The sequence below is a fragment of the Denticeps clupeoides genome, chromosome 9 (genome assembly GCF_900700375.1).
Source record: "Denticeps clupeoides chromosome 9, fDenClu1.1, whole genome shotgun sequence".
In the NCBI taxonomy this organism is placed as follows: domain Eukaryota; kingdom Metazoa; phylum Chordata; class Actinopteri; order Clupeiformes; family Denticipitidae; genus Denticeps; species Denticeps clupeoides.
Genome location: NC_041715.1, coordinates 22,164,251 through 22,415,315, shown reverse-complemented (window position 1 = coordinate 22,415,315; position 251,065 = coordinate 22,164,251). Strand labels below are relative to the sequence as shown.

General features: G+C 40.9%; 7 protein-coding genes and 1 non-coding gene across 16 annotated transcripts; 3 read left to right on the top strand and 5 right to left on the bottom strand.

Moving 5' to 3' along the window:
• Window positions 1–13,968: 13,968 nt before the first annotated feature.
• slc49a4 (solute carrier family 49 member 4) lies at window positions 13,969–41,913 on the bottom strand. The gene is made up of 9 exons (XM_028990761.1): window positions 41,502–41,913; window positions 37,290–37,383; window positions 29,333–29,613; window positions 28,489–28,618; window positions 23,465–23,573; window positions 20,468–20,535; window positions 17,319–17,446; window positions 16,477–16,659; window positions 13,969–14,871 (listed from the first exon to the last, which is right to left on the bottom strand). Exons 1-9 carry the CDS (start codon window positions 41,803–41,805, stop codon window positions 14,756–14,758), a joined length of 1,413 nt encoding a protein of 470 aa, XP_028846594.1. The 5' UTR covers window positions 41,806–41,913; the 3' UTR covers window positions 13,969–14,755.
• hspbap1 (hspb associated protein 1) lies at window positions 41,529–57,848 on the top strand. 8 transcript variants are annotated; one of them, XM_028990763.1, is made up of 9 exons: window positions 42,050–42,175; window positions 42,452–42,641; window positions 45,514–45,698; window positions 47,513–47,649; window positions 51,889–52,060; window positions 53,681–53,764; window positions 53,896–54,006; window positions 55,585–56,019; window positions 57,792–57,848. In XM_028990763.1, exons 2-8 carry the CDS (start codon window positions 42,458–42,460, stop codon window positions 55,969–55,971), a joined length of 1,260 nt encoding a protein of 419 aa, XP_028846596.1. In that variant the 5' UTR covers window positions 42,050–42,175; window positions 42,452–42,457; the 3' UTR covers window positions 55,972–56,019; window positions 57,792–57,848. The 8 variants fall into 8 exon arrangements, with proteins under 8 accessions (XP_028846600.1, XP_028846596.1, XP_028846595.1 ...); XM_028990767.1 differs by lacking the exon at window positions 57,792–57,848 and having other exon boundaries at window positions 41,529–42,086; window positions 55,585–56,057; XM_028990762.1 differs by lacking the exon at window positions 57,792–57,848 and having other exon boundaries at window positions 55,585–56,057.
• LOC114797526 (U1 spliceosomal RNA) lies at window positions 43,294–43,456 on the bottom strand. Its single transcript, XR_003750903.1, has one exon. It is a non-coding gene; the product is annotated as a U1 spliceosomal RNA (small nuclear RNA).
• Window positions 57,849–59,267: 1,419 nt separating the features above from the next.
• Window positions 59,268–74,839, bottom strand: slc15a2 (solute carrier family 15 member 2). Its single transcript, XM_028991057.1, has 23 exons — window positions 74,715–74,839; window positions 74,340–74,386; window positions 73,689–73,776; window positions 72,526–72,667; window positions 72,362–72,454; window positions 71,245–71,344; window positions 71,077–71,167; window positions 70,879–70,956; window positions 70,628–70,710; window positions 70,421–70,504; window positions 70,183–70,272; window positions 68,006–68,050; window positions 67,593–67,625; window positions 67,376–67,464; window positions 67,199–67,280; window positions 66,674–66,802; window positions 64,532–64,687; window positions 64,296–64,342; window positions 63,891–63,998; window positions 63,487–63,583; window positions 62,622–62,765; window positions 61,847–61,951; window positions 59,268–59,807 (listed from the first exon to the last, which is right to left on the bottom strand). The coding sequence occupies exons 1-23, from the start codon at window positions 74,728–74,730 to the stop codon at window positions 59,607–59,609; spliced, it is 2,148 nt and encodes a 715-aa protein (XP_028846890.1). The 5' UTR covers window positions 74,731–74,839; the 3' UTR covers window positions 59,268–59,606.
• A 9,036-nt stretch (window positions 74,840–83,875) lies between these two features.
• Window positions 83,876–96,270, bottom strand: naxd (NAD(P)HX dehydratase). Of its 2 annotated transcripts, none has more exons than XM_028991875.1 (11): window positions 95,067–96,270; window positions 92,836–93,225; window positions 92,514–92,655; window positions 90,099–90,144; window positions 89,934–90,022; window positions 86,367–86,475; window positions 86,202–86,252; window positions 86,018–86,122; window positions 84,866–84,998; window positions 84,461–84,587; window positions 83,876–84,343 (listed from the first exon to the last, which is right to left on the bottom strand). In XM_028991875.1, exons 1-11 carry the CDS (start codon window positions 95,512–95,514, stop codon window positions 84,193–84,195), a joined length of 1,791 nt encoding a protein of 596 aa, XP_028847708.1. In that variant the 5' UTR covers window positions 95,515–96,270; the 3' UTR covers window positions 83,876–84,192. The 2 variants fall into 2 exon arrangements, with proteins under 2 accessions (XP_028847708.1, XP_028847709.1); XM_028991876.1 differs by having other exon boundaries at window positions 84,866–84,986.
• A 2,188-nt stretch (window positions 96,271–98,458) lies between these two features.
• rab20 (RAB20, member RAS oncogene family) lies at window positions 98,459–104,118 on the top strand. Its single transcript, XM_028991877.1, has 2 exons — window positions 98,459–98,685; window positions 103,115–104,118. The coding sequence occupies exons 1-2, from the start codon at window positions 98,514–98,516 to the stop codon at window positions 103,672–103,674; spliced, it is 732 nt and encodes a 243-aa protein (XP_028847710.1). The 5' UTR covers window positions 98,459–98,513; the 3' UTR covers window positions 103,675–104,118.
• Window positions 104,119–108,341: 4,223 nt separating this feature from the next.
• Window positions 108,342–174,978, bottom strand: col4a2 (collagen, type IV, alpha 2). The gene is made up of 48 exons (XM_028990758.1): window positions 174,506–174,978; window positions 174,252–174,332; window positions 174,118–174,172; window positions 159,791–159,868; window positions 138,952–139,086; window positions 138,814–138,858; window positions 138,560–138,676; window positions 138,305–138,373; window positions 138,197–138,232; window positions 138,028–138,081; window positions 137,904–137,939; window positions 137,385–137,423; window positions 137,178–137,240; window positions 135,649–135,693; window positions 135,447–135,500; window positions 135,320–135,355; window positions 134,455–134,499; window positions 133,583–133,637; window positions 133,343–133,453; window positions 132,940–133,083; window positions 132,736–132,807; window positions 132,395–132,543; window positions 132,230–132,302; window positions 132,055–132,161; window positions 124,515–124,698; window positions 124,318–124,350; window positions 124,138–124,212; window positions 123,668–123,766; window positions 123,268–123,489; window positions 122,836–122,997; window positions 122,565–122,735; window positions 121,617–121,760; window positions 121,415–121,540; window positions 120,038–120,219; window positions 119,892–119,955; window positions 119,386–119,460; window positions 119,199–119,306; window positions 118,985–119,092; window positions 117,710–117,781; window positions 116,698–116,823; window positions 116,453–116,569; window positions 116,147–116,308; window positions 115,883–115,981; window positions 115,583–115,729; window positions 114,022–114,138; window positions 110,608–110,799; window positions 109,459–109,745; window positions 108,342–109,309 (listed from the first exon to the last, which is right to left on the bottom strand). The coding sequence occupies exons 2-48, from the start codon at window positions 174,278–174,280 to the stop codon at window positions 109,055–109,057; spliced, it is 4,974 nt and encodes a 1,657-aa protein (XP_028846591.1). The 5' UTR covers window positions 174,281–174,332; window positions 174,506–174,978; the 3' UTR covers window positions 108,342–109,054.
• col4a1 (collagen, type IV, alpha 1) lies at window positions 174,106–241,032 on the top strand. The gene is made up of 53 exons (XM_028990759.1): window positions 174,106–174,232; window positions 174,603–174,776; window positions 191,254–191,307; window positions 205,271–205,360; window positions 205,471–205,515; window positions 205,621–205,665; window positions 205,953–206,015; window positions 206,092–206,145; window positions 206,233–206,259; window positions 206,710–206,787; window positions 206,950–207,012; window positions 207,115–207,150; window positions 207,230–207,265; window positions 207,346–207,426; window positions 207,525–207,560; window positions 208,657–208,716; window positions 208,854–208,889; window positions 208,964–209,008; window positions 209,090–209,122; window positions 210,376–210,427; window positions 210,561–210,596; window positions 211,194–211,340; window positions 211,487–211,564; window positions 211,644–211,718; window positions 214,737–214,807; window positions 214,975–215,166; window positions 215,703–215,871; window positions 215,970–216,053; window positions 216,162–216,266; window positions 218,213–218,310; window positions 218,594–218,744; window positions 218,834–218,947; window positions 219,053–219,220; window positions 219,354–219,443; window positions 219,525–219,674; window positions 219,879–219,977; window positions 220,070–220,159; window positions 220,390–220,529; window positions 220,637–220,763; window positions 220,852–220,932; window positions 221,699–221,797; window positions 221,882–221,932; window positions 222,253–222,438; window positions 223,361–223,494; window positions 223,771–223,843; window positions 230,434–230,505; window positions 230,954–231,082; window positions 231,165–231,263; window positions 236,904–237,116; window positions 237,549–237,726; window positions 238,277–238,391; window positions 238,507–238,679; window positions 240,145–241,032. Exons 2-53 carry the CDS (start codon window positions 174,705–174,707, stop codon window positions 240,224–240,226), a joined length of 4,875 nt encoding a protein of 1,624 aa, XP_028846592.1. The 5' UTR covers window positions 174,106–174,232; window positions 174,603–174,704; the 3' UTR covers window positions 240,227–241,032.
• The last annotated feature ends 10,033 nt before the right edge of the window (window positions 241,033–251,065 follow it).

Below are 251,065 nucleotides of genomic sequence, written 5' to 3'. Positions count from 1 at the left end.
TCAGTGTCATGGTCTAGATTACATGTCCATAATGATGCTACTGGTCCACTTGAAGCTGTAGTTGTAACGGTGGTGGTGGCTGTGGTGACCCTCTGGTTTGTTTCATGGTATGTCCTTGTTAAGCAGTTGTCAGGAACCAGGATTTATTTGCTGGTCTCTTCACTGGGGTCTTCCAGTAGTCTGGGTGCTTGATTTCGTGTCTCGGAGAAAACAGACAGAAGCAGTGACAGACAGTGGCATCGTATGACTGATACTGAAATATGTGGTTATGGTGGTATATTGGTGCTACAGTGGTCCAGTACCCTAACTAGGACAGCCTAACTAGGGTGAATTTAACTTTGTGTCTAACAGGGGGACTCTGTGATAAACTGGACTTTATAATTGACACTGTGTCAAAGTGAAGTGAAATGAGGGTCTAGGATTTTAACAAAAAGCCAGAGAAAACAGATAGGTTTTGAGATTGGATTTAAACACTGAGACTGTGTCTGAGTCCCGGACACTGACAGGCAAGCCGTTCCACAACTGCGGAGCTCTATAGGAGAAGGATCTGCTCCCAGCTGTGACCTTCTGCACCTTTGGTACCAGTAGTGACCCCGCACCCATTGATCGAAGGGGGCGTGGCGGTTCGTAAAGAACCAAAAGTTCACTCAGGTACTGTGGGGCGAGACCATTTAGAGCTTTATAGGTTAAAAGTAGGATTTTGTAGTCAAAATTTGATGGGTAACCAGCGCAGTGATTGTAAGACTGGGGTGATGTGGTCAAATTTCCTGGTTTTAGTTAGTACTCTGGCTGCAGCATTCTGTACTAGCTGGAGTTTACTCATGCACCTACTAGAGCATCCAGACAATAATGCATTGCAGTAATCTAACCTTGATGTAATAAATGCATGGACCAACTTTTCTGCATCATGCATTGAAATGATATTTCTTATTTTCGCAATATTTATAAGGTGAAAGAATGCTATCCTAGTGACGTTATCTACGTGCGAATTGAATGAGAGACCTGCATCAATGATGACACCTAGATCCTTCACTTCAATACTTGGAGATAGAAAGGCTATCCAGGGTTATGATGTAGTCAGCCAGCTTATGTCTGGCTGCTTGAGACCCAAGTACAAGAGCTTCTGTCTTGTCAGGGTTTAACAGGAGAAAGTTGGTGAGCATCCACTGTCTAATGTCCTTCAGACAATTCTCTATATTGTTCAGCTGCTGCCTCTGATCTGGCATTGTTGACAGATACAGCTGTGTGTCGTCAGCGTAGCAATGAAAGCTAATACCGTGTTTGCGGATGACGTCACCTAAAGGAAACATGTATAGAGAAAAAAGTAACGGACCTAGGACAGAACCTTGTGGGTGGTAGGGTGGTAGTAGCCTAGCGGGTAACACACTCGCCTATGAACCAGAAGACCCGGGTTCGAATCCCACTTACTACCATTGTGTCCCTGAGCAAGACACTTAACCCTAAATTGCTCCAGGGTGACTGTCCCTGTAACTACTGATTGTAAGTCGCTCTGGATAAGGGTGTCTGATAAATGCTGTAAATCTAAATGTAAATGTTGTGGAACACCAAACTCTACTTTACTATGTGAAGAAGACGAAACACCATTGATGTCCACAAACTGATATCGGTTGGTCAGATATGATCTGAACCATTCAAGGGCTGTTCCCTTAATCCCGATAACATTCTCTAACCTGGCAAGGAGAATAGCGTGATCAATACTGTCAAACGCTGCACTCAGATCAAGCAGGACAAGCAGCGAGATGCGTCCCTGATCAGAGGCCAACAGCAGGTCATTCACCACTTTAACCAGCGCTGTCTCAGTGCTATGATGAGGTCTAAATCCTGATTGATATACTTCATGGATATTGTTACAGTCTAGGTATGCGCTCAGCTGCTGGGCTACAACTTTTTCTAAGATTTTTGAAATGAACAGAAGGTTGGATATCGGTCTATAATTTGAAAGCTGACTGCGATCAAGATCCGGCTTTTTAATCAGGGGTGTAATGACTGCTACCTTGAACGAACTTGGTACGTGGCCGGTGCTAAGCGACGAGTTAACAATTTTGAGGATAGAATTTATAACATTGGGTGCTATTTGCTTAAGGAGCCTTGTTGGAATCGGATCCAAAGCGCAAGTACATTGATTTGACAACGAGATTAGTTTAATTAATTCATGCTCTTTAATAAGGTTGAATCGTTCTAATCGGTGGTCGTCTATTAGAAGATTATTTTCCATTGAAATATCAGTGGAGCTATTTGTTGTGCTTTTAATCTTCTCTCTATTCGCGACAATTTTAGTATTAAAAAAAAATCATAAAATCATCGCTACTATGATTATATTAAGTGGTCGTATCCGTTTATGTCTTATTCCTCGTTATCTTGGCTATAGTTTTAAACAGGAATCCGGGATTATTTTTGTTTTTGTCTATTAACGAGGACAGATACGTTGATCGAGCCGCTTCTTATAGTTAAGTAGGCTCTCCTTCCACGCTATTCGGAATATGTTTAATTTACTTTGACGCCATTTGCGTTCTAATTTCCGGGCGGTCTTCTTAAGCGAGCGCGTGTGATCATTATACCAAGGAATTAAGTTTTTATCTCTTACTTTTCTTTTGAGGGGAGCGACTTTATCTAACGTACTACGCAGTGTTAATTCTAGACATTTGGTCGCTTGGTCTAGTTCAGCGGGGTCTGATTGTGAGTTTATCAGCGTTGATAATAGAGCTGTAATACTCAGATCCTTTTTAGGATTCGGTTCCCTCTGAGTCACTCACTAAACTGATCCGGGTGAGTGAGTCACTTGAGGCACTTGAGTCAGTATTGGCGCTAACCCGCTCTCTGAGCGGTTCAGATTCGGTTAGATGAGTCCGGCTGTAGAGGAAGTTAACCGCCAGGAGCGCTAACCCGCTCTCTGATCCGGGTGCGTGAGTTACTTGAGTCAGTATTAGGCTGTAAAGGAAGGTAACTGGTGGATTTACTCGTGGCTCTGGCCTGTGCTACAGGAGCGCTAACCCGTCTGTGAGCGATTCTGATTCGCCTGCAGGGCTGTTTTCGGCTCTGCCGTACACAAGGAGTCCACTAGGAGGATTCAACTTTGCGGGACGTTTGTAGGTTTTTAGGACAGACCTTTTATAAGTGTGGTCGTGCAAAGAAACTGGAAGTTATGTAACTTTTATGGTAGTAATTGATGTTTTAATGATTATAAGATGTATTTATGTGATGGAGTTTACAATTTAGACTTCAGATTCATGACTCATGAGTCATTTAAAGGATCCGGGTGATTAACCCGGGTGAGTCATGAATCGCACAGGTCTTCTGGTTCATAGGCGAGTGTGTTACCCACTAAGCTACTAGCACCCTGTCCATTATAATGGACATGTAATGTACACCATGACACTGAACTAAACATTCTGCACTGTCCAATACCTTCAAACATGGACTTTACTTTACTTTATTTAGCAGACGCTTTTATCCAAAGCGACTTACAAGAGGAAGACACCAGCAATTCTTGTTCGATTTCTATAGAATATTGAGTTTACAAAACTAAGAGCCCTGATAAGGCTCAGACTTGTCAGTGAAGAGCATGCTCAGAGATTGTTAGGTGCTAGACGAAGAAAAATTATAATGTATTTATATATTTATATGGACTGATGCTCTATACTACACTTTGGACTTTTCCACCACTACAAATGTAGGACTTTTTCTCTTCTTGGACAAATCATCACCAGCCCTGCACTGACACCATTTGCAGGCTCACTCTACCCTGGAAGGGGGTCCCTCTCTCTATCACTCCTTCCCAACATTTCTTCCTTTCGTTTTTTCTCTCCTAGAGAGGGTCTGTCAAAACCCATTGAGACCTACTGTATGTGATTATGGACTATATAAGAAATAATTGTTGTCATTGTTGTTGTTGTTAATGTGTCTTAATATGAAAAGAACAAGAAAGAAAAAGATCATGAATTTACCTGCATACCTAATAAAAGGGCAGTGATTGTCATTGTGAAACACAGTACACGGTGCACACATTGAAATGTCCTTAGCTATTAACCAATCACCCTTTGTGAGCAGTGGGCAGCCATGACAGGTGCCCGGGGAGAAGTTGACACCTTCTGATTGCTAGGCCACTCCTTCCCAAATCCCAGGTGAGAATCGAACCCGGGTCCCTCAGGTCAAAGACTCGTGTCCTAAGAGCCCAAATACTGAAGAACTGCAGTAGTAGTAGTAGTAGTAATAATAATTATGATAAGTTTCCTATCAGACCACTGCGGCACCCCCTCTCCCCTCACGACACATTATTAAAGGTAACAAGATAAAAAAAATAATCCACAGCTTTGTGGTAAAATTCTATACAGCGTTTGTGTGCAAGCGCAGTAAAAACATCATTAATCATATCGAGGAGGAATCAGATAGTCTACTGTAGCAGAGACACTTTTAGCCATGAGAGAAGGTTACAATCAGATGGAAGCACATATTTGAATAAAATTTTAAAACCGGACTGCTTTGGGAGGAAATCTGAATATCTGACATGTAACATCTACACCATGCGTTCTGTTTTAGGACAGTAGAATGTATTAATTATGTTTTTGCTTAAACAAAATAAAATGGGTCTCCCACCATGTGCACAAAAATAGTCTGATAAACGATAAAATTCACTGTCCCCCTAATCTCAACTAGGAGGGCCAGAGGGTCACAACTGCCTCCAACACCTTAAGACAGCTTAAGTCACATTTAAACAGACAAGCCGAGGACCTCCACATCCTGCATGTTCACCTCCATGATCATCTGAGACCAGCCACCCAGACAGCTGCAGCAGCAATCGGTCTTCATAACCAAAGAACTTCTGCACACACTGTCAGAAACCGTCTCAGGGAAGTTCATCTGCATGCTGGACCATGTTATGGTCACAGTGCATTTTATTGATACCATGACAAGATTCTGAGGCCCATTGTTGTGTTATTTATCCACGACCATCATGTTGCAGCATGATAATGCACTGCACCACATTGCAAGGAACGTGAAAACACTCAGTTCTTGCATGGCAAGCATACTCACCAAACATGTCACCCATTGAGCATGTTTATGATGCTCTGGACTGGTGCATACGACAGCATGTTCCAGTTCCTGCCAAAATTCAGCAGCTTTGCACAGCTATTGAAAAGGAGTGGACCAGCATTCTACAGGTCACAGTCAACAGCCTGATCAACTCTATGCGAAGGAGACATGTTGAGCTGCATGATGATGGCCACACCAGATACTGACTGGTTTTCAGACCCCCAGTAAAGCAAGACTGTGGGCAGTCTGCTGTCGATTCAGCACATTGACATGCCACGCCTGTGAGGTGGGATGGAAATGAGATTTAGACAGATTTGTCAACAATATTTGAGAGTAATGGGTCTTTTGTGTATTATGAAAATATTTCAGATTTTTGAGTTCAGATCTGAGCTCATGAAAATTGTCTAAATTGTCCATGAGAAAGAAGGTACAGGTGGTTATCTTGTGCTAGGATGGAACACCATCGGTGTTTGACTGGGTCTCTGGTCCAGACTGGGTCCAGCGTGCAATGGCCACCATGCTGTCACACATCACTTAAATTACCCTACCCCCTATTGATGGGTGCAACCTCCTAATCCCCAACCGAAGTCATCGGTCAGAGGCTTACCCCCCATAATCTCCCCCCATCAACTGTCCCCAGGAACCCTACCGCTTGAGGGTCAACTGTATTCCCTATCTCAAGCAGAGACTTGGGTCATGGTACAATACATCCTGACTTCTATTGAGCATGGACTCTGGCCCTCCACTTCCCTGCATCAGCTTCATTCTTCTTTGTCAGTAAGAAAGATGACGGCCTCCACCTCCTATCATTTTTTTACATTTACATTTACAGCATTTACCAGATGCAATTATCCAGAGCGATTTACAATCAGTAGTTACAGGGACAGTCCCCCCTGGAGATACTCAGTGTTAAGTGTCTTGCTCAGGGACACAATGGTAGTAATGGTAGACTCATCCACGGAAAAAGTGTTAAATCCTTTTACTTCTGCACACACTCTGGCATAAGGCTTTTTTACAGAACAGGCTTGAACAAGCCTAGTAGCCTAGTGGGTAACACACTTGCCTATGAACCAGAAGACCCAGGTTCAAATCCCACTTACTACCATCGTGTCCCTGAGCAAGACACTTAACCCTGAGTTGCTCCAGGGTGACTGTCCCTGTAACTACTGATTGTAAGTCGCTCTGGATAAGGGTGTCTGATAAATGCTGTAAATGTAAATGTAAAATGAACTTCAACACAACACAGCTGGAAATCACCTCTCACTTATATAACAGGACTACACAGATTCTCCACTAGATGGCAACCTCCACCCACACTTTATCACTTTACCAGCGTCAGCTTACTACAGACCAAGAACCCTCTTCCACTTCTCAACACTGGCTGAGTCAACAGTTTTACTAAGCCTGACCCACACAATGCCTATCACCCAGTATGTATTCCAGGGGGTGAAAAAGATGACCTCTGGTGACTTCCTGGACCTTTCTAAATATACCTTGATGACATCCTAGAAGTCGTCCTCGAGTTCTCCTCATATGAGAAGGTCGTCATAGTATTGGACTGGCCAGCACAATCCTGCACAATGTCTGCACCTCTTACCTCCCTCCTGCAGTTGCAGAGGGACCCTTTGTGTTGAGACCTCAGGGCATGACATCTACACTGGGGTCATTGTACTATTGTACCCTGGATCTAATCAGACAATACCTCTGTTGGCCACCCTCCCATCTGAGGTTTGCACCTATGTGGCTGCCTGTCCAATCTGTCCCTTGATCCCCTCCAGCACTCTGTCCCTGGTTACACGTCTCAGTTGACTTCATGTCAGGATTGCCACTGTCAGAGGTCCTGGTCGATCGTTTCTGGGCTCAGCCCTGCCTCTCCACAGCTCCCAGACAGCAGACAAAGTCCAGTGTGAAACATGTATTAAGCCCCTACCACACGTCATCTTCTTTATACTAGCTACAATGCCCCAGAGTGGAGTCATTCATAGAGTTCAAGGTTGATCAAGAAGTCAATTGTGTCCTGCCAAAGAATTGAATTGTGTCCTGCCTCAATGACTACCGGCCCATAGCCCTCACACCCATCATTATGAAGTGCTTTTAGAGGCTGGTTCTGAGGCACATGAAGACCCAACTTCCACAGAATCTGGAACACTTTAGTTCGCCTACCGGCCAAACCGCTCCACAGTCGATGAAATCTTATCTGCCCTCCACACAACCCTCCCCCACCTCGACAAAGAAAGACACTTACACAGACTGTGCTACACAGTACAGTTCGAACCACATCATCAAGTTCAAAGATGACACAACAGTAGTTGGGCTCATCACCAACAACGATGAGTCTACCTACAGAGAGGAGATAAAAAAATCTGGTGGATTGGTGCCGGAGCAACAACCTGATTCTCAATGTCACCAAGACCAAAGAGATGGTTGTCAACATCAGGAAGAAACCAACTGTCCCCACCCCACTGCACATCGATGGATCTGCTGTTGAGATCATCAGCAGCGTGAAGTTCCTGGGTGTGCACATGACAGACGACCTCTCTTGGAGCCTCAACACCACCTACACCACCAAGAAAGCCCAGCAACATCTGCACTTTCTCAGGAGGCTGAAGAAGGCCAACCTTCCTCCTCCCATCCTCACATCATCCTCACCGAGGGACCATTGAGATGTTCTCTGCTGCTACATTACTGTCTGGTACAGGAACTGCACTGTCGCTGAGCAGAAGACCCTGCAGTGGATTGTGAGGACAGCAGAGCGCATCATCACGGTTCCACTTCCACCATCTCCCAGCTCTAACAGAAACACCTCATCCATCCAGCTCGGAACATAATGAAGGACTCTCACCACCCCTCACATGCCCTGTCTCTGAGATGTGATCTCTGCACATCTCAGCTCTTTTTACACCTTTCTGCACATTTTGCTCATGTTTGTCTTGTCTTGTGTGTCCTGTTTGAAATATCCTACATGATGTCCAGTTATGTCCTGTTCAACCTGTTCATTGTACAGAAACGTTGTACTTTTCTCTTAAAGAGATAATGTACACTATTTCAGTTTTAGTTTAAGTTAATATAGTTTAGTTTAGTATGAATATACATATATAGTTTTCTTTTATGATCGCACTATGGGGGGTCTGTGTGCAATATTTCAATATTTCAGTATAATGTTGTACTGACAATAAACCAATCTTGAATCTTGTACAGAGGGTCAATCAAACAATCTTTATTTATATGCCGCTTTTTACAATGTACATTGTAGAACAGTGCTCAAAGCCCCAGGACAGCAAGCCAGAGGCAACAGTGGCACGGACAGAAAAAAAACTCCCTCTAACAGGAAGAAAACCTTGAGAGGAACCTAGACTCAGCAAGAGGAACCCATTCTCCTCCGGTCAGCTCTGGATTACAATGAAATACATCTATAAAATATTGGAATATGAAGGTTACTGCAGTCCACTTGTGTATAATGAATTAGCATCCAGGGAGCGTGTAAGAGTTCCAGCAAGTGACTATCAGACAGGGGTTCTTTCGTAAAAGTTTGTAAGAACCCTATCACTGGTTTTGATTGTTTATAAGGCATAAAGTTTCACTTTTTAGTCAACTTTTCCCCAAACTCATTCAGTTCTGAAACACTTAACCTTTCAAAATGTACTTTTCAGAATAGAAACAAACTGAATTTGCCCTGGTATGTAGTAATGTACAGGGAGTAATGTACTGGCATGATCTTTGCAGATGTATGCGTTGCATGTTTTTGAAGTTTTCCTTTTGGGTGCGTGGCAGCTGGTTAAAGGGCAAGGCTGCTGCAGAGGTAGAGCTGGGGCAGAACTACTGAATAACCAGAACAAATGTGGCTGTGGTTGGTGTGCAGGGAATAACCTGTCAAGTCAATCACAGGGTCCATCTCTGGACAGTGGTATCAGGGCGGGGAGCCCACTGCAGGGCCCAGACACGCACACCCACATTAGAGTCACCAATTCACCTAATGGAAATGCCTTTGTAGGGTGGGTAGAAGCCAGAGAACCTGGAGGACACCTGCTCCAACATGGGGAGAGCATGTAAACTACGCCCATACAAGGTCCAAGCCAGGATTCAAAGTAAACCTTGGAAGATAACTGTCGTGCTACTGTGTAGCCCTCAAGGCAGGTCAAACTATTATTTATTATTAAAAAGATACAAAACTTGAAAAGTAACCTGTGCAGGGGGGTGGGAGTGAGAAGCTGAGAAAAACGCTGATAGCCGAGTTTTACACATACAGTGACTTTGGTGGGAAAACTGAACAATACGGCATTACAATAGTTCAGACGAGAATGATGTGAGGTGTCACGCTCCTACATGAACAGCCTCCTCCTGTTCTACTTCCCCCGATTCCAGGCTCAAGGCAGATGAGTTACATGGAGACACAATCATTGTAGAAGACAACGAGAGTCCAGCCGGCTGTCATTCTTTTACATATAAATTCAATGCATTATCCTTTCCATATATAATATTATAATTATTACAAACAATACATGTGCATTACCTTGCAAAGCTATCAATACCTTCTTTATTGTGATTTATCCCTGTTCTTGTGTCTCAGCTGTCCTCTTCTTCACATTGCAGCAGGCACTGTTGGGGATTCTTCAGAGGAAGACGTAGCATGCGCTCTGTACGTTGGATCTATCACATTATTATTTTTCTCTTCTTATCGACCTGATTCCTCCTCCTCCTCATTATTCTCTTCATTCAGCAGTGTCCTCTGGTCATTCTTTTCCACAACCTTGTTACAAATGAGCTCAAAACGGCTAAATGTTCTGTAATATTACATTGCCCCTGATCACCATATCCTTGTCTTTTCATAACTAATGTGTTGCCCATTCAGACCTGAATTTGAACACTTGCCTTCCCTCACTGTGTTGTTGCTTATAAGACCTGTATACACTGCCCACTGCTCACCAAGGGTAATGGTTAAAAGCAGAGGACACATTTCACTGTGTCACCGTGAGCTGTTCTGCAGTGTTTCACAATCACTTCACTTTTTTCACTTTCCATTCACTTTCCACCATTCATCTGGTGAAGTCTGCTGCTTTAAAATTATGGAACAACCCTGCAGAGCTGCTGAGTTTAACGCTGGCCAACAATGCTAGTACAGAAACCAACAGGGACTTTGTTTCTTTGATCTCCAGCATGTCAGAGCTCGGAATTTCACAGGTAATCTGATCAAACAGTCAGGAAAAAAACAATGACACTGGGGTCTGCATATTACCTTAACCATTATAAGATGGAGAAGCATGACGCCTTTCACTTTATATGCTTGTCTGGACCAGAAAAAGCCAAGAACAGAACAAAAGCCTGCTTTGATCAGCAGATTTAGGTATTCGCTTCAACGCTCTTCCATACCTCAATGCGTGAACGTCCCTCTGCAACTGCAGCTCCAACTTTCCATGCAGGGTCACTTTGGAGTGTTTAGTTTAATGGTTTAGTCTTTAAAAGTTTTTTAAAAAGTTCATTTTATAGCTTTAAATTCATTTTTATAGCACAGTGCTGCGCAGATGGAACAGCATTGTTTCTGGATCTGTCTCGTTTTTAAAAAGGGGAACTAATTAATCCTGATGAATCTGTTAAAACCTTGTTCTTAAAGTAAAACATATTTCATGTAGACGTGATATTGATGGCCTTGACTTGACTTGCTGAAATGACTTGCTGAAAACACTAAAGCTAGTATTTGAAAGTTCAGAAGTGAATGTGCTGACAAGTGTGCAGCGCATTTGTAAACAATTATGAACAGTTATGAACTGAATTCATATGATTTTCCTAAAAGACCTGAATTTTTGTTTGAATTGTTGGATTTTTGTTTCCGACAGCTCTGCAGGTTGTGGGTAGGGAGAAGAATATTACTGTTACTGATCATCTACGCAGTTATGTTGACGGCAACTAAGAAATTGGCAATTTTTTATTTTTTTTTATTTTTTTTATCGATGCTTCTTAAACACAGTTCCTGGTGGGGGCTAAATGTCGGGGGAAATATAAAAATGTGAAAAGATTCCACTCAGGATTCGAGACACGATCTATAATGCAGCAGCATTCTGGAAGCTGCGACTGATCACGCTCCTCCACAGACTCGCCGAAAAGGAACCAAGCAAGTCGGCGTGACGTGGGCAACTCCCAGCCTGGTGTAGAGATGTCGTAAAGGCAGTGGTGGCCTAGCGGTTAAGGAAGCCCGAATCCCGATCTGCCAAGGTGCCACTGAGCAAAGCACCGTCCCCACACACTGCTCCCCGGGCCCCTGTCATGGCTGCCCACAGCTAAATCAGGGTGATGGGTTAATTACAGAGGAGAAATTTCACTGTGTCGCTGTGGGGAGTCTGAGCTTGACTGCTTTGTCTCAAGGACCTGAATTTAAAATTAATCTGAATATATGGAAACTGTGTATAGTGTATATTGTATAGTGTGTATATAGAAACTATGTATAGTGAAAACTGAATATATTCTACTAATAAGTTAGGGATATTGTGAGAGACTTACTGGATGTCATACATACGGTGTTTGTTTCACTTCAGACATTTTTGGGATAGGAAGGCAATTGTATTGGGGTGACAGACACACCGCATTTTGTGTTTTCAATGTAATGGTCTCATTGTATACAGGTGTGCTTTATATTGTGGCCAAGACCAAGAGACAATCTTTCTCAATATGGAATCAATTTCAACATTTGGTGGGTATGAAAAGCTGGTATTGTCAGTAAATCATCCCAAGTTCATCATTCAAACAGCCATGAACGTCACCTGGCCATGGCGCACCTTGGTGGCAGGCAGTCAGATGTTGCTCGTGAACTTATACCACAATTCTTGGTGTGTATCAAAGTGTCATCAGACTTGCATCAAGACACAGAACTACTAGCAGAGTTTATGACAGACCCATGAGTGGAGCCCCATGAGTGAAAGACCGGAATCATGACCAGTACCTAAGGTCCAGTTGAAGCAGAGACTGAATGATTGTACCCCACCCATGCAGAACTGCCTGTAGAACATTGCCTCAGAACAACATCATGAGGCTGGTGAGGAGCAGTTCAGTTCATACAATTCAATTTCATTTTGTGCAATACAGATTCAAATTTCTACTGGCACAAATTTGATTTGCCATGACCATATATCACTTCAACTTCAAATTAATTTTTTCTCTACTTCAGGCTGTAAAAAGCTTTTATAAGAACATAATCCAAATCTGCAGTGAAGGGTGGACATCAGAGATTGCGTTGACCCCATTAATTTATAACAACATTACAAAAACATTTATTTCTTATATAGCCCATTATCACATACAGTATGTCTCAATGGGCTTTGACAGGCCCTACAGTTGACACCCCAACACTTGACATTTCTGCACACAAGGAAAAACTCCACACAAAAAAATCTAGGAGAGAGAAGAAAGGAAGAAACCTTGGGAAGGAGTGACACACTGTGATAAACTGGACTCTATAATTGACACTTTGTCAAAAATGAAGTGAACATTAATAGCAATGTATTTAAACTCACCTGATGTTTGGTAGATTACTATTTGCCAATTCTTTGGAAAATGAAACCAAAATGATAAAATATTTACGGTAATATTTACACTTTTATTTGTCCTAGTATTTAAGATGGGTACTTGGAAAGTGTGGAGCATCATTTAATTTCAATGTATTTAAAAAAAACTGAAGTTTTTGCAGACATTTGACACACTGTCACCTCAAAGGATGTAACAAATTTGAATGAAATTCAAAGCAAATGATCATATCCCAGATATTCCTAGTTCAGTTTATATATGTTATATTGAATCAGGCTTAATTACGCACCACAGTTTAACTCTTAGTACTGGCGATTATATGTTTTAACAAGTGAGACTAGTTTTCCGTTTCCCGTGCATCACATGAAAAGTTTTCGAACTGCTAGTATAGCTTTTGTCATAAGTTACCCAGTAGTAAAACATGTCACACTTGTTCATAGTTATGACCACTATTTATGGGGATAAAGTAACTTGTGTTATCAAAATGAATCACAAAGAGAATAGTCCTATTGAAGTTACATATTGTATGTAAAAATGTTACATAAAACCCCAAATCAGAGAAAAAAAAAAGCAGAGAAAGTAGAAGAGAAGAACCAGCAGGTTTGAACCCCTCATTTAAACTGGACTTTAGGATTACAAACCAATCAGATTGTCCTTTGATGTTGTTGTTGACTTTGTCCAGAGAGAATCCCTGATTATCCCATTAGTCCCAACCTGGCACTTCAGGCAATATGTTGGCATTTTTTGCCACTTGATAGTGCTTGTTCGGCTCGGAGGTGTGAGGTCTTCATTGACACATGATAAGTCAAGGACCTGGAAATGTTCATATTACCAGGCACTCCACTGTGGCCATCAAGGATAGTCAATACTATATTTAAATATGCAAATAAAATCAAACTAAAAGTCCAAACAACAGTATGAATTCACTGAAAGGTGAGAAGTCATATACATGAATGCAAGAGGAACTGCTTTTAAGCTTAGTTTGGGTGGTAGTAGCCTAGTGGGTAACACACTCGCCTATGAACCAGAAGACCCGGGTTCGAATCCCACTTACTACCATTGTGTCCCTGAGCAAGACACTTAACCCTAAATTGTTCCTGGGGGGACTGTCCCTGTAACTACTGATTGTAAGTCGCTCTGGATAAGGGCGTCTGATAAATGCTGTAAATGTAAATGTAAATGTAGTTTACTCAGGAATATTTAGAAGGGATCATGGCCTTTTGCTTTATTTTACACGCATGTGGCATTTGCTCTGATTAAAACACCTGAATTCAATAATTAACAATCAATAAATACCTGTGTCCATACAGTGTATATATTTAGTTGTGTATATAGTGTTGAGAATATACTTGTTAATATTTGTACTATATTTCTCCTCACAAAAAAAGGTATAAACAAAAGGAATGAAATAAGACTGCTTTTATTTTACAAAAGGTCTTTGCAATAAGGTGCAATCTAGCAGAAAAGAGCACAGACAACGAAACAACCCAGAACAAAACCACAGGTGAGTGAACCGGACACAGCAAGGTCACAATGAAGGTGTTGGTGAAGAATGGGACAGAGATAAAGAAAGAAAGAGTCAAAGTTAAGGCAACATTTAAATTAGGACACCAGACACAAGTTTCATTTCAAAGGGGGAAATGATGATTCACTGAAGTGGGGTGAGAAAGAAGCCACACCCAGACCCTTACTCCAAACTCAGGTCAGAATAGATGGCACCAAATGACAGCCTACATTGTCACTGGCATTGTTAGTGTTTGGCTCGTTCAAATAAATAACGTAAGAACAATTACAGCTATTATATAAAAACAAGGTTAAAATATGAAAAAGGCTTATCAAATGTGAGGTTGAGTTCATGTACAAATGTACAAAAACAAATGGATCTGCTGACCACACCCCTGTTCCCACACTTAAAGTGTCCTTACTACAAAAAAAAAAAAAAATCCATGACAGAAAAAAAAAACTAAATAGGAAGTTGTTCCAAGCCTGTCAATTCAAAGTCCCAGAGGAGTTGGGAGAGATGATGATGATGTTGGCATGCTGAGCTCCTGGGACAGGCAGAGTAAAATGTCCAACCTCTTCTACCATGTTACTGTTATTAAAAAACTGTAGGACGCCCACTCGCTTCCTCTTATAGATTCTCTTCTTTGTGTAATTTACATTTATTTTTTTATAAAAAATTCCAGTCACATCAGACAGAAACAAAGACATCCAGGTAGAGGCGGTCATAAGACTCCCTAAAAAAGAGGATGAGGAGGAGGCTGAAGACGCACGAGCCAGTCAGACACCAGTTCAGCCAGGTTAGATCTGAGGAGACACAGAGATGCACACATGCAGAGATCAGCCTTCACACACAGAGACACAGTCACCTGTAATAAACTTCTCTGATGCTGTTGGCAGTGGGAATATTCCTGTCACGGCAGAAATTCCTTCACAAGACGTTTCCAAACAATGACTATAGATAGCAGACGAAAAAAGAGACACCTAAAAACCTTTCAAACCCTTCTGTGCACTATGATGTCTATGACATATTGTGATGAAAGAGCACACACAGTTCTCTTCCCTTCTGAAGCCTTGGGCAACTGGGTTCAATTCCATAAATAATTAAGCCAACATCTCGAAGAGCGGATTTCCACTTTGTTCTCTCGCACTTGAAATTGAAAAGCACCAGGAACTAACATGCATTAACATTTAAAAATTAAGGGTCATTTTGAAATGTTATTTTTTAAAAAGACATTAAAACTGTCCAGACACTGTTGATATCTGCATACACGTAGAGTGACACCTTATCAGCAATAATAAGTCTAGATTTCCTGTCAAATGCTGTGTTCATTAACCCATGTCTGTCACCTCAATAGATTCATTCATTATTAGAAAACCCCTCTTAATTATTCTAGTAGAGCTGAATAAGTTGTGCTGATTAAAGAAGCAATAAAGCTGTGTGGGGACGAGACGTTGCTCAGTGGCACCTTGGCGGTTCAGGATGCGAACCTGCAACATTCCGGTTACGAGTCTGCTTCCTTACCTAGTAAGTACGCACACAATAATACAGGCAGAATGCTGTCGCCAACACATACATGATATTACCATCTTTCTAAACAATAGGTTGACGCAATAAAATAGAAGAAATGCAATTCGGAAGGCTAGCGACTGCAACAGCACATATAACGTCAGTTCATTATTACTACAACGTCTTGCATACTTTATAGTGCATTCATCACATGGCTTAATCAAGGGATGATTAGCCACCATAACAGATTTGCTGGTACAAATCTGCTATATTCAATATCACAATTCATTTTTAAAACATGGAACTTTGGGGAAATTAGAAATGACAAATTACAGGGAAAACATTCAACTACAAAAAAAGAAAGGGTAGCGTTAGAAAATTAGCATTTCTACCACAGTCTTGCTCAAGGACACAATGATAGTAAGTGGGGTTTGAACCTGTGATTAGGCTACTACCACCCTGGAGAAAAGTAATGACAGGCCAGTTATGGGTGGCATTAAGCTCTACTATTCTGACATGACAGCGGCAGGCCGGTACTTAAATCTGAAATCATCTTGATGCTACATGAGACTTAAAAGTCTCCTGGTTAGAAAACTAGTTTGTAAATCAACATGACAAATGAAAGTAAAAGTGAAGTGATTGTCATTGTGGAACACTGCAGCACAGCACACAGTGCACACAATGAAATCCTCCTCTGCATTTAACCCATCACCATGAGAGGTGCCCAGGAAGCAGTGGGCACCTTTCTGGCAACTTTCTGATTACGGGGCCGCTTCCTTAACTGCTAGGCCAACACTGCCCCAATGCACTCTTCTCCACCTATACCTACATTTCACAGTGCAACTATGACTGATTAGCTCATTCTGCATACAACAAAAATGGGATGGGAAAACATTAAGTACCTGTGGGGTAGCACGTGAGGAAAAAAAGCAGAAGGCCTGTGAAGAGGTTTCCGAGAAACGTGACCACACCACAGGTGATCCCTTCAGGCACTGGGTAGACCGTTTCAATGAAGAGCTCAAAGAATATGGGAATACTGCTGTTGATGAAGATGCCCAGAAGGATGCAGGAAGTGTAGAGTGTGGCTGTGGGACAGAAGACAGAAGGGGAGTTCAAACGTGTTTAGTTTTATCATTGTATATACAGGACACCACACAGTGAGGGCTTCAAAGCTATTTTCAGAACTATTTTTAAGCACCATACCTTCACTAAAATCATAACATGGCATACCATTTAAAAACTTAAATTTTGTGTCTGTGATCTACGTATTTTTATGGTCCCAACTACAGGTTGAGAAAGGTAATGCACAGTTCACAGATTTAACCCTCTGATACTTTGAGATACTACAAGGACCAATTCATGTGGCAGTTGTGGTCTTTTGAATTTGGGTCTGTCCATCTGAGCTGAATCTTAAAAAACAGGGGTGACACTTAACAGGGTTTAATGGGTCACAACATTCTTTTTGACTTCAAAGTGATCACTGTATAGATATCATTGACATTCAACTCAACGATTGAGAAAAAATCCAATTAAGACAATATGTGTTACAAAATTAGCTTTCAGAACATTTAGCTCATTTCTGAATCTCGGCTGTGTCTGCTTCGTGCCTTGAGCTGTTTGTTATTTCCAGCACTAATTAGAGATGCTGTGCTGTGCTCTTCTGCATAATTAACAAAAGTTGTTAACAGTCACAGGGTAGAAATAGCCACATCTTCTGCACCCGATTGCTGTTCCCTCTGCATACCTTTGGTTAAGGGTAAGTGAGTTACACTGCTCAAGCAGGTAAGGGTAAACCAGGTAGCTGCCAGTGAGGCTCCTGCCAACATCAGAACCAAGATGAGCTTCAGCATTCCCCGAATGGAGTCAGCAAACCTAAAAGAAGAAAAACTCAGTAACATTAATAGCGCAATGAAAGGAATAATGGAGAAATGAATTAGAGTCGTAACACTATCAAGCAAACACATTCATACAAAGGATCCTTGATTATCTTGTTCAAAATTATTATGTAGAAAGATGAAAATCTGACAGTGGCCAATGAGAAGTGGACAATGTACAGTATGAGTCAAAAGTTTGGACACCCCTTATCATTGTATCATTCAATGTTTTTCCTTTATTTTCTCTTACTTTCCACATTGTAAATGAAGACTGACAAACTCCAAACTATGAAGAAACACATATGGAATTATGTAGAAACCAGAAAATGTTTCAGAGAGTTGCTTGGCCAAAATACACAAGGAATGGTAAACCAATGGAAATCTGTCCAAATTTCAGATCCACCCAATCCAAGGCACAGTTGACCAGCTTGGCTACCACATTATTCTGTATTGACATGCCATCCCATCTGGTTTTCAACAGAACAATCACCAAAAAAACACATCTTTAAATCATGAAACAAGTGACAGGTCAACATCTAATGCATTCGGTAATAAAAAAAAATTTGACGCAACAGAACTGGAGGCCACAGAAGCCAGGCAAAAAACCTGAAATCCAATTTGAATTTGTCATAGGTTGGGCGACTTTCTGTGAAAAATGGGAAATGAGACTGTAGGTGAGATATTTAATTTCAGAACAAGATTTTTATACCTCCCCCAGTCTGTATAAGCTCTAAAAAACATTACCATAATAAAATCTGTCATCCTTTCTTCTTAAAAAATTTATGAGGACCTAGTGTAACTACTGTGTGATTTATTTCAGCAGACATGTACAAAAAATGTATTGAGTAATTGAGGTATTACATATTCTGTATGACTGTGGTTTCCTATACTGGTTGCAAGTGCAGTAACGAAAGACCACTGGTCAGAAATATGTATTTCAGCCCATCTGCTATGAGGATATTAAGAGACTCAATTATATGAATAACAAATATGTTATTTTCCCACCAGCAACATATGTTCTGCCAAAGCAACTAGGCAGCAAGCCACTGCTTCAGCAGAACTCAGTGTGGAATCCTAGTTCATTTTTTATCTTAACGGGATTATCAAAAGGAAGTGAGGGATTTAGTCATTAATCCCAAGGCCAGAGGCAGGCAGCTGCTTGATGAAAGATTCTCTCTCATACACCACCACCAGAGAGCAAAACTCACAATTCTGATGCCTGGACAGCAGTCAGGGCTGTAACAAACCTCCTCACTTGTTTTCTAGAACATAGAGTTCCTGCTCAGCCAGTGCAGACCCCACATGCTGCAAATCTTTCCATTTCATTTGAAATGGAAAATGTGAATAACAGAGCTGAGCTCAATATACCAAAGAATTATCATTATCATTATTATGTGATATGTTTATGGTAGCTCTGACTGATCAAGCACAGAATACTCAAGTACTTTATTGTGTTGATTCATATAACACTGAGATCAGCAGTGAACACCATAGCTGTAAACCAAATTTTATTCAAGCCATAGGGGAGGGACAGTTCAAATGGAAACAGAAACGATCCTTAATCAATGCACCCTGGGAGATCTTAAGAGTGACAGGATATGAACGGTAAAAGGTCTTATACAATCAACTTACATTTTTTGGTTTTTATTTTTAGATTAATTAAATATTTATTTATAGTTAACTGCACACAGGCATGTTTAATGATTGTGACCTTCACCAACCGCTCTCATAGCGATCCCAATTCACTAAGAAACTAAGTAATGCAATATTATGGAATAATTGATGTTTTAAATGATAAGATATAATGATTATATGTATTTATGTGACAGACTTTATAATTTAGACATGGTGTAATTCGGACTCAAAGGATTCGGCTCAATGGAGACCTCACAATTGTGACATTAATTATTTAATGGATCCAGGTGATTCACGAATCACACAGCAGTGCTAAGCATTCATGGAACACATGGTTGAAGCTGAAAGCTTGTTTGTAAAACACGCTGTAGGAAGTTCTGTGCGACAAAGTTAATAATTTCTAAGCATGATAAATGGCATTTGTGGCATGTGAGCTTGCTGAAATGCATGTGTCTCAGGCTCAATGTGTGACACTTGAGAGCCCTGATAAATTATTATTATTGCTACTTTATAGGCTCAAGAACATTCTACATTCATTCTAGACAATGAGGATGTGCTGATTTGTTTTTTGAGAACACATTGTAAAGAAATCTAATTAATGCCGCATTTGGGTATTGGGTGGGTACAGGATGGGAGACAGAGGAAACAGAAACTGTAATGCAAAAATGTGATTAAACAAGGGGAAATAAGGTCTCGTCAACGAAAAAATGAAGGGACACTTTATTTTATCTTGTAAACCATATTTAGTCTCACTTTTATTTGTCAACAATATTGACAAATATGATAGAATTGGTTAAAGTTATAGTCACATGATCAGAATTTATTTCTCGTCTTCATTACATTAAAAAGATTGGTTGACATATTTTGTCACAAAAACAACACTAGTGGCACAAAATCAAAAAATTGCATGTGAGACCAAACTGGTCACAATCTGTGTGCCCTGTTTGGTTCAACTGTCTAATGTGTAAAACATTATGGGACTAAAATTACTGATTTGCATCTTGTGCCAACTTTTCCTACCTCGCAATCTCATTCACATAAAAAAAGACACCAATAAGTTCTGTTGCTGCTTTTTAAAATTCTCTGTTTTCCCCACATCTGCCTCCAGTGAAGTGGCAAGAGAGGGATGTCTGTAGCCATCAATCAGTCATGCTATGTTCCAACTGCTGAGCACCACCTACCTTCACGCTTTTGTAAGCAGATTCTTACCTACTGTTGACTACACACTTCTCCTCCTGAGTAAAGCGTCCATCAATCAGTACATTTATATTATAAAAGCCAAATTTACCTAATTAGATTGAAGCAAATCAGATCTGAATTTGATTATGAGTTGTTAAGAAGAGCTCAGGACATTAGTGAATTACTGAGCTTTTACTCAGCTTACCTTGCCATGGCTACTCCGAACACACATCCCCCAACAGTAGACCAGAATCCGATCCAGCCTGCATCAACCTGTAAACAGGAAGGGAGGGATGCTTGTCATGTCTGAGGACTCGTCAGCCATGAAGATGCTAAAACGGCAGATGGTATTAAAATAAAAATAAAAAAGAGAACATGAAACCTTCCACAAGCCATTTTTATACAATTAAACATGTGATACGACAAATTTTGTATTTGTTTAAATAAAATGCAATAAAATACTTAAGCATTACCATTTTACAAGTATACAATCAGGAAGAAAATCCACATAGTGAGGAAAATATTTAATGCTGAAAAGTGAATGTCATTGAATGTCATTGTGATACACTGCAGCACAGCACATGGTGCACACAACGAAATGTGTCCTCTGCTTTTAAACGATCACTGAGTGAGCAGTAGGCAGCCATGACAGGTGCCCGGGGAGCAGTGTGTGGGGACGGTGCGTTGCACCTCAGTGGCACCTTGGCGGATCGGGATTTGAACCAGCAACCTTCTGATTACTGTGCCGCTTTGTTGCTCTTCTGCATATCACAATATTTTGATTTCTGAACATCTCAATATTTACCATAACTCATTGCTTTCTTATCCATGTAACCAGTTTATTTCCTCTAAGATCTCTCTAAGCAATTCCATAAAACCAATGATAATTCTGGAGGTGACAGACTTTGTGGGAGGCTTTCAAGACTGTGACCAGGGGACATGCAATCTCTTTTGAATCCTCAATGAGTAACGAAAAAATGGATAAAAGGGATAAAATTTGGATAAAAGCGTCTGCAAAATAAAATAAAGTAATGTAAAGAAAAAAAACTTTTGGAAACTGAAAATGAATTAGCACAATTGGAATCTGTTTAAAAGTGAATGTTATTTGTTGTTGTGCTGTTGTTTGTAGACCACATGGTGCACACAACACCATTTGCACTCCTCTGCATCCTCTGCACCCTAAATCAGGGTACCTCGGTGGAACCTGGAATAGGAATTGAACCCGCAACCCTGGTTATTTCTTACTCACTAGGCCACCACTGCCCTCCACCTCCACCACATTACCAAACATTCGTAAACTGAAATATAAAAAAAAAAAAAAGAAAGTGAAGTGAAGTGATTGTCACATGTGATACACAGCAGCACAGCACACGATGCACACAGTGAAATTTGTCCTCTGCATTTAACCCATCACCCTGAGTGAGCAGTGGGCAGCCATGACAAGCGCCCGGGGAGCAGTGTGTGGGGACGGTGCTTTGCTCAGTGGCACCTCAGTGGCACCTTGGCGGATCGGGAATCGAACCGACAACCTTCTGATTACAGGACCGTTTCCTTAACCGCTAGGCCACCACTGCCCCCATGAATATAATACAATCTTATTTAATCAGATGCAGGACCAGCATCTTTTCTCATACTATACAAGTGGGGGCATGTTCGATCTCAACCCGGCCTCCCAGTTTACTAGACGTAATAAAGTATTTTGATGAAGTCTCAGGATACACAGTTAATTGGCACAAACGTTAATGTATGTCACTTGGTGCTAGGCATGATGCAGAATAAAATGGGGGGGCCTAATTAGACACCCCTACTTGAGTTGCCACTGAACAGAGTGGAGTCAGTTCACAAAAAGAAAATTATTCTTAACTGGACACTCAGTATGACAACAAATTAAGAAGTACTGCGGTCTGCTATGTACCTCTATTCATCCTCCAGTTAGTCATAACCACGCTTTTGCCTTGTCACTTGGGGATGCGACTTGTGACAGTTGGAGGCTAAAAGTTAACATCTTTTGCCAGGCTTAAAGGGCCACACTAGGCACCCCCAACTTCAACACAATGGTAGTACGTGGGATTTGAACCTGGGTCTTCTGGTTCATAGGAGAGTGTGTTACCCACTAGGCTACAACCACCCCACAGATTACACAGGACACTGTTTAAAAAGGGTTTGGGACGATGAATTGGGGGTGCAGGGAAGTTTTAAGATGTAACAGCTCCACCCCTGGCAGTTCCTCCTGCCCCCATTAAGTGTGACCAACCTGATGGACGTGTAAATTGGGCCTGATCTTCCTGGGGATGGATGAAAGGGCAGCATGGTAGATTGAAGGCCTCCACGTTGTTGGGTTGTTTATTTGCACATCCAAAGTTTCCCTCAATTAGCTCAAAGTTACCCCAATCTCAAGCCGCCAATCTTCTCCAGCCAGTATTTGTAAGTTTTGGTCCATAAATTAGTGTCCTTTGTCCTTCAGATAAAGGTACAAAGCTGATTCTGGCCAAGGTGTTGCTCCTTCTGTGCTGGGCCATCCTCCTGTGTAGCAGGTGCTTGGTTTCTCCAATGTACAGCTCAGAGCACTCTTCACAGCACTGAACAACATAAACTACATTGCTCTTCTTCTGTTTTGGTATCTGGTCTTTGGGATGGACAAGCCTCTGTCTCAGTGTGTTAGTGGCTTTGAAGTGGACAGGTATGAGGTGTTTTCCAAAAATCCTTTTCAGTCCTTAAGACACACCAGACATATATGGAATAAGGTTGTTCTGTGGTCCTTTTGCTAGAAGAGTGTCCTGCCTTGTTTAAGGCTCACTTGGGATATCCACATGATTTAAGGGCTGTCTTCAGATGCCTGTCTTCCTTATTTTTGGCTTCTGTGGTGGTGGGAACATTCTCTGCTCTATGATGCAGGGTCTTGAGTGAAACATCATATACTGATCAATGTGGGTGGGGTTCCTATACACTTTTAAAACAAGCCCCATTAAATACTGAGTTAACACATGAATGCCAGTGGTCACACGCATTAGCAACAAATTCTCCACTGAAAAAGATTTGGTAACTTCAACAGGGGAAAAAGTAATCTCGATACTTCTCTAACTTTTCCAATAACTTCATATTTAACATAATGATGCTTGAAATGAATTGAATGGGTTTTAAATGAAAAGCAGCAAAATTACTCTGTGGCTTGGTTCCTTGTGTTGAGTGAGGGTTTCCTTACCTGACTGACACGGGCAGGGGTGAGGATCATGTCCAGGACACCAGACCAGCCTGCTACCACCCCAGTGGGAATGGAATAGGCCAGTGCAATCATGATGAACCGCAGGTTACTGCAAAGGGCAGAAAAACATTGCAACATGCATTACTCAGTTTTTTTTTTTATTCTCTCCCCTCGCCATCACCCTGATAAACAGCCGAATTGTCACACACCTTGCACTTTATGTACTATTTATACTTTATGTATTATTTTTTTCTTGTATGTGTTCACTCGCATTCTTGGGAAATAAACGATTCTGATTCTGTTAAATGTACTCAACTCTTAAGCCAGTTACAAAATACCAAAAACAGTGTGCTGTTATTTATTATTATTTTAAAAGGGCACAAATATGTGCAACATAGCCTGGTTGTGTCTCCTATAACTTGCTGCCCACTTCACATAGATCCACAGGGCTGAGACTGGACAAATTCAGCCTTTGAACCTCCCACAAGGCAAATGAGGGTGGGGGGTGAAAAGCAATCAGCTCCACTAGGCATCCACACGCCATGTCTAACACCTGTCACTATGCAGAGGCTTTAATCTACCTCCAAATCACTCATGTTCACAATTACAATCATCTGAAAAAGAACCTTGTGGCTCATGGCACACGGGCAGAATTCTGACAAGTCACCTTGTTCTGCCAACAACAATTGTTTATAAGGAGTCAAAACTGCTGGACTGTGTGTCTCACTGTGGCTGTGAGCTCATATTGGTGGATGCAAATCCCACAACATAACCATGTTTGAATAATAAGACTTCATAAGCATACTTCTTTGCCAATGTTTTAAAATGTCTGTATCTAATTTTTTGTTGGATTTGGAGTAGCATATTTCCCTCTTCTGTTCTATTGTGGCTTGTCATATATCATCACGAAAAAGAGCTCAGGCATGCAACAAAGAAGACCTTGTACTGTCTGACAGAGGACACAAAATTTCGATCTGTTCATCTTATAAGACAGTGGCATGCACTTCTCTTAGATGACACTAGTCCCTGGTTGGGAAAACAGCAACCACTATACAGTATTTGTGTTACATCTGTATTTCCTCTTTTAAATAATGTTGCAGCTTGCATGAAAATCAATACTCACAATGGGAAACTGACCCTATATGTTAGTTTTTTCAGCTAAAATAGAAGGAAATGCTTAATCTGTGAAAATGCTAAGATAACAACAACAACAACAACAATATGTATTTCTTATATAGCCCAAAATCACATACAGTATGTCTCAATGGGCTTTGACAGGCCCTACAGTTGACACCCCCCACACTTGACCCTTCTGCACACAAGGAAAAACTCCACACAAAAAAAACTCTAGGAGAGAGAAAAAAAGAAAGGAGGAAACGTTGGGAAGGAGTGATACAGAGAGGGACCCCCTTCAGGGTAGAGTGAGCCTGCAAATGGTGTCAGTGCAGGGTTGGGGATGATATAATATGATATAATATGATGATTAAATAAGATCAATAGCTATGTGGCTGATGACCCTGTGGACCAGAAAATTCCACAGAATTTTAACACCCATGGCAGAAGCTGGGGCTGTGATGGGTTGCACCAGGTCCCACCAGAGGGAACTAAACAGGTCACACACACTCGCACAGACCACGGAGCCAGAAAAAGCTCTAGCCCTGTAGGCCTGTCCTGCATGCATGATCATGGCCAGCCCCTGGGGCTCTGTGTGGATGCTGTACGAGGCTGGAGCGCTGCCTATCAGCAGGCGCCTAGCTTACAGTTGGATGTTACATCATCAAACACTGTCCACCCCCACTTTATCCTCTTATAAAATGAATAAAAGAGAATAAAACTGTGGGGAAAAGCATCCAGTTCCCATAAGAACAGAACCTTGCATTACACTGGAACATCTGCAGCAGCTTGTTTGTCACAAAAATACATCTGGAGTCCACTTAAAAAAAACAAGGAAACATATATATTTTAGTCAGCTTGAAAACAAAGGTCATCCTGGCTCCATAACAGGGCACAGGACAGGGCGGCCCAGTCAAGTTGCACAGTTAAAATGTGATAATTAATGCTAGAGAACTGCACCACGTCTTTGCTGACAGCATGTGCTGATGTCTGAAAACTGTCTTTTATTAGGAGACTGTAGGAGGATGGTCAATTTAGGCAGTTGCAGAAGATTGACCCCACCTTGCATGGTTTCAAATGGTTGTTGAGGAGGAGCAGGTAACAAGCGCCGTTGTGAGGGGAGCAGAGAGTGGTAAAGGAGGGGAGGATGACGAGGGTGAATGCAGAGGGAGAGGAGTTGTTGCCGGAGTCATTATTTAAGATCATGTCCGGGGTGCCAGCAAACCACCTGCACATGTAGGGGTCTTAATATGCCATTAGTGAACCTTCCTATTATTGATGTCCCCCGTACCCGAATTGCCATGGATGTGGTTACATGTTAGTGACATGATTACGCTACTCGCAATGCTGAGGCTTTCCCTTTGAGAAATGTTAAGTCTCGGCAAGTGACTAATTGTTTAAATTCAGTTTTTTCAAGGGTGGAGGAGCCCTGTGAGATCCTTACTGATCATGGGACCAGCGTCACATCGCGGTTTATGAAGCAGGTCTAATCATTGTTGGGGATTTGGGGTCTTCGAACCGTGCCTTCCCACCCACAGATGGATGGCACCTGGCAGAAAGGTATCAAGTGGAGTTACGGCAGGTGATCTCTTTGTGAACTTTGGTTCAGCATGACATTACAATGACCACCCCAGGGCCCTTTCGTCTCATGTCCTACCGGGTGCAGACAAAAGTAATCCCCGCCTTGAAGCAGGAGGCTGAGGAGATTGGTGTGATTGTTCTGTCCTCTGGTGTAACCCGGTGGTACTAGTCCCAAAGAAGGATGGGGGGCTATGGTTTTGAGTGAATTTTTCAAAACTCAATGGCATCTCAAAAAAAGAAAAAAAAGTGAAGTGATTGTCACATGTGATACACAGCAGCACAGCACACGGTGCACACAGTGAAATTTGCCCTTAGCATTTATCCAATCACCCTGATTGAGCAGGCGCCCGGGGAGCAGTGTGTGGGGACGGTGCTTTGCTCAGTGGCACCTCAGTGGCACCTTGGCGGAACGGGATTTGAACCGGCAACCTTCTGATTACAGGGCCGCTTCCTTAACCGCTAGGCCACCGCTGCCCCATCTCTGCTTTTGACCCATACCCGATGTACCAGGTGGATGAGTTAATCAAGTGACTGGGTAAAGCTACTTACCTCTCAGTGGTAGGGGGTAAGGTAGTAGGGGGTGGTAGTAGCCTAGCGGGTAACACACTCGCCTATGAACAGGAGCTCCTACTGGATTATTCCCTTTTACAGCCATGCCTATTGGATTGCATGGTGCTGCTGCAACCTTTCAGTGCCTGTTGGATGTGGTGTTGAGGGGTGCTGCAGTGTACATCGATGACATGGTGATATATAGTTCATCTTGGACTGATCACCTGAGATAATTCAGAAGGCAGGGTTGGTAGTGAATGCACACAAATGTCAACTGTCTAAGTCTGAAATGTGTTATATGGGTATATTCTGGGATTGGGGAACATTAGGACTTAGGTGGACAAGGTGGAAGCGGTCCAGAGTTGTCCTCTACCCACTACAAATAAGGGGGTAAGTTCCTATTTGGGTTTAGTAGGGGGATTGTATAGGATGTTTATACCAAACATCTCTATACAGGACGAGGTGTTGACTGATCTGACACGCATGGCAAGCCCTAATAAAGTGGTGGGAGAAATGCGAAAAAGCTATTCAGGATCTTAAGAACTGTTTGTGTGACTGTCCAGTCTTGCAGAGTCCCAACTTCGACCTTGCCTTTACGATCCAGACTGATGCCTCAGGGTTTGGCCTTGGAACTGTACTGTTGCAGGGGAGAGAGTGCACCGACGTCCGATTCAATACGTTAGTGATAAGCTTTTTCCTGGTGAAACTCTATACTCGATGGGGCAGAAGGAGTGTTAAGCTATTAAGTGGGCTTTAGACACTCTGAAGTATGAGGGAAACTTTCTGAGGGTTAGCCAACTAGATCAAAAGTATCTTTGCATTCCAGCAAGTAATTCTACAGTATTGACTATATATTTTTTTTTCATCTAAGTACCTCTAGGTTCTTATTTATACCCTTTATTCACCCTTTTAAGAACTTATTTATGGTTTAACCTTAGGAGGTATTGTCATGTCATGTTAAAATGACTGTTGAATAAATCTGTAATAGTTTAGGAATTGCATTAGTTCATAAGAGCTATTTTTATTTCCCAAGTCAAAGTATTGCTTGAAACTGACTTGTTCTTTTTTTTGTTCTGATGGTATATTCTTAGCTTTAAATAAACATGTTGGCAAAATTGCACAAAATGATTAAAATATGTTCAGAAATGTTCTTTAAGACTATATTTTTAAAAAGGATAATAGATTGTATTATACTGTTCTGTACTGTTCAGTAGCATGCAAAAAATGTTTTAAAAATCAATGTATTGATTTGTTGTCCCGTGCACTAATGTGCACTAAAATCTCTTAATGGTAAAATACAAACATTAAAAAATCATTTTCAATTGAATTTGTGTTTGGGCTCTGGCTGCGCCATTTCAAAACTTTTTTTTTTTAATAAAGCAAAAGTACATGTTTTGAACTTTTTTTTTTTTACTCTGTTCTCTATTTTATTCTATATTTAATTGTTTTAACTATTGTTTGTAAATTGGACACAGCTTCAGAATTTGGACACATTGATTACTATTAAGACCAAAGGCTCCCAAATTGTTTGAAGCCTGAAGCACCCCTGCCTCCATTTTCGCATCTCTCTTGCAATAATTAAAATGAATCCCTTGACTATGGTGGCCCAGAATTCCAAAAACATTTAATAAAAATGTTTAAAAAACAAATTTCCAGCATGTGAAACACTTTTACCAATCCCTTTACCAAAGGATAGGTACTATAGACCGGAAATTTGTGTTCGTGTTAATGTGACCCCTGGGGGGTGGACCACTGACCAAGAGTGGTGTTCAGAAACCTACCTCAGCATTCTGCAGATACTGCTCCGATAGCTGAGCCTCTGGCTGGCAGCAGCCACGCTGGGTGGCAGCGGCGGGCGCGAGGGGAAATACAGCAGCACTGCAGTGAAGAGCACAGCAATCATGGCGAACTCTGCAAGAGCAAATCACATCCAGCCACCTTCATTACTCTGTCCACAGCATCACTAGCACAATCAGCAGATAGAGGTCAACGAGAAGCACCAAACAGGCAAATCTTCCTCACTTTATGTCATTTTGAATGGAGGAAAGTTGGTGCCATTAGTGTAATTAGCACTCACAAGATAGTAGTCATTACTCAACACATTACAGCAATCAGGACATCAGATGAGATCAAACCCACACAAACACATTAAACACAGACTTACACATAAATATGTACGGGAACCAGGCATTCAATACACCTTTTTTTCCCCTTTTTTCAGTGTAATTTAGTTTTTTCTTTGTATTCAAACGATTCACATGTGTATAAAAATATTATTTGTTGTGTGAAAGCAAAGTTCTCATGTGGTAAATGATCAGTCAGCAGACACGAATATCCAGTCTATAGCACCTATTCTTTCCATATGATTTGATTGATAAAAGTGCTGAGGAGGTGAAATGGAGGTTAGCCTCTGACAATTGTTTTAAACATTTCTCTGCACATTTCTGGTCACGCTTGTAACGCATGAAAAGATGTATTTGTTGGGTCAGGCCAGGCTGGGCCTAACCTTTCACACCTGATTACAGCTCTATTACATAGTCCTTTGGTTTTGTTCGGGATCTGGTAGTGTAGCTCTTAATTTCTCTTGGTATTGATTCATGCTAGGAGCACATGTCAGTTGCTTACCAGCATAGAGAACTAGCTGGATCCTGTCACGGATATGGTTGGTGTCCCAGTTGACCACTTGATTAAAGAGGCTCGGGGAAATTGTGGTCTCGTTGGGGGCCGGCACCAGAAGAGGGCCAAACAGAAAAGAGCAAGCTGATCCCAGGTATCCAACAAGAGAGGCCACAGCCGTGGCAGTAGCTCTCTGGTCTGGAGCAAACCATGTGGTGGAGAGCAGAGGAGGGGCACTCATGATAGTTGGCCCAGCCAAACCATTCAGCAGCTGACCTCCATGGATTAACCTGTGGATTCAGAATAGGGAGTCACATTAGTAAACACCAGAACACTCACTATACAAAACCTCTTATTCCTAATCAGGCTGGCAGAGAACATCCTGCAACAGGGCAGGATGTGCACACACACACACAAAAAAATAATAATAAATAAATAAATAAAAATCACATTTAGAGTCATGAATTTATGTGCATGCCTTTGGATGGTGGGAGGAAACCTGCACTGACATAGAGAGAGCATGCAAACTTCAAACAAACAAGGCAGGATTCATACGTTGAGGTCACATCATGCAAGTTGATCCTACGCCAAACATGCCTTTTAAAAAAATCGATTTTTGGAGACTGAGGGCTGAATTTTGACTGCGCATGCACTTAATTAGTTAAGGTGGGAACATGTAAATGTGGTAACAGTGCTAAGTTTGAGCACATTTTTGAGCATTATTTTCTAGCGATGTACAGATTGCAATTTTCTGTGCCAATTCCATTTTTCAATTTTCAACTGCCAATACTGATGTCCAATTGCCAATACTGATTTATTTTCATAACAAAATATTGTTGAGCACTACAAATAAAAAAACTGAATAAATTAAATGAATACTATGTCTGGCAAAATGAACGCGTTAATAAAGCACTAATGCAAAATTATTTTAGCGGCGCAAATCTTTTTGATGCACGATGCATTACTCTGTCCCTCTGCATGGGCCATAGTTTTCCTATCAGAAAGCTATGCCTTTTAATTGGAAAGTTCAGATTCAAAGTAGTGGTGGGCAATATGACCTAATTAGATTTTGAAAATGATCAATGTGTATACGATCAGTTGGTGCAGAGAGATCATAGTATCATCTATATCTATCGTGGTTCTATGCCCTTTTTTCCTCAGTCAAATCACATTATTTATTAGTCCGCTTAATTATAGAAACAACGCTCAACCAACTGAAGTGCATTAGGGTGTGCTAAAGTCATGCACTGCGAGGTCACGGGGTCACAGCATGCGAAGAATGACCTCGCCTGGCCGTGATCTGGATGGAGCCTCTTCAATGCTAGAGACTGTTTGAGGGAAACTTTCTGAGGGTTAGCCAACTAGATCAAAAGTATCTTTGCATTCCAGCAAGTAATTCTACAGTATTGACTATATTTTCCTCTAAGTACCTCTAGGTTCTTATTTATACCCTTTATTCACCCTTTTAAGAACTTATTTATAGTTTAACCTTAGGAGGTATTGTCATGTCATGTTAAAATGACTGTTGAATAAATCTGTAATAGTTTAGGAATTGCATTAGTTCACAAGAGCTACTTTTATTTCCCAAGTCAAAGTATTGCTTGAAACTGACTTGTTCTTGGTGTTTTTTGTTCTGATGGTACATTCTTAGCTTTAAATAAACATGTTGGCAAAATTGCACAAAATGATTAAAATATGTTCAGAAATGTTCTTTAAGACTATATTTTTAAAAAGGATAATAGATTGTACTATATTGTTCTGTACTGTTCAGTAACTTGCAAAAAATGTTTTAAAAATCTGTAGTTCCAAATCAATGTAAAAATCGGGATACAATCGAAATCGTGATTTAACTGGGAAAAAAAAAAAATTATGATTTTGCAATATCAGAAGCAACAGACAGAAGCTACATCTTGCAGACCGATTTACATTATGGAGGACCAGGGTCCTCACCAGGGATTACTGGACATTCACAGTCTTAAAATTTAAATTCTCCAATGTTCCATTCTTATTTTATTACAAATGGTTGGACAGGTCATCTACACATTGGACAGGTTAACTGTCAAACATGAGATTAATCGCGATTAAATATTTAACCTACTGACAGCCATAATAAATACACATATAACTCTTAAATAATAATAGATGCAGTAAGGACAGAAGCTGAAAGTCAACACAAGAGAGAGTTTCTATGTGGGAAAGGTTAAATTGTAGTTTGGCACATGGGAGGAGTTGAGTCAACATGCAAGAGGTTGAATACTGTAAGTGTGCAAGAAATGTACCAACTGTACCATTGTACTGCATGGAAGTAGGCTCAGGTCTAGGAAGATAACCTGCATAACTCACATGCGTCTTTCAACACTACTCATGCTGAGGCATAATGCTTTTTTTAGCATTATCATTCCCAGGAAATACACTACATTAAAATCAGTTGCCTTATCATCACTAGCTGGTTTATAATTTGGATGTGTTAATCCAAAATTAACTCGTTTTCCTATCTGGTGACTTGATCATCATGTCTCAAAACACAGGCTTTTCTATCATTATACAATGGTGTGAAAAGGTGTTTGCATCATTCTTTTAGTCAAATTTAAATGTTACAGATGATTAAATATATTAAATATTAAATTAGTCAAGTAAACAACAGATATATGTTTTTAAGTTATGGCTTTTATTATTAAGGAGAAAAAAAATCCAAACCTACATGGCCCTGTGTGACAAGGTGATTGCTGCCCCCCTAAAGTACCAAACGAATACAGATACTGTGAGATATTTCATGCAACATTTCCATAATATATTTTGCGCACTTAAATCAGTTGGAGACTGAACGCGGCAAGGCTGGCGCTGCACTTAGATAAGCGAAGCGGTCAGCAGTGTGGACAGTAAAAATCCCTGTCAAGTGGAGCTTGTTAGTTAAATGTGATGATTCGCCAGTCCTGACATTGCCCCAGTCTGTTGGATGTTGGAGCTGGACTGTCCGTATACTGTATACTGACACCAATTACTAAAGGGTTAAAGTTGGTGTCTGCCATTATAAAAGAAAAGCACAGGCAATAGGATTTCCTTTGATAGACAGCGTCCGGCATTATGAAGTCAAGAGAAAAACTCCCAATTAAATAAAACATAAAATGATTGGCAAATAGAGCTTTTGCGCACGCTGTAAAATGACCAACAAAAACAAAGCACTTCAGTGGACTCTGAAACCGAGATGGAGGAAAGGTTGATTATAATGATTTAATTATATCTTACCTCAATACCGTGAGGAAGGCAGTCTACTGGAGAAAAATGTAAGGTGTGTTTTGACCATAAAAGTGTGCTGGTTTACAGGGACAGAGGTGAGATGGGCAGAGGAACTTTGACAAACAATAAAGTTCCTCACATTATTCAATGCTCTTGAATGTTAAATATTTGATTTAGCTGTGGTTTATAACTGTGTGGTCTTACAGTAAATCAACGTCTTAAGTTGTATTAACATTAACATGTAAGGTAAACACTGCCAGGACTATTCATTCAAATTTAAAAAAAAAAATGTAAATGTAAATTAGTTACATTAACTATATCAATTACTGTATGAAAGTAAACTACTATTATATTTTAAATAGGGTAACTTGAAATTGTAATGAAAATCTTCCCAACACTAACTGTTTAGGATACTGTACATAATTCCCCTTACTGTACTCTTGCTGAAAAAGAATCCAGTGTACTGTCTGCAGCACCTGGGGAATCAGTGAATATCCATAAAACACCTCTATGATTTATCTGACTGAGGCCCTGACCTGTAATATGGTTTTACACATTCCAAATTTAAATAGGACCACCTCTGTCTAACCACCAAATTATATTAAAACAGTCAAGCAATTAATAAATTCTTTACTACATGAACGTATGCAAGAAATAAACTGTAAAGAAAAACACACACACAGGCACTTGAGGTTTGTGCTGATCATTGATTATTTATTTTTTACATCTCGTCCTCTATTTGACAGTTATGTAATTTCTATATTATTTATATAACTACACCAGGCTCATGTTCCACTTATCTATGACCTGGTTAAAATGCTGATCTATAGAAGCATATTTAACTTATTGGTGTATATATTTACATAACTAAGTATTTGAAATATGTGTGATTAGATCATCTTCACTGTAAAGATAATCATCTTTATTTGTGCCATAGTAAAGCATGGGTTATGGTACCATCTTGTGGTCAACATTTGTACAGGCCTTATAGCCAGTGTTTTCAAAATTCGCAATCACTTATCAAATCAGAACTGAATTTACCAAATGTACTCGCATACTTTACTAGCAGTATGCAGAGTGCCTGGCATGTTCTGTGATTCAGAATATGTTAATGCTTTACAAAACACATTTGCACTTGCACAGTGTTATTGATAAATTACAGTCTGACACAAAAAAAAAAGTCATGTAAGCCATGTAAAACTGATTCCACAAATAAATATAACAAATAAATATAACATAAAATGTATACATATAATTTTACTAAATTAATATTTAAAAAATTAGATAATGTCCACAAAAACAAGTCAGATCAGGTGAATCACAATGTAGGTAAGAAGATAAAACTGGGATTCACACTATGCAGTAAGTTGTTGCACTAATTTATAAGTTTTAAGTTATAACTTAATTTATAACTATCACCTGGGTTTTGTCAGGTGATACTGGTGATACTAACGACAGGGTTTTATAGGAAGCTAATTCCACAGGAGATGATTAACTTAATGGGTACTGATGATTGCTGTCAGAGAGAAGCGCCATGTTCATTTGAACAAGAAATAAAGATAAATAGAAATGTGTCAGTGTCTGGTTTTGGTGCGAATCATGACCATAATCAAATTGAACTCTCACAAACTCTCATAGCTGAAACTGTTCGGTATTGGTAGCCATGATTAAAAGTTATTACTGCATGTGATAGTCAAATCAGGTACTGCAAGTTTGATCATACCTTTGGTACTTATAACTATCTAATATTGATACTTTCCTTAATATGCTATGAGGTCATTATACATATGTAGAAATCTGAAAATGTTTCAGAATTCAAGTTGCTTCTGAACAAAGCTGGAGGACAAGCAGTTTGTTTCATACAGAGAGATAACTCAGACCACATCGGCTTTCACATCTGCAACTGGAAAGGAGCATTTAGAATTGCATTGAGAGGTATCGTTCTCTTGCCTGTTAAAAGCTGTGGAAAGACATTAATGCCAGGTCTTAAGTAGACAAACTAGTCTCATGGGAAAATGAGTTTTAGCAGGTGAAATTCTCTGGATAAACCACTTCTAATTTGGTGTCAGATCACATTCTGATTTGACAAAGAAAAGAAAAAAAAAAAAAAAAAAAAAAAAAAAAAAAAAAAAAAAAAGATATTCTGCCTCCTCAGATTCTCTAGCAGCCTCTTTGACGCCCCAGGTACTACAGCAAAATGGTTGCCATGGCCACATAATGCAGAAGTGATGACCATCCTTGGTGACGCTCTTTAAGCAGTTGGGACAATGCATCGTATTTGCATACATTTGTGGTCTGAAGCACAATCCTGTCTGATTCGAGAGGGCAATTACCTGCGTTTCTAATCAGGGCCGCCTGGAACAACACTCACGGACATGTTCTGTGTACATCTGCTACTGAGAGCGTAGTGAATGGTGGGAAACGGAGGAGAGAGGGAGGATATGGAAGACTGGATACACCTGGACAGTTGATATGCTGATATGTTCAGGAAGAAGGGTAGATGAGAACGGTAAATCACACATATGGTTCCACAGAAGTGAGGTTAAAAAAAACATGCCTCCAGGGGAAACTGCGACACTAAATTTGGGTATGACAGGCCTGGGTGGGTACTTAGTTCTCGCCAGGGTAGAGTAGTCTTTCCTTAATTTAAACTTTTTTAGTGACAGATGACATAAATGATAGAACATTACCAATCATGCCTTGTACTGGGAAAATGCAAAAAAGATTGGGCACTGCCCCCTGCTGGCAGAGGAATTTCTTGCCATTGATTTGTGGGAGTCTTTTTAATGTGCATCTGTGCCAAGCCAATCAGATATAGTGACAGGGACATGATGCATGTAGGCTTTTTTTAACAGCTGCCAGATTCAATCTTCAGGCCACACAGTGCAGAAAGCGTAAATTCTGCCAGTTTATGGATTAAATCTGGATGGATTGATCTGATGACTAAGCCACAGGAAGAACACTAAAAGGTTGTCGCCTGTAAAAAAAAAAAAAAAAAAAACTGCTGTATCTGTACTACTACATTTCTGCTGATTTGTGTCATTTAAAGAGAATTATGGGCAATAAGTTTAACAGGTTGGTTAAATGGAGTAATGATTTTGAAACAATCTGCTGGTCTAGTTCTACTTATCTGGAAAATTATAATAATGACAGACAAATAATCTTGATTTTACAACAGTATAACTACATCCAGAATACACCCTATTTATTAAATGTTACTGAATATTAGTGTTTAACGGGTAATTTTGAAACATAGTCTTTCTATCCTCAAGGAATAGATCCACTTATGATTAGAGGTGTGAACCTTCACTAGTTACAATTATCAATGCCTCGATATTGATACATTAAAATGAATCCCATAAAATCCCTACATGGTCACATGATGTTTTCAAACACAAGAGTTAAGATCTCATACACCGGTGTGGACACTTTGATTTGCTACTATGAACAAAAAAGGTCTATGTTCAGTCCACACTCCCCTGACTCCTCAACTCCAGAAAAATTCCTGGTTCAGACATCCGTGGCGTCAGGTCAAACACCAACCCGGAGCAGCACTGTACTCAGATCAGGAGGCCACAGTCACTACCGGCACTACTGTTACCGAGAATTACCAAAACAAAATCACCAAGCAACTTCATTATGATGTAATCGATTATGTTCTGCACTGCATCAATGCAATATCAACCATGTTTGCATCGCAATGCATCGATTATGCGATTAAATTCAACACATCTACTGTTCATCCACCCACTTGGCTTATATAATATGTAATACTAAACAGAATGTGGTGCTGTGGCATGTAATACCAAAAGTTTCAAGATGTAGTATCAGGCAGACCAAAAGCCAAGAAAATAATCACACCAGTGGTAACATCTAACATTACCTGCAGTGTACCTATTGTGCATGACCCTTTTATGAGGTTATGTAATGTAGGCCATCTGTTATACAGTAACATTTATATACAGTAACTTTTATATACAAACGTTCTAAAAAATAAAGTGCACATCATAAACACATAAGGTTCACAGCTTCAACATCATCAAGGGAAATAAAAGTTATTTTATAAGACATCAAGACGTCATGTGTTAAAACCACTGTGCTTTTGCAGAGCATTCAAAAAGTAAATGGTGTTCACAGAATTATTATTAACCGCTATTGTCTTTTGCTACTCTTATCTTGTACTGTCTACTTCCTGCCGTGACAATGTAAATGTCCCACTTGTTGGACTAATAAAAGTCCATCTTATCCTATCTTATCTTGGGTCTTACATTAGAATGGAGCTCTTTATTAAGCACAATTAGTGGCAGGGTATCTGATTTTAAAAGAATTCCAGATAACTTACTCTGAAAATTCCTACACTGATCCTGTTGTGTTTCACTGGGGACTACACATCTGAGAGGACTGTCAGAATTGTGCTTTGTTCCTGTGATTAATTTAAGACTGGACAACTACAAGAAACAGGCAGTAAGAACAGAAGACAGGTGATCTGAAGCATTTAAATATAGCTCTTGTATCCCCTAATCTAATTTGACAATTAATTCCTGCTGAGTTTCCGGAGAAGCACACACATCGAAAAAATAGTCTGTTACCACATTATGTAAACTTCTACATACAATATGATATTTCTGCTCTCTTATGCATTTTCAGCCATGGTGTCTCCAGATCCACTGTGAAACTGAGGGAGGTTGGAGGGAAGAACGAGTAAAGATTTTTTTGGGGACATTCTTACCAGCGCCTGACCTGCAAGGAGGTGATGGGAAGGGAGCGCAGGCCAGAGCCAAGCACCATGAAGAAAGTGGCCAGCAGAAGAGACGACCGTAGACCTGCAACACACCAGAATAGAACCTGGTCAGTTCTAAGTACCAAACAATTAGATGATGGTGTGGGGTTTATAGTCAGTTGCTTCTTAATTACAAGGGCAGCATTCTCCTACAACTTGGTGTGTCGGGTGTGTCAAACCCAGGCAGAAATGTAGAATGTTTTCCTACGAAACACAAAATGTATTAATATTGTGGCTACCACAAGCCATGGTGGACAGTGATATACATACATACAAGTTACTTACCTTACTTTTTTTTTTAATGTTTAGGTACAAAAAGGCCAACATTCCAGATAGCAAGAAATTGTTAATGTTTAAGCTACAAAAGAGGACAAGCAGGAAGATCACAAACAGCATCAGAAAACCATGCAGGGACCAGGCCAGCAGCAGTTTAACCTGAGCAACATCAGCAGTACTGACCCATACCTTGCAGAGGGTGTGCACAGCACATCAGTAAATATGTAGTCCTTTCAATTAGTTGGACAGTCTCCCCAAAAATGGGGTGGGAGCCACTGGTCGGTTGAGGGTTGAGTGAAAAATCTAGATGTGATTTACCTGACTGATATCATGATTGTGATTTTGACCCTGACCATATAGAGCAGTGGACTGCTTCACAGGGAGCCCTACACCCCTGGTGTGGCCTTGAGTGTGAGATTCTTACATCCACTTTCCTGGCAGTTCTTGTGGGATGTTCCCATCTGCACTGGCCAGGACCTGCCAAAAGCAGTCCAAGTAAAACCGGCAAACCAATGAGAGGGTCATGTGTGACCAAAGTTCACTTGTTCATGTGGAGAGTAGAGGCTCCCAGTTGTTGTTTAATCAAAAAGATGAGCTAGTCTAACTGAAAAATGTAAAAAAAATTGTGCAAATAGGAAGATGTCAGAGTACAATGGGCACCACAGTTTGTGCTTTATGGGACTGTGTAAGCATAAACTGGTCAAGGTGTCCAGTGAAAATCAGCTCCATGCTCTGTAACATAATGCATAGATAGTGCAGATGACTAATGTGTCAAAAAATTACTCATATACAAATCAATATTAAAATTTTGTATTAAGTTTGATATCAATTAGCATTATATCGATATAAATTATTATTTTTTCCATCTGCCGGTTTACGGAAACTAACAGTAGACTAGTGGACAAGCCTGTTTGCAGGAACTCTTTCAAAGTTGTCACTATCATGTTTCTGATGAGAAAAAAAAAAAGAAGTGTAATGTGGTTCCCATGCACTATTGCAATGTCTTAAACATACAGTAGACTGAGCAGGCTCAGAAGAAAACTGAATATTTGCACAAGTTTAAAATATTTTATTTATTTAACAATATTAATGCCCTTTTCCTATTTATTAGGTTTTAGATTTATATGGTTTTTATTGTATTGTTGGGCTTTCTTGGTAGTTTATTTGGTGGTTATATTATCTGACTTCATTAAACATATTCCTGGTTTATTAAATAAATAAAAAAAGTTCCTGTACTCTCCTCGGTATCAAATACAATACTTAATATGGGTATCAAGTTTGAAATTTCAGTATTGTGACAAGCCTACAGAAAACACCTCAAGCAGAGTCAACATAATTGATTAATAATTTGATCATTTATTAATCAAGATCATGTGCCTTCATCCACAAAACTCACACTCCTAGCACTGAACAACGTCTGGGACATGGAACAGTCAGTCAAATACTTGCTGGCCAATGACGGGAAGCATGAAACATGAGGTTTGTGTCAAACATTGAGGTTTGTGTCCAAAGGCAAATGAGAAAGGGGCGGAGTAATGGCAAAGTCTGCAGTGAGAAAAAGTTGGTAAAGACATTTAAATAAATGTTTACAAGATTACTTAAATAACTTTTTGAGAACTTTTTTATTTTTGATATCACTTTTTACATGATTGGACACGGGCACGTGCATCCTCATGCCCAGCGGGCAAGTGCATGCGCAATGGTTAAGTGCATGCATGGTCAAAGTTGAAATAGGTGGGATTCAGTAGTGGTGGACGAAGTACACAAACTATGTACTTGAGTAAAGGTAGAGATTTCCAGGGAAGAATTTTACCCCAAGTAAAAGTCCTCCATTTTAATTTCTACTTGAGTAAAAGTACAGAAGTATTTGCCTTCAAATGTAATTAAGTATCAAAAGTAAAAGTACAGTACATTATTGAGACTCTAATGTCAATTTTGTTTAAAGCAATTAATTTTAGGTCAATTTTTTACATCAATTTTTAGTAGAATATCATGAATTACTATGCCACATATTACCAGATATGTACTGTACATTTTTATGACGCGTCAGATTCGCTTGTCCGGAACAACTGACAATCAGTGGAGACAGGGATAGTCACCCTGGAGACACTCGGGGTTAAGTGTCTCGCTTCATATTTTTGGCACATTTTGACCATACAATAATTAAAATTTATTTTGACCTATTAATCCAGCACACGTTGCCACACATATGCTAATTATTGTACAATAAATAATTCCAAACATTTCATAATAATTTTACCCCTTCATTTTATGATTATTTCATTAGTTATTTCATTAGCATAACAAGGTACAGATCTCTGTTTTTGATTTGCTCGTTGACTGTCTCCAGCTAACCCAGAATGTTTGCTCATGCACCAACCCACATCAACCCTGACATTAACTAATGGAGCAGAGTGTGGGGAAAATCGTGATTTCACTTCAATTTCAATATATCTTTTTTAGCCCTATGTCATATGTACAATATACTGTGTTTGAGGCATGCACGGAAAAACCAGAGCTGGTGTACATGTTGTACTCATCAATGGAAGAACTCTTCTGGCTGGACCAGAAGCCAGTGTAGTTTGAAAGATAGAAAATTGTTTGGTTCAAAGAAAGTAATTTGCAATGTCAGTCACGCTTCCAATATAATTTTTTAAAATAAATTGACAATAAATAAATTGACAAACCAACAAACTAACCAATCAATTATCAAAATAAGTGTTTTCAGTTTATCATTATCGCTAGATTAGACAAAAGGAACCTTAAATGGAATAGCCAGCCAAAGGTATGGCCCTTGTTGAATCAGTTTGGCCTAGTGGTGGCCTAGCGGTTAAGGAACAGGCCCAGTGATCAGAAGGTTGCCGACGGTTCGAGATCTGACACGCAAAGCACCGTCCCCACACACTGCTACCTGGCGCCTGTCATGGTGCCCACTGCTCAGCAAGGGTGAGGGGTTAAATAAGGAGGACACATTTTGTTGTGTGCACCGTGTGCTGTGCTGCAGTGTTTCACATTGACAATTACTTCACTTTCCACTTTCTCAATATCTAATTACAATAAGTAAATTAGAATTATGTAGAAATGTAGCTACACCAACAGCCCACATAACTGTGATAATATTTAAGAAATAAAATTAAATATTATTCAATAGTTTTCCAATAATTGTGGAGGACATTGTGCATCGTTGCCCAAATTGAAATATTTCACAGCTCATTTGAAACCTTTTATCGCAACTTTATAAATTACGTATTTGCCTTCATATTTATCATATCATGCACACCAATACCCTGATTTGCTAATTAATCATAATCAACACACATTAAACAATTGGTAAAGAGTAAAATCGGTAAAAGAGTAAAAATTGGTAAAATCATGAGTATTTTATTGCAATAGGCCACGGCTTCCTGTTACAATTTCTTGTTCTTTTGTGAATCCACTACACTGGCACATGAGAGATGGCACCACACAACACCTTAAACTCAGCTGACTGTCATGTGATCAACAGGAAGTGCTGCTGTTGCATCAAGTGGGGCGCAGTAATGACCTGACCTGTCTTTCAAATACTTGAACTCACCCGGGGGAACCGGGTCTCTCTGTCTGCCCCACAAGGACACCCTCCTCATATACACCAGACATCTTTAAATATTCAGTATGACCCATTCAAAGCACATAAAAACAATTATTTTAAGACAATAAAGAAGACCTTTTGGATAGAAGAAATAAATAATAATTTTAAGGTGACATTCATTTAGAATAATACACATTTGAATGTAAAACTTTTAAATTGTATACATGTAATATTAAGGATATCTTATTTGGTACATTTTATAAAAACATTATTAAACGTGCGTTAGATGGCGTTCTCCAGCGTGTCCGTCCTCCTACCTTTTTTATCCATCAGCCACATGAAGAGCAGCCACGGACAGAAGCCCACCGGGCCCCACAGCACCAGCAGCGCGATGTCGGTGGAGGAGAACTCGAAGGCCCGCTTAGCGGAGTTCTGGATGGGACCCCAGCTGTTCCACACCATGCCCTGCATGAAGCCCAGCAGCGAGAAGAGCGTCAACACCAGCCACCTCCGGCCGTACACCCTGCTGTAGACTGGCTGGATGCTCGGCTCCGACTGAGTGGGGCCCAGCAGCGGCTCCCGTTCGCTCTCGGTGCTCTCTGTGCTCTCGGTGGCCCCCATTGATGGAGTTAAAACGCCTGTTGCAGTCCGAGTCGGCGAATTCTAAAACACCTCCGCTCCGGTCCAACAACAACAACCGCTGACATTACCTCAACTGAAATAGCACTGCGCATGTCTCTCGATTAGTGGGAAATGACGACACGCATGTGAAACTGTGACGCTTTGTCCACCATTATGGCTCCTTTTCTTAACGGGGAAGCGGACTCAAAGACACAACAACCGAGCCAAAATGGCGCTGTTTCATCCTCTGCCTTCATTCAGAAGAAACGTGTTCACGTGAGGTTTGTTTACGCTAGGGCTTGGAGTTCGAAACACTTACGCGGTAAAGAGAATCTGGGATTCTTCGCTTTCTTGGTGTATTTTGTTTAAGGTGACTCTTAGAAGATTTATTACAGTTATGAAAAATAAGCCTGAATAAACCAGTAGAAAACTTTCAACAAATGTAGTAAGTTTGCCTGGGTTAGCATGCTAATGAGCGCGAACTGAGCGAAAGTTAATGCTGAGGAGTTCAGCATGGTCCATGTCTCTATGTAACTGTTTCAGCTCTCAGTATGAAACAACTAGACACACTGAGAAAATGCTTGCAAAACACATTTTACTTATAAATGCAATCTGACGTTGACGTCAGTGTCCCATTTTTCCCCAGGACGTCATGTCTTGTAAACCCTTCAGCCCTGAAGAGGCCCGTGGGATTGTTGAGTCCCTCCAGCAGCCAGCAGTGTTTCTGGACATGACAGGGGACTGGCCGGGGCTCAGCTGGACAGCAGATAACCTGCGGCTGTTTCTGGGAGACAGGACTCTCCGCTTTCGAATGGGGAGAAGACAGACAGACACGTGTAAGTTTTTCTCACAGGTTGGAAGACGTGGAGGAAAATCTGAGCTCTACTGGGCTCAGCAGATTTAGGTGGAGAACTGAAGACAATGACACATTCTTATCAGTCTCCTCTGAAACATTTTACCCCTCTCAAGAGTATGCACTACAGATTTTTAAATTGAAAGTTAAGTGATTGTCGTTGTGAAACACTGCAGCACAGCACACGGTGACAGAACTAAATGTGTCCTTTTAACCCATCACCCTTGGTGAGCCATGGGCAGCCCTGAAAGGCACCTTGGGGAGAAGTGTGTGGGGACGGTGCTTCGCTCAGTGGCACCTTGGCGACTCAGGATTGGAATCTGCAACCTTCAGATTACCCGCTAGGCCACCACTGCCCAAATTAAAACTTTGGCCAATATCAAACCCAATGTATTTGTTTTAGTTTAGTTGTTATGTATTAAAGCAACCAAACTAATTTGAAAAAATCTCATTATTAAGTGAAGAAAAAGTGAAGTGATTGTAATTGTGATACCCTGCAGCCATGACAGGCGCCCGGGTAGCAGTGTGTGGGAACGGTGCTTTGCTCAGGGGCACCTCAGTGGCACCTTGCCGGATCAAGATTCGAACAGCCAACTTTCTGATTCCTTAACCGCTAGGCCACCACTGCCGCAAATCAGGGGAGAGCGCGAATGCAGTCCCCCACTACCAGAATTTATGCAGTCAAGATTCTCACATTTGGGGAATTCGCAGGGTCAGCACAGCCAGATTGCAATGGCTAAGCCTCGCCCTGGGTGAACCACCTTCTTCATCACGGTATCTCCCCTGCCAGGTAAGTATCAAACATTATTTCATTATTACTTTTTGTCACTCATCTTTGATTGGCATAAATTCAATCATGCAACTTTATAGAAGCAATACTCTTATACTATCCTGTGAATAACCCTGTGTCTCAGAAGTAAAAAAAAAAAATAATAAAAATCACTAAGGGTGGTAGTAGCCTAGTGGTTAACACACTCGCCTATGAATCAGAAGACCTGGGTTCAAATCCCACTTACTACCATTGTGTCCCTGAGCAAGACACTTAACCCTGAGTGTCTCCAGGGGGACTGTCCCTGTAACTACTGATTGTAAGTCACTCTGGATAAGAGCGTCTGATAAATGCCGTAAATGTAAGTGTAAATGTAGTTGGGGCCTGCTATCAAAACGGGGTGAATTCATCTTTCACACCTAATCCTTTCCTATAAAAATCTTGTCAGTTGCTCCACTTAAAGTACATAAACTGGCTTTTAGTAGATCCACCACACATAGATTTGAAAAAAATATGCCCGTTCTGTCTGTCTGTCTGGTTGGGATTGGCTGTTCATATACAGTTTGAAAAATAAATACTTGATACATAGTTTTCCTACTTACAAAGAATGGAGAGATCTATATTTTTAATCATATTTTTATATTTGTAATCCCAATCATCACAGTTGGGATGTGTTCTTGGGATTGTACTGATTGGACACAACAAGTGGAGTTCATACCCAAAAGTTCTAGTTCAGTCTCATCTGTGCACTGTTACTTGTGAGCAGCCGAAGGAAGGAGGATGTAAAATGGAACAGGAAGGGATGTTAATGTGACAAAGTTTCAAAGCAGATAAACTCTAAACAAACCGACAGTTACAGCTCTCAGGGTTCAAACGTTTTCTCCCTTCGCTCATCCTCATCAGCTGTGTGCTTCGGCTCAGGATGGGACGTCACACGGGCAACCCAAAACAAACTGAGGAGGGGCCCGAGTGCAGCTACCGCACACATAAAAAAAATTAACGAATTAATTAACAAATCAATACATTTAGAATGACGGTCAATGCGGCCATCACGCTTTGTTACTGTGGTCCTCAACCAGGTCCTTGTGAGTAGTTCTGGGCTGATTCCTCGTCGTTCTTATGATCATTGACACTCCATGAGCGTCTTGCATGGAGTGAGCTTGACAGCCATCTTAAATTTCTTCCCCTTTCTAATAATTGCACCAACAGTGGTTGCTTGTCGCCAAGCTGTCTTGGTAGTCCATCCAAGCCTTGTGCAGGTCTACAGGTTTGTCCCTGTGACAGCTCTAGTCTTGCCCATAGTGGAGAGGTTGGAGTCTGATTGATTTTTAGGTGTTTTATACAGGTAACGAGTGGAGGATAGGAGGGCACATGCAAAATGAAATATAATTATAGAGGGTCCATAGTGAGTCATTTTCTGTATTAAATATTTTAGTTACTGTCTATGATTGTTAATGTGTAGCTACGATTAAATTTACAGCTCTCTCCATTCTTTGTGTAAAAACATATGAAACGTATCAAAAGTATTTTTTTCCCCATTGTAGCTAACACTAACATGCAACATGTCCTGCAAAATCTCATATAACCAGGTGCTTGTGTCTCCTCCTCATGCTGAGGAATCACATGACTGCAGTTGTGTATGTGTAACCCAAATTCACTCCTTTAGGTTTTTTTTGGCGCATTCTTTTGAGGGCTATTCACACATGTGCATTTTTTTATTATTATTAATTTAAATAGCATATTCATTCTGACTGATTTTTATGATTCCTACCCACCAACCCACCACCACTCATTTATCCAGTGTGAAACATCAGTGCATCCCAACTAAATTCGGAATATCAAAATGATATTTTACACTTTTCTTTATAAGCCCAGTGCAGGTTAAAAGTGGATGTTCTCTATTGTGAGGACAACCAGACTGGTTGGACACCTTTTTGATTGGCCAAGTTTGTGTGAGAGAACATCATCCTAGCTGTAGTGGTGTACTCTGAATAGCCTCATGCTTTGTCTGTAATTGATTGTTTTTTGCAGCATTCTGGATATCTCTTGCTCTTTTTTCAGGTTCAGTTTGTATATATTTTCACAGCTCCCCTATTTGAAACCCAGTGTTCATATGTGGATGCCAACCTCAAGGAGTTCCTCTGCTGGACCAGTGGGCAGAAAGGCACTTGTACTGGACCCTTTTGTGACTATCTGATCTCAGACTACTGGGCCTATGCAGACTACAAGTACATCGCATTCCTTTTCAAGGATAACGAAGACATGTTTAAGGTCAGTATATGAGTGAACTAGTTTGGTCATTTTTAAGATTTCCCTTATTAAGAGGGGCATGAAATGCTCTAGAATCCATGTGACGAATCAGTGTGCCAAATCCATGTGCACTTCACATCTCTTTAAATATAATTTAACATTTTGACAAGCTAATATCTGAAGGATGTTGCTCAGCAACAGCAACCATAACAAAACAATATTATCATGAAGAAACAGTAGATACTGTACCTTGTGTGACTAACTGTAAACACTAAAGTGAGTCAGAGTGGTCACAATGTTACATTAGAATAAAGTTGGATTTAACATGGGTTATAATCGTAATAATAAACCTAACGTAGTGCTGTACTGTGATATCTGCGGGTAAATTGAACTTGTCCTGTTTCATGTTACACTTTACACTATGCATTACATTGCCGAAACAGGGCACTATTTCTTACTGGTGTCTTCTCATTTCAAACTTTCTGTGTATTTTCTACCCTGAGTCACACGGGCAGCAATATGAGGACACTTTTGTCCAATAACATGAGGGAGTGGTGTGGTTGGGGACATCTTCTTGACGTCCCATGCTCATCATTGCACTCAGAGAGTGACAGGAGAGGAGGATGGTAGTAGCCTAGTGGGTAACACACTCACCTATGAATCAGAATACCCAGATTCAAACCCCACTTACTGCCATTGGGTGCCTGAGCAAGACACTTAACCGTTAGTTGCTCCAGGGGGACTGTCCCTGTAACTACTGATTGTTAGTCGCTCTGGATAAGGGCTGTAAATGTAAAAATGTAGATGAGAGCGAGCAAGTGGCGGAGAGAAAAACTGTGCTGCTAAATAGCTTCAGTCACATGGTGATGATGACCCATGATATTTAATGGAGGGCAGGAAATAAAAATGGAGAATACATTGCAGAGTCTTTATTGTGTGGCTTTAGACCCAGTGTCTAGACAGAAATACAGGCAAATAATAAAAAAATATATTGGACATAGCCCAGATCTCATGAATTATTATTATTATTTTTTTTTTATAAAATCAAAGATTTGCCAGCAATGGAGACTGTTGATGTAATAAGCGACTCCCCTAGCCGTGTCTGGGCTTCACCGTAGGGCTATGCGATATGGCATAAAATTAATTGTGATATAAATTTGAACATAGATTATACACTGTATATATTGCGGTATGTAATTTGATAAGTACATTTAAATGTAACTTTTTTTTTTAAAGGAAAAAGTGTCCATAGCAAAGTCACTGCAGCAGGAAGTTGTATAATAAACTTTTTACAGATACATCAACATGTATCATAACCGGATACCAGATAAAACAATATCTGGGCAATTCTACCGAAAGTGGATGTGATTGATTATATAACATTTTAGGAATTTCTCTATATTTCTCTTTCCAGGATTCCCAGATTCTATTTTGTGATTTTTAAAAAAAATCAATATTAATCAATAAAGGTTTTCATAGTCACTTTAGACATTGAATTGGCATTTGCAAAATTAATTGCCATTTGAATAAACCCATGGAAAAATGGAATGTAACTAAGGATTACATCAGCACTTTGCACATTGAATTGCCAGTTGCAAAATGTAATATCAAATTACATGATCAGATTGGATATTGAATTGCTAAAAGCTTTCTCTGATTGAATATTGCTTTGCCATTTGAATATTTGTGCTTTAAATCTTCCATAAGATGGACTGATCTGATAATTAAAGCCCAATGTCTCTTAAACAACTTAAAATGGGTGGAAAGATCTGCCTTTGAAAATAAAAAAGTGCTATGTTTTTGTAAAGTAGTTCACCCCTCTTTCTCTTTTACAGGATGTTGTATGGTCGGACTTTGGATACCCAGGAATCAATGGGGCAGCCAGTACACTGTGGCTGGGCACAGAAGGAGCCAATACCCCCTGCCACATGGACTCCTATGGGTGTAATCTGATATTGCAGGTTCAGGGCAGGTAAAAAGGGCCATTTCCATTTTACCTTCAGATTATCAGCATTATTTTTTATGTTCTGAGTAGCTTTCCCTGAAACTGAATACATGAATAATGCTTCATCTTTTTCACCCAGGCATCAATTAACCCACCACCAGCATTCTGAAATCTAAGTAATACGGGAATTGAGTGACTATAATTTTTATTTTCTAATAAATGTTTTCATTTTTACCTGTCAACAATATTACATTGTAAAAATGTAATTACGTGGTATATTTCATTATATATTTAACATATTATGTGGTATATTTCATTATAGTAATCGTGACCAGCATTTATGTTGTGTCTCATTTCTGTCAAGTCATAAAGGGTTATTGACAAAAAATAAAAAAATTTCATTGACACTGGTGGCCATTGATATGGTGGCAGAAATATGAGATATTCAATATGTGACTCTTGTATGTGCAATCTCATTGTATGTTTTTTTTTATAGTTAATTTATAGAAAATAAGTTTTTAGCACCTACAAACAAGTTAGAAGTATGATCCTCACTGCCCTGTGACTTTAAAAAGTTCTTCTGTTACTCATATTAATGGTATCTGTTTGAACTTGTATTTCAATATGCACAGAAAATGGCTCATCAGAATCCTGTGTCTATGTGCAAGAGCAGAAATAATTTTAGAAATGTAAATGAATTTAAAGTAAATTATTTTAAATAACTTGTGCGCATAGAATACTGTTTTTCATGTTAATGGTACTTTGTACACTACTTTTGTTTAGTTGATGAATTTGCTAGAAGAAAATGTTTTTAACAGTGTCAGTTAACATTTGAGGACTGAATGTCCATTGTCTTCAATTCAAAGCAAGGGATCATTAAATAACCTGAGGCCTCTGTCCCTGGTATAAGAGCCTTAATATAAACATATTTCTGGTACATCCGATCTCTTTCCCTTGATGAGGTCTGATAAAATTGTTTCTGATAATATTATTTTCCATCAGGCCTCTCCATTTTGACATTTTTGAGTTTTTAAATTCAGTTGATCTGAGTAATGTGATGTTGATTCTAGCCCCGGTCTTGGCCTTGCCTTCGTCTCTGTGCCCTCAAGTCTCAGCAATGTCTTGGTCTCAGTTTAGGTGGTCTTGACTACAACACTTTCAACAACTGTATGGGTTGCTGTATAGAATTTGTTCCCTGTGTGCTAGTTTGTTGTTCAGTTAAGGTTGGGGTGGGTAAGACACTCTGCTATGAACCAGAAGACCCAGATTCAAATCCCAATTACCACCATTGTGTCCCTGAGCAAGACACCTAACTTTAAGTTGCTCCAGGTGTCCCTGTAACTACTGATTTTAAGTCCCTCTGGTTAAGGGCGTCTGATAAATGTCGTAAATGTTGTTCATTGTCCGCTAATACCACCCTCCCTCTGGTAGGCGTCTGTGGTGAGTGTTTTTTTTTTTTGGTTACTTGTATGTAGCCTCACTGTCTATAAATGCACTTTTGTTTGTTAGCCCTCATGAGTCTCTCTAACCGTCTCCCAAACCCATCCATGTCACGTTACTCTACTCACCTAGACAAGGACGTGACAAGGGGGGCCACAAAATGTGTCACCTTATTTACATTTACATTTATGGCATTTATCAGACGCTCTTATCCAGAGCAACTTACAATCAGTAGTTACAGGGACAGTCCCCCCCTGGAGCAATTTAGGGTTAAGTGTCTTGCTCAAGGACACAATGGTAGTAAGTGGGATTTGAACCTCTGACTCTGTAGTGTTCTGGTTCATAGGCAAGTGTGTTACCCACTAGGCTACTACCATACCTTATTGCAGTCTGACCAGTTTTAAAACGTAAGCACATGTCGGGAAAAGTCCCGAAGCTGAAAAGTTTGGGGTTGTTAACTGCACCCGGTTCTGTTGGGAGAACACTTCCTGTAGATTCAACATATAAGCCATTTTTATTGTCAGGATGTTAGTGTGTTTAAGGAGGACCAGAAACCCACCACTATTTTCCGAGACTCTGGTGTGTTAGACACCTGTCTCCCCTTTTCTGATGATTCCTACCTTGGTTCTGATGTCTTAGTGCAGGGAATTGAGTTGGCCTCTGGCTGTTGTGCGTCCGGTGGCTCAGGTCTCATCTGTGTGTAGCTGAGTTATTTGTTAATAAACCTGATGGGTTTGTTATGTCCCATAAAATTGAAAAGAAATGATCGTTCTGCAAACACAATCTTCTGCTCTGTTGTACCTATCCTTTCCATATGATTCGCTGCTCGTAAATTACTTTTGGTGATTGATTCAAGTTATTCACATGCTGTTAATAAATGTATTAAATGTTTTTTTGATGAAATGTTTATTGGTTCTTGATCGCTTTTGTCAGGTGATTGTGACCACATATACAACATATATAAAACTCTGGGGCTAAATCCCGTTCTTCCATGGCAGGTGATGACCCAAATCAATACAGAGATACAATACAGATTATTTATTATTGAAGGGGGTTCATTACATTTCACAGGGTTTCTCTGATCAAAACCACAGCTACCCTCTACAACAGTGCACCCCGCACATTTAGTATGTTGTATGTTGTATTTCTCAGTTTTCTTATTTTTAATAAATACATTTTCATGTTGTCATCATGGGGTGTTGTGCATAGAATTCTGAGGAAAAAAATTATTTGATCTATTTTGGAATAAGGCTGTAACATTACAAAATGTGGAAAAAGTTGTGAATACTTTCCAGATGCCCTGTATTTCAATGTCTTCTCCTGGACTGCTGGATATGTACAGTTGCGGGTCATCTGCACAACAGAGGTAGTTGATACTACAGAGATAACCCTATTTGTTCTTTTTCCACATTTTGTAATGTTACAGCCTTATTCCAAGATAGATCAAATGCATTTTTTTCCTCAGAATTCTACACACAACACCCCATGATGACAACATGAGGTACTCCATATTTGCTTTTTCTGAACATTCACCATTGAGATCATTTGTAACTAATTAGAGCCGTACTCTAGTGTGGTCAAAAACCTGACTGTAATGCATCGTGTATGCTGTACTTTTTCAGGAAATTCATGTGCTGTTTTGATGTGGCTTTCTAGGATTTTCCCAATAAATGTTAGGTTCGAGATTAGGCGGTAATTAGAATTTTTTTCCTTTTTTTATTATAGGATTTGTAACTGTTTTTAATTAATGTGGGGACATAGCCAGTGGTTATATATGCATTGATAAGATCCAATAACGGCTCCCGCATGTTCCCAACAAACTAACCTTCTCACATTCTTACCGAGGACAAACTAAAAATTGCAATTAGTGACCTAAATATACAACATAAAAAAAAAAGAAATACAATTTCTTTTATTGCTTTGTGAAATGACTAATTGCATTTTGCTTGCATTAACTGCCTTAAAATGACATATTTATGAGGATAAATGAAACATTCACGTCTATAGGTTTGTTGGCCCAAATGTTGTCTTACACCATGTGCAAAAGAACTGTTAGATGATGATAACAATGAAGATAATTGCATTTAAATAGAACTAGTTAAAACTGGTGAAAATAGTGATTATAGGCTCAGTTCACAAAGGTGTTAATCTAGATATTGTGTTGAGTCTGCTGTTGTTCTTGCTGCCGTCAGTTAGTGTTTATAGTCTGTTTCAGCTGACCCCTTTGCTTTTCTGTATTAATGAAGGTTCTCATTCAAGGCAATCATTGCTGTAAGCATTTTGGATTTCTGCCATTTATTTCTGCTCCATTCTTCGGGTGGCAAGCTTGAGTTTATGAATGCTATCATTGTTCCAGGGAGCTCCTTTTTTTGATCATAATTTTCTTCCTCTGGGTTGGTGCCAGTTCATTCAAGGTATTGCGAATGTGTAATCAAATAGCTCAGTGGTCCATCTGAACTTTTGCTATTGTCCAAATACTTATTTTCTGCACTTTTATAAAACAAATAAATTCTTAAAAATCATACAGTGTAATATCCTGGATTTTTTACATTCTGTTTCTCACAGTTGAAGTATACCTATGATGAAAATTACAGACCTCTCTCATCTTGTAAGCAGGAAAAGTTGCACAATCAGTATCTGCCAAATTCTTTTTTGCAGTAATTTCTTACATTTACATTTACAGCATTCTTCAGTGGCGAAAAAATGTGTTGTCAGTGGCTGTTAATTGACAGTAAATGAACACAGAATACTGGGATTCACACTCTGTTACAATAGTTATAAATACTAAACAATTGTCACGAGTAACACGCTTCTCTCTGTGTGTAGAAAACGGTGGCACCTGTTCCCCCCTGAGGACACCAAGCGTCTGTATCCCACCCGCATCCCATATGAAGAGTCCAGTGTCTTCAGCCAGGTCAACGTGTTGCAGCCAGACCTGGACATGTTCCCAGGCTTTAGAGAAGCCAGAGCTCACGTGGTCACCTTACAGCCTGGACAGGTAACCTACTCATCATGCATACCTGAACACATTAACAAACTGCTCTAGAAAGTGTAAAAGCTTTGAAGCATCCATAGTCAGAGTGAAAAGTGTGTCATCAACTAAAAACAAATCTAGTCACACTCCACATTATGGTTGAAGGTCAGAGAGGACAATTTTGTTGGTGCTATTTTCTCTAAATTATATTAATGTAAATAAGCCCCAGAATCGTTGTGATTATGTTTGTCCATGTTAAGACGTTTAATGCTTATTTCAGTTCATTTTGGCTGTCAGAGTTGAATTTGTTAAACCTAGAAAGAAAATATGCGGTGTTATTTTTACTTATTTGATTATTTAATAATGTTATTGTTATATAATAAATCATATAATAAATATTACAATAAACCGTTACAATAATACCCATATGTGGTTAAATTAATAGTCCTAAATTGCTGGACATTTGTTTATAGTATTAAAAGTAGATGGCAATCAATAATAAATTATATTCATATTGGGAGGAAGATTTTTTATGAAGGTTGTAATGCTGGTGCTCAATGTGAAGGATATAAATATTTGGTTCCAGCATGTCTGCAAGTGCATATTTATTTATTATTTAGTTTCAATTTACAAATTAACAAATACATTTTACCAGACGCACTTATCCAGAGTGTCTTACAGTCCGTAGTTACAGGAACAGTCCCCCTGGAGACACTCTGGGTTAAGTGTCTTGCTCGGCGATACAATGGTAGTAAGTGGGGTTTGAACCTGGCACTTATCAGGTGTCTAACCCACTAGGCTACTACCAGCCAGATAGACAGTGTAAACAAACATTTTTGTGATGCACAAGGAGAAAACTTTTTTATGAAAGTTATATTTTGTAAACACCTGGTATGCTGTCTACTGTCCAAATTAATATGACTGTTAATGCATAACAATATAGAAACTAGAAAAAGGAAGTTTCTGAACAAACTTCAATTTTGGCTTGGAAAGCAGTTAAGAGATGAGAGGAAGAAAAATGTATGCAAAATACCCCCTCAGCATGATGCTGCTCTCACCATGCTTCACTGTTGGGACTGTATAGGACAGGTGATGCCTGCACAGCAGAGCCTTTTTTCCTCCACACATACCACTCAGAATTAAGGCCAAAAAAAGTTATATCTTGATCCCATCAGACCAATCTTATTTTTCACCATCTTGGAGTCCTTCAGGTGTTTTTTGTTTTTTTAATCAAACTCCATGTGGGCTTTCATGTGTCTTGCACTGAGGAGAGGCTTCCGTTGGGCCACTCTGCCATAAAACCCTGACTGGTGGTTGACTTTCTACAACTTTCTCCCATCTCCCGACTGCATCTCTGGAGCTCAGCCACAGTGATCTTTGGGTTCTTCTCTCAATATATAGACAGCCCACCACAGGGTGCAAAGACCATTCACTCACAGCTATGGGCAATTTAGACTCACCAATCCAGCTAGTGTGCATGACAGTTTGAGGAAGTGTGAGGAAACTGCACAAAGCTGGCAGACTCTGCATTCTTTAGTCTTTAAGTGGTCTGAAAGTTTAATCATAAAACCAGATCAGGCAATGTACCACATTTAGTTTATCTATGCACATATTTTACTACTGAGGTCTTTCTTCTTGTCTTAGGTTCTGTTTGTTCCCCGTCACTGGTGGCATTACGTTGAGTCAGTGGACCCAGTCACCGTCAGCATCAACTCCTGGATGGAACAGGTAAACCGTTGCAAGTGTTCCCTTATGATCAAGCGAAGATGATCAGGTATACAGATTATTTTTATTGATTGGGATGTTGTGTAAGCTCCCAGAATGCCACAGTCACTGTCTTGTCCTATGTTTTCCTTCAGGAAGCTGATGATGAAACCAGGGTCGGAGAAGCTCTCACAAAGACCCTTGTTTGTGCGATGAAGACCACACCCAGTCAAGACAACAATGACAACTGGTTGAATCCCACTGAGGTTGAATTAAAAAAATTACTTATCACTTACTATATAATCACTTAATATATAAGCAATGTTACTGAAGGTTTTAGACCATTTGAGCACACAGAACAATTATAGTATGGTACATGTTTAAATAAAGAAAATGTTTGTTTTCCATGAAGATGTGAAATGCCCAGTCTCAACTCTCCAGTGCTGGTCTTAACCACCAGTATCATACATGCATGAGCTTTGATGCTTGCAAAGTCAAAGTCAAGATTTCCTAAGTGTGCCCACATCTTTAGGGGAAAGTGTTGGCCTATGGGAGAAAGGAACCGGGCTCATAATCAAAATGTTGCGGGTTCAAGTCCTGAACCGCCAAGGTGCCACTGAGGTCCCCTTGATAAAGGCACCATCCCCACACACTGCTCCACAGGCACCTTTCATGGCTGCCACTACTCACCAAGGGTGATGGTTAAATGCAGAGGACAAATGTGACAATCACTTTCCCTTTCACCCTTTCAGTCCTGCTTTGGGTGTATCCTGAAAAGGGTCCAACATCCACCTTGTTAAATTTTAGCAGATTAGTAACAATAATTCTTGTTGCTTCTCACATCTGTGCTTGGCATACTATATATATTGATCCACTTTGAAAAACAGTTTTCATGTTATTGAATATTTCTTAATTGAGTAATTATTCATATTGGGATGGCATATTGTTCATCACAACAACATTTCTGTGCAGCTTACAATAAGGTAAACATATCCAGTCAAATAGTCCCCACCCAAAAAATGCTTAAATCTCCCTCACTATTGATCCAGGATACTCATGTAACCAATCAGCCTGCCACGTTTTACTAAAGGTTCCCTACCATGAATATTATAGTTCCTTGGTAATTACATTTAAAAATGAGCACAAATGTATTTTTATTAGTTCTATCATACCCCCATCTCCTCTGATGAACCATTGAATTTTTCTGGAAAAAGACTGACACAACTTCCTGTCTGCACCAAACGTTGTTGGTGAATGGTGTTGATGTCATTTCAAAGAATGTCCCCTCAACTTCTATAGGCCTTTCTCCTCCTTGTCCCGCCTCTCTACTCCTCATTATCATTTAAAGCTACAGACACGGAGATTGCGTGTCCTGGGGAAATGTCATTGTGGGACTGGAACAAGGTGGCTGTAATTCTGCATTAAGACTGAATTTCGGAAAGAGATTTACGATTCAGTATAAGGGGACCACTAAGACTGATAGAAAAGCAAAAACATTTTCATGCCAGGGGACCTTTACAATCTGATGAGGTCTGAAGGTGTGATGATTTGCCATGAGACAAGGAAAGAAAGGAGCTGAATACACTTCAGAAGATGATGACTAGTAGACCCATCAGTGGTTAGAATGTGGCTTGCAGAGTTCTCTGTGAGGAATCTTGGACTGGCAGTTGTCCTGGAATGCAGCTCCGAGTTCACTGTGCTCTATACTCTTGGCAGAGTGCAGACCTCACAACAGGACAACAGGCACTGCACAATAATTCATTGTCTTAAATGAAAACAAGTCAGTAAGTGTGTGTGTATATTTAAAAAAAAAAAAAAAAGATGGGTATGTGTCTGTGTTGCAGGATGGAGTGACTTCTCATGGTGAGAACCTGCAGTACCTCAGTCTAGCACTGCAGGCCTGTATGAAAAGGCGTAGAGTTGCTGAGGTTCCATCACCAGCAAAGCAGTGCAGTTCTGGTCATTTGAAGAGGAACCACAGTGGTCACGTAAAGACAGAGGACCATGAGGGCTCAGTCACTTTTGGACCTCACCTCATTCCTGTGTTCTGTCAGACAGAGACCCATCCTGTCTCACCCAGAAGCCGGTCTGAAAGTGAAGCCCAGTCCTCACCCACCCCCATCTCCACCAATGAGCTGCTGGAGAGTCTGTTGCACCCAGAGCTCATAACCACACTGACCAGGCTGCTTCTCCGTCGACGAACTGAGATGATGAGGGAGCCGCTGGAGTGAGTGAATGTGAAAAAAGTTACAATAGACGTGAAGAACCTTTCCATCAAAGTCAGTAGACACAGAAATAAAGAGAAAACATCTGTTGATTATGTTTCTGTATTCTGTATCTGTAAAGAAATGGGTGACCCATTTAGTTGCTGAGTCCAGATATGTGAATTCATTGTTCTTCACTTGCTTACTCTATAGATTGGTGCTCTGCTTAGCTATCATTGAATGTCATGGAAGAAGAGAAATATAATTACCTATATTGCAGAAATTCAAGTAGCACCAAATGTAACCTCTGCCCATCCATACACCATTAATAACCACTACAGGAATGTGTTATACATCAGAGGCCGCAGCTAATACCGCAGCCATCCAAACACAATCTCTACAGCCCACAAATTAGCCCCAAATTAGACCCCAGCAAGTGTTGATAATCTATAACAGGTCCTGATGGGATTCAAATGAATTCCACAAAGCATTTCTTCAAGAAATTATTAGCCGTTCTCTATGTCGGATGAGAAAATGCCAGAAACAATGAACCAGGCTATCATAACACTTCTTCAACCACACATTTATAATGATCTGTTCCTATTTATTTGGGGCAGGGGTGGCCTAGCGGTTAAGGAAGCGGCCCCATAATCAGAAGGTTGCCGGTTCGAATCCCGATCCGCCAAGGTGCCACTGAGGTGCCACTGAGCAAAGCACCGCCCCCACACACTGCTCCCCGGGCGCCTGTCATGGCCGCCCACTGTTCACTCAGGGTGATGGGTTAAATGCAGAGGACAAATTTCACTTTGTGCACTGTGTGCTGTGCTGCTGTGTATCACATGTGACTTGATCATGTGACATGATCACTTCACTTTCATTCATTTATAAGTCTGCAGTTTTGCCAGAGATCAATAACCATTTCCACATCTACAAAACAATACAGAATAATGGAACAAGCAGAGGCGGTTTTTGAGAGGTGCACCTGCTGCTTGCCGCAGAGGGAGGGCATGGCAGGAGATCATCTGGTTGGAGCAGCATCTAATAACCTGCTCACAAAGTAAAACACAGCACTGTTATCTCTTTATTCGAAAAATACTGCTCAGCATCTGCAGTACCCATATTGCGCCTCTAGGGGGTTTACTTCAGCGAGGTTTACAGCCAGGAAATTTTTTCAGAAATAAAAAACGTTTTAAATCTGTATATGGTGATGATCTCTGTGCCCACCCAAAATTATGAACTATCAGAAATGGTATCAAGTGTTGCCTGTCTGAAATTTTCACACATGACCTGTGCATTGGACTGATGGGGTGGTAGTAGCCTAGTGGGTAACACACTCGCCTGTGAACCAGAAGACCCAGGTTCAAATCCCACTTACTACCATTGTGTCCCTGAGCAAGACACTTAACCCTAAGTTGCTCCAGGGGGACGGTCCCTGTAACTACTGATTGTAAGTCGCTCTTGATAAGGGCGTCTGATAAATGCTGTAAATGTAAATGTAAATGATGAATGGCATACTTTTACACCAAAAAATGTATAAGCTCTTGACCGCTGAAAACTCACTTGGTACGGGTAAAATATAATGTGTAAAAATATCAACTAATACCTTCCTGGACCAAAACATTTTTCACTGTAAAATGTACCCGGGAACTTTTCTCATGTGCACTTAGATTTATGATGAATATGATGGACATTTCCTTGTAAAATAAATAGTATTGCAGCCTGCAGTATTTAAGGTGTCACAGAGGTCCTTGGTGTGCCTGTTTACTGCTGCTGGGCTGAAGTCGAGGGGGCCGGGTGCTTCCAAATGCATAATATTGTTAATCCAAGTTCATTATATCACAATATAGGTTGGCTGTTGATCCTGGAGTGCAAAGTTAACACAGATGGAAGATGGACAAGAAACGATCAAAGCCCCCAATGTTTATCTGGTTATATTCAGTATGGTTCTGACAACAGATTTTACAATAAATGTTAATTCATAATTCTTAATTTGTCTCATGTTTCTGTATGTGTCTGTATGTAGTGGGTTGCACCAGATGGCAACAAACAGGCTAGGACCACCCAAAATATATATTTTAAGGTCTTTATAGGCTGCTTGAGGTCATCATGCTGCATCATTCCCATCACGTAATGACACTGTGTTTACTATATCTGTAGAACTGTGAAGATTATGTATCATAATAAATGTAAACATTGTTATAGAATATTCTGTCATCTAAAGTTGTTGGTTTTAGGGGGAACTTTCTGATCGTATGGCAACACGCCAGATTTATGTATGTTTAAAGAACTTCTTGATCCTATAGCACGTAAGCAGGTATTTTATGTGAACCAAAGAGAGTTCCTTTCTTCCTGCCCCTGGTGTGATCAGTCTGTCAGTCAGTGCAAATCTGCATGGTAGAAAGTTATTTTATTAATTATACTTGATTTACTAACTGGCCACTGTTTTGCTGATCAAGATTCGTTGAGTCAAAGCAAATGCAAATTTGCAGTCTTTAGTTCTCCCTAACCTTATACATTATTCAGTCCCTATTGTCCTCTTCATTCCAACTACCCATCTAAAGTGAATAGTCTTGGTAGTTATATTGGAGTCAGATAATACAGATCTAAGACTATTTATACGGTTGATAAATAAATTAGTTTAGTATATTTGTTTGGTTTTTTTTGCGTCAAAAAACATCATACATGCTAAACCCTTCACTGCCATATCAGGTTCCGTTATTGGGCTGATAGGCGAGATTTACACACCACATGGCAACAAACATGCTAGGACCACCCAAAAATATATTTTAAGGTCTTTATAGGCTGCTTGAGGTCATCATGCTGCATCATTCCCATCAAGTAATGACACTGGATTTTGCACTCTGCTTCCAACATCCAATTCCACTCAGGATCAACTAGCACATCCACTCTGAACATTAATAAATCTACATGTAACAGGTAGCACCTGCATTCTGCTTTCTATGGAAATGACCATTTAAATGACCATTATAATTATGTATTGCATTTACAGTAGTTACTATAAAAGAATGAGAAGAGTAAGCAGCTGAAATCCTCACTTTTTCACCTGCAGACTCTGGGCTGGCATGACACATGAATTCAAACAGGACAGCTGGACATACATTATTTATGTAAAGAATATTTTGTACTGTTCATAATGTCTATAAAACCGCACCCTTTATTTGCAATAAATTAGCAGAGGTGCTACTGTCGAGCGTTTTAGTCATGTCAGCAGAGATGATCAGCGTGCAACTACAACCTGTAGATGGCGCTGTACAGCTGGGTTCTTTGGCATCTCAGGCAGAAAGAAACCACAAAACACTACAGACTGATCACAGCATCTTGTACTTCAGCTCAGTTTTTACATACAGTATCATAATATATCACAATATATTCGTATCGTGATTGATATCGTATCGCAAGTTCACACCCCTGGTTATAATACCACAGGACAATCTGAATCATTAAAATAGTTTTGTTGGCCATTCTTTTCCTTGTTAACAGCTTAGCACAATGATTGCTACAGCATCAGAAAATGCCTCTCTTTCATTATGGATTTTTGAGTTCATTAAACCATGAGAAATATAAAATCTGTGGTCACCAATCTCGTGGCGCATACTGTATTTCATTATGAATTTAAGTGAAAAAAAAATGCTGATTCGGTGCTACATTTTAGTGGGTTTTGGTGCCTCAAAAGCAGTCATGTACATCATCTCAGGATTGTCCTTTTTGAGGTCCTTGTGTTCTTCATCATCATTATCTTTACCCAGCTGGTCAGGGTTGACATAGTTGTAGAAATACGCCATGATGGAGAAAATGATGCACACCGCCACAAGAAGTCCACCAAAGAGCAGGAACTCTGTCCACTGGGTAAAAGACAAAAAATATTGCTAATGATGAATTAGTATCATGAATCTACTCCTCCTGAGGATACTGATGTGTATTTAAGTTGCTATAAGGAGCTAAACAAGAGGCTGATAAAGAATTACTAAAATATTAAAAAGAATTAAAAATATTAAAATATTAAAAAATATTAAAAATTCTAGAGGGACATCAAAATAAGCATCTCAGGTTAACATTACATTATTGTTAATAATATCTATAATATCTGCAATGATGTTGATGATACACTAATTCAGTTGAATATTTTATAATGATTTTATAATGAAATGTGCCATTTAAATAACTCCAAACCAGTGTAGTTTCTACAGTATATCTAGTTACGTAACAGATTTCTATTAGATCTGCTTGTTATACTGCTTGTAAATGATGTAACAGAAAACTGTCACAACCCAAAATGATCCTGGCACTCCAGGCCAGGTTTTCCTGACATTTCTGTGTCCATTGTGTATTTTAACCTGTGTTGCTTGTTTAAGTATAACTCAAATGTGTCTAGACTTTGTGCCTGTTTGTGTCCTGTCACCAGGTGAGTGGTCCCTGTCTTTTTATTAAAGCCATGCTTTGTGTTGGAATTGTGCGATTGCGTCCCCCTTGTCCCATGGCGCCATGACAAAAACAGGAAGTCTGGCCAACGGGAGAGATTTTGATTATACCGGCCTAGCACAGAAATATCCGCACCACCTGCACAAAACCACGCCTATTTGCAGAACAAGGCAGTTTCCGCAGATCTTCAAAAAGTCCTAAATTCGAGATTCCAAAAAAATAATGCCTTAAATATCATTGATAATTACTAGTACTGCTTAAACCTAGAGTTTAAAGGGTTTAAAAATTCGGCAGACCCCATAATAAAACAAGCCTCCAATCTGTCAGTAATCCACCCGTCACTGCATTCTTCTGGGTTTTCTAAACGCTGCGCATATGTCAGTGCCCAATCCGGACCACTGCGGGCCAATCGGGCAAGTGGCACTGATCGGGTACTGACAGCTCGCATGGAAATGATCAGCGGCGGTCATAGCCTGTTCATTACGATTTTAAAAATCACAAAATAGAATCTTGGGATCCTGGAGGGACTGCATGATAAAATATGAACAAACATAGTGTTATTTAAACATTTGGGCAATATTTTGATAAAATATGAACAAGCATAGTGTTATTTAAACATCTGGCAATATTTTTTATGTAAACTCTAGAACTGAATATTCCTAAAATTGTATATAATCACTTGCATCATACAAATACCTGGTATTTCACTCGCCTTAAGGCCAGATATTGTTTAATCTGATATAGTGTTATGCTATATGTTGATGTATCTGTAAAAAAAATAATATACAAATTCCTGCTGCAGTGACTTTGCTATGGACACATTTTGTCCTTTCAAAAGCAGTTACATTTAAATGTACTTATCAAATTATAAACTTCAATATCACAATATGAATTTTATGCCATTCCTCCCAGCCCTGCTTTCAGACTTAATCTTTGTCCAATTGTTGTGCCTCGGGTTGACCATGGCTGCATGGTCCTTACAGTGTGGACACTGCTTGGGCTGATTTGGAATCTTTAAATCTGGGTCTTTGCCCTCACTTTGTAACCTTACTTTGTTGGCTGCAGTGTTGCATTATGTTCTTTCTGCTTCAGTTTATCCTGTTTGGCTGTTTCCTGTTCTGTGATTATTTTCAGTTTATTAAAAACATACTTTCCCTGATGTCGTGTGCCTTTGCCTGCTCCTTCAATCCCTGTGGCATTACACAAATCATGTTGGCACCAATGGCGCTTCAATGCTTGAAGCTTTGTAAAAACATGGCTGGGTTAACCTTAACAGCCCTAAATATCGAGTTTTATGTGATCTCCCTGGTCCATTCACTTCCAATCCTTCATGAATACCTAAACATGCATAAAAAAGAACTTTTCTATGATTGTTCATGTGATAATAATGTTATATTTACAAACTGTTCTGTAATATCCAATTTATAATTTAAAGTCCAGAAATTTGAAATACACAACTTACTTGCTGTAGCCCAGCACCTTCAGCAACAATCAGCACAATGACGTTTCCAAAGGCGACAGTCATCAGCCATCCAGCCTGGAGGACCGACTTCATACTAGCTGGAGCCTATGAGGAAAATTATTATCTTGTAGTCACAATCCATTTTCTGGCATTTCATTCTAGGTCATAATGGAACATAACAATAAGCCCTTCTGTTGGTAGTTATTCATGGCTGTGGCCATTTCAAATGGAGTATGGATTATAGATTTGTCTAATATTGTCATGTACTGGTCCCAATGGGCCAAATCCAACAGGGCTCTGGTTTTTACTATTTGGTATTATATTCATCCTTGTTATGTAGATCTTGGGCACCTATTCCTTAATTCCTGACCTTTTTACATTTAGTTCCTTTCCTTTTGGTCACTGTCATATATATATTTTTGGGGGTTCTCTTTAAATAAGGTTTATAGTTTGAAATATGGGATATGAATCTGGGTTCTGGCGATATGGAGTTTACCTGCTCTCCCTGTTGGAATGGGTTTCCACCAGGTTCACTAATTTCATATTGCTGCCCAAAGGCATGGTCACTAGGTGTATTGTCTATTCTGAATTGGTAATGGGTGTGAGTGGCCCTCCCCACCCTGGGCAAGTCCCTGTGTCCAGCACCCGCAACCCTGATATGGATGAAGTTGGATAAGTGAAAGAGTATGGAGCTCTACTGTGCTGTTTTAGATAAACACCTGTTTTGATGGTTCTAGTTTGAAGGTAATGTGTTGGATCAGGGATTGTCCCTCACCTGTGAGTATGAGAATTCCAGCCCAGTGATGGAGAACATGACCTCCCCTGCTGTGATGAGAACATATTGAGGAATCTGCCAGGCAATATTTATGTTGTTGGCCTGAACATCTTCCATCACCTGGATCTCAACTGCTCCAGGTCCCTGATAAGAAGCCAGAAAATTAACTATGAGTTTATCACATAAAGCTAATTTACATTTAAAACTTTGACCAGAAAACTCAGAACTCAAAGGTACGAAGGACTGTATGTCTAGTTAGTTAACTAGTTAAACTAGAAAACTATCCACTATCCTTCCTCAAGTCTCTACAATGATTTCTGTTACCGGAAAGCAAATAGGAACAAGTGGTTCACAAATGATTCTTGTGTATTCTTCTTCTTAAAAAGACATGATTTTTGAGCCCTATGCCAAACACTGATCAAATGTGGATTTACTAAAACAATTTAGTGCGGAATTTCCTTGTTTTCAATAAACAATGACATGGTGTGTACAGAGAGTGTGATCCAATATTGTTCTTTATTGATAGACTGTTCTTTTTTACTAGGTCATCCATTAGGGTTAGGATTCTTTAAGTACATCCCTAGACATTTTCTGAAATCAAATGAAATTATTTGCCAGTTTCAATTTTTAAGAATTACTTTTTTACATTGTACCTTCCTGAACTATTTCAGTCTTTAATTATATTATCACAACTGTCTAAAATGTAGTATAGTACTGTAAATGCAGTAAAACTGTAATTTTATTATTCATTTACTGTGTGTCCCTGAAGTTATCTGCCCCCCTCCCACTCCTTCCTTGTTGCTTGTAAAATGTTCGACTACGTTATAGAGATTCTCGTTCTTACAGCCTGCTCATTGGCACTTACCCCCCTGAGGATGACTGTGTAGGAAGCACCAAAGTCCAAGAGCCCCAGATCAATAGAATAGTCCTCAGAGCTGGATCTGCAGATTACATTTGTGTACCTCAAAAGGGAAACAAATTAAACATGCACTTTTTACCAAAGTCATTCAGAACTATTGGCAACATTCCTCAGGCAAACATTGGAATGTTCCTGAAACATAAATGTAACTTTTCTGCAGACAAACTTCTCATTCTTACAATGCTGGTTATGTTTACAGACCGTGCTGTCGGTCTGAGATCACATCTCAACTTTTAACAGGCGGTGAAATTGTTTTAGTCAGGTGAGCAGATTTAGATTGAAGTTCATTGTAGGTCAATCTTTAAAAAAGAAAAAAGTAATTTCCAGATGATCAGATGTTAAATACTCACTGTTGTCTTTCCACGGCTTTTCCAGTAGACATCCCAAAATTAGCAGGAACAAAGAATTCTACATTTCCAACAGTTATGTTCAAGTCCTCATTCCTGGTGTTTATGAACCTATAAATGATGAAGTATGGACATAAAAGAGATTAAAACTTTGAACACCACTGGGTCTTATCTTCTCACCACAGTGCAATCCTATCACCTGACCTAACCGGTCACTGACAGTACTCTCACAGACCAGTCCGGCAACATGATCCATTACAATCCTGTTAACTGTGTCTTCCTTGGTTTTAATTATTTGGCACTGGAATGGTGTAAAGAAATGGATCTGATTTCACTGACTGCAGCTCTGGATGGACACAAACGGGATCTGAGTTGTTCAGTCACTACAGTGTGGTGTTGAGGACGAACCTCAGACTGGCACTGCCATTCTCTGACTTTTGGATGTTGTCTGTAAACTGTAGGTGAAATTAGAACATTAGAACTTTGCACAATCCTCTGACGCATTCACTGTTTAATTTCATTTACTCTATGAGGCACATGAATATGAACACAAAAACAAGAACAAAGAACTATTTCACAGGGCAGGTTATTTGATAAGATCTCAGATGTACATACACTGTATACAGTCAGGCTTACCGCCTTACCAGGATGCAGTAGATGTGACTGGTGGCTGGATACAGTACCAGACTATAAGCCTCCTGTTGGCTGAAAGTTTCAACGCATTCAGAAATGCTGCCAATGCTCACACTGAGATTCTGATTCTGATCTTTGAGCATAAGCTTCTTGTACTCTGGAGGGTCCTGATGGATTAAAAACAAAAACATAAAAAATCAATATATCTCTCGCAAAATATTGCCACCATCTATAGACTACTGCACTACAGTCTCAAAGCACAAACCACTCCTGTACAATACCATGTCTGACCAATTTAATAATTAAGATATATTGCAACATGGAAGTGATACAAATATTTTCAAAATTAACACATTAATCATTATGATGTAATGCAATAACATAAATGAATTTACTTGGAATCTGCTCTATGAATATTCCTCCTAGCATGGTTTTAGGGCAGATTCAGATGATTCTTCATTTGTGTGACGTGTTACAAACACAGGAGCAGTACAGTATGTATGAACCTGTCTTTTTTTGTACAATCTGATTCTGATTCACTGATTCAGTCCCATAAATTAAAAAATAACAAGCAGTCCAACTGAACTACTGAGAAAACGCAAGTAAATTGCATTATATATATTTTTACTGTCTGTAGAGAATATTTTTACTCTCTGTTACAGACAGTATTATTTACTATTTGTGGATATGTTTGAATATTCTAAAGAAAATATATACAGATCAGATAACATGTTAATTTATAAATAAGTATTTTTGTCACTATAGTCTGGAGATTCATAACATTCAGGGGAATGCATGCACGTGCGCACGCAAGCACATGCACAAAACTTGAATCTAAACTATTTCCTCTTCATTTTGGATCGAATCTATTTCAATAGTAGTAAAGTACCTGGGCCTAAAGCATCAAGTTATGGGACAGATTGGTGGAATCAAGGTTAAGAAGAGCGGTATGGTTTCATGCCGGGAAAGAGAAGTGTGGAAGAGAGGTGAAGCAGGGGATTTGATGGGTGGAGAGGAGTGGCAGTGAAACTATGGATTGCAGATGGTGGCATTGATAAAAAGGCAGGAGACAGGAGATGGCAGAGTTAAAGCTTCATGTGGGGGTGACAAGGATGGACACGATTAAGAATAAGGGCATTAGAGGACCAGGTAGGGTTGGATGTTTTGGAGACAAATTCAGAGAGGTGAGAGTATGTTGGTTTGGATATATAGAGGAGGATCTTGATCAATCATCGTGATAAAAACCAGCTCAATCTAGGAATAAAAAATGCATAAAATAAAATACTTTGTTTGCATTTACATTACTTTTAAATAGAGACATGGGACTACCAGACATCCCAAGTTTAGGCATACTGATAGCGTCTCCCTGATAAATTGAATAAAACATTGCTGAAACTAGAGCAAGCAACAAATAGTATGCAGGCATACTTGAGACAAATGCGAACATGACGGGATGAGAGAGAGATCGTATGTAAATCCACACTGTGTAAAGCCAGAAAAGAGCAAAATAGTTGAAGACAGAACTGGGAAGGACAGGGATAGTCATGGTTTTATATGTTAATATACCGTTTACTGTCTCTGGTGTCTTTGGTTTCAGTCTGACAATATCAGAAAAAATTTTATGGTTCAACATGGGAAAGTATATTGTGATCAATTTTTTGCCATAATTCCCAGCCCTAGGAGAGATTCGGAGTATGTTGGGAGAAAGATGCTGAGGATGGATCTGCCGAGCGGGAAAAACAGAGGAAGGCCTAGTAGGAGGTTTATGGGTATGATGAGAGATGACATACAAGAGGTTGGTGGGAAAGAGAAAGATACGAGGGGGAATGGAAACTAGTGATCCAAAGTTGCGACCCCGAATGAGAGCAGAGACAAAGGTAATATAAAAAGAAAAAAGTTTTGAATACAATACCAGAAAAATATCTCGAACTGGATATATCTTACAGATTAGTCTTTTTCCATTTACGCTTAGCTTTTATTTACTCATGGAATGGAATGGAGATCATTACTGAGTATAATAAAAATAGTAATATAACAATAGCATACATTTTATATAGTGACAACACATTAGCAACTCAATTCAGAAACACTAACATCTAACTCTATACAGAGCAGAATCTCTACAAAATAACCCACTGGGATGTGCTGCTTACCTCGTATGGTTTAATTGGATGGGGAAATATGTCTTCCTGACCCTGTATGCTCACTTTAACATCTCTGTCTGCCAGGTTGACAACCTGTAGAAGGCTTTCCTTTGCCAGTGGAGGAGCCACCACTGTTTTCTACAAGGCAGTAGAAGAGAAAGTAATGATGGCCAAAGTACAATAATACTGGAACCAGCTCTGTCAGCCTGAACTCACTGGTCCACTTGGAAAGCTGCTGAGTCTGTAAATGTCTCTAAACACAATCACGCTGTTAATAAGTGGCTTTATTTGGGACATACACCGTGCAGGACACAGTTATGACCTTTTTTCACTATTCATTTACTGACGTGTATCTAAACTCACAAGACACAGATCCAGGATTAGTATCTTAGCATTCCTTAATAATAAAATGTAAATAATACTGGTCCTAAAGCAGCCAAAAATTCACAGGACAATCTGTGAACATGTCTGAAAATTTGAATACAATGTCACAAAGAAGAACAATAAGAAAACAGGACACAGAAAATCTCTTACAATCACGTTCAATTCCACAACTGTAGCTGCGCCAAATGCAAGAGCAGCAATGATCATTCCTGTGGCCATCTTCCTTAAAGGTCTGTGAACAATGAGGGGGAGTGTGAGCTGCCATTTGACCTCGATGACCCAGAACTTTCCAGCATACATGACCGTGCAAGACATCGCTGAACTCACGTTAGCTTTATCCTGCACAGGCCGATGAGGGGGTACACGCCTAGATCAAAGATGGGGATGAACACCAGAATAAGCAAGGCGTTAAGCATCTGTAACCCAAACACAGAAATCCAGAAATATTATTTTGCATATTTCAATCATCAATAACCTAATCATAACAAGATAAAAAATAAAAGGTGTGATACTCATACAAGCATGAGTATGTGTAATACTCTACCTGCATTTGGTCAGGCTTCAGAACAAAACCACCCTGGATTTAATCAAATTAAAACAACATTAGATAATGTAGACCTGATAAAAGAAGGGAAAAACCACAAATTCCAGTTCAACCCAAGAGCACAACACATTGTCATCATCAGAAATCCTGGTCAGTTTCCCGTTCATACATGACATCACTGACTACCATCACATGACATCACTGACTTCATAATTACAGCAATTTACAGATACAACAGGCCTCAGACCTACACCCCCACATATCCTCATTTCCCAAAATCACCCCTGTACAAAACCTCTCTTCATCTTTCAGTAACTACATGTTCTCTGCGCAGAAACAAAATGGCTGTCTGGACCTGCTGGACCTATTGCAGGGTTCATTTGTGGACAGTGTTCACAAGGCAGAAAACATACTAAGTCCATGTTCATCCGAGTGGCTTGCAGTGTCCAGCGAGACCCCTGTAAGAGAACACATGGGAGAATTCATTTTCATGCAGGCACTGCATACCCATTACCAGGAAATTCCACTCTAAAATGTCCTCAGCCCCAAACATATCTGATAGAATGATACTTTTCCTAACAGAACTAACTGAATAAGACCAGCGGTTCCCAAACCTCATAGTGATCAGAATAAATTGTTTAAATGTAGTTGGCCTTCATTATCACACATAGTATTTAAGATTTCTACTCAACATATTTCACTAATGGTGACATAGAGCCACCCACCAACCCACCCAATCAATGTACATCCATACTAGAACTGAACATTTGATCCAAGCCGACCCTGTCATGGTGGCATAGTGAAGGGAGGGACACAGAAGGGATAAAGCACAGCTTCACAAACAGGTGGGTTTATTACATAAAACAGGCACATGCATCTTAACATGACTTACAGATTAAGGACCAAACAGGGAAGCGATACTTGGGGTGACATTTACAGACTCACAACAGCTGCACACAATCAGAATAACAATGAACAAAACACAAAAAAGCTTTGGCCCGAATCCTCCGGAGCCCCCAGTCCTAGGCGCGACTTCCGGCATACCTTCCTTCCTTCCAACAGGGTCACTCGTTGGTGAGCGGCGCCTGTGGCTTCCAGCCTAAACCCCTCGGCTCTATGGGAATTGCCTTGGTCCACCACTGTCTGCCACACTCTTCCTTTCCAGAAAACCCCGCCCGACACATGACTTCTCGCTTCCCCTCACCTTCCTGTACTGCCAGCTACTCGACCTGGTACAGGCATCCTCGACCATGGTTACATGTCGGGACCCTGCTGGACCTAGGCCGGGGGACAGGAGACTGGCAATTGGTGATGCTGTCTGGTGAGTGAAGATGCGGGTGGGATCAAGCCGACCGGTCAGGTCCTTCTGTCCATTTGTGTGAACAGCACCTGTTTCTGCTGTATCTGTTCCTCGGACAGGCCTCTGTCCAGCAGACACAGCATCCAGCAGAGTACTTCACAGGTACAGTGTCTTCATTACCATCTGACAAAAATCAGTTACATGCTGTCACCATGCAGACATGTCACCATGCAGATGGCCTTGATCAGTAATTCAGGAGTCTCTGCAGTTGTCTGAAATGTGCACTCATATGGCATCAACTTATTTAGTCATGGAATAACACACATGCTCAGTGGTATCCCAATTTTGTCTTTACACAATGCGCAAAAAGGCCGCAGAACCTGGGGTGCACTTGGGGAGGCAGAGGAGAAAGGTGTGAGTCCATGGGCCTTGGGACTGGAGAAGCTGAGCCACTAGGAACCCGGGAGGAGAAGTAGCCGGAGATGGAGCATGCACCCCAACATCCAGATGTCTTCTCCATAGCAGGGGATAAACATGGTTCGGATAGAGGAGAAGATAGATCTACCATAAATCAGCAGGCGTGGGGAACAAGTGGCTGAAGAAGACTTGGATCATCAGAGGAAGTAATGTCGTGAATTGAGAGAGGGTCAAAGGCCATCAGGCTCAAACAGGAGCAGGCAAGGATTATCCAGAAATCAAGGTCAGAGTCAAACAGTGGGCAACAAAGAAATCAGAACAGGCAAGGCTTACAGCACTGTGATAATAATCGACAAAGAGTCTGCATTTTTTGGAAGGTTTGTGGGGCTTTGGGTTGATTACTTCCGGGTTTAAATGGTGGAAGTGCAAGAGCGCACCCTCTGTGGTGCCTGGGTTGCAGCTGCAGCTGTAACAGACCTGTTTCTTTCAAATCTCTAACAATTTATATTATTTTATACGGGTCAGATCAGACTATGTTCAGACAGGTTATGTGAGCTTACGAGTGCGCAGTAAATGACCGGCCAGCAAACACAAACATCCGGTCTATAGTACCAATCCTTTCCGTATAATTCACTGCTTGTAAATTTGTTTTATTGAATGTCAATTTTTAAAATAAAATGTTAATTTGATTTATTGGACATCATTTTCAGGTGATTCATTTCAAATATCATAAGAGAAATGTGAAAATGGATGTTGAGAAGGTAAAACGGAGGCTAGACTCCAAATCCGCTCATTTCCTCACATATTTCCTTCCCTCTTAGTCTAACTGCTCTTCAAACTTTTTTTTAGCATTACTCATATAAACCAGATTACCTGCTGTTCAAACAAAGCCCAGAACATGGGCAGGGGGATGTATAACACCAGCACTCTCATTACCATCTTGATCTCCTGGATGAGATGCTTCTGCCCTCGGCAAAAGAAACATAACACTTGATTTAATGTCTTAAAGACTAAACACATGAAAACATACCAGGTTCTGAATGACATCATGCTGAAAATGGCCCATTAATTGTACAGCAGAAGCATTTAATCATTAATGAAGACATTGTACCGGGTATTTCTCTTCTGCCCAGTCCAGCCAGTGCTCCCTCTTGGAGTTGTGCTTGGAGTTCTTTGATCGGTTTCCAATGGCAAACTGTGGTAACAGGATCCAGAGACACTTAAAGCCCCTGCATTTACGTGTTAAAAAGCCCCCTCTTTACCATGTTACTTTTTTACATGACCTTCTGGCTGTCTGTGGTGTAGAGTTCGTACTCACCCCTACACATCTAAACATGCGCAGCATGACGTTCCCTTCTGGAGGACTCTTCTTATACAGCCCACTTCCACAGACGAAAACAACTACCAGAGGGTAAAAAGAGAGAAAAAAAATTATATTAAAGGTTGCATTTATTATATAATCACAATTACAAAATTACCGGCTCTAGATTGGTTCCAAGCAAAGTCGCAAAACACACTATTCAGCAGGGTGGGGGTCTCTATCAAGTCCATCATAAGAAGGAGTCTTACCCAGCGCAACGACCATCAAAGCCGCTGGGACTCCGAAGGCAAGAGCATAGCAGTCCCCCCCGAAACACTGCACATCGCCTGACAAGGGACACAAAAAGCTGTGTTTCAAAGCTTGATTCAAATGGGCCCCAATTCTACATGTTCTGTACTACAAAGCCTACTTGGAGCCCTGCTTTATTAAGTTTAGTTAGTCCAGACCTCGCAGGATGGGTGTGATGACTGTGGACAAAACGCTCCCAGCATTGATGGACATGTAGAAGATCGAGAAAAACTTCCTTCTCTCTTCTGTCTAATGAGAGAACATCTGTTTAGGGCTGGTTATCTGGACCCAAAATGCACTAATTAATGCTGGACCTGAACCCTTACATGCTCCTCCTCAAACTGGTCTCCTCCAAAAGCAGCCACACAAGGCTTGATTCCTCCTGTCCCAAAGGCAATCAAGATGAGTCCCAGCATGGATAGAACTCTGGAATAGTCACACACACACACAGTTCAGAATGTCAGTCTAGGTAGAGGGTTCTTTCCTGTGGAATCCAACATGTCTCTCCAGTAGCACATAATGGACAAACTCTGGTCTACATTTACATTTACATTTAAGGCATTTGGCAGACGCCCTTATCCAGAGCGATGAAGTGATCAATTCTGGTTCACTAGGACCCCCAACTATGAATACAACCTTTTTATTCACTCTGTTGTAGATTCTGTACACAAGTCCGACAATAAGAAAGTTACAAGTTAATCTAAATATTCTTTAAAGAGGAAGGTCTTGAGCTGCCGTGTGAAGGTGCTCAGTGACTGAGCTGTTCTGACCTCGAGGGGAAGTTCCTTCCACCACCGAGGGGCCAAGACGGAGAAGAGTCTAGATGAGCGTCTTCCTTTTACCTTCAGAGATGGAGGGACCAGGCGAGCAGTACTGGAGGCTCGGAGTATACCAGGTGCAGTGTGAGGTGTAATAAGGGCTGTGAGGTAGGATGGTGCTACTCCATGTTTGGCTTTGTAGGCCAGCATCAGTATTTTGAACCTGATGCGTGCAGCTACTGGGAGCCAGTGGAGGGAACGTAGCAGAGGGGTGGTGTGGGAGAATTTGGGAAGGTTGAAGAGGTCGGATGGTACATAGTGGTAGACCAGCAAGAAGGTAGTTCCAGTAATCCAGTCTTGAGATTACTAAGGACTGAACCAGTATCTGGGTGGCCTGTGTTGACAGATAAGGGCGGATTTGTCTGATATTGTAGAGAAGGAATCTACATGAGCGCGAAAGATTGCTGATGTGAGTCGAAAAGGAGAGTTGGTTGTCTATTGTTACTCCAAGGCTGCGGGCTTTTGTAGAAGGAGATAAACACTTCTGTTCTGATAAACACTTGGAAAGGGAGGGATAGTTATAATTTGCAGCTTCAAAGTTATGTATGTTCAGTTATCCTAGGTTACAAGTAATAAAGAAAAACAGACATCAGCACTGATTTAAAACAAAAAGATCTTTACTTACGTGTGTACAGTACTGTCCCCCACATCTGGAATGGCCCCCACAGACTTGACAACGTGACCAATCACGTACAATATCGAGAGGTAGGTGATGGTCCTGCAGGTGAGGCCATGTTTTAAATGTTCATTGTCTGAAAAACAAATCTTCAGAACCAAACCAGGACTCACCAAAATTTCCCCAGCCAGGAGTCAGCAATCAAAGCCCCCAGTACAGGGGTAAAGTAGCAGAGGCTGGAGAAGGCATGGTACACGGCGGTGGAGAGGTTCTTATCCCAGTGCAGGTAGTGAATGAAATAGAGTGTAAGCAAGGCTGTAGGCACACAGGAGGAACGTGAACCCCACTCAGAAGTAAACATTCTGTATTCACACAATGATAAAAAAATGCAATATATTCTGACCAACCAGTGTAAAGTCATGACTAGGTAATACATATTCAAAACTAAACTTGAATATAGTAGGTGTTAAAATATTTCTGTTATATGTCATTTTAACTACAGAACTGTAGGGTGTAACATCTCTTATGTTAACCTGGCCTCTAGTTTCTGGAAGGCAGATTTCTGACTTATGGACGCCACACCCAAATCTGACACATACAAACTGAACTACATTACATTAGCAGTAAAGCAAGATTCTCTAAACAAATTAATCAATAACTAATTTAAAATACACAGGTCTGTATCATTCATACCTCGCCATTACATAAGGCAGTAGCAGGTGTTTTCATTGCAAAATATATTTATTTTGCTTTTCTATACATGCTGAGCAACATTCTTTATTATTCCATTAATACCATTGCAATTGCAATTGCAAGTAGACTCTTTGCAATTTGGTATCTAAATGTACATGTAACTTTTTTTCTGACATAATGAAAAATGAATAGATTTCCATTAGATGTATTTAAGCAAAGCAGTTGAACTACTTTTGTTATTGGTGGTAGTAGCCTAGAGGGTAACACACTCGCCTATGAACCAGAAGACCCAGGTTCAAATCCCACTTACTACCATTGTGTCCCTGAGCAAGACACTTAACCCTAAATTGCTCCAGGGGGGGACTGTCCCTGTAACTACTGGTTGTAAGTCGCTCTGGATAAAGGCGTCTGATAAATGCCGTAAATGTAAATGTACATGTAAATGTAAATGTAAATGTTATTGAAACTAGATTGATCCTTCTGGCACTTATGCAGTGTATGAGCCCTTCTACTGCATCATGGGATTGCTGATCTCTGTCCGCTGACCTCTGTACAGTCATTTGTGAGCAAGAATCAGTGAAAAAATAAGATTGTAGATGTCAGACCTCAGCATAGTGATTAATCTGTTAAAGGCCAACATCACCTTTCATGCCATAATAGGAGAAGCGTTCACAGAATTCGTTGACCACAATGAAGCCAATGCTGAGTGGGTAGTTGGTCCCACATAGTTTCTGTATTTAACAGACATAACCAGGTAGTTATTAAAAAAAAGCTATTAATTCCAACATTACATCCTTATTTGCGGTTTCACTTGTGTAAACTGAAAGGAATAAGAAATGAATCGTTTTCATATTATCGTTTTCATATTATTTCAGAACCCAATAATCAACCATAAACAATCTATATTTCTATGTAAAATGTGTTGAAAGTTCCTTCCTGTGTGTCACGTGATGCTTGATCTGATTATGATGACACAAATGTCTTCTTTTAATACGAACATCAAGTCATTTCTTCAGTAACCAAGTTCACCCCTTTACAGATCCAACTGCAGAAACTGAGATTTGGGAATTACATTTTCAGATCTTAATCCTGTCCTGGCTGCCTATTGCTCACCAAGGGTGATGGTTAAAGGCAGAGGACACATTTCACCGCGACACCGTGTGCTGTGCTGCAGTGTTTCACAATTACAATTCACTTTTATGTATGGATTTTGCAAAACATGCAATATTCATGAAAGATTTCAGTCATAAACAACAAAAAACGTTGACACCGGACTTGAAAATGCTCTCCTTACTGGTGAAACATTCTTCTTGCCACTTGCCCTGGTCTCCATGGAGCTTCCTGCAGGAAAGACATGAGAAGAAAGCTGGAAAGACGGCGGTGCAGTGCAGCTGGGTAGACGTGTTAAACATTACAGGACCATTATACCGAACACAGAATTCAACAGGAACCAGAGCCGTGCGAGAAGAGAAGAAAACATTCATGCACCGCTTTCCATTTGGGCTTAAAAGCTCATAGAAAAAAAAGACTGAAAAGATAGTTTGTCAATTTGGACGAAAAGCAGTTCTGTGCGCGTCCAAACGTTGTTTCACTTCTACACACGAAAAGTTCGGAAACGCGTCCAATGTAAAAAGTAAAGTGTAAAGTAAAGTGAAGCGAAGTGTCTCACCCGCGTCTCTGGCCATCGCTCGGAATTCGGAGCCCGGAGCCCGGAGCTCGTCTCGTCGCCGCTTTATAGGAGCGGCTGAAGGGAGGAACTTGTACCGCGGGCAGGCGGGCAGGCGGGCGGCCAGGCGGACAGGCTGCGGGGCTGCAGGGCTTTTGTGATGTACAGAGGGCTGTTTGTTGGCCGTGGACCCCGTTGTCCCCACTAAAGCCCCCCAATGTGTCAACATGTGTCCTGCATTAAAAACGAAACGATAAATAATCAGCGCAGTGCACAAACTTTCCTCAGAAGAAATGAGCAGCAATAGAAATACACATTACCGACCTGGTTTTATGGATCAGAGATTTAAATGCTAGATATCGCGATAGACCTGCAGTCTTACTTTTTGCATTACACACTAAAACTACATTGTAAAAAATTATACGATACGTAACAGCAATTGTGCAATGCATGATGGCCATCACAGCATTTACACTGAGTGTAATATTCCATGTGCTGCGTCATGGGTCACAATTTACAGGGAACTGAACTGAACATTGAACAGAATTTTACAGTGACTGCATATTTAATCACGGACACCATGTGGTATTGATACTAGAAGGATGATATTGATATTAGCACCATGGTATTGATACTAGCACAATGATATTGATATTAGCACCATGGTATTGATACCAGCACGATTATATTGAAATTAGGACCATGGTATTGATACTAGCACAATGATATTGATATTAGCACCATGGTATTGATACTAGCACGATGATATTGATATTAGCACCATGGTATTGATACTAGCACGATGATATTGATATTAGCACCATGGTATTGATACTAGCACGATGATATTGAAATTAGGACCATGGTATTGATACTAGCACGATGATATTGATATTAGCACCATGGTACCTTCTACTTTCAGTACCATGTTCCAACTCAAAGTAAACGTGGCGTTAGAAATACTGCTCCTCACACATCAATGTGACTCAGGAATCATAGAAAGGGGTGATCCCAGCCTGTTTGGTGTCCAAGACAAGGACATACACTATTTATTTAGATTTTCCAAAGACATTTACTTTTTGTATAAAGAATCAGTATCGTTCCGGTATTCGTCGAAATTTCACTTGATGTCGGATCGAAAATGGAAATCGGTGGTATCGCACATCCCTAGTTAATATAGCAGTGAGTTGAATTCATTTGTCTTTTTAATACTCTAAACATTATACACATCTAAAAATGATCTATTAGAAGCCACTGTAATCCTTTTATTAACCTCAACCCTAAAAGTAAAGACATCGTAAAGGGAACGTGTCAGTGGTGGCCTATCGGTTAAAGACTTCCCGTAATGGGAAGGTTGTCGGTTCCAATCCTGAACCACCAAGGTGCCACTGAGCAAAGCACCGTCCCCACACACTGCTCCCTGGGCACCTTTCACCGCTGCCCACTGCTCACTCAGGCGTGTGAAGGGTTTCACAATCACTTCACGTTCGTGTAGTATTGTTAGGTCAAGTCCCAAGAACTGACAACAACGATTATATTTAAATGTCCCCAACTATGATTTTTTTTGCTTTTATATCAGTCTTAGGGGTCCCCTAATACTGTACTTGGTGCAGAATTACAGGATAGAAGTTGAGCGGGAATTTGCAAAAAATACCTCATCAACATCATTCACCAACCACAATGTTTGGCAAAGACAGGAAGTTGTGTTTTTCCAAAAAAAATCAAATGAACCCACTGTGTCTCGTTCATTTTTACATCCAATCAGCAGGCAACTGCAATGCTTTGCAAGTTTTGAAGCCATGACCAAGGGTGATGGGTTAAAAGCAGTGGACACATTTCATTGTGTCACTGTGTGCTGTGCTGCAGCGTTTCACAATGACAATCACTTCACTTCACTATTGCTATTTCTAGCCATTTCTAGACAAATTAATGTTAAATCATTTCACTAAGTGACATTTTCATAATAGAGGAACTTTAAAGTCTTTTTCATGATAGTGGATAAATCAGGGGTTACTCTTGCTCTTTACATTTACATTTACAGCATTTATCAGACGCCCTTATCCAGAGCGACTTACAATCAGTAGTTACAGGGACTGTCACGTTCCTAAGTCTAGGGGTCTCAGAAACGCAACAAGGGTGTGGAGAGGAGGAGGTCCACTGTTACACATGCAACCAAACAAACGATACAAACAGTGCTTTTATTTACAGTGTGCTAACAGGTTCAATAAGACAGAGGACTCAGGACAGCTAACTAACATCAAAACAGCTTAATGGAAGGGATGGGATAACAGCAGGGATAACTAAAACACGTACAAGTTACCAAAAACGGCACATGACAAGCTAACAGCTAACAGGCTAACAACAAAGGGTCTATCACACAACGAAACAAGAAACACGAATGAGATCCCCAACGGAGCTCTATGCAGATCTCCGTGGACCCTGGGGACCTCCCAAAAGCATAAGGGCCTAGCAGACTCTGGGGACCTCCCGAAGACCATCTGAAGTCTCTTTAAATAGGTGGAGGTGACCAATGGCAGATGGAGCTGGTAGGCCTCAACTCCTCCCACGAAGTCAACCTAAAAGGGACAGGACACAAAAACACAGCCAAACACACAGAACACGTGGGAGCATACGTCCAGGGACGTAACACCCCCACCACCAAATATCAACCCTTCAGTTGATCCAAGATTGCACAAGATAAAGCATTGGCCCTTCAAATACAATATCTGCACTATTCAACGAATCTCACAATTTTTTCGAAGGTCCAAAAACAAGCAGTGGACAACAAATTTGTATACTCGAAAGCAAAAATGGTGGTGGTTGTAAAATAGGGCAAAACTTAAGCAAACTATGGTCCAATTAAATATTTCCCCCACTTCCACAGAAATACAAAAATGTCAGTGATGGGGAAAAAATAATAGGGCAAACTGGGCACTCCACACTGCTCTTGGGGACTAATAACCTAAGAGACAGTAGGCCCACAAACAGACGCACCGCCATACAACAGTCGTCCTAGACTTAACCCGAACGGGAGCTTTACACAAAAGCACACTCAGTTCTTACTCTGGTACTTAGTCACGCTCCATTCCAACCTGCTGCTCCAACTCTCTGAGCTCAAGCTCATGCTGACACTCCAGTTGGCAAAAGCTGAAGCTCCTGCACCATTTTGCAAGCCCGTAGTTACGGTATTCGCATTCTGGACAAACTCTCGCTGAATGAAGCCACTCACGCTTCTCCAATGAGCACTCACGGATTTTTACATCCGCATCAGAGTCACTCGCCGGATCGGCAGAAATGCTTGACAAGAGCATATCAGCAGGCAGGGCTGGGAAAAACGTTCCTATTGACCATCACGCTCCACAACTGAAACAGTGTATCCTTCCGCCGAAGAACCTCACTACTGAGAGTGAGCGAACACCACACGGCAATTCAAACAGAGTCTCTTTCAAACACTGTGCCGAACGAAGGCAGAAGGAGTACTAACGAATGTCCACAAATGATACAAGCACAGCCACCACACACAAAATGCATCTTGTGCTAACTTTAGACCCACACCTGTGTACACAAACAGATCAACTGCCCCACACAAACTTGTACGCCAAAAACAAAAAGCTGAATACTAACAACCACCCAAGCCTACACAAACTCCTCTCCACCCGAACGTATACCTGAGGCCACAAACACAACAGCAAAATTGTAAATCCGGTCCTAAACATGCCTAACACAATCTACCTTAACCTATCTGCTCTTCGGAGGGTACCGATTGGAGGCAACTTTGAACGCCGAACGTCACCCCGGTCAGACTCAAGCTGAGGCTGTCCGTGTGACGGCGTACCCCCACCCGGAGTAGCTCCAAAAGAAAGAAAGGAAAAATAACAAAGCAAAATAACAAAAGTGGTGCTCTGCAGGGAGGGCATTGCCACAGCAAAGACCCCAAGAGACACCCTAACTTACCGGATATATGATTCTGCTCACAAACACCAAACCAAGGAAAAAAAAACATCCCGGACGAGCCCCCATTTGTCACGTTCCTAAGTCTAGGGGTCTCAGAAACGCAACAAGGGTGTGGAGAGGAGGAGGTCCACTGTTACACATGCAACCAAACAAACGATACAAACAGTGCTTTTATTTACAGTGTGCTAACAGGTTCAATAAGACAGAGGACTCAGGACAGCTAACTAACATCAAAACAGCTTAATGGAAGGGATGGGATAACAGCAGGGATAACTAAAACACGTACAAGTTACCAAAAACGGCACATGACAAGCTAACAGCTAACAGGCTAACAACAAAGGGTCTATCACACAACGAAACAAGAAACACGAATGAGATCCCCAACGGAGCTCTATGCAGATCTCCGTGGACCCTGGGGACCTCCCAAAAGCATAAGGGCCTAGCAGACCCTGGGGACCTCCCGAAGACCATCTGAAGTCGCTTTAAATAGGTGGAGGTGACCAATGGCAGATGGAGCTGGTAGGCCTCAACTCCTCCCACGAAGTCAACCTAAAAGGGACAGGACACAAAAACACAGCCAAACACACAGAACACGTGGGAGCATACGTCCAGGGACGTAACAGGGACAGTCCCCCCCTGGAGCAATTTAGGGTTAAGTGTCTTGCTACACAATGGTAGTAAGCGTGTCCCAATCAGTCAGGAAGTCCCAGAACATCTAAACAGAAATGAAAGGGCCTTTCAAATTGATCTTAAAAGGTATGCATTAGGTGATAAAAGAATAAAGGCCAGTTGGACTACAGAGGCTGCAGGTCACCTTGAGTCGTTTTTTATAAAAATAGTCTTAATTGATTGAATGTACTCAGGTTAACTGAAACAAATATAGCCCAATAATTTGTTTTCGACCTATAAAGGTCTAAATGGTCTCGCCCCGCAGTACCTGAGTGAATTTTTAGTTGTTTACAACCCGCCACGCCCCCTTCGATCAACGGGTGCAGGGTCACTACTGGTACCCAAAGTACAGAAGGTCACAGCTGGGAGCAGATCCTTCTCCTATAGAGCTCCGCAGTTGTGGAACGGCTTGCCAGTGTTACCGTCCCAGACACAGTGTCAATTATTAAGTCCACTTTATCACACAGTCACCCTATTAAGACAGACAGTGTCAATTCACCCTAGTTAGGCTGTCCTAGTCAGGGTACCGGGCCACTGTAGCACCAATATACCACTATAACCACATATTTCAGTCGTACAGTGCCACTGTCTGCCACTGCTTCTGTTTGTTCTCTCCGAGATACTGAATCAGGCGCACAGACTACTGGCAGACCCCAGTGAAGAGACCAGCAAATAAATCCTGGTTCCTGACAACTGCTTTACAAGGACATACCATGAAACAAACCAGAGGGTCACCACAGCCACCACCACCGTTACAACTACAGCTTCAAGGATCTTCAAATGGACCACAAACATCATAATGGACATGTAATGTATACCATGACACTGGACTACACTTTGGACTTCTCCACCTCTACGACTTTTTCTCTTATTGGACAAATCATCACAAACCCTGCACTGACACCACTTGCAGGCTCACTCTACCCTGAAAGGGGGTCTCTCTTTGTATCACTCCTTCCCAAGGTTTCTTCCTTTCTTTTTTTTCTCTCTATTAGAGTTTTTTTAGTGGAGTTTTTCCTTGTGTGCAGAAGGGTCAAGTGTGTGGGGGGTGTCAACTGTAGGACCTGTCAAAGCCCATTGAGACATACTGTATGTGATTTTGGGCTATATAAGAAATAAATGTTGTTGTTGTTGTTGTTGTTGTTTTTATTTTCAGAGTTTCTACGCAATATTAGAGTTAGAGACGATACTTTTGTATGTTTAATGGTTGATTGTGCTTTGCCAGAGCCATGGAAATGGGTCACAAGGTTATTAATGCAAGTCCACTGGGAGTTTCCAGCCATTTCTATCTTGTGAATCATGCAAAACTGACAAAAATTGTAACAGCCTATTTAAATTTCCCAACCCTTAAAGCCAAATTCTTAATCTCAAAACAGTGTTGTTGTAGATTAGTTTAAAATATATATATATGGATTTTGTAGTTATAGCCACACATTCATCAAACAACTAGAACAAATGCAGCTAACCTGACGTTATATTATTTAACCAAAGGTCAAAAGAGGGGTCACCAACATTCTTTCAACATGCAATGCAAAGTTTCGCCTGGACATGTAGGCACCTGGGAAGATGTAACCTAAGAAATATACTTAAACACTGAGCACCAAAACTTTTGCATTTTTTCACACTTCCACAAACAGTGGTATAATAAGAATGGTACACTAATTACAGGTGTCAGGTATATTGGGATTAAATGTATTTAATTTTGCAGGGGTGATGTATATACAGTGATGCATTATACAGTTAAACTGAATAATTTTCAATCTTGTATTGATAGTTTGAGCATGTGATTTCAAACTAATTTGGCTCCACTCTATGTGTGAAATCACTTCTTGTAAATCATGAATCCACACTCTTCTCTTACTATCTGTATTATCCTTATGCTTCTCGACCAGCATGTCATAGAACTCCGAGATCAGTCCTTTGTCAAAACAGTTATTTGTAACATATGTTATAGATACTTGAAGAAGTGTGATCCCTATATACAAGGGGCAGTGGTGGCCTAGCAGTTAAGGAAGCGGCTCAGTAATCAGAAGGTTGCCAGTTTGACCAAGGTGCCACTGAGGTGCCACTGAGCAAAGCACCGTCCCCACACACTGCTAGTTCTTGAACCAATTTCTGAAAAACCAAACTAGAGAAATCATCATATCCAGAGAAAGTGTCTCTGAAATGCAGATTTAGATCACTTATATGTGGATAACATATGTCACAGCTGTAATGACACGATTATACTGCAACACATACAATTATTGTGTCGCTTGTGTTTTTCTAATACTGATTCCTCCATCCTGATCAAAGTTATATCTTAAATGATGCACCGGGAACCATCTTTTGGATCATAAACTCAACCTGGAGAACTTGTCCACCATGAGAAAACTTCTCTGTCCTCCTGTGGGAGGTTGTCCTGACAGACTCAGGGTTTTCACGTGCCTGCACATGCTCCTGGACGTCACACAGAGACGTTAGCACTTCATAGCACGTACCTGACCGTGATGAGCAACCCACAACCTGGAAGTGTGAGAGACGTAACGGCAAGTGCACACTTACCAGGGAGCCGCGGCTACAAGCAACACGACACTCAGACACACACCCTAATAGCAAGTCATGGGCGTGAGAACCACACCCCATAATGACAATGTAAAAAAAGTTTCCTTGTTTACTAAAAATAGTTTACTAAAAGTGTACTCTTAGCCCAAACCTCAAACCTTTTTTCATGTTGTCATTGTGGGATGTGGTGTGAAGAATTGTGAGGGAATTCTATTTTATTTTTATTTATTTATTTGTATTTTATTTAATCCCTTTTGGAATAAGGCTGTAACATAATAAAATGTGGAAGAAGTGATGCGCTGTGAATACTTTTTGGATGCACTGTACCAGCGTAAAATGCAGTTTTGGGTGTGTTGCAGGTAAAAACAAAAAAGAACATCACTGCATTTATTAAAGAACTTACAGCTGACTGGGGCATCCTGGTGAGAGAATCTTTGTATGCTGGAATATCAACAGAATTGTTCATTTAATGTGACCTGGAAAGGACAGATTTTCCAGACCCATAAATGTGTAAGTTGGTTTTACGCTCCTACTTGGTCTAATTTAAACGGACCAAATCATTTTAATACAGACAAGCAACTAGTAATACACAATACACATAACCCCCCATATATATATATACACACACACACAAATATATACAAATTAATTTCCATAAGAATATGCAATATTATTGTTTTGTTTTAATATATGTTTCTATAGAAAAGTCAGCCAAAGAGTCAGGAAAGGGATCCTTGAGACATGTGTGGGCTTAGTGCAGATCCTTAATTTTAAAAGATTAAGTTGAAAGTGAAATATAATATTCAAGTGTTTTTATCTGTAATACCGTGTCTGGTCTATTATTCTGTAATCTTTGCTGTTGCATTGTTCTGAGCAGCAGCCTCAGCCCAGGCCATGAAACAGGATCATGGTGGAGCCATCTGAAAGGCAATTTCCTAAAACTCAACAGCATAATTCACCACCAGTAAAAGTGATATGTTACATGGCCCTTTATAGATCCAGGGCCAGCCAGCCTTTTATCATCACCATCTGATAGGATGTAATTGAATTTTATCATAGGTGAAAAAGCCCAGTCTAGTCATCCCCAATTGGGTTTATGGTCAAGACGCTCAGTCAGACCCTGATCAGTCCCTGACCTTTTGTCAGAGTGAGCCGTGATGCTCAAGTACACAGGTCGCCTTCTCCCGGCGATAATACCTGATTGTGTATATTGGGGGTATTTGAAGGTTTTTGTAAATATTTTTGTGTGTTTAGCATATGCTTGTAAATATTTTGGGGTGTGCACGTTTTCTGTGTTTATGATATTGTTTAATTTGTATATTCTATTGTTGACTGTTGGTTCGAACCCAGAGGAGGGGCTACAGGTGGGGTTACCCTGTATTAGGCCTGAGGGGTCATTGAACCAGGTCAGCTGCCAGAGAGATGAAAACGTATCACGGCTCAGTGTTAGTGCAGGACCAGGTTGGGTTAGCCTGCTTCATGGCTTTTCTGTAGTTTTTTTTGTAAATTTCGTGTTTCATTTGATTTATTTGTACGTTTTGAGCAATTTTTAAAAAGTTTTTGGCCTCTCTTTCAACTCCGCTGCTAGACATAGTGCAACACCTTTCCTCAGGAATTGAATGTGTGACAGGAAGGATTTTGGGTAAAAAGGATTGGCTGAATGAACTTGTATACTGTCAAAGCGATTATAAACAATTCAACATTTTGAGCAATGTTGGAAAATACTTTGGGTCAAATTCCCATTGGTATTCTGGGGGAAAAGTTAAATTCAATAAGGACACCTTTAATCATAATACTAAAAAACCTGTAATGACCGCATTAATAGTGTTCTATAAAGGCCACACAGCTTATCTTACTAACAATACCAATAATAACAATGCGAGTATCTATGTGCTAATATGAATGTTAAACCCTTTATGCAAAACATTTACAGCATTTATCAGATGTAAAGTCATGAATTACCACGAAACAGATGCAAGCATAGAACCAGAGAAAGGTACAGAATATAAAACACAAACCATTTATTATATTTGTAGTCAATAATTGAACAGAATAAAGGGAGGATGCATCTTGAATTTCTGTGTTCTGTAGTTGGTCTGGTTTCTATGAACACATCACTGTGCTCCTGGGTGACTGCACAAAAATCTGCTTCCCAGATTTCCTACATTTCCTAAAAGTTAGCAAACTCACAAAAATAAATTGAGATGAAGGTGCATTTAGAAACATATCAGTATAAATCCAGTGGGTGAGCTGGTTTCAGTCTAAGAAAGAAAATGTAGCACGGGAAAGAAAGACAGCAAAGGAGAGGGAGAGCTCAGCTCTCAAATAGTTTTTGGAAGGCTGTGCTGATTTCTTGGATCATGTCTGAGGTGGTTGTTGAGCGGCCGTGTTTGAGGAAGGCCTGTTTGTTGCACTGCCTGGTCAGAGCAGTCGCGCCAAGGCCAGCCAGGAGCGACGGGTTCAGGCTGAAAGATGGAGAACATTCAGACAATCCATCCCAATTCATACGGAAATTGAAACTTCTGAATTTGTAGACATGTATTTGTCTGTATGTGTGTGTGTGTCTGTATACACAGACTCACTCTGAACTTTTGGTGACCTCTGGAGAGGAGTTGAATGCCCAGTGTGCAAAGACTCCCAAAGAGCCAGAGAGGAGATCCCCCTGTCCTCCACATCGACGCCCGCTGCCCTCCTGACTGCACGTGATCACTGGTGATCATGGAGACAGACAACAGAGGTCACTTCAGATCAACTGCATATACTGTAGTGCTTTAAGTATGAAACAATGCAGAGGAATCATATACACAAGGGTTACAAAAAAAAAAAATCACGTTAATTTTGAATCATGATCCAGGTAAATGCATTCAAATTTCCTCACGCAACTGCTACAGAGGGCAGCAGCGAATCAGGACAGTAATTTAATTAAGTAAAATAAATTCATTTAATGAATTTGCCTAACTGGACATCATGTAAACGTCACTACAGACCCTTGTTGCCATCTGTGATTATGTCCTCCTCCCCCTTCAGCACCACAGTGATGTTGCCCATGGCCAGGCTAAGCTGCTGCACGTCCCTGTGATGGTCCGCCCTGCCCAGAGTTTCCTGGTGCTGTGTGCAAACCCATACACACACAGCCACAATGTAAACGTACTTTTCTACTGTACTTACTGTAAGTAGACCTTTCAAGTATATCAATTTCCAAAGACTTTTTACTTCTCCACTATTATGCGAAATGTGATATATTATGTGCTATTATAATTGTTCACTGTTTCTTAACATGCTGCTCCATCCCATCTCCATGTTGTTGTTCCCTGAATGCCAGTCGGACTCTAAACGAAACTGGGATTTATTTTGTCCAAAGACATTTTACTGGACAGCTTCTGACATATTTAGTGCAGTAATTAATGGGCTCTGATATTTGGAAATTATATGAATTTACAATAAAAATCTTTAAAAAAATTATTCAATTTAAAATGAAAGTTTTTGATTAAATGGTAAGCCTGAGCTGGATTAATGAAGCGCTTTAATACCATTAACACCTCTTACTTAATTAAAGAGTTTGGCAACATTCAAACCACATACAGTACAGGCCAAAAGTTTGGACACCTTCTCATTCAATGTGTTTTCTTTATTTTCATGACCATTTACGTTGGTAGATTCTCACTGAAGGCATCAAAACTATGAATGAACACATGTGGAGTTATGAACTTAACAAAAAAAGGTGAAATAAATGAAAACACTTTTTTATATTCTAGTTTCTTTGTTCTGATTACTGCTTTGCACACTCTTGGCATTCTCTTGATGAGCTTCAAGAGGTCGTCACCTGAAATGCTTTTCCAACAGTCTTGAAGGAGTTCCCAGAGGTGTTTAGCACTTGTTGGCCCCCTTGCCTTCACTCTGCGGTCCAGCTCACCCCAAACCACCTCGATTGGGTTCAGGTCCGGTGACTGTGGAGGCCAGGTCTCCACTTTTTGTTAAGTACATAACTCCACATGTGTTCATTCATAGTTTTGATGCCTTCAGTGAGAATCTTTTCGTAAATGGTCACGAAAAGAAAGAAAACACATGGAATGAGAAGGTGTGTCCAAACGTTTGGCCTGTACTGTGTGTCTACAGTATTTTACAGCATCTCAGCTCACCATAGCTTCATAGAGTCGACTAAACTCCATCGCATTTGGAGTCAGGATAGCCTTCGGATATCCATGGATGACAGACGGCTGCTTAGCAATCAACCAAAGTCCATCCTAGTGAGAGTGTAAACACTTAAATGCGCCACAGTTCAGCTATACATGAAAAAAAAACTAATGGCCATTTCTGACTTACGGCATCAACGATGACAGGAATATTCTTTGCTTTGGATTTGTATATGATTTCCTATAAGGAAAAGATATCCATGGGTGTTTTTAGAAAATCCCCCAATTTCTGTATAGACTGGATATATCGAGTGGAGAGGGATGACTATACAGAGTCCAGCCCAGCTCTCCTTGCCTTGGCAGTGTTGAGCAGTTGGTCATCTCGGCCCAGTCCTGGTCCCACCACAACACTGTGCAGCCTGGGCAACCACTTTTCCACCTCCCCCAAAGCATTGGGGCTGTCCCTGAACACAAAGACATTCTGTTACACACTGCAGATGTAGCATAATAACATTAGAATTGCTGTATTCAGCGGAAGATCAAAAATTTGCATGATTTTAGTCTCATTTACAGAATGCACAAGCAGTCACCTGCATTTGCTAAAATATCAAAACAATCTTCAGTGGATGCTGTTTGCCTATAAGGACAAATAAAGAACTGACAGAACCTAATCTGGTTACCATATCTAAATAATAGTTTTTTCATGCATCAGATGTGCATTGGCAGTTGCAGTCTATGCAGTATGTATGTGGCAGATGGGCAGCTTTATCAGCAGCTTCTCCTAGGTTGGATTGGGGGGGGGTGTTTCTCTTTATTTCAATAGTTTTTTCTTGCTTTGTTACTTTAATTTTATTTTTCATTCATCTTGCTTCACTATCCATTCCATTGTGGAGCTCTACTTTGAGATATGACATTCCTCAATTTTTCTTATGACCATGTCTAATTCTGTATTGATGCCAGGTTAGGGCAACATTTTATTTCATTAGCCTCAATTGTAGCTGACTTAATCCTATAAAATATAGTAAGATTTTTCATTATCTTCATGTAGGTTGCTATGTAATATTTTTTACAAAAAACACATCTCAAACCTTCAGACCATGCCAGACTTAAGAAAAGTAAAGTCAATCAAATTGATCACCATTCCACCCTTTAGTAATGTCTACACACTATCTAATATTAGAGAGTGACTTTAATTGCTGGATTAATCCCAATTTACACCACTCTTCCTCTGCAGTTTGTACTCCTTCTTGGTTGGCTTTTTAGTTGTTTTATCAAATAATGAATTGTCTCTAATGCTTGATGCTTCTTTAATCCCACCTAACGTAAATCATTTTTTCTCAAGTTTACCATATCAATACATGTAAAAGAAAACAGATTACTCACATCTACATCAGACTGGAAATATTTAAAAATTTGAATTACTCTAGAGCACCTGGCGTATTAAAACTCTGCTTCTTTTGAATGAGAAGTTCATTCATTTCAGGAGAATTCATTTAACATTTACATTTACATTTGCAGCATTTATCAGACGCCCTTATCTGGAGCGAATTACAATCAGTAGTGGAGACACTCAGGGTTAGGTGTCTTGCTCAGAGACACAATGGTAGTAAGTGGGATTTGAACCTGGGACTCCTGGTTCATAGGCGAGTGTGTTACCCGCTAGGCTACTACTACCACCAACAACAGACTGACTTATTTGTTAGCTTGAATCTTTGCCTTCGTCAAACCTTTTCTCAAGCCTCCATTTCACTCCTCTTGAAAAAGGTATATCAAAATCTACATCTACACCTCTAGGTATCATTTCAGCAGACCAAACTGGATTCATCCATAATTGACACTCTTTCTCTAAATAGATGTCTTTTTATTACAATCTACAATATTCTGTATTCCAAGGCTCAGAAGGCACTCATTTCACTAGATGCTATCGTAGTGATATCACTAGGCTTTTGATAGCGCCATTCCACTCTTTGATATGCTTGGAAGACTTGGTTTTGTAAGATGGGATGTCACGGAGCCGACATTTCTGTGCTTTTGTTGTGCATGGAGATTTAACACCTCCGGTTTTGCATGTCCTTTGTCGAGCGACATTGCAACAGTTGCCGGCTTTTCAAGTCTTTTTCTCTCTCTCTCTCTCTCTCTCCCTTTACTCTTTTTCTTCACTTTTGTTTTCTCTGTAACATTTACATACAATATTCATATGTAACTGCAATAATAATTTACTGGTGTTAATAAATTAGAAACTGTTCATTTTTTAAAAACTCTATTGTGCCATGCCTCTTTCTGCCAGGTAACATCAAGTTGGAGTAGTTTGAATACAGTGTTTTTGTGTGTAGAGAGAGAGTTTTTTGCTCAGTTTCTCTCACACCTTTTACAGTTTTAAAAGAAACTTAATTTCACGGATTAGCATACTTTACTCCTCACCGAAAGCCGAACGAATAGTACTCAATCTAAATATTTCATTCGACTAGAAACTGTTGTCCCTTAAATTCATTATTATTTTCTCTTGAACCTCTTTCCTTGCACTTCAATTTAACACTCAGATAACTGGAATCATTAGGAATGGGCAGGAGATGAAAGAGTCCCTCTATGCAGATGATCTTTTGTTATATTATATTTTTAAATTTACCGGTCTCAGTCCCTGCTGCTCATTTCTTTCAGATTTCTGGTTATAAATTGAATTGGAATAAAAGTGAATTATTTCCCATTTATAATACTGATAATAATTACCCTCTCCATAGCTTTCCCTTCAAAATTGCCCTCCAAAATGTGTCACCACTAAATTTGAGGATCTTTTTAAGGCTAATTTTGTTTCCTTGCTATATAAGGTTTGACAAGATTGTGAACGGTGGTCCATTCTTAATCCATATTTGGAATAAGAAGGTTCCAAGACTATGCATGACAATATTTACAAAGACCAAGACAACTTGGTTGGTTAACCTTAACACACTTTATGTTTTATTATTGGGCATCTAATATTAGGATCCTCAAATACTGGCTTCAGACTGAATAATCCGATCCTCAAATGAATTGGTTGGCAATAGAAGCAAATTCGGTCAAACCAGTATCTCTGCAACCTTTAGCGCACTCTCCCATTTTGTCTTCCACTTTACCTTATACCAAGAATAAGAATAGGATTATTAAAACTTCTCTCAGAATTAAACGTTACTTTGGGTTACAAACTTCTTTCACTTATGCCCTCCATCTTTGGTTCTCTATGTGGTCAAAAGCTGGCATCCACTGTTTTAAAGACCTAAATCTAAATCTAAAACTGAAATCACATCTGTTTTCTCTTCTGTTAAAGTCCCAGACACAGTGTCAATTATTAAGTCCACTTTATTACAGTCACCCTGTTAAGCACAGACAGTGTTAAATTCACATGTCCTAGTTAGGGTACCAGTTAATTGTGTATAGTTCTTGACAAATGGTCTTGCCTGGCTATAATTAAACTTTCCAAATAAGCAGTTAAATGTATGTTCATCTTTCATAATAAATATAAAAAAATAAAGTCTTTTCATAATGACCTGCCTTTTGTTCATCTTTCTCTCCCAAAGGCTGGAACCTGCCAAAAACCTGTAGGCCTGTAGTATGTTTCGGTTCATAGTAGTATGTGCCTTTTGTGCATAGGCTTCTTTGTTTTCTTAATTTCTTTGCACTTTATCATTGTACTCTGCAATTTCTTTTTATTTTTTGGTAGCCCTTTGTCTTTAAGTGTCTTTGTCTTTGTATTTAAATATGAGATTTTCATTTGAGGTTTCATTTTGAACTGAAAGCCTTGTTCACTTACTGTTTAAAATACAAAGTGCAATAGACATGTGTTACCTAAAATAACAAATAATCGTGAGTAATTATTGTGGTAACAATATTGATAAAAATAATCGTGATTATCATTTTGGCCATAATTGTGCAGTTCTAGGTGACTCACAGCACTGGGTGGACGATAAGCTCAGGGGAATAGGACTTGATGACAGTGGCAGCATCTTTGGTGCAGAAGACATGAGAAAGATCAGCCCCCTGAAACAAATCAAAAGGGAATTATTACACCCTCCAGTTTTTAGCAGCAGAAAACTTCCATTCTGCAGCAACTCACCACTTTCAGCGCGGAAATGGCAGCAAAATAAGGAGCTCCAGTGTATCTTTGGGAAGAAAAAAAGGTTAAAGGGCAACTGCAGTGTAAATAAGTGATCAGCTACAGTCATTTTCCAACAACTGTATATAGACTATGGTTCAAAGGTTTAGGGTCATTCAGAAATGTCCTCATTTTGATAAGGAACAATTGTATGGTGCATTAAAAACACATTGAAACCACAGTCAGATATCTATATACATGCAGACCTGCGTTAAGATTGTAAAATGACATATTAGCTCTCTACGCAATCACTGTTGCCCACCATATTTTGCAGATTATGTTTTTCCCCTCAGTATCCAAGACCCTAAATCCAAACCCTACGTTCACAGAAGAAGGATGTTGCACCAGTCTTTGTAACAAGCTGCTCTTCAGAGCTCTCGTCTGCTTTCTAAACACAATGCATGTTTTTGTGCAGTTGACGCTACTTGATTGTCATTTTTGTGGATCAGGAGAGCAGGCAACACTGGGGAGTTGTAAAATCCTAGTGGATTAAACACTCGCCCAGATTCAAAACCCACTTAATACAATTGTGTCCCTGAGCAAGACACTTAACCCAGAGTGTCTCCAGGGGGATCGTCCCAGTCACTAAGGCACTCTGGATAAGGCAGTCTAATAAATGCTGTAAATGTAAAATTGAATTTTTGAGGTAGGCCAGATTTATATCATATACATGTTATACTACACAGTACTAGCAAAGTTTACTGCTTCTGTTTTTGTTATGCCAATTTGCATATAATCCATAATATAAAGAGTGATCAGATAATATAAAGAGTGATCAGATGAATTGCAAAGTCCCCCGCCATGAAAATGAACTTAATCCACCCCAAAAACATTTCCACTGCAGATCAGCCCTGCAACAAAAGGACCTGCTGAGATCATTTCAGAGGTTCTCTTGTTAACACAAATGAGTGTTGAGGAGCACAAGGCTGGAGATTATTCTATCATGCTTATTGAGTTAGAATAGCAGACTGGAAAGTTTCAGGGTGCCCAAGAAAGTCCAGCAAATACCAGGACCATCTCCGAAGATTCAGCTGCGGGATCAGGGTGCCACCAGTGCAGAGCTTGCTCAGGAATGGCAGGAGGCAGGTGTGAGTGCATCTGCACAAACAGTGAGGGGAAGAACTTTGGAGGATGGCCTGATGTCAAGAAGGGTAGCAAAGAAGCCACTTCTCTCCAAGAAAAACATCAAGAACAGCCTGATATTCTGAAAAAGTACAGAGATTAGACTGCTGAGGACTGGGGTAAAGTCATTTTCTCTGATGAAGCCCCTTTCTGGTTGTTTGGGGCATCTGGAAAAGTTGTCTGTAAAAAGGTGAGCGCTACCATCAGTCCTGTCTCGTGCCAACAGTAAAACATCCTGAGATCATTCCTGTGTGGGGCTGCTTCTCATCCAAGGAAGTGGGCTCACTCACAATTTTACCTAAGAACACAGCTATGAATAACAAATGGTACCAAAACACCCTCCGACAGTAAATTCTCCCAACCATCCAAGAACAGTTTGATGAAGTACAATGCCTTTTCCAGCATGGTGGAGCACAGTGCCATCAGGCCAAAGTGGCTCAGAGAACAAACCATTGAACTTTTGGGTCCATGGCCAGGAAACTCCCTGGACCTTAATCCAATTGAGAACTTGTGGTCAATCCTCAGAAACCCACAAATTCTGACAATCTCCAAGCACTGATTATGAAGGAATGTGTTGCCATCAGTCAGGATTTGGCCCAGAAGTTGATTGACAGCATGCCAGGGTGAATTGCAGAGGTCTTGAAAAAAGGGCCAACAATGCAAATATTGACTACTTGCATAAACTTGTAATTGTCAATAAAAGCCTTTATTATTAAATGCTTGTAATTAATCTTCAATACACCACAGAAACAACTAACAAAAAAAAACAGGAAGTGGCAAACTTTGTGAAAACCAGAATTTGTGTAATTCCCCAAACTTTTGGCCACAACTGTAGGTAGTGTAGACAATAACTTGTCTGATTCTGCTTCTCTAAAGCTGATTGAGCCTCTGATGCACTGTGTGACATCATGAACGGGAAATTCAGGGAATAGGTAGGGCCATGTCAATTCATACTGAACATCATACTGTGCTTTACTATCTTGAGCTATGATTATACATTTAAAATAAACACAATTTCCAAATATGTCATTACAAATCCTGTCTTTTCTGAGATATTACCTAGATGACAGCTGCATACGTATTTTGTGCATGGTTAATTTCAGTTTCATTTTGTTCAATTAAGTGAAAATAAAGCATGGAAAATACTGCTGGAATACAGTAAAAGCAATTTTGATCTTCCTAACCCCATAATGTATATAAAAGAGCATTGAAAGTGAAGCAGTGAATGAGCAGTAGATGAGTGATTATACTCACTCCTGGCATCCGCCAATGATGCCAATACGTCCATCCTGCCCCTTGTGTTTTTTGGATGTAAGCGGGGGCACCATCTTCTTCACCAGGGGAAGGACGCCCTCCATGCTCTGGTGTGTAACCCCACCCAGTGAGAAAGAACGATCTGTTATTGAGAGAGAGAACAAAATAGGTCAGAACCAAACTACACAAGTGTAAAATTATCTGCTAACAATCATGTTACACGGATTTTGGAAAATCATAAAGAAACACAGACGAATCAGACGAGTGCTTGCACAAAACAAGAGGTCAAGTGTCAAGCCTGCAGCGCTCCTGAGAAGCAGACCTGCCAGAGTTTCCACACAGGGTTCAGGATGGGGCTGAAGACGACTGAGAGGTGACACTGTGGCATTCTGAAATCGCCGTGCTGGGGAATTGGAGCAGGGTGCCATAGAAGCAACTGTGGTGATCCCCGAGAACATCTGGCCAAGTGTTTGGAGCATGTGCAGCTCACGGGCGTGCTCCGCCTCTCGCCGCCGCTCTTCTTGCTCGAGCCGATGCTCCTCCAGCCGGTAGAAGTTCTCCTCTGCCTCCAAGCTCTGCTCCAGGAAGCGCTCCAGCAGCTTGTCCAGCGGCAGGGTGGCGCAACGTTTGCGACCTCGCTTGCTCCTGGCAGAAGTGGGTGGGGCTCCAGGGAAGTTGACACCACTCGTGTTCTGCTGTTTGGCAGCTATGGCTAAAAACACCACAAGAGTGAAACTTTTCCAGCAGCATTTCATTTATATACAGTGCATCTGGAAAGTATTCCCAGCCAATCACTTTTCCACATTTTGTTATGTTACAGCCTTATTCCAAAATGGATTAAATTGAATTTTTTCATCAGAATTCTACAAACACCACATAATGACATCTTAAGGTTTTGGCCAATCACATGTATTCACAGCCTTTGCTCAATACTTTGTTGATACACATTTAGCAGCCTCAAGTCTTTTTGAATATCTTTTATGTTGTGCACCAAGTGCTGTGCTGCAGTGTATCGCAATGACAAATCACTTCACTTTTCACACCAGCACACCGATCATTGGCCAGTTTGGCCCATTCCTCTTTGCAGCACCTCTCAAGCTCCATTAGGTTGGATGGGAAGCATCGATGAAGCCATTTTAAGATCTCACCAGAGATGTTCAATTATACTCAACTCTGGCCTCTGGCTGGGTCACTCGAGGACATTCCTGAGTGACCCAGCCACTCCTGAAGTCCTGAAGCCACTCCCTCAATATCTTTGCTGTGTGCTTGGGGTTGCTGTCCTGCTGAAAGAACAGTCGTCTCAGTAGAAGTTCAAGAGCTTTTTTCCTGCAGTCATCTCTCCCTCTAACCTGACTAGTCTCCCAGTTCCTCACAGAATAATGCTGCCATGCCCATGCTTTACTTTAGGGATGGTATTGGTCATGAGCAGTGCCTGGTTTCCTCCAAATGTGGCATTTATAACAAAGACCAGAGAGTTTTGTTTCTCATGGTCTGAGAATCCTTCTGGCTGCCATGTGCCTTTTACTAAGGAGTGGCTTCAGGGGCGGTGGTTAAGAGAGCAGCCCCATGATCAGAAGGCTGCAGGTTTGAATACCGAGCTGCCAAGATGCCACTGATCAATGCACCATCCCCACACACATCCCCAAAGGGTGATGGGTTAAAAGCATAGGACACATTTCACTGTGTGCACTGTGTGCTGTGAAAAACACTTCACTTCATCTGGCCACTCTACCATACAGGCCTGATTTGTGAATTTCTCCAGATATTGTTGTCCTTCTCAGAAGTTTCTCCTCTGTCCACAGTCTGATTTTCTTCTCCCCCAATTGCTCAGTTTGGGTGGCCGGGCAGCTCTAAGAAGAGCCCTGGTGGTTTCGAACGTATTCAATTTACGGATGACGGAGGCCACTGTGATCATTGGACATTCAAAGCAACAGAAAACCTGTAAACTTCCCCAGATTTGTGCCTCAAGAAAATCCTATCCCTTCAACTTCATGCTTGGTTTGTGCTCTGACATGAACCGTGGGACCTTATATAGAAGGTGTGTGTCTGTGTCCAAATCATGTCCAGTCTACTGTTTTTTAAGCTGCAGAAACATCTCAAGGATGATCAGGTGAAACAGGAGGCACCTGAGCTCAATTTTGAGTTTCATGGCAAAGGCTGTGAATAGTTATGTACTCAAAACACACATTTTATTGATAAATAAAGTTTTTCACATTGTTTAATCCATTTTGGAATATGTCTGTAGGGTGGTAGTAGCCTAGTGGTTAACATGGGTTCAAATCCCACTTACTACCATTGTGTCCCTGAGCAAGACACTTAACCCTGAGTCCCGTGTAATTACTGATTGTAAGTCACTCTGGATAAGGGCATCTGATTAATGCTGTAAATGTAAATGGATGGAAAAAAGTGATGCGCTGTGATTACTTTCCGGATCCACTTTAGATGTCTATCATTTATGATTGTTGCACAGTGAAATGACGGGAGTGTAAAAGAAAACGCATAAATAAACAGTTGATCAGAAATAAGATGATCGTTTATGGAGGAGCAGCTTACTGTCACTGGCCACGGCGACCGGGATGGTGTAGGCCGGGTACTCCAGCTTGACCGGCTGCAGGGGGTAGGACGGCTCCCCCACGCCCTCCTCCTCCGGCCCGTCCATCGTCTCCATCATGTCCTGCGGGTCCACCGAGCTTCTGTTACTCAGGATCCGCTCCATCTCATCGTAGAACTTGCAGATCTTCAGCAGCTGCCCATTGTTTTTGCGGAAGCCGTCTTTGGCCTGGTAGTACTGGCGCTTCAGGCTCTTGACACGAATGCGGCACTGGTCGGGGGTCCGGTCGAAGCCCAGATCGGCCAGGCGACTCGCCACGTCTCGGTAAACGTGGCTGTTCCTGAAGTTTCCATCCAGGGCGGTCTGCACGTCCTGCTCGCCCCAGATATTCAGCAGCGCTCTGGTCTCGACATCCGACCACAGGAAGCCCCGCGTCGGGCTGATCAGCATGGTCGCTAAACGCGGGGACTCCGCGCGGGTGACAGGCTGCTGCTGTCGCCGCTGCGTGCGGAGCTCGGAAACAGCGACCCCATGGCGATATTAATCCCGGAACAAAAGCAACCCGGCAGAGTTTACGCGGCTTCCCGCCGTGGTTGCCAGATGTCGCGACGTAAACACGTAAACATGAAATTCACAAGCCGCACAAACAGGAACTAGAAACACGTCTTTACAATAAAAGGGTCAAGTTTATATCACATCTTTACGATCATGTAATACCAGACTGGTCTGTCAAAAAGCAAACTAGGTTTTAAAACAAGCGGTCTTGGCAACACACCCAATACGATGATTTGGGGCGTGATGTCGTCACAAATGGCGACGTACGCACGCTACGTGCTGCTTCAAGCTTACTTTTACACATGGCAGGGTCTAACCTGTTAATCTTAAGCGACACCACCGCTCGAACTCGGACCTGATAGTTACACACTTAGCGGCACACGTTTTGAGTTTCAGTGGATAATGCTGTTGTACCTTCACGGTCCAGATATATGAGCAGAACCGCCGCGACGGCCACCGTTACGACACAGAGGACTGTCATTCCAGCTGCGTAATGCATTTTGCTGTCGATAAAAGAGCGACTCCTAAATGTGGCAGCAGTCAAAACGGTGTCTTACCAATAACTCGTGTGTGAGCTGCAAATACACAGGCGCGCCTTATCCCCGTCATCGGGCATTTCAGCTCGGACCAACACAGCAAGGCGACGCTCCTGCCAAGGTGCACACCTTCAAACATCAGCCAATCACCGTCAATGAACAAGGACCGAACAGCCAATCGCAAAGTATTATTTTTTATTAATGGCAGAGTAAATTTACACTGCGGTGTAAAAGCAGTATTTACAAATCATGTAAATGAGCGCAAGGTACTGACATAAATAAAAGCACCTCGACAGAGCTGTGGATGAAAATCAGACGTTTTACAAGACACGCGAGAATGCCACTCTCGCGAGAGTACATGGACACACGCTGTTATCTACGGCAAGCCCCGAGGGGACAAAGTCACCCCTCTACAAGAACCATCACATCTGATACGTACGTCCCAACTGCTCAACCACACACCTGCAGGAAAAACAACAGCATTCCATGTAAAAACACATGCTAACACGAGCTAATCCAAAGGTAAACAGCAAGTACATCACAACCCTGCATACAGTCATGCACAGCGACGCCCTTCAGAAAATGTCCAGAACTCCATTACTAGCAGTTGTCCTCAGTGTGGGACCGTTGACTCTTGGCTGATATGTATTGAGGCTACAAGTCAATGGCTTCTGTTTTACATACTCATCCCATCTCCCCAACAGTCCAGAAGTATCTTAATAAGCTTATCCATCAACGTCCGACTGAAACAATCCACCATTCCATCTTGTTTTGAATTGTAAGTCCTGGTTCTAGTTTTTGTGATTGCCATTAGCCAACAGAGGCTTTGTACCTGAGGTTTTCCTTTGAATTAGTGACACAATTAATGACACACACTGCTCCCCGTAGCGGCCCCGTAATCAGGTTGCCGGTTCGAATCCCGATCTGCCAAGGAACCACTGAGGTGCCACTGAGCAAAGCACACACCCGGGCGCCTGTCATGGCTGCCCACTGCTCACTCAGGGTGATGGGTTAAATGCAGAGGACAAATTTCACTGTGTGCACCATGTGCTGTGCCGCTGTGTATCACATGTGACAATCACTTCACAATCACTTTCAGATGGCCAGTATCATACTGTACAGACCAAAAGTTTGGTCACACCTTCTCATGTGTTGGAAAAGCATTTCAGGTGACGACCTCTTGAAGCTCATCGAGAGAATGCCAAGAGTGTGCAAAGCAGTAATCAGAGCAAAGAAACTAGAATATAAAACATGTTTTCACTTATTTCACCTTTTTTTGTTAAGTACATAACTCCACATGTGTTCATTCATAGTTTTGATGCCTTCAGTGAGAATCTACCAACGTAAATGGTCATGAAAATAAAGAAAACACATTGAAACTTTTGGCCTGTACTGTACCTGCTGCGCATATTTAGTAGAGAAATGCACTGAAGCCGGGCAGCCATGTAGATGCTGTAGAACAGCAGGTATAAGAGCATAAGACAATACAATTTATATGAATCATGTAATGGAACAACATAACTGTTTGTTTTGTACCACCAGACAGTCAAAGTCCCTCCATAGCTTCCTTAGGTTACAAGGACCATGATGGTCTCTGGTACATACATATTGACTTCAGGACAACCTGAATATCGATATCCTCCCCATTGGATCCAGCTCCTTTGTGCTGTTGTGATGCCCACAGTTGGGTGCTGACATGGACTTGTGATGCAACTCCTAGATGACCAGCCATGAGTGTTACTATCATTGCTGTGAACTATCCACGATCCTCCTTGTTTGACAAGGTTCCTCTGTCTGGTGAATTAGATGTGTAGCAACAAGGTCCTCTCAGAGGTGAATGGGGACGAAAGACGTATGATCTTTCACTGAAGCTGCTGATGGACCAGATGGATCATGTGTGAGTTAGTTTATTTTTAAGTAGATCTGTATATCGATAAGTATATGTATATCAGTATTGATTAAATCACCCACAAGTCACCACTGTCTATAAAAAACCTATATCTTGAATGTCAAAATGATACAGAACATGGTACAGAACCAGTTCTCTTCAGTGACTGACATTGGTTTTAATTAAGTAGTAATTAAGTAGAACTGTAAAAATAACTCAAGGAGAGCATGATGTAGTCCATATAACCACCAACCAAAAAATATTTTCCTGCTTCACTACGCATGCTGGCTTCTAAAACACTACTACTACTAACAATAGTAATACATTTTGTGAAAAAAAAAAAAAAAAAAAAAAAAACTGTCCATGACCCCGCCCATAGTCCCGCCCCCGAAGGCGTGGCTCTGTACTTCCCGGCCGAAGAGGGACCAGACCGCCAGTCATGGCTCGAACCCCGACCTGAGTTCGGCAGAATGAGGAAGCCTGACGTGAAAGTAGTGATTCTTGGGGACATGAACGTGGGAAAGACGTCGCTCCTGCACAGATACACCGAGCGACGCTTCAAAGACACGATCAGCACCGTCGGAGGGGCGTTCTTCCTCAAGCAGTGGGGACCGTACAACATTTCCATCTGGGACACCGCAGGTCTGTACGCCTGCTCTCTGCCTTTTTCTTGTTGTCTACCTGTCCAGGTGAGACCAGGCGCGTGGACACATGACGTCACTTCTTCCCGAGAACCGCCGCTTGGTTTATGAAATTAAACGTTTACAATATTTTAAATGCGAATACACAAACAAACACACACGGCGCATCGAAAATATGATTCATTTTCGTGCTTGGTGACCTGGTGACCGTCATTAGAGTCAAAGGTGTTTATCTAGGCAGGAAGTATATGTCATAAAATAACAAAAGTTACTTTTTCATACTCCTCTCCAATGTTTCAAAACTCATACATATTAGTAGATTAATAATGATCATGAAAATTAAATTACTTTCACTGTATTTTCAATGTTATAGTTCTCATCTGAGCAAATTCTGAAAATGTGATCAAACCAATTTGAACCAATTTTTTGTTGTTTGACCTCTGACCCATGCACCCTGCTTGGTGTCCTGTGATTGGTGCTTTTGCATGTTTGAATGAAGTTTGAAGGTGACCAGATTGCCACATGGTTTACAGGGGGACATTGTGTCATGCTGGAAAGTGAAACAGGAATTTTGGGTCGTGTGATTTAACATTGAAAGGAATGGTTTTGAAACCCCACAGCTTCTGAAGTCACTTCCCATTTCAGGTCAGCTGACCCGGCCTCTGTGTGAATTTCCTCTTTTAAAACTTTGTCTGTTTCACTGTTGGTTGAAATTGATCACTGAAATTATGCTCTGAAACGAATGAATGGCATCAGTGTTTGATTTCCCTCTGGCTCGGCTTCAAGTGCTGCTAATAGACTAGGGGACGTTTTTTATTCCTGAGGTCACTGGCTGTCATCAGAAATGTAGTTTCATGCCTGTTTACATGATGATCACATTTTGGGGGGGTTGCATGACAGAAGTAGCCTTATACCTGATACTACATGTGTAAAGTTGAACCAGTTCTGTATTTTTCTGTGTGTTGGCGCAAAGCTGCAGTTTTCTGCGGTTTGAAATGTAACATTTAGCTGTTTGTTTTATTGGTTTCACATTCAAGTACATTTTTTTTGGAGCTTTGAAGCTCAGCTTCGGATTTGGACTAGGGGGTTGGGTCAAAGGTCAGAAGAAAGCGGGGCAATCGCTTTTCTGCTGCGTCATGCTGCGACAGTCTCCCGCTTCTCTGAAACGTTTGACACTGTGTTTGTGCTATTGGCAGCTAGAGGCTTTTTAAAAAGCCTGGTGACTGCCGTGTTCCTTCCCTCGCCCGTTTTTCTGCCTGTTCACTTCCTGTCAGGCATCACATGAGCTGCAGTCATCTACACGTCATTTATCAGATGAAAAGTTGTGTTGACCTCCAGCTATTTTTAAAGGTTCTCTATTATGTAAATGTGACTTTGTGAGATGATTTAACATTAATACGAGTTTCCCGAGCCTGTCTGCGGTCCTGCAGTGGCTAGAAATGGCGGTTTTGGTCGTTCTGCTTCACCGTTCAAAGAGCAGCAGCTCAGATGGTCGGATCTGGAATTTGTCCCCTTATGTCATAAAAAAAAGGGAAAGGTCACCTCCTGTTTCTCATGCTTTTTCCACCCAGAGAATTTCCCACCCCTTCCCTTAAACATTATGAAAGTGAAGTGATTGTGAAACACTGCAGAGCAGCACACGTTGAGACAATGAAACGTGTCCTCTGCATTTAACCATCACCTTTGGTGAGCAGTGGGCAGCCATGACAGTTACCCGGTTAGCAGTGTGTGGGGACGCTACTTTTGAGGGAGTGGATGAAAGAGACTGTAATTCTGCACCACGGCTGAATTTCGGCTAGAGACTTCAGATAAAGTATTAGGGGACCAATAAGACTGATATAAAAGCAAGTTTACTTTCAGTTTACTTTGTGGTTCCAGGCTTGCTCTCCATCATTATTCTGCTCTATTGTGCAGGCCAACATAGTTTGTGGTTGAGGGAAATACTCAAACAAAAGATTTTCACATTTCCCTAGTTGGCACAGAGGCTGCTACACAATAGTGGAGCCCACATGGTCCAAATTTCAATAATGACCCTCTCTGTGCAATCTACTGACCTATACTGCCCACTTGTCTTTCTTAGTGTCTTTACTCTCATTATTATTAGAGGGAGTAGTGTGTGTGTGATTTCCATATATGAAAGTGAAGCACAGCACACGGGGACACAATGAAATGTGTCTGTTGCATTTAACCCATAACCCTTGGTGAGCAGTGGGCAGCCATGACAGGCACCCAGGGAGCAGTGTGTGGGGACGGTACCTTGATCAAGGGGATCTCAGTGGCTCCTTTGCGGTTCGGACTTCGAACCCACAACCTTTTGAATCCTGCTCCACTTACCCACGATGCCCCCATGTGAGTGATGATGATGGAGACCTTGCAGAGAGTGAATGGAGTATGGGAGTTATGTGTTTATATCTTCACACTCTCATCATTGTCCTAGCAGCAGACCTCTGAATGAACTCGAAGGTTCTTGCTTGAAATCTTGATGAGTAGTGTGTTGCAGTAGTCAAACCGAGAGGAGCCAACAGCATGGACTATATTTTTGCATATGATACTGAGAGCATGGACAAAGCATGGTGATGTTTCTCATGTACAGATATAAGGTCTTGCAGAGGTGCTTGAGATGGTTTTTAGAGATGAGATTAGGATCAAATCTTGGAGATACTTGTTATGGGTGGAGAATCTGGTGAGGTGTTCCAACAAGCAGGGCTGTTCCATCCTTATCTCCTCCAGACAGATGATAAGTGTTGTTCTGATAAAGGACAGTGATGATGGTAGTGGTAGAGTGGTAGTAGCCTAGTGGGTAACACACTCCAGAAGACCCGGGTTCGAATCCCACTTACTACCATTGTGTCCCTGAGCAAGACACTTAACCCTAAGTTGTTCCAGGGAGACTGTCCCTGTAAATACTGATTGTAAGTCGCTCTGGATAAGGGCGTCTGATAAATGCTGTAAATGTAAATGAAATGTAAATGATGATGATGATGAAGGCTGGTATGCAGATGCAATCGTGTATTGTCTACATAGCAGTGGAATGAAATTGCGAATTAAAATTGCTGATGGTATGTCAGCGGGAGAGAATGTAAAGAATGAAGAGTATTGGGCCGAGAACTGACCCCTGAGGAACCTCACAGGTCATACTGTGCATTTTGGATATCCCATGATCAACAGTGTCAAGTTCAGCAGGATTAAGAGGGAAGTGCAGCCAACTACTGCTGCTAGCAGAAGGTCATTCATTTGCCTTACCAGAGCTGTTTTAGAGTGTGGATCTATGGACCTGGAAGCCTAATATTTTCCCTGCTAAGATTGTGGATTTCTGAAATACATAGCGAAAGAGTGTTCCACTGTTTTCATATTTTCAAGTAGATGATGTTAAGTAGTAAGAATGTCATTGTACGAAGTTTTCAATAAAATAGTGCATGTGAAACAAAGGCATGTAATAATACTATTTACAGTTTCTGTTATTTTATTATCATTCTTAATATAATAAAAGCATAATTTTATTTTCTAATTGTAATCCTCCTTGTATCAGCTGCTCCCATTAGGGGTCACCACAGCCGGTGTGGCTGTCCACACACTGGATATTCTGTTCTCAATGTGCGTGTCCATACACAAATGAACAGATAGCAAATAACTAAGAGGCTTTACTGTTGTCTTCATTCTCTTTATTTAGTTTTGAAATAATTGAAATAAACAATATAAAACATATCAGGTACATTTACAAAGATCAGTGCTATGCTGGGTAACACCACAAGGCATATCAAAACACTGCCTAATCAGAGAATTATGCCTCACTAACACAAAATACTAATTTATATTAGTAGAGGGAATCAATAAAACACATAAGACATCACAGTGGACATTTACCTGGGCTTGGGACGGTCACCAAAAATTACACTTGAATACTCCCTGTCCACCATCTCATCGCTGGGAATTGAATTGCTACCATCTACAGTTTAGTTGTCCTGTTTGCCTGGATTTGACTACTGAACTGATTTAGATAATTAAAGTAATACAATTATCATACATACATATGCATTCATATTACTTCTGGATGTATAAATTCATTCTGTATAAATAAATTCAATCTTTTTGTAATGATCACATTTGGTCTAGATTTCCTTTTTGAGAATTTTTTTGAGTTTTTATATTATTATCATTATCATTTAAAAATTGATAATGAATTGTTCCTTAACCCAGTCACTGGGGAGGCAGGTGACATTCTATTTCTTGGTGACTGTCCCAGGCCGTATAAATGGGCTTGCGTCAGGAAGGGCATCCAGTCCAAAACATTTGCAAATTAACCAGATTAATTGATGTGCTGTGGTGACTGAATAGTGTTGTACTCCATTCCTCTCCTGGATTTCTTGAAGAGATAGAGAAGGTGCATTTGCTAGTTTTTGGACTCTGACGGTTCTCTGTGTCCCCTTCAGGTCGGGAGCAGTTCCATGGTCTCGGTTCCATGTACTGTCGTGGGGCATCAGCGGTCATCCTTACCTATGATGTCACCAACTGGCAGAGCCTGTCTGAGTTGGAGCAACGCTTTCTGTCCCTCACCGACACAGCCCACCCTGACTGTATATATGCCATCGTCGGCAACAAAGCTGACCTCACCGATGCTTGCGCCCACTTGGTTGAGATGGATGATGGACACATGAGTGAGGACATTCAGGACACTCCACATCATCCTGCCAGCACCACCAGCACATCATCTGTACTTCTTCACAAGCAGGTAGATCGCATGGATGCGCTGGCATTGTATTGGCGCATTCTTCGCTACAAGGGCCTGGAGGAGAACGCCAGCCCAGCAGCTGAACGTATGTGCTTTGAGACCAGTGCCAAGACAGGCTATAATGTGGATTTTCTGTTTGAGACACTCTTTGAAATGGTGCTGCCCTCTATTCTGAAGAAGCGAAATGAAGGTGATGCCTCCACCGTGGACCTTGAACATAGCACAGAGACCAAGCGAACCAAAGCTGGTTGCTGTAGATAGAACATTTATTATGTTCTTGCCAGCGCACCTCAGTAGAGAGCAGGAGTGATTCAGCTTTTATTCCGTCTTTCTGCTTTGTAGCGGATTGGTTTTCACTTGTGTGTTTAAAAATCATATTTACTTGTTGGCCGGTGTCATGTTGTCATGCAGGCTAATCTTTAAATTCTCTACTGAAATGAAATGTCAATGTGATTGTGTGTTTAACCTTTTTAAAAGTCACTGGATTTATGGGTGTTTTGTGAACTGAAGAAGCACATACGTTCCCATAAATCATTTGTAATATGTATATGATAAAAAAATAATAATTATTTTATTGTGCACAAAAATAATTAATGATGATAGATACTCATTTTTATGGCTTTTTATGAAATATATATCAAACCCCTATTGTCTCCTATATAAAGCATTTCTGAGTAATTGTGAATAAAAATAATCTTTTTGAGATCCACTGTTCCTGAGCTGAAGGGAGGTCTCATGATGGTGCTTACCAGACATCAACACCTGATGTCACCATAAACAAGGTACAATGGTACTGATTGAATATCAGGTCAGGACAAACTGTTTTATCAAGGTGTGATAAGAAGGAAACACATGGAAAGTGAGAGTATGTTTTATTACATTTATATAGGTACATAAGTATTCTCAACCTTGCTATGATACTCAAAACTGAGTTGAGGTCCATCTGCTTTTCACTGATCATCCATGAGATGCTTCTACAACTTGATTGAAGTCCACCTTTGGTAAACTCAGTTAATTGAACATGATTTGAAATGGAACCCACTTCTCTATTGCTGGTCTCTAGTCTGTTGCTTTGTTGGTAGACATCATTCTCAGCTGACAATCTGCATATACATTGGTGGTCCCATCTAGTATACAAGTGAAGTGCAGTGATTGTCATTGTGAAACACTGCAGCACAGCACACGGTGCACACAATGAAATGTGTCCTCTGCCATCACCCTTGGTGAGCAGTGGGCAGCCATGACAAGCGCCCAGTGACCAGTGTATGGGGATGGTGCTTTGCTCAGTGGCACCTCAGTGCACTGTAAAAAGTAATAAGTTGACTTTACTTAGAAAAGCCATGGAAACCGATTGCCTCAAAATTCTCAAACAAATTAGGTCATACTTTTTGACTTGATACTACTTACCTCATCTTTGTAGAGTTAACTTGTGTATTTGTAGAGGTTACCATAAAACATCAGTACCGGTAACTAAATTTCAAAAGTTAAGCTAACTTACAGTTTTAAGTTGTGCTTAATAAGCATACATTAACATACATGCTTGTTCATTTTACAAGAAGAATTTATGGAAACTGATTGCCTTAAATTTCTCAAGCAAGGTGTACTCAAAGTTTTAAGTACACATCTAAGAATGTGCTGGTGATCTAAGAATACAAAGACACAGATTTGGCACGACACTAGAACATTTATTTGCTCTATAGACATTACTTAAGGCATGCCTGTCAACATGGGCTGCCAAAACCAATTTAGACTAAATAAATAAATAAATAAATAAATAAAACACATACTGCACTTAAAATAAAGGACAAAATTCTTCTCTCTCTCTCTTAACATCTTTACAAAGGGGTCAAAAGCAGAGCTTACAAACACTGAACAGTCTGTAAATTTAGTAAAGCTTTCCTAATATAGTTCTCTTCAAAACTAAACTCATAAATCTAACTAACATTAAGTAAACTTTTTTTTCCCTTTTTAACAACTGGAAAACACTATCAGTGTAGTACTGAACATTTACATCATGGCAATGACATATTACTGCATCAAGCGATTTTTAGTGATTGGATTTTAGGTTTGAGTGACTTATGGCCAAGAGACAAAATCACTCTCTGTATGAAATCAAATGTGCTCTTCAGAGCTGCAGGATACTCTAAGTTTAGAGCATAAATCAGTCCAAAGAGCTGACACATTGCTTGTGGAAGATTTTCCACGTTATCCACAACGTGGATACCTTCCAAAATGATAGCTATTGTTGTGGCATCAAGATGCAGGGAGTAGGGTAGTGTTGCAGTTGCAGAGTGCTCGGGATTCACCATCAGAATTCCAATTGTAATGTCGGACAAGTCTTCATTGTCGTCACAGTCCTAAAAACAGGGCAAATAGCAATAATGAGGTCAAAGTAAGCCACAAAACATCTTTAAGAGCAGATATGCACATTAAAATGTGAAACTAAATTAATAACACCATAATATGTTTAAATTTACAGGCGTTTTCAATCAGGACACATCAGTGGATGCAGGAAAGAATACGGACATTTAAACCACAGAATGAAAAGACAATAAATCAAACTGAAGGCCAGCTATATAAATTAGTTAATAATTATTCTAAAACCAATAATTTGCTATTCAAAAATGTATCAAAATACATCATTATGGAGAGGAATTGATTTATTTTGAAAAAAAATCACCTATAAATGTCAAATATAAATATCCATTTTTTCCTTCTTTCAATCTAATCTCCTTTCTGTATTTTATATTTATTTTACTGTACTTTCTTACCTGTCTCTTGCGTCTGTCCTTTATTCTTCCTACCTGTCTAAATTTCCAACCTCCTGTCTATTGTCCTTCTTACTATTGTTTTTCACTTCCTCTCTTTATGTAATATAAAATGTGTCTTCATACTGTCTTTTTTCTTAATTTATCTTAACTTTCTTTTCTCTACCCCAGGAGCAGACAAATTTGGTCCCAGGTTCTTTTTTTTTTTTTTTCGGTCCTTGCCTACCCCTTACTTTGTTTCAGTTTCCTGACTGTTCAGATCTCAAAACTGTTTGAATGTTAAATAAGAATCACATCACAAACAAAACTACTTACAAAACAGGTCTTGTAAAAATCTGTGGGGTCCTCCCCGAGAAGGAAGGTGGTCCATGAAGAACGGCGGTTCGTCTCGTGTTGATGTTGAATTTCTGCAAAGTTATGATAAAAATCTCTACTTAATAGAGCTCATGACACTAACACAAAAGAGAGCAAGGAACAACAGCAAAAGAGACAGTTGTTTTAATATAAAAAAAATTGTGATGTGTCTGAGGAGCTTACATCATTTTCAATCTGGGGCAGAATCTTCTTAAGTTGTCTCCACCTTTAGTCCTGAAGATATCGATGAAACGTTGAGTGAACTTGTCCAGTTCTTGAAAGAATTCTGATTCCAAGTTTTTGCCAGATATGCGACTAAATTCTGTAAGAATAAAAAAAAAAAAATTGTGCCAAACTGACATTAAGCAATCTGATGTGTAAGTATGAATTAAATATTGATCTAAAAAGTGGTTAAAGGGATAATTTATCCAAAAATCATAATTTACTTCAGGTAGTCAGGTAGTTCCAAAACTGTATAAAATGTCTTAGTTCTGCTGAACACAAAAGATGATGTTTGCCAGTACCAAAACAGATCTCATCCCCCATTTACTTCCTACTATGGTATGTTTTGATACTGATACTTTTATTTTCCTCCTTCCTCACAACTAGCAAATGAAAATTATATTTAAGTTTTTAATGATGAATACAATGACACTGGGGTTTATAAAGAGCTCATCGCGAGCATACTTACTTCTTGTGCCACCACATCCCGAAAACGCGCTGTTCAGCCTGTTCAAGTTCTTCTTCGTCAGCGTCCTCTCCAAACACGTGTTCCGTCGCATTGCGCATGCGCGAGACGAAAGTACGTTTAAGAAATTAGAAGAGTTGTTTCGCGTTATCCTGACATTTAACCATAGGCCAGTAAATACTAATATGTTTGACTGAGAAGCAGCAGCAGCTGATTGTCTTGGCAATAAGCTTAAATCTTACTGCTTTCCCAGTTATTTTATTGCGCAAATTGGGAAAAGATCCAGAACAAATGAACAAATGAATACAGAAATAAATACGCGCGCATGGTAAAAGGAACATAAATATTTGTCTCTCTACTCCTTTTACCATGTGCACACACAAAGAGCATAAACATTTGTTTGTCTCTATGCAAATAAAGACTTAGCTAAAATAAATGTACATTTTAAAACATAAGCTGGAAAATATCCCATATATACATAATAATCACACAGTGTGAACATGCCTTCAGTACAACACACTCAACACTCTTAAGTATTAAAAATTTGTTTAGTTTAACCACTGCATTGACCAAAAAGTTCACACTACTATTCTAATCAAGTTAAAACAACAGATTTTCCACAGTTAGTTCAATTTACAAACTTTTCTTAAGTATATTCAGCAATTACTTTTTTACAGTGTGGTTTGAGATTCAAACCAACCTTCTGTTTATGGGGCCACTTCCTTAACCGCTAGGCCACCACTGCCAAGGCATAATTGTGTGTGTCTTGATCCAACTGTCTCCATACAGCTGAGGATTGGCCTCAAGTTTGTATACTACATTCATCTGACTTTGATCTTGGTCACTCTGCACTGCTGGGTAAATGAATTAGCAGTGCTGTGTGCTAATAGTAGGTTTTGCAATGATTGGAGGCTTCAGGCTTCAGTTTATGTGTCCATACTGCCTCACCAAAAACCGTTTATTTTTTTTCATCAGACATTCCCAGACATTTCCTATCAAAATATTAAATAACAATTTAGAATGATTTTCTGGTGGTTATATTTAATTGTAATTGTTGTGGCCAATCAGAAGATTGTTACTTTAACCAGATCCACCAGAGAAAGACAGAAAACACAGAATTCCTTTTTTTCCCCAATCACCCTCTTTTTATTGTCAAAATGCAAAACTCAGCATAGTGAAGGAGGAGCTTTACTCTGTTCCTAAAAGTACACCCATTCAGGAAAAATGTAAGTGGTTGCATAACTAAGCACATGTTTGTTTATATAATGAAATATAATGATTGCCTAACATGAATGAAGTGTGGGTTCAGACCCGTGTTAAGTAATGTGAAGTAACCTGAAATGCTGAATTACACAATAAGCAGAGTGTTATGAATATGAGGCTGCATATAAAAGCCGTATTACTAAATTTTACTTAATTTATTCCCTGCTGACTTTGTTCCTTGTAGAAATTAGCAGTGTTCACTCTATGTGCTGTGGGAAAAATAATAACATGATAGAAGAATAAATGGCATGGTCATATTTCTAATTAAGCAGTGAAACAATGAATCAGTGCACAGTCGTGGGCCTCTTTGGTTCAGCTGTATCTTTTTATGGATAAAAAATTATGTTTACTAAGTAGCTGAGGTAATAAGTTAGGAAATAAGAACAATCTTCAAAAACACAAAATTCAAACAAAAATGACCATTTACAGATATGTTCTTTTAAAAAAATGTACAATGAATCGTATCATTGGGCCTGAATTTGTACATTTCTTCAGTCCTTGGTTACAGTGGTGCTGAGGCTGCGTAAGGCTCCCAGAGAGAGCAGATATGCAGCTTCTAGTTCAGGGGTCACAGGTTCTTCATGCAGACCTGGCAGCGGCTGATCCGTGACTGTAGTGTGCCTGCCTTAAGTGTTTCAGAGACAGGCGTGCTGGAGAAGGACTCCTCCAGTGACATTAGCCAGAAGCTGTTCTTGTTGGCAAAGTAATGGCATGTGCCTTTTGCACCATTGCATTCGATGAAGGGTGTGGTGCGGAAGTCCTCCAGGCAGGAGCCTGGTGACACCAAGGACTGACCTCCACCCTCATCGCCAGCGGCAGTATGCTATGGGAGAGAAGGAACATTCAGAAGTGTCAGGGTCTTTTTTTAAAGGTTATTAATTATCTACCAGATGTTAATTTAAATAAAAATTAACCATATTTTGGTTTCATTACAGTATATGAGAATAAAACCGTAAACCAAGCAAGCCTCACCATGAGGAATGAATATCCGATCCACAAGCTACGCCAGCCTGGAGGGCAGAGTGGGATGGACTCATCCTGGCTGTGCACAGCAATGGCCACTGAGGGAGCCTCACAAACAGAACAACGGCTGATGTATGGCTTGATTTCGGCCTCCTCCACTGGCATCATGGGAATGGGTGCGGTAGTGGACAGCCAGTAAGATTTGTCATTACGGCTGGCGTAGTAGCAAATGTCACCAGGGTTGCAGTAGAGGAAGGGCATGGTGCTGAAACGAGGGAGACACGAGCCGGCCAAACCTGCATAATAATAATAATAATATCTTGAATATCTGCAACTCTTTATGAACAGAAGGGAGAAAAAGAAGACAGTATGGACTAATTGCTGGCTAAGTATATATGGTAGAATCTGAGACTAGAAAGAGGTGAGTCTGTTTTATAATAGTCAAACTCATACACAGCTGCTAGATGAAGTGTAATTGGATGAGGTGAACCTTATACTGGGGCAAAGTCACCCAGCCGGGGCCATAGAAAATACAATTACTACCCTCTTTTAGATAGGGATCTGGGCTTGTTTGCCCAACATTTCTACCCAGGGGCATTAACAAGGCAGCTGGCAGAGAATACTTAGAATCAACAGAATTAAGGTGTAGGAGACACGTCTAGGACAGATCAGATGGACAGAACCTTCTATGACCTCAACCTTCTATTACTCACTTTTTTAAAAATATAGGCTAGTTGCACCAAACTGTAAAGATGAGATATGGTGTATTTGTGGTTAAAGGGAATCATTCAAATCAACCCTCTATTTCATGATGTCAGTCTGTGCAGAGTGTTAATGTTTTTCATAAATTTATTGTGAATGGGAAATTTATCTGGTCAATAATGATTGAAGGAGATGCTTTTAGATAGACTAAATAAGTCTTTACAATTTATCTGTGTTTAGCACATGCTATAAAAAATATTAATCAGTACAATCAATTAACAAACATTCGTATATGATTGATATGTAGATGATACATTCACTGTCTGATCAACAATGACCAACAGATAGACGGTTAGGCATCATTAGTAACTGAAAAGCTTCTTCACTCTGGACAGAAGAGGGTGTTTTAAGAAGTTCAAAACCCCAACTGGTATTTTATTTCTGTGTCATTCTCACCCAGGTCCTGGTTGTGAGCTTTTTCCTGGCCCTCAAAGTAAAGCAGACTGTAGCCATCCCACATTTTGGTCATTCCCACTGGACACATGGGTGTCTGCTCGGTTTGGCCATGCTTGACCAGTAGGTACCCAACGCTAACACTGCGGCCTGGCATGCCCATCAGCCCAGGAGCACCAGGCCGACCTGGAGGACCTGAAAGGAATCAATGAAATGGACAATGAATGATTGCCATTCAAAACAGCTAAAAAGCCCAAGATTGTCTTAATTGTGCTGCTCTTTACAAGATAATTTTTAGTGGCCTTTTAATCAGCAGAACAGGATTTTGTAATGAAAGCCTAAAAAACATGGCTTTTTCTCCAGTTCGCCCAGAGAGTTGGTTTCGTAATAAGACAAAGATAACGAGGTTTCACATGATAATACACAGAAGTAAACCAGCAGTTGTCTGACCTTGGTCTAATACATGATTATGTATGATTAGTATTCCACTATCCTCCAATGTTGGATTTGAATGTATAAAATGTAGTACATAGATCCTACACTTAAATCAGACACAAAAATAGCAACAAAAGACAACAACAACAAAAAAACTATAACTATAAAAATAAAAAAGTATAAAAAAGAATATAGTATATTGAAGTGGATTTATGATGTGGAAATCGTTTTCCACATCAGCTGGGTTTTTTAAAGCATTTACAGCATTTAGGGTGGTTTAAGGTGTATGTGTGTCTAGAAGGGAGTTTGTGGGTTGGTGTTGTGAGTGTGTGTGTAATTGGACTGCACTGATTGTTGGTGTGTGTGTGTGTGTCAGCATTTTTGTGTGTTTATGGAATATGTGTTTGCATGTGTGTAAGTTGTTTTTGAATTGTGAAGAAGTGTGGGTTTATAATAAGTTCCTCAAGTTTGGTGTCAGCTAACAATAGCCAAAAGTAGCTTTCTATTCCCTCCTTCATTTCTATTCATTCTATTCATGGATTTGTTCTGGTTTTTATATCACAAATAGCACCACGGCTGTGAATCAAAATGCCTAATAACATCTCAAACTCACCAAATAAACATTCCCATTAAATATTAATTTGATTTGAAAATCTCATCCACCATCGTCAGGTGATGGTGACCGCATGTACAACAAAACCTGGGCTCCTGATCTTCCGTAGCAGGTGGTGAGCCAAACAAATACTATTTATTATTTATTATTGCAGGGGGTTTCTTACTTTTCACAAGGTTTTATCCCAACACCACACCACAGCTCTTACCCACTGCGTTTGTAAAAGCCCCACACACATTTTACAAGTCGTATGTGTGACATCACAATGACAGCCCAGGTGAGAATGGATATAGTGACAGGGAACTTAAAAATGCAACAACAAATACAAATTTGTATCAGCATCTAAAACCCTAAAATGTGCCATTTATATCAAGCAATTCCTATATACTACTATATGTAGTACATCTTTCTTAAATTTACCTATTTTTGAATGTGATTTTTTTATTGATAGGCAAGCAAGTGCCATTCATCATATCGCAATAATTTGTGTCATTCACAAAACTAAAGTTGACAACACCGATGCAGGGTCTTAAAATGAAAGTGGCCTTAAAAATGTCTTAAAAATTCTTAAGTTTGGCTTCCTTAAATCTGCTGAAACCCTGGTTATGAAGCACTTATTGCTTTCATATTTATAAGCATCAATAAAAACAGTTGGTTGTTTCTGTGGATCTGACCCTGTAGATCGAACCTTTTTAAAAAGGTCTGACATAAACTGTTAAAGCTGCACAATCGGGCAACACATGGGCAACACATGATTTGTATCATGACTGTCCACTGCACACTAAATGCAGAGGACACATTTCATTGTGTCACCGTGTTCTCAGCTGCAGTGTTTTACAATAACAATCACTTCACTTCACTTGATCTATGTGAATTGTCCTGCCTATGCGATAGCCCCTAATGTCCTCTTTAGTAGAATCTGTCTGCATTGCACTCTTAAAGGCTGTCAGGATTGATGGCATCTGGTCTTATAACCTGTGCACCAATCCAGACAGCCGATAAAAGGAACTCCGCCCCTTCTGGAGCTCCGACAGTTTCGTGAACTCTGTGCACGAACTTGACCTGTTTATGTTTAACGTGTATTTTTGAGTTCTGGCAATCGCCACACGCCTGCGGATTTGTTTAAGTTGATTCCCCTTTATTTCCCGTTTTTGGGAATTCAATCAATTCCTTGGTTGTTTATTTGTATTTATTTATTGTTTATTAATAAAACCAATTTCCCAGCATGTCCCGCCTCTGCGCTTCTCTCCCCTGTCAGTTCGCGGTCGTGACAAAGGCAGGATCATTAAACAAGCCATAATATTTTCATAATAGTTTAGCCGCTATAATATTTTCCTAATGCCCCTGTCTACAATGCATTTTATGCTGAGAAAATGTGTATCCCATATTGTTCACCCGGACATTTTGACTCCTCAGAATTTTGCACACACCACCTCATAATGACACAGTGAAAAATGTTTACTTGAGGTTTTGGCAAATTTATTAAAAATAAAAAAAACTGCACTCCTCCAAGATACTTTACCCTGCAGTGACCACTTGTTAAGGGCCCATCTTTCCATATCTGCCATACTTTCCTTCGTGTCGCCCATGCGTTCTGTAACTCCCTCTATCTGACTGGTGTATTTTTTGTTGGTTAATTGTTACTTAGCTTTTTAACATCTTACCAAAAATGCTCAACAGAGTTGGAGAAATCCCTTTTAAAATCTGCCCACAACACCGCCATCCCATGATCACCAATTTACTTGTCCAAGTTCGTATTGTTTCTGTGACCATCATATTGCTGAATGTCGCAGGGTTTGGATTCTTTTTTAGATTTATTAGTCAGGAGACACCCCATGCCCTTTCTTCTTGACTTTGTGCCCATTCATTATTATTTCGATGTTTGAGTTATTTTGATGCTGTAAATAAGTGTTATCATGGAGAGCACATTATATTACATGCCATTTACCTAGAGCGACTTACAAATGTACAGTGACAGATGAATTGGAGTAATTTCAGGATAAATGTATTGCTCAGGGACGCAATGGTAGGAAGTGAGGAAACTGGGGTCATCTGTTTAATAAGTGAGGCTGTATATTTAAGGCCTGGGAAAGGTGAATGAGTTGTAGCACATTATCAATCATTATCAATAAGACTATAGTAAAATGCCCTGTGTCAGAGAGGTGCATTGTTGTCGTTGCAGATTAACCATTACAACACCATTCTACAAATATTATATGTAACTCAGTCATCTGAATGCCTCAAATTCAACCACACGGGAAATTCAGTGAATCATTGGTAACTATTTGCCAAAACCCGTAAACCTTTAATATGGCCAGGAATCCAGGAATCCTACTTTGTCTCAAACTAACATCTTATTTTAACTCTACCTTCCAAGCCCTGCATGCCACGGTGTCCCATTTCTCCCTGGTCACCATGGAATCCAGGTGTTCCTGGATTTCCGCTGATACCCGGCATTCCCTTGTCTCCTTTAGGACCAAAGAAGCCTGGAGAAGGGCAGAGCACAACAAGAGAAAATATGATTTTTTTTTCCACTGTAGAACCACTTGGTTTACATGTCATATTACATTTACATTTACAGCATTTATCAGACGCCCTTATCCAGAGCGACTTAAAATCAGTAGTTACAGGGACAGTCCCCCCTGGAGCAATTTAGGGTTAAGTGTCTTGCTCAGGGACACAATGGTAGTAAGTGGGATTTGATCCTGGGTCTTCTGGTTCACAGGCGAGTGTTTCACCCACTAGGCTACTACCACCCTACCCTATTACATCCATACATCATATCCAAATCATTCTATTTCTATTTCTGGGTGGGTATATACAAACTGTATCAGACGCAAATTTCTGTGAATTCTCTCGCAAAAAACATATTATCTCACTTAGAACAGTTTGCCTATTTTCTACACTGCAAATAAAAAGATTACCAGTCTGTATCAGTTTAAAAATGGAAGCGTATGTTCACATGCAGAGAACACCAAGTGAAGATTAATTTTGAGTCTCGATTTTGATTTTTACAACTTAAAATTCATTTTTATTAGTCATTTCTGTGTGCATTTTCCTAGATATTATGGTACAGATTTGTCAGGGATTGGGGACAACAAGTGCAAACAGTAAGAACATGGAAGTAGACAATGCCAGCAGAGGCATTTAGTAAACCCAGAAGAACACAGTGATGAATTCTAATTATTTGTTGTAAATATCACATTTCAATCTGTAAATTGTAATTGATTAATCAAAACAATGTATTGTGGACGATGGAAGTCCAATGTATTTCACATCCAGAAGACAAAAAAAAATTACCATTGAGTGATTTACCACAAAATCTTGCTTTATACTGGCTATTTGTGTGAATTGTTGTAGAGCAAAAGGTAGAAGACAAGAATCATATAGTATACAAAAGGGTTTATATCTCATGGTTATTCAGTGGGCCCCAGAAATGCATGTCTCAAATATGATTCGCACAGCATTAAAGGGTTAAACAGCCCTGTATTTTTTTTGTGAGACATGCATGCCACCCCAAAATAAACACAGATCCATCCTTGCATTCCACTGGAAATTTCCTGTCTCTGCCACTGACTGCCGGGACAGTGCACGAAGACGGTGCAACTCAAGGTTAAGTGTTTTGCTCAGGAACACATTGGTAGTAAGTGGGGTTTGAACCTGTCAATTTTTATAGTCTTCAAGGCGCATTTTATAGGCATGTGTCTAAGGCCCACTAAGGCTCACTTTCACTTTTTTAAATGTGAATAATAAATAGTTTTGACTTGAAGGAATTTTTAAAGAGGCTTTTAGTTGGCCAGCCTAATGCCACTGGGGTGACAGTGTGTCAAGTCTGCCCTTAGTCCTAAGACTGACACAAGAGGATTTTTGTTTCAAGGTTTGTCCACTTGAAGAATGTGGTTTGCCAGGCCGTTTTAAAGCAACACTTGCCTGCATCTCCACGGGGTCCATGTGGACCAGGCACTCCTCTTTGCCCTGTTGGTCCTTGTATCCCATGGGGTCCTGTGGGACCTCTTTCACCAGGCAGTTTAGTAGGGATGGGCATTGGACCCTGATCTCCTGTGTCTCCAGGAGACCCTGTGGGATATAGGCAGACAGAACAATATCATAGTGATCCTGATGAGATCCTAAATCAGCTAGGAGGCCTTGACATCAACTGTTTCATTAAAGAAACTTGAATTACAAAATTTCAGGAGTGTGGTAGGAAAAATGTACACATATTGTCATTACCTTGGATACCAGTACTTCCTTTAGGGCCAGTTGGTCCTCTGTCACCATCAATTCCTGGCCTTCCAGGAAATCCCATCATACCCTGTTCTCCTTTCACACCTGCAAGGTACAATTAGAATCATATTCTGTTAAATTTTACTATGTTTTTGCAAACTGCACTTCACATAGACCCTATTTAAACAGGGTTTACATGAATCCATAATGAAAAGATTTTGTTTATCAATAATACTGAACTCTAAATCTGAAATATTTATTGAACAGCACCTTTTCTTCCCGACACTCCATTTGGTCCAGGAAATCCTTGTTCTCCACGGTCTCCTTGAACCCCCCTCTGACCTTGCAGTCCAGACAAGCCAGGAATGCCCCTCTCACCTTTATCCCCAAAGGCTGATGGAATGCCAGGAAGGCCTCTTGCACCAGGGTTCCCTGCAAAAGCATTCAAACACAACATGATATCAATAAACAATTAGAATATTTGGCAAATTAATTCATACCCCTCTTCACATAGTACAGGTGAGGAGATAAAGATGATCGCTATTTACAAGGTAGGGTAATGTCGAGTGTCCACACCTGTAATTCCTTTTTGTCCAGGCAGACCTTGATTACCAGGTAGTCCTGGATGGCCAGGGGTGCCCTGGATCCCTGGTGGGCCCTGTGGTCCTGGGAGCCCAGACTGGCCACCATCACCTGTACAGTGGTGAAAGAGATCAACATTTAGGTTGAAATGTAAACTTCTTGTCCACAATATTTCTTAAAGAAATAATCCAAATAAAAAAATGTCTTTGATAATGACAAACAAAACCAAATATCCACACCTAAATCTCCAGGAGAACCTTTGCTGCCATCCAGGCCAGACAGGCCACCTTCCATGCTGGGAATACCAGATTCTCCTTTGTTCCCTTTGGTACCAGGGTTTCCCGGATGTCCAACTCTATCAATACCTTTAGGGTGATAGAGAAGCGTATAAAAATGTAAAAATTAAAATACACACGGCAATCTGGTGGACATGCACTTATATACAGATTTGGAAATGCAGTAGTGCATGGATATTTATTTTTATGTTTTTATAATTATCAGTATTTTGGAACCATTAATAACCAGAACCATTCATGGCTGTCCCACAATGACCCTTACCAGTCTGGATTTAAAGATGCACATTCCACTGAAACTGCACTACTAGCTGTCTTAGATGAATTACATGCAGCAAGATCTGCCAAGTTGTCTTGTTTTTATTCCCACCCCCAGATGAATGGGCAGATGGAGTAAAATATACAGGACCTGTGCTGTTTCCTTTCAGTTTAGTCTCATACCAGATACCTCCCATGGTCAGAAAACCATCCTCCATCAGGTGAACATGGACTTACACTATAAATCTCATCTCACTCCACCTCCTCTAATCTCTCCACCTCCTCTTCTCCTTCTTCTCCTGCCTACAGCATTCCATGTCTAATGGACTGATAACTTAATAATTACCAGCCCCTCTCAGTGCCAATCCCAAAGTTCATGCCAGTAAATTTTTAGAATTCAATCGTATCCTCTTACCATGACACTGTGAATAAGAAAATGCTGGAGAAATGTCAGATGCTACAGGCCAGGCAGGTGTGTTTTGACAGTGAACACTTCTTGTTGGGATATATGAAACAGAACTTTAATGAGACCCCAGACCTACGTTTCAGTTTGTTAACTGAAATAATGAGGTATAGTTACAAAATGCATCATGAGTTGTGAGTGTGGTGCTCAGTGATGCCGCTAACCATAAATTTGTTAAGCATTTGTTTTGTTGTTGTTAATGCTGGGTTGGTTGTCCACCCTGATGTAGACATTTACCTGGCACACCAGGAAAGCCTTTGTGACCTTTGAGGCCATGCAGCCCCTCAATACCTTTGAGACCAGGAAAACCTAAAATAAAAAAAAAGAATAGTTACATTGTCCTTTCACCCCATAGTACAGTCCAAATTGAACCCAATATGATAATCACTGGTATTATGATCAACCTTGCTGGTTATCTAGGAAAATAAAAAAAACCATCTTTGCATAGACGTGCCCTGTGCATTAGAGCCTCAAGGATTTTTTAAAATTAATTTTATGGTTCATGTGATATGAGCCAAAATATAACTGGGATTCTACATTTTAGGGCCACTTAGTGGTAGGCATGTCATTTCTGGTGCCTATAGAACTTAATAATAGAAAAACATCAGCTTTAATGCTTAGTAGGGGTGTTGAAAATAATTGTGTAATCGATGCATCATGATGCAGACGTGGACGATATTGCAGTAGATCATAATGATGTTGCTTGGTGATTTTCTGGCGGCAATATAAAAATTCTTGTTAAAAAGTAGTGCCGGTAGTGATGGTGTCTGCCTGATATGAGTACAGCGCCACTCCAGGTAGGAGTTCCTTGTCCTTGCACTGTGGTCAAATTTTAAATGTGTTGAACTTTGACGACTGTGTTCCTTGATGTATTTTCTCATGACCAATAGAACGAAAGCCGCCTAGAGTTCTTTCTGCCACTTTGAAACACACACACAAAGCAGGAAAAAGGAAAAAACAATCTTAACCATTTCTGAGTGTCCATAGATCTACTACATGACATTATCGTCTTACCAGGAATTTAGAAAAACACACATATTTTCTATGTTTTGAGCTGTGTTTGGTCTGAAAGTGGCTTTAGATTTTCTCCAATGAGCAGAAAAACTGTCTGTGTTCAGTCTGTGTTCACCTGACACCACAGATTCCATTGTTAAATGTTGGTAACCGCTCGTACATGCAACAGGGCCATTACACATACTAAACGTGTACAAAATGAAATAATAAAGAGACCAGAGCAGCTTGGACCAGTCTTCTCGGTTCCTCTGCTTGGTGGAGAGCAGTTCTACATCAGGACCAGGGCAGACAACTAACTCTGCCCACAGCATAGTACTACCAGTATATACGACTGTTACAAGGTGAGCGTGGACTGAATGGCAACAGCTTTTCTGCTCATTATATTAAATCTAAGCAGCCACACAGGTGTACGAGACCATAACCATGCCACTCCTTTGCTTGGAACCATAAATATATCCACACATTTTTATGTGGTGGCTGATCCAGCTAAAGGTGTACCTTGAAGTCCTGGGTGACCATGGGTTCCTTTGCTGCCATCTGCACCTGGTACACCTGGCCAACCTTTCTGGCCTTGCCAGCCAGGGGATCCTTTCTGCCCATGCAATCCTGGTAAAATGCAAAGTTGAAAAATAGCTTACTGATAGCAAGTGGCCAAATGTAATGCCTAATGTAAATGTTACCACATAATACAACATCACTAACACAATTTTACCTGTAGAACCTAAAGGACCCGGATCACCCTGAGTCCCCTTAATCCCTTCAATGCCATCAAAACCAGGGCTGCCTTTGTCTCCTGATTGGCCAGATAAGCCCTTTTCACCTGTAGAATATGTTGAGATAAGGCATCAGAAAAAATGCTTGAAGTCTTCATTCAACTTTCAGGACTTAAAGGGGCCGACCTGGCTCTCCAGGCTCGCCATATTCACCCCGATGACCAGTGGCTCCTGGAAGGTCTATGGTGGGACCCAGATCCCCTAAGAAACAGACACATTTTCTTTATCACTTGTTAGCCTTTCGGGCAGATATACCAATACCACAAATTATCATATAAGCTATTTAGTGCACCTTTCCTTCCCTGCAATGATGCCATTAAACCAACTTTAATAAAACAGAACCTTTCAAGTCTCCAATTAGAATATAGAATGCACATAACTTGTCATTTTCCTTTGGCTGCTCCCATTAGTTGGCCACAGTGGATCAACCTGTCTGGTTGTCGGCATAATTGAGTTGGCAAATGTTTTACAGCGGATGCCCTTCCTAATGCAACCCTCCCCATTTACCCAGGCTTCACATGCATTCCCATATGTTGGGTTATAGAATGCACATAACTAATATGTTCAAAAACCAAACAAAAATTTTTGCTCCTAGCTGTTCTGCCACTTCTCTTTATCATTTAGACACCTACCTGTGCCACCTTTAAATCCTATGTTGCCAGTCCGACCATAGGCACCAGGGTTTCCTTTGTCCCCCTTTGGTGAGTGAAAATAAAAATCCCTCAATGTTTTTGGCTTATAACTGATAATTTTTGCTTATAACTGATGAGTTTCTCACTCTATGGCCTGGCATCCCAGGAAAGCCAGTAATGCCTGGTGGTCCAATTGTGCCAGGTAAGCCTTTAGTCCCTGGAAGCCCCTGTGGTCCAGGGGTTCCCTGGATCCCTTTCACATCACTGGGCTCTCCTGGATGGCCATGGACTCCCTCAGAACCAGGGATTCCAAGAAATCCTTTGTGGCCTGTGAAAGAGGTCATTAGAGTAACATAAATGTGTTTCCCTCAAATTCTTGTATTAGTCTAGATATGTTTAGGTTAAATATGACTGCAATTGGTTTTGACTAGGATGTTTGCTGCTTTGGGTTTTGTTAGCAGATTTTCGCTTAGAAATATGCCCCAGTGTTATGTAGGATTTAGCCTACTAACAGTGTTCTTGTTTTTTGTTCTGTGTATGGTTGTCATTATTCTCATGTTTGTTTTTGTGACCTTTTTTATTAAATTTTTTCTCTCACTTGTAAATATTTGCACATTTATTTTTTGGACCTTCTTTAAAAAAAAAAAGAAGAGCACTTTTTGAAAATGCTTTTGTAACAAACTCTGCTACATCTTTCTACTCATGTACATGACTCTCTTCAAGTCGTTCCATCTCTGTTGGGTTCCATAGGATCTATGTTGGGGCTACCCAAAAGGCAGGTTTTGGTTTTCTGAAGCCATTCTGTTGTGGACTTGCATTGATGTAAAGTATGTGTAAACAGCACATCAGTGCTGTTCCCATACAGCTTAGACCTCACCTAGAAGTTATTTCTATTTGTTTGGCCCCCATGCAGTATACTTTGTTTTTGTTAATAAACCTCATTATGTTGTAAAAATGTGCATTGAGCTTCCTTCCTGGCCCAAATCATGACGTTTCCTCCACCACACTTCACAATTGGCATAAAGATTTCATGATTATGTTCAGTGGCTTCCTTCAGGGTGCCCTGCCGTAGACACCTTGCTTGTTCAATGTTTTACATGCTGTAGAGCACAGATCCAACAATGCCTTCAAATTATCATAGGTCACTCTGGATTGTTTCTTTACCTCATTGATGAGTCTATGTTGCAAAATTCTAGGTAAATTAAGCACAACCCCATTGTGTCTCCATTTGTTGATCGTTTTCATAACTGTAGATGGTGAATTTATGAGACTTTGGAATGACTCCTAAAATTTCCAGTATTATGTAAATCAATTCAGCATAGTTCCTCTCAGAGCTCTTTTTGGAAAGGCATGGCTCACATAGGTATATTCTTGTTGTGTGCAGCAAAGTTTGAGTGGTTTTTATCAGTCAAACTCATTTTCAGATCATTTTTTATTAATAATGTATATTTCACTGTATATTTCACAAATGAAATGGCACCAATGCATCCTTAGTTTTAACGAGGTCCTAATTTGAGTCTCACCTCTTGGTCCAATGAATCCGTGATCACCTGGCAGACCATGGTCTCCCTTAACACCTTTCATTTTCATCATCATCACAGGCTCCACGACAGGCAGTGGGCCTTCAGGACCCATCACTCCTCTATCGCCTTGCAGTGTGCACAGAGGAAATAAGGACTTACTGGCAGAAATAATAGAATATGTTTGGAGCTGACATGGACTCACCTTTCTCTCCTGGAGAACCAACAGCCCCTTTTCGTCCTTGTTCTCCAGGCAGACCATGCAGACCCTTTGATCCCAGTGTACCTGTAAGCCCCTTTTCCCCAGCTTTTCCATCAAACCCAACCGGGCCTTGGAAACCACTTTCACCTGATCAAGAAATAAGCCAAGGAGGGTTGTCTGCTTGTGCCCCATTATCCACAAATATATATATTTTTAAATGTTCAATCTTTAGTTAAACTTGTTATGTCTAATAACTTATGACCTCTGATGACCTCAAATGAAGTCTAGCTTTGACAGTGATTAAGAGGTGGGGTCATGCTAAAACCCCAAGATTAAGCCAAGATTTAGGTCAGCCCAACAAATGAACACAAAAGTGAGCTGACACATCTCTAGTAAGGTGTTGCTCTATAAGAGACTCTAACGGCAATGACAGAAATTACAGAATAAAAGTCTTAATGGCCATCAATAAGAATAACACAATTTCCCAACATTAATGAGAAGTGTATTGCAGGGTAAAAAAACTTATAAACTTTGTTTTTTGAGATTATTAGAGCATGAGTAATTACAGTATTTTAAGTTTAAAACATTTTATCAGAATATTGGGAAATAGAGGTAGAGAGGTAGAGGGAAAGAGAGAGAGAGAGAGAGAGAGAGAGAGAGAGAGAGATCTCTCTCTACCTCTCTACTAGTTGTGTGTGAATCTCCAGCACGGCACATCGTCAGTTGTGTGTGTGCATATATAATGAAATATATAGTGACCTTGGGTTTGAAAGAAGCCTGCATAAGTGGCATTATCGTCAGTTGTGTGTGTGTAACTGACAATAATGCCACTTATGCAGGCTTCTTTCAAACCCAAGGTCAATATATATTTCATTTCACGTTCATATTTTTTATATTTCAGAATATTGAATATATAATCAAGGCTGTGCTTGCATAAGTGATGGTACTTACCTTTGGGTCCATGGAGCCCACGGTACCCAGGTGGGCCTGGTTCTCCTGGATCACCTGAAGGTCCTATACTTCCTATGGAGCCCTGACTGCCTTGTTCACCATGGATACCCTTTACCCCCAAGGGCCCTGGAGGTCCAGGGTCACCCTGTTCTCCTTTTGGTCCAGAGAACCCTGACAGTGCATAGACAGATGAACTCAGATTTCAAGGCCACCACAGGTCCATATTTGTACCTGCAATATTTTGTGCTAAAACCATGAATTAAAGTCTAACCTGGATTTCCACGGGTTCCAGGTGGTCCTGGTACACCATTTTTACCAGATGGGCCAGGAAAACCATGTTTCCCTGCAGGGCCAGGACTTCCTATCTCACCCTGTAGGCCAAGTGGTCCAACATCACCCTTAAATCCAATCATACCAGGCATGCCATCCATTCCTATTCAGCAAAAGAAAGAGTGGTGGTGGCCTAGCGGGTAAGGAAGCGAACCGCCAAGGATCCATTGAGGTCCTGTTGATTAAAGTACCGTTCCCAGACACTGCTCCCAGAGCTCATTTCATGGCTGCCCACTGCTTACATGGTGATAGGTTAAATGCAGTGGACACATTTAGTTGTGCTCACTATATATCACAATGATAAAACTTGATAAAAAAGACTATGAACATTTTTTTTAAATAAATACAAACTGTATTTATAAATACAACTGACCTGGATGTCCCTGAGGACCAGTATCTCCAGTGGAACCGATTTCTCCCTGCGATCCAGGCTGTCCTGTGTCACCCGGGGTACCAGTTGCAGCACCAAAAACTGCACCATGTGCTCCCTTCAGCCCCTGCTCACCATGGAGGCCATCTAAACCAGGTAGACCAGTTTCACCTTCATGACCCTTAATGCCAGGCTGACCTAGATCCCCACGAGGTCCAGTGAAACCTGTAAGCATAGAGAACTGTCAAGAAGCCAGACAGGTATATAAAAGAAGATTACAATTATACACATTATATAACTATTAAAATTATTGAATCATACTATAATAAAAATTAATATGATATATTTTTATTTAGGGTAGAGTTGCTGTTAATACATTAAATGATTTGTCATCCCCTCGTACCCCTAGGTCCTGGTAGTCCACCTATGCCTTGCTCTCCTCGTTCTCCTTTCAGCCCCTCCTCGCCCCCAAGCCCGGTGTAGCCTTTAGGGCCAGGTAGTCCTTGACAGAGACAGATAAAGACACTTAAAACCACAAAATAATTTGCTAGTTGATACATATTTATCTCTGAAGTAATTAATCAATCAATCAAAATCCAGGTGTTGACTTTTTTTTTGGCAGGGCAATACATGAAATTCTATAAGAAAATTATAATCAATGCTTTGTTGATCAATGAAGGAAGCGTAACATGCTAGAAGTTATCATTGCAAAGTTACAACCTTTCCAGTGAGGAATGGAAGAGTGCAACAATGAAGAAGTAAAATGTCACTACAGTATATCAGTTACCACTTCCCAGACATCTTACGTTACAGTTCCTGTACATTAATTTGACTGACCTGATATACAAACAACATACAGTGTAAGAGGCTCACCCGGTAAACCATCCAACCCATGGAGTCCTGGTGGTCCTCGTTCACCTGAAGTTCCAGGTACTGGAATACAGTCCCCTATAGAAAAAAGCAGCATTTGCCTGCGCATTATCCTACAATCAGCACAGAGGAACTGTCACATTCACATCAACACAAAGAGTTATAACATTTAATTTATTCTACCTTGTGCATCCTCTGGCCCTCCAAGACAGCCACCTTAATATAGATAAATAAATCTCTTTTTTAATAGGAAATCCTACATTGAAAATCCATAAGTATGCTATTACATATAGTAATGGTGCTCAGTTATGAGTACATAATAAAAATATAAAAGCAAATACTACATGAAAGATAAAGACCAAACAAAAAAGAAAGTATACCCCGGAGTCCAGGACTGCCTGGAGAGCCGCTTTGACCTCTTATTCCTGGGTCCCCAGGAATACCCTTCGATCCTTTGAGTGCCCCCAATGTAAGTCCTGGCTCTCCTTGCAATCCAGGCATTCCACGTTGGCCAGTCCTACCTGGATACCCATCATCTCCATGGGGTCCAACAGGTCTTTCACCCTGAATGACAAAAAGACCTTTAATTGATGGTTTAAGTGATATATATGTGTTTTTTTTAGCTCAGCAACCTGAACGCTGAAAAGGAGGCTTTTCTACCTGGGGTGTGAACAACGAGACTATAGAATAGAAATGGCGGGGGTGCTGCTGAGCGTGTTATGGAGTAGACGCATTAGTGTGGAGCTCCGCCGAGCATGATTTAAATTGTATCATTTTAGGCATTTTTCATTGGTGAACTGTCGGTTTTGCTTTGGTCAGAAAGGAATCTACATGCATTAACCCGGAGAAATAGCTGGTAAATCGACCAGAGGAAAATACTCTTCGGGTTATTCTGGTTAAAATATCACAGTTTCAGTACATGTTCAATTTCAGTTGATTTATTGGTGTGCTCAGTTATTACTGCTTACTGACTGTCTAGGGTGGTAGTCCAGGGTGACTGTCTAGGGTGGTAGTAGCCTAGTGGGTAACACACTCGCCTATGAACCAGAAGACCCGGGTTCAAATCCCGCTTACTACCATTGTGTCCCTGAGCAAGACACTTAACCCTAAGTTGCTCCAGGGAGACTGTCCCTGTAACTACTGATTGTAAGTCGCTCTGGATAAGGGCGTCTGATAAATGCTGCTGTAAATGTTATCGATGACGTTACCATAATTGCCATAATTTTTTTATTTTGCTGTTACTGCTCGCGTATTAGAGTGTGGTAGTTCACCCTGAGCACTGTTGTGCCATGTTTATCGCTCACTAGGAGTGTTGATGCGGTCCCCTGCTTCATGGGGGGCAGCATAGGTTTTGGGGTTTTAAGTTTGCTCAGAATTCATTAATTTTTTTATCATTATTTATTTACTTTCTTTTTCTCCCTCCCCTTCTCCTTCTCAGTGTGTGGGACTGCTTAGGCTATCTACGATATGGCTGGTCTTAACAGGTCAGGGCTGGGCTCACTGCGTTTTGTAAGCTGGAATATTAAAGGGTTGCACCACCCTATAAAACGTTGCAGGATTTTTTCCCATCTGAAAGCCCTGGCCCCTGAGATTCTATTTCTACAGGAGACTCATCTTTGAGTTAATGAACACTCAAAATTAAAGAGAGGCTGGGTAGATCACATCTTCCACTCTGAATATGGGGACAGATCAAGAGGCGCAGCGATATTGATAAGAAAGGGGGTTCCGTTTGTAAATGAGTCTGTAATATCAGATACCAAAGGCAGGTTTGTCATAGTTATAGGGAAGCTGTGTGGATTTAATGAAGTTTTAGCAAATGTCTACGGCCCCAACTGGGACGACCCACAGTTCTTTTGCACCTTTTTTGCTAAGCTCCCTTAGCAAAAAACACATATCACTTCATTCTGGGGGGTGACTTCAACCTGGTCCTGCAGCCAAATCTAGACAGATCGAATCCCACACTGTCCAAGATTGTGTCGAAGTCTGCATCAGCTGTTTTGTCATTTATGGAATCCTACAAATTGTTTGACCCCTGGAGGTATACTAACCCCACCTCCCAGCAATATTCATTTTTCTCACCTGTCCATCATTCATTCTCAAGAATAGTCTTTTTTTTTATTGATAGTAGGTTTCTCTCTTGCGTCACAAATAGTCAATACCACCCTATCGTGATCTCGGATCACTCCCCTGTGCAAGTCGGCATGTGCTTTCCTAGCAACATCGCAACTCGTCGAATGTGGCGCCTCGACCCATTACTGCTTTCTCATAAATCATTTCGAGACCTTATTTCGGAGCAAATTGACTTCTTTCTTGATGTCAATCTCACGCCTGGTATGTCCTTCATCACTATTTGGGAGGCTCTTAAAGCATTTCTTAGGGGACAAATCATTTCATATACAGCCCATGTGAGGAAAATGCATAATCGCCAGCTAGTGGACCTGTCCAAAAAAATTCTGGAAATAGACAAAAAATGTGCTGGTTCCTCTAATCCAGAGTTGTACAAGGACAGGCTGCTTTTGCAATCAGAATTTAACAATCTTTCTATTGCTGAGACTGAAAGGCTGCTTTTGAAGACTAGATGCACATATTATGAACATAGTGATAAAGTCGGCAGGTTATTATATCATCAGCTTAAGCAAATTCAGGCTAGCCACACAATATCTGAGATCCATACGACGCATGGCACTGTATCAAACCAGCCAACAACCACAAATGAACAATTCAAGGAATATTATACAAAACTATACACTTCTCAGGTCCATGTCAGTCCATCTGAAATACATACATTTCTTGATAAGTTAGAAATTACTAAGATTACCTGTGAAGACCGGTCACGTTTAGACCTTGGAATATCTTGCAAAGATATAGCACAAGCTATAAATTCCATGCAAAATGGTAAATCTCCCGGCCCAGATGGATTCCCAATTGAGTTTTATAAAGTTTTTTTCAGCCAAGCTGATGCCGAAAAGGCGTTTGACCGGGTTGAGTGGGACTATTTATTTGAGGTCTTGGAAAGATTTGGTTTGGGTCCGAAATTTATATCATGGGTTAAAATAATGTATAATTCACCACTGGCCTCTGTACGAACTAACTCTGTAATATCAGATTATTTCCCTTTGCATCGTGGTACAAGACAGGGTTGCTGTCTGTCACCTTTCCTTTTTGACTTAGCTATAGAGCCTTTGGTGATTGCCCTTAGGAAAGAGGAGAGGATTACAGGTGTAACCAGGTTCAACAAAACTCATAAGGTGTCACTCTATGCAGATGACCTTCTAATATATTTGTCTAACCCTTTAGAATCTATACCAGTCCTCATGGAACTATTACGGTCATATAGTTTAATTTCAGGTTATAAAATGAATTTTTCTAAAAGCACCATTTTGCAGGTTAATCAGTTAGCAATGTCACTGGATCTTAGTTCTTTTCCATTTAAGCAGGTTGTGGAATTTAGTTATCTGGCAATTAATGCCCCCGTTCTTATAAGGACCTTTATGCGCGCAATTTTAAAACTCTACTTGAGCGTACAAAAAACGATTTCTCATGATGGTCTTTATTGCCCATTTCTTTGGCTGGAAGAGTGAATACCATTAAGATGGTAGTCCTACCACGCTTTCTGTATTTATTCCAAATGATTCCTATTTTCCTACCCAAGTCTGTCTTCAAGGAGTTAGGTTCTTTGATTTCTTCATTTGTGTGGAATAAATCTGTCCCGCGGATGAGGAATATTTTCCTTGAAATGCCTAAAGTACCAGGTGGTATGGGTTTGCCAAACTTCATGTATTACTATTGGGCAGCAATCACAAGTAAATTAATATACTGGATCTTTGCGTGGCGTAATAATCCTGGCCCTGCTTGGGCAGACATGGAATTGCGAGGTGATTCAGGGCTTGGTCCTATTTCCTTAATGAGCGCTCCTATATATATGCAGCCGTACTCACACCTCCTTAATCCTGTAGTAAAACACTCACTTAAGATTTGGCTCCAGTTTAGGAAACATTTTCGTATAAAGCAACTAAGCTTATTTTCTCCCCTTTTGAATAACCATCTTTTCTTACCGTCCCAAACAGATGCAGCATTTCAAACCTGGCACAACAATGGCTTGATCTTTATCAAAGACCTCTTCGCTGAAGGAAAGCTTATGACATTTGAAACATTGCAATAAAGTTACAATATTCCCAAATCTCATTTCTATAGAGTTCTACAGATTAGAAGTTTTGTGAGCAAACACTTTAGATCTGTACATTCACCAGCTAAAAATGCTGCAGATGAAATTCTTGCTCTGGACCCCTTTATGAGAGGCAATATATCAAAATTATATACTCTGATCCAGAACATTTATTCACCCTCATGGGAGAAAACTAAAGTGGCATGGGAACAGGATCTTAACATTGTAGTTACGGGTGAGAGCTGGCAACAATGTTTGATCCAGTTTAAAGTACTACATCGTCTACACTACTCAGTAGATAAACTAGCAAAAATGTTTCCTAATACCAGCTCGGAGTGCCTACGATGTCACCAAGGGCCAGCTACTTTAGGCCACATGTTCTGGAACTGCCAGTCTTTGTATAATTTCTGGGAAAATATTTTCATAGTCTTGTCATCTTTATGTAATAGAACGATTGAACCTACACCATACATTTCTATTTTTGGGGTCCCCCCTCCAGATATAATTCTTACAAAATCTCAAGCCAAGGTGGTAGCTTTCGCCTCATTAATGGCCAGAAGACTTATTCTTCTGCTGTGGAAATCAGACAAGCCCCCCTCTTTCAATAGTTGGATTAAGGAAATGCTCTCCATGTTGCAGTTGGAAAAACTGCGATGCAATCAAGCTAATCGTCAGCAAAAGTTCAAGGAGATATGGTCACCATTTATTGAATATGTTAAATCATCCAGTTTAAGTCCAGCATAGACATGTCATTTCTTAATGCATATACAAAGTAAAATACTACAACAATGAGAGGAGACAGCTTCCCTTCCCTTCCCCCTTTTTTATTATTATTTTGTTTTGGTTTTTTTGTTTATTATTTATGTATTTATTTCTCTTCTTGCTATTTGATGGGTGGGTCTGAGGGTGGATATTGGTCAACAGCTGTTATTTGTTTGTTGTTGAAAAATTGAAAATCACAAATAAAGCATAAAAAAAAGAAAAAAAAAAAGAAATGGCACCATTTTAAGAATGTATCCAAGTGTAACAAACTTTCTTGTTGGCTCTTACACATTTTTACGAAATAATTCCATGTTCCATGACATTTTCAATTACACAATTTTTCAGGAACCTTTTTAGGGGAGGAGCCAAGGCTACCTCGTCAACTCTGGCCTTGGTGTTCTGGAGGAATTTGGAGTGCGGAGAATTGGTGTAGAGTGTGTTGTTGTTGGATGGTTGTTTGAAAGGAGTTGCAGAGTTTGTGTCTTGATCTGTGTTGTTATTGTAAGCCTTTCCCTAGTAGTGTATTACTCTGTTGTACATATTCTCCCAACTTGTGTGTATAGTGTTCCTCTTGTTTGTGGATTTTATTGTATATAGCACTATTTGGGTGGTTGTGGGTTCACCTAACCACTGTAAATAATCGGTCTGTCTTCAGTTGTTTTTGTGTGTCTAAGTCCCATATGTCCACTCCCTCTCGTTCGTGTCCATGTTTCCCTTAACCCCTAGACAGAAACGTGACAGGCAATAAATAAAAAAACAAATATAAATAACTAAATCCGATCATAAAAGTGACCATTACCACAAGCGCCGGGCAATTATATGATCTTGATCAATGATCACGATCATGTGTACCTTGTTAACCTGATTGTGTGCAGCTGTTGTGAGTGTTTATATGTCGCCTCTTTTATCGATTCCCAGTCAAGTCTTTAATTTCAATGCCTTTTCCATAAATGTATATGTTTATTTTGTTTTTAATGACTGTAATAACCGAAAAAGAAAAGAGTGTGGGGTTATAGGACAACTTTTTGACAAACACCTTTTCTGTATTTGTAACTTTCTGAGAATCTGCTTTCTTTTTTACAATGCTCCCTATTCCATACTCCCTGCTCCCATTTTTCTGAGGGGAACCTCCGCACTGCCTGGCAGGCACTGAAAACCATGGCCTCCGCAAACACATTAGCCTCCAGCCCCAGAAACATCCATGTGGACGGCAGCAGCACCACATCCCTGCCTGATGACCTCAACTCATTTTACACCAGGTATGAGTCAGATAACACCATCCAGCTGTAGAATTTAAGATCCTCACTGAAGCCAGGCAACTCTTCAATCGTCTTCACCACACTGGATGTAGTGAGAGCACTCAAGAGCACTGGAGAGAGAATCTCTTTCATCATAGACACCATACACAAGCATCTGGAGCAGCCCGACTACATAGTAAGACTCCTGTTTGCTGACTTTTCCTCAGCTTGCAACACTCTGCAACCCCACATCCTGGCTAATAAACTTTCCTCCAACTTCCATCTAGACAACCAGACAATCCTGTGGATATTGAACTTTCTGACCAACAGACCACAGCGAGTTCTGGTTAACAACACTCTCTCCGATCTCCGTTACACCTCGCCCGGATCACCCCAAGGCTGCGTGCTGTCTCCTCTGCTCTTCATCTTATACACAGATGACTGCAGGGCCAGACAGCCCAGCTGTCACCTGGTGAGGTACTCTGATGACACAGTTCTCCTGTCCCTGCTGTCAGGCCCCTCTCTACTGAACTTTAGACACCCCCCCAAATTAACCATTATCACCTCAAGCACTTCATATGTTGTGTCTATTGTAACAAGTGTTATACTGAGCTGCTCCACTGTGCCTTCTAAATTGCCCCTCGAGGACAAATAAAGTTCTTTGAAATTGAAAGACTATTGTGAGGGGGTTGTGCAGCTCAATTCATAAATGAAGTCAATCTTTTATAGGTGTTCAGGGGACCCAAACCAATTTCACACATTTCACACGACCCTGACTGTCAGGATTAGATGCACCTGGTACCAATCTGCAGGGCTGGTTATAAGGAACTTTGGAGCAGCCGGTCGGGCTGCAACATTTTTGTGGACCCTGCAACGTATGTGTAGTGTTGTTTTTCAGTTCTGGAAATCGCCACACGCCTGCGGGTTTGTTTAAGTTCTCCCCTTTTTCGGCCCTCGTGCCTGGTTTTGTTTCTCTTTATTGTGAATAAATAATTGTTTCCCAGAATGTCCCGCCTCTGTGCTTCCTTCCCCCGGCAGCTCGTGGACGTGACACTGACATTGAGGCTGTGCTGGGCTGTTCATCTTTGGAAGCTGTGTTCAGAGTTCGGCCATCAATAGATGAACTACTATATCAAACAGTTTTGTCTTAATTGACTAGAGAGAGGCTGGTGCAGCTAGCGGTTCCATCAGTACTGGAGCCACCTCTCAATTGTCAGCAGAATGCATATAAGAACAGTATAGAGACATGTATTATTGGTCATCAGTGCCAGACCAATGTGCGCTCATGATCACACTGCTGTTCAGTCACCAATATAAATGCACTGAACACTGAGTCACTGGCACATCTATAAGGACTCTAAAAACATTTTCTGTTACCTTATACATCACGGCTGGGCCAACTACGGCCTGCCGAAGATTGGTACAGAATTACACAAATCAAATCACCTTGTCCTGTAATACCTGGCACTCCACCAGGTGTCACATACAGAGCTGAAGATCTTTGCCCAAACCCGATGGGTTTTTACACTGGCTTGCACGGTAAGTGAGAGGTCAGGTTTGATCAATGTGAGGAAGATGCGAAAAAGGATGCTGAGGAGTTAACATCTGGCGGTTTAGATTTGGGATGTCTGGGACTGGGGAACATTTTTGACAATGATGTTAAAAAATGTATATATCACCCATTCTTGATATAAAATAAAAGACCTGGGTGTGTGTGCACATTTGAATAAATCGTAAATGTATTTTCTTATTCACCAGAAGACCTTGCGCTCCTGGCTGCCCTGGAGCTCCAGCAATGCCAGGTTGGCCCTGTGCTCCCAGCTCACCGAATGTGCCTGGATCACCTGCGTCTCCACGAGGTCCTGGGGATAAAAACATCCTTTTACTCTTCTTCGAATTTACTCTTTCAGAAGATGTGAACATTCCTGACCTTTCCGCATTGCCTGTACAGTGTCTCCTTTCCTTCCCTTAGGCCCGGATAAACCCTGAAGTCCCTCTATCCCCTAAGGATACAAAAACATGAAATAATGAATGCTTGTACTACTGTTAGCAATGTTAACATACAAACATGAATTAAATTTAACGCAAGACTCACAGGTAATCCAGGAGGGCCCTTAAGTCCAGAATCTCCCTCATCACCCCGTATACCCCACTCTCCCACCATACCAGAACTGCCAGGGCTACCAGGTGGACCCGGTGGGCCAATCAGAGTGCTCTCAGTGCAATTACAAAAGCCATGGTCTCCTGGTTTTGCCAACAAATTGTCAAGAACATCAAGACTTTAGCAAACAGTACCAATAATCAGAATCAAAGTCTTTTTAGTCTTTTCCCCTCAGAATCATCACAATTCAACTTCAAATTCAACTAAATTAAGGGAATCTTATAAAGTGGCTACACAAATGTAATATCACTCCTATGAAGAAAACAATCTCTTACCTTTATTTCCCTTTCTGCCCGCAGAACCAGGACGCCCTCTTTCTCCTTTTTCTCCTTTAAAGTGTTCTTCCCCTGTTTCCCAAATCACACGTCTATTACCTTGATTTCAACTGGGCCACATTATGTCAAAGTGTTAATGTATGGCTTCATGAGCTGCTTTATATGGCTGAGCTACTGCTATGATCTCTGCATGCATACACGTACATGATCCTTTAGGTCCAGGAGGTCCTGGGAACCCTGAAGACCCGTCCTGTCCTTGAGGCCCAGGTCGAGTTGCAGCTCTTCCAGGTACTCCATCTGGACCCTTCTGTCCTTTAACCCCCTTTGGGCCCAAAGATCCAAAGAGAGCTGAAAGACAACAACAGAGAAAGCATCTTAGTGGTATATTGGTTAGACATCAAAATCTGGATATCATAACAGTTAATAACCTCAGAAGAAACTCAACAGACAATATAATCGATCATCATGAGAACCTGACAGACATTTTTTATCATCTTTAATGCCTTCAAATCATGATCAGTTGGGCCAATATGGCATGCTCACGCTGAATTCACCTTCTAAAGAAAGATAAAAAAATATAGATTTTTGTACTTAAGATTGAACAGACCTATTTGCTGATCGAAAGCATTAGGCCCTGGTGGACCAGGAACACCTTTATCCCCCAACGGTCCTCTCTCCCCCTGTGGACCATCTTCACCACGAGATCCTGGCAGTCCCCCTGAAGATCAAAGAAAAAAAAAAACATTAATGATTTGAAAAAGATGTTAAGAAATGCTAATCTGAATAATCAAACTCAAAGGATATCCTATATCAGTTAGTTTTGAATTTTTTCGTGGTAAAGACCCACCCCCTGCTCCAGAAGCATCCCAGTATGTCAGATCACCTGGGTCTCCTCTCTCCCCCTACAACACATAGATTAAGATGAAACAATTTAGATTTACTTTCTGAAAAGAAAAAAGAAAGGACAATAATATCTAACATAGCAACAGGTACCTCGACATGGTAGTAGCCTAGTGAGTAACACACTCACCATTGTGTCCCTGAGCAAGACACTTAAACCTAAGTTGTCCCTATAACTACTGATTGTAAGTCGCTCTGGACAAGGGCGTCTGATAAATGCTGTAAATGTAAATGAGCCATATATGATCCATCCCTCTAGAACAAGGGTCACCAACCCTGGTCCTGGAAGGCACCAGTCCTGCACAGCTTTCCATGTTCCACCACACCTCATTCAACCCAAGAAGTGGGTCATAATGAGTACAGATCATAACAGTTATCAGGTGTGATAAATGAAGGTATATACAAAGCTGTGCAGGACCAGGGATGGTGACCCCTCTTCTAGAATATTGCAGGAGTTTTGGGTCAATGGTTGGTTTAGCAGCAAGATTTCAAATGTTTTGAGTAGTTTTTGGGGAAAGCCAAAACACAATGTTGCTGCCCCATCTGTGGTATCTGCCTTATCTGTGTCTGCATGCTGTATCATTTATTATATGTATAATATGATAAATGCTGTATCATTTATGGTAACATGTGATTCACATTCTTGATAAATTCTTCTAAGACTTATAAAACATACATACTGTAAAACTCAATACATGTTTCTAATTATACGAAACATTTTGTTTCTTATAATGTGAGGAAAAATTTCATCAATCACAAATATATCATTATATCACAAATAGAATCTAAAAGTTAACCCAAAGCAAGATAAAAAGGAACCTTGCGTCCATCTTGTCCTGGATAACCAGGATCTCCATCTTCGCCCTGTAAATGAATGGAAAAACCTCTCAGCAATTATACTGAACCACCTTTCATTCCTAACTGACCAGTCATTTACACGTGAAAATTACTCCAGGGCCCACCGCTTACACTCAGTTCTAAAAGTCCTTGGGTGAACTCTGCTCCCAGTATCTGTGCTCTCACACTGTTATATTTATGTTATATTTACCTGGTGTCTTTCAGTGATTTATATTTGCTATGTATCTTTGAATGATCCTCGTAGGTGTTCCACTTGCCACTGCGTTCTTTGTCCACCATGCAGCAAGTGAATTGGAGCTCTTTATGTTGATGGATGTAGGGAATGTATAAGGATTTTGACTAGACATCACATGGGTAGAGTAAGCTAAATCTTTTGAGTATAAGAGTTGAAAACAATTACTTACATACTCAAGTGGTGAGTAACGTTTTCATGATGATTTATTAATTAAATGTCTTATAATTGTATCTATATTCTTAATATATTCCTAAAGACTTAGGAGACTGGCCATGGCCTGATTACCTCTATAAATCTGCCACCCTTTTATCTATCTGATGATTTAAATAAGCAAGAACTGTGGCCCTCACAGACCTGTTACTTCTTCTTTGGCTCTTCTATCCTTCACTTGTTACCTGTATAAATGGCACGTGGCAAATAATTTTTGCCCCACTGTATTCAGTAAATGTTGGAAATTGCATGAATTAACAAGAAAATAGATTAAGATCTAAGATTAATGACTAATGACCCCAGCACTTAAATCTCTAACATCAAAATAAGAACATTAACTACACTGATCTTATAGTCCAATAAGTATAAACATGTAAATACCCTCTGTCCTGGCTCTCCATCTCTTCCAAGAGGTCCCTGAAGGAATAAGTAATATCATACAAAGTAATATCATACAAAGACCAATAATAGACAGACAAATAATAGTTTTAGAATAATATAGTCTTACCCGTTGCCCTGGAAACCCTGTGATACCCTCTTCTCCTTTCGTGGACTGATAAACCTATCATATTAAGTGAAATAAGTTTAATGTTGTCCCAGTAACACCCTGAACACAGACTGATGATCAAGTTATTCTGTGTCTCATTACGTCTAAGACATATTACTAAATGCTATGGCCAGTCCAGGCATACATTCTTATTTGTACTCACATCATCTCCTCTGTCTCCTGTAAGTCCGTTTTCACCCATTGCCCCCTAATGGTGAACAAATGAGAACGAAACCATTTAATCCAGTTGGATCCAGTACAGGGACTCACCCAGGGCAAGGTACACCATAGGTTCTTTTTATTCGAAATATAGTTTGAAATTTGAAGGTAATTGTGATTAAAATGTTAAAATGTTACATTAAAATTTTTGTTGCTCAACATGTCATAAATGCTCTCTCTCTCTCTCTCTCTCAGAGGAATGTGTCCTCTGCTTTTAGCCCATCACCCTTAGTGAGCAGTGGGCAGTCATGAAAGGCACGCGGGGAGCAGTGTGAGGGGATGGTACTTTGTTCAGTGGCACCTCAGTTGGAATCACCTTGGGGATTCGAACTGGCAAACTTCCAATATTGGGTCTACTTCTTTTCCCGCTAGGCCACCACTGGCCCACAAGAGTAGAGTTGGCAAAGGGTGACCAGATCTCCTCCTTTTTCAAGAACCAGCCAGGTTTTTAGACTGGCAGCATTCACACCTGCCCTGTTTGGCAGCGTTCACTGCAAACTGCACACACACACAAGGTCTGAGCAGGGATTCTAACTCAAAACCTTGGAGATGTGAGGCCATGCACGTTGCAAATTGGGGTAGTGAAATAGATTTTTATCATTTGTGATACACAATACTTGACCCTCATTATATACAATGAAATGTGTTCTCTGCCTTTAACATTTGCTCATTTACCAATCCCCAACTGTGAACAGTGGGCACCTCAGTGGCATTGGCACATTGACAAGTCTGCCTCCTTAGCCTCCAGGTCATCCCGCAGACATGAAAGACGGGACTTGGATTCGACCCATAAGCTTGGAGGTGTGAGGTCATGAAACTACCTTCTGAACCAGTATGTGCTCTGTCAGCAGATTGTGTGTCAAATATTTTCTTTTCTTTGGGCAATTAATTATATATTCTATTTCGATAAAACCTAAATGTAATAACAGGCACTCACAAAGTTTGAAATCTACAGTTTGTAAATTCAATAATGAATTTATGCAATATACATGGAAATTGGTTAATGACGAGTGTTTGGGAGTATCGAGTTACATGGCATTATTTTATGTAATTACTGTTAATTTATTTGTAATTCTTTACAGTCACTAGAGGAAAAGGTATAATGCAATTACAGTTACTTCTTGAAAAATTCATGATTCCAGTTACATCTTAATATGCTGATATATTTAATATTAGTGGTGTTTGGTTCAGCCAATCACTGCTCCGTGCCTATAAAAAACACTGTGAAGTGGACATTGTGAGATGAATGTGATAAGTCGCCAGTCCTGATGCTGAAACAAAATTTCTAAATGGTTAACAGTTAAGAATATTCTATCATAATTTACAAGTGAAAATGCAATCAAATGTAATTAGTTGTATAGTATATAATATATTTTATATAATGACATTACTATTGCATTTTAAATAGGGTAACATGTAATTGTAACAAATAACATTTCCAAAGCAATCTTCTAAACACTGTTAATGACACACCTTCAACCGATTGACAAGCTCCCAGGTGGCATTGGAAACTGGCCCAGGATCTCCATACTCCCCCTGTGGTGAAAGGAGGTATTGTAATAAGTAGAGCTGACTTTGCTAAATATTGCTACAAATGGTTATGTGTGAACAACATTTAGGGCACTGTAGTATGTCAGGGACACACAGTTTCACCAAAGGCTTAGGACATGTGTGACCTACTATTTCTCCTTTTACTCCTTTGATCACAAGAGCTTCCCCCTATAGAAAGGCAGAGACAGGGAATGTAAGGTATGCAGCACTTAGAACACATGACACAAATCCAAAATTATTCAACTACACCTGAATTTACTGCAAAAGTTTAAGGTTGAAGGTTGCTCAGTGGGCGATCCTCTGATCAACCTTCACCTTAAACTTTGTTTTGCAGTAAATTCAGGTGTAATGATGGCGGCCCCATAATATATATATAATCATTATGATAATAATAATAAAGTGAAGTGTGCACAGCACACGGTGCACACAGTGAAATTTGTCCTCTGCATTTAACCCATCAGTGAGCAGTGGGCAGGCATGACAGGCGTCCGGGGAACAGTGTGTGGGGACGGTGCTTTGCTCAGTGGCACCTTGGCGGATCGGGATTCGAACTGGCAACCTTCTGATTACGGGGCCGCTTCCTTAACCGCTAGGCCACCACTGCCCCCCCTGATGTCTTGGAAAAATGTTTCTCAAATGAATGCTTACCTTCTGACCTTTAGGTCCAGGATCACCTTTAGGCCCCTAAAAAAACAAAAAAATAAGTGGTAGGAGCTTAATGGCTTCCAAAACCACACAAAAGGTAAAAGTGGAATCCAGTAGACTGACTTACTTTAGGCCCAATGAAACCTGGAGGTCCCATCAAACCTATGCTTCCCCCAAATCCCTAAAATAAATTTTGACACAATGAGTTGTGTGTTATGTCTGCATCTTGTCTCCATGTTGGATGTGTGTTTGTGTGTGTATGAGACAAAAATAGATGCAGTAAATTAAAAACATACCGGGGGTCCGTAAATCCCAGAATGTCCAGGCTCTCCCTGCAAACACAAGATTTGTGGTCAAAGAAACAGACCAGACCAGCTCAAAATATTTACATGGTGCACACTTACCCTAAACCTCTCCATATACACACGCACATCCAGGTTATCACCCTTTTCTCCTTGCAGCCCGGGATGGCCCTGGGGAGACAGGGAGACAGTGTAGATTTCGTTCCACCTGCAAGAGTCATTAACAACATTCTGATCCAGACTGTGAAATAGGCCACTGAATTTGTTGGACCATATGGCTTGATATGGTAACTTTGGTCTTATTTGGCTATTGGGTTTTCTAGAAGCTCAGGTGACCGCAATATCTGCTGAACATACAGGCATCCCTAAAAAACCGGAGGAACCCGGTACTCCTGGAAATCCTGGCTCTCCTGGTGATCCTTTGCAGCCATCTGCACCTGGTTTCCCTCGGGGTCCCCCCTGGCCTGGGTAACCCTGCAGAGTTAAGATCAGAGGTCATAGGTGACTATGTTCGGGATCTGATTAAAAAAGACAATTCTGAAGTTCTGACATAAATTATTAAAACTGCATATTTGCATTTAGCAACTCCATAGCCCTGGTATCCTACTCACTGGAATACCATCCGCTCCAGGAAATCCAGGAACACCTGTCATTCCCTGAAAAGACAGAATCCCAGAAATGATCAAGATTTAACGCTGATTTACTCATGTAATTCATGGATGTCTTGCTTTTGTTGTGGTGACCCTCACCATGGAGCCCTTGGGACCATTCTCACCGGGACGACCCTTACCCCCCTTTTCACCTTTGGGCCCTTCAGGTCCAGTGCTACCTGGGAAACCTGTAGGGCCCTGAGGCCCCTGAGGACCAATAGGTCCAGGCTGACCCTGGAAAAAGGGAAAGAGATATAAGAATTACATAGTTTAATTATAAATGTAATTATGAATGTGCAGTGACTCAACAAAGCACTAAAACGTACTGCCCATATAGAAATAATTCCAGCATCGTTCATTTATTGTATATTATTACTTATGTTCATATCCTAGAATGTTTTAACCTTCAAAGATGGATGTAACCATGGGGCCTAAGTGGTAGTAGCCAATGAAGCACAAGTCCAGAAAGTCCCAGGTTTAAACCCCACTTACTCCCCTTCTGTCCCTTAATCCTGAGTGTCTTCACGGGGACTGTCCCTGTCACTATTGATTGTGAGGTGCTCTGGATAAGTCTGGATAAAATTAATTTGTATGATAAAATGACAAATGTAAATTGGGCTCTGCAGTATTAAATGTGACCACTTGATGGCCCTGTACACTGTATCCAGCAACATTTCAAAGCTGACACTACTTTCTTTATGTTGCCATCTAGTGGGTGTTACAACAGTGAACATTTCACTCCCAGGCTTGCATTAGTGTAACCCACCACCATATTGAAACTATTCATGAACCTATCATAGAGGAACCATGTCAGAGATACATTATTTTAATAAATAAAATTTGGCCTAATAAGATGAAAAATGTGCGCACATGACAGGACAATAAGCAAATTAGACTACGATGTGCAAAGAAGAAAAGAATACTGAGTTCATCCATCGAGCCAAAGCTACATACTTTGTACTTTGAACTCAGTTCCCTTCGACAGAACTCTGAGACTGAGATAATGTAGAATTCAAATCATTTGAATCAATTAGCTTTGACAAGAAAGAGTCAACAATCTAACTGCATAATCATCACCATCATTTTGTCAGGACAAAATTTCCAATTAACATCTTTGCATCTTTGACTGAAACTGTCTTAGATATTATAATCCCTTACACTACCTGTTACTGGGGAAAGTGATAATATTACACTTACATACTACCGACAAACAATGTCCACTGGATATTGAAGTTAAAAGTTGGCAGAGTTAATTAATGACATTGGTTACTCAAATGGCCATATATGAATGTTTTTAATAAATAATAGAATGAACTATGGGTCATAGGTTTAAAATTAGAACCTCAGGAGGATTGTTATTTAAATATTACTATTTTTTGAACAAACAAGAACAGCAGAGGGAAAGAAAAGGAAAGAACTGCAGTTAACTGAGTAATGAAATTTTGACCATAGGGTCAGTTTTGTCAAAACAGAGCAAATCGATTTAGGATGAAGTCAAAAGAAAGTGTTTAATATCGCTTTCGAACAGTGTAATGAAAGTGAAGTGATTGTCATTGTGAAACACTGCAGCTCAGCATACGGAGCACACAACAAAATGTGTTCTCTGCTTTTAACTATCACCTTAGTGAGCAGTGGGCAGCCATGACAGGCGGCTGGGGAGCAGTGTGTGGGGACCGTGCTTTGCTCAGTGGCACCTTGGTCGATCAGGATTCAAACCAGCAACCTTCTGATTATGGGAAACAAGATTTGGAAACAAGGCATATCCCATGCTTTTAATGTTACTCACAATCACATGATTCTGCCTGGAATAACATGGACCTTTTACACATATGGGTAAAGGCTTTCACAAGGTTCTAATTTAAGATAACTGATGTTGAATCTTATCCACATGGATCTGTGTGCTCTGCCATGAGACCTGTCTGATTGTGTAACTAAAATAAACTGATGGTCGATTTCACATTTGCAAAGGGAAGATGAATTTCTTTGAATAAGTCTCCTGTTAACACTAGGGCTTCATCTATTTAGTGAATTTATTTCATCTCTCACACACATTACACCACCTCCACAAGCATGTGGGAATTGTGGTGACTATAATCATGCTTATATACCATACATCTCAAACACCAAATGATTTTCTCCTGAGCCCAGATATTCTGCCTTGTTTCTCAATCAGATAAAACAGGTCTTCAGATCACCTGATCAGCCCAGGTGCCATCAATTAGGACCATATGATCATTCACCATGTGACTGTTCATATTTAGGTTATTTCATTTTATGAAACTATTGTTGCGTTTTTGATTTACCTTTATGTCTGTCTCTATGGTCCTGGCCATCATGCCATTGTTGTTTCTTTGTTGTTCATGATATTTTCATGAGCTGGTGCCTGTTACTTCCCTTGCACCGTAACAAAGACCTGTTAGGGGATAATACCTCTGCCCACCCTTATCTCTTTTCGCTACAATCTCTTTTGATTATGGCACTACACTGGTACACTGATCTGCTCTGTGCTTTGGTTCCCTTTTCCAGGTGCATCTGTTGCTGATCCTTTACCTTGTGCTATGTAATGTGTAGTATTCATGTTTGTTGGTTGGGGCAAATCATAGAAGTGTATTAGAGCCAGAATGATAAACACTGCATGGAATGTCGTCTTGCTGTCAATTTTTGCAGTGTTTCACAATGACAATCACATGACTTTCACTTCACTTTCTTCTGATAACATACATTTTTGCTTACATCTTACTCTTTTTCATTTTCGCTTCAAAGACTTTCAGTTACGCTGCTTTAGTTTCACAGCTGGCTTTTCAGTCGCTCTAACACGTTTTACATTTACGCTGCCTGAGAATACTTTTGGACTTTTGAGCTGTCACTCAAAATCCTGCAGGCCAATGAGGTGAAGCCCCGCCCTCATGGGCAAAGTGTGCCAAATGTCCAATTGTATTCTCAGGCAGCGTAAACACAAAACAGGGCAGAGCAAAAAAACTGAAAGTCTGAAATGAAAAAGAGCAAGATGTAAGCAAAAACATCTTATTTTACATGTCAACATTTGTGTTTTTGTTTGATATTAGGAAAGTTGATACAAAATTTAGCTCTCACGTCCACAATTTTGACATGGAAATTTGTACAAACCTTCATCTAAGGCCAACTTAATTTTCTTTTTCCCGTTTTCTCTTACACTAATCCTTTATCACTCTTTTCTTATCACTCTATTCTCTCATTTACTCCCATGCATTTTACAGAGCAACAGTCACACATAGGGTGGTAGTAGTCTATTGGGTAACACACTCGCCTGTGAACCAGGAGACCCAGGTTCAAATCCCACTTACTACCATTGTGTCCCTGAGCAAGACACTTAACCCTAAGTTGCTCCAGGGGGGACTGTCCCTGTAACCACTGATTGTAAGTCGCTCTGGATAAGGGCGTGTGATAAATGCTGTAAATCTAAATGTAAATGTTTTAGCCTTCCAAACATCACACATTTCACCCATTCATCCAATGTAACTAATTAAACCACAATCAACCTTTCTCTACTCATTCTCTTATTTTCCACTCCTCTTTTCATTTCTCCATCCTCCAATTCACCCCATGCATTTTTTTTCAGAGCAACAGTGGTTACACTTTCAGCCTTCCAACAACCACACATTTCACCCATTCATTCACCATTTCAACCACATTAAAACTTTCTTCACTCATCTTTTCATCCCTCCATCCTGAAATTCACCCCCATGCATTTTTCCAACCCCCACACATTTGACCCATTCAACAAACTTAACATATTCAACCACATTTAACCTCCTTCCACTCATCCCCCTTACCTACACTTCTGCTTTTCATCCCTCCATCCTCCCATTGAATCCCATTAATTTTACAGAGGAACAATGGTAACATTTTCAGTATTCCAAATAAAATAGTTGTCATGTCCAAATCGTCACTATACTTAACTTGACTCATTGTGGCTACGTATTGTTAGCATGCCAACATATAAAATTTTCAACATGCTTGAAACGTCACCAAATTATCACGTTGTGGCCACGCCCCCTTAAGCATTTTTGACGTTAGCATGATAACATTAACATGCTAACATGGTAATTTTTGAACATCGTCCAAACATTACCAAATTTCACATGACGCATTGTGGCCACACCCTCTTAGAATTTTTGACATTAGCATCCATTAGCATCCACATTTTTGAACATTGTCCAAACTTTCACGTGACGCATTAGAATTTTTAGGTTAGGTCTTTTTTTTACAATTTTTTTTTTACAATTTGACCAATTCCATGAAATTAACAAATGAACTAAATGAACTAACAATGATTTAACTCTTCTCCTTCATCCTTTCATCCTATTGTCTTTTAAACTGTCATTGCTTTCCAAGAAAAAATTAAAGTTTGATCATGAATTTCCTTTTTCTATTTCATGTTGAGAACCTTGTACTTTCTTAATCTGAAAAGTAAAAGCAGGTGCTAAATTTTAATACACACACCAAAAAATTATTGTTCTCTGTGATTGCATGAGCAACGTGATTTCCAGCATCTGTTTGCATGTGTGTGTATTTGAGCGGCCCCGTAATCAGAAGGTTGCCGGATAGAATCTCGATCCGCCAAGGTGCCACTGAGGTGCCACTGACCAAAGCACCGTCCCCACACACTGCTCCCCGGGCGCCTGTCATGGCTGCCATGGGTTAAATGTAGAGGACAAATTTCACTGTGTGCACCGTGTGCTGTGCTGCTGTGTATCACAAGTGACAATCACATCACTTCACAAACAAATGTGACTGGAAAAAAACTTCATTTATATGCAGGATCTTGTCTCTAATGGACTACAAGTAAGGACAATTAAAATTTCCAACTAAAAATAATAAAATAATTTAAATGATTAAAAACAACATTCCTGTGCACTGCAGTGCACACACAACTGAAACAAACCTTTACTGTCTCACTATTTCAGACATGCTTTACAATCCTTGGTGTGTGTGCATGTGTGTGCATGAGATCCAATGTTTCAACAACAAAAGCTGTTGAAGATTCAAACTAAAGCACTGAGTATGAACTTGCTCAGAGAAGAATGACACCATGACCTAAAGACAAATACGCAGCAAAGGTAAAATGCAATAAATATGTTATTCAGTTCAGTTCAAAATGAAACCTCAAATAAAAATAACTTGTATGTAATTAAATAAAATTTACCCAAGACAAAGGGCTAACAATAAAGACAGAAATAAAAAACAATAAATTGGAACAATAAATAAATTGGATTGGAACTATGACAGGCCCTATAGGACATTGTCTGTCATTGGTCTCACACACACAATACTGAACTGTTCTCTCTTACAGTCACTATCATTTTCTCTTACATTAACAATTTTTTTCTCTTACATTTGCCATCATTCTCTCTTACATTCACTATCATTTTTTATGATAGTGAATTTTATGGGGTTTTGGGGGGACAAATTTATGTCAGGGGGGGTACATGTCCCCTCTGTCTATGTCCATATATGGCGTTATTGACGTATGCTGAGAGGCTGAATGCGACATCTAGTGATTATATCTTTGGTGTATATATCTATGTTGTCACCTACTGATCCCAACATTACGTCTCACTCTGTCACAGTCTGAGGTTGCTGCTCATACAGTCTATGCTTTTGTTCACCCCCTGGTGGTTGGTTGACTATTGGTTGAGATTGTTCTTGATATCATAAGCAGCAGAGCCCACTTTTCAAATTTCAATATCACCAAAAATATCATCTTAATTTAATCGTGGCAGCCAATTATAATTAAAATTCGATTAATTGTGCAGCCCTAGTACACATGCACTTCTTTCTCAGCCTATATAATCTTGACATCATCTCTTAAACATTCCCCTACATCCTGGGATTCATTTGTGTTGCCTTTTTGTCCCAGAACTGAGACACTGGGTCAGCAGCCCATTAGTCACAAGACGCACCCAAATCCCCCCAGGACACTGAGATGACTGCAGCCAAGGGCCAGAGGACAGAATGCAGTCGTGGGAAAGATGGAGAAGCTGGCCTAGGACGTTGGGTGGGGGTTTCGCAATGTCATTCCTTCCACTTCTGGATTTGCTCGAACAGCTGGAGCATTATTTTATTTAAACCCAGTGGTCCATATTCACCATTTTAGGATGGCCTCCACCTCCTGGGTGGTTCAGATCTCACTCTGTGTCAGACAAGTACTGTGTAAATGTGACTCTTTTCTTTTCCTTTAAATAAAGCCTGAGTAGTAGGTTAAGAGTAGAAAAATATCCTTCATGTTCCCTCAAATAATTTGTAGAATTAATGAAGATGCATATCTGTATCTGATACATATATATTTTTTGACCCCTGACAAATGGGTACAATAATGAAAAGCCTACATACTCACCCATGTACACATACACATATAATTCACAATGGCAGCAGGTCTCACACACACACACACACACACACACACACACACACACACACACACACACACACACACACACACACACACACACACACACAGAAGCAGTATCTCTGTGCCTTTAAAAGGTAATGTGTGAGCACCAACACAGGGAGCCTGTAGCTGCAAGCTCTGAAACAGAGATGATGGAGTGCAGATTTGCACGCATAAACACCCACCATTCCCAGATGTGCTGATAATAACTGGCTGCTGATTCATGCCATGTCGTTAAAGGAATCTGGTAGCTGGTGGCTGAAATGTGGTTAGAAATATCGCTGGTGGTCTAATACAGGCCAACCACAGCCTTTGACTTTCACTGATGCATAAAAAAATCATGCTACAGTGCTTTAAAACACCCATGGGAAGCCACAGAGAAGAAAAATGGACATACAGATTCTACAGTGTTTGGAACCAACTGCATAGACTCTGTTCTGAACACAGTCATGCTTGGCAGCAGTAATTCAGGCCAGAGATAAATATAAAAATGGCCACAGTTCAGTTGTAATTATCCAAAATGTCACCATTATAAAGTGGGGACACATATGGGAAAACATTCTCTAGCAGTGACATTGAATCACTTTTAAACTGAGCAAGATAATAAATACAATAAATAAACAAGGAGAAGAAAAAGTACATGTTGCTCCATGAGACCATGCTTGGATGATGGGAAAAGGTAGGTCTGAATCTGATTCAGATGTTCTTGCACTGGGCAGAGGTCAAAGGGTGAACAAAAGTGATTCAGATTGTGTGCCCGAGTAATTTGGCTTGAAAGATTAAAAAAGGATAGAACACTGAGTGGATCATCCAAAAGTGAAACAGGTTCTGATTTACATTTATGGCACTTAGCAGATGCCCTTATCTAGAGCAACTTACAATCAGCAGTTACAGGGACAGTCCCCCAGGAGACACTCAGGGTCATGTGTAGGGCTATGCAATATGGCATAAAATTCATATTGCTATAAATGTAACCATATACTGTAGACAGTATATATCGCGGTATATAATTTGAAAAGTAAATTTAAATATAACTACTTTTGAAAGGGTAACATGTGTCCATGTATCAACATAGGGCATAACGTTAACCAGATAAAAAAATATCTGGCCAATTTTGTCACACCCAATTTTGTCACACCCAATTTTGTCACACCCATAAGGCCAGTGAAATACCACTAATAACACTGCTTCTTCATATTTTATCATGCAGCCCCTAAAAGTATTTTTTTTTGCACCAAACAGGTTAGGACCGCTCCTGGTCATTTCCATGTGCGCTGTTAGGACCCGATTGCCTAACTGCAGGGTATGGATTGGGCACTGACTATGTGCATACATCATTAAAGCCAAGTCTCTAAGCTAAGACCTTCATGTACTGCATTAGATTTGTTCTTCCACTTTTGTGGAGGAGGTGCTGTTTTTAGATTGTTGTCCCCTTGGTTTACCCCTTTCCCCAGAGAATGGATATTATTTATTCTGTGACCCCTGCTGTAATATCTGGACCATGAGAAACACTAAACATGTGTACAAAATACACGTGAGGGAATTTGCCCTCAGAAGTTCATGTTCATGTTCAAAAAGAAGTAACTTATGTACTGTACATTTTATACTACATTGAAAAAAGAAAACACTGGCACAATCTTAAATTAATGAATGTGTCACACCTAATATTTTAGCACTGATGTAATGTAAATAATGTAAGTTTGATTGGTTTATTAACAGTATGTCAATGCTACAATATTAGGTGTGACCAATTTTTTTTAAATATTAAAATAAATATTTTTAGGGTTTACTTTTTTCAGTGTATGAATCTGAATCTGAGTGAAAATGAACAGTGATAACAATGTCAAAAATGCAAGTTCACTTCGAACACCTCAATTATTCAAACATTAACATCCATGTATATTTAGGAAATCTTTATTTGTCTTTCTAAGAATCAACTTGTCCGCCATGCAACTCTCACACACACAGTTGTGGCACACTCTTCATTATGGACATTTTTCTCATGTGCGCAAGGCCAGATTTATGTCCTACGCACAGCCTTAAAGCGTTTGTCGTCACCATCGACAAACGGGGTGACAAGGCCTGAATTCCTTGGCCTCTCAACCTTCATACACAGAAGTCCTGTGAGCTGCTCTAGGTTTACACTAGCCTAATGTGTTTGGTTCAGACATAATTACAGCACAGCCATTTTATTACCACTGTCCACAGGAAAGAGGGTGACTGATTTCTGTATCTACGTCACAGCCAAAGAACAAACAAACAAAAAAAGGTCCTTCTCCCTGCATAGTATAACGTCAGTTAAGGTGGGTCATGTGAGGTTCACTGCCAGATTTGGTCCTCCACGGTATAGAGAATGACGTGTTTCAATACTCCAAAATAAGCAGAAGGAAATCTAGTGCAGGTTTTGTTACAGTCAGATGGAAGGTTTGATTTGTATGGGTTCTGTTGTGTCGGCTGGTGAAGCATGATATGAATTGAACGTAGTCTAGTGCAGGGTTGGCGAACCCATGGCTCTTCTGCTACTGTCATTACTAAAAATGGTTTCAGACTGCACACTGCACACTCAAGCGCTGTGCCGAAACCTTTATTTTTTATGCCACTCAAGCCTTAAGACCAGCAGTTTGGATACTACAGGCCTGTCAGGTGTGTTTTTACATTTAATTTACATTTAAAGCATTTGGCAGACGCCCTTATCCAGAGCAACTTACAACGTGCTTAAGTTACCATCGATGAAGAGATCAATTCCGGTTCACTAGGACCCCAACTATGAATACATCTATTTTATTCACTCTGTTGTAGATTCTGTACACAAAGTTCGATAACAAGAAAATTACAATTTAATCTAAATATTCTTTAAAGAGGAAGGTCTTGAGCTGTCGTTTGAAGGTGCTCAGTGACTGAGCTGTTCTGACCTCGAAGGGAAGTTCATTCCACCACCGAGGGGCCAAGACGGAGAAAAGTCTAGATGAATGTTTTCCTTTTACCTTCAGAGATGGAGGGACAGGCGAGCAGTACTGGAGGCTCGGAGTATACGAGGTGCAGTGTGAGGTGTAATAAGGGCTGTGAGGTAGGATGGTGCTACTCCATGTCTGGCTTTGTAGGCCAGCATCAGTATTTTGAACCTGATGCGTGCAGCTACTGGGAGCCAGTGGAGGGAACGTAGCAGAGGGGTGGTGTGGGAGAATTTGGGAAGGTTGAAGACTTACAACGTGCTTTCAAGTTATCATTGATGAAGTGATCAGTTCCGGTTCATTAGGACCCCAACTATGAATACAACCTTTTTATTCACTCTGTTGTAGATTCTGTACACAAGCTCGACAATAAGAAAGTTACAAGTTAATCTAAATATTCTCTAAAGAGGAAGGTGTTGAGCTGTTTGAAAATACTCAGTGACGGAGCTGTTCAGACGGAGAAGAGTCTAGATGAGTGTCTTCCTTTTACCTTTAGCGATGGGGGGACCAGGCGAGCAGTACTGGAGGCAGACATTTTGACAGTGAACACAGCTTATTAGTGATGTGATTGTCATTGTGATACACAGCACAGCACACGGTGTACACAACGAAATATGTCCTCTGCTTTTAACCCATCACCCTTGGTGAGCAGTGGGCAGCAATGACAGGTGCCCGGGGAGCGGTGGTCTCATGGGGACGGTGCTTTGCTCAGCGGTACCTCAGTGGCACCTTGGCGGCTTGGGATTCGACCTGGCAACCTTCTGGTTACAGGGCTGCTTCTTTAACCGCTCGTCCACCACTGCCCCTGGCAGTATATATGACATTAAAATAGCATATGATAACCAGGACTTCAGAGATTAATCGGTTTGACAACTTACCTGGCCGGGTGCTGAAAGATTGTGCTGATCAGCTGGCTAGTGTCCTGATGGATATCTTCAACATGTCTCTGAGCCAGTCGATGGTCCCAGCATGATTCAAGGTCACCACCATCATACCAGTGCCGAAGAAGTCAGCAATGATGTGATACAATGACTACCGACATGTTGCAATCACACCAATCATCATGAAGTACTACGAAAGGTTAGTCATGCCACATATCAAGAAGAACCTGCCCATCTCCCTAGATCCACTTCAATTTGCATACTGGCACAACAGGTTCACTGAGGATGCCATATCCTCTGCCCTCCTTAATACATCTTGAAAAGCAAGATATGTCTGGATGTTATTCATAAACTTCAGCTCTGCCTTCAACACAATCTTCCTTTAAAAGTTGGATGTGAAACTGAGTGGGCTTAGCCTGAACACCATTCTCTGCAACTGGGTCCTAGACTTCATCATAGATGGGTGGCCACACCTCCTCCATCATCAGACTGAGCACAGGAGCAACACAGGGATCCATGTTTAGTCCCCTGCTCTTCACATCCTGTCCAGAGACAACTCATCATAAACGTTTCAGTGGTGGAGATTGTAACCAAGTTCCTTGGTGTGCACATCACTGAGGTACTTACATGGACAGTAAACACCACCTCATGGATAAAAAAAACTCAACAGAGAGCCCCCCCCCCCCCCCTGGGGCCACTTAATTGGGGGTAGTGGTGGCCTAGCAGTTAAGGTCCCCGTAAGTGGTCCCATAATCAGAAAGTTGCTGGTTCGAATCCCTATCTGTCAAGGTGCCACTGAGGTGCCACTGAGCGAAGCACCATCCCCACACACTGCTCCCCGGGTGCCTGTCATGGCTGCCCACTGCTCACCAAGGGTGATGGTTAAATACAGAGGACACTTTTCACTGTGTGCACCGTGTGCTGTGCTGCTGTGTATTACAATGACAATCACTTCACTTTAGTATCACTTTATTTAAGTAGGGTGACCAAATTTTTGTTCCAACAAACCACTGCTGCAAACAGGGTTGGCGAAGAAAGTGTTATATTCTCTCACTTCATTGTTCAAGGGAAAATCTTTTTGCACTTCAACTTGAACTGATTTGAGAACTGTTAAAGTGCCAATGTAGACTGGTTTAACGTTTCTTTTCTTTCTTTTTTTTATTGTCACTGCATTTACATTACTGCCATTTATGTGTCAGCAACAAATGAGCTGGGCTACCTATTGATGTGTACAGCTATTACATTTATTTTATTTACACATTCATATTTTCCAACTGGCTGAAAGCTGTCCTATGCCCAGATGCAGCACAACAGGCCCTGCTACCACCATCACCATGTTTCACATGAGACCAGGTTCTTATGTGGGATTGTAGTGTTTTCCCTTCTCCAAACAGTCTCTCATTTCAACTTTGGTGTCCACAAAATTTTTCCAAAATCCTCCTGGCTTTCCCACATGAGCTCTCTCTAAAAAAAAGGCAAGCATGACTTATTTAATTACATCCATGTGGGCTATTGCCCTCCAATGCCAGTTAAAGAGGTCAACACTGATTCTTGGTCACACAATGCATTCTGGGAGTTGAAATGTTCAGGAGATTCGGAAAATATGTTGAGCAATACGTTATGTAGCTGCATCCAAGCTGATCCCATATGACACTAAAACACATGGAAGCCTGTAGGCCCACTGTGAGGACATGTTCCATATGTCCATTAAAGCATTCATTACAGGCTTTACCAGGCTTGTGAAGCAGTTGTTTAATCTGCGGTAACCAATCCTGGTAGTATGTATTAAGGCATGGAGCATGGAGTTGGTGAGTCCTTTTTGGTGTGAAAATTAGTGTGTTCCTGACAGTGCTTTGTAAATTGAAAAATTTTAATGTGACTCAACCCTGTATGTGCTCCTAACAAGCATTATGTCAGAGCAGATATCACTTGCTTCATGTTCAGGCCAATATCAACTTACTAGGAAAAAGACAACTATGAAAACATGATGTATGGGTGGAAAAGGAGATCTGCTCAGAAGACAATGCCACCCAGTCTTCATCAGAAATCATTTCCTTTCAGACTTTAATGTTATCTTTACCTCATGCATCTAATGTCACAAAAAAAACAGCACAGCACAGCACCTATATATATTTATATGAGAAATGGGGCAACAGAATATTTGGGAGTTATCTCATAAAGATGACATTGGGGCAGCATGAACGCATTACCGGGAGATGCGTTTTCCATTGAATCAGTGTTCTGATTCAGTCAATGATTCAGTCATTGTGAGTCAATGTGGCAACGACTCAGCTCACCTCAACTCTCCTCATCTTTCTCCTGCTTTCCTCAACCCTCATTCCATGTTTGTTGTGCTTGTTATGCGAGCGCCAACCTCCGTGGGGGTTGCAGTGTGTGCTGAACACGCTTGCAGAGGACTCAGCCACCACTTCACATCATCTCCCGATTTGGTTCCACATCTCCTACGACATTTGTTTTTTATCATGTCACACCATAGCCTTGTGACATGGGCACAGACATTCAAACTTTTAATAAGAGTGACTTCACCCCCACCAGTCTCTAGCCCAGAGCAGGGTGTGAATAATCACTATTGACACACCATTTACTTGCACACTCACACCTATGGCCAATTTACTGTAGATTGACCAGTTCACCTAGTGTGCATACCATTGGGTAGTGGGTTGAAAACCTGGAGAGAGAAGACAAAGCTGGAGTCCAGATTCAAAAGGTTGAAGGCCACAGTCTTTGTCAATTTGAAGATTCATGACAAAATTAAGAAACAGTTCATTCAACAGTCAATTCATGGTCAGTACAGATTTTAAACCATTTTCAATCCAAACATTTTGTTAAAAAAAAACAACAGCAGCGATTCCTTAAACTACAAAAACAAATGTGGAACAGAGAATATGAACACTGTTACACCTGTGTGTATGGACAGGAGGGGATTTAGAAAGGAGGAAGTTGGGTATGTAATAGCTGTCAGGCATCAATGGACTATATTTGTTTTTGGCGGCCTGTCTTAATCTTAGTTTTAGTCTAGTCTTTACATCGTCATTTTAGTTTTTATTAGTCTGATTTACGTCCATTCACATTTTAGTCTAGTCAAGTTCCAGTTGACTAAAAGTCTGAGCATTTTAGTCTTATTTTAGTCAGAATTATCCATGACTATTTTAGTCTCCTTTAATGAAATTTAATGAAAATGTGTTTTTTGTCTCTTTTTTTAGAAATGTAATTCTATTTAACCCAGTCAATATAGTACAAGTACCTAATAGAATAGACAAAAACAAAATTTTCTTTAAATTTTCTTTCATTTCAAACCCAATTCATAATTAAAACAAGGTTATCTTATTATTATATTACATATTATAAATGTTTTAAAATATAATATTATATATTAATCAGAAGGTTGCCGGTTCGAATCCCGATCCACCAAGGTGCCACTGAGGTCCCACTGAGCAAAGCACCATCCCCACACACTGCTCCCCGGGCGCCTGTCATGGCTGCCCACTGCTCACCAAGGGTCTTTTCCAAGAAAGTCAAAATGTCACTTCCTCATTTATGTTTGACCCACCACATATACCTATGCCCACGATATAGCTATGTATTCTGTATTCTGTAATCCAATGAATACTACAAATTCCTATTGAGAAAGTGCCGTCAACTAAATTGGAGATACAGGATGATAATAATAATAACGCGATTCGTCAACAAAAATTAAGAGATTTAGTATAGTTTTAGTATAGTTTATAGATATTTTGTTAAAAAACAAATTGGCTGACAAAGACAACACTACTATGGACCTCTGCTCTTTAAATTTTGTTTAAATCAGTATGAATTCTGAGGGTCAGATATAGTTGCACACCAATGGTGGGTAGTTAGTTCCTCCTCTTTGAGATACAGAAAACTAGAAACCTTAAATCATACCAAGCTAACCTTTTCCTCTTTTTTAAAACTACATGGTTGGGAATGATCACCCTCAGCAGTTAACAGGGCCCTATTCCCTGCATGTACATTTGGAGGTCTTCGACCCTATAATAGTGTGCTAAGCATGTGCATGCTATGATCTGGTGTTATCGGATTCATATGAGGGGGTTTCTAATCTTTAAGTGCTCGTCTGCAGTCCTGGGTAATATTGGCTCACACAATGTGGCTTTTGTCCTTGAAATAGTGTTGGCCCAAAGTATGGTACTTAACTGCTCACAAGTCTGAATACTAAGGGTCGGAGGGGAGGGAATGACAGGCATAGCTTGAAGCAATCTTCTTAAAGGACGTCTTTGAGCTGGAGCTGAAGAGGAGTCCTCTTTCTTCAGCAGTGCTGTTTAAAATGTCATATGAGGATATGAGGATGGAATCTTGAGATATGATTTTTTTTGGCAGGGAAGAATTCCATTTTAAGATGGAAATTCCTCAGTGATACTTAACACTACACATAGACCTCCAAAGCATGTATATACACACATCAAAAATACAAGATACATTCATAAAATCTTAACCCCATACTTAACTATATGTATATTTATGCAAGAATGTATAATAGATGGGAACATGCTGAATGTTTTATGTCTTCCATGGAGGTTAATTCATTAACATATTGCTTAAGAGGAGACAAAGCAAACAATGCCTTATATTATTTCCGATTGAACAAGGAAACCTGAAACTTAATCAAGTACATGCTGGAAGATTCTGCTTTTTTGAGCCATGTTTTTGTCTTTGGTTATTTTGGTTTAAGAATTTCTGATAATATAATAAACATGTGCAATATAAATAGTATTTCCTGTAACTAGTCCAAGAGTGTCCAAACTTCGGCCTACAGGCCAACTGCAGCCTATTATCCATTTTTAATTGGTTTGCAGCTAATTCTAAAAATATAATGAAATATGAGTTTCATTATATTTTTATGCCATAAAATATGTTTTTTGTAAAATAAAATACTGTAAATGCCAGAATGCCCTTTTTGTGAAAAAAATCTACGCATATAGGTTAAGGTCTGTTACCAGTAACGACACCGAACAGCCATGTAATGGTAAAAATTTATATTGATGTTTAGTTATTTTAAAAGTTTCTCGGGTGCTGGGGAAGGGAGGAGCTAAGAATGAATAAAAAATGTCATTGAGGCAGAAGGGCTTTTACTGGTAATGATGTGAAAGCATTTATTTATAAATAAATGTATTTAAAATGTTAAATACAATGAAATGTATTATTTAATATATGTGAATGTGCAACTTGATTATTGCAACTTGAAAACCCCATGTTTGTGAATATAAGTGATTAGTTTTCTGTCGCATAAATGGTATGGTCCAGGTCTGTAAAAACTGGCCCAAGATTGAAGATTAAAGAAGAGAATTGATTGAACTTAAAAAAAATATAATTTAATAAACGGAGTCTGCTTTCGATTTGCAACCACTTTGTGTCTCCATCCCTGCAACCATCACCACTCAGCTGTCCTGCACAGGGGGATTAAATTAATAAATAGAATCAGCAAGATATTCATGAAAGATAATGAATATATTTATTAACCTTAATGATGTGATTATATTTGGGGGGAAGGGTTAATATTGCCCCCCGCAAATTATGTGGCCCTCATTCAAAAAGTTTGGACAGCCCTGAACTGGCCTATCCAATATCAAATAATGCAAATAATACATTTAAGGCATAATTCATATAATACAGATTTATGTACTTAAGTACTTGTACTTTACTTAATTCTAAGCATGCTGAAAGCACATTGAGAATGTATTTAATTATTCTTGTGTCAGTAGGAACTGAATCCTCAATCCATTTCCTGCACTTTCAGGCTGCTCTGGTTACAAATAAAACATTACATACTGAGGTTCTCATCTGATTATCTACGCTTCATCCACAGCTGCTGCAAATTCCCCCAGCATTGAGTAATGTTGTCTGCCATAGCCAGGTGACCCAGGGAGTTCTTTAAAAGAGCTGGTTAGTGTACAAATTGTCAGAACTAGAACATTAGTGGCATAAAAATGCAGTCATTGTTCCTACAAAATAGCCAAAAAGACCCGTTGCTCCTTATTGTGCTAAACTTCCTGTGACAAGTTTCACTTCCTGTCCTACTGCAGACATGCAATAATTTTCCCATGGAACAAACTTCCCATGGTCACAATTACTTCTGTTTTCCTTGTCATTTCTTTTCCATTTGTAAAAAAAAGCACTGTATTTAAACTCATCTGATGTTACCTGGACAAAAAGACGCATGATACAATAGATGTTGCAAGAATGAACAGTTTCTCATTTATTAACACAGGTAGATTACTACTGCAGTTAGACAGAAATATTGTATGTACAAATGGTACCAATGATACAGAAAAAAAGGATTGAGGAAGAGAGAGAAAAGCCGGGAACCAGGCTTTATGGCAGTCTGTCCCTGGAGAAACAAGGGGCAAGAGCCACCGATGGAGGAGGAAAAGAAGAGACCACAGATTACAACAGAAATTCTAATTCAAACTCAAATTTTATTTGCCACATACACAGTCATACATGGTATGATATGCAGTGAAAAGCTTTACAAACTGTTTAATACTTGCCATTTGACTCCCAAAAAAGGTTGCCAGACAACAATTAGACTGTCCTTTAATGTCTCTGCCTTGTCTGAACAGATACAGGAACAGAGTGGTCCTCCACCCCCGAAATACCTGTCATGGCACCTCAAGCCATTTGCTGGCTTTTGACACCTCTTTGCTTGGCCACAGTTTGATAAAGATACAAGCGGGGTTCTTCACCAAATACAAAATGCCATGGAGCTGTAATTTTCCATATTAAACATTCATTAAAAAATGGCTCTATGTCATCTCATGGTGCACCTTTCACCACAGATCATCTGCAATTAATTCCGAATGCTACAGTGGGTCTGACATCAACCTTTCATTGATGGTCTTTTATGAATAACTTTATAGATGTTTTAGTTCCTACAGTTTAAGTGTGGCCTAAACTAGAAATAAATAAGAGTACCCATTTGATATTTTGTGAACAAGCTTTGTGAGATAATGATACAGACCCAGACTTGCTGTTCATTTAGCAGGTTACATTCAGGAGTTTGTACCCAGGCTAGTCTAAATGACAACATATGTCATCTGGGGTTAAAAGGAAGGGAATATGGAAAAAGTAAAAATTTGCAAATGTACAATTCACTAGTTTACCATTAGTTCACCACTACACTGCAATACTGGTGCAATTTAATGGTGCAAAAATGTAAAATACCAAGGGTATAAAACTGTATTTAAATATGAAAGGACTGTTAAATCAACAGTGAAATGACTGTTAAATCAAAGCCTTGTTACACATCTTGTATTATTCATAGTAGATCATAACCATATTAAAAACAAGAATCTGCTTAATGATTGCTTGGAACAACATATAAAAACTTTTTTATGAGCCCCGACCCATGATTTAAAACCACATGATTTTAGTTATGGTTGGGTTTTTTTTATCTCAAGTGTTGCCCGTGTGTAAAGTGAGTGTGAGCGAGTGTTTCCTTTCCCCCTTCCCCAAAGTAGATTCCTATGTGTTTGTTTGTCTGTCCCATAACTCAATAAGCTAGTCTTTGTACAAAGCAGGTCTGCCTGGGTCCACCCCTTCCCTGGTGCAACACAACAAAGACCGAGGTAATGCTGAAATACAGAAATAATGCATAACAATAATGCGAACGAGAGGAAAGTCTCATCTCATTTTCGTCAACAAATTTTACATTTTTTTTTTAAAGCCGCTTTCATCAAATATTTACTGTAATTTATTTGTACTATTTGTGAACCTTGTGTCAGTTTTGATATGGGTGACATGGGCTGCTGCCGTTTTCTATTGGTGATTTGCAGGGAGGAAGGGCGCCCTCCATTCACGAGGTGTGCCTGCTGCTTGCTGCAGAGCGAGGAGAAGGGGCAGCGGTCACTGAGTGGCCAGTGTTGACCCACCGTCATGAAATAGACATGTTGAAATGATGGCACTGGTGCGTATTACTGCATTAACTCAGACATTTCCAGGCTGTTCACGAATTGGAGTACTTGGGTGTTAAAATAAAAGGAATGGTTTATTCTCTTCAAAGTCTGCCTCACAATATTTGTTTCAGTATAGTTATGTCATGTCTGCCGTCACCCCCACCAAGCCACCAAGGGGCTAGCGCACCTCTGTGACCCCGCCGGCCCAGCAGGAAACCACAAAGAAGATATAAACCAGCATAAACACCACAAACACATTTGTCGATTAGTTCTGCACTCTCACCTCCTGCTCCATGTCTTTCTCTGTCAGGCGAGCGAAGCCGCAGCCAGTCACTAGTGCGCCCCATGTCCCACTCCCTGATAAGTTATAATCATATGATCATCATTACGATGCATCTCGTTTCCATCACATAATTTTGTAGTGATATTCTGGCACCCACAGCTCTATAGTTAGTTAGCAGTTGTATACCGTAAATTTAACAGATACAACTTAACAAATTTGACAAATACAGTGCGGCATTAAGCAATTACATTCTTTACCATAAAATTTACAGTAAAGTTCTGACAGCCACAGCTGACAGTTGCATACCATAAATTTCAAATAATTTTTTACAGTGTATAACACAGATCAAATTTCTGATGTCCACTGATGTCACTGTGAATAATAAGGGGAATGCAGGTATGCGCACTATGTGGTGGTAGTAGGCTAGTGGATAAGAAACTAGTCTATGAACCCGAAGACCCAGGTTCAAATCCCTGAGCAAGACACTTAACCCTAAGTTGCTCCGGGGGGGAGCTGTCCCTGTAACTACTGACTGTAAGTCGCTCTGGATAAGGGTGTCTGATAAATGCTGTAAATGTTCTCCCTACATTAACGTATGCAGCCCTGAAGTCAAAAAAAGATGTAACAAAAGGGCCAGAATGGGGCCAGTGGAAGAAAGATTTGAATTTGGGTTTTTTCAGTTTACTCTGTGGTCATATACTCTTTACCGTACAGCCTTACTATCATTTAGTCATTAGACCAAGGTCTTTGAGATTTTCTTTGCTCATTACTCATCATTACTTATCCTCTGGATAAGGGCGTCTGATAAATGCTGTAAATGTAAATTACTTCAACATGAAATCCTCATGTAGGACAAAATAACAGGAAGAGGATGTGTCTGGCCTTACACCATGTAAACGCCACAGCCTCAGGGGTTATGCATGGTGTATATAGGAAGCTGCTGAAATGTTTTTTCCTGGCCGATGGTATTTTTGCTTCTTTTAAACAAACCAAGAGGCATAAAAAGAGTGCCAGTCTGACAATATTTTAGCTGGCACTGTCTACTTTGAGACAGAGCCTTTTACCCTTTTTCCTGTACAGTGACTGATAAAAGAGACAGCTAATATCTTAAAGCAGTGCTCCCGCTCATCTCCTCTGGAATGTGCTTCCTGATAAACTCCCACTCCCCTCTTAGGGGATTTCCTTTCCTTCTTGTGACTGAGGAAATTGCAGATATGGTGAATGTGAAGTGCTCACATGAGGATCTGCCACATTCCTAAAGCTTTTGTGGAAAATGTCCAATTTTATTAACGATTGCTTGGTACTATTTCACACAAGGGCTCATGGGTAATATTATTGTCTAATCACAGTGATGAGAAACAATCTCAGATGTGTTGGTTAGAGAGGACCAGGACCATGGACAGAGTTCCTATGTAAAACCATATCACGCTCATCGGCAGTACAATGAAACATATTAGTTTTCAGTTACCACTTTACACTCACTCGCTCTCACTCACAAGCTCAGAGTTGGAACAATGTGGCACAGCATCACCAACAAGCCATATCTGGCACCATGAAAGGTGCCTGTGGAGCAGTGTGTGTGGAAAGACCTAAGTGGCACATTGGCAGTCTGTGATTTAAACCTGCAACCCTTCAGTTACAATTCCAGTTCATGATTCACTAAGACGCCACTACCTACAGAGACTACCAAATAGTTACAGCCCAATCTACTGTTATCTATTATTCTCTGTTGTTGTATTCAAAATTTTACAAAAATAGAAAAACACTGTAACTACTGATTTGCTCTGGATAAGGCCCTGGAATCTGTAAATTATTTCTATGTTCTGTTCTGAATAAAATTTATGAGATTTGCAAATCATAAATGTTTATCAAAGTTTCATGCAGAATAGGACATACAGGTCATTGGAATATTTAGAAATGTACCCATAATTTCCTAAACAATAGAAAAGTTTGTGGTTAGCCAAAAAGTGGAGATAAATCTACACCATGTGACTTTAAAAACATAGAAGTGCAGTGGAACAGAGCACTGTACCATAAATCTAACTGTTAGTGTGATGAAAGGGATTTTCAGACTCACTGATAAAGTTTCAGTGCTGTCTTTACAATCCAGAACCATTGTCAGTGTTTAGTCTCAGCATCAGTTTTCATAACATCGGGCCAGACCGCCTTTTCCTATCCCCTATCCTCATGACCTCTCAACATCCTTTCCTAATTACACATGAGGCAGACATAAACACTGATGCATGAGACCACAGGGAAGAGGTTTGTTACCTTCATGCTGAAAGGTTTGTCTGGACAGTGGTTTTAAAATGATAAGAACTAGACTGCCTCATCTCTATTGTTGATGGCTGGTTTCTATGGCATCATTTTGGTGCTTTGATGTGTCATCCATGCAAAAGGTAAATAGTTTCAAAATATGTATAAGGGTGGAGTCAGAAACTTACCCTTGTCCCCTTCTCAGGGTAACATTTGCACCCTCCACTGCAGTCCCTTCCACCACATGGCACATTGGATTTGCCACCCTAAGAAAGAAGAGGAAATACTCATTTAATGTGACCTTAAAGTGAAGGAGAATTGAATACATTAAAACGTTACAATAGTGATACTGTCATGAGATGACATGGTTTATTATATCACATACAGTATGTCTCAATGGGCTTTGACAGGCCCTACAGTTGGCCCTTCGGCACACAAGGAAAAACTCCACTAAAAAGTGATACTGAGATACTAAAAAGTTATACGCCCTCCCAGGGTAATTGGTGTCAGTGGTGATGATTTGTCCAGGAAAAAACAGTCCAACAGGTATAGTAGTGAACATTCGCATGACTTACAACAAAGGGGGTTTAATTTCAACAATCATGAGCACGTACACAGACAGGAGAATGACCTTGACCCGATGGCGACACAATACAATAGCCATACATTTATAAGTACACAAAGACATATACAATCAGGGTACTCAGGGGCACAACATCGAAAACATGAAAACTCCAGACCAAACCGCGGAACCAGAGTATTCCAATATATGCTTCTTTATCCTTGCTTACTAAAGACATTGTTAGGGATACAGATAGTTATCAAGCAGTAATTTCCTATTTTAATCTGTTTGTTTATATAAATACAGATTAAATCTAACATTAGCAAACATACACACAACTGATACCAGAGACTTTTTCTGATGCATTTGACGCAGTGTTTAACTCACACACCTTCCATAACCATCCTGGCTTCCAGGGTGGGGATTTGGAGCATCAGCCCACCGCATGGTGCACACACAAAAACACACATGGGATTCACTTACACATATAGAAGATTCAGAGTCACCAATTAACAAAGTGTGCAGGGACAAAACCGGAGAACCCAGAGGAGAGCAAACTCTCCTCACATACAAGGTCTGAGCCTATTGTAGAGAACACACTATTACTACTGAGCTGAGCGGAAATAAGTGTTCTACTATATGCAGCATACTATGGCCTTAGGAGCTGTTGTGCTTTAACATGTGGGGGAAGTTTGGAGTGACCCCCTGAAGAGTCCCGTGTCTGTCGGCATTTCTGTGTAAATGAATAATGTCCGTCACGGCTGCGATGCAAACACCTACACCGTCATTCACATCCTGGTCCTTTTCCTGCCCCAAGCTGCTAACCCGATCCGGCTTCTGATACAGCACTGCTGGGAACTGCATGGAGAACTGTACCATGGACCATGTTAGAAATACTTCTACTACTATTTGAATGTATCTTTGCTGTCTCTGGGAAAAATTACCAGTTAATTTAAACATAATTACACAAAGTAGAAGAGGAAGAATCAGAAGAATTCTTCCTTGTTACCCCCGACTGGACATCACTGTATAGCAGACAAAAGGCATATTGATCGCCCACAAACCCAGCCCACAAAGGGCTCATTTTGTGTGGACGAAAATGGCCTCTGTGGAACTGTATCGCTCCCACAGACGTTGTTTGGTTGTCGTTGTCTGACTCTGAAGACCGCAGGTTTCCTCTTTACATTTGTGCTCAGCATGTTTCAAAGGGAGCACAAGTGGTTCAGCAACACAGCACAAAATCCTTTACATGAACATGAATGTATGTGTGCATGACAGATGGGCCCACTAACCAAACCAATCTGTGATACTTGAACTGGACAAATAATCATGAGCAGCTGAAATTGCTATTCCACAGGCCCATGGCCCACCTTTCTTGCAGTTTATAAAAAGCACAGCGACAAATGTGAGGACATAAGGATGAAATCTGGGTTGACAGACTAGGACACGGACAGCAAAATGAAACCCATAGACATGAGAAAAATGTGAAACAACAATGATTTATCTTGATTATTATTGCAGATGGAGAATAAAGCATTGTGTTACATCCTGTTCCATTCCCGTACATTAACCTAAAAAAAGTTCCTTTCACATATCTGTTTAAGCAATCATTCTACATCTGAGTGTGTTTGCATGTCCATCAGCTACAGTTTCACTATGTTTTTGACTGTACTATTATAATCTGATTCGATCATGACAAGGACACAATAACAAATTACCTTTTTTTACTACAGTAATTTTTCTGAACATTTCAGTTCACAAATGAATAAATCCTGTTTTTGTGAAACAGTCTACATTACATAGGTTACATTACAAAGCAGCATTTCATCTGATGTGTGGGAGATTATATGGTGATTGTCATTTTTATAAACATTACACAGGAACAAGTCCCTTTTTGCAGGGTCAAAAAGAGGGTTAAAATGCCAATGCAGGCAATAAGAATAAAGACAGCTCTTGGTACTCGTTTGAAAATGATCTTACAGCACAATCACATTACTCACATCATAGACCACAAGTTATCCATTAAAATGACTGTACAGGTTATGTTGCTTGTACATCTGTGCACATCTGTGTATGCAGTAGCCCACTGATAAACCCCGAATGCAATGGTAAATCTGTCAAAAGAGATTTCAATATAATAAAGGCCATTATAGAGGAACCGTGACTTCAGGACTGGCAGCTCAAATTCCCCACTGATGCAAATTGATTAACCTGCAGAGTTACAGATGTAAAGAAGTAAATTATTGACAGGCGGAGGGCATCAGGGATCTTTTTAGGGCGCAGAGGCAAGGCTTTGACATTCCACAACTCAGCATGCTTTAAAACTGGATGACTGCGCCTGCCACAACATGCACCACAGACCTCAATAATACTAGACACATTCACATGTTCTTAATTGGCCAACAATTGTTTGAAATTGACAAAAAAGCATCGGAAAGGTTGTTGTTGTTGGACATTTTCCTGCTTTGGTTAGTGTTTCCCTGTTTGACTGGTTAGTGTTAGAATAAATGTATGCTTGCTGTGTTTTATTGTAATTTATTCAATTCTATGATGTAGTAGATGTGCACAGCTTGTATAACAGTGTGAATTTACAAAATAACTAAACACACAGACATTAATGTCTAAACAGTGACTCAACAAAAGTGAGTACATGTCCAAGTTGTGCCTAAAGTGTCAATAATTTGTGTCTGGACACATGCTTGGCCAGCAATGGTTATATTGGAGGTGTGTTTGGGTCGTTTTCGTGTTGGAATTCGGCCATGTGGTCCAGTTTCTAAAGCCATGAGGTGCCATGTTGAACTTCCAGCGCCCAGTATGAGAGAGTTTAAGAGCGACCAAGTTTAACACACCTGCTCTTAACCTGAGACCTTGTAATACTAACCAGTCACAGGACACTGGGGAGGGAAATGACTAAAAAGGGACAACATGGGTGTACTCACATTTTTTGCCAGTGGTTTAGACATTAATGTCTGTGTTTAGTTATTTTGAGCTGTACAAGCTGTACACTGACTACTTTATATTGTATCAAAGTGTCATATCTTCAGGATTGTCTCAAGAAAATATATAATAAATATCATAAATTCATGTAAATGTGAGGGTAATTCATATTTAACATACCCTCTTTAACTTTCCTTCATGGAAGAACACTAGCCTTCATCAGCACTTTAGTCAGACAAAACCTGCCAAAAATCCAGTTACAGGCCTGCATGTTATACAACATCTCTTTAATCAGAATCCTCATCCTGGGTTCTTTCTTTTTTGTCTTACTTAATGGGTGACACTGAGACAGGGGAAGTCTGGTTGGTGAATAACAGATGGCCTCAGCTTCTCACACCCTCACACTTTTCTTACCTGAGCCTGCCTGCTGTACTCAGTATCTCTTCCCGACTTGCGATTGATATCTGGAAACCACAAGATCCATGACATTCAGTAAAGCTCCAGACCAAACAACTCTGACTCAGCAGCACTATACTTCCATACGCTACAGATCAGTATGTACATGTGGACACCGTTTCATTCCCAAAAGCCAAAGCAACCATGTGAGGCAAGAAAGAGGTTGATGTGTGGGTTGCAGTGGAGGAGGCCGGAGCACATTAACAAAGGAGTGTGTAAGGAGTTTGTACTAAATCATTATTTTTATCAGCTAGGAAATTATCATTGGAGCGAGGGGTGACTGGAATTTCGATGTGGTGAAGGGGTCCAGGGTGTGAGTTTCCTGAACAAGTTCCATCTGCTGCCTGATGTTAATAGTGGTGTGGGCCCTCCTCAGGGGGTGGGTGGGCAGGGGGCTGTATAGGGGTCACGCCCTGCAGCTGTTCATAGTCATCCCCAGCACGTGGGAAAAAAGCTCTCTCTCTCTCTCTCTCGCTCTCTCTCACACACACACACACACACACACACACACACACACACACACACATACACAGAGCAAATCCATATGTTTGATCCAAGAGTCGAAAGGAATGTTTTGTGTCTTGGTGCCAGGTGTTCTAGTCCCAGCCTACTAAATGTGAGTCATATAACAAATAAGTTTGATATGTGAACATCAATTTGAGTCAATTCTTAACAAAAATGGTTGAGAACCTGTACATTTCACAGAATGAACTGTAAAAACATTACAAGAGGGTCCCATGTACAGGGAGTGCAGAATTATTAGGCAAATGAGTATTTTGTCCACATCATCCTCTTCATGCATGTTGTCTTACTCCAAGCTGTATAGGCTCGAAAGCCTACTATCAATTAAGCATATTAGGTGATGTGCATCTCTGTAATGAGAAGGGGTGTGGTCTAATGACATCAACACCCTATATCAGGTGTGCATAATTATTAGGCAACTTCCTTTCCTTTGGCAAAATGGGTCAAAAGAAGGACTTGACAGGCTCAGAAAAGTAAAAAATAGTGAGAGATCTTGCAGAGGGATGCAGCACTCTTAAAATTGCCAAGCGTCTGAAGCGTGATCATCAAACAATCAAGCGTTTCATTCAAAATAGTCAACAGGGTCTCAAGAAGCGTGTGGAAAAACCAAGGCGCAAAATAACTGCCCATGAACTGAGAAAAGTCAAGTGTGCAGCTGCCAAGATGCCACTTGCCACTAGTTTGGCCATATTTCAGAGCTGCAACATCACTGGAGTGCCCAAAAGCACAAGGTGTGCAATACTCAAGAGACATGGCCAAGGTAAGAAAGGCTGAAAGACGACCACCACTGAACAAGACACACAAGCTGAAACGTCAAGACTGGGCCAAGAAATATCTCAAGACTGATTTTTCTAAGGTTTTATGGACTGATGAAATGAGAGTGAGTCTTGATGGGCCAGATGGATGGGCCCGTGGCTGGATTGGTAAAGGGCAGAGAGCTCCAGTCCGACTCAGACGCCAGCAAGGGCTGGTATCATCAAAGATGAGCTTGTGGGGCCTTTTCGGGTTGAGGATGGAGTCAAGCTCAACTCCCAGTCCTACTGCCAGTTTCTGGAAGACACCTTCTTCAAACAGTGGTACAGGAAGAAGTATGCATCCTTCAAGAAAAACATGATTTTCATGCAGGACAATGCTCCATCACATGCGTCCAAGTACTCCACAGCGTGGCTGGCAAGAAAGGGTATAAAAGAAGAAAAACTAATGACATGGCCTCCTTGTTCACCTGATCTGAATCCCATTGAGAACCTGTGGTCCATCATCAAATTTACAAGGAGGGAAAACAGTACACCTCTCTGAACAGTGTCTGGGAGGCTGTGGTTGCTGCTGCACGCAGTGTGTGTTTCTGGCGGCCCCTAGACATGTGTTTCTGGTGGCCCCTAGACATGTGTTTCTGGTGGCCCCTAGACGTGTGTGTTTCTGGTGGCCCCTTGATGTGTGTGACGTGTGTTTCAATGATGTGTGTGTTAAACCATTGTACCATATCTGCCTTGTTAGTTTCACTGTGGTGACATCTTCTTTACAACATCAAACAAATCAAACTGTGTCTTAACATTGATGCTACTCATATACTGCAAATCTCTACTTGCTGGGCTTCTGCTGAATACTGTACTACCTCTTCAGAAGTGAAGATAGACAGAGGCTCTCCAATCTGTGCCTTAAAGTGCATGAAAAGATTTAAAATTTTATTTCTTATATAGCCCATAATCACATACAGTATGTCTCATTGGGCTTGAACAAACAATGTTCTTCAATGTCAAATTACAAAGGCATTGCAAATCTCATCAACTAGAGTGCACAACATCATCAAAAGATTCAGAGAAACTGGAGATATCTCTGTGTGTGAGGGACAAGACTGAAGACCTTTATTAGATGCTCGTGGCTTGTGCCTTCAGATGACACTGCATCACTGCATGACATTACTAAATGGGCCCAGGAACACTTCCAGAAACCACTGCCTGTAAACTAGGGGTGTTGAAAAGAATCTAATAATCGTTGCATCATGATGCAGACATGAATAATACTGCATTGATGCAGTGCAGAACATAATCGATTATACTTGGTATAATTTCAAAATTTCAAATGAGCTAATTTTGTTCATAAAATTGTCAAATTTTTCAGTTTAAACATGTATTATGTCATATGTGTCCTGTTATGAGTACAATATTAGATAGTGTGATTTGAAAGTCATTTAGTGCTCATTTAATTAAAATGTAAACACATGTCCCACCTTCTCACCCAGCTACTTGGAGATGGTCTTGTAGCCCATTCCAGCCTAGTGTAGGTCCACAATCTTGTCCCTAACATCCTTGAAAAGCTGGTTGGTCTTGGCCATGTTGCACAGTTTGGAATCTGGATATGTTGATTGCTTCTATTGACAGGTGTCTTTTATAAAGGTAACAAGATGAGAAGCTCTCAATCTCAGCTCCTTATCTGTATAGAATTCAACTGGCAGACAGAATCAGCAGGGGATCAAATAATTCTTTCACTGCTGTTCAGCAAAGTGGAAAAATGAACTCTGCATGATGTTTAAACCAGCCCATAGTCCTCATAGTAACAATTACCAGATGTAATTTAATAAACACACATACAAAAGGAACCCCAACATCCAATACACAATTGCCCATTGTGTAGGACAAACAGCCAAAACCTCTTCAAATGTGATATTGTTTGTGCTGGCCAAGGACCAGCATATCCTAAGACAACAGTATAGCTCACATGAAATGTCTTCCATTATAAAGATAAGGCAAATGAATGGCTATTCAGGGCAGCCATTTTAACGACAGAGCATGCACAGCTTCCTCTTCTGTCACATTTCATTCCCAGCCTTCCTCTTCAACTTCTAATGTGTTATGTTCTGACAACAGAACTTCTTGCTGTTGAAACATTGTAACTGACACATTTGGTTGTTCTCAAGCAGTGTTGAGTATAGGGTTTGTAATGACAATACACACCCTACGCACTTTTTTGTCTAGGGATAATTATTTGAAATTCATATTTTGCTATGTTTGCTGGGGAAGGCATACTTTTCTTCTGAAAATTAATTACTGCAAATTGTTAGTGATTTGTGAGCCTCGGGGTGCCACTCTCAACATGTGGTGGAAACTTCCCTGAAGAGATGGAATGTCTGCAATATTCCTGCAATATCAGTGTATGGCTTGTAACCTGGGTGAAATGTGTCCGACTTCAGAGAAATGCCTGAATTAGGGCATTTGTGAAGAATGGCGATTAATCAAATTTTGAAATATTTGAAGTTGTGAAATATTTCAAAAACTGGGAAATATTCACCTGCATGCAGAAACAAAATGGGTGACCACTATGTAGTCACCTGAACCTGGCATTAGATTAGGATCAGCTGCTCCTAGGTAGACATGCATGTCTTTACTTACTGAATTTGTGATAAGTAATAAGAGAAATGCCACACCAGCAGTGGTATAAAACATTTAACAGCATATAGGGGGAGAAGCATTCCTTCTGTTCAAGCATTTGTGAGGCTGTAGGTCTGTAGGCTTCAGGAAGTGTCTATTTCCCCTCCACAATCCCAATGGATGTTGCACAAAACTACAGCCGCCCCCCCACACCCCCTCCAGCATGGGAAACATCATTCTATGCCAGAAAGAATGACAAAAAGAGGGTAAGTATGTGAGGGAGCAAGAGACACTCTGGCATTCCTCCCAAAATCATCATGGTTCTGGTTTCCATTTTGGAAAAACCCAATACGGTCCTGCACAGCTGGAGATCTCACCGCCCACAAGCACAGCTGAACTTCATTTCCCGGGTGTCCACACCTCTCATCTGCACTTCCTGCTTTTCACAGGCCATAAGTGGGCTGGGAATTAAACTGGTCCAGACTGGACCTCTCTGTTTCTCCTCCTCAGATAGGCTTCTTCTCACCTACCTCACTAAAGGGACATACAGTAATGCAGTCACGTAACAGTCTCACAAGTGCTGACCTTTGACAAGTGGGAGTTTTATTCCTGCTGCTCAAAAAGACTTTCTAGGAACTCAGGAAGGAAAGTGAAAGTGACTGGGCCAGTGTCTATATGTGACTTCTCTGCACACAGTGTAGAGCAGTGTGTGAATTTCTTTTGTTTTTACAGGGACCAAATGACCACATAAATAAAGGAATGTATACATTTTCTGTACAAAGTACAGAATGCAATTAATCTCCATAGAAAAGTCATGAGATTTACTTGAGACTGTCACACCATATAGTCCGTACACAAATCTAAAGATATCTAAATAAGAATGATACATTTACATTTAAGGCATTTGGCAGACGCCCTTATCCAGAGCGACTTACAACGTGCTTCCATGTTACCATCAGTGAAGTTGTAGTTTCTATACATATAAGTCAAACAATAAAAAGGTTACAAGTTTTCTCTAAAGAGAATATTTTACTTGAGCCCTTTCACTTGAGACAAGTAAAATATCACTTTAGTAAAAGTCAGTAAATGGTCTGAATAAAGATTTTTGTGAAAGTAAAACTTTTTAGAACACTGCAGACATAAAGGTGCTACTAAATTCAAAAAGTTTGAACTTTAACCCTAACTTATATCACAAATTGAATCGCAAAAAAAAAATCTAATTTGCCCAAATAATTTACAGTATGAAATCCAAATTAAAGATCTGTGAATTAGGGTATAGTGTGTTATTTCCCAGCCACACATTAGGACTATACATATATTGCATTTAATGTGCATGTCAAATTTGTTCCAGTCCCAGGAAAAGTGTAAGAACATTTGCTCAAGTAAATTAGATTAGAATAAATGAAGGACTCCAGGACACCTGGTCATCCATTAGCGCTCACACTGGCCAAACAGAGTCCAAATAAGATAGAAACCACAGCTGGGTTCGTCCCCCTTACCTCATCGGCTTAGCCTCCAGTCACCAGAGAAACAGGAGACAAACCAACATGACAAGAGCTGCACGTGCACCAAAGAAAGTGAGAGAGCCAGAGAGCAGACAGACAAACAGACACACTGTTTATCCAAGACATCATCTGTCACCACTGGGTTGGACAAAGACCTGCAACATTTCCTAACCAAGCTTCGCGAACCGTAATTTAAAACAGACTGAGGGCAGCAGCAAGGATCTGGCTATAAATGGAAGGCAGGAAGAATAGGACCACAGTGGTTTTTGGCCTGACTTCTCTGGGGAGAGATAAAACAGGAGTCAGAATAGATCATATCGTCATTTGCAAAGTAACATGAAATTCTGTGCAAATTAAAACACGCATTTCAGTGTTCAATTGTGAAGTTGAAAGTTGGGATGATATAAAATAGCAATAAATTGATTCTTGAACGGGAGTATTTTATGTCATCCCCTTGGCAGATTTAATTATGGCAACATGTACAGAATCCTATTTGCAGGTAACACATTTTTCATATAATGGTAGGATCATTAAAGCACCGGGGCAATGCCAGGAGGGTGTGTGTGACTTTTTTTTGCACTGAATAAGAGCACGCATTATATATGAAGTGCAGTGAACAAACCGGCGAAGGCGGAAAGAGAGGGAGATATTGATACAAATGCAAGATGTGAATAAATGACGAGGCGTATGTAACGCTTGGCTTCACTGTGACTACAGTGACAGACAATAATTGAAAAGACTGAGCTGATCTAGGGTGACCATACATTGTCGCCCATATGTTCTCATGCTCTCTGCGAATGTTTGACCTGTGTGAGTGTTTTTATTAGCTGCCTTTTAAACTTTTAAAGACTTTGTAAGACCACTTTAAATTAAATTTAAGACCCTTGTCACACCTTTCCTGGCATATGAAAAGGTCAAGTGCTACAAAGCTGCCAATATAAATATTTGCAGTTTTGTATAGCCATACCAACAGGTTGCAGAAAGTGTGAGCTTTTAGTTTTCCATATTGTTCTTGGTCATGTTTCATCAAAATCACATGAAATTTGGGCAGGATGTTATCAAGAAGTTCCACTTGAAGCACTGATAAGGATTTATGATAAAGAATATCATATGTTGAACAGTGACTTAACACTAAAAATGTTCTTCCTGAGGAAAGACAGTTTAACATACATGCACCAAACTTCCTGGTTTTATAAGTCTGAAACTGCCTGCTTGACACAGATATGGGTTAAGAATCTAACAGAACACTACACACACGGTTTTATCCTGTATTACCCCACAAATGATTCTTGAAGTGAGACCTTGAGAATATGACCACACAAAATGCCCTGTGGGATCCGATTAATTCAGCCCCACACATGTCAGTGTTGCCATAAAGTTTTTGCCATTAGATTTTTATAAAATGTATTGTACACATGCATCAGTAACACATTTCATGAACTGTGCATTATACTGTTTGTAAAATCCACCTCTGGGCAGGACAGTGCCTCTCCCTAAATCTGGGGTCTTTCTCCCATTCATTTCTGTAAGTCTGATGGCGATGTTGCGTATGCTTACTCTTTGTGCTTTCCGAAACTGCAACTCCATCATGCAAATCCTATGAGGCACCCTCTAGGTCATATATCAAGAAAATCTCGCACATACACCACAGACACTGCTTTTCCTCATGCATCTACATACAAAGCTCGCACACACACCACTTTTCTTCACACATCTACATCAGCCAGTCCTAGTGCATGGCACATTGCTCAGCCATGCCTTTTATCACAATATCCTTGGTCTTTTACACTGTACACTTTAAGATGATCTATAAATATGTATATTTATACATATGCAGTAATTTCTATTTTCCCATCTTTATGATACAGTGCCTTGCATGTAGCAATATGGAAAATAAGAGCCTAAATGTAGGTGGGAACGTTAACAGGAAGCAGTTGATTGAATTGTATTGGTTAGCCACTTTTGGGGGTATATCTTCAACAGACAAGAATGATGAAGGGAGAACCAACAAAGTGAAAAGACATCTGTCAGAAAATACTGTAAATAAAACAACCAAAAAACATTCTACACAGAGGTCTCGCCTGTCCTCAGATAAAACATTTTAAAAAGGGGGGACTGGCCATGTGACTCAATGCCCGTATTTGAGATGAAGGCTTGCAGAAGATAACATCTTCTCTGCAAGGCTGGAGAACAGAGGGAGGGTTGAAAGTGGAACGTGGATGACCTATGAGCATGCATTTGGAGCTGAAGTTTACACTCTCAAGGATGAAAGTATAAAACTGATAGCATAAATGTTCTTCATGTGTTCTAGTATATCTAAAAAACATAAGGATATTGTAGAAAATGCACTTGTGTTTGATTTATGTTCTAGTCATATTGACACACGACTATGGGTTTCTTTTTGTTCCTTTTCATTGGATTTGGCCTGTGTGCCAGTCCTTGTGTTTGAAAATCCCTTTTTGCCCTGATGTCCTGCTTCTGTGCCTTCTTCCCCCTTTGACCCCAAGTTGTGACAACCTGTCCTTTTTCAGAGACTGGAAATCAGACCAACAAGATGCTAAATACATGCCATTAGACACACAAATATGCTGCATATTTGGTCCTGTCCACTAATCATGTTTACATATTATATATGTTTACAACCTATATAGAATTTGGAGGCAGGGGTGGGTGCAGGATGTTGCCTTAATAGAGTTCAAGGAGAGATTAAAAGTAACGGAAATGGTGTGGGTTTTTTATGCTGCCACACACACCCACACAACACAAAAGGTGAAAGAGGTCATAAATAACAAGAATCCAAGGCTGACCAATAAGAAAGCTTATTTGATTTAATAATAAAAGGAATTCTTCTTCTTTCATGCTTATGTTTAACTGTGTATGCAACATTGATCATAAGATTATATCAGTGTTCATTGTGTGCATATGCAACGGCTGGCACTGCTAAATATATAGGGACCCATAATGTGACTGGGGTCACTGTCCACAGGATGAAGTTTAAAATAAGAGACACTTTGCCTAAATTTACAAATGGCTGCTAAATGGGCAAGGGCACGTGTATGCGGAGCACCACTGGTCTGTTTCTGTCCAGAATTAGATTTTGTGAAAGTTGGTGCAGGTGACTGACCCACATGATTAGATATTGGTAATCCAGCCGACACACACCCCTACACCAAACCATGATATCCCCAGCTCTTGTTATTTCCTCAAAATAAACACAATAGGACCTTCCCTTGATTGTTTCTCAAGGATCCTTCTTACACAGAGGGATTATTTTGGCAGGAGATGTGGAGGCCATTTTTTCCTGCGTTTATCATCGCCAGACATCTTTGGCCTCACAGATCACCTCCTTTCCTTCCCAGCCAAAGGATACGGGGGATTCCATCACATTCAAAACTAGAGGGCACCTGGACAGCTGTGCAGCCCATAAACTGCAAATGGAACACACACCGGCTTCATGCATTGTCTGCATCACAATCAAATTCACCTAGCAATACATCCAATCACATCCTCGACTAGACTATATCAATGAAACAGCAATCCTCCACTCAAAGCACTTAACCAGATGCTTCTGACTAAAGAGACAAATGTCCTTGTTAGTTTCTCTACTCCCTCTGAGTCCCCATTTGGTTTAATAAAATGGTATGAATGCTGTATTCTAGGATAGATATTCCCATGCATACATCCATAAATCCTCTGCCAATATCTGACCACGTATTCATTTAAAACATCTCGCTATCCGTTTCCCTTCACTCATTCTGTTCAGAATTGCATAGCAGAATCCAAATGGGTCAGGGTCAACTTCCTGTTGACAATACCCCCCACAATCCCCTACATCAACCACCCCTACACCACGACATATTTGTACAGTGTAAATGAACACGTATTATTATGAAAATTAATGGTTTCTGCTAGTATAAAATATAATGTATGCAAAATATACACTCAAATTACTACCTTAATAATTTTAATATATGTGGTGGCTAAACCCACAACAATCTGAAGGTTTCCGTCCAGCACATAACGGGATAATGGGGTGGAACACCATGACGCAGCCCAGGGACAGACCAACAGTGGCTATAGAGGCTGGCCAACCTGACTGGACCAGCATGCTTTGCGCACACTACTAAAAAGGAAAGGAAATGCGTGGTGAAAAGTGCGGGTTGACTTAAATACTTGGATATTCCATGTTGAGATGTGTTACATGGGGATAAAACACATATTAAGATACATTTTCACTCGTTTTTAGAAACATTCACTTCACATCATTTTAATACTTTGACAATTTTCTAAGGTTTTGTTCTTGCAAAAAAAAAAAATTTTGGAAAATAAACTGAAATACTTTTAAATTAATTTAATTTCAAATGAATATGTCTGTCAAATTCAGTTTTTAAGGCAGAATTTAACTGAATAACATGTTTTAATATGCATGGACTAATGTGGACTAATATGAGACTCATAATATGAGATCATCCATGCTGAATGACTGATTTAAAAATACTTTTTTTGACCTCAAACCTTGGCTGGATGTTGGTAAAATTCACAAGGAGCTGCATGGGGTTCACAAGCTTTTCATTATGGGAGATCTAATGGAATTAGTACATAGAAGAACTCTTCCTCTAGCTGTTCTCTTTTTAGATATGAAAAATTACATAAGAGATTTAAATGAGAAATAAAAATAAGGAAAGAAAGAAAGTCTATTTTTGGATCAGTTTCGATTGCATTTCAATGAACTAAAAGTCCAACCAAACTGAGACTTTGGCCTGGTTCTCCACTCAGTTTATAAACCAAGCTGTCTATTCAGTGTTATTAAATGGAATAAGCACTAAAATGACAAAATTATTAAGACAGTTTTACTCAGACCCATTGCCAGAGGTGCATAAAATCAAGCACCAGACCAGACGTGCAGTTTGTGAGCTTAGTTATGTCAAGTGTGCTTCTGTCACAGGATGCCATCTGCTAAAATTCATATCGTGAAATGTATTCCATGCCAGATTTTCCTGTAACCCCAGAAGTTATAGGTGACAGACACATAAAGTACAAGAACGTTCAGGTGACTGAGTGCATCAGAACAGACGGAACAGACGGAACATACTCAACATAATGAAGTCAAACCAGCACAGTAGGAGCATGAGGAGGCGAACAGAAAAAAAGGAAAAGGTTTTACTCACTGCCTGCACTTCTGATGACAAGATAAGGAGAAGCGCCACAATGACCAGGAAAAGCCTGCAGACAGACAGAGAAAAACTTATTCTCTCATATCCACACAGAACAGAATCAGAAGAGGTAAATGGAAGCAGTTTACCTAAAAAGCAGCAACTTGCTCCCCTCCATTCTTCTTCCCGACTGAAGATGATACTACAGCATGCTGCCTTTTATTATCTTCCTATTAATAATGACAGTTACAACTCTTTATAGTAAATACATATGAAGAAAGCTGCGTTTTAGATTGGCTGGATAAAACATACACCTTTGGTGTGTATTGTTTTACTTCATATATTCCTATATACGTTAAATACAGTGTATTTAAAGGAAAAATAAAGCCTTAACGCAACTTACATGAAAGCAGCTGCGAGGTTCAGCTGGGCGCAGCCCGAGCGTCGGTCGAAGCGATAATTCCCTCAAAATGAAGCCAAGTGTCGTGGTCGTGGTACAGGGTGGTCGTGGCCGGACGATGTGGGTGGAGTGACTGCAACAAGAAGCCGCAGCTGGGAGCGAACGCGCATTCTCCCGGAGTTTTCGGCCAGGCGCGGCGGCCATGCGGGACCCCGGCGGGACCCTGTTCTTCCTGGCGGCGGTGCTCTGCTGCGCGGAGCGGATCGGAGCTGAGGTGAGCTGCGGGAGGCTTAAAAAGTGCCTTTAAACTTTATTCTTGGTGTAATATGCTATGTAACATGTAAAATGCTTGGTGAGATGCTTCTAATGAAATTATTGCAATGTAGCATTAGAGTAGGGAAAAAAATCATAAAATCGTAATAAAAAACGACTTGTACACATTTCACCACTTTTCCCGTTGTTCAGCACATGTGAGACTGTAAAACGAAGCTAGATATTTTATGGGCGGGGTCTGTTCCACAGGAGGTGTGGCCATTATTTCTGAATAATGAATTGATTATTGTTACATTTACTATGTACATAGTTTATCAAAATTTCATCACAATATGTGTTATATTATAGAATGGCAGAATTACAGAGTTCTATATAATAGCAGAACATGACAAGTCTCAGCAACCTTAAGAGTAAATAAAATATTACCCACACAAAATCTTGTAAAACATCTAAGGGTAGGCTGTCAAAGGAGCCTGTTTCAGTTGATTGGGGAGCTGAACTCCTCCCTGCAGGTATAAGTGCTTTTATTAGTATTCTATTAGTAACGTTTTGCCAAATGTACAGTCCCTGACAAAAGTCTTGTCGCTTGTGTAAAAATTGCCACTGAAATATATTTTAAATCAAGATGTTTTTTTTTTTTACAAGAAATAGCTAATTTTATTTCCAACATCTTTGGAAATAATGTTTCAGTGCAAAACGAAACTGTCAAAAATTATTCTACTATTCAAAGCTTGGTAAAGCCCATTTAGTCTATTTTTGCAAAGACATAAGTGTGTCCTTGTCATATGAGCGTCACCTGTGACTAAAAATGGATCAATTAAGTCTCAGGTGTGTTTAAAAAGAACCCCAGAACCCCACAAGACCTTCACATCAACTGCAACTAGACCTCTGTCTCAGTGTCAAGTACAGAGGATAAAAAAAAAGATTTGAAGAGACTGGAGACGTTTTTGACAAGCCCAGGTCAGGCAGACCCTGCAAGACAACTGCTCGAGAGGACCGTTTGTTGGCTCAAAAATCCAAGGCCAGCCCATTTTCCACTGCAGCAGAGCTCCACGAGACCTGGTCACCTGAAGTCCCTGTGTCAACCAGAACAGTTTGTCGGATTCTGTCTCAATATGACCTCCATGGTCAAATCAGTGCCCAGAAGCCAGTACTAAACAAATGACAATTGAAAAACCGTGTGGCCTTTGCCAAGGCCCACAGGCCCACAGGATGGACGCTGGAAAAGTGGCAGAAGATGGATTTTTCAGATGAATCTTCTGTTGAATTACACCACAGTCAAATATTGCAAGAGACCTACTGGAGCACACATGGATTCGAGATTCACCCAGAAAACAGTGAAGTCTGATGGCGGAAAACTCATGGTCTGGGGTTACATCCAGTATGGGGGTGTGTGAGAGAGCTGCAGGGTGGAAGGCAACATCAATAGTCTGAAATACCAAGAAATCTTAGCTACCTTTTATATTCCCAACCATAATAGAGGCCAAATTCTGCAGCAGTATGGTGCGCCATCACAAACTTCCATCTCCACATCAAAGTTCCTCAAGGTGAAGAAGATCAAGATGCTCCAGGATTGGCCAGCCCAGTCACCAGACATGAACATCACTGAGCATGTGTGGGGTAGGATGAAAGAGGATGCATGGAAGACGAAACCAAAGAATATTGATGAACTCTGGGAGGCATGCAAGACTGCTTTCTTTGCTGTTCCTGATGACTTCATGAATAAATTGTATGAATCCGTGCCATACCGCATGGATGCAGTCCTTCAAGCTCATGGAAGTCATATAAGATGACATTTGGATCTCACAGCACCACTACTTAATTTGCTGACATTTTAGTATTTGCAGTAAATTTGTTCAATTTCTGTATAGGCGACATAACTTTTGTCTTGCCAAAATTTGACCTTTCTGTCTTGATTAAATGATAAATCTTTGTGAAACTAATTCATTTCAATGCATTAAACATAATTTGGTAGGGTTTTAGCTTTTCATATGAAAGCAACAGAAAACCTCTAAACTTCCCCAGATTTGTGCCTGGAGAGAATCCTGTCTTGGATGTCTACAGACAATTCCTTCAACTTCATGCTTGGTTTGTGCTCTGACATGAACTGTGGGACCTTATATAGAAGGTGTGTGCCTTTGCAAGGTAACAGGAGGCACCTGAGCTGGAACCTGGAAAAGGCTGTGAAGTGCTTTCACAGTTTTATTTTTTTAATAAATTGGTGAAAACCTCCCGTAAATATTTTTCACGTTGTCATTATGGGGTGTTGTTTGCAGGATTCTGAAAGAAAATCTGAATTAAATAAATTTTGGAATAAGGCTATGAATACTTTCTGGATGCACTGTAGATAATGATTTACTTTGGAAAGTCATTTTAGCATAATTTCAAGTTTCTCTTACAGTATTGGGTAGGCCTGTAACCTCACACCTCCAAGGTCATGGGATGGATTCTAGATTGGCATGCTGTACATGTGTTGGTGTGCGTTTCTTCCTGGTTCCCCTACCTTTACAAAATGGTTTTAATGAATGATGTGTGTGCTCTGTGGAAGGGTGGTGCCACATCCCAGGTGAGTCCCTGTTCCAAGATGGGCAGTAAGTGATTCCCTTATGCTAATACATGCTGAGTTATTCTGCACTGTAAATACTTTAAATAAACTGTGAGAATAGTCCTGTTCCCAAGGTACTCACACTGACTGTGGCTGTTACTCTGTATCTCTATGTTGCAAATGGCTTCAAATTCAGGAACCTGCCTGAGTTTAAATTTGTACATTTAATACAAATAAAGGAAACAAGGCACATAGATTTTATACCACAGCTTGTGGCCTTCAGTATTCCATACTCCGCACATGTTAGTTGTCTGCTATACTCCACACGTTAGGTGAAATGCTAAAACAATATTCTTATTCTACTGTATGAGTGACTTGTTACAATACTGGCCAGTGAAGCAGGTTTAGCTTTTCTGATCCCAATTTCTTAACTGCATTTTGGTGTTAAAAAGAATGTCTTGCAGTGAATGTTTGAAAATCCAACATCATATGGAGAACACATATCAAACAATATTATTATTAGGACATGAAGGCCATCAACATGGGACAGAAGCAATGCAGTTGTCACATCACGGTCTTACATTTGCACTTCTTCCTGAGGGAGTTGTTATTTACATCCTCCCAAAAGTTTTTGAGGATACAGCTGAAGTTCAGGATGCCAGCTCTTTTTTAAGAAGAGCTAAAATAGATGGGATAAACAACGTTTTCCACTGATGGACAACAGAGAATTCTTTCATGACTTGGTCCAATCTCATATACAGCCTTTTTCAGGCATCTCTTTGTTAATGGAAGTCCAATGATACAGATCACCATATTGGCCAGACTCCAGCTGAGTGCTGAGGCATTTTCCCACTGCGACACTTAAACTGTTTATCTGTCTTCTGAACAGCTGAGGCCATACTCACGTGTGTCTGCTTTTCTTCCAGTAATATTGGTAGAATCCTGTTGTTCATTTCTGAATTTTGAAACGAATGCAGCGCTTCCACCTCCATCCCCCCAGCACCTGACATTCCTGCTTAGTTCAGGCCTAACATTACTTTTCTACCCTCTTCTTCCTCTCTCCCCTTAACCCTGTAACACTTTGTGGATGTCAGCTGGGCTATATTCATCTTCCCTGTTAATTCTCAGTTCACCAGTTATAAACAGATACTTGCACATTGAATAATGATGAGTTAGATTAATCCATGTTGGCCAATCACAAGACCCGATCAAAGGGAAATATGTGAGATGTTGGTATGCAGGTACCACAGACATAATCATATATTTGAGAGTTTGCCACATAAAACAATCTGGAGAGTATGGAAAGGTAAGCAAGCATGAAATCTGCCACATATTTGGCAATCTGCATCTCATGCTTTCATGGCTGTAGATAATACTAAAAACCATGTAGAGTTCCATGGATCTTGTTGTGCTCATTATTAAAAATGTGGTATAATCAAGATTAGAGAATGTTATGACTGAGCATAAGCTGTTTGCCTATATCTTAAGCTATCTTAAAACAATTATAATCGCTTTAGCAAACAGAACAGAAGTGTGACACTGACCCTCTGTCACCATCTGTGTATGTGGAAAGGATCAAAAAGAGTTCAGTTTGGGTTTCATGTCTAAAAGAAGACTTAACGTCTTGCTGTCGGCATGGCAACAATCAAAACCCAAATCAGTCATGAGCTGGGCCACTTCTTTGAACTTGCATGAAACTTTATCACAACTGTCTTTGCATTTTTCAGTGACTCATTGATTTAGCAACTTAATTTGCTTTAAGATTTGGTGATTTATAGCGCTGCATGGTTGTAGCCATAAGATTAATTTGCTGTATAAAGGCATCTTTTCTGAGTAATGCCCTTTTTTATTCCTGGAACTAGGGGTGGGTAATATATGGAATATACTCGATGTATTGACTTGTTCCAGGTGCAATGTAGTAAACGACTATATTGTGACTATAGAATATAAATCCTAACATTATCGTTAAACAGACAGCTTGTGCTTTACTTCTAGGTTGCTTCTTTGTCCTCTCAAAGCAGACAGCTTGCTCCCCTGCATAGCCTGATTTTTAGGTTATGTCTATTCCACCTGGTGACCCAACCTGTTAATCCACAATAGGTTAAAAAACTTTGACTAGCTATGAGCTGTGTTCCTGCACATTACGATTGCATTAGAAAATTAAAAGACCACAGTTCAGCTCACTATTTCTTCAGTAAATCTGGTGGGTATAGTGCTCCTGGCTGAACAGCCAAACTATGCTGTGTGATTAGATTTCTATTGCTTTGGTGTCCTAGACATCATTGTAATCCTTTGCAGCTGAAGAGACCACATCAGTACAAAGAACATGGAGTGCTTGCTCATCACAGATCAGCAATGATTATTATCTATTATCTGTTCTCTAGAAGATAGCAGTGGCTCCTGAACAAGACCTATCAGTTGCAATCACACCTAAAGCACTATAAATACAATACATACAGACATACAGACTCTTTTATCAGGCCATCTCACATATGGAAATGCCTGCTGGAAATTGCAGTTCTATCTGATCTCATTTGTCTTAGAATTTGTTCACCAGAATTTTGGACCGCACAGCATCTCATAGTACAGATTATTTTGTAAATGACCAGTAATAATTAGGCTATCTAGAAAAACATTCATATAACATTTAACAGCAACGCACTTTTGATCACAAAATCTGTATGTAACTTTATAATTAATGTATTTAAAATACATAACATTTTGAGCTATGTTACAAAAGCCCCTGTATTGCAGCTAACTTGAGTTCCCACTCAAGTTACATTTCAGCCTTGGTCACAAGCAAGGCTTGTGCTATCCATTAAGCTGCTATGCTAATTGGTACAACTGCTCAGGGTTATTTTCCTCCTGAACCCTTGTGCTGCAGGGTTGCGTTTAGACCACTTTCATTCTCTGGACATGTTGGCAAAGCATGTTGCCAAGTGCTAACATAAGGAGTTAGAATCCCACTGGAAGACAAACAACCCAAAATGTGCATGATAAACGTTACAAGAGCTCAGAGTTAGCTGCTCTGCAAGGGACTAATTAAAGGTGAAGAGATCTCACAAAAATGAGCAACCGTTTCTGTGAAAACAAACCCCAAGCAGAGGGTTGATAAATCTACAGGATATATACTGTAACAGTATACCATGCAAACCATGAAGATGCTAGAACTCAGGACCTTCTCAGTCAGGACGTATTCTTATTGTCTTATTGTTCAGGCTTGATGGTGAAGAATAGTCTTTCATTATCCAATGATATCTGGCCTGTCCAGACAAATAAATAAAAGTTGTCCGCTCTATGTCAATCCCATTCCAGCACAGTGACCTGATGTCCTGTCAAGGTATTTCCTTGTCTGGTTGGGCTGTTAAGAGAAACTGCTTCCTGTCTGGGATAAAACAATCCAGGTTCATTTTTAGCCACCCGGGTGGGAGAGGTAGGACAGGGAGGGATCTGAACTCTGGGAAAAGAGAGTATGTTGCTTTTCAGCCACCATTTTCACACTCATAATTCATCCATGAAGAGTGGGAGGTAGTTATTGACAGGAGAGAGGGAGCAAAAGTTTTTAAAAATGTTGAGCCCAAGAGGTAGAACTGAAGCCCAGATAACTTCATGTTCCTCTGCACTTTTATTAGATGTGAAACAATATATTTTAATCAGCACAACACAAGAGTGCAAGCTGGATTTACCTACTTTGAGTAAATTGAGCTGATTTCCAACAATTAGATGTGAAGTGAAGTGATTGCAATTGTGAGCACGGCACACGGTGCACACAACAAAATGTGTCCTCTGCTTTTAACCATCACCCTTGGTGAGCAGTGGGCAACGATGACAGGTGTGTGGGGACGGTGCTTTGCTCAAACCGGCAACTTTCTGATTATATGTTAATTTCCTTACCCCCTAGGCCAACCACTGTCCCACTAGAAATATTAGAAACATTAGAAAATTTAATTTGACTCATACTTTTGCTGACCTCAACCGTAAAAGTAAGGATAAGGAGGAACTCTTTTCAGTTCAGGTCCCAAGGGTAAAACTGATAAACAAGATTGATAACTGACAACTGATAATCAACCCATTGTAGAATATGGATTTGTCTCAATGTATTTGCAATGTATCTCTGCCATTTGTATCCCTTCTACAAATGCTAGAAATAATTTATTTATGTGTTAGTTGAATTCATGGCACAACAGAATTTTAAAGCCACACTGGGAAGACATTATGATTATCATGTGAATGAAATAACAAACTTTGTTTTTTTTTTATATATATATATATATATTTTTTTTTTTCTCTTGGCTAGTCTCTTGATCTTTTGTCTACTTTTTTCTTCTCTGGCTGTTTGTTTCTAGGTCAGAATGTCTCTATTTGACCAGTCCCTTTCTCCTTTTGTCTGCTGCCTTTTTCCGGCCTCAAACCAGATGTAATGTAGCGTGAGACCCAGGCTCATGTTGTCTGATCACCTGGAGGATACCCATAGCACATCTTAGAAAGCTCTGGAGGGCTTTAAACAGGACAGCTGCTGGAGAACCTGGTCTCAGATTTGACCAAACGCTTCTCAATAGAACCACAGCAAACAATTCAATTAATTATATGGAGTGTTTAAAATAAAGATTTATGTCAGGATCTGTTGTCAGTTTCTGACCTGTATAAAGCAGCATTGAGGTGCTTTTCAGGACAGATTTTGGTTACCAATATACACACACACAGACAGTGCTGCAGTGTTTCACAATGACAATCACTTCCCTTTCATATACATTGACATTGTGAATAAAGTGAGCATCTAATACACTTTAATTGGAACACAGAAGTGTCCACCTCAATAGTGTAATTGGACAGGGAACATTTCTTTCACATTTTTGTCTTTGGCCTATGTTGAAATGGAGCAATGTCCCTTTGTTTAGGAAGAGGCTGAACAATGGAGGCAAGCGGGGGTCACTCCCATCCAGCATTCCTCTAGAGGAAGCCACCCTTAGAATTGCATGCCTGGTTATCAAAAGTTGAAAAAATCCTGTGCTCATCCGTCAGATGACTTCTTTGTGTGCCTAGGGATGCATTTAGACCACCAAGCCTTGATGCTTTCCCTTAAAACTGCCTTGGTAACCACCTCCAATATCAACTCCCAATATGGATTTTGACATTTCCAATAACATGCAATGAATGATATTCCATTCATCTTTTTGCTTTTTACACACATTTATAACTTGACTGTGAAAAGTGAGCTAATATGACCCATGTGTTGATGAAAGTTTTTTTATTTAAAAAATACTTTCTTTCCTCTTTCTTTGATTGGCCAGGTCTCAAATATTGTGAGTTGAACCACACTCATTCTCCTGTTTAACCCAGACAACAGGGGTTAGGGGTCATCATGGTAACAAATGGGAGATTGAATCAAGACAAACACCCCCATAAAGAGAAGAGGCTTTGCAAATATCACATGCAAATATACAAATATACACCACACACATGATATCGCGCATGCAATCACACTCCCAGTATGTGCATATCCACACACATTGATATAAGACAATCTAAAGCATTGTATCCATGCTAATCTTCAGACGTCAGCGGTGGCCTGTGGGTGCCAATGTAAAATGTAAAAAATGTAAAAAAATGCCTGCCACTGCTGCTGACCTGAGCATCCCAGTTAGCACACTTACAATACCAATCTTCATACTGCACATTTACTGCAATGATAATCTATAGAATTTCATCATACTTGGGTGGTATATGTGTGTTTGCTGGTTTTCAACAAAATCATAGATGCAAACCATGTTTTTTTCCCCATTGATTTTATGGAGCCGACTACCCTGCCAATGAATGTGTATCACCAATTTATAAACGTCTTGACATACATGTGTAATCATGTGTGTATGGTAGTTGTGCAAGGTACAGCTGACCAGTTTGTTGTCTTGGACTCCCAGTAAGCAGTTTGGACATTTTACCTTTAATGACAATCAAGTCAGATTTCCTCACAAATATGTGTGTAAGAGCAAACAACTGGTTGGACCTTAATTAAACCATCCTATCTGTCAGTATTGGGTGCACCTGCAGGACTGGTTATAAGGAACTTTGGAGCAGCCGGTCGGGGCTGTGACATTTTTGTGGACCCTGCAACTGTTGTGTGTAGTTTCAGTTTTGGCTTATTATTAATGTATTTGTATTTTGTATTTTATTAATATGAATGTATTTATACAACAATAAGGGTAAACAGTTCACCATCCCCCCTGATTTATTTTTAGAACTTGACAACTTGAGTATTCTTGATTCTATAAGGTAAAAATAATATACAATAAGATAACCTTGTTTTAATTGTGAAATGCATTTAACTAAAAGAAAATTTAGTTTTTCGTTATTCTACAAGGTACTTGTACTATATTGACTGGATTAAATAGAATTGTATTACTATTAAAAGAGACTAAAATATTAAACTGGATCATAGATAATTCTGACTAAAATATCAATATAATGCTCAGATTTTTAGTCAAATAAAACTTGACTAGACTAAAATGAGTATGGAATTGACTAAGACTTAAATGACGCTAAAATTAAAATTAAGACAAGCCTTGTATCCAGAGACTTTTCTTTGTTCAAGATGTTCTTTTAGTGACTCATGCAGCCTGAGATCACGCTTTTAGCTCCTCTTGCCAAAGACTGTCAGTTTTGTTTAAATTTCATGGCACCCTCATCTTCCAAGTATGGCATCAATTGTGGCACAGCACTGCCCTACTGGCACCTGAAATATTCCACTGCTGGCCTGTGTTCAGTAGCCTGGCACGTGCTGACATCAGAAAAATGTGTTACTGCGCTCAAAAGTTCCTCCCAGCTCCAGCATAGATCTGCTAAGTTAGTTCTGTCTGAATATCAAGAAAAATGTTCTCTTTTGAGGTCAGGAGAGTGATAACAAGTGGGGATGTACTGTGGTCTTGGTGATTGTGGTTGTGGTTGGTGTGAGAGCTGTGAGTCTAAACCACAACACACACACACATCACCCTGTGTTCCCCACAAAAATCTCTATGGCCTGCTGTCAAGATAAACACAGCAGGAACCAAGGCGATCATCATGTGCCTCCCTCCAGCTGTTTAGGTCAAACATCCCCTAAAAAAGAAGAAAGAAATGGGCTGGTGTTCAGCTATGAGCTGGCAGCGGAAGCAACTTGTTCTCTGCAGATCCAACCTCCCCAATATGTGTATGTTTGGCTATGCTTGATTTTTGTGTGTGTGAACATCCCTGTAAAACCTTGTAAAATCACTTCTTGGTGAGAACTTTGCAGTGAAACTGGGATGTCGCCGAATGGGATATTGGGCACAGACACATACATTTTCATATTAATCTCACTGCTTCACATCAGCATCTGTGGGAATCTTCTGTAAGAGAAAATGTTTCAACAGCGGACAGGACAGGCTCCTCCCCAAGCTTCCTCCTCTTCTCCCATGATTCCCTAGGACCTTGACTCTCTCCTTGGCTAGGCTTCAGTCTTGGCTTCAGTCAGCAGTAGGATTAGTTGTTATCAGTTTTTAATGGCTGGCAATAGTCTTGATATTTTTAACAGTGTTTCATTCCTCCATGCAGATCACTTGATATTATTAAATAAAACTGTAGCAGCTTGATCACGGAACAATTAAATGTTTCACAGTAAGGAATGCTGCAAACAGCTGATTTTCCACATTTTTTTTGGCACAACGTTGTTGTACATTAACATATAAACATTGACAGCAGCCCAATCTGTGCATCCAGTTCTCAAAGCCTGTGTCCTGGAAAAGTCTCACAGGTCCATCTGTTATGGCCTGCACAGTTCGATCAGCACCCAGTTTAATCAGCCCAAGAAAACCAGAGGTAGTAACCATAGTAAGCGGGCGTGGCTTTAACAGCCAATCTGAATAGACAACACTGCTGAACCCACAGTGCTGTGTCCTATCCAAGACTTGATAGACAAACTCACCTCTCTCAAAACTGATAATAATACCATTCTATTGCATTTTATTGAAATGTCAAGCAAGTGAATCACAAATGTACAGCAAGTGTTCTAACTGGGCTTCACTTAAAATTCAGTGCCTAGACTGTGAAACAAATTCATGGTCATTTTTTCTCAGTTCTTAGGCACAGTGGAGTTTGTAATAAGCTGATGCCATGGGAAAAAAACACAGTTTTGTGGAGAATCCTGAAGATCTCTTAACAAGGTCCCCACTGAATAGGTTTATTTTTAATTGCTTCTTGACTGCCGTGGTGGTTGACTGTAAGCGTAGTTTACACAGAGGTGGAAAAAGTACTGAACAAAATGTAATAAAGTAAAAGTATCTTTACCTTGCCTAAATTCTACTCAAGTAAAAGTAAAAGTACCCAGTCATAAATCCAATACAGTACTAGTTTTATTAAACTTTTAGGCGGTATAATATTCAGGGCAGATGTGGCCTAGCGGTTAAGGAAGTAGCCCCGTAATCAGAAGGTTGCCAGTTCAAGTCCTGGTCCCCCAAAGGTGCCACTGAGGTGCCACTGAGCAAAGCACCGTCCTCACACACTGCTCCCCAAGTGCTACTAAGTGTGATGGGTTAAAAGCAGAGGACACATTTTGGTGTGCACTGTGTGCTGTGCTCTGCATCACAATGACAATCACTTCACTTTGACTGAGACAATTATCAACAATTCCTTATTAACAAACTGTGCTTTTTGTTCTTCCTATAGCAAACATAAATATATAAGTTGTCTTTACTGGCAATTGAGCACACTGACTGCTGAAATCAGAAATTAAATAAAGCATCCTGCCCCACAGAATACTACAGCATTAGACTGTAAAACTCTTCAGCAATGTATGGAAAACACAAGCACAAAGCATATACAGTTCATCCGGAAAGTATTCACACTTTTTCCATTTTGTTATGTTACAGTATTTTGTTATGTTACAGTATTAAATAAATTTTTCCCTCAGAATTCTTGAGGTTTTGGCAAATTTATTGAGCACAGCTAGGTGCACACAACGAAATGTGTCCTTTGCAATTAATCCATCACCTTAGTGAGCAGTGGGCAGCCGTGAAAGGCCCCGGGGAGCAGTGTGTGGGGACAGTGCTCAGAACCGGCGGCCTTCCAATGATGGGTCTGCTTCCCTAACCGCTAGGCCACCACTGTCCCTAATTGCAATCCACCTGTGGAAAAACAGGACATCTAACTGTAATTGCAGCCAAAGATGCATCAACCAAGTACTGAGCAAAGACTGTGAATACTTACATAGATATGATTTCTCTTTTTTTTTTTCTTTTTAATAAATTTAAAGAAAACTTAAAATTAAAGTAATTTTTTTTTTTTTTTACATTGTCATTATAATGGGTTTGTGTGTTGAATTGGGGAAAAAAGTGCATTTAATCCATTTTGGAATAAGGCCAAAACAAAATATGGGGTCTAGGTGTTTAAGAAACGTGACAAGGAGAGGAGGACGTCCACTGTTACACACACATAACCAAACAAAGCATACTAACAGTGCTTACAGTGAGCTAACAGGTACAATAAAACGGCAGACTCAGCACAGCTAACCAACATCAGTACAGCCTAAAGGAAGGGGTTGTCCAACAGGGATAACTCAAACATGCACAAAAGTTAACAAAAAGGGCACATAAACTTAACAGGCTAGCACAGGCTAACAACAAAGGGTCTATCACACAAAGCAACAAGACACACAAATGAGATCTGCAACGGAGCTCCTTGCAGATATCCATGGACCTGTCACAACTATGCTGGCATGACGAAGAGGTGACGAGAAGATGAGGAAGGAAGGACGCAATCGCAAGACATCACAAAGACCTGACGGCAAACAGAAACAAACAGGGCAGCTTTATACATTTGACACAGGTGAAAACGATTAGGGAACATTACACAGGACAACAGTGAAACCCCTTTCGGACCAGATCATGACAGGACCCTGGGGACCTCCCAAAAGATTAACGGTCTAGCAGAACCTGGGCACCTCCCGAACACCATCCGAAGTCTCTTTATATAGGTGGTGGTAACCAATAGGCAGATAGTAGGTGGAGCTGGTAGGTTTTAACTCCTCCCACAAAGTCAACCTAAAAGAGACAGGACACAAAAACAAAGCCAGACACACAAAACACGTGGGCGCATACGTCCAGGGACGTAACACTGATGCACTATGAATACGTTCCAGATGCACTGTATAGTCTACTCTACTCATTTTACATTTTTACATTTACAGCATTTATCAGACACCCTTATCCAGAGCGACTTACAATCAGTAGTTACAGGGACAGTCCCCCCCTTAGGGTTTAAGTGTCTTGCTCAGGGACACAATGGTAGGAAGTGGTCTTATGGTTCATAGGTGAGTGTGTTACCCACTAGGCTACTACCACCCATGTCCACAACATTCATGTTTGTTTCAAACTAATTGTTTGAAACAATTTATGTCCTAATGAACCAGAATTGATCACTTCATCGATGGTAACATGAAATCACGTTGTAAGTCGCTCTGGATAACGGCGTCTGCCAAATGCCCTAAATGTAAATGTAAAGTAAATGAATTTGTTAGAACAGCAAAAGCAAAAGATGACTTACTGTGTGCTTGAAGAGATGCACGGAGCATTATTGTTGGGGTCAACCACATTTTCAGAAGATTACCAGAATAACCTGGATACCTTTTCATTGGTTGTTTTGTTGCGTTTTGCCCAGATACAATACTGCTATTTTCTGATTAGCTGTTAATTGACCGGCTCTAGAACCCAGATGACATGCCTTTTTTCATAGTGAGGTGCTGCAGTCCACGATTTGAGAAATATGCTGCGTCCGAGCCGCAAACCTGCACAATTTCCTTTCAGTTCAGGCGGATTTTCTGCATTTAATTTTTATGAAGTAATTGGCAGTAAAATACGAAGTAAAATAATAAAAATGTGAGTAAATGTTATTCGTTACAGCCACACTACCAAACACAGTGTGTAGATATTTTATGTCTCTGTTGAAAAACATGAATTGGGATGGCTGAAAAATTAATCAATCTCAACTATTATGATAACCCTACATCAGTATCTAAAAAAAGTGTGTTTATACTGTATTTGTGTTTCTGAGGGTCTCTACTGGGCTTGAAGGAAGGTCGAAGGTACCCAGACTGAAACCAAATAACAGCAGTTATTTCAAGTTACTGTTAAATCCAGAAAACATGCTTGGCACGTATGAATCTGAGTGGGAATCTTACAACAGAGGGGTTGTATTTCAGCTTTCCTCGCTGATATTCCTGTGTGGTTCAGTGAAAATGTCTTCACCTTTCTAGGAAGGAGACATCATGGAGAAACTGCCTGGTCATGCACAAGCAGCTTTAGCCAGTGTTGCATGTTGCTCTTCTGCTGATTTCCAGCAATAATGCTCCTGTTCAGAGGTGCAGAGGTGGATCTGAGCAACAGCTGGACCAGTTTATTGGGAGGATGGGGAATGTTCACTTCACTTGGCCCAACAGGACTGGGCCGCAGAGATATGTGCTCATATTACTGATATATTGGGCTGATGTTAAAGCTAACTGCTGTAGTATTTTGTTTTGTTCCTGACAACCATCACTTGCCTTAGAGTTGGTTTTTCTTTCCTTTTGAGTTCCGTTTTGGCCCTTGCGACAGGTTTGATTTTCCTTTGTTTTGTGTGAAAATAAATCCCTTTTGTGCTATGATGTCGTGATGTCTGTGCTTCCTTCCCCATGCAACCCTGAGACGTGACAACTATCCTCATACTGTATATAACAATCGGTGTTTTGAGGCTTTGATACGGGGAAACTAACATGAAAACTGGAATTAGTGATTATGGTTTTTACTTTTGGAGCGTGATCATGCTCAGAACAGGCAGAGTCAGTGCAACAAATAAAATAATCTGTCCTACGCTGGTCACACATATGGGATACAGTGTTTGTTTCTGTAGGCTAGTGGAATGGCAGTTGTCATGGTTATGCAATGTTTATTCCTGAATGTAAACAGATTTCGGGGTGCCACTGGACTTTTGAGATGCCTCAACACGAGGTGATGCTAATGGCTATGGGTAGTGTTGTCAGGGTAACCTCATCCACAAAGAATTTCGTTTGGCTATTTATCATGCCTGTGTTATTTTACATTTATGGAATTTTAGCAGATGTCTTTACAGGGACACCTATTGAATGTGTTTTATCTTGTGGGGTCTTGTGATCTGAAATATTTCCCTCAGTGTATTAAAGTAGGAAATGCAGTGTCCCAGGGTATAACAATTATGTGTGTGTGTTCATATGTGTGTTAGAGGGGTTTCAAACATGCCAGAGATCACAGATGTCATTGCTGACATTTTTCTCCTATTCCTCATTGTTGTGCACTGTGAGAACTGCATCAGTACTCCAATCTACTCCATCATAATGACACAGACAACACACCTTCTCTGAGATGTTGTGGGTGTGGACGTCTGCTAATCATTTCTCCTCCTCTCTCTGGCACTGGGTAAACATGTACAACCATCCAGACCGCATTTTAATTACCTCTGCCTTGCTCTACAGTCCTCTCCTTCTCTCTCTTGTAAATATTTATGCACACACACACACACACACACACACACACACACACACACACAGGCTTCCAGAGGCCTATCTCAGCATCACATGAGCTGATAAATAAACGTACAATGCAGCTTCAGATCAAATAAACACAATGAGATTCTAAGGGGGGGTTAGGGAATCGAGATTAAAGTGAGTCACATCCTTGTGACTCACTTTAAACCATTTGTTTTATTTCCTGCATCTCTGCATCATGCCATGGACCTGTAAGGGAAGTGTCTCAGTGTCCCCCAGTCAGTCATCTGTTCCGTTTCTCTCGCCAGTCTCCTTTCATCTGCAGTGGAATATTAGCTACAAATCAGAGGGAAAATGTAACACACACAGCACAGCTCAGCATACGGTATGTAGTACTGGGCAGTATTAGTAATGGTTTGTGTAGATTGGAATGTTTAATGTAAGTCAGACTTCCCGTGTTTGCAATGCTGTTTATTTATTTGTTGTTATGAATATAACTGTCATGGCAATAAACCCCTAAACATAAAACTACCTCCTCATCATCTTCACTGTCACATAACCTGTCCTATCCACGAACCCACACTGCTCATCACTCAGATTCACAAAAATGTTTAATTTATGATCATTTCGACAGTGCTGCTGCACCCCAACCCACAACTATGTGACCTGGATTGCTCATATTCTGTGTGAGGTGTGTAAACAGTCAGCACATAAACTATCAAATGATGTCAAACAACAAGAGTCAGCATGAGACTCCAGTCCGCAGCAGTTGCGAAGATCTGATGAGGACCATGTGAGGCCTTTTATTGTGTCTCTGTCTGTGTATTCTTCATAGCCATCTTGATCCAATGATCATTATAATAGATACCAGCTACAAACATCAATCCATCTGACTGTCTGTCATGCATTTCTAAAAGTCATGGTTTCCAAAAATGGTTAACAACATTCTGAGTTATATTTTTCTGCAATTATAAATATATGAGACAGGTTATCCACATAGTCCTCAGTAACAGTAAGAATTGTGATTTTGCATAAAGGCAGTGAGGGTACTGTGCTGGTCCTGCAGCCGCCTAAAAAGGCCTGATGTTGCAACACTTTTTTTGGCTGGATGGCCTTCAAGTGCTGGAGAAATGATGCAACAACACTGTGGGGGTGCAGAGACCGCAGGATCGCTGCACAGGATTTTTCTTGAAGTACTTTGTCATGAGATGCTCTTGTGAACATATGTGTGAGAAATTCCGGTAGTTTTTCTGTTTTGATGATTTACTCTGAAGAACTCCACCTCAGTTTGGGTGTAACTGTTATGTTTTGTGTTTTTGTGTTCAGCGATGGTGACTGTGGTTTGTTGTCGCCATCTAGTGGCATGGTAGACATCTGCATTCAGAAGGGAGTTGACCACTTTTCTTGTTTTCTTGTTTTGTTTTTGTGCAGGGCTGCTCAGGTTCATGTGGGAACTGTGACTGCAGTGGCATCAAGGGATCAAAGGTGAGTGAAAAATTATTTTCTTAAAAATCACATTTTGTTCAGACAAGTGGAGCACCAAATCTGATATCACACTGACCCATGATTCTAATCCTCCAGTCACAATTTGCATTGGCCATGTATTGGTCTGTTAAGGGCTTTCAGTTTTAATGGACTTCTGTGGGTGGAAAGGTTCTGTACACAGAATAAACAAATATTTTGTGAAAAATATTATTAATATTTTTTTTCATAGTTTTACAGTTTTCTTGTGTAGTTTGAACCCATTAACACCAAATACAAAGAGGTTGCATGCATAAAGGGGATTTATACAATGAAGGGCTGCACAATTAATAAAATTTTAATCACGATTGCGATTTAAATTAGGATGATCATCTGCGATATTTAACAAATAACATCATTCATGTTATAGACCAGTACCTCCTCTTCCCACCTAGACTCAAAAGGAAAGACACAGGTTCCTGTATAGATTGTATAGATCGTTCATGTCTATAGATCTGCTTCCAGAATTATACAAGCAGACTGTAGGGTTGTAGCTGCTCCCACCACACAGGAAAGACACAGCTTCTGTACTGACACCTGTATATATATTGCAGTTAATTGTGTATAGTTTTTGACAAATCTACACAAAATTCCTCTCTGCATATGGATCTGCCCTGGCTATACTTAATTTTTCCAAATAAGCAGTAAAATGTATGTTCATCAATCATATTAAATAATGAAAACATTTCTTAATCTCTTAATCTCTTAAATCATCTCTTAAACCAGAGAATGTTGACAGACTGGTTTTTATTGCTAAAAATATGTTTCAATTTATTGTAGTATGTACCTTTTGTGCATAGGCTTCTTTTTTTCTTCATTTTGTTAGCCTTTTGCCTTGGGTACATTTATATTACATATGAGTTATTTTTGTTTGAAGTTTCATTTTGAACTGAAAGCCTTGTTCGCTTACTGTTTGTTTAAAAGGGAGTATTCACAGCATGAATCAGTTAATGTTTGGGACCACCATATGATTCCCAGGGCCCTGTGGCAGTCAACTCAGCTGATCTTTGGGTGTTCCAGTGAATGGAACAATTTACCAAAGCTCCACACTCTTACGCATTTATAAGCAATCCATGACATGTCAACTCACATTGCATAAAATTGCCAGTGTTAAATGATGGGCTAGACATTAAACGATTTTTAGAAACAAGTTCTGTTTGCTCCAAGGTCTCTCCTCTAATTAATAAACAATTAGTAGTTAAAACAAAGGCAGTGTGTTATTAATTAAATCCTATTCCTTATTCCATGCCACAGAGCACTGATTTTCATCATGAGAGTGGAATGATGTTTTCACTCAAAAACACAAAATGATTATTGATCTCTCTACAGTCCCTGACAAAAGTCTTGTTGCTTATCTATTTTGTAGAAACACTTGCTATTAACAGAAATTGAACTAATTTACTGCAAATACAAAAATATGTCAGCAAATTAAGTAGTTAATATCTTGTATTAATATCTTGTATGACTTCCATGAGCTTGAAGGCATGAGCATGCAGTTTGGAAAGGATTCATACAATTTATTGATGAAGTCATCAGGAATAGCAAAGAACATTTGCTATGGAGTTTTTAAGTGAAAACATCATTCCACTCTCATGATGAAAATCAGTGCTCTGTGGCATGGAATAAGGATCACCGGTGCCCCCTGCCCTCCATGCAGGACATATACCTCTCAAGATCCAGGAAAAGGGCAGGGAAAATAATCTCAGGCCCTTCACACCCTGGTCACAGACTTTTTGACCTGCTGCCCTCTGGCAGACGTTATAGAAGCCTGCAGACCAGGACCAGCCGACACAGGAACAGTTACTTCCCCCTCACCATCTCCCTCCTAAACAGCTGAAACTCACACTGCAAATCACCTTCAACATTGCACACTGCACTTTATGTACACTCTGTATACATTCTTACATATATTTATTCTCAGTACATATATTTATTTATAAACAGTATAAACAAATTCCACAACTTGTACAATAACACTTACACACATCCTTGCACATTGTTGTTGTTTTTTTTATACTCTGTACTTGAGAGACAACATCTACCGGAATCAAATTCCTTGTATGTGCTGCACTTACTTGGCCAATAAATACGATGCTCTGATTCTGAAAGCAGTCTTGCAGGCCTCCCAGAGTTCATCAATATTCTTTGGTTTCGTCTTCCGTGCTTCCTCTTTCATCCTACCCCACACATGCTCAATGATGTTCATGTCTGGTGACTGGGCTGGCCAATCCTGGAGCATCTTAATCTTCTTCACCTTGAGGAAGTTTGATGTGGAGATGGAAGTATGTGATGGAGCACCATACTGCTGCAGAATTTGGTCTCTTTTATGGTTGGGAATATAAAAGGGAATATAAAAGATTTCTTGGTATTTCAGACTATTGATGTCATCTTCCACCCTGCAGATCTATTGCACACCCCCATACTGGATATAACCCCAGACCATGATTTTTCCGCCAACAAACTTCACTGTATTCTGGGTGAATCTCGAATCCATGCGGGCTCCAGTAGGTCTCCTGTAATATTTGCGGTGACTGTGGTGTAATTCAACAGAAGATTCTTCTGAAAAATCCTCCCTTTGCCCATTTTTCCAGGATCCATCCTTTTAGCAGGCTGTGGGCCTTGGCAAATGGTTTTTCAATTGTCTTTTGTTTAGTGCTGACTTCTGGGCACTGATTCGACCATGGAGGTCATTTCGAGACAAAATCCGTCAAACTGTTCTGATTGATACAGGGACTTCCAGGTCTTGTGGAGCTCTGCTGCAGTGAAAAATGGGCTGGCCTTGGATTTCCGAGCCAACAAAAGGTCCTCTCAAGCAGTTGACTTGCGGGGTCTGCCCTGGGCTTGTCAAAAACGTCTCCAATCTCTTCAAATCTTTGTTTTATCCTCGCTGAGACACATTGAATGTGTCTGCCACATCAGCAGTGGATCTGGTCTTCAGCCTCTTTATAATTAACACTTTAGTCTCAGGGTGAATCTTAGGCATGTTTGCAGAGGTCTAGTTGCAGTTGATGTGAAGGTCTAGTGGGGTTCTGGCAGAAGTGGGACAATGTCATTGCTTTTCAAGTCACAAGTAAGTCTCAAGTCTTTGCCCTCAAGTCCCAAGTCAAGTGCCAAGTCAAGACAGGCAAGTGTCGAGTCAAGTCCAAAGTCAAGACTGATAAGTCTCAAGTCAAGTCCTAAGTCCTGAAGTTTAAGTTTTGAGTCCTTTCAAGTCTTTTCAACCGCACAATAATAATAAATTTTCACCGATCGTGTATGCTTTTAAAATCTATTGTTTTATTAAAACAAGTGCAATTGAAACTGCAGAAATAAATAGTGCTGACATTGCACTATTAACTTCTTTTTAACATTTAACTCATATTTTTAAAGAATATTCTTCATTTTAAACCACTGCTTTACAGAATAAACGCATCTGAAAAAACAAGTGCAACTGTAATTATTCGAACAAAAAGTGGTAACATTGTATTTCCATGACATACTGCATTTCAATTAGTTCCACAGCAGTTTGTCCTGTACTGTAACAGATACATGAACATAACAGACTTAACCGCGTGAAGTGGAAAATAAGATGTACTTGTGTTTACCAACTGTGTATTCAGTTAAATAGCTGCATCCATGTTACCACGTCACGTTTGATGTGGTAATTTCACAGTTCGAATACTCGTTCTCACCCCCTACAGTGCCATTCGGCTAGGTATACATCCGCGCTAAAATATCAAGGTGAAAGTCATCATAGTGTAGCGGTTCTTCTTCTGCGTTGTGTAACTTTTTTATTTCGTTTCTTGAACCACAAATGATGAGCTGACACCCAAGAGATTTTCTGTGCAAAGTGTATTCTGTACAAAAAGCAAGGTTGCGTCAGAACATCGCGTCACATCGCGTCTTTCTGCACCTCTCTCTCTCACAACTCACGCCATGTGTCCAAGAGAACTGAACATTAACATAAAGCATTCACAATTTACAATACTGCATACCTGTACAAAAAGAAAGGTCGCGTCTTTCTGCACCTCTCTCTACAATATACAGTATTAAAAGAACATAAAAAAAAAAATTCACAAAAGAACACACATGTAAAATATTCCTAATATGTACATAAATTAAAATGAAAGAAATAACTTTTTGCACACAAACCCCACGCACCTCTCACAGCTCACGCCATGTGTCCAAGAGACCTGAACCGGGTCTCAAAAACAAAATAAAAGTCTTTAGAAAATAAGAACATAAAAGACACAAGAAAGAAGAAATATACTTATAAATCTAACCATTTAACTCCGGCCCAATAACTTGCGTAGTATAGACAGAGCTCCCAACCCAACTTTGTGAATAGATAGATTAACAGTGATATTTTTTTATCGCCGATAAGCAGTCTCACGTTAACGCAGCACGTTTTTATCGCCCGATAAGAGTCTCACACAGCACGTTAATGCCGATAACGGCCCACCACTAATATGTATGTATTGTATGTCTTTGTTGGTGGCTAAAATACACGTTGCTGCTGACCGCTGTCTACTGTGTGAGATACTGTACATTGGCTAATGTTATGTATAAGTACCTCATCCTACCAGGTTTTAAAAAAATCACTTTAATAAGTGTACGAATTAAGGGAGTGAACTCGCAGTGGACAGATTACCAGTTTTGCGACGTTAACAGCGAGTTTACAGCCTCACTGATTTAACTACACAGCAAAGAAAAGTTAGCAAATAAGCGTTAGCATTCACTCAGAACTTACCGTTCTTTGTGCAACTTCAAATGTCGAACGAAGTTGGAAGTTGTTGCATCTCCGTCTGTAATCTTCGACCCGCATGTTTTACATACTGCTATTCGTTTTTTGTTGACCACCTTGTATATCCGAACGAAACTATCTTTGGTATCATTTTGTCTAACTGGCGCGTTATTTGAGTGTTCCACTACATTGGTTGTCCTGTAATTTGATTGGATGGATGCTGTTGGCTCAAAACAACGTGGATCTAATTTGATTGGATGTCTTGCCGACAGCAAATTCGTGCACAGACGCACATTTACACAGACATTGAAAGATACAGAGCGTTTGGTAATAACATACGTTTTAATATTTGGGTTTTCTGGGAAACAGCAAGTCTTGTCAAGTCAAAAATGCTCAAGTCCAAGTGAAGTCGCGAGTCAATGATGTTAAAGTCCAAGTCGAGTTGCAAGGCTCTTTAAATTTTGTCAAGTCGAGTCTAAAGTCATCAAATTAATGACTCGAGTCTGACTCGAGTCCAAGTCCACACCTCTGGGTTCTGGGTTTTTTTTCAACACACCTGAGACCTAATTGATCCATTATTAGTCACAGGTGAAGCTCATATGACAAGGCGACAACACTTATGTCTTTGCAAAAATGGACTCAATGGGCTTTACCAAGCTTTGAATATTAGAATACTTTTTGACAGTTTTGTTTTGCACTGAAATATTATTACAAAAGCTGTTGGGAATAAAATGAGCCATTTCTTGTAAAAAATCTTTATTAGAAATATATTTCAGCGGCACTTGGTCAATTTGTACACAAGCGACAAGACTTTTTTTCAGGGACTGTAATCTGCCTGCCTTCAGGCATTTCTTCATCACTGATGATCTTACAGTAAATAAGGCAGTGAACAGAAGTCACCTGACCCACAGACAGGATAACCGTATCTACTTCTCTCTGTGTTTTTATAAGTATATTGCTTGTCTGAACTCAATGCCTGGTTTTGTTGTGGTGTCATTTCCTGCCATGTTTTTGGGGAATGTTCTTGGCTGTTTTTTCCCCATGGCATAGTTAGCTGTATGCAGGGGCAGTCCTAGCCTATTTGGTGCCGTCTGAACAGCCATCCTCCGACTCAAGGATCAACTAATGTGAATGAATAGACATTCGATTAAATTTTTTTTCAGCAATTTTGCAAAACCCAGGAAAAATTAATTGTTACATAATGAGCTTGGATTGACAATATTATAAATGAAATGTGCTTTATCTGGAAGCACCCCGTCCACTCTGCTTTAGACAGGTAGGAGAGTTCAACCCAGCAGCAGTAAGCACTAAGCAGGCACTCCGAGGACCTCGCTCAAGTCCCGCTTATATGGGTGTGAAAGAGTACACAATGACTCTGAAGTTAGCTTATTATTCACAGCTCCTTATTTGAATAGTCTGTTCCACCTTAAAAACTGTTCAGAAGGCTGCAACACTATTTATTGTACATGGAAATTTCCATATTCATCATAAATCTTTGTGCATGCAAGCAAAGTTCCCAGGTAATTTTTAGAGTGAAAAAATACTAGAAAGGTATTACCAGAAAGGTATTAGTTGATATTTTTACACATACTATTTTACCCTCACTACGTGAGTTTTCAGTGGCCCAGAGCTTTTAAACTGTTTTTTTTTTTTGTTTTGTAAAAGAATGTCATTCATAAAGCCAATGAACTGTTCCCATGTGAAATTTTTAGTGAAAACAGTGTTAGGTTAGACAGGTAAGACTTGATATCATTTCTAATAGTTTTGAATTTTGAGTGGGCACAGACAGCCTCGCCATATACAGATTTAAAACATTTTTTATTTCTCAAAAAGAGAAAGCCTGCAAGCCTCACTGAATTACATTTACATTTTCTTCACTTATAAGACACCCTTATCCAGAGCGACCTACAATCAGTAGTTACAGGGACAGTCCCCCCTGGAGCAACTTAGGGTTAAGTGTCTTGCTCAAGGACACAATGGTAGTATGTGGGATTTGATGGAGGGACCAGGCGAGCAGTACTGGAGGCTCCGAGTATACGAGGTGCAGTGCAAGGTGTAATAAGGGCTGTGAGGTAGGATGGTGCTACTCTATGTTTGGCTTTGTAGGCCAGCATCAGTATTTTGAATCTTTTGGCCTGCACAATTGGCCTGCATTTTAACATGTGGCTTTAAGCTAAACACATGCGTTTTAGGAAAAAAATGCCGCTTTCAATGGCTCTCTAACGCCCATTGCCTGACGCCGCCAGTGGAAGCAGTCAGCAAGCAGTGGTCTGTGCACGTTGACGTGTTACGTGTGCATTTTTTACATGTGCTGAAACAGACCATGCGATACACCTGGTCCACAGCGTGGTCTGTCTTAGCAGACATCTCATCTGACCCGCCCATTTCTCTTCCCATGACAAAACTGCAAGCTCGTCAGCCCACGTGACAACAGAATCCCAAACCACTGCGGGGGAGTGGTGGCCAAGCGGTTAAGGAAGCGGCCCCGTAATCAGAAGGTTGCCGGTTGCCACTGAGGTGGCACTGAGCAAAGTATCGTCCCCACACACTGCTCCCCGGGCGCCTGTCATGGCTGCCCACTGCTCACTCAGGGTGATGGGTTAAATGCAGAGGACAAATTTCACTCTGTGCAGCGTGTGCTGTGCTGCTGTGTATCACATGTGACAATCACTTCACTTTCTCACTGAGGTGCCACTGAGCAAAGCACCGCCCTCAGACACCTCTCCCCTTTCACACTGTGTTTCACAAAAGGTGATGGTGTGCTGTACTGTGTTTCACAATGACAATTACTTCACTTCTCACCACTGCATCCCTGCCATATTAACACCATCTGAACGGCTGTTTTCTGCAGCAGGCAACATAGCTTCAAAGAAAATATCAGCCTGAGCCAGAATTTTTTTATTGCAATGCAAAGTGTCTGAACAAAGGCAGTGAGAGAGAGTAAATGTGTGTGTCAGTGTGAGTGTTTGTGAATGTGTGCATCTGCGAGTATGGGCGAGTATGAGACATTCAAAGAAATCCTGTTTTTTCTGATTTGTATGGTTCTTTATTTGTTTTTGTTTTTTTTACAAATTATTGTTCTGGCAGCTCAGGTGGAACTTTATTAAAAGTCTATATTGTAAGGATGTGGATCTGTGACCGTAGGTCTCTTTTATCTTAATTTTACTGCATAGGGAGGAATAGAATCTATGTGCTTTAATTTAAATAAAAATGATCTACATATCCTAAAAAGCCCGGGACCGTAGAAACCGAGGCATTTCTAAATCCAGATCCACTCCGACAAGGTATAAAATGAACATAGACTAATTACTGTATCACTTACAATGTGGCATGTAGATATGGCTGGCACAATAGATGAACCTACAAACAAAACTGTAACCAGTAATAACCAGGATTTGTGACATTTTAGATTACCGGTATTACATTGAACATCATAAACCATGTCCCATGAACAATTTGATAATAACTGATCAGGGATTGGAAATTGCACTGTTAAAATTCATTGTTTACATTTTAAATTCATGTTCAGTATGATCAATATGTTTAGGATCAGAATTAATATTTATGTGAAACTGTTTTTCTCTCTGAACACCTCAACAATGCCATAATCTCAAATAATAACTTTTAATGATAAAGGACTCAGAGCTTTCTTGCTCAGGGGGTTTTCCATCGGAAGCCGGAAGGCTTCTGAGTCTTTCCCTCCCCCTCTTTTTCTCTTCTCCCTCTTTACTCTTTCTTCTCATTTTTATTTTCTCTGTAACCTTGGTACCTATTTACATTCAATATTCACATGTAACTACAATAATTATTCACCGGTGTTAATAAATTAGAAACTGTTCATTTTTAACCTCTATTGTGCCATGCCTCTTTCTGCCAGGTAACATCAAATTGGAGTGGTTGAATACAGTGCTTTGTGTGGAGGGAGAAAGAGTTTTTCTACACACTCTGTTCTCTCTCACACCACATGGTCTTTTTTACAATATATTTGGCAGATGTAAAGCATACACGTATATGTTTTTTGTGTCCATTTTCATTTTATTATTTTAAAAGGTCAAGGAGCAAGATGTTTGTGCACTTTCTAAAGATTTTAGTTCTGTTTCTGAATAGAGGTTTTGGAAAATAATGCTTTTCTTGTTTTTATTATTTTATTTACATTTTTTATTTTTTTATCCAATTCATCGATTAATCAAAAACAAACAAAGTAGTAGTAGCAGATTAACCGATTATTAAAATAATCAGTAGTAGCAGCCCTTCACACATTAATCTTAATCTTAAAACCAATGCATCTGTCAGGATTGCCTGCAGCTGGGCTCCACACCGGAACCCAATCCTGACGCCCCATAAATGCCGGAAGTTTCCGCCCGTTCGGGGTCGCTGGCATTTTCGTGAACTCGCTGCACGAACTTGACCTAGTTTTGTTTTTATGTGTTTTGAGTTCTGGCAATCGCCACACGCCTACGGGTTTGTTTAAGTTCTTTATTTACGTTAAACTGTTTTCGGCCACCGCGCCATTGTTTCTTTGAGTTTATTGTTTATTTGTTGTAGAATAAAAACCCCTCCCCAGTATGTCAGACCTCTGCGCTTCCTTCCCTCGTAAGTCCGTAGTCGTGACAGAATGCCAGCGACCCCCCCAAAAGCGCAGAGGTAAAAAGCAGAGGAGAAGAAACGCCGCGAAGGACGCAGCCCGGCGCGGCGAACGCGGACGGCAGGGGAGAGACGCGCCGCCCGTTCTGGTGGAGCGTTTTCTCCCCGAGAAGCCGTGGTACGCGGCGCCGCGTGATGACGTCACCCCCGGGAAACTCCGCGAAACCCGGAAGCGACAACGTCGGCGGGTGAGTGGGCGGAGCGAGGACGTTGGCGTCGGCAGCAGCGAGGAAGTGACGTGGGCAGCGAGCGCAGAAGATGCGACCCCCACGATCTTCGCCATGTCGAGCCAAGAACTCTGCGCTCTGCTGGCAAGGCTCCCCGTGGACTGGGACGACACGGACGACGACGAGAGCACGGGAGACGAGAGTTGGGCTCCGCCCATCGCACCAGTCTGCGATCGTCGCAAGGTCCGTGGGGACCCACGTCACTTCCAGGGGGGTGAGAAGCGACAACAACGGCGGCGTCCCTCCAGCGAGGGGATGGGCAGCCTCCAGCCCGAATGGCCAGAGTACTGTCCCTGGGAGTTGATCGCACCCTGGGTCCAGGATGTCCGCAGGGTGGACGACCCTCGGAGTCACAGGTGGGAGGACACGGATGACGAAAGCGACAATGACGTGGATTTTCGTTGGGCAGTCGGGGCCGGGATGGCTCCACCCAGCGCGCGCGTCCGAGATTGTCGCGACATCCGTGAAGATCCACGTGACTTCCGAGGGTATGAGGTCGACACGGACCAACACGAGGATGACGCCGATTGGGCAGTCGGTGCCGGGATGGCTCCGCCCATCGTGCCCGTCCGTTGCGAGGTCCGTGGAAACCCACGTCAGTCCCAGAGGTGCGACAACAGTGAGGAGGAGGACAGCGATGCGGGCGTAAGCTGGTGGAACAGGGCGACAGGAGGTCGCCAACCAGCAACTGCACTGTCGGAACTGCCTCACAGGGAAGATGCCCTCCCAGTTCCAGTCGCCGACCCGCCTTCCCTCTGCTCGGACGTTCCCCAGCTGAACGGCAGCGCATCACCAGCGCCCCCGCATGCTGGAGAAGACGTCCACCACCCCCCACGCCACACGCCCACCACCATCTCCAGCGACGCTGCCTGGCAGCAGGGAGAGACCGACAGGAGTTTTCGGGACTTCCAGCAGAGACTGAGGGCGGAGTTTGATCGGCCAGAGCCTGAGCCAGGGATCGAACTCTGCCCCTCCACCACATCCAGCGCCAGTCAGGATTCGGGGCAAGAAGACCAAGCACTGGCGGGCGACGAGAAGGTCGCGCCTCCCGAGATCCTGGCTGTGCCCCCTGAGGAGGTCCCGGAGTGCTCAGAGAGGGAACTAGACGACCCTCTCTTCTGTCTGTCTCTGTCTGTGTGTGTGTGCGTGGCATATGTGTCCGTATGTCGCCCCCACTTCCCCTCTTTGTGTCCACCAGATGGTGACCCAGCAGCAGAGCCGAACCCCAGGGAGGGAGTTCCCAACCTGACTGCACCGGTCCAAGGCGAGGTGGACGAGCCCCAAGGTACCCCTAAGTCCAGCCGGGGGGGGTGCTCCCCCAAAGAATTTTTTGGGGGGGTGCAGTTCGGGTTGGGGACTCCTCCTGAGGGGAGGGGAGGTGGGGAAGCGATGGAGCTGGGTCCTCCGGTAGCCAGTGAGGAGGGCGGGCCAGGCATGGGCCTGCGTCTGCCTCCAGAGGGGTGGAGCGCCATAGAGCCCCCGGGTAGGCATGAGGACCCAGCTGGGACAGACAGGAAGAGGGCCTGCTTGTCCCAACGGACGCAGAAGGGGCTAGCCGGATGGTCTGGCAATGCCCCCCCCTTGGCACCAGGGCCGTGCAGCGAGAGGGGCTGCATAGTCCCAGAAGGCACCAGCCTGGGGTGCCTGGAACAGTCGCCGGAGGCTCTGGGACAATCTCCCTGCGCGGTGCAGGGGGGTGACACAAGAAGTGTCAGAGGGGACGTGTGGAGACAGGGCCCACATGTACCCAGATGGATCGGCCCTGATTATTGTGTGCAGGTACGGGAGTCCGGGGCCGCCATGCGGGACCACGCCGGGGAGCCAGGCCGAGGGTCCGGGGCCGCCAGGCGGGACCACGCCGGGGAGCCAGGCCGAGGTTCCGGGGCCGCCATGCGGGACCACGCCGGGGAGCCAGGCCGAGGGTCCGGGGCCGCCAAGCGGGACCACGCCGGGGAGCCAGGCCGAGGGTCCGGGGCCGCCAAGCGGGACCACGCCGGGGAGCCAGGCCGAGGGTCCGGGGCCGCCAAGCGGGACCACGCCGGGGAGCCAGGCCGAGGGTCCGGGGCCGCCAAGCGGGACCACGCCGGGGAGCCAGGCCGAGGGTCCGGGGCCGCCAAGCGGGACCACGCCGGGGAGCCAGGCCGAGGGTCTGGGGCCGCCACGCCTGACCACGCCGGGGAGCCAGCTCGGGCCACCGGGGCCGCCACGCCTGACCCCGCCGGGGAGCCAGCCCGAGGGACCGGGGCCGCCACGCCTGACCCCGCCGGGGAGCCAGCCCGAGGGACCGGGGCCGCCACGCCTGACCCCGCCGGGGAGCCAGCCCGAGGGACCGGGGCCGCCACGCCTGACCCCGCCGGGGAGCCAGCCCGAGGGACCGGGGCCGCCACGCCTGACCCCGCCGGGGAGCCAGCCCGAGGGACCGGGGCCGCCACGCCTGACCCCGCCGGGGAGCCAGCCCGAGGGACCGGGGCCGCCACGCCTGACCCCGCCGGGGAGCCAGCCCGAGGGACCGGGGCCGCCACGCCTGACCACGCCGGGGAGCCAGCCCGAGGGACCGGGTCCTCCAAGGGGAGGATACAGCAGGGCAGGAGCCCTGTGGTTTGCCGCCGTCCGCCCCGCCGCCTCCACTGATGGTACTGTTGGGGCTCCGAGGACGTAGCCCTTGGAGGGGGGGCTCTGTCAGGATTGCCTGCAGCTGGGCTCCACACCGGAACCCAATCCTGACGCCCCATAAATGCCGGAAGTTTCCGCCCGTTCGGGGTCGCTGGCATTTTCGTGAACTCGCTGCACGAACTTGACCTAGTTTTGTTTTTATGTGTTTTGAGTTCTGGCAATCGCCACACGCCTACGGGTTTGTTTAAGTTCTTTATTTACGTTAAACTGTTTTCGGCCACCGCGCCATTGTTTCTTTGAGTTTATTGTTTATTTGTTGTAGAATAAAAACCCCTCCCCAGTATGTCAGACCTCTGCGCTTCCTTCCCTCGTAAGTCCGTAGTCGTGACAGCATCGCGATGCAGACGTGGACAATTCTACACTGATGCAGTGCAGATCATAGTCAATTACATCACAATGCGGTGGCATAAAAATTCTTATTAAAAGCTAGTGCCAGTAGTGACTGTGGCAGCCTTGTCTGAGTACAGCGCCGAAAGGGGTTACTCTTCACTGTTGTCATGTGTAATGTTCCCTAATCGTTTTCACCTGTGTCAAATGTATAAAGCTGCCCTGTTCATTTCTGTTTGCCATCAGGTCTTTGATATTAGGTACCATGTTCACCAGTGTCATTGGATGTCTCCCCTGTCCTGTGCTTCACCATTAAACCCCGGTTTTCGCAAAGTCATACGATTGCGTCCTTCCTTCCTTGTCTTCTCATCACCTCCTAGTCATCACGTCTGTTCACCTACCTCGTCATGATTGTGACAGTTGTGATGTGTCGATTGGTCAACTACATGATGTGTCCGTACTGAGCATGAGGGGGACTGGCTTGTTCACAGGTGACGGGAGGTGACCTGATGAACACAGAAACATAAACATAGTATGTATAAACAACAAAAAAAGGACAATTATTTTTAATGACAGCTTATAGCATGGGCTCCAGCCCAGACAGCACAAATAATTATCAACTTAAGAGTTAACAAATATATATAGCAAAGAAATAAACAGCATGATAAAACAAGCACTGGAACAAGAACATTTACATTTACAGCATTTATCAGACACCCTTATCCAGAGCGACTTACAGTCAGTAGTTACAGGGACAGTCCCGCCCGAGCAACTTAGTTTTAAGTGTCTTGCTCAGGGACACAATGGTTGTAAGTGGGGTTCTCTTAAATAGAATGCAATGGTCAACAGCGCTGAGGTCAAGCAAAATAAATATGGAAATGCAGTCATACAAATACAAATGATACAAATGACATAAGCAGATCATTTGTAACTTGGCTGACAATGGCTGTTGCACTGAGTATGCTGTTCTTTTCCATGAAATGTATGAGCTGTTTGCTATGGCTTTTTTCTAGGATTTTCCCAATAAATGGTTCGAGATTGGGGTATAATTTGAAATTTTTTATTATAGGATTTATAACTATTTAAGTAACGTGGGGACATAGCCAGTGCTTATACATGCATTGATTACATCCAGTAATGGCTCCCATATGGTTCCAACAATCTCTGAGTAGCTTTGTTGGTATACTGTCTAATATGCAGGAGATTTTCTGTAGTTTTAACAGGCTGAATCTTTTCAGTGTATAATCCACAACATCCAATGAATGGATTCCACTTCTAGTTTGCTTAGAACATAGATGTCCCCATACACAGCAACATTTTTTGTTTTTTCTAGGGTGAGAGGGGGCTTCCTGGATTAAAAGGCAACATGGGATTTCCTGGGATACCAGGGCCTGAAGGTCCACCTGGGCCAATGGGTCCTCGCGTGAGTTAAAAAGAAAAATCTGAAATCAGGGCAGCTAATTTTTAACCATTAATTCAAGTGACTCAAGTCACTGATGTGTTTTTTTCTCTCTGCATTGTCCTTGTTTACAGGGAGATTATGGTGAACCAGGATCTCCAGGACAGATGGGAATCCGTGTAAGAACCCACAGTAAAAAAAACAAGACTGGTTTTGACTGGTTTTGCTGGTACAATCTTGATGTTTAAATGGTCTTTTCATGTCATATGCATATGTCTTTGCAGGGTCCCCCTGGCTTACTTGGTTTCCCTGGAAATCCTGGGATGCCGGTAGGTTCTGAAATCCCCTGAATGTTGACAGGAAATACAGCTAAGTCAGGCTCTAATATTAACATTTTTATTTATGATATAAAATAAAAATAACTATGTCATAACTATGTCATGAGATAAAGTTCACCACAGACACCACAGCCCATTGAAAATATAATGTTTATTATTTACTTTATAATTAATTTTCACATTAGCCCCACAATATTGGAGAATTACAATACACCATACACCATTTTTACACCATAAAAAGCATTTGTTGCTAGTTTATTTGTCCTACATATTTACAGGGTCTTCCAGGACAGGATGGCCCCCCAGGGCCTCCTGGTATCCCAGGATGCAATGGGACAAAGGTATGCTTTGAAGCTTGAGGTATTGTACCGTTTCTCTTAATCTTTGATTTATTTATTATTTATTCATGTTTTCCAGGGAGAGTCAGGGTTAAATGGACTGCCAGGAATTAATGGAGTTATGGGACCACCTGTAAATATCCTTGACATTCAGAAATAATTTTGCATTGTAATATTATTCTATTGAGGCATAAAACACTGTTTTCTTTTCTCTGAACAGGGACGGCCAGGTTTGCCAGGACAGAAGGTAACTGAATTGCAAAACCGTGTTTCTGAGTGGAGTGTGAACATATTTGGTATTGTGGGATAGGTGTTTTATAAATGAGGTGTGGCTGGGCACATCAGTGCATCACTATTCTAAGGCAGCAAAATGATGCTGTTTTTGTACAGCAGAAAACCATGTCTATAATAAATTATATTAAACCATCCTTTTTTGTTCTGTAGTTAAAAGATACCTGACCAATTTATGATTGGTTTATTAACACAAAACACATCTGTGTTATTTTTTTTTTCCAGGGCCAGTAAAAATGTGTTGTGTTGTTCACATAACATTCTGAGATCCCATGAGTTCATTCTATAGATACATGTTGTATTAACAATTGATCGATACAGTGACCTCTGATGGACAGCAGGGCTCTTGCAGGATGCACATGTGTGAAGAAATTGGCCTTGTAATTTCCCTTCACTAAATTCTCAGGGGGACCCTGGTGGAATCATTGGTGGTGTCATACCAAGGAAAGGAGAACCGGGAACACCGGGGAGACCAGGATTGCCGGTTTGCACTTTTTGTACAGTTTGTTTCTTATAGATCTCTGTCATAAATGAAACATTAAAACATTGTCAGAAAAAAATTCAGTACTTTTGATTATTGATTAGTTTAAAACTTTAAGAATATAAAGTAATAGCCCTTTTAACTTGATCTTATTGCTTTTTTAAGGGTCCTATTGGAAATCCAGGTCCTATTGGTCCAATAGGTCCTGAAGGTTCATATGGACCAAAGGTAATTTTTTCAAATATCATATAAAGTTGCTTGTCACACAATTTCAGTGTATTATGTAACTGCAAAATGGATGCATGAATAACATTATTTTTTCCATCATAGGGAGACCCTGGAGAACCTGGTCCAAAAGGAGATGAAGTAGGTCATAAACATTACAGTTTGGTTCCAGAGTGTTATTTAGGCCATTGTGACTAGAAATGTGTTCTTGTGACTGTAGGGCAAGCCGAACTTTGTGGGCAAGAAAGGAGAAAAGGTAAGCTGTGTACAATGTCTCCTTCTTCATTATGTAGCATGATATACATCACATGCATTGCTTGCATCTTGACTGACTAGGGAGAAAAAGGCCTCCAGGGTCCGCCTGGAGGTCCACTGGCAGAGCAAATCACCCCTGGCACATCTTATACAGGACCTCCGGTACTCAATTACAATATGCATGGACATCTGACCTAGGATGTCTTACCTATCTGACCTAGGATTATCTGAGGACAATAACTGTATTTACCTATTTTCAGGGTGACCGAGGGTATAAAGGTGATAAAGGAGAGAAAGTAAGTTGTCATATATATTTCTAATTAAAGTGCATTGTGCATTGATTGTGCAATAACCAGTGTGGCAGACTACAGGGTAGTGGGGAAATGAACAGTGAACATTCAGACGGTCAGGGTGGGAGGTGGGAGGAGTGGTTGCATGTCCTCAGCATCCTTATGGCCTGTGGATAAAAACTCTTCCTGAGTGTCTCAGTCTTAGCCAAGATGCTTTAGAGTCTTTTGCCCGGTTTTAGGTGCTGGAACAGGCTGTTGTTGGGGTGTGTTTTGTCCTTAATAACTTTGTTGGGCCGGGTTCTACATCTCTTGATGTAAATGGCCTGTAGAGATGGAAGAAGTAAGCTGAAGCAGCGTTCCGCAACATCGACCACCCTCTGTAGGGCTTTGCAATCCTGGACACAGCTGTTACCAAACCATGAAGTAAGGTTCTGTGTCAGGATGCTCTCCACAGCGTCAGTTTAGGAAGTTAAGTTTTACAAGCCTTCCTGATCCCTTCCAGGGATCTTCAGATAGGATAAACTTGTATAGTCATGCATATGTAACACTACTACAGATCAGTGCTCAGCAAATTTAGCTTGTGTAGCAGCCAAAAACTCATGTATCATGTGGCATTTGGTTGGGTGTGTGAGTAAATGGCAACTGAAATTATGTGACCCAATGTAATTTATTCAGATCAATAAGCCATTCAAGTCTGGCAACTGTCTCAAATTCCCAAAGCATGTATGAATAATTTCATGATAAATATTTGGCATTCTTTTCTTTATTCATCCTTCCCCTTGTCTCTCTTAAGACACACATTATCAGAAACTAGTCTTAGTCATGAATAAATTATTCATGATAAATGACTTTACAGTGTAGAAATAATGTATTGATGCCAATTCCTGTTCAACTCTGAATACAATCTCCTCCCTCCTACACGCGACTGCAACTTCAGGCATTATAACAAGATATTGCTCCTCCATTGGGTAGAACACCATATCCTGTTAATATACAATATTTAGAGCTGCTGTCACTGAGATTAATTTTCATTATCCATGACACATAAGGACAGTTTCATTGTTCTTAATGCATTTAACATTAATCTTTTCCTGCTGTGTAGGGTGAGTGTGTTCCCTATGCCACAGGATTAAAGGGGGAACCAGGACCAATGGGCCCACGAGTGAGTCACCCTTCACTGTCTGATTAAAGCTATCAAACATGAACCTGAAAATAGCATTACTGATGCAATATCCGTTCAGTTACATTCAGTTCCAAAAACAAGTATGAATTACTATAATGTCTCTTTAAATGTTCTAGGGGAAACCAGGAAAAGATGGTGAAAGAGGAACTAAGGTGGTTAACATGAAAAGTAATGAAATTACTGTTCTGGTGGTTTCAGTATGTTTAAACCACTGTCTTATGCCTAGGGTGAAAAAGGACATGCTGGTAACCCAGGACAACATGGCCTGCCAGTGAGTAAAACATTCACTGCCAGTCCTTCCCTTGATTATTAACATTTATGGTGTCTTTAACCATATGTGTTTTTTCTCCAGGGCACGAAGGGAGAGAGAGGGCCATCAGCATATGTAAGTATTATTCATTATTCATTATTATTTTGGCTTGGAAAGCCAAAATCTTGTTCTTCCACTTCTTCTTATTCTTATTCTCCGGTCATTTTTTGCCATGCATCTCCTCCTCCAGTTTTAACCCTACAACCTCCAAACTTCACACATGTATCCAGCCTATGGCCGTGGGGTGTGCTTGTGGTTCCGCCCACCTGCCACACCCAGTTTTCTGAGCCTTTTTTCCCATTGACTTAACATGGGACCACTTTTTGACAGGCTCTCACAACCACAATTTTCATCCTAGACACCCGAAACTCAACATCCAGCATCTCCATGACCACCTCTTTCCGTTGAACCACCTCTTTCCGTTCCCCAGTGGCCATGCCCACACTCCTCCTATTCAGCCCCAAATTTTGCCCATTTTTTCCCTTGACTTAACATGGGAACTTTAACCCATTCTCAGATCCACTTCAACATATTGACATGAAACTTGGTACACATCTTCTGCAGAGTCCCGCCTAATTTTCTAGACCACGCCACTGACGAAAACCACGGCCCTTACGCCAAAACCACGCCCCCACAAATTATCCATGGCCAAATTCACTTTGCTGGTCAACAAACAACACCCTTCATGAGAGAACAAAAACCACGCCCCCAGAAACTAAAAACGGCCAAATTCACTTTGCTGGACACCCAAAACTCAACATCCAGCATCTCCATGACCCCCCCCTCTTTCCGTTGAACCCCTTTTTCCCCCAGTGTCCACGCCCACACTCCTCCTATTCAGCCCCTAATTCTCTTATAATGGGAACTTTAACCCTTTCTCACATCCACACACTTTAACATATTGACATGAAACTTGGTACACATCTTCAGAGTCCCACCTAATTTTCTAAACCACGCCCCTAATAAAAACCACACCCCTTAAACACAAAGCCACGCCCCTCACCAGAATTTACCATGGCCAAATTAACTTTGCTGGTCAACAAACAACATCCACTATGAGAAGCCACACCCCTAACAAACCACACCCCCTCTTTTAACCTTTTCACGGCTTTCCAAGCCAAAATCAAAGTTTGTTCACAAACGTCCCTTGTCTAGTTCATGTCAGTATTATTCATAAGTAACCAGACACTAACATACAATAAAATAAAGACTGCACTGCTACTCTGACAAGTGCAATAGAATCTTGTCCTTGGCCTGATTCACATGCAATTATCAGTCTATTTGACTCAACAAGAATGAATAAATAGTAATTGCTCTTAATTTCAAAGGGTGGTGGCCATCCTGGACCTCAGGGTCACCCTGGCCCTCCAGGAGAGAAGGGTAGGTTCTAGATATGCAACTCATGGATCTTTGAATAACGTAATTTTATAAATGGTTTTGTACAGATTTTGTTGTTATTATGCATAGTACTTTATTTAATGAAATGGTATGATCAGTACTGTCCATCTTACAGGATACCCTGGCAGACCCGGAGATCCTGGTCCTCCTGGTAAGGAGATTCCATATTTGAAAAGTTTTTATAAACAATTGTCACTTGTAGTGTACTTCAAATGGTGAAGTGTGCTGCTTGAACCTGAGGTTTGAATCTGCACCAACTTCCCGTAAGTGTCTCCTCTCTGCTTTGCACAAAGGCTTACTGGACAATCAATCACCCTTCCAAAGGCCTTTAATATATACATAACATCATATTATGTATATACAGGGCTGATAGCATTTAGGTGCCACGTCAGATTCAAGATTCAAAGTCAAAGTCCACTTTATTGTCATCTCACTATATACCTTTCATGGCTGCTCACTGCTCACAAAGGGTGATGGTTAAATGCAGAGGACACATTGTGCTGTGCTGCAGTCTGTCACAATGACAATTACTTCACTTTCATATATTAGGCAGTTTACACTTGAGAAGTTTTGATTTGATTTATTTATTATATGGAATTAAACAATAAGAAAATGCCATTTTAAATATACTAACACGTATAAAACATTTTTAGAACTATTATTACACATCAACACTATTTGTTTATGTTCATTTGTTTATTCTTCAAAATTTGTGATATATAGAGTTAATGGATCTTCTGCTTTCCAGGCCTGAACATTGAAGGCCCCCCTGGTGAGATGGGACAGCCTGGAGAAACTGGGCAGAAAGGAGAAATGGGTGCTGATGGACAGTCACTCAGGGGTGAAAAGGGTAGAGAAGGTCCTGTTGGCCCCCCTGGACCACCTGGCCCCTTAAGTAAGTGCTGGTCTCTATATGTGCAGTGATACTCTAGAATGTAGAAGTTAGAATCTAAGTAATCTATTTTACAGAAAAATATTACTGTGTTGTTTGCTCCTAGTTTGGATGGAGCCCTTAATTGATCATTGTTTGTAATGCATTAGGTGGTGAATGTGACATTGAGCGAGGCGCACCTGGACCACCTGGACCACCCGGACTACAGGGCGAAGTTGGACAGAAAGGTGAGAGGGGTTATACTTTCTTTTAAATGAATACTGTTCCACCCTTTCTCTCTTTATCTGTTAATTTTCTGTGACGTAGGTGATCAAGGCGAGACATGTTTACGCTTCACTGGTGTTGGTTTGCCTGGCCCACCTGGACCCCAAGGAAAGCAGGGTATGTACAAAAACCTACATCAACAACAACAACATTTATTTCTTATATAGCCCATAATCACATAAGGTATGTTGGTAATATTTTGTCCAAGAAGTTGTAGTGGTGGAAAAGTCCAAAGTGCAATATACATTTGTCCATGTTTGGAGGTATTGGACAGGGCAGAGTAGTTGTTTAGTCCTGTGTTATGGTGTCCATTACGTGTCCATTATAATGCTACTGTCACAACCATCTGGCATGGCAAGGCAAGTGAACGGAGATGATGATGAGGAAGAAGGACGCATTCGCACAACATCACGAAACAGGGGTTTAATTAGTGAAGAACAGGACAGGGGAGACATCCTATCGGATGGTAAACGTGTAACCTAACAAAGACCCGACTGGGCAGGACAGCTTTATACAATTAAACAGGTGAAAACGATTAGGGAATATTACACGGAACAACTCCTTCTGGACCGGATCATGACAGTACCCCCCTCCTAGGCATGACACCCGGCGTGCCCCTCAAAGCAGTCCATGTAGGAGGGAAGGAAGTCCATAAACTGAGTCTTAATGAAGAAGAGTGGACGATGAGACAAGATGAAGAGACGAGATGAAGAAATGAGATGGTGCAGGTGCCCGTCGCTCCAGTCAATTTCCGGCTTGCCCCGCTGAATGGCCGCTTCTCACCTTCAACACCACCAGACATGGGACTGTGAGGCAGGTGTCGGAACCCTGTGGAAGATCAAGCCGACGTTGGCCAGGGACAAGGGGGCTGGTGGTGTCCTCCTGGCGAGTCTCGGGGAAGAAGGACACATTCGCACGACGTCACAAAGGGTTTAATTGGTGAAGAACAGCATAGGGGAGAAATCCGATAACATGGTGGACGTGTAACATAACAAAGACCCGATGGCGAACAGAAACGGAACAGGGCAGCTTTTTACGATTTAACAGGCGAAAACGATTAGGAAACATTACACATGACAAACGTGGATCCGGACCAGAGCAACCCCTTCCAGACCGGATTATGACAGCTACTGGTCCATTTTAAGATCCCTGAAGCTTTAGCTGTTATGGTGGTGGTGGTTGTGGTGACCCTCTGGTTCATTTCATGTTAAGTCAGATAGTTGCTAGGGACTAGGATTCATCTGATGGTCTCTTCACAGGACTTTGCAGGTTGTCTGTGCGCTTAATTCAGTGCCTCGGATAGAACAAACAGAAGCAGTGGCATTGTTCAACTGGTACAGAAATATGTGGTTATAGTGGTATATTTGTGCAACAGTGGCCCGGTACCCTAACTAGGACAGCCTAACTAAGGTGAATTTAACAGTGTCTGTGCTTGAGAGGACTTAATATTTGACACTGTGTCTGGGACTTTAACAGAAGTCCAGAGTAAACAGATGTGTTTTCAGTTTAGATTTAAACACTGAGACTGTGTCTGAGTCCCGAACACTAACCGGCAAGCCACTTCACAGCTGCGGAGCTCTATAGGAGAAGGATATGCAACGGACATAGGACAGAACCGTGTGGAACGCCAAACTCTACTTTACTATGTGAAGACGAATCACCATTGATGTCCACAAACTACACAAACTACATGGCTTATGTTGGTATCGAGAATCTCAAAATTGTTAAATCCATGTCCGGGTTTATGTGTAATACCGAGGTTATCATTATAAATTATTGCAACCCCACCTTCTTTTCCAGTTAAGCAAGGTTGGTGGACTAGACTTGTTTAATGTTACAAATTCATTTTGTTTTAACCAAGTCTTGGTCAAGCACAGTACATCAAACCCCTGATCTGTAATAATTCTATTAACAAAGAGTGTTTTAGGTGTGAGAGATTTAACATTTAATAATCCTATTCTTATATCGGAGGTGCTGGTGGTGCATTCAGTGTCCTAACCCCTTAGTGGTTGTTCATCTTAATTCATGCAGTGACTACATGTCAGAAGACACAAATGAGTTGCCTGCATCAAGCAAACACATTAGAAGATTGCTGAAATGACTAAAACAATACTTTCAAGTATCAAAAGTATCATTTCATTTCAAAATCATTGTGGTCGTGTATAGAGCCAAAAAGATTAAAATTTTGTCAGTCATGGACTTGTTAATGGACCTGACTGTCCATACACACTGTATAAAATACATAAAATCAGACCAAAATTTTTCCTGTATCAAAATCATTTCCATTTCTATCATGGTTCTAAAAGCTTCTGAGCAAGAAGGAGACAGTTTCTATGTCCCAGAACAACCATATTTAGATGGTTCTTCAACTGAACAATAACCCTAAGACCCTAAGCGGCTTAATGAATAAATAAAGTCAATGTCCCAGAGTGGCTATTACAAAGCCCTGAAAATTTAACATAAAAAAGACATGCAAGGAGGTCTGCAAACTTGAGTGAGTTACACCATGTCTCTGAGGAAGAATGAACTAAAATCCCAAAAAACTATTGTGAGAAGATTGCGGAAAGAGACCCAAAGGGTTTGAGACAGGTGATATAGTTTTAAGGCAATGCTACCAAATACTACAGAAAGGAAGCGCAGAGGGGGGACATTCTGCAAAACATGATTTATTGATACACAAACCAAGCAGGCACAAGGGCCAAAAACAGGGGAAACAAAAGGGGAGAACAGAAACAAACCCACAGGTGTGTGGCAATTGCCAGAACTGAAAACAACTCATAAGTCGTACGGTCCCCATGAAATGTCGCAGCCCCTATCAGCTGCTCAGAAGGTCCTTATAACCAGGCTCTAGCCATGTCCCTAATTACTCACACCTGTCCATTGCTGGAGCCTTGCTGTCCAGCAGATTGGTGCCAGGTGTGTCTCCAGCTGCACCCAATCGTGACAGACCATAAAAAAGTTTATGTATCTTCAGGTTTCAACTGTATATGTTTGTACAATTTAAATTGTATAAAAGATTCATATATTTTAAAAATTAGCACATTCTGAAGTGTGATTAACATACCAATAACTTTTTTAATGTTAATGATTGTAGCATTTCATATAGCATCTTGCATGTCTTACATGTTCTCTTAGGCTATCCTGGCACTGCAGGCCTTAAAGGAGAAAAAGGTCAACCTGGGCCCATTGGTTCTCCAGGAGACCCGGTGAGAAATCAAGCCTCCACTATCCCATACCTATCATTTACAGATAACAGTGCAACACCTTTACCCAGAATAACTTTTTTGGTCTAAGTTAAGTATATTTGATGTTGCATTGTTATCTGTGCATGACAGTAAAAGATGTGTTTTAAAAACATCTCTCTCCCCTCCAGGGAAGACAAGGTTTCCAGGGCCTCATGGGTGCTCCAGGTGCCCAGGGGGAGCCAGGGGATGTCTTGGTAGCTCCAGGGCTAAAAGGTGATAAAGGGGCTACAGGCGAAAAGGGTAGTAGAGGATTGCCTGGTCTGGATGGAACACCAGGCAGAGATGGATTAACTGGATTTCCTGGAATCAAAGGAGAACCAGTGAGTTATGTCATATCTTTAATACTTCATTCAAAATAATAGTTTCTATAGTTGTGACTTCAAGCACACACTATAGACCTGATATTAGGACATGGTGATGATGTCACCAAACTTAAACAACCCTGTATTATGGTGCTACAACATAATAGTCTGTAGAATGGTGCAGACCATCAATCTATAAGACCACCATTCACTTATCTTCTACCATTCAAATCTTTAAATATATGGATAATTCATGTCGTATTTTCATGATACATACTGTAAATCACATGTATAATATTTTTATGAACAACAATAAAGGTTTATCTTATCTTATCTTGTCTTACAGCAGAGTATTTGGTTACATGTGATTTTCAATTCACATAATATGTCATATAAAATTACAGTAGCGATGCAAGATACAGAGCTAAAGCCTTGTAGATAAAAATCGATTGATCAAAAATCAAACACTTGAATATCAGCAACACCTGCGTATTGTTCTTTGCAGTTTGAGTCTGCGAGGACTGACAGGAATTATAAATGCTTTTCATCACCAGGCAAGAGAGGGCATTAAAGGAGAACGTGGTCGTGATGGATCCCCAGGGATGGCTGGGCCTTCAGGAGAAAGGGGTCCCCCAGGTGTCCCTGGCTTTGGATTGCCTGGTCCTCATGGAGACAAAGGCAACCCTGGGACACCAGGTTCTCCTGGGGTACCTGGAAGTCCAGGTGACCTTGTCATTCTTTTCAGAGTCTTGTTTTCCATTCCTTCTTCTACAAAGAAACATATTTAACAAACTATGTTGTGGCAAACAATGACCTTTCAGGTGCTAAAGGTGAAGCTGGAAAAGTTATAATCTCGCCTGGGCCACCTGGACCTAGAGGGGAGTCTGGTCAGCCTGGTATTCAAGGTATGGTCACAGAATACCCCTGTCTTTAATCTTATCTGTCTTTAAATGAATACATGATGACAATAATGTACAGTTTTATTGATTAGCAATGCGCTTTTATTGTTCCAGGTGACCATGGACAGCAGGGTGCTCCTGGATCCCCTGGATATCCTGGACAAAAAGGCGATCAGGGTTTGCCTGGCATTGGTTTTCCAGGTCCCCCAGGACCTAAAGGTAGACAATTGTTAGGATGTCTCCATCATTTAGTCACAGGTTTAGAGAAAAACCTGTAAAAATAAGCTGACATACTTAGAGGACTTCTCAAAGGACCAAAATCAAACAGATGAGCATGATCAGGAGATTAAGAGATATGTTCTTATTATAGCACAAAGAAATACAGCAAGCTTATTAACTGAGCTTTTAAACATATTACAAAGGTAAGTAATTATCTATAGCTTATTACAATTACTGTAAATTATTAAGACTAACATGACTATGCATTTTTAAATTATGAAGATTCTTAAACTTTGTTGAAAGTTTTAAGCATTTTGCTAAATTTCATATTTACATTTCTGGCATTTATGATTCACCCTTATCTGGAGCGCCTTAGAATCAGTAGTGACAGGGACAGTCTGCCTGGAGACACTGTTTAAGTGTCTTGCTCAGGAGTTTGATCCTGTGACTTTGTGCTCTTCTGTTTTATAGGCTACTACCACCCTGATAGCTCAACAATGATACACACATCCATGGACTTACATTCACGTCAACTCTGTAGCCTGTTTAAAATAAAACTAAACAACAGTTATAGGTAAAGAAGTAGAATAACAATAAAATGTTTATGTACAAAAAAGAAAACTACCAACGGAGTTGACATCAATGCTGGTGGAGGTGGCCACTCTGATTCTGTCACATGACACTCCTCACAAGCGTCATGTGATGGGAACAGATAGACGGTGACAGGTGATTCCTGATTCCTACATTCGTATTGCTCATTTTCCTGTTCAGTGGTGCTGAAATCTTTGGAATTAGAATTCCAAATGGTAGTGGTACTAGCCTAGTGGGTAACACACTCGCCTATGAACCAGAAGACCCAGGTTCAAATCCCACTTACCCTAAGTTGCTCCAGGGGGGACTGTCCCTGTAACTACTGATTGTATGTCTCTTTGGATAAGGGCGTCTGATAAATGCTGTAAATGTAATTATTATTTCAAACATAAACAGCACTTTGCAAAAACTCTCTACTGCAAAAGGCAGTAGTGAAACTAATTAAAGGTTTTTCAAAAGTCTACACATAACACATATCTCTGCACAGATAATGTCAATGTCATTGCTTAGTGACATTTCTGCAAAAATGGTTCATGTAAATAAATATTTGATCAATAATATAGATTTGTTTTGCTATGTAAATAAAATTCTTGTAGCTAAGATACATTTTATTTTCAATGGTTTGTATAGGTTGCAAAGATTTTACAGTGCTAATGTACAGTCCTAATTCTCATGAATGGGATATATCAATGCTGTTAGTAGACTGTCAACTGCATCATCAAGAAATCAGGGCGCAAATTACAGTCTACAGAAATTGTAAGAGGATCCCAGTAAATATTTGAATATTTTGTGTGCAGGAGACAAGATGGAAGAGGTTTAATGGAAGAGAATTGAATGGAATTATAGTTATTGTGAATGAAGAGTATGTTTTGTATTCTTCCAGTATTCTGGAAGTGAAATGAGTGTGAAGTTGGAAATTGAAGTGGTGAGGATGTTGTTGGTGTGATGGTGTTCTAATGTGAGATGCGTGTGAGTAGTGCAATACCCAAGGGAGAGAGAGAGTAGTCATTGGTAGTCATTCAGTGTGATGAGTTATGGGAAGTACGGTGTCAAGGAGAGAAATTCCGATAGTGGTAGATTTAGCAAAAAGTATGGAATTTTAAGAAGAGGGAGGAGTGCTATAAACGTGGAGGATGCATGCAGGTTAAGTTTGAAGGAGATTTGAGTAGCTATATAGCATAGGATAATGGTGTCAGGAAGACCATAAGGAGGAGTTAAGAAAGTCACCTGGTTGGAGGGAAGTGTTGCCAGATCGTTGTACAACTACTGCCAAAGTTGTTAGGAAGACAGGTTTGAGGACTGTTGTTTGTTTCCTCAACACTTAACTGTAGTAACTCATGAATCTTTTTCCACAGGTTTTGCTGGGATCCCAGGAGCACTAGGAATTCCTGGCGAGCCAGGACGCTCAGGAAAGGATGGCCTTCCAGGGCAGCCAGGGTCACCTGGCTTAAAGGTGCTGCATAAACTGAAAAAAGAAAACATTGGCTAATCTTAAAAAAATTGTAATTGTAAAAAATGTGTCACAATTTTTAGCATTGACATAATGTAAATAAACAGGATACAGCAGGTTTGAGTGGTTTATTTACATTACATCAATGCTATATGTGACAGATTAATACAATTTAAGCCACATTTTAGCCAGTGTTTTCTTTTTTCACTGTAGGTGCAAGTGTAGTCATATGTAGACTTGCCCATGGATTGTGGCTAACATGGGTTCTGTGACACCCAATTGCCAGGGAGAACCAGGTCGTGGCCTTCCAGGGCCAAAAGGCTCTATTGGAGCAACAGGGGTCCCAGGATTCAAAGGCGAAAAGGGTCATTTTGGGCATCCAGGTGTGCCTGGAGTTGAAGGCCAGACTGGACCACCAGGAGCTAAGGGAATCAAAGGTAGATGCTGTATATGTTGTTCCTAAACGGTGAAACTACATTGTAGTCTATAGAAAATGTCATGCCTGTCCTTGAATTCTAATGTGCAGGTGATGCGGGACCACCAGGGCATCGCGGACAGGATGGTCAACCTGGGCCACCAGGCTTTGGTGAGCCTGGTGCACCTGGGCCTGTGGGAGCCCCTGGGGTACCTGGACCCCATGGTAAGATCAAGCATTTGAAATACATCATCAAACTAAATAAGCACCTATTCCACATAATCATATTCACAAACATGAACGAATTTCCTTTATACGTGATTGTGACAGGACCATCTGGTGAGAAAGGACAGAGGGGTTTCCAAGGACTTCCAGGACTGGACATGCCCGGACCAAAGGGGGAGAAAGGAACTGCTGGTCAGGCAGGACATCCTGGTGTTAAGGGTTTGCCTGGACCTCCAGGCCTTCATGGACAAGATGGCTTTCCTGGTCAGAAAGGTGAGTTTCATTAAAAAGAGTAAATACTTGTAAATTTAAAGTGTAAGTGTAAACCAAGGGAAGACTGATTCATGTCTAAATTCAGTAGTGTTGTCTGTATTTTAATTTATTTTATTGCGGCTGCAACCTCAAGGCCTCAAAGGTGAAATTGGAATGATGGGATCCATAGGATCACCTGGACAACAAGGTGAACCTGGCATCCCTGGATTCACAGGTCCAAGAGGTCAGTGAATGTTCTGCTGACAATTAAATAATTATTGATTACCCTGCGTTTTCAAGCAGATTTGCATGAAATGTTCACTAGGTGACCCTGGTGTCAGTGGACCTAGGGGTGAGTTTGGTGAGCAAGGCCCCAAAGGAGAGAGAGGAGAGCAAGGACTTCGAGGTCCTCCTCCAAGCATGAATATTCTAATGGAAACAATGAAAGGATCCAAAGGAGACACTGGAGATAGAGGTAGCTATACGAAGCAATACAAACAGCTGTACACTGAAGATAAGAATAAAATATTAATTATTTTGATTAAATAGGTTTGAAATAGGAAATAAAATAGTATTCCTGTTTTATACTAGGTTTTATACAAATGCCTAATATAATGCTCTGTTATGTCTGATACTGATCTATACAAGACATTAAATTATTTTTTTTCTCTCTTAATAGGTGATCCTGGTCCCACTGGTGACAGAGGAATTCCAGGAGTACACGGTGATGCTGGAATGCCAGGAAAAGATGGAGAGCCTGGCATGCCTGGTCATCCAGGTGCGAGGATGGTCATCCATTAGTGAGGCATGTGTGTCTCAGTGAACGTGTGTAAGCTGTACTCTCACTGCCAAAAATGATCCCATGTTCAGGTGAAAGAGGTGACCCTGGTGTGAGTGGGCAGCCAGGAATTCCTGGCTCACCTGGCAATAAAGGTGGTGTTGGAGAAATGGGATATCCAGGTATGACTATTGTTGCTCACTCTATTGTGCATGCCTTGCATCGCAGGCGAATGTAAATTCCACACACAAGGTCCTAGCCAGTATTTTAATTTACACAGGCTACATCGCACCACCATGCAGCCTCCATTGTTGCTTTTATTGTTTTTAAATGTGTATTGTTACAAAATGTAAAATGTTCCAATTATATTGGAAATCATATGGCAGACAATTTCGTTTTTTTGACTTGTCAGGTACTCAAGGGCCCAAAGGTACCAAAGGTTTAGCAGGCATACCAGGTCACCCTGGCTTCAAGGGAGCAGAGGGAACCAAAGGTGACACGGGAGCTCCTGGAATACCAGGTTTGGGGTTGCCAGGACCTCAAGGAAAAAAGGTGCATGACCTACTCAGTCTGTAGCAGTTCTTCATTTAATTGCTTTTTGAAGAAGTAGCTTTCTGTTACCTCTTTTTATTGAAAATGTATAACTGTATTCTTTCTAGGGCCAAACAGGTATGCCAGGATCCCCAGGGGAACCTGGAGGAAAGGGTCAGAAGGGAGGCATGGGAGCGGCAGGTCTACCAGGGACTACAGGACAAAAAGGAGATTCAGGGCAGCTTGGTTACCCTGGTATGTTGTCAATACTATAAAAGATGAAACATGTTTTCACAGAGGATTGATCTTGCAGACATCATACTGGTTCTACTATGTTGGACAGGCAGTCCAGGACAACCTGGTGAGAAAGGCGTTACGGGGTTGACAGGATTACCTGGAGATCCTGGCCTTCAGGGACGACCAGGTACTGTAGTTCATAAGTTGCTCATGTGCTAACAGAACTCATAATTTAACTGGTAAATCATTGCAAGATCTAAGATGTGTAGATTAATATTCAAAGAATGGTGGTAATAGCCTATTGGGTAACACACTTGCCCATGAACCAGGAAACCCCTTGGTGACACTCAGGGTTAAGTGTCTTGCTCAGGGACACAATGGTAATAAGTGGGGTTTGAACTTGGGAATTTGTGGTCTTCTGGTTCATAGATGTGTGTGTTACTACCACGCAACAAAATCCACTGTTGATGTACCAAGTGGTAAAACGATGCATTTTAAAGGCTTCAGTAATTTTACTTCAGTGTAATTTTTACACTGCCACGCCTCTGCATTCCTGGACTTGCCAGGCCATGCCATTTGACAGGTGTGTTGGGTCCTGATCACCCCAGTTGCCGCCAGTTAGCAATGGGACACAGTCCTGGAAATAAGCTTGAAAAACAACCCCAAACTATAACCCAGCACCAAAGCCAGACTCGCCCATCTTACTGCCAAACAGAGACTTGTGATTAATCACTCCATAGAACACTGCTCCACAGTCCTTGTTGTCTCATGTCCAGGTCGGACTTTAATGTCCAGGTCGGTCTCTACTGTTGCCTTGAATTTTGGTTTTCCTTTGTGCCCAGTTTGTATGTTCCTAGCCAGTGTGCTTTTTATTTTCATAATAAATGTTGTGCCTGCTCCTTCCATGACAAACACAATACATACATTTCTTAATTTTTTTTATTTGGTTTTAGGTGAGCCAGGTTTGCAAGGTCCTCCAGGTTCCCAAGGAGAAAAAGGAGAACCTGGACTAGATGGAATTCCAGGGTCAACAGGAGAACGAGGAGAATCTGGTTAGATTATGAGTACAAACACATTAAAATTCATCATGGGAGGATTACTCATATGTTGATTAATAATATTTCTTTTTCTCCCAGGTATACCAGGTCGTGGCATTCCAGGAAATCACGGAGAACCTGGCCACAAAGGTTGGACTCACTCCAAATATTTCTAATACAGGGATTTTGTGTCCTACATCCTCTCATCTTTCTAAATACTGGAGTACATATAGAAAGTTTTCTTTGACTTTAAATATTTCAGCAATGTAATTATTTTGTGCTTCTTGTATCAAATTTCATATGCATTAAGTATGATATTAAATTTGGTATTTTTAAGAATGTTTTAACTCCTTAACTTATTAAACAAGTACAAAGTTCTTGTATTTCCTGGCTTTCCTAAACTGAAACACAGTTCCACGTACCCCTGCTTATCCATGTCAGTTAAACTCTTTTTCTTTCTTTCTCTACAGGTGATATAGGCAACCCTGGTTTACCAGGAGCTCCGGGCATTCCAGGGGTCCCAGGATCCAAAGGTGATAAAGGACTTCCAGGCATCCAGGGTGTCCAGGGTATGCCAGGAGAAATAGGATACCCAGGGCACTCCATGGAAGGTCAGAAGGGAAACAAAGGAGAACAAGGAATCCCTGGAGATCAAGGTAAGACCTCTTATAGATTTTTACTGATAATGAAAATGTATGGGTCCCTTCCATGTCTTTACAGGTTAGAGCTGGTGGGGGATCCCTTCCTGGGTAGCAACAACAGTAGCAACAACATTTATTTTTTATATAATGGGCTTTGGCACACACTTGACCCTGCAGGGTTGGTAATGATTTGTCCAAGAAAAATTTGCCCAACAAATGGTAGGGTGGTAGTAGCTTAGTGGGTAACAAACCCACCTATGAACCAGAAGACACAGATTCAAATCCCACTTACTACCACTGTGTCTCTGAGCAAGACACTTAACTTATTTGAGTACTGTGAGCATAATTCTCATGTAGGGCAGTACCATGTGGTGGCAGTGGTGGCCTAGCGGTTAAGGAAGCGGCCCCGTAATCAGAAGGTTGACGGTTCGAATCCCGACCCGCCAAGGTACCACTGAGGTGCCACTGAGCAAAGCACCGTCCCCACACACTGCTCCCCGGGCGCCGGTCATGGCTGCCCACTGCTCACTCAGGGTGATGGGATAAATGCAGAGGACAAATTTCACTGTGTGCACCGTGTGCTGTGCTGCTGTGTATCACATGTGACAATCACTTTCACTTTTCCTTTATGTTAACAAGTCACCAAAGTAATTTTATAATCTATGCGAAACAAATAACCTGACAGAATTTGTCAGGTTGGGGAACAGTAGCTTTGGATGGAGTAGTGGGAGCTACCTCCACCTTAATAATGATAAAACCAAGGAGATGTTGGTTCAGTTTAGAAAATGCCACCCCATCTGCCAGTCTCCATGCAAGGGCAGGAGATTAAAGTGGTGCACTCCTACAAATACTTAAGGGTCATATTGGATGACAATCTTGATTGGTCCATGAACACATATGTTTATTTTCTGAAGTTATTTAATTTTGTTCCCCTCAGGAGTGATTGGTGCTCCAGGTCCTCAAGGCATTCCTGGAGGTGCTGGAGCCAAGGGAGACAAGGGGGATCAAGGATTCACAGGACCACAGGGCACCCATGGTTACAAAGGAGATCATGGTCCTAGTGGACTTCCTGTATGAAAATTACTTCCACAAATTAGAATGATGACTGACAAAACACTCCTGCTTTTAATGACACATGCATGCTAATGTACATACAAACAAACAATTTTACATAACAATCTCATAAAACAGAATTCATTCAAATTATTTTAAAGCGGTTAGCACATGTTAACAGCCCTCAAAATCTTTTGTTTTCTGGTATCATAATTGTTCTGTTGACTGTTCTGTTCACTCTGTGAATAGAATCACACTTCAGGGTGTTCATCAGATCTTGTCATCCCTCTGCAGGGTGAGCCTGGACTACCAGGGTACAATGGTGCCAAGGGTGAGATGGGACTACAGGGTGTTCCTGGCTTCCCAGGTAATTTCATTTTATGGTTTTATGAAAATAAAAAGATAATCCAAGCCTCATGAAGACTGCCATGGCACATTTCATTAAATAAGAATAGAACTATATTACCATCCAGAAACCCACCCATGCAGAAAAGATCCAATGATCAAGGCCAATGGATTTAGTAGTCTGATTAGTGATTTGCCTTTAAAGTGAACTGAACATACTGATTTGCTCTCAATAATTATTAGAATCACTGTACACACATGAATATAGTAGCTACTGCAGTTCTTAGCAGACACTTAGCAGTAACTCTGAACTGACCCTTCAAGTTTAAGTTCAAGTGGTTAATAAACTATGTCTTTTTGCTAGTGGTGGGCCGTTATCGGTGTTAACGTGCTGCGTTAACGTGAGACTCTTTATCGGGCGATAAAAACGTGCTGCGTTAACGTGAGACTCTTTATCGGGCGATAAAAACGTGCTGCATTAACGTGAGACTCTTATTGCCGATAAAAAAAATATCGCTGTTAATCTATTCACAAAATTGGGTTGGGAGCTGGGTCTACACTACGCAAGCTATTGTGCCGGAGTTAAATGGTTACACTAGATTTATAAGTATATTTCTTCTTTCTTGTGTCTTTTAGTTTCTTATTTCCTAAAGACCGTCATTTTTTATTTTGTATACCTAGCGCGGATGTATACCTAGCGCGGATGTATACCTAGCGGATGTATACCTGCACTGTAGGGGGCGAGAACGAGTCTTCGATCTGTGAAATTACTAGAGCTGTAATACTCGGATCCATTTTGTATATGGTGTCTTTAAAATTGTATATTGTGTCTTTCTTTTTAAATTGTATTTATACTCTGTATTCGTTACTGTTACTGTTTTTGTATTTAATGTTACTTTTATGGGTCAGAGAGTAACGTAATTTCAATTCTCTGCATGTCCTGTACATGTGGCAGAATTGACAATAAAGTTGACTTGACTTGACTTGACTTTTTAGGATTCGGCTCCCTCTGAGTCACTCACTAAACTGATCCGGGTGTGTGAGTCACTTGAGTGGAGCGCTAACCCGCTCTCTGATCCGGGTGCGTGAGGCACTTGAGTGGAGCGCTAATCCGCTCTCTGATCCGGATCAGAGAGCGGGTTAGCGCTCCTGGCGGTTAACTTCCTCTACAACTGGACTCATGTAAGCCAATATATTGGAGTTTACAATTTAGACATGGTGTAGTTAGGACTCGAAGTATTCGGTTCAATGGAGACCTCAGATTCATGACTCATGAGTCATTTAAAGGATCCGGGCAATTAACCCGGGTGAGTCATGAATCGCACAGCTCTAGAAATTACCACATCACGTGTCGTGGAAACATGGATGCAGCTATGAAGCCGCCGGGTTTGCTTCAGGGAAAATTTATTTTTAAGATTAATCTAGATTAATTTAGATTGCTATACATTACAGTGAGACTACAGTGAGATTAATCTAGATTAAGAAAATTAATCTATGACCACCTCTACTTTTTGCACACTGCAAATCTCCAAAGATTTGCTATCTCATCTCTCTGTGTACATGTATATAGTGAGATAACAATAAATTTTGACTTGACTCCCAAAATAGTTGCCACAGACCCATCAGGATTGTCCTTTCATGTCTCTGCCTTGTCCAAACAGATACAGGAAAACAGTGGTTTTCCTCCTGAAAGTGAAGAGAAAGTGAAGTGATTGTCATTGTGATAAACAGCACAGCACATGGTGCACACAACAAAATGTCCTCTGCTTTTAACCCTAGCGGTTAAGGAAGCAGCCCCGTAATCAGAAGGTTGCTGGTTCGAATCCCATAGGGCTAAGGTGCCACTGAGCAACGCACCGTCCCCACACACTGCTCCCCGGGTGCCTTTCATGGCTGCTCAGCAAGGGTTAAAAGTAGAGGACACATGTGTGCCATGTGCTGTGCTGTGTATCACAATGACAATCACTTCACTTTCACTTTTTCACTTTCACTTACAGGCGTCAACAGGCGTTTTTGACATTGTGTATGAGGGACGGCCAACAAAAGGCCCAGCAGATGAATGTGAGAGTTCTTTCCCTTAGCTGAAGACTGGTGAGCCATTACCCCACTGCAGGATGGCCAGTCTCCAGCCTGGTACTGGGCTGGTATTGCTGAGGGGCCAAGACTTGTGGCCTATTTAACTTGGACTGAGTATTCCAAATCCCTCGTCCTCATCTTCCAACACTTATCCGGGTTGTGGTCGCTTGGGCAGCATCCCAAGTAGGGAATCATGTTGTAAGTCGAATAAGGGCAACTACCAAATGCCTTAAATGTAAATGAATCCCAGACAGCCCCATCCCCAGCCACCTCCACCAGCTCCTCCAGCAGCCTCCTTCAGCGTCCACATCACTGTGAACGCTACCCCAATCTGCCTGTCGATCTCCTGCTCCCTTCTTCCCTCACTCATGAACAAGACCCCGAGATACTTAAACTTGAGGCAGAACCTCTCTACCAACCCAGAGTTGGCCACCCTTTTCCAGTCGAGAACCATGATCTTCACACTCGGCTGCGAACCTACCCAGCAAGAGTTGAAGGTCAGAGACTGATGAAGCTAGGAGGACCACATCATCTGCAAAGAACCGGTGACAAAGGGCAGCCCTGGCGGAGTCCAACCCTCACCGGGAACAGGTCCGACTTACTGCCGGCTATGCGGACCAAACTCACGCTCCTCCGGTACAGGGACTGAATGGCCCTTAACAAAAGGCCATCCACCCCATACTCCTGGAGCGCCCCCCATTGGGTGCCCCTGGGGACACGGTCATAAGCCCACAAAACCCATGCCCCCTCCATCACCCTAGCAAGGGTGAAGAGCTGGTACACAGTTCCATGGCCAGGACAAAAACCACATTGCTCCTCCTCAATCCGAGACTCAACTATCGACCGGACCCTCCTCTCCAGTACCTTGGAGTAGACCTTTCAAGGGAGGCTGAGGAGTGTGATGCCCCTATAGTTGGAACACACCCTCTGGTCCCACCCTCAGGGACCACCACCCCAGTCAGCCACTCCACTGGAACTGCCCCTGATGTCCACGCAATGTTGCAGAAACATGTCAACCATGACAGCCCTACTAATCCATAGCCATGAGATACCCAGGACGGATCTCATCCACCCACGGGGCTCCACTGCTGTCTAGCTGTTTGACTATCTCAGCAACTTCTGTTCCTGACATTGGACAGGCCATACCCAGGCTTCCCAGCTCTTCCCACCTCATCGGAATGTGCGTCAGAGCTCAATTCCTTCCACCGTCTGACTATAGCCCCAGTCGACGTCAGCAGCTCCCCATCCCTACTGTAAACAGTGTGAGCGAGTTGCTGCTTTCCTCTCCTGAGGCGAGGGATGGTTTGGCAGAACCTCTTTGGAGCCAATCAGTAGTCTTTCTCCATGGCCTCACCGAACTCCTCCCATGCCTGAGATTTTGCCTCGGCGACTGCCACTGCATCACCCCCAACAAACAGGCTGAGAGTCTTGGGGCTAACAGAAAGCCAACCCCAGCCCTCCGCCTCTCACCCGGAGCAACTCCAGCAAAGGAGAGTGTCCAACCTCTCTTAAAGTCTTGGGTTCCGGAACCAATGCTATGTGTCGAGGTGATTCCGACTATATCTAGCCAGTACTGCTCAACCTCTTCCACAAGCTCCAGGTCCTTCCCCACCAGAGAGGTGACATTCCATGTCCCGATAGCCAGTTTCCTTGTCTGGGGACCAGACTGCCAAAGCTCCTGCCTCGGTCTGCCACCCGATCCACATTGCAGTGGACCCTTTATGTTCCTCCTGTGGGTGGTGGGACCACAGTTGGATGAGGGCAAAAGCCCGACCACCAGGCACTCGCCCATGGGCCCCAACCCCGGGCCTGGCTCCAGGGTGGGACCCAGGTAACCCTCCGGGCCAGGTACACTGACTCTTTGTTGTTTATTCCATGAAAGGTCTTCTGAACCGTTCTTTGTCTTGTCCTTTACCTAAGACCAATTTGTCATGGGAGACCCTACCAGGGGCACCAAGTGCCCCAGACAACACAGGTCCAGGGTCATTGGGGCTCTCAAACATCTCCACCATAAGGTGACGGTTCAAGAAGGAGTATTCCAAATCCCATTGAAGGGATCTGATGATCCTCTTTGAAGAGATGATAGGTGACAGGCCAGGCGGTGTAGTGTCCAGTGCATGGACACCACACTCACCCCACCAAACATGGAAGGTTCCATGGGTACAATGATTTGATGATGAGATTAGTTTAATTAATTCAGGCTGTTGATAAATTTACTTTGATGCCATTTACGTGCATGTGATCATTATGCCAAGGTATTAAATTTTTATCTCTGACTATTTTCTTTTTGAGGGGAGCAACATTATCTAACATATTACGCAGAGTTAATTCTAGGCATTTGGTTGCTTGGTCGAGTTCAGCAGGGTCTGACAGTGAGTTCATCAGCAGTGATAAATCTGGTAGGGTATTAATAATCCTCTGCGCTGTGCTTGATATAATTGTCTATTCGTCTCCATAGCACAGGGAGTTGATTTTATTGTAAAAGCAATAAGGGAATTTTATCAGATTGCTTAAGATTGCTTGTGACGATGTCTTCTATATTTAAACAAGATTGACAAGATTACAAAATTGAGCATGTCCTATTATGTTCTGTTTAACTCCAACTGAATCTCCAACAGGAATGCTGTTCTTAGTGAATCTTCTAATTTATCACAGTGGATGTTAAAACTAAGAAGCTCAGAGTAAGGTCCAGGGAGTCTATAAATAATAATCCATGGAAAATATATATTTTTTTTTTTGTGAGACTACATGGCTTATGTTGGTATAGAGAATCTCAAAACAGTTAAATCCATATCCAGGTTTATGTGTAGTCCTGAGGTTATCATTATAAATTTCTGCAACACCACCTCCTCTTCTAGTTTAGCGATGGCTAGACTCGTTTAATGCTACAAATTCACTTTTTTAACCATGTTTTGGTCAGGCACAACAAACCCCTGATTTGTAATAATAATGTTGGTGCATTCAGTTGGAAAGATAGTAACAGGTAATAAGTTGCTGAAACAGACACCCCATCCAGCCTGGGGAACAGACACAGTGTCAGCATATTTTATTAATAATCTACACGCTGGGTGTTGGCTCTATGTAAAGTGCAGGCATGGTCTCGGCTCTCGTCCTCGACTTCCTCCGCTTGGTCTCGGCTCTGGCAAGTCAAATTTGTTTTTTTTATTCTAAGACTATGAACCAGATTTTTAGATAACTGAGTGGCGCCTACCCAATTGGGGTGGATGTTGTCTCATCCAAAAAGACCAGACTCCTCTTAGAATATTAGCCAGTTATTAATAAAACCCACTTTATTTTTTGGACACCACTCTGGTAACCAGTTAATTAATATCAAGGAGCCTGCTACAGGTCTGCTACGCCTAAACTGCACAAATGGGCCAGAGCAGATTACTTTAATCAACATTGTTTTAGCTAATTCAATAGCTATACTATAATATCCTCCCTCACTGACGGGGGATAAGTGGTTCTGAACATGAACTGGTGAGTGTCGGCCTGGTGGTGGGAGAGCTTGGCGGTTCGCCCAAGTAGCTCGCTTGCGTGATTTACACCAAGCCGTCACCCAACTGCCCTACTGTCCGATGGGCCCTACTGATACCGGCGCCGGGGTAGAGACATCAGCTTTGATTGATACCAGCTGGGCTGGTGCACATCCAGGGGTAGAAATGAGTCTGACTCCCTAATTAAATGTAGGTTTCGGATGCTCTCCTCTAGCTCAGCTATTTTCTCCGTCATTTCTGCTAGTCTTTCCATGGCTACACTTTCCACGGGTAAAATCCTCACTAGAAGTAATTCTTAAAGTCCTTGGAGGTGACAGCAGCTCATGCCAGACACACCAAACAGTGCAGTCTGTGCAGAGATTGGTGTCAGTTGTGGCCCAGAAAGGGTACACTAATGGAGTCCACACACGGAGACTTTTTGAACATGAAAAGGAAAATGAAACTAGGCAAATAGTTGGGGGTTGGAAGGGGAAGGGGTAGCAGAAGCAGGGTGGTAGTAGCCTAGTGGGTAACACACTCGCCTATGAACCAGAAGACCCAGGTTCAAATCCCGCTTACTACCATTGTGTCCCTGAGCACTAAGTTGCTCCAGGGGGACTGTCCCTGTAACTACTGATTGTAAGTCGCTCTGGATAAGGGCGTCTGATAAATGCTGTAATTGTAAAAAAAATTTAAGAAACTAGTGATAATAAACAAAAACGGTTTTTATTAAATACAAAAGAAACAAGGCACAGTGGCCAAAAAAGGAAAAGAAATAAACACAAACAACTAGGCGTGTGACTTAATCGCAGCAAAAAACTATGAAGGTGTCCATATTCATTTGGCAGCACCTACTGGGTGCTTAATTGGCTTCAGCTTGGATTAATAAGGACTCCTTAAAATTTGGGTATAGGTATTGAAGTGCAAAAGGACAGTGATTTGTGAGGTTTTTTCAGAATGTATGACATTGATAGAGGATGTAAGACTGAATGCCAGTGGGGTGTGCTAATGTGGGACTGATTAGATGCCATTGAACAAAACAGACTGGTTCTTTATGCAGGTTTGAAGGGGGAGCTTGGTGTGACAGGTCTGTCAGGTGAAAAAGGAGACAGAGGATTCCCTGGAAACAAAGGTATGGAAACACAGTCATTGGGGCTTCAAATTAGATATTTTTTTCTGTTTCTGTTTAAATAGGCCAGTGGTGGCCTAGCGGTTAAGGAAGCGGCTCCGTAATCTGAAGGTTGCCGGTTCGAATCCCGAGCCGCCAAGGTGCCACTGAGGTGCCACTGAGCAAAGCACCGTCCCCACACACTGCTCCCCGGGCGCTTGTCATGGCTGCCCACTGCTCACTCAGGGGGATGGGTTAAATGCAGAGGACAAATTTCACTGTGTGCACCATGTGCTGTGCTGCTGTGTATCACATGTGACAATCACTTCACTTCAAGAAATATTTTCCTGAGGAGGAGCTATAATTATTAGTTCATCTGATGTCATGCATACTAATAAAATCTTATTTTTGCATACATGTTTTCAGGATTTGCTTGTAGTATTAATTTCAATGACTTATGCACCTTTTCAAGGTAATGAAGGACCACCAGGGCCTCCTGGGCCCCATACGTCCATCAAAGGAGACATTGGTTTACCAGGACAGTCAGGTCCTCCAGGTCCAGTTGGACCCCAAGGAATCCCTGGTGTGAAGGGAATGCAAGGCAAGTTGTAAATCTTTGTTCAGCCCTGATGGATCACAGTTAAATTGTCTTTTGTTAACTCCCCCCACAAATTGTGTCTCAGGTATGAATGGACCACAAGGCTTTAAGGGTGAGGAGGGTACCCATGGCCATGATGGCCATCCTGGAGCCAAGGGAGAACGTGGTCTCATTGGACCCTCAGGTGAGATGTACAGTTTTTTCAATGCCTTTATGGGGCTAGATGTGCAGAGTGAAATGATACAGCGCAAACAAATGAAGGAAAAAAAAGAAGCCTGTGCACAGAAGGCACATATTACAATGAATTGACCTACAGGTCGATATCCAGCCTGTCATCATTTTGTGGCTTAAGACATGACCACAAACAGGCCACTATGAAAATACTTTATTTTTTATATTTAATATGAAAGATGAATATACATTTAATTGCTTATTTAGAACAATTAAGCATAGACAGGGCAAGTCAATAAAAAGAGAGGCATTTTGTATAGATTTGTCAAGAACTATAGACAATGAACGGCAATATATACAGGGAGTGCAGAATTATTAGGCAAATGAGTATTTTGTCTACATCATCCTCTTCATGCATGTTGTCTTACTCCAAGCTGTATAGGCTTGAAAGCCTACTACCAATTAAGCATATTAGGTGAATTGCATCTCTGTAATGAGATGGGGTGTGGTCTAATGACATCAACACCCTATATCAGGTGTGCATAATTATTAGGCAACTTCCTTTCCTTTGGCAAAATGGGTCAAAAGAAGGACTTGACAGACTCAAAAAAGTCAAAAATAGTGAGATATCTTGCAGAGGGATGCAGCACTCTTAAAATTGCAAAGCTTCTGAAGCGTGATGATCGAACAATCAAGCGTTTCATTCAAAATAGTCAACAGGGTCGCAAGAAGCGTGTGGAAAAACCAAGGCGCAAAATAACTGCCCATGAACTGAGAAAAGTCAAGCGTGCAGCTGCCAAGATGCTACTTGCCACCAGTTTGGCCATATTTCAGAGCTGCAACATTGAAGTGCCCAAGAGCACAAGGTGTGCAATACTCAGAGACATGGCCAAGGTAAGAAAGGCTGAAAGACGACCACCATTGAACAAGACACACAAGCTGAAATGTCAAGACTGGGCCAAGAAATATCTCAAGACTGATTTTTCTAAGGTTTTATGGACTGATGAAATGAGAGTGACTCTTGATGGGCCAGATGGATGGGCCCGTGGCTGGATTGGTAAAGGGCAGAGAGCTCCAGTCCGACTCAGACACCAGCGAGGTGGAGTACTGGTTTGGGCTGGCATCATCAAAGATGAGCTTGTGGGGCCTTTTCGGGTTGAGGATGGAGTCAAGCTCAACTCCCAGTCCTACTGCCAGTTTCTGGAAGACACCTTCTTCAAGCAGTGGTACAGGAAGAAGTCTGCATCCTTCAAGAAAAACATGATTTTCATGCAGGACAATGCTCCATCACACGTGCCCAAGTACTCCACAGCGTGGCTGGCAAGAAAGGGTATAAAAGAAGAAAAACTAATGACATGGCCTCCTTGTTCACCTGATCTGAACCCCTTTGAGAACCTGTGGTCCATCATCAAATTTGAGATTTACAAGGAGGGAAAACAGTAAACCTCTCTGAACAGTGTCTTGGAGGCTGTGGTTGCTGCTGCACGCAATATTGATGGTGAACATATCAAAACACTGACAGAATCCATGGATGGCAGGCTTTTGAGTGTCCTTGCAAAGAAAGGTGGCTATATTGGTCGCTGATTTGTTTTTGTTTTGTTTTTGAATGTCAGAAATGTATATTTGTGAATGTGGAGATGTTATATTGGTTTCACTGGTAAAAATAAATAATTGAAATAATTGTTTTTTGTTAAGTTGCCTTATAATTATGCACAGTAATAGTCACCTGCACACACAGATATCCCCCTAAAATAGCTAAAAATAAAAACTAACTAAAAACTACTTCCAAAAACATTTAGCTATGATATTAATGAGTTTTTTGGGTTCATTGAGAACATGGTTGTTGTTCAATAATAAAATTATTCCTCAAAAATACAACTTGCCTAATAATTCTGCACTCCCTGTACAGGTGTCAATACAGAAGGTGTCAATACCTGTGTGGTGGGAGCAGCTGTAACCCACCAACAGTCCGCTTGTATTACTCTGGAAAAAGATCTATAGACAATGAACTAATTATAAAATCTATACAGGTATCAGTACAAAACCTGTGTCTTTCCTATGGGATCTAGGTGGGAAGACATACAGGTCTGTAACATGAATAATTCAAACACTAAAAATCATAAAAATCATAGTCAAACACTAAAAATCATAACATACAGGATGATAAAATCAAATCTTACTCATGAAATGTTATGCATTGATTCATCGTTCGCTTGTACCGTCTGAGAAGTGTGGTTGAATGATCTTGGAACCTCGTCCAAATATGGCATCGGTATTGATGCATCTTGAGAGTGTATATAAGGTATCTCTGGTGTATATATCTATGTTGTCACCTACTGCTCCCGACATTGTCACACTCTGTCACAATTTGAGGTTGCCGCTCATACAGTCTATGCTTTCATTTGTTCACAGGTAAGGAAACAGGCACGCAATTGCAAGGTTGCCAGTTCGAATCCTAACCAGCCAAGGTGCCACTGAGCAAATTACCATCCTCACACACAGCTCCTTAGGTTCCAGTCATGGCTGCCCACCACTCCCTCAGGTTATGGGTTAAATTGCAGAGAACACATTTCACAGTGTGCACTGGGTGCTGTGATGTGACAACTAATCACTTTCACTTTGTTATTCTGTCTTTTTGGCCCATGTTCCTACAGGTGACTTTGCATGTTCAGTGTCAAGCAAGCTCTCAGAGGGAGCTCATCACACTGCATACCAACATACTATTTGTTTAAAAGAAAAACTAACCAGCCAACCAACCTTATAACAAATGCAATTTTTGCCACATAATTTTTGACGTTTATGTTGCAATCAACATAAACTACACAAAACACTACCCACTAGGCTACTTCCGCCCTTTAGTGATAAGTGATAAGGAAGTGATAAGGAATGGAAGCGCTTCATAAGTGTCTGCAAAAACAGGCCCTATTTCATCTATCTGTGTATGTGCTTAGAGGTGTACCACAATTAGCAATTCATAATACATTTAAATAACTATGAGTTCTATAATAGTGCTCAATACAACATGACTATATGAAGTGAAGTGATTGTCATTGTGATACACAGCACATGGTGCACACAACGAAATGTGTCCTCTGACGTTAATTTGCTCAGTGGCACCTCGGTGGTTCGGGGTTCAAACCAGCAACCTTCCAATTACGGGTACATTTCCTTACCCACTGCTCCCACTCCCTCCACTGCCGGGGCCATATCTACTCGGAATACATAATTTATATTTTAATTTATACATATTTCTTTTTAATTCTATTTTGTAATATTGAGGTCAACAGCAGTTGGTCATTTGCACATCTTCACTTTACCTCAAATATTTTCCTACTTGTTATATATAATTAATGTTTAAATATATATATTTCTTAAATATATATATTTTTAATATTGAGGTCAAGCTGAAGTTGAGCTTTATTGTCATTTCAGCTATATACATATTAGACAGAACATAGTGAAAAGAAATTCCCTGGAACCTGGTGCTACATGTAGCATTTGAACAATTAGACAAAGTTACATACTTTCATAAAGTGCATGTGTGCGACACAGACAAACTGGGCTACATCAAGTACAAACAGGGGACACAGGCAGTGCAAGGGTAACTTTTACCAAAAAACATGTAGACAACAATGATACAGACAGCGCTAAACAGTTGGTCTGCACATTCTCTGAGCATATTCCAGGGATGTTGTGTAGTCCAGCAGTGGTGGAGGAAGTACTGAAGCTTAGTACTTAAGTAAAAGTACAAGTAACCTGCAAAATTTGTCCTCAAGTAAAAGTAGAAGTGCTACATCAACAATCTTACTTAAGTAAAAGTCCTAAGTACTTACTTTTAAATTTACTTTAAAGTATTTTTTTAAGTAAAAGTACTCACACAATGGTTTGTCTCAACATCTGGGGTGTGCCATTTTGTAAAAGCATAGTACATATACTGACTTATGCCTGTACTGATGTCATTGCTCATAATAATTACAAGCAATTATACAGTATATGTGTATTGGAAAGTTTGGTGTGATTATTGTGTGTGCACTCTGCAATACTGTGTGTACCTTAGAATTATGTGGATGACAAGTTATCTACTAGGTATTACCCACTAATATACCATTAAGATAAACCAATCAGGACATGATATATCTTAAAATCATTTATGTACTTGCAAAACTATTCAACACTTCTGTTAAGAGCAGTAAAAGGGAAACACAACAGTAACCAAACACCAGTGGTAACAAAGTAACTAGCACAATCAAGTATATTATTAGGCCTATTTTCTGTGTAAAACTATGTACATAAATCTTATCATTACGAGATATTGCATTTAAGTCAATACAAAACAAAATTTGAGGGGGTCCTGAAATATGTGAGAAACCCAGGAAATACAGGAGTGTTGGTCTATTGTGATCACATCTCTAGTCAGAAATGACTACTGATTGTGAAACAAGTGGAAAGCATCACTTCCAGCCAAGATGGACCAGTGTTGTGCATGAACGCGTTCAATGAACGGCGTTCATATTTTTCGTGAACGCTGAACTGAATGAATCAGTTTACAAATTATGAACGTGAATGTGAGTGACGTTCACTCTGGCGAGACTGAACGGCGCTCACGTTTTAAAGTTTGCTGATTACAGGCTAGCATGGCTGGTGCTTCGAGTCTGGACGCCTCTGCAGAAGCAGTTTGTTTACATTTTCACGGACTGAAAAAATGGACTGAAAGAAAAAAAAAACTAAAGAATGAACGTGAACTAGTTCATTTTTTGAGCTGTGAACTTGGTTCAATTTAAAAAAATGAACTATGAATGTGAACTAGTTCTTTTTCAGTGTGAACTGGCACAACACTGAGCTGGATATTATGCTAGCAAAGACATTAAGCTATCTTCTCTGAGCTAATAAACCAGTTTTATCCTACCACCGTGTTAAAAAAGCTACACAGGTGTGATTTTTATACCATTTCTGTAGATACCATTATACCATTTCATCATGGCCATGGTATTTTTATACCATTTCGCTAGATAATAGTATCATAACATGTCCTAACATGTCAGTACAAATACGTTACATTCCACCACTGTGGTCCAGCAGCCTTTCGTGAGTTAACCCTGTGAAGAGTTTTCCTCACGTCCGCCATGGTTAGATATAGCATCTGATCACAGGAAGGAGGGTTGGATTTCCAGAAATCCAAGAAGTCATTCAGCGCATCTGGTAGGGAGGGATCACTGTCACAGGTACAGGTTTTAGTCCTTTAGTTTGTGATGGCCTGGATGCCCTGCCACATACGCCGTGTCACCACTGTCCTGGAAGTGGCTGTGACTTTTCTGCCCATGTGCACGCTTTGCTGCTCTAATGGCTTGAGACAGTTTGGCCCTCGAGTTTTTAGGAGTCTCGAGTTTTGAGCAGCTCATGTACCTCTGCAGTAATCGACAGCTTCTGTAATCCACAGTTTCTCGTGCAAAACAAAACAAAAGAATACAAAAAAACCCGCCACCATTGTGGAACCAGAGAGGCCGCTGAGAGCTACTGTCATGCCGTCATCAGTCGTATAAGCATTTCACTGCATATCATACTTTGTATGACTGTGTACATGACTGTGTTATTATTTTAGGCACATTTATGTCAATATTGTCATGTAATATCATATTTTTTTGTCCACATGCAGGACCCAGGGGATATCCTGGTCCCCCAGGACCTGATGGTGCAACAGGTCAGGTTGGTCCACCTGGCCCCTCATCCATGGACCACGGCTTCCTGGTGACCCGCCACAGCCAGACAATTGATGTCCCCTTGTGTCCCTATGGGACCACCAAAATTTATGATGGGTACTCCCTTCTCTATGTGCAAGGCAATGAACGATCACATGGACAGGACTTGGGTCAGTATGCCTGCCAAATGCCTTAAATGTAAATGTAGTATGGAGTCTGTTGATGTCCATTTAGAGTAGTTACAGGGACAGTCCCCCTGGAGCAAATTAGGGCTCAGGGATACAATGCTATTATTTAGTGGGATTTGAATCTGGGGCTTCTGGTCTATAGTACTGAATGTTACTGAAATCCACAAGGATACATGGAATCATTGCTGTTGCCCTAGTTCAGCAGCTTATGTACTTTCCGATTCATTTCCATTCTTTTCTAATGAAAAATTAATTTGTAAACCAATCTAATCTGAAGACATTGTGAACTCATTTACTAATTTTATTTATGAAGTGATAACACATTTACTGTTCTCACTCAGGCATCTAGTGGTTCATTCTTAAATAGAGCTCTACCTTATTATAAGCGACTGACCTCAAAGCTGTCCTTTGCAGGTACGGCTGGGAGCTGTCTGAAGAAATTCAGCCCGATGCCATTCCTCTTCTGCAACATCAACAATGTGTGCAACTATGCCTCCCGCAACGACTATTCCTACTGGCTCACTTCCCCTGAACCTATGCCGATGAGCATGGCCCCTGTCACTGGCAACAGCATCAAACCTTTCATTAGCAGGTGTGCCCTAGTGTGTGTCTCAAAAAAAGTAAAAGTATTTGAAAGTGGTCCTGAAATTATTATAATAGATTGTTATCGTCTCACTCAGGGACTCAAAGGCAGTACGTGGGATTTGAACCTTTGGCTTTATGGTCTTATGGTTCATAGGCAAGTGTGTTACTAGACTACTACCAGCTTATATTGCATTTGTCAAAAAAAATAATTAGGAGGCTTGAAACTGGAGAATGAGGGAAGAGACAGGAGCTTGTCCTCAGTGTCACAAGACTGGGCAGTTTTGAATTTTTGCCTTTCATGGCTGCCCACTGCTCTCTAAGGGTGATGGGTTAAATTGACTTATTTTGTTGCATGCACCATGTGCTTTGTTGTGCTTCACAATGACACTCACTTCACTTTCACTTTTTAGAAACATTTGATTGACACATTAGTTGCTTTTCTGAATATACCGCTAATTTCAAGGTGAAAGATTTGTGTGTGACCCAAAAAGTTTTTTTTTTTCATGGATGCATTCTGTTGAAACATTACTCAGCTACATGATCTGTGTTTATAACAGATGTGCAGTATGTGAAGCCCCTGCCATGGTGATTGCTGTTCACAGCCAGACCATCACAATCCCTCCCTGCCCATTGGGTTGGGACTCCCTGTGGATTGGCTACTCATTTGTCATGGTGAGGCATTGGTTACTGGTCAGATGGCAAGATAGAATAAAGGAGGATACCACTGATAATTGCTTTGGCTTTAAGGGGTGGTATTGCTTACGGTATTTTAATTATGTTGCTACAGCATACCAGTGCTGGAGCTGAGGGCTCTGGTCAGGCCCTGGCCTCTCCTGGCTCATGTCTTGAAGAGTTTCGCTCCTCCCCCTTCATTGAGTGCCACGGGCGTGGCACGTGTAACTACTATGCCAACTCCTACAGTTTCTGGCTGGCCACCATTGATGACAGTGAGATGTTTACGTAAGTGTCTTAATGTTTGGACAGCTTACAAGATTTTGTCCAAATTGTATAATTATATTAATTGTGTATATAGGATTAAGTGTATAGTAATTTTTGCGGCCTGTCTTCATTTTAGTTTTTGTCTATTTGTTGCGTCAAGCTTAATTGCATCAAGTCTTTATTAGTCCTAGTGACGTCCATACTCATTTTAGTCAAGTTTCAGTCAACTATGAGTCTGCGCATTTTAGTCTTGTTTTAGTCAGAGTTTAGTCCAGTTTTAGTCAACAAAAAACTGATGACGTTAAGTTCAACTTTAGTAATGTAATTGTATTCAACTCAGTCAATACCAATACCTCAATAACAGACAAAAACAACATTTTCTTAAATAAATTCTACTTTTTAAAACAAGAATACTGTAGATCCATTTCAGACAGGGAAGAAGCTCTAATCTAATTCTGTTTTCTTTTCCACTTCATTGTAAAGAAAGTGTCCAAATATAGCTTTGTCACTTTCTCCATCCATCTGCTAAACCATCACAAGTATGTAGTGAAATCTATTTATTGCCGTTATTGCATATTGCGAAAGTGACGTCATCTGAGTGACCGGATGAGAGATACATGAAACAGAAATCGTGATATAATAACGTGATTAAATGAGAGGAAATAACATAACTTTTTGTTTTTGTCAACAAATATGAAGAGACGTTTTAGTTTTTATCTTGTAAACCATATTTAGTCTTGTTTTTATTTTGTCAACAATATTTCATTATAGTCACATGACCATCATTTACGTCTTGTCTTCATCACGTCAAAAAGATTTGTTGATGAAGATATTTTGTCAGAAATTTGGTTGACAAAAAAACACAACTTAAGTGAAAGCAACACTACACAAAATTTGCAAATCTAATTCACATTTACACCATTGTCTTAAATCGAAATTTCTCTTTATGTTCAAATTTCTCTTTAGGTTCCTTATGCATTGTTGGGGAGTAATGTGCTAATTGTAATAGTGTTAAAAGTAGTACTGGAGGAAAGGTGCAATTAAATAGCAGTTTTAATTAGATTAAACACCATAAAGTTCCTCACATTAATCAATGCTAAATATTGAATGTTATATACGTGATTTAGAAGTGGTTTATAAGTATGATTTTGCAGTAAAAATATTTATTAAAATGATCTATTATAATTATTTTAATTCATGTATTGAAAGTAGTTTAACAGACAATGTTTAGTACTACTGTAAGGTAAACACCGGCAAGTGTTTAGTAAATTATGAATAAATATTCTTAATTGGTAAAGTAATCAAAATGTAATTACATGTAACTAGTTACATTTACTATTATATTGTTCTCAATATTATGTCAGCCAAGATTAATGGTGAAATTGTTATGTTTAACAATAACTATGCAGACTGCTGCTTGGGACATGGTGAAATATGGGTATTTTAATTACTCCTATTTAAACCAATTCATTTTATTGGTCGACAGGAAACCCAACCCAACAACACTGAAGGCAGGAGACCTGCGCACGCACATCAGCAGGTGTCAGGTGTGCATGAAGAGAATATAAAAAACACAGAAAAGAAGGTGCTACTTTTTTAATGTGCAAGAACTCTGTAGTTCCCTATCCACCAGGAACTAAGAATGGTTCTCATAGATAGAACATGAGACTGGAGGTCCCCCCCAATCTTTGCTCCATACAGACTAGCACTAGCACTGAGCAATGTTCATGTTGGACTGTCGCCCCTGTTTAACTGCACTGAGAAGATCTTATGGTTCCTGGGGTGCAGCTCATGGTGGAGCTGTTTTGGAGTCTGGTGCTATTGGATATTAATTCCGCTTGCTCTCTCACTCACAGCGATTCCTTTTCAGCATCCTATTGAAGCCACTTACACTATCACCAAGTTATAGATATTTTGCTCTTATTGTAGTGTCTTACTATTTTTAATATATGCAAATGTACACACAAAATTTAAAAAAATCTAAACAGAAAACAATAACAGGCAGATTATCTGCTTTGTAAATAGGCCTGTGCAGAACCTAACACCAGCTACTGTACCCCTTCAGGTAAATGTAATCATTTGTGTATAATTGTTTTATTTATAAAGTCTATTATCATGCAGTATGTTGTGGGGTTCATAAGTCAATGTTTATTGCGTGGGTTCCCAAACTCCAGCACATCGTAGTTAATTAGCATCAGGGCTCATGAGTGTGGTGGGTGTCAGATGTGCCCAGTTGCTTACTAGGGGGAGGTTGGGCACATTTTTGTCCTACTGACTGTCCCTTTATGTGTGTGTGTGTGTGTGTATGTAAGGAAACTTTGCCCCTGCAACTTGTCACTACGTTCCTTTATTATTAAAATATTGTTTTTATTCACATAGCATGTGAAAACAGATTTTTGCAGATATATTTCTGATGTGTATACCAACAGTTTGGACAACATAATGTGTCTGTAATAGGAAACTTCCTCAATAGCTGACTGCTACGTTTCAGGAATATCCCATCAGCCCTTGCCCATCACTCTCTATCCTTCTGCATCTCTTTCAGCACATCTCTCACCAGACAAAGGGGAGGGGCTTATGTCTTTGTAAAATAAACCTACAGTCAGAAATACATCTTATCCTGAGTACGTGGTCTCACTCCATTGGCTGTGGCAGCTTAGGTTTTATCTTGGCCACAGCAGGAATGTTCCACCCACTTAACATTTGATTTTGTCACCTGGATTTACGTGAGTTGTATTCACTTTTAACACAAATAATTTACGGGTATGTACCGCACATTTCGCACAGGAAACAAACGTCCAAACGTTACTGTCTGCAAAGAAATATTCTTATACTTGACCATGAAAAGGATGTAGGTATAACCCTCCCTGTGTTTGAAACACTATGGAATAGCTTCTCATATCATCACTACTTAATCTGTTGTATCACAGCAAAATCAACATTTATTTCTTATATAGCCCAAAATCACATACAGTATGTCTCAATGGGGTTTGACAGGTCCTACAGTTGATATTCAATTAAGGGAAATGCATTTCCAATTGTTATTTTAAATGATTATATACCTGTTTTTTAATTGATATGAATTTCACATTGACTCAATGTGGTCCAAGTGCCTTGAGATTTTTATCCCTTTTGCTAGTGACCCGTTCTTTTTTATTCTGATGTGCAACATCACAACCTCACTTTCAACCAGCCATTGCTTGTGAGTTTTCTTGACCAAGTGTGGCGAACTTTTGGAAATGTGGCTGACTGTATGATACGGTGCGGTCTTTGGCTTTGATTAACAGCAGAATTTTTTACATGCCTTGTTGTCACTTCCATGTTGCATACTGTGCAATTTCTCCAATAAAATGATTTGTATAAAAGCATTGATTTGTCTTCATATTCATTTAGTTTTTCTTGTTTTTGCATCCTACTTCACTGTTCATTTGTAGAGTGATTTAGTTTCGCCCATTCTCTCTCTAGAGATGTTCTATTCAAGTCTGAGCTCTGGCTGGGCCAACTAAAGACATTCACAGATTGTCCTAAAGCCACTCCTTTGATATCTAGGCTATGTGCTTAGTGTCTCTCCAGAGCTCTCTGGAACAGGTTTTCATCTAGGATGTCTCTGTAGTTAACTCTGTAGTTGTTTTTGCTGCAGTCATCTTTCCCTCTATCCTGACTAGTCTCCCAGTTCCTGCAGCTGAAAAACATCCCCACAGCATGATTCTGTCACCATAATGCTTCACTGTAGGGATAATATTGGCCTCGTCATGAGCAGTGCCTGATTTCCTCCAAACGTGACGCCTGGCATTCACACCAAAAAATTCAATCTTTGTCTCATCAGACCAGATACATTTATTTCTCGTGGTCTGGGAGTGCTTCAGATGCCTTTTGGCAAACTCCAGGTGGGCAGCCAATATGTATTTTGCTGAGGAATGGCTTCCATCTGGTCACTCTACCTTACAGGCCTGATTGGTGGATTGCTGCAGAAATGGTTGTCTTTCTAGAAAGTTCTCCTCTGTCCACAGAGGACCTCTGGAGCTCTGACAGCATGACCATCAGGTACTTGGTAACCTCTCTGACCAAGGCCCTTCTCTCCTGATTGTTCAGTTTAGGTGGCTCTAGGAAGAGACCTGGTAGTTTTTGAACTTTCACTTACAGATGATGGAGGCCACCGCTCATTGGGACATTCAAAGCAGCAGATTTTTTTCCAGACAACCCTGTCTCAGAGGTCAATTCCTTTGACTTCATGCTTGGTTTGTGCTTTGACATGGACTGCCAACTGTGGGACCTTATATATACAGATGTGTGCCTTTCCAAATCAGGTCCAATCAACAGTGTTTTCCACAGGTGGACTCGAATTACGCTGCAGAAACATCTGAAGTATTATTAGGAGAAGGAGCTCAATTTTGAGTTTCATGGCAAAGGCTTTGTCAGATTTTGTTTATTATAATACATTTCTCAAAACCTCAAAAACTTTTTTTTACATTTACATTATGGTGTGTTGTGTGTAGAATTCTGACAAAAAGTTTAATACATTTTTATAATATGGCTCTAACATAAATGTGGAAAAAGTGATGTGCTGTGATTTCACTGCAGTGTGATTTAACAGAATAAAGAGGGAAGTAGCCGGTGCGTGTAGGATTTGGGTGTTTCATCAGTATCTCTGGTTCACAGATTTGACTCACTGCACTCAAACAAAATATGCCCCCCATTTCCATCATTTCTTCTTTAGTTCAATTTTTGATCTTTCTGAAAGTAGGTCAATTCAATTTTTGATCTTTCTGAAAGTAGGTCAAATTGTGAGTGTGGTTTTGTGTGTGTGAAGAACCAGAGGAGGGGCAATCACATTCAGAAAATAGTGAAGTTTGGTGGCGGTAAAATCATGGTCTGGGGTTATATCCAGTATGGGGGTGTACGAGAGATCTGCAGGGTGGAAGACAACATCACTAGTCTGAAATACCAAGAAATATTACCTACCTTTTATATTCCCAACCATAAAAGAGACCAAATTCTGCAGCATATGGTGCGCCATCACATACTTCCATCTCCACACCAAACTTCCTCAAGGTGAAGAAGATCAAGATGCTCCAGGATTGGCCAGCCCAGTCACCAGACATGAAGATCATTGAGCATGTGTGGGGTAGGATGAAAGAGGAAGCATGGAAGATGAAACCAAAGAATATTGAATCTGGGCATGCAAGACTGCTTTCTTTGCTATTCCTGATGACTTCATCAATAAATTGTAAGACTTTTGTCAGGGAATGTATACAATAACACAAACTTAACCAAAATTCTTTCTATAAACTGAATATTCCACCTCAATATATGAAGCATGTGAAAATGCCCTGCAAGACCACCTGTGAAATGTGTGCATTTTATGTTATGCAAATATAATTCAATAAAAATTGACGAATGCCTCATGAATATATGAATATAAAATGATCAACATAATTATTAATAAAAATAGTTTTACTTATAATAATTGCCTAAACATTGATGTGAATGCTGGATGTCTCTCCACTGATGCTCCACATTGTTATCTGTCCTGGTACAGAGACCTGCCCCCTGCGCAGTGACTATAGAAAGCTGCTGTCTGCCAGCTCTGCCTGCCTGCAGATTGGCTGTGCTGAAATCACTGTCCAATAAACTACCGTAGTTTGTTTAAAATTCATTACAGCACAGTTAGTACTAAGAGGAATCCTGGAGGTGAGAATTACTCACAATGCTGCTACTCTGATTCAGCTCCCTGGGCACTTATGTTACAAGCAGAAGGAATTAAAAACTTCAATCTGTCTTCTGTTTATTTTAGCAAGCTTATAAATGGAGTATGATGTGGATGCAGTGGATGCTACAGAGCCCTATGTGAGCAGATTAATACCATTAATAAATTGTGTGCCTCCACCAAACCATTCAAATTCAATCTCAATGTAGATTCACATAATACCACAGCTGCTCTTGTCCAGAGTGATGTACTTCAGTGCATTATAATCCATTGTAATCTGATCTTCATATCTGTATAGCTAGATATAAAATCCACAACTGCTGCTTAAACAGAGACTATCAACTAAGTAACATCTCTATAGTCAAGTGTTACATAAGAGTTAAAACACAGGAGGCGACCTGCAAACCCTGAAGAAAACCAGAATAAAATGGCTTCATCCCCACTGGGTAACAACCAGTCCCTGACAAAAGGTCTTCTTTTATGATGCTGGAAATGATCACAAAAAATCTTATGATTCCCTGAACAAAACAGGAAAATGAAAACTGTACAGGAACTTGAGCGGAATGAATGGAGAACAGAACTCCCACACACACCAATGCGGGGATGGAGTGGACGTCATAGGAACAGCTATTGTGTGGGCAGCCGGGAAGAGCGTGGGTGAGTGGTGGGCCTTGCATTTTCTTCTTCCTTTTCTGTTGTTTACTGTTTTTGGTGATTTTGTGAAGGGCTGGATGTACATGAACCTGTTCATTCTCTAGAGCATAAAAGTTGAAAAGCAATTACACTGAACCATCAAAAGGTTCCATTTTGGAACCGACCTCTTCTTAGCTGGTCTTCAATGTTCATGATCCAAATTTCCAGATATCTACTATTCCACACAAATAAAATGCATAATGTAGCTTCAGTGAGAAGATAATTAAACTAGTGTTAAATTGGTCCTGAAAAGGAGAATTTTCTCTATCAGCTGATCAGAATAAAATGGATAGGAGGATCATAGATCGGAGAAATCCATAATATGTTTTGTATTTGTATTTGCAGAACTGTTGAAATATATATCTTGTCTCTGGCTGTTCCTCTTGGGTAAAAAAAAAAAAACATATGGTCACATTTCCAGTAATGATGAATATAAAAAAACACCACCACCTTCAATTAGTATACATGTATACAATGTTGGGGAGTAACAGAACACATATACCAGTTATTCATATATTAGAATACAATATATGAATAACTGTATTTCGTTACAATTACAATTGAAATGAGTGATTATCAGAATACAGTTACTTTTACAGTTACAGTTACTTCATATGTTAGGCTATCCCCTCTCTATCTCCTGTCTAGTTTTGGTAATTCCATAAAACAGGTGTTTTGTCGAAACATTCTACATATCGAGTGGTGCTACCTAGGTGATCTGCGCATGCGTAGTCCCTCAAGTTTGTGCTCTGTTTCAGCGCCCATAAAGCCATGCTACCCCTGAAATGGTAAATAAATATGATTTAATTCACTTTTACACCATGATCTTTATACTCTTACAGTGCACATGGACTGACACGCCAGGCCGAGGGTCCGGGGCCGCCACGCCTGACCACGCCGGGGAGCCAGCCCTGCGGGTTTGTTTAAGTTCTCCCCTTTGTTTAAATCATTTTCGAACACCGCGCCATTGTTTATTTGTATTTATTGTTTATTTGTTAATAAAACCCCCTTCCCAGCATGTCCTGACATTGTCACGACTACGGACTTACGGGGGAAGGAAGCGCAGAGGTCTGACATGCTGGGAATGGGGTTTTATTATAACAAACAATAAATAAATACAAATAAACAATGGCGCGGTGGCCAAAAACAATTTAACTTAAATAAAGAACATAAACTAACCCGTAGGCATGTGGCGATTGCCAGAACTCAAATTGCAAACATACACACTGTTGCCAAATGAAGTTCACGAAAATGCCGGAGATCTGGAAGGGGCGGAAATATCCGGCATTTATGCGCCGTCAGGATTGGCCACCGGTGTTGAGCACAGCTGCCGTCAATCCTGACAGACATAAGTAATGTTTAAGTGATGTTTGTCTAATACTTTTCCAATTTTCAGCTTTATAAATAAAGAAATGGTTCAGGAAAAAATGGCTTTTTTATTATCTGTGATTGCTACATTCATGTAGTTGTAAAAAGTATGACAATATATTAAGTAATCCAGAGTATTCAGAATACGCTACTCACATTGAGAAACTTAACGGAATGCGTTACAAACTACATTTTGGGGCATGTGTTCTGTCCTCTGTAACGGAATACATTTTAAAAGTAACCTACCCAACACTGCATGTATATAAATGTTTTACCCAGCATCGATATTTTCCCACTGTAAACTTTTCACATAATAATTAACCTTTTTATAAAAGTGGCAAAATGATCGCATTAATAAGTCATTGTCACTGCCTGGGAGTCAATTGGTAGATTTAGCAGCAGCTTTGTTAATTTAATATTGGCAAAAGTAAAAAAGGCCATTCAGTGAATGAGTATTTATTCCTCCTACCGTTTAGTAAGAATGTTTTAACATGCAGAGAGGCACAGAGTTCCTCCACGGCACGTATAATGGCTGAGTAGGACAGTGCTAAACCAGTGAGCTGGTAATGATGTGAAACAGGTTGGGGGGAAATTCTTAGGGCACACCTGTCAGTGTAGGATGCATGTGTATCATTTTATTGATGTTCATGGTGGGCCATTTAATGAAAAAAGACTAAATTAAGAATTAGCTATCCTATCCACAGACTGATGTATTATTCTATGTAGACTCCATTTGCTTGTATGCTAAATTAACTCAGCTAATGTTACCCAAATGTGTACTAAGAGAGTGATGTGGTAATATCTCACATAATCACAGTGCCAGATCAGTTTTCAAATCAACCATGCACCCTCAACCATCCGCCACGCTCCAAAAATAGGCACATTTTTCAGAAAAAAACATCTTCTGCCCTGAGGGTCCATTAACCAGACAGATGGAACCAATCAGGATGGAGATTAACAGCCTTCTAAAAGTCTGGCTCAGTCAGCAGAATAGACCGGGCCTAGAAAGAATGGGCTGTGTAGGGATGTGAGGCACTAATCCAGACATGGTGGTGAGCAGTGTTGGGGAGTAACGGAAAACATGTACCGACGTTACGTATTTAGAATACAAAATATGAGTAACTGTATTTCATTCCATTTACCGTTTAAATGAGTGATAATCAGAATACTTTTTTAAATAAATGGATTACACGGCTGACTTTTCCTGTTTCATATGTTAGGCTATCCCCTCTCTATCTCCTGTCTAATTTTGGTAATTCCACGCTGAGTGGACCATGCATAACACAGATGTTCTGTCGAAACATGCTGCCTATCGAGTTGTGCTACCTAGCGGATTTGAGCATGTGCATTCCCTCAAGTTTGTGCTCTGTTTCAGCACCCATAAATCCATGCTACTTATTTATGGTAAATAAATATGATTTAATTCACTATTACACCATGATCTTTATACTCTTACAGTGCACATGGACTGAGTGTGTGTAAGGTGACACGCCATCACCCAGATTATTCTCGCCACTCGGAGGGTTTGATGAGGGCCGGCTGTAATTGGCCGCTTTCCGTCGCGAGGAAGGTGTGGTCCTAATCAAAAAGAGGGTCATTCTTCTGGTACAAGGCTACTTTTTATTTTAACTAAGTGAAGGAATATGTTGGTGACAATAACACTGGTGGTGAGTAATCCAGTGGTGAGTTAGGATACCCCAACTATTCTTATTTGCATTTCTATAGGACACAGCATCACTATTTGTGAAACACATGTGAAAGGCTTCCCATAGACCACAGGGCTAAAAGTTCAACTGTCAAGCTTGTAAATCTGTCAGAATTCCCAATGCATTTTTTATGCTCAATTAATCCTTGATTAAACTGGAATCAAAAATTATATATTTTAACATAGAAATTAATTCTAAGAAATAGAAAAAACACTAAGGTACATCAAAAAACACTCACAGGTTTCTCCTTCTGCTACTGCATGCAACCTTGGAGTAACTGTACAACCAAATTTCCTTCTTGACTCGCATTACCACATTTTGTTGTGTCACCATGTGCTTTCTTTGCTGTGCTTCACAATGACAGTCACTTCACTTTCACTTTAAACCTTTCCCACTCATGCAGATTCCTTCTCTACAATATCAGACTGTCTGCTCTTATCTTTTAACACAGGCCACCCAGATACTCTGTAATCCAATCGTGAGATTACTGTAACTCCCTTCTAGCAAGTCCACCTCTGAATACCATCCAGCCTCGGTGACTAACACAGAATGCAGCAGCATGACTGGTTTTTAACCTTCCCTAATTCGCCCACTCCACCCCTCTGCTATGCTCCCACCACTGGCTCCCAGTTGCTGCCCGCATCAGATTCAAAATACTGATCAAATTAGTGATTATAGTCTGATATAGCTACGAAAAAGTATAACAGAGAGAATGATTGTATTCATGGTTGGGGTCCTACTGAATCATCACTGATTAATTCACTGACAGTAACATGAAAGCACTCCAAATGACAGTAACATGAAAACACTCCAAGTGTAAATATATTTGGATATGACAATTTTTTTATTTATTTTTTTGCTTTTCATATAATCGTTTTTATTATTGGATAAATGGCAGGGAAAAGGACATGATTACACAACTTACATGACAAGGGGTTTACAACACTTATATACCAAAACATTTTTTATTTTTTCACATTCACTATTTTATTTTGCTATTCTAGGATTATTTATGTGTTTATTTGTACAGTGAACTTTTATATGATACAGTTGACAGTGTCTGTGATATTGTATTTTCCTTTTCCCATTTCCTTTTCCACTTCCTGCCTTGACAAAATAAATTTCCCACTTGTGGGACTAATAAAGGATCATCATTATCTTTAACAAGACACACCACAATGATCAGGCAGGAACAGGGGGCACACTCGGAGACATGCACTGAACATGAAAACTCTGGCCCGGAACGTGGGGGGATGCTAGAAGTGGTATGTGGGTGATGGTGGTTGTTTTAGTTTTGTTCTTGGATCCTTGGTTGGAGTGTTACTGTCCTGTGCGCTTCTGGAAGCCTGTCTACAGCCTAGTGGGGCTGAGTTCAACGTTCATGAATGGGCTAGCCCATTAGTGAGATCAACAAACTCCAGAAGCGCAGCGGACAGTAACACTCAGACTCATCACAGAATGTTGGCAGCTACTGAAACATCTTACATTTACATTACATTTACATTTAAGGCATTTGGCAAATGCCCTTATCCAGAGCGACTTACAACGTACTTTCAAGTTACCATCAATGAAGTGATCATTTCTGTTTCATTAAAACCCTCAACTATGAATACTATCTTTTTATTCACTCTTGTTGTATAATCTGTACATTTGTTAGATAATAAGAACTTTACAAGTTAATCTAAATATTCTGTAAAGAGGAAGGTCTTGAGCTGCCATTTGAAAGTGTTCAGTGACTGAGCTGTTCTGACCTCAAGAGGAAGTTCATTCCACCACTGAGGGTCCAAGACGGAGAAGAGTCTAGATGAATGTCTTCCTTCAGAGATGGAGGGACCAGGCGAGCAGTACTGGAGGCTCGGAGTAAACGAGGTGCAGTGTGAGATGTAATAAGGGCTGTGAGGTAGGATGGTGCTACTCCATGTTTGGCTTTGTAGGCCAGCATCAGTATTTTGAACCTGATGAGTGCAGCTACTGGGAGCCAGTGGAAGAAACGTAGCAGAGGGGTGGTGTGGGAGAATTTGGGAAGGTTAAAGATCAGTCGTGCTGCTGCATTTTGTATTTGTTGTAGAGGTCGGATTGTACATAGAGGTAGACCAGCTAGAAGGGAGTTACAGTATCCAGTCGTGAGATTACTAAGGACTGAACCAGTAGCTGGGTGGCCTGGGTTGACAGATAAGGATGGATTCATCTTATATTGTAGAGAAGGAATCTACATGAGCGGGAAGGAGAGTTGGCTGTCTATTGTTAATCCAAGGTTGCGGGCTGTTGTAGAAGGCTGTCATGATCCGGACCGGCAGGTGTTTACTCCGGATCCGAAGTCCGGACCGGAGTTTCATGTTCGTCTTGTGCAATGTTCCTTGATCGTGTTCACCTGGTGTATATTTATATAATTGTATAAAACTATCCTGTTCGTGTCTGTTCGCCGTCGGGTCATTGTGTGTGTATATGTTCCCCTGTCCCCTGAAGTTTGTATTAAACCCCTGTCCAGTGATCGTGCGAATGCATCCTCCTTCATGCCATGTCCAGCTCACCCGTGACAAAGGCGGTAGCTGTGAGTTGTCCCGGTAAATAGCAAGATCCTGATGTGGTGAAGAATCTGATGGAATGAATATTAGTTCAGTTTTGGTGGGATTGAGTTTGAGGTGATGGGCTGCCATCAAAGATGAGATGTCGGTTAGACATGCAGAGATTTTGGAAGTAGCATGTAGATCAGAGGGAGGAAAAGAGAAGAAGAGTTGTGTGTCATCGGCATAGCAGTGGTAGGATAATCCATGTGAGGAAATGACCTCACCAAGTGATCTCGTGTAGAGGGAGAAAAGGAGAGGACCTAGCACCGAGCCTTGAGGGACACCAGTGGAGAGAAGAAATGAGAGGAGAGAAACTGGTTTGTAGTTGTTGATGTCTGTAGGATCAGTGGTGGGTTTCTTTAGGAT

Coding starts and splice junctions, on each gene's coding strand:
- col4a2 (XM_028990758.1), bottom strand. CDS start 174,280: ATGGAGGGGAGCAAGTTGCTGCTTTTTAG. Junction 139,087..159,790: donor ACCCTGAGAAGGGGACAAGG/GTAAGTTTCTGA, acceptor CCCTTTTTCCAG/GGTCAGCCTGGACCTATTGG. Junction 115,730..115,882: donor AGGAAGTACTGGTATCCAAG/GTAATGACAATA, acceptor TATATCCCACAG/GGTCTCCTGGAGACACAGGA.
- hspbap1 (XM_028990763.1), top strand. CDS start 42,458: ATGTCTTGTAAACCCTTCAGCCCTGAAGAGGCCCGTGGGATTGTTGAG. Junction 47,650..51,888: donor ATATTGCAGGTTCAGGGCAG/GTAAAAAGGGCC, acceptor CTCTGTGTGTAG/AAAACGGTGGCACCTGTTCC. Junction 53,765..53,895: donor TCAACTCCTGGATGGAACAG/GTAAACCGTTGC, acceptor GTTTTCCTTCAG/GAAGCTGATGATGAAACCAG.
- rab20 (XM_028991877.1), top strand. CDS start 98,514: ATGAGGAAGCCTGACGTGAAAGTAGTGATTCTTGGGGACATGAACGTG. Junction 98,686..103,114: donor TTCCATCTGGGACACCGCAG/GTCTGTACGCCT, acceptor TGTCCCCTTCAG/GTCGGGAGCAGTTCCATGGT.
- col4a1 (XM_028990759.1), top strand. CDS start 174,705: ATGCGGGACCCCGGCGGGACCCTGTTCTTCCTGGCGGCGGTGCTCTGC. Junction 216,054..216,161: donor TGGTCAGCCTGGTATTCAAG/GTATGGTCACAG, acceptor TTATTGTTCCAG/GTGACCATGGACAGCAGGGT. Junction 218,745..218,833: donor AGGAGCTAAGGGAATCAAAG/GTAGATGCTGTA, acceptor TCTAATGTGCAG/GTGATGCGGGACCACCAGGG.
- naxd (XM_028991875.1), bottom strand. CDS start 95,514: ATGCTGATCAGCCCGACGCGGGGCTTCCTGTGGTCGGATGTCGAGACC. Junction 93,226..95,066: donor GGTCGCCGTGGCCAGTGACA/GTAAGCTGCTCC, acceptor TGGTGTTTTTAG/CCATAGCTGCCAAACAGCAG. Junction 84,344..84,460: donor GAGGTCACCAAAAGTTCAGA/GTGAGTCTGTGT, acceptor TCCATCTTTCAG/CCTGAACCCGTCGCTCCTGG.
- slc49a4 (XM_028990761.1), bottom strand. CDS start 41,805: ATGGGGGCCACCGAGAGCACAGAGAGCACCGAGAGCGAACGGGAGCCG. Junction 20,536..23,464: donor CCCCTGCCCGTGTCAGTCAG/GTAAGGAAACCC, acceptor TCCTGTTTACAG/GTTGATGCAGGCTGGATCGG. Junction 16,660..17,318: donor TCACTTACCCTTAACCAAAG/GTATGCAGAGGG, acceptor TCTGTCCCACAG/CCACACTCTACACTTCCTGC.
- slc15a2 (XM_028991057.1), bottom strand. Junction 61,952..62,621: donor TGGAATTCTCATACTCACAG/GTGAGGGACAAT, acceptor TTTTCCTCATAG/GCTCCAGCTAGTATGAAGTC. Junction 59,808..61,846: donor AAGGTGCTGGGCTACAGCAA/GTAAGTTGTGTA, acceptor TCTTTTACCCAG/TGGACAGAGTTCCTGCTCTT.